At 38.2% G+C, this 288,358-nt stretch overlaps 1 protein-coding gene across 1 annotated transcript; it reads right to left on the bottom strand.

The window, feature by feature from the left end:
• Window positions 1-117,704: 117,704 nt before the first annotated feature.
• On the bottom strand, window positions 117,705-275,493 carry LOC126076750 (cytochrome c oxidase subunit 7B2, mitochondrial). Its single transcript, XM_049885306.1, has 2 exons — window positions 275,380-275,493; window positions 117,705-118,005 (listed from the first exon to the last, which is right to left on the bottom strand). Exon 2 carries the CDS (start codon window positions 117,945-117,947, stop codon window positions 117,705-117,707), a length of 243 nt encoding a protein of 80 aa, XP_049741263.1. The 5' UTR covers window positions 117,948-118,005; window positions 275,380-275,493.
• Window positions 275,494-288,358: the final 12,865 nt, after the last annotated feature.

Raw genomic sequence — 288,358 nt, 5'->3', positions numbered from 1 at the left:
ATGTTCTTTTTGACAGTGAATGCAACCATGTTCCTCTTCAATTTGTCATTCCCATCATAGTAGACCATATGATTAATTCAAAATGGCCAATATCAGTCCATTTCAGCTCACTAATGCCTTGGAGAGCAATCTTTTTGTGTTCTATTTAATTATTGATGATTTCCTTTTTTCCCAGATTCATACTTCCACATTCTGATTATTAATGGCTGTTTGCAGCTGCATTTTGAGTCATGCCACATCACCAAATGAAGGTCCCGAAAGCTTGACTCCATTTACTTCATTAAAGTCAACTCTACTTTGAGGAGGCAGCTCTTTCCCAGTCATCTTTTGAATGCCCTCCAACAGGAAGTGCTCATCTTCCAGACAATATTCTGCTGTTATTCATAAGTTTTTCACTGGCTAATTCTTCAGAAGTAGACTGCCGGGTCCTTCTTCCTGGTCTGTCTTAGTCTAGAAGCTCTGCTGAAACATGACTGCCATTGGTGACCCTGCTGGTATTTGAATACTGGTGGCATAGCTTCCATCATCACAGCAACACACGAGGCCCCACAGTATGATGAACTGATAGACGTGTGGGGAAAATACCTTAGACATAGTAGATTTTCAATAAATGTCTTGAATGAATGAATGAAAAATTAAATAAAGTTTCTGCCCTTGTGTAGTTAACCTCAGTTGTGGGCTTACATTCAGTGGAAGGATGATTGTGCAGGGGTCACCTTCACATATAGTGCCATGAAAAAGCTATAAGAAAAGAGAATCAACTAAATTGCATTTGTTGAACAGAGTTTTGCTTCACAGTCCAAGCCATTTGCTTTTCTGACCACTATCTCCACAAATGGCCCCAGGTTAAAAATAGATCTGTGCAATCAGTTAGTCCCCTTCAGCTTTCATTCTCCTGAAGTTGTTTCTGCAATTAATATGGCTTTTTACCTATCTTTGCAAAGAATGTGATTTCCTCTTTATTGGTTGAAGGTTATCTAACAGAAGGTACTTGTGGAATGACTGAAGATGTCAGGCTTAAGTTGTCACCCATTTTATCTCTTTCTAAACTGCCACTCATTTCTCTCCTTTCTCTGGAGTTGCAGGGGGAGTCAAATTTTCTCAACGCACATGTGTATGTGGTAAAGCGATGGGTACTAAAAAAGAGAAAATGAATACTTAATAGGTGACCTACAATGTCTCGTATATCCCTGGAAGAATTAATGGTTTTTAAATACATTCAAACCAGTATTACTATATGTCTTCATCATCTAATACTGATATAACAGAAATACCACAAGTGGATGGCTTTAACAAAGAAAAATTTATTCTCTTACAGTCTAGTAGGTTACAAGTCCAAATTCAGGGTGTCAGCTCCAGGGGATGGCTTTCTCTCTGTGTCAGCTCTGGAGGAAGATTCCTTGTCATCAATCTTTCCCCGGTCAAGGAGCTCCTCAGGTGCAGGGACCCCAGGTCCAAAGGATGTGCTCTGCTCCTGGTGCTGATTTCTTGGTGGTATGAGGTCCCCAACTCTCTACTTGTCTCCCTTTCCTTTTATCTCCTGAGAGATAAAAGGTGGTGCAGGCCACACCCCAGGGAAACTCCCTCCACACTGGATCAGGGAGGTGACCTGAGTAAGGGTGGTGTTACAATTCCACCCTAATCCTCTTAACATAAAACTACAATCACAAAATGGACATCCACACAATACTGGGAATCAACCAAGTTGATACACACATTTTTGGTGGGGGGGGGGACATAATTCAATCCATGACACTATAATATGCTAACAAATAAAAAAAAATTAAAGGAATGAGTCTTTAGGTTCTGTTGTGCAGTTTGCAAGCTCATGTACATTAGTGAAATGCCACCCTAAAATGAAGAAAAATAGACTTAATTGCAACTTTACATCACCATTTTCGGTCTTTGAATTTTTATAGTTCCCTAATGTCTTCTGTAGTTGCTTAATTTCTTCATGTTTGAGTGGTTATGGCTAATGCATGTCACATAGCTGTTGGGAATGGAGTGACCTGAAAACGGCCCAAGTCATTGAATGAAGAGCAGCTTTGAAAAGACAATTAAATGCCAAAGTTTTTTTTTTTTTTTTTTTTTTCAGGGAGGGTCACAGTAAGATCTTCCACAGTGCCCTTGTAAGGTTAGCTGCTATTGGCACCTCAATGCCACCTAAATTTAAATATGCCAAAATATAAAAGCTCTTTCCTGTGTTTATTTCATTTAGAATTTTCTTTTTAAAAACCCTCTTATAAGTATGATAGGCTCAATTTTGGGGCCCTATCCTTGTTCTGTAGGTCGTTATTTGAATGACAGTTTTCTTAGTAAAATTACTGGGTTGCACTAAGTGATTATTAAGTTCCAACATTTTACCAAACATGGCTGCTTATACGTAACTGTCGTCATCTTATCTCCCTGCTCAAGAGGCTATGCTGGCTCCCAAAGTTCTGGGGCTACAAGATAAAATTCCTCTGTATTTCAAGTCTCTCCATATTTAGTGCTGCTCTCTCTCATCTTTGCTCTCACTCCTCTGCTACACATAACACATTCCACACCGGGAAGATGTTCCAGAATTTGGGTTTACCTTTTTGGTCTGTGCACTAGAAAAGACTATGAACTGTTTTTTTCACTCTGAAAAGACTAGAAAAGTCCATGAACTGTTTTTTTTTTTTTACTAGGCTGTGAAAATATAAGTACAGGAACAGAAGAGTAAGTATTTAAAAACTTTTATAGAAAGTTAACATTGCCATGATACCCAAGCACATGATCAGCGGACTTGTTTTGGGAACAGTTTTTGCGTTTCCAAACAGTCACGGTGAATAAAATACAGCAGAAGCTGCATTCTAATCATGCTTAGCATGACCATGTCACAATGTGTGACACATTAAGCTTAGCTTGTCAATTCTAAATAAATACTTAGATACTAAGTATGTATTTACTCATTTTTAGAATAATTTTCATTTTCAGTCAAGTCTGCCTTTTAATTTATAATTTAACATTATTAGCTAAATTAAGGAAGTGAAATTGGTATTATTAACTTTTAACCCCAATTTAACTACAGTGATATAAACAAGCTTTATCGGACTTTCTTTTGTCAAAAAAGACACATCTTTTTGAATGTGTTGTTGTTGTTGTTGTTAGTTCCAACTGAGTTAGCGCCAACTCAGGGCAATCTTATGTACAACAGAACAAAATGTTGCCTGATTCTGTAACATCCTCAAAAGCACTTGTACAGTTGAGCCCATTGTTGCAGTTATTGTCAATCTATTTCACTGAGGGTTTCCCCCTTTTTTGCTGACTTTCTACTTTACCAAAGGTGATGTCCTTTTCTAGCAATTGGTCTTCTATGATGAGGGATCCAAAGTAACCAAGACAAAGTCTCATCATTCTCACTTCTAAGGAGCATTCTGGATGTAGTTCCTCCAAGATTGATTTGTTTGTTCTTCTGGTAGTCCATGGTATATTCAATACTGTTTGCCAACACCACAGCTCAAATGCATGAATTCTTCTTCCATCTTCCTTTTTCATTGTCCAGCTTTCACATGCATTTGAGGCAACTGAAAAGACCATGGCTTGGGTCGGGGGCACATTAGTCATCAAAGTGACATCTTTGTTTTTTTAAAACTTTAAAGGGGTTGTCTGGAGCAGATTTGCTCAATGCAGTATGTTGTTTGATTTCTCGACTGCTGCCTCTGTGGGCACTGATTGTTCATCCAACCAAAACCAAAACCCGTTGTCGTTGAGTGGATTCTGACTCATAGCAGCCCTATAGGACAGTGTAGGACTGCTCTATAGAGTTTCCAAGGAGCGCCTGGTGGATTCGAACTGCCAACCTTTTGGTTAGCAGCTGGTGTAGCACTTAACCACTACGCCACCAAGTAGAATAAAATCCCTAACAACTTCAATTTCTGAATGTAGCTATAGTCATAATCTAAATTATGGCAATGAGAATGCTAAGAAATGAAGATTAAAAGAGTTCATATTAGTTTTAGTCTCTCTTATGTGAAGTTCTTTTTAGTAGTGATAATTAATGGTAAAATATTTAAATGACAATGTGTATTAGCTAATGAACTCTATGGGGCAGTTTTACTCTGCCCTATAGGGTCGCTATGAGTGAGAATCGATAGCAACTTTGTTTTTTGTTTTTTTTTTAGCTAATATACTGGCTAATAGGGCAATGAAATGAAGAAAAGTTAAATAGCATTTAAATTCAGAACAAAAAAAATTTCAAAACTAAATTTATTCAATAAAAATGTACTGAATTAAAAAAGATGACAGAGGAGTTTAATATTTTATATATAAGAATTAGTGTTTTGTGAGCCTATTATAAGTACCAGTATGGACTGCTAAGACTAAAAATACATGTCAATGTAGTTGCTGTGTTATTAGTGAAAAACCACTTCAAAGACACTAGATTGAAAATGTTGTGAGAAGCTGCAGCAAAGAAGATAGTTCGAGTACCACTTTTCAAAGATACCATAGATTGACATACTCAGAAACAATCTAATAATATTTGAGGCTACTTCATAGAATACACAAAGTTAGCAAAATATTTTTCATTTTGACTCAACTAATACAGAGATGTAATTAACGTGGCAATTCTTTTAGTATATGTGCAATTTGAAGATGAACTTATTCTACTTTCATTTCTGAAAAACAAACTATATCTCAAGTGTATACAACTACTCAGTTTGGAGTTCAAGTTCTTTGTAAGAGTATGCTCTGATCGTACAGCTGCAAAGACAAGAAAACACCCTGGCATAATTACTCAGATTAAGGAGTTTGGACAAAAAAATTACTCCCTTATTTCACTGGAATCTTATGGTATTAAAAAAAAAAAAAGATGCACTAAACTCATTGATGCAGCAAAAACTGTGAATTACTCAAAGCTAGAGTGTTAAATTTGAGATTATTCCCTTTATTATAAGATAATATGAAACTGATCACAAATTGCTGTATGCTAAGATACTATGGCTACTAAAAAGAAAAGTTTTGTGGAAAAAGTTTGAGCTACACGAAAATCTCTCTGTATTCATACAATACAAAAAACTAGTTCTATTTTAATATTTTAAAGTTGTGAACTGAGTAGCCAAACTTGCTCATTCATATGGTATCTTTGGTATTTTGACTGATCTTAATGCTTTAGTACAAGGAAGAAATATGATGTTTTTCAGTGCCAGATAAGATTGAAAGGCAAAATCAAAAGTGAGAAGCCTGGAGGAAGAGAGTTTCCACAGATTGTTGTAATGTGGTCCAGAACTGAATAACAATTACCAATGAGGTAGAAAATGACCTTGATATTTCATGTCTGTGAAACTTTATCAACAAAAAAAAATTACCAATGAGGTAGAAAATGACCTTGATATTTCATGTCTGTGAAACTTTATCAACAAGCACCTTACAAATTTGATAGAATGTATTGAACTCCTTTTCCAGCAGAAGGATATCCACTTATCAGATATCAATGAAATCCAAAATCCATTTCTTCCATAATAAATTAAACTGAGTAATAACTTGCATCATAAATTATTGGCACTGGCTACTGACAAAACTTTGAAGATGAACTTTAAAAATAAAGCATCACTTGCTTCATTCTGGATAAAAGTTAAAAATGAATATCTTCAGTTTGCTGAAATTGTTTTAAGATAACTTCTTTCATAACTATCAACATAACATACATTTGTGAGGCTGACTTCTCTGTGATGAGCTTATAAATAATTGAAATAGTTTAGATATGTTATTCCATGTGAATGATGTTATTGATAGAACTTATACCAAATAAATTAATAAGCAAGAAACAAGTTTATTACATTAAAAAAATTTATATTTTGATGTGTAGGCTGTATCTTCAGAGTGTGAATGTAGGTAGTACATATAAAAATAAAGTCATTTCACTTATAACTTTTTAGGGACGACTATAAGTTCAAGTGTAATAGTGAATTTCTGTGTGAATCACAGTGATGCAAACTTTCAATGAACAATGTGTAGTGTTTTAAAATTGTTTTCTCCTATATAATCTATTCTCTGATTATATTTAATGAAATGTAATGTTATTTCTGTTGAATCTAATAATAAAAAAAATTAGGCTTATATTTTTTGTCTTTGTTTTTTAATTTCATTTTCTTAGTAATACGTTTTATTGGACTTTACAGAAGTATAAGTTTGCAGCAGGGTGGAAATTAAAAAACAAACAGTGCTTTAGATAGCTGAGATAAAAAACAAACAAACAAATAAACCCACTGCCATCGAGTCATTTCCAACTCATTCAACAGGGTAGAATTGCCCCATAGGCTTTTTAAGGCTGTAAATCTTTACAGAGGCAGACTGTGACATCTTTCTCCCATGGAGTGGCCGGGGTTTGAACCGTCAACCTTTTGGTTAGCAGCCCAGCACTTTAACCACTGTACCACCAGAGCTCCTTTGATAGTTGAGATAGACTCTCCTACATTTCTGTTGTTGTTAGGAACGACACAATGCTGAGAACACAGTAAAACCAAAACCAAACCCATTACCACTGAGTCAATTTTGATTTATAGTGACCCTACAGGACAGAGTAGGACTGCCCCATAGGGTTTCCAAGGAGTGCCTGGTGGATTCAAATTGCCAGCCTCTTGGTTAGCAGCTGAGCTCTTTAACCACTCTGCCATCATATCTATGGATAGATTTATATCAATGAATTAGCTACATTTTCTGAGGGAACAATTTCTCCCAGAAGATCGTTATATCTTTTTTAAGACTCTTTTTGTCTACCAGCTTCCAGGAATAGAGATTATTAAATGCACAACAGGATCCTCAGCATGATTTTGTCTATTCCACTGCTGCAGCATATGTCAGGTCATTCCATTTAGGTGACAAGTACCTAAGGTCAGCTACAGAATCAGGCCCCAAGTAGATGGAATAGAGAGTGTTATGGATTGAACTGAGTGTCCAAAAAATATGTTTTGTAAATCCTCAACTCCATTCCTGTGTTTATAATCCCACTTGGGAATGGGTTGTCTTCATTATGTTAATGAGATAGGATTAGTGTAGGGTATGTCTTAAATCAATCTCTTTTGAGATATAAAAGAGTTAAACAAGCATGCAAAAGAAGCAGATGGGGGAAGAGAGATGCCAATTCAAATGAAGATCACCCAGGAGCAGAAGCTGAGACAAAGACCTTCCTTCAGAGCTGACAGAGAGAAAGACTTCCCCTGGAGATGGCACCCTGAATTTGGTCTTTCAGCCTTCTAAACTGTGAGAAAATAAATTTCTGTTTGTTAAACACACCCACTTGTGGTATTTTTGTTACAGCAGCACTAAATAACTAAGACAGAAAGTATTAGGCAATTCCTTAAGGGGAACATGAACAACCTTCCTTGGCCAAAAATATCTCACAAATTTTAAACCTTGGACATGTGTAAGGGCTAGGCTCTGCAAGATATTCTCTAAAAATGGAAATATCCCTGGGAACTGTAGCTTATCATTGTTTTATGATATAGGTGACTGAAAGGGAAAGGGGTGGAAAGAGGAAGAGGGATTCCAGAGAAAAGATTCACCAGTTCCATAATGTATTCTTAAAAGTTTATAACTACCCACAGGGTCATGAGGCCCAATCTCATCTCCTAATTCTTTATGTGTTCTATAAAAGAAGAGGGATTTCCTGTCTCTGGTGATAGCTGGTCAAGTTATCTGGGTTAATCTTTGGCTGAAAATAAACAAACAAACTGAAAGAAAACATGTCTGGGTAATGCTTAATGAGATGAAAAGAAGTAGAAAGTAGAGGCCAATTTTTATTTGATAAACGGAGAAGTAGTAGGGAATTTCAATACCAAACCAGTTTATATTTTTAAAATATTTGTCAGTACACACTTGGGATTTAGTTTAATAGCCTATAGTTGGGTGAAAGAAAAAGTGGTCAAGGTCCAGATCCCTTTATGGCGAAGAGTCTACAAAGAACTACAGACCGAGGGTAAGGCTAAATGTCCCTTTTTTCTCTGAAGCCCTTGAGGACTGTGGAGAGATTTCTTGGTTCTGAGCAGAATAAGAGGGAAAAAAAAAAAAAATTTCCTAAGTAGCTGTGTCCAAAGAATCACCTTTATGTGGGATGTTTTCACCCAAGGCTTCAGGAGCCACACAAATACCTTTTTAAGGAAAATAGCAAGTAGGCATTCAAAGATAATCAAAGAATCCTAAATAGGATCGAAAATCAACAGACATGATAGAGAACAGAAACAAGCACATATAGACCTCAGATGTTGCATTATCAAGCACACATTTAAAAACTGTATTTATCCTGTTTAAAGAACTAAATATGCTGACCCTCAAGAAAAAAAAAAACCCTCAAAGCAAGTATTAAAAAATTTAGAGGACTGAAATCATACAGTGTCTGTTTTCTGAACTCAACCGAGCTAGAAATAAATAGTAGAAATATAGCTCTAAAATAGCCAAATGTTCGGAAATTAATAAATCACTTAAAATAACCTGCGTCAAAGGAGGTTGCAGCAGTACATTGACAGGCAATTGCCAGAAATTCAAGCCAGATTCAGAGGAGGACGAGGAACAAGGGATATTATTGCTGATATCAGATGGATCGTGGCAGAAAGCAGAGAATACCAGAAGGATGTTTACCTGTGCTTTATTGACTGTGCAAAGGCATCCCACTGTGTGGATCATAACAAATTATGGATAGCATTGCAAAGAATGAGAATTTCAGAACACTCAGTTGTGCTTATGAGGAACCTGTCTATAGCTTAAGAGGCAGCTGTTCAAAAGAACAAGGAGATACCGCGTGGTTTAAAGTCAGGAAAGGTGTGTATCAGGGTTGTATGCTTACACCATACTTGCTTAATCCGTATGCTGAGCAAATAATCTGAGAAGCGGGACTATATGAAGAAGAATGGGGCAGCAGGATTGGAGAAAGACTCATTAACAACCTGGGATATGCTGATGACACAACCTTGCCTGCTGAAAGTGAAGAGGATCTGAAGCACCTACTGATTGAAGATCAAAGACTACGGCCTTCAGCATGGATTACACCTCAACATAAACAAAAGTCCTCGCAAATGGACCAATAAGCAACATCATGAAAATTAGAGACCAGATTGAAGTTGTCAAGGATTTCATTTTAATTGGATCCACAATCAATGCCCACGGAAGCAGTAGTCAAGAAATCAAATGACACATTGTATTGGGCAAATCTGCTTCAAAAGACCTGTTTAAAGTGTTAAAAAGCAAAGATGTCACCTGGAAGACTAAGGTATACCTGACCCAAGCATCTCACATACTTTGTACATGTTGTCAGGAGGGATCAGTCCCTGGAAAAGGACATCATGCTTGGTAAAGTAGAGGGTCACTGAAAAAGAGGAAGACCCTCGATGAGACAGATTGACAAAGTGGCTGCAACAATGGGCTCAAGCTTAATAAGGATTGTGAGGATGGTGCAGGACCAGGCAGTGTATCATTCTGTTGTACCTATGGTTGATACGAGTCAGAACCAAGTTGAGGGCAGCTAACAACAACAAACAACAACAACAACAATTGCTCTCTAAACCTTCACCGAAAGAACAATCAAATAAATAAAAGGCCAAAGAGAGATTAAAAAGAAAAAAGAAAAGAAAACCCTATGGAGCCATTCTGTTCTGCACATGTGGGTCTCCATGATTCAGAATAGACTTGGCAGCAACCAAGAACAACAGTATCTACTTTAGCAATGAGAAAGTAAGAGGGAAAACAAAAGAAAGGATAGTGTATTTTGTTCACCAAAATTAGAAAATACTTAAGAAGTCTCCACATTAATTTCACATTGAAGCAAATGTGAAAAGAAAAAGAAAAAAAAAAAGAGGCATAGGTACTTGTTCAGGTGCTCCATACGTATTTGTTTTGTTAAACTTTACAAAAGTTTGGGCCAAATGATTCTTAATTCAGTATGACATTGGTTTAATTTCCCCATCTCTAACGTAGGTTATCACTTGTGAAAAATGAATGAGCAAAATACAAGTGGTTATTTCTCTTAATTTTCATATACTGCTATGCAGTGCCTTATACCTAAACAAAATATCATCATATATTTAATGCCACTTTAGATTTTAAAATAACTTCATTTTTTTTTTTACACTAACGAGTTATTCATTCTATGCTTTATCTTTGTTTCTGATATAAGGTAACAATAAATTCATTTTCCCTCATAGTAATTTTTCACTTCTTGTCTCGAAGTATTTATTTCCCATTGGTTTTCATATTTTCTAATTCTATGCTGAAAGCCTGGTTCATGTGCAAAGGTTCTTATCCAAATTTCAAGTTCCTAGAATTCATTAATTTAATATTAATGTTAAAGTTAGGAGAGAATCTTTTTTCCCCATTATGTAGCAATCTAATCAATTAGAGAAGGATTTATTCCTGGGTTACTCAAGAGCTGGGTCACTCTTACCTTACAGAATGTAATATTAACATACATTTTTTCAATTTTTTGCTATCCCCTGTAACATACTTAGGAGGTCAGGAGGTGCAGTGGTTAAGATCTTGGCTGCTAACCAAGAGGTTGGCCGTTTGAATCTACCAGCCACTCCTTAGAAACTCTATTGGGCATTTTCTACCCTGTTCCATAAGGTCGCTATGAGTTGATACTCACTCAATGGCAACGGGTTTGGCAACATACTTGACTTCACTTGCCACTGTTCGTCTATCTCTTCCACCAGCCGTGTTGCAGTACTAGAAACTGTAGTTCTGAGGCACATGTAGAACACAGATAACAAGGTGTGAATAAATCCCAGAATGCTAGGACCTCACAATGAGAGATCTGCTCCTAGCCCTGTCTGATTGGCAAAGCAGATGCCTCTAAGGAAAGGAATGGAATCCACGTTGACAGTGTTTATGCTTCTTCACAAAAATCAGAGACGTGAATGAGCAAGATGTTGTGGCAAACTGCACAGAGTTTAGTATCTCTCTGAACAAGGCAAGCACACTTTCTCTTTTCTGGGAACTGTATAAACAATTCTGCAGGTAAAGCAATAACACAGAATGTCTGAAAAGTAGCAAAGACTGTGATGTGATTGGAAAATTTCTCAAGAGAATGAACAAATCAAAAGCCCTGCTGCCTTTTATGTTTGAAGATGTGAATAGGAAGCCAGCCAGGCTGAGTTCTGTTTGATCAAACGTAAATAAACGAATACACTTGAAAGTACAAAATGAAACAATATACCTAGACTTCCGCATTTAATTTTCTGCATTTAATTATTAGTCTCATCCAGGACTACAAAGCCGATGTATCCCTTTGGAAGCCCATGGCAGAAACGGCAAAAACAAACTAAAGCAGTTTATGGTCTTTGATCTTCCCTTCAATATCTGTAGCTCTTAGTATTTCAGAGTTAGAGGAAACTTGCTTTAGATGTGTGTGTGTGTGTGTGAAATCAGCCTTAAAGAAGTCACTTTCTGAGCAAGTTCAAATAAGAATCATTCTTTCTGTTTAGGTCTTTAAGTGGCTAGGACAATTCTTTTGCATAAAATTTAGAAGCAAGGTTAGCTCTCTTGAATAAAATATTTAATTAATCAGCATCTTTAATGCCTTTTCTACCTTTGGGTTATATCTGGAATCCTATAAAGGACTACATGTAGAAAACATGGAGCCCTGGTGACACAGTGGTTAGCACAATCGCTAACCAAAGGTTGGCAGTTGGAATCCACCAGCTGCTCCTTGGGAACTCTATTGGGCAAGTCTACTCTGTCCTATAGTGCTGCTATGAGTCTGAATCGACTCAACGGCAACAGGTTTTGGTAGAAAACACAGTGGCTGCAACAAATGTACCTACTATTGGAGGATGGCCCAGGACCTGGCAACATTTTGTTCTATTATACATAAGGACAACGGCACCTAACAACAACAACATAAAGGACAACTGGGTATGATTATTTCCACTGTACGTTGACAAGGTAGTTGCCATTACTACTCCACAGAATTTTTAACTTGCTCTTATAATTGTTTGAACCAAGTTTATGCTTTTTCTCTAAATCATCTAAAATGTGATTAGTTGTTACAGTGATTATCAGTCCTGTATGTACATAATTGAGTTACTTACACAACGGTTTTCAATAATCTAGCATTACAATTCATTAGGGAATGGAATTTTGTGTCCTAGTTTTCAAAAGAGGGTATTAATGTGAATCACTATAGCCAAATCCTGTTTCTTTGGTGTAATTAATAGAACTTGCCAGTGTTGCCTATTATCACGTCAAGGTTAATGCAACATGGAGAACATTAGCACATTAGCACATTTAGAAGTGGGAAGGCATTTCTGTAAGAGGACCAAGAGAGCTTTGAGGGAGAGAAGAGACAATGGTCTCTTTCATCAGCCAAGCAGTCTTTTTAGGCAATTCTTATGGTCTTGGGAAAGAAAGCAGTTAACATTCCCCCTGATTACCTCTACTACCCTGGCCCCTGCAATCTGATATCTACATTTTGGACCATTGCAATGATTTGGTTTACTCTGAGAAGTCCTTCTAAATGATATATATATATATATATATATATATATATATATATATATATATATATATATATCAAACTCTTAGTAACACTAACAAAAGGTTTTCAACTAATCCAGCTGGTTGAATAAAGAATAGGAGAAAGTTCATCGCACTGAAGTTACTTCTGTATAGTAAACCCATCCTGAATGCTCATTCACTGAAATTACCAATGCCAAAAAGTTAAATTCTTTCAGACCAGGCAAAAGAGAAAATGTCTTTGCAATCTTTAGAAAGAAATGTATCTGCTGAAATGCCTAAAGGAATGTATAAATTTTACACAAAGCCTTTATTGAAAAATAATTGGAAATCATCCACAGAATGTTATAAAAAATTCCAATTTTTATCCTTTTTAATTCTAACATTGTTAGCTTTCTTTGTCTGTAAAATGGAAATTGAAACACAATAGCTTTTGCCCAATGTTTGACAATGTAGAATCTTGCTATATTATTATGTTTTTACTGCTATTCTTTGTAAACAATCTAGAATTTCTTTTAAGTAACTAAAATCATTTTTATTCCCCTATTATCCATTTTATAATTTCAAGAGCCATATGAAACTAGCTTAAATCAATCCTTCCTTTGGTAGAACTTAATATAATTTTAATATTTACAGATTGTCATACCTCAAAGTGCCATAGTTTTCTGAGAAAATTCATGAGGTCTTAGGCCTATAAAATACTGGCACTTTCAAATATTTAGTCAATTAAGCAATAATTTTCTATGCCATATGTGCCCCCTAGGGAGAAAATTTAAACAGATAGATGAACTCACATTTCTTGATCAGGAAACAATGTAAATTTGCTGACCAATCAGATATGTAAAAAAAAAAAAGTACCAAACCAAAAAAGCAGATGTAGTCTTGCAAACCCAGGGTTCCCAGAATATATCGAATATTTAGCTTGTCTTTCCCTGTTGAAATTATTGATGACCTAATAAAATATGTGTGATATGCAGATGACACAACCTTGCTTGCTGAAAGTGAAGAGGACTAGAAGCACTTACTGATGAAGATCAAAGACTACAGCTTTCAGCATGGATTACACCTCAACATAAAGAAAACAAAAATCCTCACAACTGGATCCATAAGCAACATCATGATGAACAGAGAAAGAATGAAGTTCTCAAGCATTTCACTTTACTTGGATCCACAATCAATGCCCATGGATGTAGTAGTCAAGAAATCAAAAGATGCATTGCATTGGGCAAGTCTGCTGCAAATGACCTCTTTAAAGTGTTAAAAAGCAAAGATGTTACTTTGAGGACTAAGGTGCGCCTGACTCAAGCCATGGTGTTTTCAATCGCCTCATATGCATTCGAAAGCTGGACAATGAATAAGGAAGACCAAAGAATAACTGATGCTTTTGAATTATGGTGTTGGCAAAGAACATTGAATATAGCATGGACTGCCAGAAGAATGAACAAATCTGTCTTGAAAGAAGTACAGCTAGAATGCTTCTTAGAAGCAAGGATGGCAAGACTTCGTCTCACATACTTTGGACATGTTGTCAGGATGGACCGGTCCCTGGAGAAGGACATCATGCTTGGTAAAGTAGAGGGTCATCAAAAAAGAAGACCGTCAATGAGATGGATTGACACAGTGGCTGCAACAATGGGCTCAAACACAACAACTATTGTGAGGATGGTGCAAAACCGAGCAGTATTTTATTCTGTTGTACATGGGGTCTCTATGAGTCAGAATCAACTCGATGGCATCTAACAACAACAATTAAAATATGTAATATGTAGGTCAGCATTAGAAGAAATTACCTAAAACTGAATCCAGAAAGAAGAGATGTAAACTCTTCTCTGCTAAAAGTAGAAAAAAATAATTGATACGCTTTAAATGCTTTACTTCTCTGAACTGAATCATTTAAATTTCTCTTATCTGGCAGAGGAGATGGAATGTCTGATATAGCAATTCCCTAATATCCTTACATTTGATTTCTGAGCACATTTAGGTGTTTTATCTTTTCTTTTTCTTATTAACCTTCTTAACAGAGTAGGAAGCTATGCTTTTCCCTGTAGACAATTTGTGTACAACCACCGAGCTTCCGGCCCACTTTAATTCTACCTATCTGAATTTAAAATGCTATCACAAGATTCCTTCTAAATCACCAAACCTAACAGGCTATTTTCTCTCTGCATTTCTCCTTGCCACTTGTTTTCTACTGGGATGCTTGCAATACAAATTCAAACTTCCTCTTCTCTCTCTATCCCTAAAATGGAGGTTCATTTGCCAACAAAATCGGTATTAATGTTTTTCATCTTATTTTTAGGATAAAAAAATCATTTGCATTTGGTTTATCATTTTGATTTTGAGACAAATAACTCATTGCTATACACCACCTAAGAACCATTTATGATAGTTTGTGTCACATTGAGAACTTTCATATAAAGGCAGAGATTATTTTAAGTCATGTTTATGTGACTGTAAAAACTAAATATTTACAAGGGGCAGTAGTTTGGAAGAGACCAATCTCTTAATGTATTTGAATGTTATTTGTCAGTTTGTAATCACTGTTCCAAGGTCACAAAGTAATTGGGGAGTATTCCATAGAAGTCAATATTCCCATTTTAAGCCAATTTTGTTACAAGGTCCACTGGCACAATAATTACATTTGCATTACATTTGTAGCTAGATATAGTTAAGGCTTCTTAAGCTTTAAAACAAAATAATAGTGACTCAAAACAATTTGATTGCATTTTGGTGTATTTCCAACTAAAATTAAATGTAAATAAAGGTAAAGAGACAAAAAATGAAAATAGCAAATTGAATAAAGATATCTAGAGATCCCAATTTAAAAAAAAACCCTTTTACTATCAGTAGATACTTTTTAAGCCAACTTTTAATCCTTTGTGATTAAATTTAAATCCATTTTCACTGTTTTCCAACTGAATTGCCTTAGTAGTGTACTTAGATTTGTGTGTTTTCCCTACAGACCATGATGTGTGATTATATTCTAATTGACACACTGTGTCATGTTTAGCCTTTTCTCTCTCTTTAAATCTTGCCCATAGACAATTTCTATGTGGGTGTTTGGTCCTTGGGGACATTTATGGAAATAAGAAGTGTGGTGAATTATCCCCTCATTTCACCTGTTAATGATTTTATTTTTTACTTACTGCAAAGTGAAGACAATGTGAATATGCTAAGAGCCACAGTTAACTGTTGTTAAGTGTTGCTGATATGATGAAGCTCATGCTCTATTTCCTCTTCATAATATCAACTTTTGAAAACAGTTACCTAAACAGGCTGTCTCCATTCTTTTACCAATTTTATCCGAAATTCTTCAGATCCATCATGTACAGAAATTGCTCTTACTCAAGATATCTAGTTTATAGAATATAATTATCTATTTTCAGTCCCATTCATCCCAAAGTTTTCTAAATAATTTACTTTTTACTAACCAAATTCTTGAAGCTAGTTCTACCTTTAATTTTATTTTGGTTTCTTTTTTCAATTCTTTGGCACAACTATTTTTTTTTTCTTGGTTTTCTTCCTAGATGATAAAAATGTATATTTTTGGAAATCTAGTTCTTAATCCTATTCTTTTCTAACTATATCCTCCCCATGTATAAACCCAACTGATCTTACAGCTTGGACTACTATCTTTCTGTAGATGCTACAAATCTTTTCATCAATAAGTAAGTAAGACAACTTGTTCACCAGTGACTTCATCTTACAACAACATATTTATCTAGTCCTTTTATTATTCTCGCATAATGTTTATTTCTGTCCCTCCCCCTGATACGTTATCCTCTCTCTCCTTTCTTACATCCCAAGTGGATAAAATTCTATCTATCCAAGGTTTGTCTTCTTTATAATGAAACCTTTCTCTTCCCAATGTGATGATCATTTCCTCTGTCCACTTTCTCTTTTACTTATGGCACTTATCTTATTCTACTTGATTTGTTGTTGTTGTTATATGTGTGTGTGCGTATGATTATCTGTTTGCTTGTTTAATCATCTCTATTAAAGGAATCCTGGCAGCACAATGGTTTAGCACTCAGCTAAAAGTCAGTGGTTCAAACCCACCAACAGCTCCATGGGAGAAAAGACCTGGTGATCTGCTCCCATAAACATAAGAGCCTAGGAAACCCTGTGAGGCAGTTCTACTCTGTCCTACAGGATCTCTATGAGTTGAGATGAACTTGATGCCACACAACAACATTAAATAATAATCTTCTTCAGGGCACAGATGGTGACTTAATTACCTTGGTTTCTTGCAACATCTAGTATACATGCCTTCCACATATTGAGAAATGAACTAAATTTAACATTTCAATTCCCTTGATATTTTCATTTGATGATTTCAGAAAAGCCAGTCTCATAAAAGCAATCCATAATAACTTTGTGGAGGAAAGAAAGTAGTTGGCTATCAGAAGTGATCTACTTTGAGATAATCAGAGAAGAAGGCAAAGGTGTGAGTCAAACTGATTTTGAGAAGACACTGCTTTCTTAAGTCATGATAGAATTCAGCTCACAGTCGATCCAGATCAAGAAAGAATCATGTCTAAAATCTACAAAATACTTCAACACCTCAGCAACAAAAAGCAATTTAATCAAAAAATGGGCAAAGGATATGAACAGATACTTCACCAAAGAAGATATTCAGGCAGCTAGCAGACACATGAAGAAATTCTTACAATAATTAACCATTAGAGAACTGCAAATCAAAGCTATAATGAGATACCATCTCACCCCAACATTACTGGCACTAATCAAAAGAACAGAAAACATAAATGTTGGAGAGGCTACAGGGAGATTGGAACTCTAATGCACTGCCAGTAGGAATGTAAAATGGTACAACCACTGTGGAAAAAGACATGGTGCCTCCTTAAAAAGCTAGAAATAGAAATACCATACGATCCAGCAATCCAACTCCTAGGAATAGATCCTAGAGAAATAACAGCCATCATACGAATAGATATACGCACACTTAATGTTTGTTGCAGGGAAACCCTGGTGGCGTAGTGGTTAAGTGCTACGGCTGCTAACCAAAACATCAGCAGTTCAAATCTGCCAGGCGCTTCTTGGAAGCTCAACAGGGCAGTTCTATTCTGTCATTGCTATGAGTCGGAATCGACTCAACAGCAGTGGGTTTGGTTTTTGCTGTTTGGTTCACTGCAGTACTATTCACAATAGCAAAAAGTGGAAACAACCTAAGGACCCATCAACAGATGAATGGATAAATAATGTTTTATACGCACAATGGAATACTGTGTAACCATAAAGAGCAATGATGAATCTGTGAAACATCTCACAATACAGATGAATCTGGAGGGCATTATGCTGAGTGAAGTAAGTCAATCGCAAAAGGCCAAAAATCGTATGAGACCACTACTATAAAAATTCATGAAAAGGTTTACACACAGAAAAAAAAAAATCTTTGATGGTTAGAAGGGGAAATCACTAACTAGAGAGTAGACAAGTGTTAACATTGGTGGAGATAAAGACAACACACAATATAGGGGAAGTCAGCACAACTCGACCAAGGCAAAGTGATAGAAGCTTCCTAGACATATCCAAATGTCTTGAGGGACCAAGTTGTTTAGATTCTGATTTTTAAAAAATTACTTTCTTGTCACTTATCTTTAAGTGGTTTCTAGAACATAGTCTGGTACTCAGTAGTTGTTGTTGCTAACTTTGATTGAATCAACTCTGACTCATGGCGATCTTGTGTACACCAGAATGAAACATTGCCTGGTTCTGCATGCATATTCGAGTCTATTGTTGTGGCTATTGTGCTGGTCTTTCTCACCAAGAATCTGCCATGTACTCCTTGGGCCTCTACTTCACCAAACATGATATCTTCCTCTAGCAACTGATCCCTCTTGATGACATGGCTCTATTATTAGGAATCAACTCGATGACAATGGGTTTGGTTTGGTTGTGGTTTGATGATGTGTCTAAAACAAGCAAGTCAAACAATGTCCTGCTGTAATCCATGAGGTTTTCATTGCTAATTTTCAGAAGTAAATCTCCAGGCTTTTCTTCCTAGTCTGCCTTAGCCTGGAAGTTCCACTGAAACCTGTCCATCATGGGTGGCCCTGCTGGTATTCAAAATACTGGTGGCATAGCTTCCAGCATCACAGCACCGCATAAGCCACTACAAGGTAACATGCTGACAGATTAGGTACATTTATAGTTATAATTTTTTCCTAATGTATCGACCATTTTATCATTTGTGTCTAGTAATATTAATGTTCCTTTTATTAAATTATTATATCAAATATTCATATATTCTTGCTATTTTATGAATACTGTCTTCAAGGTCTACCTTTTCTATCAACTTTCACTTTCAACCTATTCATATCTTTGTAACAAAGTTTCTCTCTTTAAGAAAGCATACAGACCTCCAGCCAAAATCACGGCTTAGTCAGACACACCATGCCATCCCTCTATAGCAAAGGCCGGAGAAACCAAGTGAAATAGATACAGAACAACCCTGGACCCTGGGTATCAAATGAAAAGATAAAGAATTAGATGGAACACCAATTGGAAGAAGAATTGACTGAAAACAGTGAACAAGAAGAGATGGAGCAGGGAGGCCCTGCAAGGCAGCCCAGCATAGTGTGGCCATCTTGAGACAAAGACACTAGCAGTCCTGGGTGAGAAACACAGAAGGCAACTTCACGGAGCCCCCAACAGGACACAGAGTAACTGTGTAGGCATACCTGGAGTGAAATAAGGTCCCAATAGCTGGCTGCAGCAACAGGAAGAGCCCAGATACCCTCATCCAGTAACTAGAGGAGCACGATCCCCTACCCCCACCCTCCTGGTGATTAGTGACACAAACTCCCCCATCCCTGACCACTGGGATCCAAGATAAGATCTCCTTCTTGCCGCTACCCATTCCTAACTGTCATCCTTCCCCCCCCCAGCCCCAATTGCCTGGCCACTTGCTAAGCCCCTCCCACTCCACCAACCCCATTGAGCAGGAGCAGGCCACTCTAGTGCAGCACTGGCTGCTCACTCCATCCCTTCTACCTGCCAACTCCACTGAGCAGTGGTGACTGCACACCCATGCACTCAAATGCCTATAACCCTACTCCCTCACCTGGTGAGCGATGGCAACTGTGCGCCTGTGCACTTGCCTGCCCATCCTCCATCACCCCTCCCCCAACCCTGTGATCATCAGGGAGCACATTCTCACACTATGTCCCTGTTAGCCCACCACACCCACTTACAACTGTAGACCCATCCACTTGATAAATTGCAACTTCCTGCTTTTGCACCACTAGATAGATGACAGTCAGTGGCCAACACCTGCTCAGACCACCCACAGCCACTCAGCATGACCAACGAAAGAAGACCTGCCTCACACTAACAACCACTGCCCCACTCACCCAGAGACAGGTGGTAAGCACTCCAGTGTGGCCAGACATGAGACCAGAGAGCCATGCAAGCCCTGCTAGCCCAGATATAACAAAACAAAACAAAAATCAGAATGAAGCAAACAAAAATGCAATCAATAAATATTTACAATAACATCTTAATGCTTCAGAGACAACAGACAATATCAAATCATATGCCTCAAGCAAGTGACCAAGATAAAGAGATAGAAAACCTTCCAAAGGGAGAAATGGTAACTGAACTTCCTGATAAGGAATTCAAAGGACTTACATATAGGATCCTAAAAAAATCAAGAAAGAGATCTAGGAGAACACAGACAAAACCAAGGAAAACACAGACAAAACTCTAGAAGAATTCAGGAAAACAATACAAGAACAAAATGATGAAATAAAAAAAAACAATTAGAAACCATACAAAAGTGGCAACCAGAAATCCAGAAGATTAATACTAAAATTTCAGAAATAGATAATGCATTGGAAGAACAAAGAAGCAGAAATGAATAAATAGAAGACAGAATCAGTGATACAGAGGACAAATCCTTTGATACCAATTTATTAGAGAAATAACCAGGAAAAAAGAATGAAGAAAAGTGAAGAAAGCTTAAGAGTTATATGGGACACTATCGAGAGGAAAAATTTACATGTGAAAAATTTCCATAACAGGAAGAGACAAAAAAAAAAAAAAAGTACAGAAAAGTTTTCAAGATTTGCTGGCAGAAAACAACCCTGATACCATGAAAGATAAGAACATAGCCATTCATCCAAGAAGCCCAATGAATCCCATATAGGATAGACCTCAAAGAAAAATCATCAAGACATATAGTAATCAAACTTTCCAAAACCAAAGACAGGGCAGCTCAGGAAAAATGGAATGTTACCTACAAAGGGGAATTGGCAGAAACCATGCAGACAAGAAGGCAATGGGATGACATATATAAAGCCCTGAAAGGAAAAAAAAAAATCAGAAGGCAAAACCAACCCGGCACCCTAGACAGATGCACCATGCCATCCTTCTGCAGCAAAGACCCAAAAAACTGAGTAAAACAGATACAAATGTCAATCTTGAAACCCTAAGCATCAAATGAAGGGATAAAGAACTACATCAAACAACAAATGGATGAAGAAACTGATGGAAAACAGAGATCAGGGAGAGATACAGAATGGAGATCCCCTGTGAACTAACGTGGCACAATATCACCATCTTGGAACACAGCCAGCAATGACCTTAGACAGGGAGTATGGGAAGGCAACTTCACAGAGCTCTCAACAGGAGACAGAGCACCCAGTAACCAGAAAAACACACTTTCCAACCTTTCACCCTTCTGCTCCACACACCACCCCCCTTCTTGCCAGACCCCATTGCACTTTCATGCCTACGCCATCCTTGGTGCTCAGGCCCACCACTTTATCATGCCTACATTACCCCTCACCTCTCATCACTCAACCAGCTGCTGAACAGTGGGGAGTGAGCCCATATCACTCCCCATCCAACACCCCTGCCTATCTGGTGAGGGGATGTGAATGCAACAACACCACTGGACCAGCATCAGGAGGCAGACACAGTGCCAGCTGATTCTGCCTTCAGCCACCTTGCCAAACCAGTGTACACCAAAGTGGGCTAACCCTGCCTGCTGTTGCCCTGCCCACCCAGAAAGGTAGTGAGAGCTGGCATGCCCGTAGACAAGCAAACAGTAAAGCAATGCCCGGCCCACCCATTCTGACATATCAAAACAAAACAAAAAAGCAGGATAAAACAAAAGAACATACAATAAATAAATTAAAAAAAAAAAAAAACTACCTTACTGTCTCAGAGACAGCAGACAATATCAAAACATAAAAAAACAGGACAAGATAGCTCTAGTAAGTGACCAAAATAAAGAATCAGATAACCTTCCTGTAGAAGAAAAGGTAGTGGAACTACTTGATGTGGAATTCAAAAGACTAATGTTTAGGACTCTTCAACAGATTAGGAAAGAGAACAAGGAAAACACAGAAAAAAATCAAGGAAAAAATAAGACAAAATCATAGAAAACACAGACAAATCCAACAAAAACATCACCAAAATCAATGCAAACACAAAGCAATAGAAGAATTCAGGAAAATGCCACAGTAACAAAACATCAAAATAAATGATTAGAAATCACACAAGAACAAGAAGAAGAAATCTAAAAGATAACAAAATTTCAGAAATAGTAAAGGTTTTATGAGCAAATTCGAAACACTGGAAGACAGAATTAGTGAGATGGGAGACAAATCCATGGACACCACTTTGTTTCAGGAAAAAGCAGAGAGAAGAATGAAGAAAATCTAAGAATTACGTGGCACAAAATCAAGAGTAAAAATCTGCGCTTAATGGAGTTTCAGAACAGGGGGAAAACGTAAAACACAGAGAATATTGAAGATTTGCTAGCAGAACACTTCCCAAATATCATGAAAGATGAAAAGCTGACTATCAAAGAAGCTCAATGAACCCCATGAAGGTAGACCCCAAAAGAAAGTCACAAAGACCTATCACAATCACCCTTGCCAAAACCAAAGACAAAGAAACAACTGACAGACGCTTGCAAAAAATGAAAATTCACTTTCAAATGGGGAAAAAATAAGACAAAGCTCTGATTAAATAAAAACAAACTCATTGCTGTCAAGTTGATTACAACTCATAACAACCCTATTGAACAGAGAACTGCCCTACAGGGGTTCCAAGGAGCAGCTGGTGGATTTGGACTGCCAAACTCTTGGTTAGCAGGCATGTTCTTAACCACTGAGCCATCAGGGATCCAAATCTCTGAATACATGGCAGAAACTATGCAGGCAAGAAGGCTGCATAGTAGACAGGCTACAAAGAATGACATGTATAAAATTTTTAAAGAAAAAAATTACCAACCAAAAATAATATATCCTACAAAATTCTCTCTCAAAACCGAGGGTAAAATTAGGACATTTCCATAAAAACAGAAATTAAGGAAAGTCACAAAAACCAAACCAAACATACATGAAATGTTGAAGGGAGTCCTTTGGTTAGAGAACTGTCTTAGTCATCTAGCGCTGTTACAACAGAAGTACAACAGGTAGATGGCTTTAACAAAGAGAAATTTATTTCTTCACAGTAAAGCAGGCTAGAAGTTCAAATCCAGGCTGTCAGCTCCAGGGGAAGATTTTATCTCTCTGTTGTCCTCATCAATCTTCCACCAGACTAGAAGCTTCTCTGCACAGGGACTCTGGGTCCAAAGGACACACTCTGCTCATGGCACTGTATTCTTGGTGGTATGAGGTCCCCAAAAAATATGGGTCAACTTGGTAAGGCCATGAATCCTAGTATTGTGTGGTTGTCTTCCATTTTGTGATTCTAATTTTGTGTTAAAGAGGATTAGCGTGGGATGTAACACCCTTACTAAGGTCACATCCCTGATCCAATGTAAAAGGGGTTTCCCTGGAGTATGGTCTGCACCACAATTTTTTTTTTTTAATTTTTATTGTGCTTTAAGTGAGAGTTTACAAATCAAGTCAGTTTCTCACACAAAAACTTACATACACCTTGGTACATACTCCCAATTTCTCTCCCCCTTTTTTTTTTAATGAGACAGCCCACTCCCTCCCTCCACTCTCTCTTTTCCTGTCCATTTCACCAGCTTCTAACCCCCTCTACCCTCTCATTTTCCCTCCAGGGAGGAGATGCCAACGTAGTCTCAAGTGTCCACTTGATCTAAAAAGCTCACTCCTCACCAGCATCCCTCTCCAACCCATTGTCCAGTCCAATCCCTGACTGAAAAGTTGGATTTGGGAATGGTTCATGTCCTGTGCCAACAGAAGGTCTGGGGGCCGTGACCACCGGGGTCCTTCTAGTCTCAGTCAGACCATTAAGCCTGGTCTTTTTATGAGAATTTGGGGTCTGCATCCCACTGCTCTCCTGCTCCCTCAGGTGTTCTCTGTTATGTTCCCTGTCAGGGCAGTCATCGGTTGTAGCCAGGCACCATCTAGCTCTTCTGGCCCCAGGAAGATGTAGTCTCTGGTTTATGTGGCCCTTTCTGTCTTTGTGTCCTTGGTGTTCTTCATTCTCCTTTGATCCAGGTGGGTTGAGACCAATTGATGTATCTTAGATGGCTGCTTGCTAGCGTTTAAGACCCCAGATGCCTCTCTCCAAGGTGGGATGCAGAATGTTTTCTTAATAGATTTTATTATGCCAATTGACTTAGATATCCCCTGAAACCATGGTCCGCAAACCCCCGCCCCTGATATGCTGGCCTTCGAAGCATTCAGCTTATTCAGGAAACTCCTTTGCTTTTTGTCTAATCCAGTTGTGCTGACCTCACCTATATTGTGTTACATTTCCCATCACCTAAAGTAGTTCTACCTACTATCTAATTAGTGAGTACCCCTCTCTCACCCTCCCTCCCTCCCCCCCTCGTAACCATCAAAGAATGGTTCTTCTCTGTTTAAACTATTTCTTGAGTTCTTATAATAGTGGTCTTGTACAATATTTGTCATTTTGCAACTGACTAATTTCATTCAGTATAATGCCTTCCAGGTTCCTCTATGTTATGAAATGTTTCATGGATTCATCACTGTTTTTTATCGATGTGTAGTATCCCGTTGTGTGAATATACCATAATTTATTTATCCATTCATCTGTTGATGGGCACCTTGGTTGCTTCCATCTTTCTGCTATTGTAAACAGTGCTCCAATGAACATGGGTGTGCATATATCTGTTCATATAAAGGCTCTTATTTCTCTAGGATATGTGCTAAGCAGTGGGATTGCTGGATTGTATGGTAGTTCTATTTCTCACTTTTTAAGGAAGTGCTAAATCAATTTTCAAAGTGGTTGTACATTTTACATTCCCACCAGCAGTGTATAAGTGTTCCAATCTCTCCACAGCCTCTCCAACATTTACCATTTTGTGTTTTTTGGATTAATGACAGCGTTGCAGGAGTGAAATGAAATCTCATTGTAGTTTTCATCTGCATTTCTCTAATGGCTAATGATCGTGAGCATTTCCTCATGTATCTATTAGGTACTCGAATGTCTTCTTTAGTGAAGTGTCTATTCATATCTTTTGCCCATTTTTTAATTGGGTTATCTTTTTGCAGTTGAGTTTTTGCAGTATCATGTAGATTTTAGAGATCAGGTGCTGATCGGAAATGTCATAGCTAAAAACTTTTTCCCAGTCCATAGGTAATCTTTTTACTCTTTTGGTGAAATCTTTGCATAAACATAGATGTTTGATTTTTAGGGGCTCCCAGTTATCTAGTTTTTCTTCAGCATTGTTAGTAATGTTTTGTATACTGTTTATGCCATGTATTAGGGCTCCTAACGTTGTCTCTATTTTTTCTTCCATAATCTTTATCGTTTTAGATTTTATATTTAGGTCTTTGATCCATTTTCAGCTCGTTTTTGTGCATGGAGAGAGGTATGGGTCTTGTTTCATTTTTTTGCAGATGGATATCCAGTTATGCCAGTACCATTTGTTAAAAAGACTGTCTTTTCCCCCATTTAACTGTTTTGGGGCCTTTGTCAAATATCAACTGCTCATATGTGGATGGATTTATGTCTGGATTCTCAATTCTGTTCCATTGATCTATGTATCTATTGTTGCACCAGTACCAGGCTGTTTTGACTGCTGTGGCGGTATAATAGGTTCTAAAATCAGGTAGAGTAAGGCATCCCACTTTGTTCTTCTTTTTCAGTAATGCTTTACTTATCTGGGGCCTCTTTCCCTTCCATATGAAGTTGGTGATTTGTTTCTCCAACTCATTAAAGGATGTCATTGGAATCAGGATTGGAATTGCATTAAATGTATAGATTGCTTTTGGTAGAATAGACATTTTTATAATGTTAAGTCTTCCTATCCATGAGCAAGGTATGTTTTTCCACTTTTGTAGGTCTCTTTTGGTTGCTTGCAGAAGTGTATTGTAGTTTTCTTTGTATAAGTCTTTTACATCTCTGGGAAGATTTATTCCTAAGTATTTAATCTTCTTGGTGGCTACTGTAAATGGTATTGATTTGGTGATTTCCTCTTCTATGTTCTTTTTGTTGATGTAGAGGAATCCAACTGATTTTTGTACGTTTATCTTGTATCCCGATACTATGCTGAACTCTTCTGTTAGTTTCAGTAGTTTTCTTGAGGATTCCTTAGGTTTTCTGTGTGTAAGATCACGTCATCTGCAAATAAGAGATAATTTTACTTCTTCCTTGCCAATCTGGATGCTCTTTATTTCTTTATCAAGCCTAATTGCTCTGGCTAGGACCTCCAGCACAATGTTGAATAAGAGCATCGATAAAGGGCATACTTGTCTGGTTCCTGATCTCAAGGGGAATGCTTTTAGGCTCTCTCCATTTAGGGTGATGTTGGCTATTGGCTTTGTATAAATGCCCTTTATTATGTTGAGGAATTTTCCTTCTGTTCCTATTTTGCTGAGAGTTTTTATCGTGAATGAGTGTTGAACGTTTTCAAATGCCTTTTCTGCATCAATTGATAAAATCATGTGATTCTTGTCTTTTGTTTTATTTATGTGATGGATTACATTAATTGTTTTTCTAATGTTGAACCATCCCTGCACACCTGGTATGAATCCCACTTGGTCACAGTGAATTTTTTTGTTTGTTTGTTTGATATGTTGTTGAATTCTATTGGCTAGAATTTTGTTGAGGATTTTTGCATCTAAGTTCATGAGGGATACAGGTCTGTAATTTTCTTTTTTTTTTTTTACCTGGTGTTAGTATCAGGAATATGGTGGCTTCATAGAATGAGTTTGGTAGTATTCCGTCCTTTTCTATGCTCTGAAATACCTTTGGTAGTAGTAGTGTCTCTTCTCTGAATGTTTGGTAGAACTCTGCAGTGAAGCCATCTGGATCAGGGCTTTTTTTTGTTGGCAGTTTTTTGATTATCTTTTAAATCTCTTCTTTTGTTATGGGTCTATTTAGTTGTTCTACCTCTGTTTGTGTTAGTTTAGGTAGGTAGTGATTTTCTAGGAATTCATCTATTTCTTCTAGGTTTTCCAATTTGTTAGAGTATAATTTTTCATAGTAACCTGATATAATTCTTTTAATTTCATTTGTGTCTGTTGCAGTATCGCCCATCTCATTTCTTATTGGGGTTATTTGCTTCCTCTCCTGTTTTTCTTTTGTCAGTTTGGCCAATGGTTTATCAATTTTGTTGATTTTTTCAAAGAACCAGCTTTTGGAATTGTTTTCCTGTTTTCTATTTCATTAATTCTGCTCTAATTTTTATGATTTGTTTTCTTCTGGTGCCTGAGGGTTTCTTTTGTTGCTCTCTTTCTATTTGTTCAAGTTGTAGGGATAATTTTTTGATTTGGGCCCTTCTTTTTGGATGTGTGCATTTACTGATATAAATTGACCTCTGAGCACTGCTTTCGCTGTGTCTCAAAGGTTCTGATAGGAAGTGTTTTCATTCTCATTGTGTTCTATGAATTTCTTTATTCCATCTTTAATGTCTTCTATAATTCAGTCTTTTTTGAGCAGGGTATTGCTCAGTTTCCAAGTGTTTTATTTCTTTTCCTGCTTTTTCTGTTATTGATTTCCACTTTCATGGCCTTATGGTCAGAGAAGGTGCTCTCTGATATTTCAATGTTTTGGATTCTGCTAAGGCTTGCTTTATGGCCTAATATGTGGTCTATTCTAGAAAATGTTCCATGTGCACTAGAAAAGAAAGTATACTTGGTTTCTGTTGGGTGGAGTGTTCTGTATATGTCTATGAGATCAAGTTGGTTGATTGTGGCATTTAGATCTTCTGTGTCTTTATTGAGCTTCTTTCTGGATGTCCTGTCCTTCACCAAAAATGGTGTGTTGAAGTCTCCTTCCATTATTGTGGAGCTGTCTGTCTCACTTTTCAATGCTCACTTTTGTTTTATATATCTTGCAGCCCTATCACTGGGTGCATAAATATTTATTATGGTTTATATTCTTGGTGTATTGTCCCTTTAATCAGTATATAGTGTCCTTCCTTATCCTTTATGATGGATTTAACTTTAAAGTCTATTTTGTCAGAAATTAATATTGCCACTCCTATTTATTGATTATTGTTTGCCTGATATATTTTTTTCTATCCTTTGAGTTTTAGTTTGTTTGTGTCTATAAGTCTAGGGTGTGTGTCTTGTAGGCAGCATATAGACGGATCTTGTAGTTTTTTTTTTTTTTTAAAAAGACTTTTCCATTTATTTGCCTTTGGTCAATTTCCATTGCCCTTAATTGACTGTTTTTGATCATATGGTTCATTTTTATACGTAATTTCTGCAGAGGGGGAATTTACCAGCTTCTTTGGCTCCATTATCAAACATCCTATCAGTATCACATCCTTGAATGCTGTTCAATGAAACTGTTGATAAAATCCAAAATATGATATCTAGTCATAAGAGGGAGGTGGAAGGATCCAATTGTTAAAGTTCTAAATGATAATTGAGTATTGCTATAAACTTTTTGAACATATATGCTTGTTTTCCTGAGTGCCCATGCTCAGTATCTACAGATTAACATAAGCCTGTGACTCTTCTATGACCCTGATTATATCTGCAGTTAAAAAATGTATTATTTATTAGAATTTACTAGTTGCAGATAAGAATTAATTGTCAAGTTTGAACACAGCATGTGCATTTATATAAACTGCATGTTTAAGCAACATTTAATGGATTCTCGAAAATCACAACTTCTAAAAACCTACCAAAAGACTGGTTATTTTTCTTCAAATCTTTGGGAGTGTAATAGCTAATGATATGGTGTAAATATCATACTTTTTCTGCTGCACATAAAAAAAAAACAACTTTGACTTACAATATTGCAAAGGGTAAATCCAGAGTAAGCCCTTATCTGCATCATTTTTTATTTTTGAGGAACAAACGATATATTAAGATAGCAAAATATCATGGTGCCCTCATCTTTGCTCTTACATGAATTTTATGATCCTACCTTAAATGGCAAACTACACAGTTGGAGCAAGTTGTAAACAAAAAAGTATCATAGATACAATAGAACATAAGTGAAAATAGATGTTACTGTTGTTACCTGCCATTGAGTTGTTTCCAACTCATAACGATCTATGTATAACAGAACGAAATACAGCCTGGTCCTGCGCCATCATCATAATTTTTGCTATGTTTGAGCCCATTGTTGCAGCGACTATGCCAATCCATCTCATTGAAAGTCTCCTCTTTTTCGCTGATGCTCTGTTTTACCAAGCACAATGTCCTTCTCCAGGGGCTGGTCCCCCCAATAATATGTCCTCAGTATGTGAGATGAAGTCTTGCCATCCTTGCTTCTAAGAAGCATTCTGGCTATACTTCTTCCAATACAGATTTGTTCGTTCTCTCCAAGGCAGATTTGTTCATTCGTCTGGTAGTCAGTGGTATATACCATATTTTTTGTCAATACCATAATTCAAAGTTGTCAGTTCTTCTTTGGCTTTTCCTTATTAATTGTCCAGCTTTCACATGCATATGAGGCAATTGAAAATGCTATGCCCTGGGCCAGGCACACATTATTCTTCAAGGTGGCATCTTTTCTTTTTAACAGTTTAAAGAGGTCTTTTTTTTTTTTGTAGCAGATTTGCCCAATGCAATGTCTTTCGGTGTCTTGACTGCTGCTTTCGTGGCTATTGATCGTGGATCCAAGTAAAATGAAATCCTTAACAACTTTAATCTTTGCTCTGGTTATCATGATGTTGTTTATTGGTCCAGTTGTGAGGATTTTTGTTTTCTTTATATTGAGGTACTATCCATATTGAAGGCTTAGTCTTTGATCTTCATCAGTAAGTACTTCAAGTCCCCTTAACTTCTGGCAAGCAAGGTTGTGTCATCTGCATATCACAGGTTGTTTGTGAGTCTTCCACCAATTCTGATGTCCTGTTCATTTTCATGTGGACCAGCAACTTGGATTATTTTCTCAGCATACAGACTGAATTAGTGAAAAGATGCAACCCTGATGCACACCTTTCTTGACTTTAAACCACTCAGTATCTCCTTGTTCAGTTCCAACAACTGCCTCTTAGTCTAGGTACAGGTTCCGCATATGCACAATTAAGTGTTCTGGAATTCTTATTCTTCAAAATGTTATCCATAATTTATTATGACCCACACAGTCAAATCCCTTTGCACAGTCAATAAAACACAATTAAACATCTTTCTGGTATTCTCTGCTTTCAGCCAAAATCCATGTGACATTAGCAATGATATCCCTGGTTCCACATCCTCTTCTGAATCTTGTTTGAATTTCTGGCAGTTCTCTGTTGATGTACTGCTACAAGAGTTTTTGAATCATCTTCAGCAAAATTTTAGTTGTATGTGATATTAATGATTTTTTAAAATAGTTTTTTAATTTTTTAAAATAATTTTTTCTGCATTCTGTTGGATTGCCATTTTTTTTTGGAATGGGCACAAATATGGATCTCTTCCAGTTGGTTGGCCAAGCAGCTGCCTTCCACATTTCTTGGCATAAATGAGTGCTTCCAGTATTGCATCCATTTGTTGAAACATCTCAAATGACATTCCGTCAATTCCTGGAGCCTTGTTTTTTGCCAATGCCTTCAGTGCAGCTTGGACTTCTTCCTTCAGTACCATTGGGTTTTGATCATATGCTACCTCACAAAATGGTTGAATGTTGACCAATTCTTTGTGGTACAGTCTATGTATTACTTCCATTTTCTTTTGCTGCTTCCTGCCATTATATATTACATGCGTGCACGCGTGTGTGTGTATGTGTATATCCTGTCCAATGTAATCTCAGCCTTACTAAGTAACTCTATTAGCAATGTGGAGACCTAGTGTACATCAGGGGAAATGGCACAATTTAACTAAACTGAGGAAGTACAAAAACATCTTTGATATTTTCTAAGGTTCATCTCCTATTAAGAAAGTGTGGCGGCATTTTATTGGAGCTAGCAAAAGAGATAAATTTTTGCTTGAAACCCCAGTCTTTGGTCCAGGAAAGGACTTTATTATTTACCCTTCTAGAAAATTAAAGTGACAGATTGCAACTGTCCCTTTATGATTCCTCTACTCTTCCTTTTCCCAAATAGGATAGAGAACTGATTAAGCTATGATTCCAGGATGTGAAACCAAGAAGTTTCATAACCACATGAGTGCCTTTAGCATGCTCAAGTGTTGCCATGGAGATCAGAATTTGTTGAACTTGACATTTTAATCTGCATTAGCTGTTCCAAAAATGGTTAAATAGATGTAGATTCAGAAGGCTGAATAATTTCAGTTGCGTGACTTGAATCCTATCATTCATCCTGATTGTTTTTTTTTTGTCTTTTTACATTTAGCTCGCTGTTTTCTATTCATGTCAATGTCATTAGATTGTAAATGTTAATACGTCAACAAATAATCTTTTTATGGGTTTCACCATTCAATCCAGAGCATTCTAAACCAGAAATCCCTGGCATCAAATACCCTTAGTTTAACTAAAAATCCAGCAGTAGCTCAGGAAAAATTTTTGGAATTCTCTTAAACTAAAACTTATCCATAGTGGAGGGTACTGCTTTCTTCATTTCTCATTCTAAAGCTTATATCAACAGCCAAATCACAATCTATTTCCTATTTACTTCTGGAGGTGTCAAGTGGAGCACTTTACCATTCCAGTTCCTCTGGGATCAATTTTGACAAGTGCCTCCAGGCACATCTTCCCAGGGTCTTTGGGTCAGTCAGGTGAGCAGCTAAGTGATATACAAGAGCAGTGTACTTGACCCTGAGATAACTATAGATATCATCCAAAAGCCACCTTGGGAACTTGGCTATGAAGCTACTCATTACGGATCTTCACCTTCCACTCTAAATTAATGTGGTGATTTCTCTTCTATATAGCTTTATTGGTACTGAACACTTCCTGTACACAGAGAAAAAAGTATTAACATAATCTGGTTCTTTTAAAGATGCTTTGCTTGAGCAGTGCCATCATTTTATTGCGCAGGTGTAGGATGTTATGAGTCGGAATCAACTCAATGGCAATGGGATAAGGGTTTAGGATGCAATGGGTTTTGAAAGAAAAGACATATTAAAAGCCATTTTTAACTGGCTGACTATGACTGTCCATTGGTCTATTTCTGTATCTAGCTCTCTGCTTTCACAGTGCAACTGTGTCAGATTATTTTTCTTCACACGATTACCCTTCATTTTTATTTCCTGCCTAGATTTGTAACTTCTGAGTTCTTACTGCTTACTTTTTCCTTTAGTGAAAAATACATCTGGAAGGACAAGAAACTCTCTCTATTTCTTACTGTTTTCTATGCCTGTCAGTTTCTGAATGAAAGGGCAGAAAGCCCAGCTACAGAGCAAGAGCATCCCAAACTATAGTCTTTTAAGGCTTAAAAATATTCTCAAAGATATTTCACTCGAATTCAAGTCCATTTAGTTCATAAATTGTATTAAACACCTTTCGAAATTTTATTGAAATTTAGAGGCAGGTGGTACTTGTAGATTAAATGATTTATTTGCTTGCTCTATCAACATATTGGTATGTTTTAAACTTCAACATTGATTACTTCATGACAAGCACAGAGGAGAGCTATGGGAAGAGAAGAATGATTAAAACGGAAGTCATGAAATCTTAGGTGCTTGACTTCCACTCCAGTGCCAACTTCTAGAAGACCTGGAGGCTCCAAGGCATGGCCAGTAAAATTTTTCAGAAGCATAGGTACTGATTTAAGCAAAAATTTTCAGAAGTTTCCCATGATATATTGAGAATATTTCCTAATTTTCCCAGTTCATAGGATACATTTTAAGATTAGAAAATGTTTCCATTTGTGCTCATCTGATTGCTGATTTCCTGGAGCTGTGTGTTGCAAATGATTCTGAGGCTGAGTATGGAAGAGTGCTCCTGTCCACTGATTTTCAAAGGGTAGTCTCTGATCATCCCAGCATCTCCTGGGAGCCTGTTAGAAATGTAAGTTGTCTGCTCCAACCTGAGACCTATTGAATCAAAAACTCTGGGACTGGGACCCAACAATCTGTGTTTTAAGAAGCTCTCCAGGTGAGTTTGATACATGGTAAAATTCGAGGACCACTGAGCACTGGTGACCCAGTGGTTAAGAGCTACGGCTGCTAACCAAACAGTCAGCAGTTTGAATCCACCAGCTGATCCTTGGAAACCCTATGTGGCAGTTCTCCTCTGTCCTTTAGAGTCACTATGAGTCAGAATCAACCGGACAGCAACAGGTTTGGTTTTTGGATCTAACTTCTTAATGATGTCTGTTACTGTGTATGATGATGAACCAAAAGTCATTTGTCTTTCTGTATTGGAAGAAATAAAAATGGTGACATGGTAAAGAACCTCTAAGTCCTTGAAGTTTTGAAAACTAATAAATGTTTCACCAACAAAAACTCTGTATCTTGATATTTAGTTAATTTAAAATGATATTAAAAGCTAAAGTAATTACTGGAGAATAACCCTGGTAACTGCTTTTACCTTTTTGTCTGTACCAAACCTCCTACGTTTTTATAACAATCCCTCTGTACTCCCTGATTTTGTTGAGGTGGTCAATTTTGAGCATGACTATTACTAAAATTGGTACTAGAAATGGAGTATTGAAGAGAAAGATAATGAAATATGGTAGGTTGAGTTGTTATGGAATCTTATTTTCCTGGCTGAAACCAGACATCTTCTTAAATAGTAGTAAAAACTTTCTTTAATATGCTGTCTATTATATTTTAAGAATTGTTGTTGCTGTTAGGTGCTGTCGAGTCAGTTCTGACTTATAGTGACCCAATGCACAACAGAATGAAACACTGCCCGGTCCTGCGCCATCCTTACAATCATTGTTATGCTTGAGCTCTTTGTTGCAGCTACTGTGTCAATCCACCTCGTTGAGGGTCTTCCTCTTTTGTGCTGACCCTGTGCTTTGCCAAGTATGATGTCCTTCTCCAAGGACTGATCCCTCCTGACAACATGTCCAAAGTATGTAAGATGCAGTCTCGCCATCCTTGCTTCCAAGGAGCATTCTGGTTCTACTTCTTCCAAGACAGATCTGTTCGTTCTTTTGGCAGTCCATGGTATATTCCATATTCTTCGCCAACACCACAATTCAAAGGCATCAGTTCTTGTTCAGTCTTCCTTATTCATTGTCCAGCTTTCACACACATATCATGCAATTGAAAATACCATGGCTTGGGTCAGGTGCACCTTAGTCTTCAAGGTGACATCTTTGCTCTTCAACACTTTAAAGAGGTCCTTTGCAGCAGATTTACCCAATGCAATGTGTTGGTTGATTTCCTGACTGCTGCTTCCATGGCTGTTGATTGTGGATCCAAGTAAAATGAAATCCTTGACAACTTCAATCTTTTCTCCATTTATCATGATGTTGCTCATTGGTCCAGTCATGAGGATTTTTGTTTTCTTTATGTTGAGGTGCAACTCATACTGAAGGCTGTGGTCTTTGACCTTCATCAGTAAGTGCTTCAAGTCCTCTTCACTTTCAGAAAGCAAGGACGTGTCATCTGCATAACGCAGGTTGTTAATGAGTCTTCCTCCAATCCTGATGCCCCGTTCTTCTTCATATAGTCCAGCTTCTCAGATTATTTGCTCAGCAAACAGATTGAATAGGTATGGTGAAAGGATACAACCCTGACGCACACCTTTCCTGACTTTAAACCACTCAGTATCCCCCTGTTCTGTCTGAACAACTGCCTCTTGATTTATGTAAAGGTTCCTCATGAGCACAATTAAGTGTTCTGGAATTCCCATTCTTCACAATGTTATCCATAATTTCTTATGATCCACACAGTCAAATGCCTTTGCATAGTGAATAAAACACAGGTAAACATCCTTCTGGTATTCTCTGCTTTCAGCCAGGATCCATCGACATCAGCAATGATATCCCTGCTTCCACATCCTCTTCTGAAACCGGCCTGAATGTCTGGCAGTTCCCTGTCGATATACTGCTGCAGCCGTTTTTGAATGATCTTCAGCAAAATTTTGTTGCATGTGATATTAATGATATTGTTTTATAATTTCCACATTCGGTTGGATCACCCTTCCTGGAAATTGGCATAAATATGGATCTCTTCCAGTCAGTTGGCCAGGAAGCTGTCTTCCATATTTTTTGGCATAGATGAGTGAAGACCTCCAGTGCTGCATCCATTTGTTGAAACACCTCAGTTGATACTCCGTCAATTCCTGGAGCCTTGTTTTTCACCAATGCCTTCAGAGCAGCTTGAACTTCCTCCTTCAGTACCATTGGTTCCTGATCATATGCTACCTCTTGAAATGGTTGAACGATGACTAATTCTTTTTGGTATAATGACTCTGTATATTCCTTCCATCTTCTTTTGATGCGTCCTGCATTGACTGTGTAGGACAAATATCAAGTATTACAATATGTTTTTGACTTCCTGTGGACTTTACTAAGATTCTATGAGCAGGATGAATTATTTTATCTACAGTGGGTACTTTAAAAAGAGAATAGGGCATACAGCCATGTTATGAGAGGTAATTGTCTTCCTATGGTTAGTAACGCCAGGTGGTGAGGAGTCAGATATTAATGTGTTTTGTGGGAATACAGGTGAAATCTCCACTTGTAGTAAAAGACAGTAGAAGCAAAGTCCAGGAGGTGGGGATGTAGTAGGAGATAATATTGGAATCCAGGAAGAGTCAGAGAACTGAGGAAGAAAAATCATCTATCACCTCTCAAACTCTTTATGTTGTGCACACCCCCTCTAACGATGTTTCATCCCAAGGGAAGTGTCATCCCCTGGGATGTAACCTTTAGACAACAGGAAGGTTTGCCCTATGCCAGAATGTTCATCTACTATATAGGTGGCATGGAAAAGATGATAACTGCAAACTAGGGAGATGAACATTTTGCCAAGTCTTAAATCCTTTTTTTTTTTTTTAAATCCAGGCATAACCATGATGTAATGATTTGTAGCATAATGATTTGTAGCTCTGGTTACTAGTCAGTGGAGTTGTCAGAATGAAAAATCACCAGCATATCACTCAGATTTCCTAATGTTGGAGAAGCCTAAATTTGGTACATGAGGGCTTTTGGCATACAAATGGTCAGGTCCTAAGGCAATTAATCCCAGGGCCCAAAATCTACAGCAACTTAAAGGCAATTCTCCTAATCTTCCATATAAGGTCACTGTGAGTTGGAATCGACTTGACAGAACACAACAACAACATCCACCAATTTGAGTCAGATTTGGTTGCCAGAGGAGGAGGAGCAGGAATGATAAGCAAGCCACATATCTGTAGCTCAGGTACACAGGATCAGCGTTAAAAAACGAGGCTGGAGAAAGAGAAATGAGAACCCACTCCTCGCTCCAAGCTCCAATTCTACCACAAGCCTTACACTGAGTAACAATTGACAGCAATCTACCCCTGGAGGAGAGGCAAGAGAAAGGAGAGAGACAGCCTCTGGGGTGCAGGCATGAAGGGCCTGCTAGTTGGAAGCTGTGTGGGAAGCAGGGAGACTGAGAAAAATCAATCTGCACTGCAGGTCTCACACTAAGCACAAGGGAGCATTAACCAACCACTGGAGGACACTGAAATCTGACATACACTGAAGGTAATTATAGTAACAAAAACAGGCAAAACAAAACTCATCTCAACTACTAAGTCGATTCACCGTCCAGATGCCCTAACATAAGTACGGGCATTCCCATTTTCTGGCATAAATGATAGTCACCTCAGTCTCTACTGTGCTTTTACATAAAACACCAGGTATTCAATCAAAGATTATGAAAACACACACACACATACACATAAAGGCAAGAAAATGGATTCTGTAACAAGAGATAAATCAACAAAATGAGATCCAGAGATAGCAGCCATTGTTGTTATTAGGTTTTGCTGAGTCAATTTCGACTTACAGCGACCCCATGTGACAGAGTAGAACTGCCCTATAAGGTTTTCTAGGCTGTGATCTTACAGGATCAGATCTCCTGGTCTTTCTCCCGCAGAGCCACTGGGTAGGTTTGAGCTGCCAACCTTTTGGTTAGCAGCCGATTAGAATGGCTAAATTATTTTTTTAAGTCTGACTAACAATATAAGTGTTGACAAAAGCATGGGACGAACAGAAATATTATACATTGTGATTGGAAATGCAAAATGGGGCATCTACTTTGGAAAACATTTTTGCAATATCTTATAATATTACATTTACCAAATGACACTACAATTTCATCCTTAGGTATTTATCCAAATGAAAAAATATGCATCTCCTTAAAAACCTATATGCAAATATTTATATCAGCTTTACTAATAACAGTAAAAACCTGGAAATAACACAAATATCAACTGGAGAATAGATAAATAAATGTATGTATTCCTGGTGCCTAGATTAACATGGCCCACAGTAAAAAAAAAAAAAAAAAAAAAAATTTTTCTCACTAATTAGTTGTTGAATAAATGAAGAAACCTGTATCTATACAATGGAATACATCAGCACAATGGAGTATTAACCAGCAATACAAAGAAGCAAACTAGTGATGGGTGCAACAACACAGATTAATCTCGATGCATTATGCTAAGAGAAAGAAGCCATATACAAGTGGCTATAGAATTCTCTGTGAGTCCATTTATATGACTTTTCTAAAAAGGAAAATCTATTGGGACAGATGAATGGCTGTCAGGAGCAGCTGGTGAGTGAAGGCAACTGACTTAAGGAGACATGAGGGAACTTCTGGGGGTGATGAAAATGTTTTATATCTTGATTGCAATATATCTTTGACTGCATACATTTGTCAAAACTCATCAACTTTTACACTTAATAAAGGTAAATATGAGTTCAAAAGAAGAAAAAAAGTCCCCTAGATGATCCTAATATGCAGCCAAGGTTGAGCACCACTACTATAGATGCAGCAGCTGGTCAGGAATGTGCTCATGACACAGCAGGACAACTATTCTTTGTCAAGACTTAATTGGACTACATTGAGAAAAAAGAGTATCACTCTTATCCAGGAGTGCTGTTCAAAATATTTAACAACTAATGGAGCACAGAAACCAGTACATCAAAATTGATGCCTCCCACAGAGCTTGAGGCCCCCTGTGCCCAGCATCGACATTTCAGTTATTGGATTATCCACAGGAAGACCCCTCAGGGCTGAATAGGGTCAGAGAAGGGCTATTTACTAACAGGTGTGGATGCATGCAGTACCAACCAGCCCCGGTCGCACAGTGGTTAAGCACTCGGCTGCTAACTGAAAGGTGGGTGGGTTTGAATCTACCTGCCGCTCTGGGGGAGAAAAGATGTAGCAATCTGCTCCTGTAAAGATTACAGCCTTGGAAACTCGACGGAGCATTTCTACTCTGTCCTATAGGGTCACTATGAGTTGTGATCGACTTGATGGTGATAGGTTTTTTTTTTTTTTTTTTGGTTTTATGGATGTAGTTCAATGTGCTAACATCTGGTACTGCCATACCAGTGTGTGCCAGCTGAATGTCAGTCCAGGTCCTATGTCTTGGGCTGTGATGTATAAATGTAATACAAACCTGGAATGCCACCTTTCCTACTAAGTTGAGAAAGCTCTTAAGTTTAAGAATTAAGAAGGTCACGGTTAATAATTAAGGCAAAAAGAAGAAATAGTTCAAATAAAATTATTTGAACCCTTGTGTTCAGCCGTGCTTAAAACCAGCTGTATCTGCGCTTGGTCTTTTCTTCTACATGAAGTGAGTCAGTTTATTCTTATTTAATCAAATTGGTTTTAATTGGACTTGCTTCAACTTCAAATAAAATTGTTGTGGCTACTAATATGTTTAAGTTATATGTTTTCCTGAAGCATATATTTTCTGAATTTCTTTCATTGGACCATTTCTTAACGATGGCACTGCTCCCACTCTGGCCAGCCCACCATTGGCTCTCATCTAGATTATTGCTACCCAATAGCCCAATCTCAATGCAGAAGACAAAACAATCCTTCTAAAATATAAGTCAGGTGTCCGGCTACCATCACTGACTGCTCTGACAAGGATCACAATAGAGGGTCCTGGGCAGAGCTGGAGAAAAATGTGAAACAAAATTCTAACTCACACACACACAAAAAAAGACCAGACTTACTGGCTTGACAGAGACTGGAGAAATCTCAAGAGTATGGCCCCTGGACACCATTTTAGCTCATCAGTGAGGTCATTCCTGAGGTTCACCCTTCAGCCAAAGATTAGACAGGCCCACAAAACAAAACGAGACTAAAGGGGCACAGCAGCCCAGGGGCAAGGATTAGAAGGCAGGCGAGGACAGGAAAGTTGGTAATAGGGAGCCCAAGGTCGAGAAGGGAGAGTGTTGACATGTCATGGGGTTGTTAACCAATGTCATAAAACAATATATGTGTAGTAACTGTTTAATGAGAAGCCAGTTTCTTCTGTAAACCTTTGCCTAAAGTACAATAAAAAAATAGAAGTCATGTAATGTCACTCCTCCGATCAAAACTCTGGGATGGCTCCCTGTCTTAGTTATCTAGTGCTGCTATAACAGAAATGCCACAAGTGGGTGGCTTTAATAAACAGAAACTTATTTCCTCACAGTTAGGAGACTGGAAATCTGAATTCAGGGCACTGACTCTAGGGGAAGGCTTTCTCTCTCTGTCAGCTCTGAGGGAAGGTCCTTGTCTTTTTAGCTTCTATTCCATGAGTCCTTGGTGATCTTCATGTGGCACGGCATCTATCTTGCCCTATCTCTGTTCTGTTTAATTGCTTTTATATCTCAAAAGAGGAGCCCTGGTGGTGCAGTGGTTAGATGCTTGGCTGCTAACAGAAAGGTCTGTGGTTCCAACCCACCAGCCACTCCTCAGGAGAACCTGGCGATCTGCTCCCATAAAGATCACAGCCCTGGACACCCTATGGGGCAGTTCTATTGTGTCCTATATAAGTCGCAATCAACTTGACAGCAACAGGTGCATCTCGAAAGAGACTGATTTCAGACACACCCTACACTAATATTGGTTTATTAACATAACAAAGAAAATCCATTCCCAAGTGGGATTATAACCACCTACAAGGGTTAGGATTTATAATACATATGTTAGGGGAACACAATTCAATCCATACCACTCTCCATTTCATTCGAAGTGAAAACCAAAATTTTTACAGATTTACAAGGCTATACATACATAATCTGGCCCTGTGTTACCTCTCTGACTTTATCTTGCACTTGATCACTCTGTTTCCCCCACACCAGATTTCTGGATATTCCTCAAAAAACACTAGTCATGCTCCTGCCTCAGTGCCTTTGGTTAGAAGGCTCTTTCCCCAGACGTCTACATTCTTAGGTCCTCACCTCCTCCCTAAATGTCAACTTCCCTATTAGGCCTACTGAGACTGTCTTCTTTAAAATTTCAATCTGCCCTATAAACCTCCCCACCAGCCCTGATGCCACTTAGCCAGCTCTACTATTTTTCATATCACCTATCTCCTAACTCATAGACCAAACCTGTTGCCACGGAGTCAATTTTCACTCATAGCAGCCCTAAAAGACAGAGTAGAACTGCCCCGTAGGGGTTCCAAGGAGCTGCTGGTGGATTCTAATTGCCATCCTTTTGGTTAGCAGCTGAGCTCTTAAGCACTGTGCACCAGAGCGCCTATCTCCTAACATACAATAAAATTTACTTCTTTATTGTATTTATTGATTTTTGCCCATATTTTCCAGATAGAATATAAGATCTGTAATGGAAGGGATTTTTATCTGTTTTATTTATGTATGTATTCCTGGTGCCTGGAAGGGTACATGGCACATAGTAGGTTCTCACCAAGTAGTTGCTGAATAAATAAAACCTGTGTCTATTTATTACATACAGGTCCCTGGGTAGTGCAAACGGTTTACACTCAACACTAACCTAAAGGCCAGCGTTTGAACTCAACCAGCGGCGCTGTGAAAAAAAGCCTGGTGATGTGCTTCTGTAAAGATTATAGCCAAGAGGACCCTATGGGGCAGGAGCAGTTCTGCTCTGTAACACATGTGGTCATCATGACTCAGAATCAACTCCATGGCAACAGGTTTGGTTTGGTTTTATTTATTACATGACCATCAAAGGGCTTTGCAATATCTATGGGACTCTAAGTCCATAAAAAGTATCTATTTTTAAAATTTATTTAGCTCATATAGATTGTAAATACACTATGTAAAACACTAGGATAAGCACCATAAAAACCTGTTGCCATCGAGTGGATTCCAACTCATAGCAACCCTATAGGACAGAGTAGAACTGCCCCATAGAGTTTCTAAGGAATGCTTGGTGGATTGAAACTGCCGAACATCTGGTTAGCAGCTGTAGCACTTAATCACTACGCAACCAGGGTTTCCAGGCACCATAGGAGTTATAAATAATTACAAAGAATGTGGGTTCACATATAGCAACAAAATTGGAGAAGACAGAGACATGTGCCCAGTAGAAGACATTTTTCACACAGCAATGTTGGAAGAAAATATCAATTGGCATATAGCACCTTTCTTGATAACTCTCCTGTGTTATTTCTATCCCTAAAATCTATGCTCAGGTTCTGCTATTCTCAGGACCTACCCCTTTCTAATGCAAATAATAAATCATGCGCATAAGAGGAAAACCTGAGTAGTAACTCAGTATTCACCAGTTGAATTCTGAACTAGCTTTGACCCTCTCCATATGGATTCACACTTGGCTTGTGCCTACTAAAGGGAGGCATTTGGGATCAGCAAGGACAGAGATAATTGTAATGTCAGTTGTTAATCATAAGAGTAAGCTATAAGGATGATGGTATAACAATTACAACATGTATGCATAAAAAATACCAGTAGTGTTGGGCTAATAGCTAACCTACTTCATGGTTTGATTATCAAGAGTAAAAGAAAAAAATAAGTGGGCTATGTATATACTGATAGTGTCTGAACACTGATTTACAATTATCTGCATTAGTATGGGATGAAATCAGCTGAAGATCCAGTGGATTGGTAATCACTGGCCATAAGGTCTTTGCCTTAATAAAACCAAAATTATCCTTCCTGATTTGATAAGATTATTTTATTCACTGATCTGAGATATAGGAACCATCCAGAAAGAATCACATCTCCCCAAGGGCAAAGACCCTTGGCAATGAATAAGGATTTTCACACTAGCCATATCAAATTGACTAATTCATAGATTAAATGCCTTGATCCCAAGTGCAAACATATCTTAACGTTTCCTGACACCAATTGATCACGAAGACGAGGGACATGGTTAAGAGTCCTAGACTTTAACCAGAGTTTCCCATGAAGAAAGTAACTTGGGGATGCTTCAGCTACAGCCACACTAGCTAAGCACACAGAAGATCATTTTAAAGATTTTTATATCTGGGAACTGTTGGGTACAGAAGGTGTGGGTGTGTGTGTGTGTGTACACATGTGAAAATAATTTAATATTCTTTTGAAACTTGAATTTCTCTGTCTAGTAGTATGTGTAGTCCTAAGCTTTTCTTTCTAAATTCCCTCAATTACAGAAATATTTTTCTTTTATTTTACATAACCCTTTATATTGTCTGTTAAATTGTCCCTTTGCTTTAGCTGTCCTTGATAATATTCCCATGGTTTCCTTTCCTGACTCACTTCTTCAATTTATACACAGTTTGTGTACAGCCTGTTAAACTCCTGGTAACTCACCTCCTCAGCTTAACCCCTCCCATTACTGCTAGTGAATAGCTTTATAGTAAGCCTTCTCAGATATAAACCTCTAACATCTTCCTCCTCATCTTCCAGGTCTCCAAAAATTCATCTCTCAAAATTAAGATCACCAATTATGATCTTTCCATAGATAGATAGATGATAGATAGATAGATAGATAGATAGATAGATAGATAGATAGATAGATAGATAGATAGATAGATAGATGATAGATAGATAGATAGATAGATAGATAGATAGATAGATAGATAGATAGATAGATAGATAGATAGATAGATAGATAGATAGATAGATAGATAGATGACAGAGATAAATAGAACAATTACACACAGACATACATATCTATAATTCAGAAATCTATTTAACCTTTATATAAATGTGTTAAACTTTCATATTTTTGTAATTCCTGTATTGAGAAATTATTTCAAGATCTAAAGGAACAGATCAAGAAAAAGAATTTTGATATATGCCAGACTCAACAGTACTGTACTCTCAAAGTTTGCCTCAGCCTGGCAATGACAGTGCAAACGATAATGGCTCCAAAGGACTCATTAGTGTTTACGCTGGCAATGCACATTTAAAAAAGTAGTCAGGATTTATCATTGACCCATTATTATGCTAATCCACACAGACTAACTGGAATCAATATTGCTCTCGGCATTACCATCACAAGAGTGCTGTTGTCTTAGTATCATGCCAAAATGACAAAATTAAGTTGGGGAAAAAAAAGGTAATAACTTGGGAAAGGTTAAGAATAAAAAAACAAACAATTCAATTATCTTTCACTTGGTAGAACAAAAGCTAAAAAGGTGCCTTCCTGAGAAACAGAAGAATATCACTATTTCACTTTTTGATTCTCCCGTAATAAGAAGGAAAATTAATAATAAATAGATGCCAATGATCTACAGAGCAACTAAAGATTTTTGTTTTGTTTTGTTTCTTTTTTAGCTTGTTACTAATTACCAAGAAGTCCATCACATAGGTGTTCTCTTCCCTTATCCACTATTATGTTTATAATAGTCTTATTATGGGATTTTTCAGGTCTAAATTCATGATGTCATTTATTTTTATTAATTTTTCTGTATCCATAATAAAGACATATCATCATGAGTCAGTCTCATCCATTCTAATGGGTTTAACTACAATCTGTATACTGATACTCCAAATTATATCACCAGCCTCTACCATTTCTTGAGACACCAATAGTTTTATATACAAACACACACATACACATAAACGAATGCTTCCTAAATGTTTATTCAGCTCTTCTATTTAGATGTTTAATCAGCACCTCAAGCTTAATGTGTCCTAGACTGAATTGTTGACTTCAGCCGTCAAATCTGTTCTATCCCCACTATTTTTCATATGAGCAAATGGCATCACCATCCCCCCTCTTACTCAGACCAAACCCTCTTTTTATCACAAAGCAAATCTAGTCCATCAGCAAATGCCATTGACTCTACATTCAAAATGTATTTGCCTCCTTAGTTCAAGGACAATAATTTCTGACCTGCTTCTATGTTTTCCTTCTGTACAATCTATTCTTTAAACGACATCCACAGAAAAACTTTCAAAGTGCAAATCAAATCATGTGATTCTCTATTGGTAGCCTACAGTGGTTTCCCATCACAATCAAACTGAAAGTCACAGACCTTACACTGGCCAATAGGATCTTCCATGATCTGGTTCTAGAGACCTCTCTGATCTCTTCATCTAGTCCTCATATTACCTATGCACCAATCACACTGGTCTCCTTGCTCTTCATCGAACGCATACATGCTCCTGCCTCAGGACCTTTGCATTTGTGATTTCTGTTGTCAGGAACACTCTTTTTTCAGTTATCACCATGGTTCTTTCAATTCACTCTGATCTCTTTGCAAAGGTCACCCCCTCAGGGAGAATTTTCTTGATCACCTCATTTAAAATACCACCCTTTTACTCTTTATCTTCATATCCAACTTTATGTTCTTCACATCAATTAACATTATATTATGGATCATATTGTTTATTTGCTACTCACCTTTCCATAATGTAAGCTTTGTAGGGTAGAGCCTTTTCTGTTTTGTTTACTGCTGTATTCCCAGTGCCTGGAGCAAAACAAATCAAAAAAACCAAACCTATTGCTGTCGTGTTGATTCCAACTCATATCAACTCTATAAAAAAAAAAAAAAACATAGTAAATACTAGTCAAGGCAACCCTGACTCATGCCAACCCCAACTCATGGTGACCCCAAGTGTGTCAGAGCAGAACTGTACTTCATAGGGTTTTCCATGGACAATTGGAAGTATATCGCCATCTGTTTGGCTAGCAGCTCAGCATGTTAACCACTTGCACCACCAGGGACTCTGAGCACACAGCAAGCGCTCAATAATTAGTGGTTGAATTAATTACTTGATAAATAATTGTCGAATTAATTACTTGATAAATGGATGAATGGACTCTGTAAATCAGTAGTTCTCGACTGGGGGCAATTTTGCCTCCTAAGGATATTTGACAATGCCTTGAAACATTTTTGGTTGTCACAACTTGGGCAGTTAAGTTCTATCCACATCTAGTCATCTAGTTGGTAGAGGCCAGAAATGCTGATAAATATCCAACAATGCAAGGACAATCTTCCAAGACATAATTCCAGTCCACAATGCCAGAAGTGCCAAGATTGAGAAATTATGCTAAAGATAAATCATATTGCTTTGATGGTGCTCTAAAATGTTTACCTTTTGTTTTAAACATACCAATAACTACTAGAAGTTAAGGGTTTTGGTCGTAGGCATGGTTAATGGAGAACCAAACTTTCCCACTCAATTGTAATCTACTAAAAAAATGTATCTTTATTACATATTTAAACATAATTATGAACTGCTGTTACTAATTATATTTCAACAAATATAATCCATGAAGAGCAATATTTTTGTGAACTATTTTCTTCATTATATCCTGCTTTATTAAATAAAAAAACAAGACTTACAAAATAAGATAATTTATAATAACACTTATGATACAAAAGTTAACAAATGATTATGATTCCATGAAAATAAAAAAATATAGTTAAAAAATAAAAATGCCAGAGCCTAAGTAATTTTTTATAATTAATACTACTATATTTTTTTATGATATCAACAGTGATACTAGGTATATTTAATAAATCTGCTATGTTCTAAGCACTTTGATAAGTCTTTTACAGGTCTTATACATACATTCACAAATAGTTTTTATCCACTTATTTTGTACAAGATCTTATTCTAGGCTTTGGGATAAAGCAGTGAATAGAAACACACAAAAAATTCTCAGCCAGTGGAGCTCTCAAATAATAAGCAAAATGAGTAATGAAAAACCAAACATATATGATCAGTTTGAGGGTGATAACTTTCAGCCCAACTCTTTAAAAGTGTTTCTATTATTATCCCATTTTATCAGGAAGCTGGAGTTTAGAGAAGCTAATTTACGTGGAGGGATTAGGACTCAAGTTTGCCCCCAAAGCCCCTGCTCAAGTCCTTGCTGTTAAGCACTATTCTCTGTTGTCTCCTGCCTTCCAAAGCATTAGGGGAGGGGTTTTCCTCCACTCAGCAATTTAGAACCCAAGTTTCGACAATACAGTGGCTCTGGTATTCCCTAAATCCTCACAGATCTCTGAATACAGCAGGTGGAAGGACAAGGAGTGTGAAGGTTCAATATTGCTCTGACTCTTAGGTTTTTAGGGCCATATCTGTAAATTGCACTTATTACTTCTGCTCACATTCTATTTGCTGTCATTCAGTCACATAGGTATACTGCAAGGGAGTCTGGGAAATGAATCTCACTGTGTGTCCAGGGAGAAGAAGAAATGGATTTGGGGGAAAGCTAGAAGTCTTCGTTATAGTTTATCCTTTTTGATATCAAATACCTATTTGCATTTTTCTTTCTAGTCTTAGAATATACTCATTCCTCCCGCTTAAAGGGAGATAACTCAAAGCCCCATCTGGTTCCTAGGCACAGTTCAAAGTCTAAGATCTTTAGATAATGTGGTATCTTCTTCCTTAGGTTCTGATGTGATGCTTGTTGTTAGGTGCCGTTGAGTTGGTTCCCACTCAGAGCGACCCTATAGGGCAGAGTAGAACTACCCCATAGGGTTTCCACGGAGTGGCTGGTGGATTTGAACTGCTGACCTTTTGGTCAGCAGCCTAGTTCTCAACTGCTACGCCACCAAGGCTCCTCTTGTGGTGTAGCAACATATAAACTGACAAAATTTCTGCATCCGCAACTAATATGAGCAAACAGTATATGGCAACAGAACAGGACAGGATGTGCCCAAAGAAAACACCAACTCGGAAAATGGCAAATACATGTTGTTGTTAGGTGCCGCTGGATTGGCTCTGACTCATAGCGACCCCATGTACAACAGAACGAACTGTTGCCCTGTCCTACACCATCCTCACAGTCATTGCTATGCTTAAGTCCATCGCTGCAGCCATTGTATAGATCCGTCTCATTGAGGGTCTTCCTCTTTTTCCTTGACCCTCCACTTTACTAAGCATGATGTCCTTCTCCAGGGACTGATGACTCCTGATAACATGTCCAAAGTATGCGAGACATAGTCTCCCATTCTTGCTTCTAAGGACCATTCTGGTTGTACTTCTTCCAAGACAGATGTGTTCATTCTTTTGGCAGTCCATGTATATTCAATATTCTTCTCCAGCACCACAATTCAAAGGTGTTGATGCTTTTTTGGTCTTCTTTACTCATCGACTAGCTTTCGCATGCATACAAGGCGACTGAAAACACCACGGTTTAGGTCAGCCACATCTTAGTTTTCAAGGTGATATCTTTGCTCTTCAACACTTTAAAGACGTCTTTTGCATCAGATTTGCCAAATGCAATACGTTGTTTGATTTTTTGACTGCTGCTTCCATGGGTGTTGATTGTGGATCCAAGTAAAATGGAATCCTTGACAAATTCAATCTTTTCTCTGTTTATCATCATGTTGCTTATTGGTCCAGATGTGAGGATTTTTGCTTTCCTTATGTTGAGGTGTAATCCATACTGAAGGCTGTGGTCTTTGATCTTCATCAGTAAGTGCTTCAAGTCTTCTTCACTTTCAGCAAGCAAGGTTGTTTCATCTGTACTACACAGGTTGTTAATGAGTCTTTCTCCAATCCTGATGCCCTGTTCTTCTTCATATAGTCCAGCTTCTTGGATTATTTGCTCAGCATAGAGACTGAACAGGTATGGTGAAAAAATACAACCCTGACACACATCTTTCCTGACTTTAAACCAAGCAGTATCCCCTTTTTATGTTCAAACAACTGCCTTTAGGTCTATGTACAATTTCCACAGTTAAGTGTTCTGGAATTCCCATTCTTTCCAATGTTATCCATAATTCGTTACAATCCACACAGCTGAACACCTTTGCACAATCAATAAAAGACAGATGAAGATCTTTCCAGTATTCTCTGCTTTCAGCCAGGATCCATCTAATATCAGCAACAATATCCCTGGCTCCATGTTCTCTTCTGAATCTGCCTTGCATTTCTGGCAGTTCCCTGCTGATATACTGCTGAAGCTGTTTTTGAATGATCTTCAGCAAACTTTTGCTTGCATGTGATATTAATGATATTGTTCGATCATTTCCTTATTCTGTTGGATCACCTTTATTGGGAATAGGCATAAATATGGATCTCTTCCAGTTGGTTGGCCATGTAGGTGTCTTCCAAATGTCTTGGCATAGGCAAGTGAACACTATTAGGGCTGCATCCGTTTGTTGAAACATCTCCATTGGTATTCCATCAATTCCTGGAGCCTTGTTTTTCGCCAATGCCTTCAGAGCAGCTTGGACTTCTTCCTTCAGTACCATGGGTTCCTAATCATATGCCACCTCCTGAAATGGTTGAATGTTGACCAATTTTTTCGGTACAGTGACTCTATTCCTTCCATCTTCTTTTGATGCTTCCTGTGTCGTTTAAGATTTTTTCCAAAGAATCTTTCAATATTGCAACTCGAGACTGAATTTTTTCTTCAGTTGTTTCAGATAGAGAAATGCAGAGCATGTTCTTACTTTCTCGTTTTCTATCTCAAGGTCTTTGCATATGTCATTATAATACTTTACTTTGTGTTCTGGAGCCGCCCTTTGAAATCTTCTGTTCAGCTCTTTTATGTCATCATTTCTTCTGTTTGCTTTAGCTATTCGACAATGATGGAATTCTGCTGGGCAGGCATTGTGAAGAATCCTGCCCTGCTCTTAGCTTAGACCTGGATTTGGTTATTTGGAAGAAACCCGGTAATGCATTGAGTTGTGTCCCACAAAATATGTTTTAGAATCTAACCCAAAAACCTGTGGATAAAACCCTTTTTGAAAATAAGACTTTCTTTGTTATGTTAATGAGGCCATATCAGCATAAGATATGTCCTAAACTTAATCACTTCTGAGTTAAAAAGAGCAGCATAGACACAGAGACTACCAAGATAGATGCCAGGCTACGTGAAGATCGCCAAGGAACCAAGAAATTCTGGAAGATACAATGTTCTTGCCCCAGAGCTAACAGAGAGAGAGCTTTCCCTTAGAGCCAGTGCCTGGACTTATAGCATTCTGAACTGAGAAAATAAATTTCTGTTTTTTAAAGCCACCCACTTTTGGTATTTCTGTTACATTAGCACTAAGAAACTAAGACAAATCCTCTAGTCCATTGTATGCTGTAGCTGTTGACTCTGCCCACTAGAAGAACGTAGGGGAGTTTGCCCTTTCAAGGAGTGGGAGATTACACACATTTTTAGGCTGGTTTCTGCTGTGCAAATTGGAAGTGTGGGCCAAGGGTTGGTTCATCAGTTGCCATCAAGTCAATTCCAGCCCACGACAACTTGTAGAACTGTGGTCTATAAGGTTTTGGAAGTAGATTGTTAGGCCTTTCTTCTGAGGTACCTTAGGGTGGACTTGAACCTCAAGCCTTGGATAGCAGCCTCGCACTTTAACTGTTTCCACCACTCAGAGACTCCAATGGTTGGTTCACAATCACACATCATTTTGGGCCAGATTCATAGTTTTCTTAGCAACGCAGGTCCCTCAAAAATTTAGAGTACTTCTTACCTATTGGCTTTTAGTCAGTTCAATGGGTCAGAAACGACACTCAAATTTCCTTCCTAGATGTAGTTCTGAAAACATCCTTGCCCCCAGGGCTACAAAATAAAAGAAGAAAAAAAAAAACTGTTGTTGTCAAGTCAGTTCCAACTCATAGCAACCCTAGAGGAAAGAGCAGAACTGCCCCATAGAGTTTCCAAGGAGTGCCTGGGGGAATTGATCTGCCAACCTTTTGGTTAGGAGCTGAACTCTTACCCACTACACCACCAGCGTTTCCCCATGACTCCCATTCCCTCCAAAATCTCAATTGCTATCACCTTGAGGCCAGCTAAAACAAAAGGCTTGGATCGAAGAGCAATTGCCTTAATCTTATATGGCCCCATGGCTGAGTCACTTTTTTTACTTGAGAATTCTTAAGGGGCCTTTTACCTTCAAAGTCTTTTCAGTCTTATTTTCTATCATTTGAACTGCTGAAGCTATTAATCAGCTTTTGCCATCACGTGAAATTACTGCCCTTTCATTTTTGCCTGAAAGCTAGTCAATTATCTTTTTTGTAATACCTTGTTATAAGCAGTGAGAACCAAACCACATATACTAGCTTTCTTGTTCTTTCCAACAATTTTCCTACTACAGGCTTAGTAGGCACTTGATGTACCTTCCATGTTACTATAAGTGACAGTTTTATAAATATTTCACCACAGTAAACAGAATCTCCTGCTTTACAGCCTTCTATAACAACAACCAGACTTCCAAGCCAATGCCACAGATTTTAGCGTTTTCCTCCAGTCGCACCCTATTTCTGATATAAAATTCTATATTAGTTAAGATAACCTAGCTACTGTAATAAATATCCACCAAATACCAGAGGATAAGAATATTTCTCAACTGTATAGCAGTTCTGTACATATGAAGGAGGCCTGGTGGTGCAGTGATTAAGCACTTAGCTGCTAACCAAAAGGTTGGCAGTTTGAACCCACCAGCTGCTCTGTAGGAGAAAGATATGCCAGTCTGCTCTGCAAAGATTACAGCCTTGGAAACCCTGTAGAACAGTTCTATTGTGCCCTATATGGTCACTATGAGTCAGAATCGACTCAGCAGCAATGGATTTTTTTTTTTCTATACATATGTTTCTTGTTGCCTGTATGCTTTCCTCCAGATGGTGATTCAGGGACTCAGGTTACTTACATGTCATAGTCCTTATAGGTCTCTGCATTCAGCTGGTGGCTAGGGATGAAGTATGAAAATTATGTATGGGAGAACAAAGAGATCAGTTTTATAACTTTTAATTTTTGGCAGACGTATAAATCATCATTGTCTCTTATTAGTTCCTTGGATTTATATTATCCTATTTGTTGTTGTCACTTTTTTTCCTTTTATGAAATAACAAGTCAAATACTAGGCTCCAAGTTTTGCCTCCTAAAGACTTGAAGTAGCAGACCAATAACCACAGGTTTTGTAGGTCTTAAAGAAAAGCCCCACTCTGGACTTCCCAATGTGCTTCTCATTTCCCTGTGCCTTGCTTCATCATCAGCCCCTTACTGGGTCGCATTTTGGAAGGTTTCTTACATTATTCTCAATGAAGTTTGGCAACTCACCTGTACACTTTACATCCAGCTTCTCATCCAGACTCTTCTTTGTTCTTGCACTGCAAAAATTTTAGTGACTAACCTTTACCTTCCCCGACTTCTTGCCCCCATTTCTATTTTTTTCTTTTATAACTTTATGGCATTTATGTCAAGGATATCTGCTCAAAGTGAGTCCATACCATTATAAAGCATAAGGATGACAGCGCTTCTTCAAACCATTCTCACTTGTGATCAACAACCTTTTACAATAACTTCAACCAGCCTGCCATTTGGCTACTTACTTCTGAGCCTACCTGATTTAGTAAGAAATCATCTAATTGCATCTTCCAAGCTATACCAAAATATTAGTTTTTGTAAGGTGTGTAATGGAACTTAAATTAATTGGTAATCAAAAATCTAAAGAATACCACACAGGAAGAAAGAACCCTAAATACCCCAACATCCTTTTGTGCCTTTGATCATAAGTCACATTTAACACTTCATTGTAATTTAATGGTAACATAGAGGTTGGGAAAACTAATGTCTTAGTGAAGTTTTACATACTCATGAGTAAACTGCCCTCCTTCCAATAGTCTGCATGAGAATTCCCCGTGTCATTCAGTGCCTATCATCTTCATTGGGGTGTTTCAGAACAATAAATCTTTTCGGACATGCAAATTGAATCCGATCCAGTTCCAAAAGTGTCAGCTTTGAGAGAATACAGAATGTATGCATACTTACAGATTTCAGAGGCGCTATGACCTCCTCAAGAAGCCCTGATGGTGCAGTGGTTAAGCTCTTGGCTGCTAACTGAGAGTTCAGTGGTTTGAACCCACCAGCCGCTCTGTAGGAAAGAGATGTGACGTCTGCTTCCATAAAGATTACAGCCTTGGAAACCCTACTGGGCATTTCTACTCTGCCCTCATAGGATCTCTATGAGTTAGAATCAACTCGATGGCAATAGGTTTTTTTGATTATGACTTCCTCTCTTCATTTTACATACATGACCTAGAGCCTTGCTAGTCAAAATGTAGCCCACAGACAAGCAGAACCAGCATCACCGAGACACAAATGCAGCATCATAGGCCCCACTCCCGACTTACTGAAACAGAATCTGTACTTTCACAAGATCCTGGATGATTTATATGCATATTAAAGTTTAAGAAGCATTGGCCTAGAGAAGCATATAGACTAGCCTCAGGTCAAGCATTTGGTTTCAGAGATTGGCCGGGACCTAGGTTTTCTGTCTCCCTGTGCAGAACATTTCACACTATGGCACACTAAGCCCAGTGACAGCTCCTTCAAATTCACCTTCAACCATAGTGGGTTTGTTTAATCTCTGCTATTGCTGGTAGGCTTTTTGATGTGAGCTCATGTCTTTTCAGAGAAAGTGGAACAATGTGCCTGAGCACACAGTGTCTGGGAACATTGTAAATGAGCTTAAAAGGCAGCACTAGATTTCTCCATTGCTTATCCACACAGCTCCCAAGAAAGAATGAATATATGATTTTAAATAACCAAGATGTCAAGAACATGTAACCCTTTCAATAAGATGAATTCCATTTGTATACAAAATCAAAAAAACCAAACCCATTGCCATCAAGTCTATTCCAATTTATAGTGACCCTATAGGTCAGAGTAGAACTGCCCCATAGGGTTTCCAAGGAGCAGCTGGTAGATTCGAACTGTTGACCTTTTGGATAGCAGCTGAGCTTTTAACCACTGTACCACCAGGCTCCATTTGTATACAAGGACTTAGTAAATAGAACCTAAAGAATTAATGGCCTGAGATGATACCTATAACTTTTTTCAAGTCTGCCAACATTGTCTAAGATCTGTTTCCCCCACCCCGCCCCCTTTCTATGCCATGTTGGTCTCAGAGTATTCTATTATCTACCACACTCTGGAAATAGATGTAAAGGCAGTTATGCAAAGAATAATATTTGCCTTTCTCCTAATAAAAAATTCTATATATTAACGGTATTCCAAACCAAACCAAACCCATTGCTATGGAGTCTATTCTAACTCATAGTCACACAATAGGGCAGAGTAAAACTGACCCATAGGGATTCTAAGGCTGTAATCTTTATGGAAGCCAACTGCCACATCTCTTTCCTGTGGAGCGCCTCATGGGTTAGCACCAACCTTTTGATTAGCACTGAGCACTTGACCACTGGGCCACCAGGACTCCTTTTGAAAGTATTACAGAACCCCAAAATTTTAAGCATTATGACCAGTGATCAACTGCCGATGTGACATTTTTCCTCATGAGTTTAAAGTATTATTTTTAAATATACTTGTTTGATTTTCTGCATTCATCTGAGTATTAGATACATTCTTTTCTTATCTCATTAATACATGAAATGTTATATAGCTCTACCCATACAGAGTGGTCTTAGTCTTTTCTTTCTTTTGCTTTTTTCATGTATGATATCCTTAATGTCATCCCACAACTCATGTGGCCTTCAGTCATTAATGTTCAATGCATCAAATCTATTCCTGAGATGATCCCTAAATTCAGGTGGGATATATTCAAGGTTGGCCTTGAGTTATATACAGTAGAGAAGGAAATTGTACATCCTTGGTAAATGGTATGCGGATTGTAGCTATATGTCTTATGGCCAATCATTTTACTGAAATTACTTCTGTTTTAAAATTGCTTCTCAGAGAAGTATTGTTTGTCTTATTCTCCTTAAGAGAAGCCAGATTCTGGTATTTTTTTTAATTAAAAATTATATCTCTAATCTTTTCTCTTTCAATAGCCTTTAAACAATAACTAATGAACCTTTCTGTATATCCAGTTGCTCCAGGAATTTAACAATATATTTACAAATTTTTGTAGAATCCTTGTCACTCAGTTATGTTTTTAAATAAGACAAAATTCACAGACCTTATAATGAAACTTGTTTTTTTCACTCAATTATTTATTTCAAGTGTAGCTTTTCATTCATAACAGCTAAGCACTTGAGAATTATTCACAATTACCTCCTTTAAAATTTCAAGCCCCAAATGATTACATTTTATCTCCCAACTGTATATGAAAATTGTCTATGTGTTGATGTATTGACCCAGAGTAGTGTACTTCAGTTGTACAGATCTTTCCATAAATGCATGATTTCTGTAATTAGAAATTTAATTTAACTTTCCCTCTGTCATTATCCATCAATTGCAGAATATTTTTATTACTTTATAACCTTTGTCCCAGGGGATGTGGCCATTCTTCCTAAATTTCATCCCAATTTTTTTATTGCTAAAATGTCATTTTTTTCTTTGCCTTTCTTTCATGTTAAATTCTAGTTATTACTATATTGTTTTCTTTAAAAAAAAAAAAAAAATTGATCCAAGGGCCCTTATCCTCAGGCTAGCAATTCTGTGCTCCAGCCACGTAATTTAGTCTCCTGGAAATCTATGGATGATGGCCCTGGTGCTTTCTTCTCCTTTGATCATTGCTCTTGAAAAGCTTGGCCCCTCCAATTATGTCTCTCTGCCTTTGTGGTGAAGTCATCTCACACATATCAGACTGTCCGTGGTTTTTCTATCAAAGAGTAGAGTACCTGACTTGTGCCCACTTCTACCTTCCTTGATTATTTCTTCACATCACAAAAGAGGCAACATTTTTTTAAATCTATATTTATTTATTTACTATTTTTTATTCTATCAGGAAAGGGCATGGTTTAAACCCTTTTTTTTAAGTTTTAGTTCCAAGATCTGAATGTTTTTTGTCTTTTGTAGCTCAGCTCAGGGATTTGCCTGATTCTCAAAACATCTTCTTGGGTAACTCAAAGGGATGTCAGTTTGATTTTCAAAATACATACTGGTGTAGTGTATTGTTGTAGCAGTTGGTTTCCCTTCGAGGGGCTTGGAAAACAATCACTTCTGTCAAAGTGAAATAATATTTTAAGAGAAAGTAATTACAGGATACATGTCAGTGTTGACTTAGAGTTACTCTCAAACACACACAATCAGATAAATTGCAAAAATACTTCTGCTTCCCCTTGTTATTGTTGTTGTTCTTGGGTGCCATCGACTACTTTCCATTATTTGCACCAAAGGATTAGAAGTTTTCTAATGATTATATACTTCTAGAAAAGAGAGCCAAGTGCTCACAGCAAACAAACGGTGCAATTTTCCAACACCAGTTTGAGAATGGAAACCCCTGTGGCGTAGTGGTTAAGTGCTACACCTGCTAACCAAAAGGTCACTAGTTCCAGTCTACCAGGTGCTCCTTGGAAACCCTATGGGGCAGTTCTACTCTGTCCTACAGAGTCACTATGAGTTGGAATCGACTCAACAGCAATGATTTGGTTTGTTTTTTTCTTAGTTTGAGAATATAAAGAGTCAGGAGCTATGTCTTGCTCACTTCTATATTAGTTCCTAGCAGAACGCCTGGCACACACAAAAAATATGTTTGTTGAATTCAAATTAATCTTACTTAAGTCTGTAATTTAAATAATAATCCCATAATTCAGATGATATGAACTTTTTACAGATATTAATTATATTTAGAATGTTGTGCTACAGTCATTGCACATAATCCCCAGTTGTTTTTTTAACATCATAAATCCATTGTGCAAGTAAGATGGCAAAGAAGAGAGAAATATGGAGCAGATGTTATATTAAATAGTTCTTGATTTGACAAATAAAGTGGTGCCTAAGTGAGATCTTAAAAAATGAAATTGTATATAACTTTAATAAATTACATTGAAGTAAAAGTTCAGCATTCAGCCAAGATTTGAAAGTGCCTTTCCGCAAAGTAAATGATATCATTATTTTACATTAACCCTATTTAAAAAGTCATTACAATCACGTTATCTTACTTTTCAGCCACTCTTCCGTATTTTTAACTCCATATATCTTAGATTTCACATGAGACACCTGCCTTGGTATTTGAACACACTTGCAAATTTTTAAGCTACAGTGAATTTCCTCAGTGATTTTAAAACACTCCAGAATAAGAGAAATCTTTCATTTTAGCAGTTCGAATGATGTAGCAATAACAGTCTCCATGGGAAAGCTAAAGAAGCAATGAACTGCAAAGTATGAAATCAGATGGGTGGACTTGGAAGTCAAGAGGGCTTAGATTTTGAAATGATACAAATATCTACTCACAGTCTAGTTCAAACAGAAATGCAGAAAATATTTAACTACCGGATATTTACTAATCCAATGATATACAACACACACACTCATAGAAAAACTCTATGTTCTGAGCCTTTGGAGAATGTACTTCATTTAACCCTTATAACTAAGCAGAAACTGTAGTTCAAATAGGTTAATTTGGCCAAAGTCTAATAGCGAATGATGACAGAGATGAGAGATAACCGTAAATCTGATTTCAAAATGAAGCTTTTTCCACTGTGTTATGCTCTCTCTATTAGGACATAAGCAATTATCAGAAATTTTGCCTTTTCAGCTCTACATAAAGAGCTGCAGACTGGACTCAGGAACCATGAACTGCAGTGAGGACTCTACCAGAGATTGCTTGACCCTGAGCATGTTATTTAACACCTCAGAGTTTTCTCATCCAAACTATGAGAGCCTGAACTAGAGATCTTGAGGCTTTTTCCATCTCCAATAGTATGTATTATAAAATTTGGGAGATAGAGGTAACAATACATGATAGGAGAAGAAAAAAAATGGATGCTTTATAATGCAATTAAACATGTAATGTTTCCAGGGAAAGCCACAAATATTTAATTCTATTCATTAATCTATATCAAAATACAAAAGGAGACTCACCTTTTAAACATTTATAAATTTTATTATATATATATATGTTTATAATTAAAAGAATTCCTTGTTATTATAATAAAAAATATAGAAAATTCAGCAGAGGATCCTAATGGCCTCAACCTACTCATTTCCTCAATTGGTATAAAGCATATTGACAGATTCTCTAAAAGGCTAAATTCTCCCTATAGTGGATGGTTCCCTAATATGCTGATACACTTCTGTCATCAAGAATTGAAACTTAGATCAGCACCACAAAAAAAAAAAAAAAAGCACAACTATATGACAGCAATAAACTCATGCTCATTGATAATCACACTGAATGTAAATGGCTTAAATGTACCTGTAAAGAATGGATTAAAAAACACAACCCATCAAAATGCAGTCTACAAGAGACACACCTTAGACTCAAAGACATAAATATATTAAAAATCAAAGGGTGGAAAAAAATATACCAAGCAAACAGTAACCAAAAAAGTGTAGGAGTGGTAATACTATCTCAAGTAAAATAGATTTTAAGGCAAAATCAGCCATAAAAGACAAGGAAGGACTTTATACAATGATTAAATGGACAATCCACCAAGAAGACATAACCTTTATAAATATATACATACCCAAGGAAGCATAGGACTCCAAAATACATAAAACAAACTCTAACAACATAGAGAAGAGAAATAGGCAGTTCCAAAATAATAGTAGGAGACTTCAACACACCACTCTTGGTAAAACAGAGAAACACCTAGAAAGAAACTCAACAAAGACACAGGAGATCTAAAGGACAAAATGAACCAACTTGACCTCACAGGCATATATAGAATACTTCACCCAACAGCAGCAAAGTATACATTCTTTTCCAACACACATGAAACATTCCCCAGAACAGACCACATTTTAGACCACAAAGCAACCCTAAATAAAATCCAAAATATAGAAATAATACAAAGCATTCTCTCTGATCACAATGCCATAAAAGTAGAAATCAGTAACAGGGAAAGAAATCAAATATATGGAACTGTATAACACCTGACTTAAAAACAACCAGGTTATAGAAGAAATAAAAGAGCAAATAAAAAAATTCCTAGAATCAAATGAGAATGAAAAAATATAGCATACCACAACTTGGGGACACAGCAAAGGCAGTGCTCAGGGGTCAATTTATAGCAATAAATGCACAAATCAAAAAAGAAGAATGGGCCAAAATTAAAACATTAGCCCTAAAATTCGAACAAATAGAAAGAGAACAGCAAAAGAAGCCCACAGGCACCAGAAGAAAAGAAATAATAAAGATCACAGCAGAAATAAATGAAATGGAGAACAGAAAAACAATAGAAAGACTCAACAAGACTAAAAGTTGGTTCTTTGAAAAGATCAACAAAATTGACAAACCACTGGCCAAACTGACAAAAGAAAAACAGGAAAGGAAGCAAATAACCCACAAAAGAAATGAGATGGGTACATTACAACAGATCCAAATGAAATACAAAGGATCATTAACAGAATACATAAAAACTGTACTCCAACAAATTTGAGAACCTAGAAGAAATGGACAAATTTCTAGAAACATACTACCTACCTAAACTAACACAAACTGAGATAGAAAATCTGAGCAAATGCATAACAAGAGAAGAGACTGAAGAGATAACTAAAAAAAAAAAAAAAAACTCCCAACAAAAACAAAAAGCCCTTGCCCAGAGGGCTTCACTGGAGAATTCTATCAAACATTCAGAGAAGAGCTAATACCAGTATTACTCAAACTATTTCAGAACATAGAAAAGGAAGAAATATTCCCAAATTCATTTATTAAGCCAACATAACTCTGATACCAAAGCCAGGCAAAGACACCACAAAAAAGAAATTACAGATGAATCTCTCTCATGAATATACGTGAAAAATTCTCAACAAAATTCTAGCCAATAGAATTCAACACCATATCAAAAAATAATACATGCCAAGTGTGATTCATACCAGGTATGCAAGGATGGTCCAGCATTAGAAAATCAATCAATGTAATCCACCACATAAAGAGAACAAAAGAAAAGAATCACATGATCATCTGAACTGATGAGGAACTGAACCTTAGGACTGCAAAGAGACCATTGTGTTGGTTGTCAGAACAATTTATGCCAGATGTGCATCTTACTATAATTAAGACCTTTAATTAAACATAATCTAAATTGTTTACAAAATTGAACTAAAACAGTGAATATATATCAATTTTATGTCTGCAAAGAAGGCTGTTGGAATTTTGTGTGTGTGTGCTTTAGGTGAAAGTTCACAGCTCAAGTTAATTTCTCATACAAAATTTATACACAAATTGTTATGCAACGTGACACTAGTTGCAATCCCTATAACGTGACAGCACACCCCCCTCCCTTTCCACTCCGGTTTCCCGTGTCCATCCAACCAGCTTCTGTCTCTGTCTGCCTTCTCATCCTACCTCTGGACAGGAGCTGCCCATTTAGTATCCTGTATCTGCTTGAACTAAGAAGCACACTCTTCTCGAGTATTATTTTATGTTTTATGGCCCTGTCTAATCTTTGTCTGAACAGTGGGCTTCAGGAATGATTTTAGTTTTGGGTTAACAGAGCATTCAGGGGTCATGGCTTCGAGGGTTCCTCCAGTCTCAGTCAGACCAAGAAGTCTGGTCTTTTTATGAGAATTTGAGTTCTGCACTCCACTTTTCTCCTGCTCTGTCAGGAACTCTGTTGTGTCCCATCAGGGTGGTCGTTTTATAGATTTAAGCGTACAAGTCTTTCAACTCTCTGGTCAAATTTACTCCTAGGTATTTTATTCTTTTAGATGCTATTGTAAGTAGAACTATTTCTTTAATTTCCTTTCCAGGTTGCTTGTTGCTAATGTACAAAAATTTGAATGACTTTTGTGTGCTATTCTTGTATCTGCCACTTTGCTGCTGCCGCCACTTTATACAAACACACACACACACACACACACACACACACATACATGTTGTTGGTGCTGGAAACCCTGGTGACATAATGGTTAAGAGCTATGGCTGCTAACCAAAAGGTCAGTAGTTCGAATCCACCAGGCGCTCCTTAGAAAACATATCGGGCAGTTCTACTCTGTCCTATAGGGTTGCTATGAGTCAGAATCGACTCAATGGCAACAGGTTTGGTTTTTTTTTGTTGTTGTTAGATGCCATTAAGTCGGTTCTGACTCATAGCAGCCCTGTGTACAACAGAACAAAACACCACCCGGTCCTGCACCATCCTTACAATCCTTGCTATGCTTGAGCCCATTGTTGTGGCCACTGTGTCAATCCATCTTGTTGAGGGTTTTCCTCTTTCTCACTGACCCTCTACGTTATCAAGCATAATGTCCTTCTCCAGGCTCTGATCCCTCTTGATAATGTGTCCAAAATATGTGAGGCGTAGTCTCGCCATCCTTGCTTCTATGAAGCGTTCTGGCTGTCTTTCACTCAAGACAGATGTGCTCGTTCTTTTGGTACTCCATGGTATGTTCAATATTCTTTGCCAATACCATAATTGAAAGGTGTCAATTTTTCTTTGGTCTTCCTTATTCATTGTCCAACTTGTCCATGCATATGAGGTGATTACAAATACCATGGCTTGGGTGAGATGCACCTTAGTAATTAAAGTGACATCTTTGCTTTTTAACACTTTAAAGAGGTCTTTTGCAACAGATTTGCCCAATGCAAGGTGTCGTTTGATTTCTTGACTGCTGCTTCCATGGGTATTGACTGTGGGTTAAAGTAAAATGAAATCTACATATATATACATATGGTTAAGTGGTTAAATGCTACATCTGCTAACCAAAAGGTTGACAGTTTGAATCCACCAGGCACTCCTTGGAATCTCTATGAGGCAGTTCCACTCCATCCTATAGGGTTGCTATGAGATGGAATCAGCGACAGGTTTAGTTTTTTTCTGGTTTGATGGTGCAGTGGTTAAGGGATGGAGTGCTAATTGAAAAGTTGGTGGTTCAAAACTACCAGCAGCTCCAAGGGACAGAGATGTGGCAATCTGCTTCCATAGAGATTTACAGCCTTGGAAACCCTATGGGGTTGCTATGAGTTGGAATTATTGTTGCTGTTGTCAGGTGCTGTGAAGTTGGTTCTGCTCCTAGTGACCCTACGGACAACAGAACAGAACTCTGCCCAGTCCTGTACCATCCTCACAATGGTTGCTATGTTTAAGCCCATTTTTGCAGCCACTGCATCAATCCATCTGTCTCTATATGGGATCATGCCATTTGAAAAAAGCAATAGTTTTACTTCTTTTTTCCTGATTTGGATTCATTTTCTTCATTTTTCTTACCTAATTGCTCTGGCTAGAACTTCCAGTACAATATTGAATAGCCGTATTAAGAGCAGACATCCTTGCCTCGTTCCTGATGTTAAGGTAAAAGCTCTCAGTCTGATGTTATGTTAGTTGTGGATTTTTCATAACTGGCATTTATCACATTGAGGAGTTTCCCTTCTATTCTTGCCTTTATCATGAAAGAGTGTTGGATTTTGTCAAAAGTCTTCTCTGGGTGGACTGACGTGATCATGTGCTTCTTTTTCTTTGTTCTATTAATATGGTCTATTATATTGATTTTATAATGTTGAATCACCATTACATTGCTGTGATAAATTCCACTTGAGCACAACATGAATGATGTAACTGGTGTCCCTGAACTGTATGTGTGAAAAATGTTGAACTGATAAATGTTGTGTAAATATATATGTACATGTATATTTAAAACAATGAAAAATAAAGACCTTCTTTGATTCCCTACTGGCAAAGAGATTTTTTTCAAATAGTGGAGTAAAACAGCATCACTTGATTCTTTAACCTTTAAATTCTGAGGTCTCATCCAAAAAATTTTAATAATAATTTATAGAATGAGGCCATGATACTAAAATTTTTAAAAAGTAAAATAAAATGTGATTGTGAAGTTCAACACATTTCAAGAAGCAAAAGCCCAGGACCTTTAGGAAATCCTGTTATGGATTGAATTATGTCCCCTCAAAACATGTGTTGTAAAATCTTAACCTGTGGATGTAATTCCATTTGGGAATAGGGTTTTCTGTTATGTTAATGAGATCATATCAGCATAGGGTGTGCCTTGAGCCAATCACTTTCAAGTTATAAAAGAGCAGATTAGGCACAGAAGAAAGCAGAAACAGTGGGAAGGCTGACACTATCTGAAGAGGATGACATCAGACCAGTCTACAACCTAGGAACTCCAGGGACTGCCAACTAGAAAAGCTGAAACAAGGATTTTCCCCCAGAACAGAGAGACAGACTTCCTAGAGACAGTGCCCTTAATTCAGACTTCTAGCCTCCTAAACTGTGAGAAAATAAATTTCTGCTTGTCAAAGGCACCCGCTTGTGGTATTTCTGTTATAGCAGCACTAAATAAGCAAAAAAAATAAATAAAATAAGACAGCCTGCAAAATAATAAAAAACATAGCTCCACCTTAACTTTCCTGTTTTCTCTCCCTCTCTTCCACTTTATCCATCCAATATATTAGAAAGTACGAATAGCTAAGTAATTGTGAGGCCTTGGAATATAGGGAAAGATTGGGACATAAGGGAAAGGAGGTATATTAGCTGGTTACACAAAATAACAGGAAAGAGAAATTTGTTTTTTCTGGGAATAGAAAATCTTCCATGATCTTTAATATTCACTTTGCCTAATTAAGCAGCTATCTTAATAGCTACAAGATAGTGATGCAAACATATTTCCACTTGGCAAAAAAACATTTGCCTGTTACATATTATAATTATGGTCAATGTTGAGGATTGGTTAAAATCACCTTATTGTAAACCTGCACTGCAAGGTTTCCTTAATGAAGGAGTTTTATTATTTGGTATGATTCATCACTCTTAATCACCAACCACTAAATAGTTTTGTAAATTGTGAAAAAATACAAATGACAATGTATAAAATCACTTTTTATCCCTTCCATTTTTAAAAATTGATTACATATATATACATTTTATATATATATATATATATATACATATATTTTTTTATACACACACACCAGTTGCTGTCGAGTCAATTCCAATTCATAGCTACCCTATAGAACAGAGTAGAACTGCCCCATAGGGTTTTTTTCCAAGGAGTAGCCAGCTGATTCGAGCTGCTGACCTTTTGGTTAGCAGCCGTAGGTCTTAACCACTGTGCCACCAGGGCTCAAGAAAAAAAAAAAAAAAACTGGTTAGTAGCAAATTTAAAATAGAAAAATCTACACATTTCTAGATTTGACAAGTCTTATTACCAATACGAAAACATTTAACAGGATATGTATAACCAGGCCAAACTAGATGTTAGGAGTCCTAAACATTGGAGGTTTAAATTATTCACTCTAAAATAGAATTATTAAAGTTATAACACAATATGACTATGAAGTGTAAGATATTCATCATAAACTTCAAGGCACTTCCAATGGAACTGAGTATATTTAACTTTCTTCCTCATGAAATACTACTTCATTGCAGGAAACATTGCACTCTTTCCAACATTTTTGCCCATTGCTTCCTGTTATTTGCGATTTCATTAATTTCCATGGTTAAATTTTAATCCTATTCTCAAGGGATCATTTATTTCCCCTTTAGTATTCCCTCTGTAATCTGGGTATTCTGTCAGCATATGAATCGCTAGGCTTTAGTTATCGTGTTACGGCCCATTCAATTCTTCTTCCTCTAAAAATGCATAAAATAAATTATTTGTCTATAATATCCACCCAGCCTTCATATTTCAACTATACCAGAATCCCTGGAAGAAGCCATATAACACCTGCCTGTCTAATATCTGATCAGAGATTATCAAACAACCCACACGCCATTAGCCCAAGAAGACCCAATCCACAGGCTGGGACACCCACTAGATTTCTTACCTAGGAATTTGTAAGTGGAATCCTGAGAAACTGAGACATCAGCTAGCAGAACAGGAAAAATGGTAGGTATGGTAAAAAACAATCACCAGTTGCTGTGGAGTTGATTCTGACTCAGGGTGACCACATACGTATCAGAGTAAAACTGTGCTCCATAGGGTTTTCAGTGGCTGATTTTTTGAAAACGGATGGCCAGGTTTTCTTTTCTGAGGCACCTCTGAGGGGATTCAAACCTCCAACTTTTCAGTTAGCAGCAAAACACGTTAACCATTTACATCACCCACGGACTCAGGTAAGAAAAATAAAGTCAGAGAAACTAGAGTAATGGTCTATAAAATCCAGTTGCTTGGCACTAGGAGTTACCCCAATTCTTTCAGTCCCTGTAGATTTCTATGAGATTTTTGTATCATTTCCATTTATTTAAACTAGCTGAGGGGATTTATGTTCCTAATATGGTGACAAAGAGTCACTATATCAAAAGAATTGATCCACTTTCAACCATTTCAGGAGGTAACATATGATCACGAACCAACGGTACTGAAGGAAGAGGTCCAAGCTGCACTGAAGGCATGGTTCAAAAACAAGGCTCCGGGAATTAACGGAATACCAACTGAGATGTTTCAACAAGCAGATGCAGCTCTGGAAGTGCTTACTCGCCTATGCCAAGAAATCTAGAAGACAGCCACTGGGCCAATTAACTGGAAGAGATTCATATTCCAAAGAAAGGTGATCCAAAAGAATGTGGAAATTATTGAACAATATCATTAATATCACACGCAAGTAAAGTTTTCCTGAAGGTCACTCAAAAGCAGCTGCAGCAGTATATTGAGAGGGAACTGCCAGAAACTCAGGCCGGTTTCAGAAGAGGACGTGGAACCAAGGATATCATTGCTGATGTCAGATGGATCCTGGCTGAAAGCAGAGAATACCAGAAGGATGTTTACCTGTGTTTTATTGACTATGCAAAGGCATTTGACAATGTGGATCATAAGAAAATTATGGATAACATTGTGAAGAATGGGAATCCCAGAACATGTTTCTATGTATTCTTGTTTTTGTATATTTTATTTGATTTTCTGTTTTCCAAAAATAGATTTAATTGCATTCAATTAAGCTGAGAATTATTAAATCAATATTATATTAAATCAATATAATACATATAAAATTATTTTGATGTTTATTTGTAATTTTTTTATTTTAAAAGTAAAGTTTATGGTCTGATTTGGTGTTTGTGTGTTTTTTAATAATAAAATGCTTTAAAAAATAACCTCAATTTCTCCCTAACTTGGGAATAAAAGGCTTGTTTTAGCCAAATCATCTAAAGTGATCTAAGGAGCTCTGTTGGCTTGTGGTTAAGAGTTTGGCCGCTAAACAAAAGGTCGGCAGTTTGAATCCACCAGCTGCTCTTTGGAGCCCTATGGGCAGTCCTACTTTGTCCTGTAATGTCGCTATGAGTTGGAATCTACTTGACAGCAATGGGACTGGTTTTTGGGTTAAGTCTATGGTTATAAATAGCCTACTACAAAGCCTACACCACCACCAACAGTCACATGTGATGGCCACATTAATTGCAAGCATAGTACTTAGAAAAAAAATAATAAAATTTACTGAACAAGCAAATATCTTATAATCCAACCCTGATGCCATACATTCCCTGATGTATTAAAGCCTTGAGCAGCTTCTCCTAAAAGAACTTTCCAAAACAGATCTTTGTGCTGCATGGGAACTGAGGCATCTGATTTGTTTTAAAATTAAGATTTCAAGAATTTAATTGGAAATAAGGTCTCACACCCAGCGAGTTCATCTAAACAATAAAGGTAGTAAGTAAGGTCATCAAAGAAATTGTCTTCAAGATGTCAAATATCTGGATATTTAAGATCAAGTATAGAAAACATTGAATTATATATCCAACCTTGTTATATTCTTCTCAGGGCATCCTACATAAAATATTTCCCTATCACAAAGATTTAAAAAAAATGAATTACTACAAATGTAGAGATAACTCTGCTGCTTAGCTCATTTATCCATACTTACACTGTTTCAATCATCACTCTAGGGAAGTAGGTCAAACAGTGGAAAATCGAGTAATATATAACATAATATGTGGTCATATTAAAAGACGCCCTCTCCCCCTGAAAAAGAAATTTACCTGACGTTCATTTGATGTCAAGGAGTTTTTTGATTGGGTACTGTGTTAATACACAACTCAAAACGTGAGGTCGCCACATCATGACCTATGTGATTGCCCCCTCCTGCCAGTGTGAAGGGTGGAGTGGGAATGAGGAACACTTGGGTCCTGGCACTAATAGCACCTGTGGCCTCCATTCTTCCCCTCTGGATATTCATGAGGCACAGCCTAAAAAACACTGTGAGAACTAAAAACGTATGACACGTCATCAACTTATTCTTCTTTCAAAATTTTAGTGTTAAGCTTCTTTTATCTTGAATCCACAGATCTCCTTAATTTGTGCTCAGATCTTCTCAAGTATGTATGCTCTGTGTGTGTCTGTTTCATCCTTATATACAGATTTACAGAAACTTCTTTTCTTTTTTAAATATTTGGTGAAATCAGAAAGAAAAATGCTTCATGCAACTCTATTATTTCTGCTTTGGAGGGTATGTTTAATAATCATCGATTTGAGAGAGTGGCTAGCTGACTACATTATAACCCTCTTAAATTTAAAACCAGCCTTGGAATTGCTACTTTCTCTCAAAAACAGTTTGGTAAGGACAGGATTTGGCTGCAGTCTCCAGTACTCCATATGTTTGATTTAGAGTATTTTTCATGTTGTCACTATTTTTTCACAGATGCACAGATGAAAAGCAAAGTGGATTAAGCTGCCATAAAATACTAAACTGTATTTTACAACAACTGCACAACGATTACCAATGTGTCCCTGCTGAAAACTGTCAGGCAGGTCCTTCTTTCTTGTCTTCATATTTAGGTAGCATAGGAAGAAAGGGGTGGAGGCAACTAAAAGAAGCCATTCAGTATCTTATCCTGTTTCTAATAAAGCTTATAGTTTGAGCTATACAAAAAGAAAGTTAATTTATCTTTTTGCTTTGAAGTATTTAACAAGTAAAACTGGATAACATTCCAATTTAAAGGTCTTTAGTTTGAATATACTTGTCAGGTGTATGTTTAAAAAAAAAAAAGTCATGGTGTTTGCTCTTAAAAATCCCATAATATCCCCAAAGTATACCTAGTTAAGAACAACAAATGTCAAATGCTTTACACATAAAAGAGAATTTCACAACATTCATGTAAGATAGGTATTATTATTATCCTCATTTCATAGAACAGGAAATCGACTCTCCCAAAGGCATAAAACTAAGTGTGCAGAGATTTACATCAAAGTGTTCTAATTCCAAAGCCCATTCTCATTCCCTTACACCATGTTGCCACTTAACTGGTGCCACTGCTTTTCCTGATTTTCACAGAGAATCTTTGAGTAGTGAGTTGGGTCTGGAGACTAACATGAGGCAGAAACTCTTGGGTATGTATACTTCTCCAAAGATGATAGGGGACAGGCAGACTAAAACATTTACTGAAAGTTTATGCAGTTATATTATAGAAGCACGATCTAATACAGTCCACATCCTGAATCCATGGAGGACACTGCTAATCCATCCCAGTTGATTCAAGTTTTAGTCCCAGATTCTATATTCACAAAGAACTCGAGGGGGTCATTACCAAATCTTCAGAGTTAACACATAAAATGAAAACTGCTTGCTATGCTTGGTCTAGTCTAAATCTTATTTTTATACTTATACTGAGTATACCATAAATCCTGTGCAAGGTATTTAGTAGTATATAAATATGAAGTTATACAGCATCTAGAGTTCATTTTGGGTCTACCAGTGTCTTCATATTGTTGTAGAAAAAAAAAATGATAATGGTTTAATAAAATGTATTCTTCATAAGAATTTCTGATGATGAATCTTCCTCTGATTTCAATAATCTTCATGTTGTATCTGAATCAATAATTTCAACAAGAGGATTAGAGGAAGAAGTCAGGCCACATCAGGTGAGCCACAAGTGGTAGTTACTGGAGTAGAGATGATGAGTATACATTATTCTATTTAGAAGCTTTAATCAAAACTCTTTTGTTTATTTGATGGTGAAAGCCCATGCAACATATATTAATTTATTCCAAGGTAATCAAATGCAAGCAGTATCGTATTTCAAATCATATTAACCTGGCTCACAGCCCTCCACCTGTGGGATTGCAGGATTCCAGATGTTTGAGGAACTTGCTCCCTTCTCCCTGGGATTTTATAAGAATCTCAAGGCCTACTTTGTCTTAGGAACACGGACAGGACCTGAGTATACAGCTGTTGGCTCATAAATCCTACATGAGCCCTGCTCCTCCAGGCAGGCCACGGACATTCCCCTCAAGGCCTTCAACCCAGTATTGTTCACGAAAGACTCTTATCACTGCTTCCACAGCCACAGTGTCCAAAGTCCAGGTTCGAGGGTATTTTGCAGTCATGTCCCATTTCCATCTTGCCCCATCACAGAGTATACAGGAAGATAGGGATCAGATCCCGGCCATATTTCAACCCTCACAGTCTGAGAATCTCATCATTTTCCCAGATCAGTTTACCCCCTTTCTCCTTCCTCTGCTTCGAACCCTCTAGAACCTTCCAACCAAAACAGCAGGCGTTAGTTACATACGGCTTTTAAGTACATGAAATGTGGGCAGTCCACATTAGGTGTGCTGTAAGTGTAAAATGCAAATTGCATTTCAAAGACAAGAATATAGGCAAGAATGTAAAGTATCTTATTAACAATTTTTATATTAATGTTGAAATGATATTTCAAATATATTAGGTTAGATAAAATCTATTATTAAAATTATTTTCACCTCTGTTTACTTTTTATAATATGGTGTCGAGGGACAGCCCCAGGAAGGAAAGACCCTCACTGTGCGTCCCGGCAGATAATCCGAAGAACTGACATGTAGCCCTTTCTAGATTCATGAGTTTATTCAGGGAAACTTACTGACATGGGCAAGCAGCTGCTCTCCAGTGGTGGCTGGCTGGAGTATTTTCTGCAACCACCTAGCAAGGGACCCAAGCCTGTACACCGTTTCAGCTGGAACCAAGGCTCACTGTTTTCTCCCACGTCCTTGGGCAGTGTTCCCAGGGACTTCACATCCAGGCCCAGATGTTTTCCTTCTTGTTGCTAAGGCATTCTTTGGCCTTGGCCACTGGCCCAGTCATGCCACTCCCGGCCTTGTACCTCAGCCTGAGTCCATCCCGAATTCACCCCCAGCATGCTTCAGGAAGAACAAAGCTGATTCCATTAGGGACGGGATGCATTTAGGTGAATGGCATTATCCTACATATGGCTACTAAGAATTTTAAATTATATATGTGGTTCACATATTTCTATTGGACAGTGCTGCTCTAGGATAATTTCAGCTTATTTTTTTATTCTGCATCCTACACGTCTTAAAGATGTGTTTTATTTTCTCCATTGTTTTATTATTTTTATTGTGCTTTAAAGTGAAAGTTTACAGTTCAAGTCAGTCTCTCATACAAAAACTTATGCATAGTTATGTGACCCTAGTTGCTCTACCTATAATGTGACAGCACACTCCTTCTCTCCACCCTGTATTTCCTATGCCCATTCAACCAGCTCCTGTCCCTCTTTGCCTTCTCATGTATCTACCTGAGCTAAGAAGCACACTCTTCACAGATATCATTTCATGTCTTATAGTCCAGCCTAATCTTTGTCTGAAGAGTTGGCTTCAGGAATGGTTTTAGTTTTGGGGTAACAGAGAGTCCGGGGTCCATGTCCTCTGGGGTTCCTCCAGTCTCAGTCAGACCATTAAGTCTGGTCTTTTTACTATAATTTGAGTTTTGCACCCCACTTTTCTCCTGCTCCGTCAGGGACTCTCTGTTGTGCTCCCTGTCAGGGGGTCATTGGTAGTAGCTGGGCACCATCTGGTTCTTCCGGGCTCAGGCTGATGGAGTCCCTGTTTTCTGTGGCCCTCTCTGCCTCTTGGGCTCATATTTTCCTTGTGTCTTTGGTGTTCTTCATTCTCCTTTGCTCCAGGTGGGTTGGGACCAATCGATGCATCTTTGATGGCCACTCGCTAGCTTTTAAGACCCCAGATACCACTCACCAAAGTGGGATGCAGACATTTTCTTAATAAACTTTGTTATGCCAATTGACCTAGATGTCCCCAGAAACCATGGTCCCCAGAACCCCGCCCCTGCTACTCTGTCCTTCAAAGTGTTTAGTTGTATTCAGGAAGCTTCTTAACTTTTGGTTTAGTTCAGTTGTGCTGACTTCCCCTGTATTGTGTGTTGTCCTTCCCTTCACCTAAGATAATTCTTCTCTATTATCTAGTTAGTTAATACCTGTTTCCCTCCCTCACCACCTTCGTAACAACCAAAGAATGTTTTCTTCTGTGTTTAATCCTTTTCTTGAGTTCTTATAATAGTGGTTTCATACAATATTTGTCCTTTTCCAACTGACTAATATCACCCATCAGCTAAATTTATTGATGAAACTGTTTTTATAGAAAGTACTCTGGATTGCTACTTATTTAAAGGTGTTTCCCAAAACAAAGAGAAGCAATTATCTTATAACTACCACCCCTAGAAGAACTTACAAAGATAAAATCTTGGCTAACCTGGAAAAGGCAAAGAGAGAAAAATACTTCTCATATTTTTTCTTGAGGAGCATCTAGTAAGAAACATACACAGTTAATTTCTCAGTTAGAAATGTCTGAGAATTATCAGCAATACTGTGAGATTGAAATATGGACTCAAGGTAAAAAACAAAAAAACAGTTTTTTCTGTCTCTGTATTACACTAAATTATGTCTCAGTCTCTGAGTTACTCTGAATTTTGGTTTCCCTGTCTCAAGCACAGAGCAGGCCATTAAGCGCCTTCCCATCTAGATCTCCTGTCATCTGCGGAAATCATCACCTTCTTTTCCATGTCTTTAGACAGAGGAATAATCAGATTTTGTAAGAGAAAGTCAGGTTCCACTGAAAGTTTTAATCTTCTATCCTCACAGGTAGTTTAACTTTCTATCCTGACTCCGTTGGCTATGCCACATCTAGATACACCGGTAGGCAGATTACGGGTAAAACAGAATTACCAGACCATTGGCCATGATCCAATTATTTTCATCATCCAGACAAAGTTTCCTTCAGTTTCATTTACATTTTATTCTCTTTCTCATACACCATGGTTCTGTTTTGTGTACCTGACACTCCTGGTATTATTTCAATTAAGTGATTTTCACATCTCTGGCTCAACCTGTGGATTTCAATGCCCGCTTGGGTTTCATAAAATACCATCATGTTTGTGAACTTGGGTTATGAGAAACACAATGTTCTGATCCTGTGACCGAGTTAAATAGTACGGAAAAATGACTCTATCCTGAGGATAAATGCATTTCTTTGGACCTAAACCTAATGATAATTTTAATTTCCCACTAATATAAAGTCAATACTCATTTTACAAAAGCAAATAGAAGCGGTTTTTCATTGAAATTAGAAATGTGTGAAAAGTTCTGATATAAATTGATGTCTACAGTTTTCTAGCTTATACCTAATAATAATATGCCAAAATCCAGTATCCTGTCTGCATTTCATAACATTTGGTTAAAGGTACTGATTTTCTTTTTAGTCCTTAATTTTTCAGAAAATATTATATTTCTAAACTGATATCTGATATTGAAAACTGCACCAAAATGGACATAACTTAGCTCAATTCAACAAAGTACAGCACTGTCCCCCAATTTTCTTCTCAGGAATATTACAAAAGAGTTATGATTCCCCATTAAACACTTCTTTTTTTTTCTGGTAAGCTTTTACAGTATATAGTTTCATTAGCTTGTATATTTATGTTTTATTTATCAAGTCTAACGTAGACATTATCTAATGTTTGATTTTTAGGTATTGACATCTACCATTAAAATATTAAGGTAGGTGGTTACTAATATTTCATAATGAGAGAGGTGATATACAATGATCTTTCATTCTATAGAGAATAAAAGAATTTTGGAGGGACTATTCATTTTTTTTTTTTTTTATTCTACCTTAGGAGTGCTGGTGGCACAGTGGTTAAAAGCTACAAGCTACGGCTGCTAACCAAAAGGTTGACAGTTCGAATCCACCAGCTGCTCGTTGGAAACTATGGGGCAGTTCTAATCTGTCCTATAGTGTCACTATGAATTGGAATTGACTCGACGGCAATGGGTTTAGTTTTTTCGTTTGGGTTCTACCTTGGAGATACATTCGAAAATGGGAGTAATTATACAAAAGTCTTCTGTAGATACATTTAAGAATTAAGTTGATGACTGGATGATTTAAGAATAATCTTGAAGAAAAATAGACTAAATCTCTACTCTATGACCTTCATATTCTATAATTGTGTTTTTAACTTCAGAGAGACAAGAAATACACTGTGCTGTGTCTGAATAAAAGCAACTAATGAACAATATTTTAATCAACTGAGTTGACTGATTTGTCTAGCTGTGTATGAAATAAATACAACAGAGAGTTTTTTATTAAAGTTTCTAAATAATCTATACTCACCATCTCTATTCCAATAATCACCTACCCAACTGACTGCAGCTTCTGCCTCTAATAGTCTGCTAAAATTATACATGAGACCTCTAAGACATCAATATCCATTCAAAGTTGAATGACAGTTTTCAGCATGGGGTCAAATGACCATTCATATCATCTCATTCAATGCTTAGTAACTGGAGCTCTCTCCTTCATTGTCTTGTGTGAAAACACTTTTTCTAACACTTTGTATTGCCAAACTTTTTCCTCTTTGCTAATCTGATAAGTAAAAAATGGAATTTCATGTAAATGTGCATGTTGACCAACTGTATGCAATTTTCATTCCGTGAAGTGCTTACTGTTTTATTTTGCTGGCTCTTTTAAAGAGTTATTGGCTATTCCTCTTATTTATAAAAAACATTTGATGTATTAAAGAAATTAATCTTTTGTCAATTATGTTGGCAAGAATTTATTCCACCAGTGACCAGAGGTAACAACTATCAGTAATTTCTTACACATTTTCCAGAAAATTTCTATCCATATACAAATACACACACACACACACACCTTTTTTCATATAAGTGTACCCTTTTTCACACATGGGAGCTTACCTTAAACACTCTTCAGTGTTTGCTTATATCATGTATTATATTTTTTAGTTTTTTTTTTCCTTATCATCAATACATATCTATTTTTCACTGTATGGATATAATATTTTATTGGAAAAAAAAAACCTACAGTTGATCTGTTGTTTTTGGTTCTTTGATATTACAAATCATGTTACATACTGTTCATATATCTTTTTTTTTTTTAATGTGTACTAGTAAATTTTTTTTTTTTTTTTTAGTATGTAGGAAATTGCTGGGTTAAAAACTATGTGCAGATTGAGTCTTCATAATTATTATGAGGTGGCTTATCAAAGAAAAAGTTACAATTTACATTGCTTTAACACTGTGGACACTGCTAGTTTTTAATCAAACATTTTAACTTTTGATAATATGATAGACAAAAATGTAATTTATTGCAATTTTAGTTTGCATACCTTTGATTCTGAATGAAGCATCTTTCAAATTTTTATAAGGTATTTGAATTTCTTTCGTAAACTGTGTGTGTATCACCTCTGCTGGATTTATATGTATTTATATGTATTTACATGTATTTCTGTACATTTTCAATTATATCCATTTATTTACATTATCTTTCATAATTTCTGTCCACTTGATCTTTGTTGGTGTGAGAAAGGTAGACAGATCAGAGGAAGGGGAATAAACAGACCAGAAATAGAAACAAATACATATGGGGATTTAGCAAATAGCGAAATGTAGCACTTCACATAAGCGGGGGAAAGATAGGTTTTTTCTTGAAGTGGTTTGGAATAAATAAATCTGGATCCCAGCACCATTCTTACTACCACAGTCTAAGTTATAGAAAGATAAAAGAAACAATTGTGAAAATCGATGTCATAAGGAAATAAAATAATGAATACATTTAATTATTATCATGGAGTCCCTGTGGCTGACTTTCTTCACAAGACACACACTCCAGAAACTGTAGAAAAAAATCTTGTTAAAGTTGTCTGTGAATAAATTATTAAATATAAATACGGAAAAAAATACTATAAAAATATTTAAAAAGCAAATGATAACCTGCAAATAGGGTACGTTTCTTAAGTTTTAAAGCATTTTTACACATTAAAACAATAAATGAACCACCCAATAGAAAATTTCCCATGGACAAATTACATAAACAAGTATTACCAATCTATAAATCTCTTTCATAATCAACTAAATGCAATTTAAAACAAAAATTTGATCCCATAACTTCCAGATTGACAAAAATGAAAATATTTATTAATATAAATCAGACATTCTCATATACTGGTGAAGGGAACACAAACTAGTGCAAGCTCTTTGGAGAACGATTTGGCAATATTAAAATTTAAAAGGCACATATCCTTGTGTTTAGAAATTTTAGTTCTTGGAATTTATTCTGTAGATATACCTGTGTACAAATATATATATGTGCATTAACATTTATTAGCAGTGTTTCTGTCCATTTGTACATTGCTAAGTGAGGAAAGTAAATATGTAAGGATTCCTCCATGTAGGTCCCCATTTGGGACCCAGGGCCTAGACTGAGAGGGAAACTTCTTCACTGGACATATACAAAAGTCTTACCATTTAAATTTGTTTAAAACAAAACAATAATAGGAGCTTTGCCATCTAATATCCCAGTATTTAATATTATCATGAGGTTTCAAAATCTCAGATGGACTGGTTATTCAGAAATACTTAAGTGTTAACTTACACTTCATCACCCTTCTCATGAGATTTATACATGACAAACAATGATACTTTTTCCATTAGCAATCTTTGAGGCCCTCAACTTCAAAGCTTATAAACCTTATAAGCTGAGACCTTTGAAGCCTGACTGACACCTTCTCTGTTTTACTCAAATTCTCTTCTCCCACACACCTCCTCAACTTACAGCAGGTTTTCAATATATCACATTCTAATCTCATGGCAGTAAGTAGCAGAAGATATGCAAAGAATGATAAAGGGGGCTGTAGGGCTACTTTGTTGAGATAAGCAAGTTACTGAGCAACAAAAGTAGAGGAAGGATGAAGAGAAACTCAATGGTCTTAGCTATTTAACCCACAGATTACCTGCATTCATTGGCAGATATGGAGCTCTGGTGGTACAGTGGTTAAGAGCTCAGCTGCTAACCAAAAGGTCTATAGTTCAAACCCAGCAGCTGCTCCTTGGAAACCCTATGGGGGCAGCTCTACTCTGATCTACAGGGTCGCTATGAGTCAGGGTCGACTTGATGGGCTTGGCTTGGGCTTGGCTTGGCAGACATAGCCTGTTCAGTGTCTGAGATCTGATCAAGCAGATTAGTTCTCCTTTTCCTTTAGGAGAAACAAGGATGAGGGTGTAGGGGAAAACTTGAAATCTTCCTTTACCCTGTTGTTGTTTTGTGTCTTCAAGTCATTTCTGACTCATAGCAGAACTGCAGGATTTTCTAAGCTGTAATCTTTATGGGAGCAGATCACCAGGTCTTTTTTCCTCCCATGGGAGCCACTGGGTGGATTGGAGCCACCAATCTCTCCCTTAGAACTTAAAAAGTTGATGACATCTAAATCTACATTGTGAACTCAGTCTTATATTCTGAGACCCAGGCCTACACTGCCAACCAAATCTCTCATTTTGGATATCCCACCATTACCTCAAAATTAACCTGTGCACTGGCCACACACTTTAGAGGACTCTGCACGTACACACACACCCACAAACACACACACAATTAAGGAAGGCACGATTACCTCTGTCACTATGGATCTGGAACTCAGCATGGGCACAAAGTGAATCAAACCCCTAACATCTTCTCTCTAGACTCGACCTATCAGAATTCATGAAAAAGCTTCTCACACCTCTTGCCCTATATTCTTGAAACAAAAGGGAACTACATTTGAATGATGGAAAAGTATAGAGATCGTGTCTCTACTGACTTCCAAGAAAAACCTTTCCTTGGAATATCATGAGGATTTAAGCTGTGGAAGTACTCAGGTAAATGAAAAGACAAATTAATGAAACTACCGAATCCTTCTTCAGATAACATTAATACAATGGAGTTTTGCAATAATGACCATTTCCCATTAGTGCCAATCATCCATTTTCTTGTTCTCTTCATGTTCCAATTTGTAGTTCCAGAGACACTCAGGAATTGGTATTGTATTCCAAATAGCTGCTTATGGAGACTGCAGAGCATTTACAAATGTTAACAACTGTTACTCTTAAATTTTTACACATAATGGTCAGGAACAAACATGCATGAAGTGTGATTACTTACTAATTCTTTACCTTAACAGCTAGATGGATTTGAATGCTAGAATTGTATTTAAAATTATGATACTCATTATAAATTGCCTTTAATTTTAATAAATAATATGCATTACTTTAGGCGGAAAATCTTTCATAAAAATAGGAAAAGATTTATTTTTAAAAAATTGCTAAAATTTACTCTTTTGTTGAAAATGCCTTGTTATCTATACTTTGAGTACAATTACATTTTAGCTTTTAACCTTTTAAGCTACTATTTTCACCAAACACTAATGCCTGGAATACCTAGACACGGGCAATTGGTAAATTTAGTTGTCTTTGATATTTTGCCAACATTGTCACATAAAACCATGTGGTTTTTAGGTGCTATCAAGCAGGTGTGGCTCATAGCAACCTTATGTGTAACAGAAAGAAACATTGCCTGGTCTTGTGCCATCCTCACAATCGTTGTTTGAGTTCATTGTTGCAGCCACTGTGTCAATGCTTCTTCAGGGTCTTCCTCTTCTTCACTGACCCTCTACTTTACAAGCATGATGTCCTTCTTCATGGACTGGTCCCTCCTGATAACATGTCCAAAGTAACAAGACTAAGCCTTGCCATCCAGATTCTTTCATTCTTCTGGTAGTCCGTGGTATATTCAATATTCTTTGCCAACGCCATAATTCAAATGGGGTATTTCTTCTTTGGTCTTCTTTTTTCATTAACCAGCTTTCTCATGCATATGATGCAATTGAAAATAGCATGGCTTGGGTCAGGCACATCTTAGTCCTCAGAGTGATATCTTTGCTCTTTAAGCCTTTAAAAAGGTTTTTTACAGCAGATTTGCCCAATGTAATACATCATTTAATGTTTTGACTGCTGCTTCCATGGGAGTTAATTGTGGATCCAAATAAAATGAAATCCTTGACAATTTCAATCTTTTCTCTGTTTATCATGATGTTGTTTCTTGGTCCAGGTCCTTGGGTGGCACAAACAATTGGCACTAGACTACTAATTGGAGCCCTGGTGGTGCAGTGATTAAGAGCTCACCTGCTATCCTAAAGGTCAGCAATTCGTATCTACCAGCTGTTCCTTGGAAACCCTGTGGGGCAGTTCTACTCTGTCCTATAGGGTCACTATAAGTCAGAATTGACTTGATGGCAACGGGTAATGGGTACTAACCTAAGATTGGCAGACTGAACCTACTCAGCAGTGCCATGGAAGGAAGGCCTGGCCATTGGCTTCCGTAAAGATTACAGCCAAGAAAACCCTATGGAACAGTTCTACTACGTAACCCATAGTGTCTCCATGAGTCAAAATTGACTCAACAGCAGTAGGATTTATTTTGTGTATCGGGTCAGTGGTGAAGATTTTCATTTCCCTTCTGTTTGGTGAGCTCTGGAGGCACAGTGGTTAAAGCACTTGGTTTCTAACCAAAACGTCAGCAGTTTGAACCCACCAGCTGCTCCATGGGGGAGAGATGTGGCGGTCTGCTTCCATAAAAATTCCAGCTTTGGAAACCCTATGGGGCAGTTCTTCTCTGTCCTACTGGGTCACTGCCAGTCAGAATCAACTCAACACTAGTGGGTTTGATTTTTCGGGGGGGGGGAGGGGGTCTATAGTCTTTGAACTTCATCAGTAAGTGCTTCAAGTCATCTTCATTTTTGGCGAGCAAGGTTGTTGTATTTGCATATTGTAGACTGTTAATGAGTAGTCCTTTAAGCCTGATGCCATGTTCTTCATACAGTCCAACTTCACAGATTATTTGTTCAGCATATACCACCTTCTCACTACCTTGCTTTAAATATACATAAATAGCTCCCAATTGACTTAGGAATAAAATCTGATTTATCATGGCATTCAAGGGCCCTACAAATCTTTAGTTTAATTCCCTACCATTTTCTCAAATAATTTATTTCTGGTCATACCACTTCTAATTTTCTTAATGTGTCATGGTATCTTTCTTCCCTTGATGCCTTTACACAAATTACTCTATCTCGCTTCCCTGCCCTTATCACCTACCCCTTTCTACATTGATCTACATTATGTGGCAAGGATTTATTTTTCTGTTTGTTTCACCTGAAGATGTGAGCTATATAACCACTGTCTACACAAGATATCAGGATGCCATTGTTTAACAAGAAACAGAAAATTCTCCCAAACTAGCTGAAGCAAAAAAGGGAATCTATTTGGCTCATTTATTAAGAAAATACATGTGGTGGTTCTTGCTTCAGACTTGGATGGATCCAAAGGTTCAAATGCTATAGATGGGATCCTGTCCCTTCATTCTCAAACAGATTATATCCACATTTTAACAGAGATGGGCATTCCAGGTTTTCTGTGTCCTTATACCTTCTATTCCTGCCACAACAACATTATAATCCCTATTCTTGCAATATCCATATTAATCCCCTGAAAAGATTCTGGTGCGGTTACCATTCCCAGCAACAAGGGCTATTCTCACAGGCCAGCTTGGATTATGTTCTTTTCTTTGTAGTCAGAAATCTCATAGATGGAAGAATTTACCCAAAGGAAAGAATACAGATGATATATAAAGATCACAGATAAGTTCAGTGGTGTGGAACCTAATGTTGTTAGGTGCCGTTGAGTCGATTTAGACTCATAGTGACCCCATGTGACAGAGTACGACTGTCCTATATGGTTTTCTAGGCTGTAATCTTTAGGAGAGCAGATCACCAGGTCGTACTCCTGCAGAGCCACTGGGTGAGTCTGAACCACCAACTTCTTGGTGCTTAACTATTGCAGGCTCTCAAAAATGTCTTTACATATAATTAATAATTTGAATAAATACCTAAAATGAATTACTCCTAAGTTAATTCTTCTCATATTTACTTCTGTGCATTTAGCTCAAATTCACTGAAAATTTACTAACTCTCTTACCTGGTATGAGCTGCCTAGCCTCTAACAAATACATCTATCCATTAGCAGTTTAGGAAATTTAATGTAAATTAACAACAGCTGTGCCTTGCAACAATCTGGTTTCCTTTTTATTCCCAAAATTATCTTTGATGTGATTCTTAATATTGTTTTTACAATTAAAACTTTCTGAAAAACAGAGAATTCTTTCCAAAAAGAGAATCATTTTAAAACACTTTCAAGATATTGCTATAGAAACAACGAAAAACCATCTGCTATTTAAAGAAACACTAATTTTTGCAATTGTATCTGTCTTGAATGTGAATTCAATAACTTTTCCATAATGTGTGATAACTTGATAAGAACTGCTTGTATTTGTCCAAGTCTATTCTGAATAGCTTAGGCCATTTTCGACAGCACCAACTAATTAATCCTGACAACATCACCGTGAAGAAGTGTTGTAGATATGATTATTCTCAGAGATACAAAAAAACGACAACAAAGGAAGAATTCCTGATCTGCCTTCTTATTTATTTATCAAATTGCAGAACACGCTGAAAAAAGACTGCACCTCATTTCCAGCAGACTCTCCGGTCCTCTGCTTGCTCACAGTCCTCTGACTCATTCATTCACCTGATAATTATGGAGTGACAGTCCCCTGTCAGGTACTGTGCTATACACTGTATTTCTTTGCCTCTTTGTTAAATCCTTCCAACCATTTCTCCTGGACTGAGAATCTAACCATTTTACAATTCTTGCTGTATTTCTTTTATTTATGTTTTTATTGTATTAGTGATTTTATTTAATTTTTTAATTTTAGCAACATGAATGACCATACATAGATGAGGGCGATGCCTACAGAAAACTTAAAAGTTGACTGGATGTCACAGGTCAATTATACGCTTTTCATAACAAAATTATTAGCATATATAGGTATCTTAAATCGAAAACAAATTTTGATTTATTACAAAGTTTTTTAAATTTATTTTTTATAATTTTTATTGTACTTTAAGTGAAAGTTTACAAATTAAGTCAGTCTCTCACATAAAAACTTATATACACCTTGCTATGTACTCCCAATTACTCTCCGCCTAATGAGACAGCCCAATCCCTCCCTCCACTCTCTCTTTTCATATCCATTTCATCAGCTTCTAACCCCCTCTACCCTCTCATCCCCCCTCCAGGCAGGAGATGCCAACATAGTCTCAAGTGTCCACCTGATCCAAGAAGCTCACTCCTCACCAGCATCCCTCTCCAACACATTGTCCAGTCCAATCTATGTCAGAAGAGTTGGCTTTGGGAATGGTTCATGTCCTGGGCCAACAGAAGGTCTGGGGGCCGTGACCACCGGGGTCCTTCTAGTCTCAGTCAGACCATTAAGTCTGGTTTTTTATGAGAATTTGGGGTCTGCATCCCACTGCTCTCCTGCTCCCTCAGGGGTTCTCTGTTGTGTTCCCTGTCAGGGCAGTCATCAGTTGTAGCCGGGCACCATCTAGTTCTTCTGGTCTCAGGATGATGTAGTCTCTGGTTTATGTGGCCCTTTCTGTCTCTTGGGCTCGTAATTACATTCTGTCCTTGGTGTTCTTCATTCTCCTTTGATCCAGGTGGGTTGAGACTCATTGATGCATTTTAGATGGCCGCTTGCTAGCTTTTAAGACCCCAGATGCCACTCTCCAAAGTGGGATGCAGAATGTTTCCTTAATAGATTTCATTATGCCAATTGACTTAGATGTCCCCTGAAACCATGGTCCCCAAACTCCTGACCCTGCTATGCTGGCCTTCGAAGCATTCAGTTTATTCAGGAAACTTCTTTGCTTTTGGTTTAGTCCACAAAGTTTTAAAATGTAGCATTTAAATATCATGATCCCCCCAAAGCAGCAAAGGATCCAAGGAGGTAAGTCATGGAAGAAGAAACAAAAATAGCCAATTAAAAAAAAAAAACTGTAATCTCATTAATGATTTTAAAAAAAAAGCAAAGTAAAACAAGATGTAAGTTTAACTCTACAAACCTGACAATTTTTTAAAAATGTTAATACTACATTCTGTAGAGTCATTAGAGAGGGGCCTTCTTATGTATTGCTGATGTTTCTGTAAAGCAATTTGGCACATGAATTGTGAACTTCTAATATTTTTACAGGCTTTCATTCATAATTTTTACTTGTAAGATAAAATCTCAAGAAAATAATCAGAGATGCAGGTAAAGACTTGTGTAAAGAATCCTCACTATAGCATTATTTATAATAGCAGTAAGGAAGAAAACATTTTAACTTACAACCATGAGGGAATAATAAATTACATAATGCTATGCTCAGGTAAAAAATGAAGTTATGTTTTCTTTAAAATTTATTTATGAGGCATTAATCAAAAAAACCAAACCCATTGCCATCCAGTTGATTCTGACTCATAGTGACCTATAACACAGAGCAGATCTGCCCCATAGGGCTTCCAAGGGACCCCTGGTGAATTCAAACTGCTGACTTTTGGTTAGCAGCCTTTAGGTCTTAACCACTATGCAGCCAGGGTTTCATTATTATTTACATAGTCATAAGTCTGGATAGAATCGACAGCACAGGGTTATTACTCACATGGAAAATTTTCACCATACAATGTTGTGATAAAGTAAGATTCAAAAGTATACAAGAGCTAAAGACATAGAACTGGAGCCCTGGCGGTGCAGTGGTTAAGAGTTTGGCTGCTAACAAAAATGGTTGGCAGTTCAAATCCACCAGACGCTCCTTGGAATCTAACTCAATGGCAATGTTTTTGGTTTTTCCTGTTTTTTTTTTTAAATATATATATATAGGTATAGAAGCAAAAAGAGATAACCCTGAAAGAAAATATACCAAAGTGTCTTCATCATCAATGAGAAGACCACAGTTGATGGTTAGCTCCTTCTTCATATGTTTCTGAATATTGCAAATTTTCTTTAATGATCATGGATTTGATTTTCAAATAAAACAAAATAAAAATTATTTTAAAAAGAAACTTTCTGGTTCAAGGTAGCAGACTGAACGCAAGAATTCTTTTTCTTCTCTTACTTCAAGATACCCTTACAAGCACCATAAAGACTGAAAAGCTTAAATGAATATGATAGAGTGGAAAAAGCTTTAGGCAGGGAGAGGATTTATGGGAGATAGAGAGAAACAGAAGAGAAAACCCATCCTAGAACTTAAGGAGGGGGCTGCAGAAATGGAGGAGGTGACTTTTCAGATATAACCCCTCTGGGTTTATACAGAAAAGGAGCTGAAAACAGTCCCCATCTACTCCTATCCCCATGCAATGCAAGACAACAATGGTGATAGAGGAAGTGAATTTCTTTCTGAGACTGAATTGGCTCTCTTTGGGCAAAAAAAGAACAGTTGGTATTTGCTCCCAAAGCAGAATTCTCCAAATTCTATTATTTAAGAAAAGGACAGTTCCCTACTCACTTACTCTGAGTGTAGTCCATCAGTTGACAAACCTTATCGACACACCTGACGTTGCCCTCCATTCTCATTATGAAAGGATAATGAAGACTTGCTAGAAATTAAAGAAAAACCTGTGACATGAGAAAAATCAGGATGAACAAATTTGAAAAAGTTACCACAGTGAGAATACATTTATCAAGGAATTAAAGAGAACTTTACAAAAAAAAAAAAATTTTTTTTTTTTTTTTTTTTTACAAAAAAGAAAAAGTAATAGTAATTTTAACTCAACTTCACAGAGCTTGGAAATATATTACATTCCAAAAGCAGGAACAGTGTGTGCTGAGAAAGAAATTGCTAACTATTCATCTGTCATACATAGACATATCTATAGACATGGCAAAGATAGATTAATCAAGAAATTTTCACTTAAATTTATGATACAAAGATACAAGAAGACCTAGAAACAGAAAAACAATTAGAAATGCATAAAATGATTCTAAGAGGGAAAGAGAGATTGAAGACAGATGAAGGTGGAATGGGGGACCACTGTTTTTATTTTAAGCCTTTTTCCATGTTAGGCATCAGGATTGGAAGAAGACTCATTAACAACCTTCGTTATTCAGATGCCACAACCTTGCTTGCTAAAGATGAAGAGGACTTGAAGCACTTATTGATGAAGACCAAAGACCACAGCCTTCAGCATGGATTATGCCTCAACATAAAGAAAACAAAAATCCTCACAACTGGACCAATAAGCAACATCATGATAAATGGAGAAACAACTGAAGTTGTCAAGGATTTCATTTTACTTGGATTCACAATCAGCACCCATGGAAGCAGCAGTCAAGAAACCAAAAGACACACTGTATTGGGCAAATCTGTTTAAAAAGTGTTAAAAAGCAAAGATGTCATCTTGAAGACTAAGGTGTGTCTGACTCAAGCCATGGTGTTTTCAATTGCCTGATATGCATGTGAAAGCTGGACAATGAATAAGGAAGACCGAAGAAGAATTAATGGTACTGGCAAAGCTTACTGAACATACCATGGACTGCCAAAAGGACGAACAAATCTGTCTTGGAAGAAGTACCACCAGAATGCTCCTTAGAAGCAAGGATGGTGAGACTACTTTCACATACTTTGGACATGTTATCAGGAGGGATCAGCCCCTGGAGAAGGACATCATGCTTGGTAGAGAATCAGCAAAAAAAGAGGAAAACCCTCAATGAGATGGATTGACAAGGTGGCTGCAACAATGGGCTCAAGCATAACAATGATTGTGAGGATGGCGCAGGACTGGGCAGTGTTTCATTCTGTTATAAATAGGGTCGCTATGAGCCAGAACTGACTCTACGGCACCTAACAACAACAACACCGTTTGGGCTTTCAAAATCAAATTCTTGCATTACTTTATTACAAATTTTAAGTGTTAAAAATAGCAGGAAAAAATGTGTTTCAAAATGTTCCTTCTCAAAAACAACAGAATTTCCAGACAAATGTCAGATTTATAAATACATATTTACTTTAACCCTCATTCTAATTCTTCGCAGTGAAAACAGAAATGGATGAAGTATTAGCTGGAATGATTTACTTTGTAGCTGTTGAAATTCTGTAGTGACACATGTACTCTAGGTGAATTAAAGACTGAGGGGAAAAGTGGGGATTTCAGTGATTCAGATAAGCTATATACATGAATGAAATTCTCCAAATATGTTGCTAAATATCTTCTACACCATTGTTGACAAAGGCAAGGTCAATGAAAATTAAATCTTGCTTTAAAAATCTTGAAGCCTTTCTGCTACTTGTCCTCTACCGTTCTACCCCTGACCTAGTCTTCATTACAGCCACAGACTCATACTCTAAGACACTAGCAATTCTGTAGTCACAGGCTGGCTTCCGCAGCCTTTTGATTAATAACACTGCCCAGCTCAATGCCAGGAAATCCCTGCTGAGACCATATTCTTCAACAGTCAGGATTTCTCAGTCAATTCAGACGACAAAACAATTCTGGACAAGTTGGGCTTGTCCAGCTTTGAACAGTTTTGGAAACAGGCCCCTACAACTTGCTTCTCACAGCCCAAGCTGGCAAAGATCTTGGTAGACAAGGAAATGACAGGAAATAAGCTGAATAGAGCATTATGGACAATGGAGAAAGAAATGTCTCAAAATCAAATTAATCAATGCACAAGTCTAAGAATGCTTCACTGGTCTTGTGCTCTCAAAAGACAACCCAAGCAAAAAAAAAAAAAAACTCGTTGGAAAAGGTCAAAGGAAATGATTGATTAAAATGACTACATTAGAAATAAGCCGCCTGTCAAAACTATCATAAGAAAATTTAAAAGGCAAACAATAAAGAAAATATTTGCAGCAAGTATGACAGAAAAAACTGGTACTTCACTATATGGAGAAGTCTTAAAATTTAAGACAAAAACGCCAGTCAAAAAAACTTTAAAAGAGACATAGTGGACAATATATACTCACACATTCACATACTCATAGTGAACATATTTTAAAGTATCTAATACTATTAATAATCAAAAAAATTAAAATCAGCATACAAACAACATGGCACTTTTCACCTCTCAATTTTGCACCTTTTAACATGAGAGTACTAAGTGTGACAACATACTAAACCCCATATAATGCTGAACTTGTTATGTACAACTGATAAAAACTGGGAAATTTCTTCCAAAAAGCATTTTGACAATCTATATCAAAATGGTTTTTAAACTGTTTTTAAATGGTTATACTGAGTAATTTCTCTCCTAGGACTATATTTAAAAATACCAAAAGCACAGATCCAAGATTTGTGCAAAGACTGCTCATTTCTAATAGTAATAATAATTATAGTAATAATACTACTTGTAATAAGAATTAGGTGTGCATCAGGGTTGTATCCTTTCATGTACTTATTCAATCTGTATGCTGAGCAAATAATTCGAGAAGCTGGACTCTATGAAGAAGAACGCAGCATCAGGACTGGAGGAAGACCAATTAACAACCTGTGATGCACAGATGATACAACTTGGTTTGCTGAAAGAGGACTTAAAGCACTTACTAATGAAGATCAAAGACTACAGCCTTCAGTAAGGATTATACCTCAACATAAAGAAAACAAAAATCTTCAAAACTGGATCAATAAGCAACATCATGATAAACAGAGAAAAGACTGAAGTTGTCAAAGATTTCAATTTACTTGGATCCATCATCAACACCCATGAAAGCAGCAGTCAAGAGCTCAAAAGTCAAACTGCACTGAGAAAATCTGCTACGAAAGACCTCTTTAAATTGTTAAAAAGCAAAGATATCACTTTGAGGACTAAGGTGTGTCCAACCCAGGCCATGGTATTTTTAATCACCTCATTTTATGCATGGGAAAGGTGGACAAAGAATAAGGAAGACCGAAGAACTGACACCTTTGGGTTGTGGTGTTGGCAAAGAACATTGAATAAATATATCAGACTGCGGAAAAATGAACAAATCTCTTGTCATGGATTAAATTATGTCCCACAAAAAAATATGTCTATCAGTTTGGCTGGGCCATGATTACTGGTATTGGTGTGATTTTCGTACATGTTGTAAATCCCGCCTCTATAATGTTAATGAGGGAGGAAGAGCGGCAGTTGTGTAAGTGACGCAGGACTCAATCTACAAGATTGAATTGTGTCTTGAAGAAATCTTTCTCGAGTCATAAAAGAGTAAAGCTAGCAGAGAGCCAGGGGGAGCTCAGACCACCAAGAAAGCAGTGCCGGGAGCAGGGCGCATCCTTTGGACCCTGGGTCCCTGCGTGGAGAAAATCCTTGTCTGGGGGAAGATTGATAAGATTGCTGAGAGAGAGAGAAAGCTTGCTCCTGGAGCTAACACTCTGAATTTGGACTTTTAGTCTAGTTTTCTGTGAAGAAATGAATTTCTTTTTGTTAAAGCCATCCACTTGTGTTATTTCTGTTATAGCAACACTAGAGGACTAAGACATCTCTCTTGGAAGAAGTATAGCCAGAGAACTCCTTAGAAGCTAGGATGGTAAGATTTCATCTCACATACTTTGGACATGTTATCAGGAGGGACCAGTCCCTGCAGAAGGACATCATGTTTGGTAAAATGGAGGGTCAGCGAAAAAGAAGAAGACCCTCAACAACAGAGTGGCTGCAACAATGGGCTCAAGCATAACAACAATCATGAGTATGGTGCAGGAGTGGGCAGTGTTTCATTCTGTTGCACATGGGGTCGCTATGAGTTGGAACTGACTAGACTGCACCTAACAAAAACAACAGCATACTTAGTAAATATCAATATCAACAAAAGACATTAAATATTTCTATTTTTAAAGTGGAAAATTTCAAATTTTAAATAATTTTTTAAAAAGTAATAAAATGAGGGGAGGGGGCCAAGATGGCTGACTAGGCAGATGCTACCTCGGAACCCTCTTGCAACAAAGACTCTGAAAAACAAGTGAATCGATCATATACATGACAATCTATGAACCCTGACCATTAAACACAGATCTAAAGAGTTGACCTGAGTGACAGGTGAGCGAAAAGCTGCGTCCTGAACCAGCAACCGCTTCCGGAACCCGCGACCCACCCCACAGCCTTGAGCCCCGGCGGTTCCCTGGTGCCGAGTGGCGGGGCTGATTGAGGCTTGCTGAGATGGGGAAGGCACGGGACACAGCCCTAACTCCCAGCCCCGTGGGGTAACCTCCGTAGAGACTCAGCCAGGGCAAGCAGGCTGCATACTAAGGGGGCTAACGAGAGAACGAACAATCACGGGGAAGCAGCGACTGTTTTCAGAGCCTGGAGCGAGCGTCCCAGCCAGAACACTTTGGCGCCCGGCTTTGGACTGGATGCGGGGGAGCTGAGCATGGCATCCTGAGATGGCGCAAACACGGGACACAGCCCTAGCCCCCAGAAGTGACCTCGGGGGAAGCCCAGCCAGTGCACGCAGGCAGTGCACTGATGCAGCTGACAGGAGGAGAAGTCACCGGGAGGCAGCGACTGGTTTTGGAGCCGGGAGTGCGGCGTCCCTGCTGGGGAACCTTGGCGCTGGGCTTTGGACTGGGAGTGGAGGAACTAACCATGGCTTCGTGGACAACGCAAGCACGGGACGTGGGCCTGACCCTCAGGGGCAATCTCTACCCAGCCAGTGCACACAGTCAACGCGCCCCTCAGGAATCTCAGATAAAACAGTCATCCCAAGCAAGATAAGTAACTTTGTCTGTATTCTGGGGTGCTACTCTTTCCTATCTATCTGATCCCTCCCCTTCCCTTCCCAGGCAGCTTCATTAACATTGGAATTTCCTGGGCCAGAGAGTGAAGTGCTCTGTGTTTTGTTTTTTTTTTTTTCTTTGTTTGTTTGTTTTGCCTTTTCCTAATCCATTCTCTTGTCTTGAGAGAAGCCACCACAAAAAACCCAGGGACCAAGAATCCTTCCCTGACTTCCCAAAATTGGACTAAAAATACAGAACCAGCTCCAGCCAAGCATTTGAGATCCACACTCTTGGGATTTCATCCCTACAGGGAACAAGGTGGCTATTATAATGCAAAGGCAATTCTGATAGGGATCTGACTGTAATTGTTTTAGCTAATTACTGGAAAGACAAGTTTCCCAGGTCTGATATCTCTGCATATTCAACAGGGCCCTCACTGACCCACAATGGGGAACTGAGGGCTGAAGCTCCACCCAAACCACCTAACCTCCTGCCATAGGGGCCTGAGGATAGTGACATCTACCAATCTGTAGAGGTACATGCATTGTGTGCCTACGGTACAGCTGCAGAGCCCACCCACCAAAGTGCTTTAGGAATACAGACACACCTACATCACTGGCACTTGGGGGAAGCCTGTCAGCATCCTGACCCCCTGGAATGTGACCCCCTGCTGCTACTAGAATCTGGTGCACACAACTATCACCACTGTTCCTCCAAGCGAATAGGTGACAGTCTACCCCACACACTTGGTGACCCAAAATCAGATTCTACTCAAGAATAGTGAATGGACTCTTAGGCTTATATTTCTGGTAACGGCCCAAACCAGCTGGTAAGAAGACATAAGTGATTCAAAGCCTACAACAAACAAGACAGCGTAATCTAGTAGCCCATGTACGTACATTGAAAGAAAACAAAACAAGATAAGTCTCAGTGAGCAAATATAAAATAAACCATTACAGTATCTTATAGATGGCTCAGAGAAAACAGTCGATATCAAACCACATAAAGAAGCAGACCATGATTGCTTCTACAGCTCCCCAAATTAAAGAATCAAAATCTTTCCCAATTAAAGATACAATCCTGGAATTGCCAGATGTAGAATATAAAAAAACTAATTTACAGAATGCTTCAAGACATCAGGGATGACCTCAGAAATAAAATAAGGCAATCTACAGAAAAAGCCAAGGAACACAGAGATAAAGCAGTTGAAGAACTCAAAAAGATTATTCAAGAACATAGTGGAAAAATTAATAAGCTACAAGAATCCATAGAGAGATAGCATTCAGAAATCCAAAAGATTAACAGTAAAATTAAAGAATTAGACAACTCGATAGGAAGTCAGAGGAGCGGAATCGAGCAACTGGAATGCAGAGCGGGGCACCTGGAGGATAAAGTAATTGAAACAAATATAGCTGAAGAAAAATCAGATGAAAGAATTAAAAAAATGACGAAACCCTAAGAATCATCTGGGACTCTATCAAGAAGAATAACTTGTGTGTGACTGGTGTTCCAGAACAAGGAGGGATAAAAGAAAATACAGAGAGAATAGCTGAAGATCTCTTGGCAGAAAACTTCCCTGACATCATGAAAGACAAAAGGATAGCTATCCAAGATGCTCATCGAACCACATATAAGATTGTTCCAAAAAGAAAATCACCAAGACATATTATCATCAAACTTGCCAAAACCAAAGATAAAGAGAAAATTTTAAAAGCAGCCAGGGATAAAAGAAAGGTCTCCAACAAAGGAGAATCAATAAGAATAAGTTCAGACTACCCAGCAGAAACCAAGCAGTTAAGAAGGCAATAGGTTGACATATATAGAGCACTGAAGGAGAAAAACTGCCAGCCAACGATCATTTATCCAGCAAAACTCTCTCTCAAATATGAAGGCGAAATTAAAACATTTACAGATAAACGCAAGCTTAGAGAATTTGCAAAAACCAAACCAAAGCTACAAGAAATACTAAAGGAATTGTTTGGTCAGAAAATCAATAACATCAGGTAAAAACACAATACAAGGTCACAGAACAGAACATCCTGATATCAACTCAAATAATGCAATCATAAAAAGAAATTAAGATTAATTTTAAAAAGAAATAAATGCTCAAAACAGGGAATCACTGAAGTCATTATGTAAAAGATCACAATAAACAAAAAGAGGGACTAAATACAGGAGGCACAGAACTGCCATATGGAGAGGAAAACAAGGCGATATAGGATGATACAAGATAGGTTTTTACTTAGAAAAATAGGGGCAAACATTAACGTAATGACAAAGAGGTCTAACAATTCCATAACTCAAAATAAAAACAAAGAAAAAAATAGCGACTCAGCAAACATAAATTCGACTACTATGAAAATGGGGAACACACAATTTACAAAGAAAAACATCTCAGCACAAAAAAGTAAGTGGAAAAATGAAATTGTCAACAATACACACAAAAAGGCATCAAAATGACAGCACTAAACACATTCTTATCTATAATTACACTGAATGTAAATGGACTAAAAGCACCAATAAAGAGACAGAGTCTCAAACTGGATAAAGAAACACGATCCGTCTATATGCTGCCTACAAGAGACACACCTTAGACTTAGAGACACAAACAAACTAAAACTCAAAGGATGGAAAAAAATATATCAAGCAAACAATAAGCAAAAAGGAGCAGGAGTGGCAATATTAATTTCTGACAAAACAGACTTCAAAGTTAAATCCACCACAAAGGATAAAGAAGGACACTACATAATGATTAAAGGGACAATTGACCAGGAAGATATAACCATATTAAATATTTATGCACCCAATGACAGGGCTGCAAGATACATAAACCAAACATTAACAGAACTGAAAAGTGAGATAGACACCTCCACGATAATAGTAGGAGACTTCAACACACCACTTTCGGAGAAGGACAGGACTTCCAGTAAGAAGCTCAATAGAGACATGGAAGACCTAATTGCTACAATCAACCAACTTGACCTCATAGACTTATACAGAACATTCCACCCAAGAGCTGAAAAATATACTTTTTTCTAGTGCACATGGAACATTCTCTAGAATACACCACATATTAGGTCATAAAACAAACCTTTGCAGAATCCAAAACATCGAAATATTACAAACCATCTTCTCAGACCGCAAGGCCATAAAAGTGGAAATCAATAACAGAAAAATCAGGGAAAAGACATCAAATACTTGGAAACTGAACAATACCCTGCTCAAAAAAGACTAGGTTATAGAAGACATTAAGGAGGGAATAAAGAAATTCATAGAATGCAATGGCAATGAAAATACATCCTATCAAAACCTCTGGGACACAGCAAAAGCAGTGCTCAGAGGTCAATTTATATCGATAAATGCACACATACAAAAAGAAGAAAGAGCCAAAATCAGAGAACTGTCCCTACAACTTGAACAAATAGAAAATGAGCAACAAAAGAATCCATCAGGCACCAGAAGAAAACAAATAATAAAAATTAGAGCTGAACTAAATGAATTAGAGAACAGAAAAACAATTGAAAGAATTAACAAAGCCAAAAGCTGGTTCTTTGAAAAAATTAACAAAATTGATAAACCATTGGCCAGACTGACTAAAGAAATACAGGAAAGGAAACAGATAAACCGGATAAGAGACGAGATGGGCCATATCACAACAGACCCAACTGAAATTAAAAGAATCATATCAGATTATTATGAAAAATTGTACTCTAACAAATTTGCAAACCTAGAAGAAATGGATGAATTCCTAGAAAAACACAACCTACCTAAACTAACACAATCAGAAGTAGAACAACTAAATAGACCCATAACAAAAAAAGAGATTGAAAAGGTAATCAAAAAACTCCCAACAAAAAAAAAGCCCTGGCCCAGATGGCTTTACTGCAGAGTTCTACCAAACTTTCAGAGAAGAGTTAACACTACTGCTACTAAAGGTATTTCAAAGCATAGAAAATGGTGGAATACCACCTAACTCATTCTAAGAAGCCACCATATCCCTGATACAAAAACCAGGTAGAGACATCACAAAAAAAGAAAATTACAGGCCTATATACCTCATGAACATAGATGCAAAAATCTTCAACAAAATTCTAGCCAATAGAATTCAACAACATATCAGAAAAATAATCCACCACGACCAAGTCGGATTTATACCAGGTATGCAAGGCTGGTTTAATATTAGAAAAACCATTAATGTAATCCAACACATAAATAAAGAAAGACAAAAACCACATGATCTTATCAATTGATGCAGAAAAGGCATTCGACAAAGTCCAACACCCATTCATGATAAAAACTCTCAGCAAAACAGGAATTGAAGGAAAATTCCTCAACACAATAAAGGGCATCTATACAAAGCCAACACCCAACATCATTCTAAATGGAGAGAGCCTGAAAGCATTTCCCTTGAGAACGGCAACCAGACAACAACGCCCTTTATCACCGCTCTTATTCAACATTGTGCTAGAGGTCCTAGCCAGAGCAATTAGGCTAGACAAAGAAATAAAGGGCATCTGGATTGGCAAGGAGGAAGTAAAATTATCTCTATTTGCAGATGACATGATCTTATACACAGAAAACCCTAAGGAATCCTCCAGAAAACTACTGAAACTAATAGAATAGTTCGGTAGAGCCTCAGGTTATATGATAAACATACAAAAATCACTTGGATTCCTCTACATCAACAAAAAGAATATGGAAGAGGAAATCACCAAATCAATATCATCCACAGCAGCCCCCAAGAAGATAAAATACTTAGGAATAAATCTTACCAAAAATGTAAAAGACCTACACCAAAAAAAAAAAAAAAAAAACAAAACACAAAGAGAACTACAAAGTACTAGTGCAAGAAACTAAAAAGGACCTACTTAAGTCGAAAAACATACCTTGCTCATGGATAGGAAGACTTAACATAGTAAAAATGTCTCTTCTACCAAAAGCCATCTATACATACAATGCACTTCCGATCCAAATTCCAATGACATTTTTTCAAGTGAAGGAGAAACAAATCACCAACTTCATATGGAAGGGAAAGAAGCCCCGGATAAGTAAAGCATTACTGAAAAAGAAGAAGAACGTGGGAGGCCTCAGTCTACCTGATTTTTGAACATATTATACAGCCACGGTAGTCAAAACAGCCTGGTACTGGTACAACAACAGGCACATAGACCAATGGAACAGAATTGAGAACCCAGATATAAATCCATCCATATATGAGCAGCTGATACTTGACAAAGGCCCAGTGTCAGTTAATTGTGGAGAAGATAGTCTTTTTAACAAATGGTGCTGGCATAACTGGATATTCATCTGCAAAAAAATGAAACAGGACCCATACCTCATACCATGCACAAAAACTAACTCCAAGTGGATCAAAGACCTAAACATAAAGACCAAAATGATAAAGATCATGGAAGAAAAAATAGGGACAACGTTAGGAGCCCTAATACAAGGCATAAACAGAGTACAAAACATTACTAAAAATGACAAAGAGAAACCAGATAACTGGGAGCTCCTAAAAATCAAACACCTATGCTCATCTAAAGACTTCACCAAAAGAGTAAAAAGACCACCTACAGATTGGGAAAAAATTTTCAACTATGACATCTCCGACCAGTGCCTGATCTCTAAAATCTATATGATTCTGTTAAAACTCAACCACAAAAAGACAAACAACCCAATAAAAAAGTGGGCAAAGGATATGAACATGCACTTCACTAAGGAAGATATTCAGGCAGATAACAGACACATGAGAAAATGCTCTCCATCATTAGTCCTTAGAGAAATGCAAATTAAAACTACAGTGAGGTTCCATCTCACTCCAACAAGGCTGGCATTAATCCAAAAAACACAAAATAATAAACGTTGGAGGGGCTGCGGAGAGATTGGAACTATTACACACTGCTGGTGGGAATGTAAAATGGTACAACCACTTTGGAAATCTATCTGGTGTTTTCTTAAAAAGTTAGAAATAGAACTACCATACAACCCAGAAATCCCACTCCTCGGTATATACCCTAGAGAAATAAGAGCCTTCACACGAACAGATATATGCACACCCATGTTTACTGCAGCACTGTTTACAATAGGAAAAAGATGGAAGCAACCAAGGTGTCCATCAATAGATGAATGGTTAAATAAATTATGGTACTTTCACACAATGGAATACTACGCATCGATAAAGAACAGTGACGAATCTGTGAAACATTTCATAACATGGAGGAACCTGGAAGGCATTATGCTGAGTGAAATTAGTCAGATGCAAAAGGACAAATACTGTATAAGACCACTATTATAAGATCTTGAGAAATAGTATAAACTGAGAAGAACACATTCTTTTGTGGTTACAAGAGGAGGGAGAGAGGGAGGGTGGGAGATGGTTATTTACTGATTAGTTAGTAGATAAGAACTACTTTAGGTGAAGGGAAGGACAATACCCAATACAGGGAAGGTCAGCTCAAATGGACTGGACCAAAAGCAAAGAAGTTTCCAGGATAAACTGAATGCTTCAAAGGTCAGCGGAGCAAGGGTGGGGGTTTGGGGACTATGGCTTAAGGGGACTTCTAAGTCAATTGGCATAATAAACTCTATTATGATAACATTCTGCATCCCACTTAGAAGTGTGGCAACTGAGGTCTTAAACGCTAACAAGCGGCCATCCAAGATGCATCAATTGGTCTCAACCCATCTGGATCAAAGGAGAATGAAGAACACCAAGGACACAAGATAATTATGAGCCCAAGAGACAGAAAGGGCCACATGAACTAGAGACTTACATCATCCTGAGACCAGAAGAACTAGATGGTGCCCAGCCACAACCGATGACTGCCCTGACAGGGAGCACAACAGAGAACGCCTGAGGGAGCAGGAGAACAGTGGGATGCAGACCCCAAATTCTCATAAAAAGACCAGACTTAATGGTCTGACTGAGACTAGAAGAATCCCGGTGGTCATGGTCCTCAAACCTTCTGTTAGCCCAGGACAGGAACCATTCCCAAATCCAACTTTTCAGTCAGGGATTGGACTGGACAATGAATTGGAGAGGGATGCTGGTGAGGAGTGAGCTTTTTAGATTAGGTGGACACTTGAGACTATGTTGGCATCTCCTGTCTGGAGGGGAGATGGGAGGGTGGAGAGGGTTAGAAACTGGCAAAAGGGTCATGAAAGGAGAGACTGGAAGAAGGGAGCGGGCTGACTCACTGGGAGGAGACTAAATGGGAGTATGTAGTAAGGTGTAATAAGCTTACATGTGACAGACTGACTTGATTTGTAAACTTTCACTTAAAGCACAATAAAAATTATTTAAAAAAACAGTAATAAAATGAACTCCCTGTGCTCAATATTAAACTTTAAAAGATTTCAATAAATGGTCAATTATGTTTCATTCATGCCTTCCCCTCTTCTTCTCACACTAAATCATTTCAATCCATTTTATTTGTAAATGCCTCAGTATGTATCGCTAAGAGATGAATACTCTTTTATTTTTAACATAACCAAAATATCATCATCACATCTAAGGAAAAATTCTTTAATATCATCACATGTCCAGTCAGTGCTCAAATTTCCTGTCATTTCATTTATTTTTTGTTTTTATTTGAATCAGAATTCCAAGAAGTTCCAGGTATAAAATCTCATTTAATACATAAATCCCTATTCTCTCATTCTTTCTTTGGTATTTATTTGTGGAGGAAACTGGATATTTGCCCAAAACAGTTTCCCAAAGTCTGAGTTTTGTTTATTGCAGCCCCATGGTGTTGTCTAACATGTTCCTTTGTACTTGTATTTCCCCTTTATTAGTAGTCAGATATAGATTGAGCGTTGATTTATTGGCAAAAGTAGTTCATAGATGGTGTTTATATTTCCATGTTGCTGTTAGCTGTTAGTTGCTGTCGAGTCGATTCCAACCCATGGCGACCCTGCGTGCAGAACAGAACTACCCTATAGGGTTTTCAAGGTTGTGACCTTTTAGAAACAGATCTCCAAGCCTGTCTTCCAAGGCAGCTCTGGGTGGGTTCAAACCACCACCCTTTGGGTTAGTTGAGTGCAAATGTTTTGGCCACCCACGTACCTTCTGTGGTATTAGTAGCCACTAATTATTATTGCCTAGACCCATTCTGGTGGCGTAGTGGTTAAGTGCTACAGCTGCTAACCAAAGGGCCGGTAGTTCGAATCTGCCAGGCACTCCTTGGAAACTCTATGGCACAGTTCTAGTCCGTCCTATAGGGTTGCTATGAGTCGGAATCGACTCGAGGGCACTGGGACTGGAGACTCATTCTATCATTTGCCATTAGCTACAATAAGCTTCCCCCTTATTTGTTTACCTTATCTCACAGTTCATAAAGAAGAGGCAGAATGAATGCTTCTTTTCGTTTATATTCCAATTTTCAAAATAATGAATTGGTTTCCTAGTATTCCTCAAAGGGAACACTTGATTCTACAGCTGGATCTTCATCATGCTATTGCCGATACCAGCACAAGTCAGCTGAATACCCCTCACTGGAGAAGTGAATTTCAGCTCTGCAGGACCCACCTCCAAGCTCAAAGATCTCAGCACTAGCCATGCAGTGCTCTTTTGTCAAAAGTCTGAGTCCCAGCTCTGTTGAGTCCCTCCTTTATGCTCCCAAATTCTAGTAATCCCATCTTTTTTCTTTGTATTTCTGGTCCTAGGGTGTTAAGTGTTTCCTCCAGTTACTACCTGTGTCATACTTTAATATTACCAATATCCTCTAGTTGTATGACTTCAGTTTTTAATATTTAAATCTAGAACATTTTAGAATTAATCCAGGAATGGAACAAATTTTATCTATTTTTCCTATAGTTAAACAGTTAGCCCAACACTTTTTTATTTAAAAGTCCAGGTTTTCCTGAATTGTTTGTTCTTCCAAATGAATTCTATAATCAACATGTCAAGCTCCAGAAATAAAGCATTTAGTATATGATAAAGTTATTCTTTAAATCAGTGGGGAATGAATTCCTGATGCCACGGTGAAGAAGTGTTGCTGCTGTGACACTTAACGGGAACAGACAGAAAAACAGGAAGGACAGCATCTATGTTTCTACTCCAGAGCTCCATTCCCACTACAAGGGCCCCTTTAGAAAAAGATGTACAGAAACCAGCTAGCAAACAGAAACGGAGTTTGCAGCCTGAAAACCCAGTCAATAATAGAAGGGTGTGTTTTGAAGCTAAGAGACAACAGTATAATGTACAGTTGTTTCCAGTCTTTGGCTATTATAAAAAGTGCTGCAATGAATAGCATTCTGTATATGTCTCTTCATATGCTGTTGTAGTTGTTAGGTGCCGTCTAGTCGGTTCCAACTCATAGTGAACCTATGTACAACAAAACTAAACACTGCCCAGTCCTGCTCCATCCTCACAATCATTGTTATGCTTGAGCCCATTGTTGCAGCCACTGTGTCAATCCAACTCCCTGAAGGTCGTTCTCTTTTTCTGTGACCCTGGACTTTACCAAGCATGATGTCTTCTCCAGGAACTGATCCCTCCTGATAACATGTCCAAAGAACGCAAGATGTAGTCTCACCATCCTTCCTTCTAAGGAGCATTCTGGTTCTACTTCTTCCAGGACAGTCCATGGTATATTCAATATGCTTCACCAACACCACAATTCCAAGGTGTCAATTCTTCTTCAGTCCTACTTATTCATTGTCCAGCTTTCACATGCATATGAGGTGACTGAAAACACCATGGCTTGGGTCAGGCCCAAGGTGACATCTTTGTTTTACAACACTTTAAAGAGGTCTTTTGCAGCAGATTTGCCCAATGCAACGCGACTTTTGATCTCTTGACTGCTGCTTCCATGGGTGTTGACTGTGGATCCGAGTAAAATGAAATCCTTGACAGCTTTAGTATGTTCTCTGTTGATCATGACATTGCTTATTGGTCCAGTTGTGAGGATTTTTGTTTTCTTTATGTTGAGGTGTAATTCAGACTGAAGGCAGTGGTCTTCAATCTTCATCAGTAAGTGCCTCAAATCCTCTTCACTTTCAGTAAGCAAGGTTCTGACATCTGCATAAGGCATATGCATCTTCCTCCAATCTTGATGCCCCGTTCTTCGTAGAGTCCAGCTTCTTGTATTACTTGCTCAGCATACAGACTGATTAGGTGAAAGGATACAACTCTGACACACACCTTTCCTAACTTTGATTCACACAGTATCCCCTTGACTGCCTCTTGATCTGTGCACAGGTTTCTCAGGAACACAATGAAGTGTTCTGGAATTTCCATTCTTCAAAATGGTATCCTTATTTTGTTGTGATTCACACAAACACCTTTGCCTAGTCAATAAAACACAGGTAAACGTATTTTCTGCTTTCAGCCAGGATCTGTCTGACATCAGCAACAATATCCCTTATTCCATGTCCTCTTCTGAATCTTGCTTCAATTTCTGGCAGTTCCCTGTTGATATATTGCTGCAGCTGCTTTTGAATGATTTCAGCAAAATTTTTCTTGCATGTGATATTAATGACATTGTTTGCTAATTTCCACATTCAATTGGATCACCTTTCTTGGGAAGAGGCATAAATATGGATCTCTTCTAGTTGGTTGGCCAGGTAGCCGTCTTCCAAATTTCTTGGCATGGATGAGTGAGCAATTCCAGCGCTGCATCCATTTGTTGAAACATCTCCATTGATATTCCATCAATTCCTGGAGCCTCATTTTTCACCAATGCCTTCAGTGCAGCTTGGACTTCTTCCTTTGGTACCATTGGTTCCTGATCATATGCTACCTCGTGAAGCGGCTGAATGTCAACCAATTCTTTTTGGTATAATGACTATGCATTTCTTCCATCCTTTTTTTTTTTTTAATAATTTTTATTGTGCTTTAAGTGAAAGTTTACAAACCAAGTCAGTCTGTCACATATAAACTTATATGCACCTTACTACATATTCCCATTAACTCTCCCCCTAATGAGTCAGCCCGCTCCCTTCTTCCAGTCTGTCCTTTCATGACCGTTTTGCCAGTTTCAAACCCCCTCTACCCTCCCATCTCCCCTCCAGACAGGACATGCCAACACAGTCTCAAGTGTCCACCTGATACAAGTAGCTCACTCTGCATCAGCGTCTCTCTCCAACTCATTGTCCAGTCCATTCCATGTCTGATGAGTTGCCTTCGGGAATGGTTCCTGTCCTGGGCCAACAGAAGAAGGTTTGGGGATCATGCCCACTGGGATTCTTCTAGTCTCAGTCAGACCATTAAGTCTGGTCTTTTTATGAGAATTTGGGGTCTGCATCCCACTGTTCTCTTGTTCCCTCAGGCGTTCTCTGTTGTGCTCCCTGTCAGGGCAGTCATCAGTTGTGGCTGGGCACCATCTAGTTCTTCTGGTCTCAGGATGATGTAAGTCTCTAGTTCATGTGGCCCTTTCTGTCTCTTGGGCTCATAATTATCTTGTGTCCTTGGTGTTCTTCATTCTCCTTTGATCCAGATGGGTTGAGACCAATTGATGCATCTGAGATGGCCGCTTGTTAGCATTTAAGACCCCAGATGCCACACTTCAAAGTTCCATCCTTTTTTGATGCTTCTTATGTCACATAATATTTTCCCCATAGAATCCTTGACTATTGCAACTCGAGGCTTAAATTTTTTCTTCAGTTCTTTCACCTTGAGAAATACCAAGCGTGTTCTTCCCTTTTAGTTTTCTACCTCCAGCTCTTTGCACATGTCATTATAATACTTTACTTTATCTTCTTGAGCCACCTTTTGAAATCTTCCATTGAGTTCTTTTACTTCATCATTTCTTCCTTTTGCTTTAGCTACTCAATGTTCTAGAGCAAGTTTCAGAGTCTCTTCTGACATCCATTTTGGTCTTTTCTTTCTTGTCTTTTTAATGACCTCTTGCTTTCTTCATGTATGATGTTCTTGATGTCATTCCATAACTCATCTGGTCTTCGGTCAGGAGGATTCAATGCATCTAATCTATTCTTGAGATGGTCTCTAAATTTAGGTGGGATATACTCAAAGTTATACTTTGGCTCTCAAGGACTTGTTTTAATTTTCTTCAGTTTCAACTTGCATATGAGCAATTGATGGTCTGTTCCACTATCATCCTCAGGGCTTTTTCTGACTGACGGTATTGAGCTTTTCCATCATCACTTTCCACAGACGTAGTCTATTTGATTCCTGTGTATTACATCTGGTGAGGTGCACATGTATAGTGGCTGTTTATGTTGGTGAAAAATGGTATTTGCAATGAAGGAGTCATTGGTATTGCGAAATTTTATAATGTGATCTCCAGCATTGTTTCTATCATCAAGTTGATATTTTCTAACTACCAATCCTTCTTAGTTTCCAACTTTCACATTCCAATCACCACTAATTAACAATGCATCCTGATTGGATGTTCAATCAATTTCAGACTGCAGGAGTGGATAAAAATTTTCAAGTTTTCATCTTTGGCATTAGTGGTTGGTACATAAATTTGAGTAATTGTCATATTAACTGTTTTTTCTTGTAGGTGTATGGATATTATCCTATCAGTGGCAGCACTGTACTTCAGGACAGATCTTGAAATGTTCTTTCCGGCCATGAATGCAACATCATTCTTCTTTGATTGTCTGATTCTAAATGACCAATACCAGTCCATTTCAGCTCACTAATGCCTAGGATATCAATGTTTATGCATTCCATTTCATTTTTGATGATTTCCAATTTTCCTGGATTCATACTTTGTACATTCCAGGTTCCAATTACTAATGGATGATTGCAGCTCTTTCTTCTCATTTTGAGTCGTGCCACATCAGCAAATGAAGGTCCAAAACCTTGACTCCATCCATGCCATTAACGTCGACTCTACTTTGAGGAGGCAGCTCTTCCAGAGTAGTATTTTCAGTGCCTCTCAACCTGAGGGGCTCATATTCCAGCACTACATCAGACATAAGGTTTTCACTGGCTAATTATTTTCAGAAGTAGACTGATGAGTGCTTTTTTCTCATCTGTCTTAATCTAGGAGCTCAGCTGAAGCCTCTCCACCAAGGATGACCCTGCTGGCATTTGAATACCGGCGGCATAGCTTCCAGCATCACAGCAACATGCAAGCCCCCACAGTACAACATACTGACAGACATGTGGGGGTCTTTTCATATGTTTGCCATTAAATTTTGGGAGACATTCCTAGAAATGAGATTGCTGTGTCAAAGGATAAATGTAGAAAGAATATTGCCTAATTCTCCTACCAGGAGTTATACCATTTTTCATTCCCAACAGCAATGTATGATTATGGTTGTTTTCTCTCAGCCTAACCAATAGGTTGTCAAACTTAGGGATTTTGCCAGCCTGATTGGTGAAGAATGCTATCTCAGTTGAGTTTTATTATTTCTCTTATTTTAAAAGGTTTGTGAATATCCTCATATATTTAACGGCTGTTTGCATTTCTTTTTCTGTGAGCTATCTGTTCATATCTTTTTAGCCAGTTTCTATTGGTTGTTTATTTTCAGAAGGTTTTTACGTTTTAGGGATACTAACTCTTTAAATGATATAATTTTCAAACACTTTTTCCAATTAGTCATTTGTTTTGTTTCTTACTTTGCTTATTGTGTATTTTGCAATTCTTTTTTTTTTTTTTAAATATGGTCAAATTTATCAACCTTTTTTATAGCATCAAATTTTGCGTCATAATTAGAAAATTTCCCCACTCTAGTTATAAATTCCTCCTCATTTTCTTCTTGTTGTATGACTTCATTAATTGTATTTGTAGCTATGAACCAGTTGAAATTTATCCTATGTACAGCATCAGGAAAGGATAAGATTTGATCTATTTTCCTTATAGCTAACTAGTTATCCCAAAACCACTTCTTAAAAAATACATCTTTTTCCCATGCTGCTTTTATCTTATATTAAATTTCCATATTCAAATGATCTAGGTAGGAATTCCCTAATCTGTTATATTGGTGTGTCTTCTATTTGTGCTTCTATTAGTGTTTTAGGTAAGTTGTTGTTGTTCTTAGGGGTCCTCAAGTCAGTTCTAACTCATAGCGACCCTTTGTACAACAGAATGAAACATTGCCTGGTCCTGCACCATCCTCACAATTGTTGGTGTTTGAGCCCATTGTTCCAGCTGCTTTGTAAATTCACCTTGTTGAGGGTCTTCCTCTTTTTCATGAACCCTCTACTTTACCGAGCATGATGTCCTTCTCCAGGGATCGATACCTCCTGATAACATATCCAAAGTACGTAAGACAAACTCTTACCATCCTCAGTTTTAAGGAGTATTCTGGCTGTACTTCTTCCAAGACAGATTCGTTTGTTCTTCTGGCAGTCCGTGGTACAGTCAACATTCTTCGCCAACACCATAATTCAAAGGCACCAGTTTTTCTTCGGTCTTCTTATTCATATTCGTGTTTTGACACATATACGAGGCAATTGAAAATAAGATGGCTTGGGTCAGGCACACCTTAGTCCTAAAAGTTGCATCTTTGCTCTTCAACATTTTAAAGAGGGCTTTTGCAGATTTGCCCAGTGCGCTCTGTCTTTTGATTTCTTGACTGCTGCTTCCATGGGTGTTGATAATGGATCCAAGCAAAATGAAATCCTTGTCAACTTCAATCTTCCCTCTGTTGATTATGATGTTGCTTACTGGTCCAGTTGTGAGGATTTTTGTTTATGTTGAGGTGCAATTCATATTAAAGGCTGTAGTCTTTGATCTTCATTAGTAAGTGCTTCAAGTCCTCTTCACTTTCAGCAACCAAGGTTGTGTCATCTGTATATCACAGTTTGTTAATGAGTCTTCCTCCAATCCCTATGCCCCATTCTTCTTCATAGAGTCCAGCTTCTCATATTATTTGCTCAAAATACAGATTGAATAAGTATGGTGAAAGAATACAAGCCTGACATATACCATTCCTAATTTTAAACCACATCGTATCCTCTTGTTTTGTTCAAATGACTGCCTCTTGGTCTATGTACAGGTTCCTTATGAGTGGAATTAAGTGTTCTGGAATTCCCATTATTCAAGATGTTATCCATAATTTATTATGACCCATGCAGTTGAATGCCTCTGCATAGTCAATAAAACGTAGGTAAACATCTAGTGTTTTATAGAGATGAAAATACTACTGGCCTACATTTCATAGGCACTGATTATTGTTTGCTGTTCCAAACAATCTTTATAATTAACTTGCTAAGCCCCAAAGAAAATAACTCATATTTTTCAGGGTTTAGAACAGGTTCATTAGGTTCCAGCCCCTGTTGAGAGTCTGCATTTCTAACAAGTTCTCAGGTGATGCTAATGCAGCTGATCAGGGATCAATTCTGAGAACCATTAGTAAAGCAGTAGTTCTCAAAATTTATTATACATAACAATTCCCTGGGGATGAGGTTAAAATGTAGATTCTAATTCAATATATCTGGGGTGGAAATGCAAATTCTCAGTGGAGTTTGAACCAGAACGAACTGGTTCAAAACTCTGGTATTTTTCTTGGATACACTTTAATGCTATCAACTCTGGGAAGATTGAACTCTATATGCCATTGAGTCTAAGAATATGGTATGCACCTTCCCTTGTTCTATATATATATATATATGTTGGAGATAAGTGTACATGTATGTATGCTATTTATCTAGTTACTTTTCCTTTTGTAAATGGGATTGTCTTTCCATGTCTTCCTTTTGAATGTTGATTTTATGATTTTATAATCTGATACTTACATGTAATTCTCTTATTGTTTGTAGTTTCTCCATCAATTCTTTTGGTGTTATACATATATAACCATCATATGCAAATAGATTAACTCTTCCTTTCCAATTCTAATGCCCCTGATTAGCTCAATGACAAGGTAGAGCTTTACCAAGTGGTCAGTTCTAATTAATGCAAATAAAATGTGGCTTTCATTTGGAACTAATTCATAAAAGACGGTGCTTTCTGTTGTTTTGCCACCTACTTCTCCACAACCACTTCAAATTTTAATAATTCTATTCCATAAGCTAGTTAATGATCTTGTATTTTGAGTGGATTCATAAGACGAACCAATGAGTTACTAATTTATAAAAGGTTAATAAAAATAAAACATTTTGTTAGTTTTATGACTATATAAATATGTAATATATAAGTATAGATCAAAAGAAAAGTCTGGTTTAAAAAGTTTATATAATATATCAGAAAAAGTACTTCTGAATAATATAAAATTTCTTTTTACAATTGTCATGTAAACTTCCTGTAAAGTGTTACTAAAAGCATTTTTGTTTTATTTTACAGAAGCAACCATTCTAAATTTCCTCATTCCTTGTGTAATAATGCAAAAATTGACTTTTGGCAAAAGTTGTATAACTTCTATTTTTTATTGGTTATATTCCTTAATTCTTTTTTCTTTTTGGTTTAATTCAAATTTTAATGCAGCTTGTTCCATTAAGATGAACTAAAATGGTTATTTATTAATTTTACACCATGAACCTCATATTCATCAAATACATACTATGTTGCCACATTAGGAGAATATCAGAAGCACAGTTCAAAATTTATTTTCATTTCAGATATACCTTGGAAATACATAAACACATTGAATTTTCACCCACATATGAGGGATGCGGGCAGTTTCTTATTTATAAGCAATTAATAATTTTTTTGATACTGGTGTGAAGTCAGAAGTCATCTCATTCCTTTGGGGATAATACCTTTATTACTAATTCAGAACTCTTGGGAGTAATTTATGGAGTGAGTAGAGCTTCAGAAATTCTCTTGGTACCACATAACCAAAGGGTCAACTGTTCAAATTCACCAGGTGCTCTCTGGAAACTCTATGGGGCAGTTCTACTCTGTCCTACAGGATCGCTATGAGCTGAAATTGGGTTTGGTTTGGTTTATGAGGTAAACACACTTAGGCAGGGTGGTCTGTGAACCACCATTCTCATATCATCATGTGAAGTAGTAAAAATGTATGTACTAAGCAAACAATTACTATTGCAGTAATAATTAAAAACCAAAGTTTATCAATGATTTAGTAGGCAGGAGAGGTAAACAAACAGAAGAAAAGAAAGAAATCAGAGTGAATTCAAGGGTATTCCTATTATCTGCCCCTCTCACATACCAGCATTTGAATGTGCTTCACTGAGAGGGAGAGAAAGGTGTGGGGCCAAATATAATGTGCTTGGAATTGTGACATAACCACAAGCCATCTTATGTATATGTAAAAGTGAGGTAAGCAATCTTTGTAAACGTAAACTGCTTTAACATGCTTGAGGTAATTATAACTTATGACGCAGTTTTTGATTTTTTAGTTATTTCCTTAAAAATTAAAAGTTGTTTGGGAAATTATATTTTCAACGTAGTTATGTATGCTTAAAGTCCCTTCATGACTTCTTATTCTGCAAAAATATGTGTTCCTATTTTGTTTTTCTATTTTTTAATTAAATTTTGAATGCATCCATAGAAGTTTGTCAGACATGCATCATTCAGCTTGTGTTACAGAAGAAAAAGTTTAAAAACTGCTTATTTTTAATATTGTTCTCCTGGAAATGTAGTGAAGTCACATCATATATGCATTTAACTTAATCAAAACCAACTATATAAGATTGGAGACAGAGATGAACAGAGACAGAGAGACAAAAAAAGCCAGAGAGAAGGGTGGGGAGAGAATATGAGATGAGGGCATAGGTACCGAACGACAGAGGAAAAAAAAAAAAAAAGAGACAAAGAGACAGAAAAAGCTATACATAGCAAAAAGTTTCATCTGTCATTCTATTCAAAGAGTGTGTACGTTCCTAAGTATTATCTCAGATGTACTTTCACAACACAAGCATGTCCTCACACTCTGTGTGAGTCTATTGTACAATTACATTTGGCATGTGTATCTCCTGGCAAATGTATATTCCTTTATACACTTCACATATATGTACTAGAAGGCTCATTAAAATGAAAATGAATTTTACGCATAATTTCAGATAATTTTGAAAATATGATTTTACCTTACAGGCTTATTTCGGAGCCCAGTCCTATACTATGATGTTCCCCCTTACCTAGACCCATTCATGTGATCCTAGCTCCAAACAACAATCTTAGAGATAAATTTTTGGATATTATCCAATTTTTAAATTAGTACTAACCAAAAACTCAAACCCATTGCCATTCAGTCAATTCCAACTCGTTGCGACCCTGTGGCGAAATCATGGTTTGAGCTTTCATATTACACAATGTGGCATTCATATTTAGTCTCTATCATCTGGAAACATACTAGCCCTTAGTAACCATTCATTAAAAGGCTGAAATTATCATCGCCACCATCATTATCATCATCATCATTGCTTATGTCACTAATTTATTCATTTTACCAGATTAAAAGTTGCTAATTGCTTATTCTTTCCCAAAACAACAAATTATGGATAACAATGGGAAGAACGGGAATTCCAGAACACTTAATTGTGCTCATGAGGAACCTTTACATGGATCAAGAGGCAGTTGTTCGTACAGAACAAGGGGATACTGATTGGTTTAAAGTCAGGAAAGGTGTGCGTTAGGGCTGTGTTCTTTCACCACATCTATTTAATCTGTATGCTGAACAAATAATATGAGAAGCTGGACTCTATGAAGAAGAACGGGGCATCAGGATTGGAGGAAGACTCATTAACAACCTGCGTTATGCAGATGACACGACCTTGCTTTCTCAAAGTGAAGAGGACTTGAAGCACTTACTGGTGAAGATCTAAGACCACAGCCTTCAGTATGGATTGCACCTCAACATAAAGAGAACAAAAATCTTCACAACTGGACCAATGAGCAACATCATGATAAACGGAGAAAAGGCTGAAGTTGTCAAGGATTTCATTTTACTTGGATCCACAATCAACAGCCGTGGAAGCAGCAGTCAAGAAATCAAAAGATGCATTGCATTGGGCAAATTTACTGCAAAGCACCTCTTCCAACTGTTGAAGAGCAAAGATGTCACCCTGAAGACTAAGGTGCGCCTGACCCAGGCCATGGTATTTTCAACCGCATCATATGCATGTGAAAGCTGGACAATGAATAAGGAAGACTGAAGAAGAGTTGATGCCTTTGAATTGTGGTGTTGGCAGAGAATATTGAATATACCATGGACTGCCAAAAGAACAAACAAATCTCTCTTGGAAGAAGCGCGGCCAGAATGCTCCTTAGAGGCAAGGATGGCAAGACTGTGTCTTGCATACTTTGGACGTATTGTCAGGAGGGATGAGTCCCTGGAGAAGGACATCATGCTTGGCAGAGTACAGGGTCAGCAGAAAAGAGGAAGACCCTCAACAAGGAGGATTGACACAGTGCTGCAACAATGAGCTCGAGTATAACAACAATTGTAAGGATGGCACAGGACCAGGCAGTGCTTTGTTTTGTTGTGCACAGGGTCGCCATGAGTCAGAACCGACTCGACAGCACCTAACAACAACAACAACAATCGCTTATTAGGCATTTATCTTAATTTATTTAATCTTCAAAAAAATTCTGTCAATCAGGTAAAATTTCCCTCAACTTTATAATAAGAAAACTGGAGAGAAGAGTCGAATAGCTAAGGGACAGAGCTAGGTCTTTCTGAATCCAAAGTGCATACTATTTTAGGAAACTGTCTTTAATACCAAAATCTAGAGAAAACAATATTTTAAAGAAGTAACAGACAACTTTGCTTTTTAAACTGTATTTTACTTTCTCATTCTGGCATCATATTTACCATTTAAATTTTCTCATTTTTTAATTAGTATTGAAAATCTCCTGCACATATTATCTAATAAAATATCCACATACATCTTTCTTGTTGTTATATTTGTCAGACACTCATCAGTTATGGTCATATGTCTGATTGGAAGATCTTTCATTTCAGGAACATGTGAAATGTTTCCATGGAGATCAGCTTGAGACAGCCCAGTGACGAACACTTAGCTGTAATTTTACATTGGTTTCTATGGTTTCCAGATAGGGAAAGAAAATGAAGTTGCAGGTTTTTTTTTCACAATGTAAAAGATTATTGGAAAATAAGAGATAGTGTTCAAATTAATGTCATCCCCCCAGGAAAGGCAACTGCTGTTACTGCAAAACAGTAACATGACAAGATTTTATGAGGTATGTCGTACATCTATGCAGTTTTCTGTACTTTTAACAAATGATATTTAAACAATTTGCAAAATTAGCAGAAACTTCTCTAATAAGAGGTACATTTCATTGTTCAAACCTCTTTTAGCAATGGTTACTAATTGGTACACAATCTCCTCTTCATTTTTCTTACATCACATCTTTAAAGCAATTTTTTATTAGATCTGTTAAAGATACAAGTGAAAACACTGTGACATGGAAATACATACTTTCAGCCATTGCTCAGATTTGAGACCAAGATTTATAATTGTTTTTTGACAGGTCAGGAGAGATACATCCAACGGTTATTAACTTATCTATAAGGCTGCAGCACAAAGCAGGGACTTGTAAATACTGGAATTCACATTCAAATCCCTTTAAAGTGGCTGCACAAAAATCAGACTTACCAAGCAGACACTAGGCCTTTGGTTAAATTCTCCAGAGTGACTCTTTCACTTAGCAATCCCCCCAGAAGGTGGCATGCAGCCATGCCATTTGTCTATCAACTTACCATCATCACCTGGGCTAAGATCAGCACTGTCTTGGCTCAGACAGCATGTGAAATTCCCAAGAGACCACAAGTCAAGAGATATGGATTCCATTTCTTTCTTCATCTTTAAATGGCTGCCATGTCACAACCGACCCATGCCAAATAGGTATAAAAGGGGAACATGAACACTTTATCAACATTACAGAATCACTATGAATTTTCAAATCTTTAAAAAATCACTTAATTCTTAATAACTGTACGAGCCCGTGCTGCTGTCATGTGCCATCGCATTGGTTCTGACTCCTAGTGACCCGACAGGACAGAGTAGAACTGCCCTGTAGGGTTTCCGAGGCTGAAACCTTGATGGGAGCAAATCACCAGAACTTTTCTCCCATGGAACAGCTGGTGGGTTCGAACCTCTGACCCTTCAGTTTGCAGCCAAGCGCTTGACCATTGCACCACCAGGACTTATAGCTATATAAAAATGTAATTATCCATTCTCCACTTAATATCCATATTTACTTAATATCCACAGCCCAGTTACAAAAGGTCGCCCCAGTTTTTCCAGTAAGGGGAGAACATTTGTCAAAATGGAGTTCTCCCCTTCTGCAGGCATATAACTAAGCAAATACATTCAATAACAGTCAAGTCAGATTTTTTTAATAACTATAATATAGTTTTCCTGACTGATACTGTGATAAATTTTTTCAAAAGCTAGTTTTAAGATACATGAAGAACAACAAATAACTTGCAACAATGTTTTATGTGTGGTCTGGATATAATTCCCAGTGAGAAAGGTTATTAGAAATGGTAAAATTTGATTATAAGAAAGCAGTGATTAACAATTTTAATATCATAATATTAAATAATAATTGTAAGCAGATATACAAATATAGAGATGTTCCTTAGAATAACTAGGCAATTAAAATAAAAACTTAAATATTGGTTCATCAATTGTGGCAAATATATCACACTAATCCAAAACGTTAATAACGGGAAATTGTTACGTAGGGAAGAGGGGGAGGGCATATGGGGAATCTCTGCACTTTCTGCACACTTTTTTTGCAAATCTAAAATTGCTCCAAAAGATAGTCTATTTTAAAAAAAGGGAAGAATAAATATATATGTATATATGTGTCTGTGTATTCTCTCTCACATATCTATACAATGAAATCTGTGAGGGCCGGAAATCCACAGGACTGCCTTGTTTTTCCAGGTCTCACAGGTTTTCTGCCTTTGACAGGGGGCAGTCTTACCACTTTTATATCACTTGTTTTAGTGGAAAATATTTGAGTTCTACTTCTCTGACAGGTTTCCACCTTACAGATGTTCCAGCTTTCATAGGTTTTACTGTGTGTTTGTGTTTGTGTGTGTATATACACACACATATACATATATACACACACATATACATATACATATACACACACACACACACACACACGCATAAATATATATGGAAACCCTGGTGGCATAGTGGCTAAGAGCTATAGCTGCTGACCAAAAGGTTGGCAGTTCAAATCCACCAGGCATTATTTGGAAACCCTATGGGGCAGTTCTACTCTGTTCTATAGGGTCACTATGGGACGGAATTCACTCAATAGCAACAGGTTTGGTTTTTGTATGTGTGCGTACACATATATATACACACACACACACACAGTATGTGTGTGTATGTAGTTAGCACATATATGTATGTACATACATATAAACCAAAACCAAACCCTTTGCCATCAAGTCAATTTCGACTCATGGTGATCCCATGTGTTACAGAGTAGAACCGCTCCATTGGGATTTCCTGGCTGTAATCTTAATGTAATCTAACATGGTACTGCTGGGGTAATTTGAACCTCCAACCTTTAGGTTAGTAGTACAGTAGAAACCATTCGTGCCACCTACAGATCTCACAGGAGCCCTGGTGGTGCAGTGGTTAAGTGCTTGGCTACTAACTGAAAGGTCAGGGGTTCAAACCCACCAGTCGCTCCACAAGAGAAAAATATGGCAGTCTATTTAGGTAAAGATTTACAGCCTTGGAAACCCTATGGGGTGGTTCTACTCTGTCCTATAGGGTCGCTAAGATTAGAATCAACTCCACGGCAATGGGTTTGGTTTGGTTTGGTTTATATACATACATAGACCCAAAAGATAGACTTCAATCCCTCATTTCAAATCAGAAAATATTCAGGGTGAAGTGAGAAAGTAATTATCATTTATAAATACTCGTTACATGTCACAGGTACTTGCTATCCCCACTTCGTCACTGACACATTCTCTCAGTATTCTTATTCACTCCCATGGTTTTTCATAGAAATCTATGACGACTCCCTATCTTCTTTAGCTCCAGGTTGAATCCGTGTACAGCACTTCTAACCTGTTCAACTGGGAGAAAGACAGGGAGTTAAGGCTGCTTGTAAAAGAACAGGTTCTGAAATCTGAGAGCTGGGCTTGGATTCTGGCTTCACTATTCATAAACTGTGTAAGTTTCACGCCACCTCTAATCAGGATTTACAGGTGTGAAATGGAGATGATATCTACCTCAGGAGTATTTTGTTTTGTTTTAAAGAATTAAATGAATCATCCATGCAACATCTACATAATGGTGCATAGCACACAGTTGACACTTGATAAAAATTTGAGAATGAAGAACAAGTTGGGGCGTGTGGCCCCAGCCACGACTCAAAAAGAACACAATGCCCAGTGGGCTCTTTGCATTTGTGTGGCAATACATACCTTATATTACTATGCCACTCTGATGCATTTACTAAGTCCCTGAAAGGCTACCAGATTTGAGTGGTGCCCAGAATAAGAGCTCTGCTTCCAGGAAAAAGGGTGGCAGCAGTACAGTTCTACACTGCATCATAGGTACCAGTTAATGGCTTGGCAGGATGGTCAGGGACTTGGAAGAAGAGGTCCAAGTCCCATAAAAATTGCTGTGCAGAATAGGCTACATGACCCAGGAGATTCAAATGGTGCCTGAAGTATCTTTACCAGATAGATGCCATACGTAACCTCCATCCCTGCTGCCATGGCCACTTTGTTCCTGCACCCATTGTAAAAGCACAAGGGTGGCTGGGTAAAGAGGCTGATAGCCACAGTAGGTCATCTGATTATTAAAATTCTCCTCTACTTAGGATGCTATTTTAGTTGAGCATCTATAGGGGGACGTACATGTCTGACACCTACAGCTGAATCAGTGGAGACTATAAAGATTTTGGAACAAAACTATGCTATCATCTACAGAAAACTATTCTTCTGGGAAATAGATTCTGGTTTGTTATGGATCATAGCTGAAACTGAACTGTTGGCCAAGGACTGCCAAATTACCATGCAAACTGAACTACTCATCATGAATTGGCTGTTGTCTGACCCATAAAACAATAAATTTAGGCCTGTATATCAGCCCTTCATCATCAAATGAATATGTTCACAGGAGACTGAGCTCAAGAAATTCCTGAAGGCACAGGGAGCTGCACGTGCATGTGACCCAGATGCTTATGGCCCCTACTCCTGCTGCATTGGCTTTTCTCTCTCTCAGTCTGTATCTATGGCCCTCTGGGGAATTTCCTATTACCTGTTGATTAAAGAGGAAAAAAATTGAGATCTAGTTTTTAGTTCTATAAGTTATACTGGCCATATCTAAAAGTGGACACCAATACAGTCTAATTCCAGATTGGCCCTGAAAGAGAAGGGAAATCTTCCCAGTCGGCAGAACTTAAAGTAGCACATGTAGTTAATTTTGCCTTGGAGAAAGGGTGGCAGAGGTACAGTTCTACACTGCATCACAGGTACCAGTTAATGGCTTGGCAGGATGGTCAGGGACTTGGAAGAAACATTATTGGAAAATAGGTGACAAAGAGTCTAGGAATAAATCTGGTGAATGGGCAGAGTGGAAATATATACAAGTCCCATACAAATGTGCACCAAAATAGCATCACATAATAGAGGAAGATTTTAATAATCAAGTGTACAAGATAACCCATTCTGGGGCTATCTGCTTCTTTTCCCAGCCTTCCTGTATTTTCACAGTGGGTGCAGGAAAAAAGTGGCCTCGGCAGCAGGGATGGAGGTGATGTATGGGCTCAACAGTACTGACTTCCATTCACCAAGGCTATTCTGCCTATAGCCACTGCTGAATGTCCAACCTAACAACAGTAGAGACCAACACAGAGCCCTTATATAGCACCATTTGCAGGGGGACCAGTCAGCCATCAGTGCCAGGTTGATTTCATTGGGCACCTCCATCACAGAAGAGGGAGTACTTTGTTCTCACTTGAATACATACTTAAAGATACATATTTACCTCCTCTCCCTGTAACGTTTACGTTAACATCATCAGCCATTAACTTATAAAGTGCCTTATTCACCACCATTTATACCACATAGCACTGATTTTGATGAAGAAACTCACTTTACAGCAAGTCAAGGGCAGCAAAGGGCTCATGCTTGTCAGAATCACTGGTCCTACCATGTTTCCCATCACTATGAGGCCAAGTGGCCTGATAGAATGGAGTAATGGCCTTTTGAAAAGTTAGCTACAACACCAGTTGGCTAACACTACCTTGCAAGGCTGAGGTAATGTCTTCCAGGATGTTGGAAATGCTCTAAATAAACAACTAATATATGGTGCTAAATCTCCTATAACTCCCTGTATTTTTCCTGTAAGGTCATAGGTCTGGGAATGAAGAGATGGATATGGGAATGGTTCACTTATTATTCCTAGTAATCCACTAGACATATGTTCATTCCCTGTTCCCATGACTTTGGACTTCACTGATCTAGAACTCTCAGCTCTCAAGGAAGAAATTCATCCATTAGGGCACACAGCAATGTTGGAAGTTGACGATGGCACACTGCCATGGGTAGGGACTTTTTGTTTTCTTTTAGGGAAAGGGTTAGTGTATTTTCAGTGTTCTGAGTGAAAGTTGCATCATGTTAGATGAAAGCATGTTTTTACTACTGGCTTTACTTGAAGTAGGAGACCTGATAGCACACTGGTTAAGCGCTCAGCTGCTAACAAAAAGGTTGGCAGTTTGAACCCACCAGCTGCTCTGTGGGAGAAAGATGTGGCGGTCTGCTTCCGTAAAGGTTACAGCCTTGTAAACCCTATAGGGCAGCTCTTCTCTGTCCTATTGGGTGGCTATGAGTTGGAATGGGCCCGACAGCAACAGGTAACAGGTTTATTTGAAATACAGGCATGGTGAAAAAGACGTACACTGATACCAAATTGACAAGTAATGAATTATGGTGGCTTTGTATTCCACCGACCTAGGCAAGCTTGACTATTTTTCTCCCAGAAATCCCTCCTTTTATGGTTTCAGCTTAGTGCTGATCACAAGAGAAAAATGTATGAGACAGGAAAGGTGTACATAAAGCATCAACCATTTTACACTTGTGGGGTTAGCACTGCTCTAGCATCACAGTGACAGCTTCTGTATGCTGTTGCGATCTAGTGGCTTGTTTTGTTGGGGCGGAATAGTGCCTGAGCCTGTATTTACAAAAACTTCTACCGGATTTTTTGCTGCAGCTATTTTGAGTCCTGGGCCATGTGAATGTGCACCTCATGGTGAAAGTACCAATTTCTGCTGCAGGTAATCCATGTCATCATAGTTAGGGACAATGAGAAACAGATACAGGTTTCAAACTGTCTTAAGGACTCCATTTCATCCCTCCTAATTCTAGTGTGTCTGTGCTCTCCCCTACTTCACATTCCACACTTCCTTCCTTTACTAAGAACCTTTTAAAAACCAGATGCAAGAAAACAGCCTTGCACCAACTGCCACAAATGCGATAGTTCCAATTCCCTTAATTAATCCCTGATTCTATGTTACTCATAAAGGCTCTCCTTCTCTGATTAAACCCTTACTGATACAATTAGTATGCAGAATATACAAGAACTTCTATAAATAAGACAACCCAATAGAAAAATGACTAAAGACACAAACAGAAAAGTCACACAAGAGAAAAAAATTACTTAACACTGGATGTTCAACCTCATTAGTAATCAGGGAAATACAAATTAAAACACGAGTTACTATTTCACAACCATTCAAGTAGCAAATATTAAAATGTCTGAGGAACAGTAAGAGTGATCCTGTATTTAGAACAAGAGGAATTTGTAAGCATGGCTGGTAAGTCGGTAAACTATTTAATCACTTGTGGAATAATTTACCGATGCTGGCAAAGCTGAAAATTTCATTCTCTATATTATCTACCAATAGGTCTACACCTAGGAAGGACCCTCGAGGAACTTTCACATAGTAAAAATGGGGGAAATGTATGCAACATCCTTTATTTACGGAACTATGATATTAATGCATAATATATTTGAATTTGAGACTGGGTATTTACCTTGAAGTTGGTCATCCAGTGGCAGATATTCTTTAAGATAGCCCCCAATGATCCCCACCTCCAGGTAATCACACCCTTGTTGGCGTGATTTAGTGACTCCCTTCTAGCGAACAGAATGAGGTAGATTTGATGGTATGTCACTTCCGAGATTAAGTTACAAAAAATCTATGGCTTCTGTGTTGGGTGCCTTCCTACTCTCTAATCTGAGGGATGCTGGCTGCTATATTGTTAGCTGCCCTATGGAGAAAGGCATACGACAAGGAACTGATGTTTCCAGTCAAAATTCAGTGAAGACCTAAGGACAGTCTACACCCATGTCAGTGAGTTTGAAGTGGGTCCTCCACAGTTGTCCACTGAGTTGAATGTAGCCCTGGTCGATATTTTGACTGTAGAATTGTGAGATTCTAAGACAGAGGCACCCAGCTCAGCCATGCTTGGATTCCTGACCCACAGATACTTTGAGATAATAAATGTCAGTTGTTTTAAGCCACTGAGTTTCAGTGTAATTTGTAAAACAGCAATAGATAACTAATATGCCATCCAATGATCACTGCAAATCCACAGTGGTAAACAAATTAATTATTTTCAGATTAGTAGGGATTCTGAATCACTTAAAGTCACTCCTTCATTCATTAATTCAACAAATAATTACTGAAGGTCTAATGTATCAGGCCCTGTTATAGGGATAACGTGATTATAAATGTAAATATTAAAAACCAACAACCTATGCTCTTACTGAATTTTGCAGACAGATAATTATCCAGTAAAGTAAAATATATGTTATTTTAGAAGATGTTAAGTGACATGAAGTAAAACAAGGCAAGGTGGTAAGATAGCGAAAGTGAGGTTAGGGTTGTTGTTGCTGTTACGTGTCCTCAATTCAGTTCTGACTCATACCAATCCTATGTACAACAAAACACTGCATGGTCCTGCCCCATTCTCACAATCGCTGCTGTGCTGAGCCCATTTTTGCAGCCACTTTGTCAATCTATCTTGCCGAGGGTCTTCCTCTTTTTCACTCACTCTCTACTTTACCCAGCATGATGTCCTTCTCCAGGTCCCTCCTACTAACACATTTGAAGTACATGGGATGAAGTCTTGCCATCCTCTCCTTCTAAGAAGCATTTTGGCTGTACTTCTTCCAAGACAGATTTGTTCGTTCTTCTGGCTGTTCACGGTATATTCAATATTCTTTGCCAACACCATAATTCAAGGGCATCAATTTTTCTTCTGTCTTTTCCTTATTCATTGTCCAGGTTTCACATGCATATGAGGTGACTGAAAATACCATGGTTTGAGTCAGACACACCTTATTCCTCAAAGTGACATCTCTGCTTTTTAACACTTTAAAGAGATCTTTTACAGCAGATTTGCCCAATACAATATGTCATTTGATGTCTTGACTGGTGCTTCCATGGGTGTTGATTGTGAATCCAAGTAAAATGAAATCCTTAACAACTCCAGTCTTTTTTCCGTTTTTCATGATGTTGCTTACTGGTCCAGTTGTGAGGATTTTTGTTTTCTTTATGTTGGGGGGAAACCCTGGTGGCATAGTGGTTAAGAGCTACAGCTGCTAACCAAAAGGACAGCAGTTCAAATTCACCAGGTGCTCCTTGGAAACCCTATGGGACAGTTCTACTCTGTCCTGTATGGTCACTATGAGTTGGAATCAACTCAACGGCAATGGTTTTTTTTTTTTGTGTTGAGGAGTAATCCATACTGAAGGCTCAGTCTTTGATCTTCACCAGTAAGCATACTTCAAGTCTTCTTCACTTTCAGCAAGGAAGGTTGTAGCATCTGCATATTGCAGGTTGTTAATGACTCTTCTTGCAATCCTGATGCCCTGTTCTTCATATAGTCCAGCTTCTCTGATTATTTGCTCAGCTTACAGATTGAATATGTATGATGAAAGTATACAACCCTAATGCACACCTTTCCTGACTTTAAACCATGCAGTATCACCTTGTTCTGTTTGAATGACTGTCTCTTGGTCTACGTACAGGGTCCATATGACACAGTGTTCTGAAATTCCCATTCTCCATGTTATCCATAATTTGTTATGATCCACACGTCAAAAGACTTTGCATATTAAAATAAATAAATATAATAAAACACAGGTAAATATCTTTCTGGTAGTCTCTGCTTTCAGCCAAGATCCATCTGACATCAGCAATGATATCCCTCGTTCCATGTCCTCTTCTGAATCTAGCCTGAATTTCTGGCAGCTCCCTCTTGATGTACTGCCGTAACAGCTCTTGAATGACCTTCAGCAAAACTTTACTTGCATGCAATATTAATAATATTGCTTGATAATTTTTGCATTCTGTTGGATCACCTTTCTTCGGAATGAGCACCAATACAGATCTCTTTGTCACTTGGCCAGGTAGCTGTCTTTCAAATTTCTTGGCGTAGATCAGTGAGCACTTCTAGCATTACATCCGTTTGTTGAAACATCTCAGTTGGTATTCTGCCAATTCCTGGAGCCTTGTTTTTAGCCAATGCCTTCAGTGAAGCGTGGACTTCCTTCCTTACCAGGTTAAGTATAGGGGTAGCAATTTGAAAAGCATGATCAGAGATGGTCTCATTGAAAAAGTGATGTGTGAACAAAATCTGAAAGGTATGAGGGAATGAGTCATTCTTAATCTGAAGGAAGTGCACTCCAAAAAGACAGAAGATCAAATAGAAAATCTTTGATGCAGGAGTGAAACTGACCAGTGTGGCATCTAGGAGGCCTGTGTAGCTCTCTTAAGACTTTTGCTTTTACTCTGGAGTGAAATGGGGAGTCACTGGGTTTTGGAAAGATGAATGACATCATCAGACTAATGTTTTAAAATGATCACTCTGGCTGCTATGCTGAATAAAGATTGCAAGTGTGCATTTGTGTGTTGGGGGCAGGGGCCAGGGGGCTAGAGGATGGACAAGTACAAAAGCAAGGACACCAGTAGAAAGTTTTAAAACAATCCTAGTGAGAGTAGGATGATTCAGACCAGGATGGGAAAGATGAAGGATATGAGAAATGGTCAGATTCTGAATATTTTTTCAGCATAGATTCAGTAAGATTTGCCAGCCAATTAAATTAGTTAGGTACATATGTGTGTATATCCACTGGAAGATACCCAGTATAAATCATTAAGCCAAAAGAATACGTGCTTTATTAAACCTACTTTCATATATTTTTTTATTTATAATCCCCTTTGATCTATACTCACGTCTACTGCCTTGCTTCCAGGTACTATAATTACTATTTGCAACAACTTTTTTAAGATTTCAAGTATATTTTATTTCTTTAATAATGCCATATTTTAATGAGTAGCAGAGTGCTTAGCTAACAAATTGGTTTTGAAACAATTTGGAATTACAGCAGATGTGATGGTTACTTCCTCCATTCCTTTGGGGTGATTCTGCCCACAGGGGACAGGTTCCATTTTAGTCCAATCTGTGTGATTACAAATACCCATGCAACAAAGCAGAATGTTGCTCCACTGGCTAGTATAGCATCACCATATTTGTCATGAAAATCTGGTAGGTGCTTTTGGTGGCTTTGTCTTGCCATCATTTGCTGAAAGCTCCGAAGCTCAAGACTGCGCAGTACCTTTCTGGCTAAGGGAAACATCATGGAGGCTGACAGGATTGCAGTTAATCGCAGCTGCTGGTGTATTTTGATGCAAAGAGACCTGAAAAAGAAAAGTGGGCCAATGACATCTGATCTACACTCAGATCTTCTTTTGGGTGTTTTGCCTACACTACTTGTTGAAGTAGTGTTTAGGCCTGAGGGTTCTGATATCATGGTGTATGGATTTGAATTTAAGCTCTGCCACTGACAAGCTCATTAAACTTGGGCAGCTATTTAATCTCTTTCCTTCAGATTCCTTAAAGGCAAAACTGAGATAATAATGTCCACTTCCTAGAGGTTTTGTGAGGATCACATGTGATAATTCATGAAAACAACAAAAGGAATCATGCGATAAATCTTACCTTTCTACTTATCAAAGACATCCAGTGGCTTCACCCCTGGACAGACTACATACCTATTGGCATGGCTAAAATGGCTATAAAAATCATTTTCAACTTGCCCCACTAATCTAATGGTCTGCATTATGTTTATTATAAACTCCAAGTTGCAGTCAGAATTACATGGTGTTCACAGGATATGTCATGCTTCCTCCTCCTGCTAGTCCTCCTTCCTCTACAACTTCCTCTCCTCCTTCATCCCTCTTTCTCTTTCCCCTCGTCTCTCTCTCCTTCTCTACTTGTAATGCCTGTCTCCCCACTTTCTATAGGCAAAATTCTGCTTGCCTTTGAAATTCCAGTCTAAAAGTCATGCATTTTGTGAAATTTTCACCAAACCTCTCTAGAAAGAATAAGCTCCCTCCTTTCTGAACTGTCACATGTCTTATAACCCTTCTTTCATAGCACTTATCATGGTGCACTGGCATTATCTGTTTATAAATCTCCACCACTAGACCGCAAGGCCTTCGAGAGCTGGGGATGTAACTCTGCATACACAGTTGCTGACACAAAGGCATAGAAAGAACTTTTTGAACCAATGTGAAATATAAATGAATATTGGTATTCCCATATGAAGTTACAATGAAGACTATAAGAACAAGTCAAAAATTACGAAATCAGATGTACATTTTGTAAGAAAACTAATCATTTTTTTAAACAAATATATATATATATATAAAAAATATATGGGATAAAAGATCTAGAAAAGGGACACATTGTGGAATTCTGCCTACTTCTTACTTTGTCCAAGCTGTAAACAGTGCTCAGCCTTTAGCAATGTCATAAACATTAACCATGGCCCAAATGCAGGTACCATGGATACAAAAGGGTCTGAGGTCAGTACCTGTAAACTTGTAACTGTTCATCAAGATTTGCTCACTCAAAAGACTTTATTTCCAACTTAGAAAACAAGATTCTAAGGTTCTCTTTTATTTGCTACCAGGTAATAAGTGGTACTCACCATTACTGTGACAAACAGGGTAAACAGAAAACCAAATGCATTTCTTCCAAGGTTCCAAGAGTTCAATATTGTTTCCCAATAGTCATTAATCTCTCCATCATAAGGCACCAAAGTGTTAATTTGAATTTAATTCAGAGTAGGCCGAACGTGAAATGGGTCAGGGGGTGACAGGTACAGCCTTAATACAAAAGCATTTGTGCCACAACTGCTTTCAGTCTTTGGAAAGTACATAACTAGAAAATAATTTGTGATGATAGTGATCGCTAATGGGTCATCAACTTGTGCCTGCTGCTTTTTGACAAATTGATTTCATTATTCCTATCCTCACCATGTTAAGCTGTAACTCAGATACTTTGTCTCTAGTGACATTGATAGCATCCCTTTGTCGCTTAGTTCATCCTTTGACTATTCCCCTATCTGTGAAGCTTTTTCTTCCATCTAGCCTGAATTTTCATGTGCCAGTAAGTGTTGATTACTAAGAATTTTCCTTTAGGAGCTCCTTCAATACTTTGCAGTTGGCATTTCCCCTTATAATAAACAAGCCACAGTCTTTTCATTCCTTTCTCCCCCTGTCCACATCAGCTACACTGTGTCAGTTGCCTTCAGATCTACCCTAAAACACTAAGAACCAACCGATTAGAGGATTTTTCCCTATTTCTGAACTCCACATGACAAAAATCTACAAAAAATTTTGTATTACCAGTGAATCCTAATGTGTACTATCCAAAGAACTGAAGCTACATTCTCTGATATCCATCTAAAAGCAGAAAGAAAAGGAAATAATAATGTAGGCAAAGAAAATGCTTCTCAAAGTAGATGCTTTCTAATGAAAACAGACCACAAGGAGAGGGAAGAAAACAGATTTCTCCAGGTAATGAAAACAAAGAAAAGGTTTCCTCATGCCTATGGCAATAAAATAGAAGAAATATATTCTAAACAAATACAAATAGTTAAAAGAAGTGAAGTAAACTATGCGGATGAAAAGGAAAGACTGATCATGTCATCTATTTTATATAGTGATGTTGAAGCTCAATCCAGGAAAAATAGTTAATACTGGATCTTTAACCATAATAAAGAAATGTATAGATTTGAAGCTCCACTAGCAATAACAATCACTTCAAATCACTAAAGGCCATAAAATTAAGCTCTGGTGATGCAACAGTTAAGTGCTTAACTACAACCAAAAGGTTGGTGGTTGGAACTCACCCAGCAGTTATGTGGGATTAGGACCTGGAGATCTGTTTCATTAATGATTACAGCCAAGAAAACCCTATGGGGAAGTTCTACTCTGTCACATGGGGTTGCCGTGAGTCAGAATCAACTTGAAGGCATCCAGCAACAACAAAAGCCATAAAAAGCAAGTAAAGCAAGAACGTAGGAAGAAAAAGAAAAACTAACATTATTTGAGTATATACTCAGGTACCAGGTACTGGACATTGTACAAGGGCTCTGCATACCTGTAAACATGGTGTGGGATGAAGATTACTTATTCCCATATTACACATAAGGACAAAGAAGTCAAGAACAAGCGACAGGTCAGGATGTGAACCCAAGTCTTCTGATTATAATGCCAGTGTATTTTTCAATTATACCATGTTTTCTGAAAGTATATTCAGCTCTAAGTATTGAGGGGGGGAAGTACTTACCAGAGATGGCCCTTTAATTGATAACTGCTCACTTTAGTTTACTATATATTTAATAAGTGACTTCTACGTGCCAGGGTCTGTGCTAGGTACAACCAGTACAATGCCTGTTCTCAAGAAACTTACGGTATGTATAGTCAGGGAATGAATCAAGTCCTTATTCTACAGGAAGCAATAGGCTAGAGATGAAAAAAGGGTGAATTTAGCCCACAGAGGAGGGTAACGTTTTAACCTGGGGTTCCAGAAATTGTTTCAGAAAAGACGATACCTAAACTAGATTGTGAACATTGGTAAGAAGAGAAGAGGGAGAGGGGCGAAAAAGAAATGTCCATGTCCGTGTAGATAAAGTACAAAAAGTGAAAACAACCAAAAAAAAAAAAAAAAACCATTGCCAGTTCCGATTTTGACTCAAACGACCCTACAGAACAGAGAAGTGCCCCATAGAGTTTCTAAGGTTGTAAATCTTTACGGAAGCAGACTGCCACATCCTTCTCCCACAGAGTGGCTGGTGGGTTTGAACCACCAACCATTCGGTTAGGAACCAGGCACTTAACCACCCACTGCGCCACACCAAGAACTGAAACAGCATGAGGCAGGGAAATCTGGTGAGTTCAATAACACTAGGTAATACACGTTGAAGCAGCAGGTGCCCACAGGTGAGCCTGAAGAGTCAAGGAAAGGACAGAACATGGAGTGCATTAATTGCCTTGCTATGTCATTAGAAACCAATCCTACTCGTCAGTGTTTCTCATTCTACAGCCTTGTCTGTGAGTTAGCAATGCTAATTTAATTCTGTGTTTTTACTTTCATGATAATATAAAAAAAATTTTTTTAAATAATAGATGAACAACTTTATCAATTTCTAGTGCCTTTTCTTATGGGTATGTTTATCATGGAAACCCCAGTCGTAGAGTGGTTAAGTGCAACAGCTGCTAACCAAAAGGTCAGCAGTTTGAACCCACCACGTGCTCCTTGGAAACTCTATGGGTCAGTTCTATCCCGTCCTATAGGGTTGCTAGGAGGCGGAATCAACTTGACAGCAACAGGTTTTTTTTTTTTGATGGGTGTTTATCTTTGTTTTGCATTTTGTATTCCACTGGCGAATAATGTTTACTTGTCCTGGAGTAATGTGAAAAGAACGGAGGCAGCTTTTATACCTAAATAATGTGTTCAAGCCGAGGACAATATAAAGAAAAGAATTAGAAGAATCAAGCCATGCCACAGTTTACCATATAGCATGGGCATGTGAAAATAAAAGAACTATTGCCACTTGAAGTGATGATATGGTTTCAGGACAATATTAACTGTCTAATTATTCATATTAAAATTTAGTATTGTGAATATGAATTGCTGTGTTGTAATTTTTTTCATACCTCATTTGAAAGTATGTTTTAGTTTTATAATTTTGTTATGTGTTAAACATAAAGAAGTTGAACTCGGTTTTATGCTTTCATATATATATGTGATTTTATAATAAAATAATTTAAGATAGCACCAATGATATGAAATAATTTTTTCCCCCTTAAAAAGATTTACTATGTAACCCATGTTTGATAAACACTCCTACCGGTAAGGAGAAACCACTGATTGGATTAATCAGGAAAACGGTAGGGTGGAGGAAAATCTGGAAAAAATGTACTTAATAAAGATAATTATTAGGTGGAAAATAGGTGGGGTGATAGTGAAATTTGAGAACAAAGTTAAGAGGTTATTTAGGTGCTTATTGCAACAGTTCATGAAAGAGATAGTGAGGATCTGAATTAAGAGCAAGTAGCAGGGATGGAAAAGAGAAGATGGAATTGAGAAATACTAGGAAGATAAAATAAGACACATTTAGCAAATGAGTTAGTTGAACGAAATGGGATCATAACAAGTAATGGGTAACATTGTGGAGATGGGAATTCCAGAACACTTAATTGTGCTCATGAGGAACCTTTGCTTAGACGAAGAGGCAGTCAATTGAACAGAAGAAGGGGATACTGTGTGGTTTAAAGTCAGGAAAGGTATGCGTCAGAGTTGTATCCTTTCACCATATTTATTCAATCTTTATGCTGAGCAAACAATCGGAGAAGCTGGACTATGTGAAGAAGAGCATAGCATCAAGATTGAAGGAAGACTCATTAACACCCTGTGATATGCAAATGACACAATTTTGCTTGCTCAAAGTGAAGAGGACTTGAAGTACTTACTGATGAAGACCAAAAACCATAGCCTTAAGTATGGGTTACACCTCAACATAAAGAAAACAAAAAATCCTCACAACTGGACCAATAAGCAACATCATGATAAACAAAAGATTGAGGCTGTCAAGGATTTCATTTTACTTGGATTTACAATCAACACCCATGGAAGCAGCAGTCAAGAAATCAAAAGAAGCATTGCATTGGGGAAATCTGATGCAAAAGACCTCTTTAAAGTTGGAAAAGCAAAGATGTCACCTTGAGGACTAAGGTGCACCTGACCCAAGCCATGGAGTTTTCAATCACCACATATGCATGTGAAAGCTGGACAATGAATAAGGAAGACCAAAGAAGAATTAACGCCTTTGAATTGTGGTGTTGGAGAAGAATATTGAATTGTATCACAGACTGCCAAAAGAACAAACAAATCTGTCTTGGAAGAAGTACAACCAGAATGCTCCTTAGAAGCAAGGATGGCAAGACTACATCTCATATACTTTGGACATGTTATCAGAAGGATCAGATCCTGGAGAAGGACATCATGCTTGGTAAAGTAGAGAGTCACTGAAAAAGAGGAAGACCCTCAACAAGATGGACTGACACAGTGGCTGCAACAATGGGCTCAAGCATAGCAACAATTGTGGGGATGGTGAAGGACCAGGCGATAATTTGTTCTGTTGTATATAGGGTCACTGTGAGTTGGAATCAACTTTAGGGCACCTAACAACAACCAGGGAATTGACTATTTCATTCACCTAGCTTCTGGGGTAAGATTTTGGCCAAAAACCCTGTCCTATTTTCTGGTAGAAATCAGCAGATATTGATACAGTAGCTAGAAGATGAGATGAGAGTGTGAGAGATCTAGGCACGGAATTTGTCAAGGTCAAGGCATACATAGGTGCCTTAGAAACAGGCAGGTCTGGTTAGTTCCTGAATACAAGAAGGGAGAAGGACCCTAAAGGGATTTATTTACTTTACAGTCCTAAGGAAAAAAATCAACTTCATCTAGTCTAAATTTAGCTTAACATTAATCAACAACCGGCCTGCTTAGCTTTGATATAAGGCTTTCTATCTAATGTCAGGAAGAAAATAGGAATCAGTGTCCTACTTCTCAAATGTGTCCAGATATTACTGTTAAGTGTGTCAGAAGGAGATGATGCTCAAGAAAGGATTAAGTGTATACTAAGGTTTCCCAACCTGGGCACTAATGAGATTTTGGTTCAAATAATTCTTTGCTTTTGGGGGAGTTGTTCCCTGCCTTTTAGGATGTTTAGCAACATCCCTACCTCTATCCACCAAATGCTTGTAGCATCCCCCTCCCCATCAGCTGTAATACCAAAAGTGTCTCCAGACATTGCCAAATGCCATCTGGAGGTGGGCTGTGTGTACAAAACCATTCCTTGTAGAGAACTACTGCTGTGTATGGAGCAGCGTGTCTCCCATTATTTCTCCCACAATCTTCTATATAACACCATTCTATTCAATACAGTAGGCAATCTACAGTCTAAGAAAATACATTTCCCCATTTCCTACCACAGGGTTCGTAAAACTTTCCCATCAACATAAAATTTTTTTGAATTAATACCAATTTTTAAAATGTCGTCTATTGTTTATTTAGCTACAACTTAGACCAATTAATCTCTCTGAGCATCTGTTTCCTCATCTATAAAATAAAAAAGCTGAACTAATTTGATGTTTCCCAAACCTCCTGACCCTATTAGTCATCTGGAATCTTTGTTAAAAATGTAGATTCCTAGGCTCCATGTCTTACTTACTGTAACAGTTTACAGGGGAGGAGCCTGAGAATCTGTATTTTTTAAACTAATTTTCAGAAATTTTATCACCAGATATGTTTATGGAACACTGAATCAGGTAATCTCCCAGGTTCTCTCCAGCTCTAACACTCTAGGCCTTTCCAAAGAGTAAAACATTTTAGGAAGACCATTTATTGTTTTAGACCAGTGATAAGAGTACAGTAGAAACTGAATTCACCACCACTGTAATTTAGGAAGCAGTACCTGAGTGACCTGAAAGAATTATAGAGGCCCTCTGGGAATGAGTTAGTCAACAGAAACACTTGGCAGCACTTAAAAGCACTAGTAATACTGGCGTTCTGCTGTATAATGAATGATATACTTTCAAAGCTAAGGCTCCTGGACAACATCACTCAATTGCAACACTTTCATTTCCACCTGCTTTTATTTCTACTCTTCTTTTTACAGCTTCAAAATATCAACACAAAATAAGAAACAATAAAAAAGGCAATTTTCTTAAAGTGAAAATGCATATACCCCGCAGTGTCATCAGTTCGTTTATGTACTTCTCAAAACTATGACGCTCAGGGAGGGATTAAGTGTACACAGTGCAAAGTGTCTCCAATCATGACTACTTAAGCCTTCAACCTGTTTATAACAGGAAATACAGGAACCCTACAAGAAGCAATGTTGCTAGTGGAAATGCTCAACAGCGGCTCTATTTTATGTATAATGGCATCACCTCCCAAGTCCCTGAATTGATGGATGGTCCAACCATATGCTTAAGGCTGTGTATTATGTCACTTTATTAAGCCTAAAAAGTTACATAAATGGATGCTACCTGAACAAACAGAAAAGCAAATTACAGCAGTGAATCGTTATGCCAGGAGGGAGAAATAACAGAGTGAACAAGGAACTTGTGAGCTGACGTCCTCAAATGGCAGATGTTGCCTGAAAAATGAAGACACATGAGGTATGTACTCTTCCTCATGTTCTCCCCACAATCAAAGTCTAAACGAATGGACAGTTTTCTATTCCATGGCTGAAAGTATTCAATAATGTCCACTCCAAGAATAATCCCAGTGTTCATTCAGGCAATTTGTTTTATAGACTTGAAGATGTTAATGTGGTTCACTCATTAAGTACTCAGAATATTTTCTTTAGTCACAAAGTGTTTTAAACTATACTCATTTTCCTTTATGATAGTTATGATAACTCTGTGTAAGAAATAACAAATCAGTAACAGAGAGGTTAAAGGATATACTCAATGTCACAAAGCAAGTCAGTGGCATGACTGTATAATATTCTTATTTTGTTTGCTATTAAACTTTAGTAGGCCCAAAAAAGTTCCACAAAGTGGGTATGCATGTTGTTTTTACAATACACTTGAAACAGCAGAAGTAGGTTATCTTATTATTTCAGGCAATGTATTAATGTTATAGAATAGGCTGCTGCGGTTAGTCTCAAAGATTTTATATTAACTGCATTTCATGGCTCATAGATTGTTGTATGATCGGGCTCTGCTAGAAGAGCCTACTTCAGTGGAGTCAGCAGCAGTTAAAAAACCTAGATAAATGCATGGCATGTTTTCAATCTAAGCTGGGAAAGAGACCACAGTTATGATGAATTCTAGAAACCTTGAAAGATTTTATCCTGAGAATAATAAGAGTCATTGAAAGACATTAAGAACAGGAGTTACATGGCCAAATTTGTGGTGAGAAGAAGAAGGTGTAGGGGAGTAAGACTGGAAGTGAGAGAAACTGATTAGGGACAGGAACTGTATAAATTCCAGTGAGAAATGATAAGGACTTGAATAGTTCACCAATTTAAGGTCCCAAAATATGCTAAGCACTTAGCGATGGTCACACTTCTGCATCTAATCTTCATCTTTGCAGGGCCAGGACACAATTCTGCACAGCCACCTAGAAATGGCAAGCTCTGCTGGTCCACCCCATGCCAATGGGAGTCTCAAAACTTGATGTATAAACAAGGATATGGGAATTTATTTCATTAACTTTTAAAGCAGGATATCCCATTCCAGTGGTAAGAATACATAATTTATCACTTAGATTTACTAGTTTGTCACTGATCACAATCCTAAAGTGGCTTTATATCAGCATTTCCCAAATATATGCGTATTTTATGAGTTCTCTTTGATGTTAGTGGGTGTTGCTTGAAAAAAAAGGGCTACGAGGTCATCTAAGCTTTGGAAATATGCAGCTAACAAAGTTAAATTCTTTATTGATGTATTTTTCAAACCTCTATTGTACTAATGTACATAGTGATTCTCTGAGGGGGTGGCATGTGGTGATTTTCAAACTTAGTTGAACATGGCATTCGCTTTTCCCCCTGGAGCATATCTACATATAAGTATAGTTCAAAACACTCTGGGGAACATAAGCAATGTCTCTGTGTTCTCAATGTTGTCGCATCATTGTACTCATTTCCAATGGTTTAATGGCTCTGGAAGGTATTTCACGAACTAAACCATTTCCTTGTGGGGACTTTTAACTTATGACTCAAGAAGTATAGGGTGTGCTGTAAGCCCAGGGTGTCTTAACAACACTCACAGTGGCAATTATCTCTGGCCTTCATTATGTGATTCTAACTTCTGCAGTTTAATATTTGTGTAAACGTTTCTCTCCTCTCCACATCCACCCTTATTCATTAAATGCTCTGTAAATAGAAGGACTGCAGTAGCCATTAAAGTTGCATCAATGATCCCTCACTGCATAATCTGAAATTTTCACTTAAATCTTGAATGAAAATGTACAAGGCACTACTGTCCTTAATCTAAGTATGTCACTGATATATTTAGTAAAGGAAACATTAAAATGTTTAATTTTTAGTATCAAAACTATTTTAGTTATAAAAATCTATTTACCAAGTATTTCTATTTCTCATAAACATTTTTTTCAGTTGCTAACTACAACAAAGGCCAGTAAGTATCTCTTCCACTAGTTAATTTTGATCAAATTCTAAATTCAGATTGGAATATTTAGTGTTGCAAAGTAATCTTTTCCTTCTTGTTTCTGAATTCTCCAGATTTTTTATTTCTAACTTCGACTATCTCTGCCCTTTTCTAAACTCAGCTTGAAATATACTTCTAAATTAAACCTTCGTGAATAAGGCTTTTGTTATTGCCATCACCTGGGCAACTTATAGACCTTTCACAGAGAAATTCCATTTGATGAGGAGAGCACTTCAGAGCCCTGAAGTAGTAATTGTGATCATTGTACAAGTTGTTTTTACCAGGCTAGCACTGTCTTTCAGTGTAATTTTTTTTCCTTTCATAAACTTTTAGAAACTTTAAAAACTTTTAACAAGATGTTGGCATTTTACCTTTTTTTTAATTTTTTCCATTTAGGACTCATTATTTGGAAGTGAGAAACACTTTGGCCAGAGGGGTTGACTTTGGTAAACTGATTTATTTTTCCTTGCAAATGCCTCAGAAAAACAGTGAGACAGGACATACTTTGCCAAACCTTGGGGGCAGGGTGCTTGATTTAGTAAAGTGATACTTCATTTTAGTTTTTCTTTTAAGTTCCTGAGGGAAGGACGCTAAAGAAGAAAGCAAGTCTGAAAGAGGACACCCATCTAAAAACATGTAATAGAACCTGAGAACACAGATACTTGTTCTAAAATCCTAAAATTTCCAATTAGAGTTCTAGTTTCAGATTCTTTTTCTTTAACCTAAGAGTCTAAACTTTCAAAGGCTAAAAGGGCATTTTTAATATTAAATTAGTAGAATTCAACCTTTTGAAAAAATTTAATTGGAGAAGTAAAATTTAGATGCAAATAGGCCACCATGTTTGTAAAAGTATATACAGATTATAGAGCTTAGTAACACTGCTGATGATGGAACAGTGGGCTTTTTCATGTAAATAATGCATTGTATCACATTCATCAAATCCAAATCACCAGATCTGAAAGACTCAGAGACCATTACAGAACAACCATCAATTGCTCCTGTGAAAGTTTAAATTGAAGCTGAAGAGAATTAAAACAAGTCTATGAGAGCCAAAGTGTGGGCCTGAGTATATCCAACCTGAATTTCGAGAAAGACCATTTCAAGGACGGATTTGACACATTGAACACTAATGATCAAAGATGTGAGTTGTAGGATGACATCACAGACATCATACATGAAGAAAGCAAAAAGTCATTAAAAGATAAGAAAGAAAAGACCAAAGTGGATGTCAAAAGAGACTCTGAAACTTGTTCTTGAATGTCGAGTCGCAAATGGAAGAAATAATGAAGTAAAAGAACTGAACGGAAGATTTCAAAGGCAGGCTCGAGAAGACAAATTTAAAAATTATAATGAAACATGCAAAGACCTGGAATTAGAAAACTGAAAAGGAAAAACATACCCGGCATTTCTCAAGTTGAAAGAGCTGAAGAAAAAACCCAAGCCCACAAAAGGAATCTATGGGTAACACATTGAATGACACAGGAAGCATCAAAAGATGATGGAATGTGGAATACACATAGTCACTGTACCAAAACTAACTGGTTGATGTTCAACCATTTCAGGAGATACCACATCATCAAGAACTGATGATACTGAAGTTCAAGCTACACTGAAGGCACTGGTGAAAAACAAGGCTCCTGGAATTGACTGAATACCAATTGAGATGTTTCAAAAAATGGATGCAAAACTGGAAGTGCTCACTCAGATAAATGTCAAGAAATTTGGAAGACAGGTACCTGGCCGACTGACTAGAAGAGTTTCATACTTGTGCCTATTTCAAAGAAAGGTGATTCAACAGAATGCAGAAATTATAGAACAACATCATTAAATCACATGCAAGTAAAACTTTGCTGATGATAACTCAAAAATGGTTGCAGGAGTATATCAGCAGAGAACTGTCATAAGTTCAAGCTGGATTCAGAAGAGAACATGGAAGAAGGGGCACTGCTGAAATCAGACGGATCTTGGCTGAAAGCAGAGAATACTGGAAAGAGGTTTACATGTATTTTATTGACTATGCAAAGGCATTCGACTGTATAGATCATAACAAACTATAGATAAAGTTGTGAAGAACGGGAATTCGAAAACATTTAAATGTATCATGTGGAACCTGTACACAGATGAAGAGGCAGTCATCTGAACAGAATAGGGGTTTAAAAGTCAGGAAAAGTGTGCGTAAGGTTATGCTTTCACCTTATTCAATCTGTATGCTGAGCAAATAACCCAAGAAGCTGGACTATATGAAGAAGAACATTGGATCAGGATTGGTGGAAGGCTCATTAACAACCTGCAATATGCAGATGACACAACCTTGCTTGCTGAAAGTGAAGAGAACTTGAAGCACTTAATGATGAAGACCAAAGACTATACATAGCCTTTAGTATGGATCAGATCACAACATAAAGAAAACAAAAATCCTCACAACTGGACCAATAAGCAACCTTATGATAAACGAAGAAAAGACTGAAGTTGTTAGGGATTTCATTTTACTTGAATCCAAAATCAATGCCCATAAATGTAGCTGTCAAAAAATCAAAGAACGTATTGCAGTGGATAAATCTGTTGCAAAGGACCTCTTTCTAGTGTTAAAAAAGCAAAGATGTCACTTAGAGGATTAAGGTGCATCTGACCCAAGCTATGGTATTTTTAAATGCCTCATATGCATATAAACGCCAAACACTCAATAAGGAAGATTGAAGAATTAATGTCTTTGAATTATGGTATTGGCAAAGAATACTAAAGATACCATAGAGTGCCAGAAGAACAAACAAATCTGTCTTGGAAGAAGTACAGCTAGAATACTCCTTAGAAGTGAGCTAGAGTTCATCTTACATACTTTGAACATGTTATCAGGAGGAAGCAGTCCCTGGAGAAGGACATCATGCTTGGTAAAGTAGAGGGTGAATCAAAAAGAGGAAAGCCCTCAGTGAGACAGACTGACACAGTGGCTGCAATGATGTGCTCAAGCATAGCAATGATTGTGAGAAAGGAGGAGAGGGTGGTGTTTCCTTCTGTTGTGCATGGGGTTACTACAAGCTGGAACCAACTTGAAGGGACCTAACAAGAAAAAGCTACTCCTTTTCTGTGTTCACATTCTAACTGAAGGGTAGTGGGGAATCAAACTCATATATATATTTTTCTACTCCATGCTAGTTATAAAAAAGGCACAAAGATTTAAGTATAGAAAAAAGTTGAGGAAGACAGGAATTGCTGCTGGCGAGTCAGAAGAAGCCTTTGGTAAGAGACAGCACTTTGGTAGGCTCTCCACTTTTGACAGCAAAACGGATTCTAAGAATCCCCAGCGTAATCCACCCAAGAGCAACCTCAGTACAAAAGACAGCTTCTTTCACCCAACATTCTGAGCAAGAGTTCCTGAACTGAGTCTCTACATGGCTTGGCTTAGATAATTTACACATCTCTAAAGCACTGTTTTTTTTTTTTTTTTTTTTTTAAAGCAATCACTAACAGAGGGCTTGTGAGGGTCTGACTAACAAGGCTTGAATCTCCTTTAGAATTAGAACACTGAGAACGGGAGAAGAGCAGCTTCCAAGAGTATAAGGGTACTGTTGCCAGATGAAGGTGGAATGGATACTGAATGGGTCCCCTCAAAAAGAGATGTCTGCTATACTGGAAAATAAATTTGATATAATTACGGGTCTGTGATGTTAAGGTGTAGGCAGAGAAGTTTATTCATTAAGTGACAGCGACCAGTGGACTAGATTCTCTCTAGTTTCTTCCACTTAGAACATTTTGTTTCTATTTCTAAAGTTTCAAATAAATGTGTTACACTGCCCAGAAGAAGTTAGTGCTATGGGCAATCAGGGTTTTGGAGTACAGGCACACATGCACACCCTTCTTTCTGCAACTTATTTCTGTTGCCCTTTCAGTTTTTTTTTTTACATCATTAAAAGATCCTCCAGAAAATGCTAGCTAGCATTGAGATTTATTTTGTTACTTAAAAGTGCTTCAACTGAGCTCCTAGCATTACTACATGAGTGTAACACTGGAGTTACAAAAATGGAAAAGAATGGCTCATTCTTTCCAAGAATACCCAGTTGGCAGGAGGGACAAACAGGTAAAGATAAGGTTTCAATCAATGTGAAAAAGGTAATAAGAGATATGATCAGGATTCTATGCCAACAAAAAATGAGAGCCACCTTTCCCATCTAAAGATGTCCATGAAAAGCTTCTTGGAGTAATGAAAGCATGAGTTAAGTCCTCAAACAGGCTCAACTAGATGAAAAGGAAAGGGGATAGAAAGGTTTATTGAGGACTTTTAACTACCTATGTCTTTGAAAATTTAGTTTTCAGAAATGACCTTTCAAGGTGACCTTTGACTCAAATATATATAAATCAAGAGTCTCCTTTAGTGTCAAATTTGTAAGAGGGTATGTAATGGTGGCATATAAGCATTGTATTGGAACAGTACTGGCCTTTTGCCAATGGTATTATACATTTTCACCTTGGTTGAACATCATATTACAGTCACCATAAAATTTTGTTTTTAATGTTACTATGAAATAATAACAGATAAGCCTCAGAGACTTCTTTGAGAACAAATGTAGGCAATTTATGAGACTGGAACAGACACAAATAATCAGAGTTAGGATAGTTAGAATCTAATTTTGTTTAGAATTACTAATATCTAAGGTGCAGCCATTTCCTGCATTTACTTCGGAGATTATGATGTTGATATACCACCCATAACTTTACAGTTTACATTAATTAGCCAGAGAGAATAACTAAAAGATAATCTGCAATCCTGAGATAATCAATAGTAGACTTTCTTCATAAAGGCATACTTCATACAAAGCAGTACTTAAGCTAAATTATGAGGCATCCCTATAAGTATGCCTTACAACCTGTGTCATAGATTCTTTTAAGAGCCTATATTAAAAAACTGTAGAAATACTGGTAGAGGTCAAAAATATTGATAAAACATGTCCCAGCCAGGCAAATGATGCTGGAAATTTCCTACACAGACATTCATTTCCCTGATGCAGGAAATAGTTCCAGAATAACAACAACTACTAAGTAATACTTTAAGCCAAAAAAGTAATTTATACTGTGTGAATTGAACCCAAGCTTGGAATATTACACAATGATGAAAGGCAAGATAGATGGGCACTATCCTAGGCACAAGGGGGTCAAGGTAAAAACAATTAGTCAATAATTTTGGCCTTTTCATGACTTCCTATTCAATCTTCTTTCACTCCACCCAGTTTCTACACACCATCTTTCTATGGAAATGTTGTTAGGTGCCGTCGAGTTGCTTCAGACTCATAGCAACCCCATTCACAACAGAATGAAATGTTGTCCAGTCATGAGCCACCCTCACAATAGTTGGTATGTTTGAGCCCAATGTTTCATTAACGATGTAAATCCATCTTGTTGAGCGTCTTACTCTTTTTCAGTGATCCTCTTCTTTACCAAGCATAATGTTCTTCTCTGGGAATTGGTCCCTCCTGATAGCATGTAAGTAAAATGAAGGCTCTCAAAGCTCGCTTATAAGAAGCATTCTGGCTGTAATTTTCAGACGGATTTGTTCATTCTTCTGGCAGTCTATGGTATATTCAGTATTCTCCACACATACCATAATTCAAATGCATCAATACTTCTTCAGTGTTCCTTATTCACTGTCCAGCGTTCACATGCATATGGGTGTTTGAAAATACAATTTTGTCTCTCTAGAACCACTCTTGGTACCAATTGTCTTAGGCTGGGTTCTCTAGAGAAACAAAACCACTAATGCGTATAAATACATAGAAAGAGATTTATAATAAGGAAACAGCTCACACGATTGTAGGGGTTGGAACGTCCGAAGTCCTTGGATCAGGACAGAGTCCGTTCCCAATTCACAGAGCCGCAGAAGCTGGTGAACCCAAGATGAACAGGTTGGAGAGCAGGGATCCCACTCACAGGTTGTGACAGTTGAGGAATCCCCAATGTCGGCAGGGAAGACTGCAAGATTTCTCCTGAGTCACTTAGCTGCAGGGGCTGGCAAACCCAAAATAGGCAGGTTTGGGAGCAGGACTCTTGCTCCCAGGCTGTGAAGATTGGTAAATCCCAAGATGGACAGGTAAGCTGCTAGCTCAAGTCCCAAGAACCAGAGGTCAGACAAAAGACAGCTGGTGGATCCAGAACAAGCCAATAACCTTTTCAAGGCGAGCAGGAAGGAAGTGGGCAGCAGAAGGCAGAGAGATGAAGGCTGACGGGGTGGTGAGCTGCCAGAGGCCCCGCTCCACCGGTACCATTCAGCAGATTCCATCACGTAGGTGATCACATATCAAATTTCAACAGGTAAGTGATCACAACATTATACAACTGCCAAAACACTGAGAATCATGGTCCAGCCAAGTTGACACACAATCTTAACCATCACACTTGGGTCAGGCACAAGTCCTCAAAGTGACATCTTCACTTTTTAACACTTTAAAGAGGTCTTTTGCAGCAGATTTGCCCAACGCATTAGGTCATTTGATCCCTTGACTGCTGCTTCCATGGGTGTTGACTGCCGTGCGGATCCAAGTAAAATGAAATCTTTGACAAATTTAATATTTTCTCTGTTTATCATGATGTTGCTTATTGGTCCAGTGGTGAGGATTTCTGTTTACTTTATGTTGAGGTGTAATCTGTACTCAAGTCTGTAGTCTTCGATCTTAAGTAAGTACATCAAGTACTCACTTTCAGTAAGCAAGGTTGTGTCATCTGTATATCGCAAGTTGTTTATGACTCTTCCTTCGATCCTGATGCCAAAATTATCTTATTGCCCACCATCTCGGGTTATTTGCCCAGCATAAGTATGATAAAATGATATAACTCTGATGCATACCTTTTCTGATTTTAAACCATAGAGCATCTCCTTGTTGTGTTGGAAAGATTGCCTCTTGGTCTATATACAGGTTCCACATAAGCACAATTAAGTGTTCTGGAAATCCTGTTGTTTGCAATGATATCCATAAATTGTTATGATCCACATAATCGAATGCCTTTTCATAGTCAATAAAACACAGGTAAATATCCTACTGGTATTCTCTACTTTCATCCGAGAGCCATCAGATTTCAGCAATGATATACCTCGTTCCATGTCCTTTTCTGAATCCATCTTGAATTTCTGGCAGTTCGCTGTTGTATTTTTTTTTTTATATGCTCTTGCTTTCTTCATATATGATGCCCTTGATGTCATCACACGACTCATCTGGTTTTGGTCATTAGTGTTCAATCCATCAAACCTATTCCTGAGATAGTCTCTAAATTCAGGTGGGATATATTCAAGGTCGTACTTCGGCTCTCGTGGACTTTTTACTTTTCTTCAGCTTCAACTTGAACTTGTATATGGTCTGTTCCACAGTTGGCCCCTGGCCTTGTTCTGACTGGTTATGCCGAGCTTCTTCATCGTCTCTTCCCACAAATGTAGTCAATCTGATTCCTGTGTATTCCATTGGGCGAGGTCCACATGTATAGTCACCTTTATGTTGTTGAAAAAGGTATTTGCAATGAATAAGCTGCTGATCTCGCAAAATTCTGTCATGTGCTCTCTGGTGTTTCTATCACTAAGGCCTATTTTCCAACTATCGATCCTTCTTCAATTCCAACTTTCGCATTCCAAACACCAGTAATTATTAATGCATCTTATCATATGTTTGACTGGCTTCAGACTGCAGAAGTTGGTAAAAATCTTTAATTTCTTTATCTTGGCATTAGTGATTGCTGGGTAAGTTTGAATAATAGTTGTATTAACTAATCTTCCTTGTAGGTGTATGGATATTATCCTATCACTGACAGTGTTGCGCTTCAGGACAGATCTCGAAATATTCTTGATGATGAATGCAATGCCATTTGTCTTCAATCTGTCATTCCTGGCATAGTAGAACATGTTATTTAAAATGGCCAATGCCAGTCCGTTTCAGCTCACTAATGCCTAGGATATCGATATTTATGTATTTCATTTAATTTTTGATGACTTCCAATTTTTCTAGATTCATACTTGCAAGACCAATGACTTATTCATTGGAAATACCTGTTTTCAACAGAATAAACGATGACTATCCAACACCTGTCTGTCAGTTTCTCATACCCTGGTGGCTCGTGTGTTGCTATGGTGATGGATTAGGAAGAAAGAACTGGTGAGCTACTTCTAAAAATACTGGTCAGTGAACACCATATGAAGTAGATCAGTAGTTCCTTCTTCCTAGTCTGTCTTAGTTTGGAAGCTCTGCTGAAGCCTGTTCACCATAGGTGACCCTGCTGGTAGTTGAAATACTGGTGACATAGTTTCCTTCACCGTAGCATCACACAAGCCACCACAGTATGAAAAACTCACAGACAAGTGTTGGATAGTCATCATTTATTTTGTTGAAAAGAGGTATTTCCAAGGAATAAGTCATTGGTCTTACAAAATTCTATCATAAGAACTCCAGTGTTGTTTCTATCACCAAGGTCATATTTTCCAACTACTGATCATTGTTTGTTTCCAACTTTCACATTCCAATCATCAGTTACTATCAATGCATCTTGATTGCATGTTTGATCAATTTCGGACTGCAAAATTTGGTAAAAATCTTTAGTTTCTTCATCTGTGGACTTAGTGGTTGTTGTATAAATTTGAATAAGTCATATTAACTGGTCTTCCTCCTAGGCATATGGATATTAATCACTGACAGATTTATACTTCAGGAAAGACCTTGAAATATTCTTTTTGATGAAGAATGTGACGCCATTCCTCTTCAATTTCTCAGAGCAATTCAAAATGGCTGATACCAGTCCATTTCAGCTCAGTAATGCCTATGACATCGATCTTGAGAAATTCGATTTCATTTTTGACAACTTAAAATTTTCCTTGATTCAAACTTCGTAATTGCATCTTCCAATTACTAAAGGATATTTTCAGCTGTTTCTTCTCATTTTGAGTCATGTGACATCAGCAAATGATGGTCCCAAGAGCTTTACTCCATGCAAATCATTAATGTTGACTCTACTTTAAGGAGGCAGGTCTTTCCAGTTGCATTTTGAGTGCTTTCCAACCTGATGGGCTTGTCTTTCAGCACTATATCCATGTTCCACTGCTATCCATAAGTTTTTGCTGGCTTTTTTTTTTTTAAATCGGAAGTAGATTGCCAGGTTCTTCTTTCTAGTCTGTCTTGAGTCTACAAGTCCCACTGAAACCTGTCCACCATAGGTGACCCTTCTGGTATTTGAAATATCAGTGACATAGCTTCCAGCATCACAGAAATACGTAAGTCATCTCAGTACAACAACCTGACAGGGAAGTGGTGGTCAAGAGAAAGAGGTGTTATAACAGTTAATTGCCTCGCTTTACCTAAAATGGATACTTTTTCTTATTTTTCTTCACCTCTCACCTGTTGTAACAACGATGTTGCCTTCCTTTTGAAAGTCTTTTCTACTATTTTTCCTGATATTCCCTTCCATGAAATTCCAGAGATATTCTTATCTCTATGGCTACTTCTTCTTGACAAACTCATCTTCCTCTAACAGATCCTTAAATGTGGAAGTTTTTCATAGTTCAGCCCAAGGTTCCCTTTTATTGTCAGTGCATTTATGTGTGCGTACTCACAAACACTCTCTGTCTCTCTCTAGATATTCCCGTCCATACTAAGAGACTTAATTATCATGGGCAAAAACATAACTCCGAGATTATATTTCCATGTAAAGAACAATGCATTAAACTGTCTTCTTAACATCTCTCCTAGATACCTCAAAGATGTCCCCAGAATTAACAGGGCCAAGTCTAAAACCATGCTCTCCCACCCGTAAACTTGGTCCTTACTAATGTTCCCCATTCCAGTTAATATCACCTCCATCTATCCAGCTGAGCAACTTAAACTTAGACATCATTCAAGATACCTTCAGTTCCCTATCAATATCTAATACACCACTGGTCCTTTTAATTTTTCATCCCTAATCTCAAATCTGTTAAGTTCTCTCCATGCACACTGTCTCCATGACAACCCAACCATTCTTCATCTGCTGCCCTTAATGGTCTTCCTACAGTAACTCTGCCTCCCCACCCATCCCTATCTATTCACTCAAATGCACCCAAAGTGATCTTATAAAAGAAGAAACATGGCTAACATATGCCACTGTTAATATTGTTATACTGTCTCAATGGTGATTTAGTTTAAAAATACTTTAGTATAAATAGTGTGATATACATGTGTATAAATTAATGTCTCTCTACCGCCTAGGGACTGTTAGCATTTGAAGCACACTAATCAGTAATCCACATACAGTAATGGTTCATATGTACCTAACCCATTATTACAGTAATATAAACCTGACGGTTTCTTAATTAGCCTAAGAGATGTTAAAAAAATTTTTTTAATCGGTGAGATGAGTGGTATCCAAATTATGTTCCTGACTAGAAAGGTTCATCAGCCCAATGCCCTTGCATGAAAGAAGTATGACAATCTGACAAGCCTAGCAGCCTGATACACTTTAGATACAAAGTTCTATTAGAACTTGTTATCTGATTCAACTATTTGATTGGCTGGTCCTGCCATCAAAGGAACTGATATTGACCTGTTTTAACATAAGGAGTTTGTCAAAGTGCCTAAGGACAGAGAGAGGAATTTTCCTGAGCCTAAATTGTTGTGTCTGCCTTCTATTCAATTTCATGTATTTGACAGAATAAATTTAGTAAGTTCTTTCACAGTACCACCATCTAGTAATAAGGTCCCCTATGACCCACAGCCTACTGTTAACCCACCAGCCACCCAGTGCCATCAAGTCAATTCCGACTACAAATATTTATCAAAACAATCTGCCAATGGTTGAAAAGCCAACTTGTTGTCAGTTGTGCAGCACTATTCAATACCCAAAAAAAACAAAAGCTTCTCTTTATTATGATGATAAAGACTAGCACCTCTGATATGACCTACGGGGCTTTCATGGTCCTTGACCACTTAATCAGAACATCTCACTAAAATCTCCTATTCATTCGCTGTACTACAGTTACATGTAGCCTTCTTTCAGTTTCTGGAATACCTACTCCTTCTCCCCACTAAGTCGGATTTTCTTTCTCTTCTCACTTCGGATAGTCTACTCCAATTCATCTCTCTCTTAGCAGCTTGAGTTGTTCTCTGGGAGATCTTTATATCCTCTCATTGTTTGAACTACCAAAAAGCAACAAATTAGGCCTATGACATAAATCATTTGGAATTTTGCTGAGGCATACATATAAACTTGTTCACTTTTCTCGGTGATGTGCATATCATTTAGTAAATGTTTTGATGTCTACTTTAGAATTCACTTCTCACATCAATATTTTATTTTCTTATAATTTCTATTAACCAACATGGAAGTTACTTACTATCTTTATTTTAGAACAGAGGAAACTGGGGTTTTATGCAAATGCTCTTACTTGGGAATTTCAATATTAACTGAAATAGGTGATAAAAAGACACATTCTCTGCCCTGTGGAACTAGCAGCTCAGTAGGAGAGCAAGTCGTTAAGTAACCACAATCATATATAATCACAAACTGTGGTAAATTCTATAAAAGAAAAGAAATGGGAAAAATAGAAAAGCTATTTTAAATAGAATGGTCAGAGAAGATCTCTCTGAGGAAAGACACTTAGGGTGAGACCAGACAATGACTAGAAATGTACCAGTAGAAGGGGGAAGAACAGTCTAAGCAGAAGGCTCAACATAAACGAAGGCCCTGAGAAGGACACTGGAAGAAGCCCAGTATGACTGGAACATCATGAACTGGGGGGAAGCTGTCATCAGATAAGCTAGGAAAGGTTGGTTAGGGCCAGTAATACAGAACCTTGCAGGCCTCATGGGATTTTGGATTTTATTTGTATGTACCATACCTTATCATAATTTCATTATAACCATGTCTTATACCACTGTTCTATAAAATTTTAGGTAATATTTATTCAATCCAAATTGAGTGAAAATTTGTCTATAGCAATTAAGATAATCTACGTAGGCTGCTTTCTAATGGTCTAAACTGATAGATGGGTAGAGCATAGAAAACTAAGAGAAGTGGATTTCTGACATGCCTCTTAGAGAGAGTCAACCTCTCTCTTTCTCTGCCTCTTAGACATTATCTCAACCATATATTTGGCAGAACCTGGGTAAGAGCTGATTCATGTTCCTGCTAAATCATAGATAAACTGTATGTTTTTTATCAGTGAAAAATTCATATATTTCCATCTCCAGAAATATAGGTAACAAGGCTAATATTACATGGGAAAAAATAGCCATTTATCTCAGCAAAAAGGCTAATTGTAAGAACAATTGTAAGAACAGCAGTATATAATTCCAAATCTTTTTTTCCCAGAAAGGTTTTTGATTAAAATTTCTATCCCCATTTAATAGGCAGCAGGAGATTTTATATATATACCTTTTGTTCAGAGCAAAGATTCAGTGAATGGAGGAACCAAGAAAAATAAGCAGAAGAATGTAGCCAGCATATATTCTGAGAACATTTGCCCAAAAAAGTGAACCTGAACTTTGTTTTCATGGTCTTACAGAGTACAGAAAGTAGGAACCAAAGCTCAAGGCCTGGCCAAAATAAGAAGTCTATCTTCCTAAATTTTAGAGCCTGAAGAGTTTATCTTCAGGGAAAGGATAAGCCAGAAATAACCCTCTGTGCAGAAAGAAAAACAACTCTCTTAAATCTCAAAAGAGCATTGGTTAAATGAATGGTGTAAGATTTTGGAGCCACAAACTGGCCCTCATACAGGTTTACAGCCTAATTTTGCAAAGTCTGCGTAGTCTGAAAAACTTCAAATTGAAAATATAATTTAGAGAGATGCTGGACTGACAGAAAGTAAATGCAAATAGAACAAACTATTGCTACAGATCTCAGAAGGTTCCCAAAATTAAAAATCTAGGAAGTTTACAGACAAGAGTACCCAAACACATGGATAAAAGCACTACAAGCAAGAACCAGAAAAAACAATAGAAGAAACAGACCCAAAAGGACTTCAGACAATGGAATTATCAGAGACAGACTACAAAATAAACATGTTTACTAAGTCAAAACATTTTTTAATCTTAAAATATATTCTGTAAATTATAAATAATGACTAAGCAGATCTGAAAAAGGTCAAATAATATTTCTCAAAATATAAATAGTTAAAAACTTAATGAATGGATTTGACAGCAGACTGGTCACCACTGAAGAGAGAACCAGTGAGTAAGAAGGTAAATATGATGAAACGAACAAACTGCAGCATAAAGGAAATATATATATATGTATAAACAAGTTTTTGATGCATTCAGATGCCTAAAAGAGAACTCACCATCATACTGGTGAGTGTACATGGTAGCAAATTACAGTATAATCTGCCTTCCAACTGAGCATCTTCAGGATTTCCTCCTTCCTTTGATTCCTAAAAAAATAACATTATAGCCTTTTTAATTGCGCTGTCACTGGAGGTGGCTGAAAATCAAACACAAGAAAACTTCTTGGAAGGCAGATGAATTACTCACATTACAAGCTAAGTGTTCTCTTACCAGGACCTCTGTTCTTCTTTGATCTGAGCATTTTTAAGTGAATGGAAAGAGCTTTAAAAAGGATGCTACGGAGGGGCAGGGCCAAGATGGCTGATTAGGTAGAAGCTACTTTGGATCCCTCTTGCAACAAAGACTCGGAAAAACAAGTGAATCAATCACACACATGACCATCTACGAACCCTAACCATCAAACACAAATCTAAAGAGTTGACCTGAATGAAAGGGACTGAGAACGAACAACCAAGGGGAAGCAGCAACTGTTTTTGGAGCCTGGAGCCAGCATCCCAGTCAGGAAACCTTGGTGCCGGGATTTGGACTGGGTGCCGGGGAGCTGAGCACGGCATCCTGAGACGGCGCAAACATGGGGCGCAACCCTAGCCCCTTGAACTGACCTCGGGGGAAGCCCAGCCAGTGCACACAGGCAGCGCAGTGATGTGGCTGACAGGAGAAGAACTCACCGGGAGGCAGCGACTACTTTTGGAGCCGGAAGTGCAGCGTCCCAGCCAGGGAACCTTGGCGCTGGGCTTTGGACTGGGAGCAGAGGAACTAACCGAGGCTTCTGAGACAGTGCAAGCACGGGACACGAGCCTGACACTCGGGGGCAATCTCTACCCAGCCAGCACACACAATCAACGCGCCCCTCAGAAATCTCAGATAAAACAGTCATCCCAAGCAAGATAAGCAACTTTGTTTATATTCGGGGTGCTACTCTCTCCTATTTGTCTGAACCCTCCCCTCCCCTTCCCAGGCAGCTTCATTAACATTGGAATTTCCTGAGCCAGAGAGTGAACTGCTGGCAGTTTTTCTTTTTTTTGGTCTTTTCCTAACCCGTTCTCCTGGCCTGAAAGAAGCAACTACAAAAAACCCAGGGACCAAAAATCCTTCCCTAATTGGACTAAAAACACAGAACCAGCTCCAGTCAAACATATGTGATCCACAGTCTTGAGCTTTCATCCCTACAGGGAACAAGGTGGCTATTATACTGCAAAGGCAATTCTCATAGAGCTCTGACAGCAACTGTTTTAGCGGATTACTGGAAAGACAAGTTTCCCAGGTCTGATATCTCTGCATATTCAACAGAGCCCTCACTGACACACAACAGGGAACTGAGGGCTGAAGCTCCCCCCAGACCACCTAGCCTCCTGCCTTAGGGGTCTAAGGAGGGTGACACCTACCAATCTGTAGAGATACTTGCATTGGGGGGCTAAGGTACAGCTGCCAAGCCCACCCACCAAGGTACTGTAGGAATAGAGACACACCTGCCTCACTGGCACTTGGGGGAAGCCTGTCAGCATCCTGGCCCCCCTGGAGTGTGAACCCCTGCTGCTACTAGAATCTGGTGCACACAACTATCACCACTACTTCTCTAGGTGGATAGGTGACAGTCTGCTCCACACACTTGATGACCCAAAATCAGATTCTACTCAAGAATAGTGAATGGACTCAGGCTTATATATCTGGTAACAGCCCAAACCAGCTGGTAATAGGTCATAAGTAAGTCAAGGGCTATAATAATCAAGACAGCGCAATCTAGTAGCCCAACTACATATATTGAAAGAAAACAAAACAAGATAAGACTCAGTGAGCAAATATAGAATAAATCACTACAATATCTTAGTGATGGCTCGGAGACAGCAGTCGATATCAAACCACATAAAGAAAAAAAAAAAAAAACATAAAGAAGCAGACCATAATTGCTTCTAAAACTCCCCGAACGAAAGAATCAAAATCTTTCCCAAATGAAGATACAATCCTGGAATTGCCAGATACAGAATATAAAAAACTAATTTACAGAATGCTTTGAAAAAAAAAAAATTTTTTTTTCAAGATATCAGGGATGACCTCAGAAATGAAAAAAGGCAATCTACAGAAAAAGCCAAGGAACACACTGATAAAGAAGTTGAAGAACTCAAAAAGATTATTCAAGAACACAGTGGAAAAATCAATAAGCTGCAAGAATCCACAGAGAGACAGCATTCAGAAATCCAAAAGATTAACAGTAAAATTACAAAATTAGATAACTCAATACGAAGTCAGAGGAGCAAAATCGAGGAACTGGAATGCAGAGTGGGAGCTCTGGAGGACCAGGGAATTGACACCAATATAGCTGAAAAAAAAATCAGATAAAAGAATTAAAAAAAATGAAGAAACCCTAAGAATCATGTGGGACTCTATCAAGAAGAATAACTTGCATGTGATTGAAGTCCCAGAACAGGGAGGGATATCAGAAAATACAGAGAGAATAGTTGAAGATCTCCTGGCAGAAAACTTCCCTGACATCATGAAAGAAGAAAGGATATCTATCCAAGATGCTCATCAAACCCCATATAAGATTGATCCAAAAAGAAAAACACCAAGACATATTACCATCAAACTTGCGAACACCAAAGATAAAGAGAAAATTTTAAAAGCAGCCAGGGATAAAAGAAAGGTCTCCTACAAAGGAGAATCAATAACAGACTACTCAGCAGAAACCATGCAGTCAAGAAGGCAATGGGATGACATATATAGAGCACTGAAGGAGAAAAACTGCCAGCCAAGGATCATATATCCAGCAAACTCTCTTTGAAATATGAAAGCGAAATTAAGACATTTACAGATAAACACAAGCTTAGAGAATTTGCAAAAACCAAACCAAAGCTACAAGAAATACTAAAGGAAATTGTTTGGTCAGAAAACCAATAATATCAAATACCGGCAAACACAAGGTCACAGAACAGAGCATCCTGATATCAACTCAAATAGGGAAATCACAAAACCAAATTAAGATTAATTAAAAAAAAAAAAAACGCTCAAAACAGGGAATCAGTGAAGTCAATATGTAAAAGATCACAATAATCAAAAAGACGGACTAAATACAGGTGGCATAGAACTGCCATATGGAGAGGGATACAAGGCGATATAGGAAAATACAAGTTAGGTTTTTACTTAGAAAAATAGAGGTAAATATTAAGGTAACCACAAAGAGATATAATAACTCCACAACTCAAAATAAAAACCAAGAAAAACATAATGACTCAGCAAACATAAAGTCAAATACTATGAAAAAGAGGAACATAAAATTTACAAAGAAAAACATCTCAGCTCAAAAAAGTGGAAAAATGAAATTGTCAACAATACACACAAAAAGGCATCAAAATGACAGCACTAAACACATACTTATCTATAATTACGTGGAATGTAAATGGACTAAATGCCCCAATAAAGAGACAGAGAGTCTCAGATTGGATAAAGAAACACGACCCGTCTATATGCTGCCTAGAAGAGACACACCTTAGACTTAGAGACACAAATTAAAATTCAAAGGATGGAAAAAAATATATCAAGCAAACAACAAGCAAAAAAGAGTAGCAATATTAATTTCTGACGAAATAGACTTTAAAGTTAAATCCATCACAAAGGATAAAGAAGGACACTACATAACGATAAAAGGGACAATTGCCCAGGAAGATATAACCATATTAAATACTTATGCACCCAATGACAGGGCTGCAAGATACATAAAACAAACATTAACAGAACTGAAAACTGAGATAGACACCTCCACAATTATAGTAGGAGACTTCAACACACCACTTTCGGAGAAGGACACGACATCCAGTAAGAAGCTCAATAGAGACACGGAAGACCTAATTGCTACAATCAACCAACTTGACCTCATTGACTTATATAGAACATTCCACCCAACTGCTGCAAAGTATACTTTTTTTTCTAGCGCACATGGAACATTCTCTAGAATAGACCATATATTAGGTTATAAAACAAACCTTTGCAGAATCCAAAACATCGAAATATTACAAACCATCTTCTCAGACCGCAAGGCCATAAAAGTGGAAATCAATAACAGAAAAATTAGGGAAAAGACATCAAATGCTTGGAAACTGAACAATACCCTGCTCAAAAAAGACTGGGTTATAGAAGACATTAAGAAGGGAATAAAGAAATTTATAGGATGCAACAAGAATGAGAACACTTCCTATCAAAACTTCTGGGACACAGCAAAAGCAGTGCTCAGAGGCCAATTTATATCGATAAATGCACACATACAAAAAGAAAGAGCCAAAATCAGAGAACTGTCCCTACAACTTAAACAAATAGAAAGGGAGCAACAAAAGAATCCATCAGGCACCAGAAGAAAACAAATAATAAAAATTAGAGCTGAACTAAATGAATTAGAGAACAGAAAAACAATTGAAAGAATTCACAAAGCCAAAAGCTGGTTCTTTGAAAAACTTAACAAAATTGATAAACCATTGGCCAGACTGACTAAAGAAATACAGGAAAAGAAACAAATAACCCGAATAAGAAACGAGATGGGTCACATCACAACAGACCCAACTGAAATTAAAAGAATCATATCAGATTATTATGAAAAATTCTACTCTAACAAATTTGCAAACCTAGAAGAAATGGATGAATTCCTACAAAAACACTACCTACCTAAACTAACACAATCAGAAGTAGAACAACTAAATAGACCCATAACAAAAAAAAAGAGATTGAAACGGTAATCAAAAAACTCCCAACAAAAAAAAATCCTGTCCCGGATGGCTTTACTGCAGAGTTCTACCAAACGTTCAGAGAAGAGTTAACACCACTACTACTAAAGGTATTTCAAAGCACAGAAAATGACGGAATACTGCCTAACTCATTCTATGAAGCCACCATATCCCTGATTCCAAAACCAGGTAAAAGACATCACAAAAAAAGAAAATTACAGACCTATATCCCTCATGAACATAGATACAAAAATCCTCAACAAAATTCTAGCCAATAGAATTCAACAACATATCAGAAAAATAACCCACCACGACCAAGTGGGATTTATATCAGGTATGCAAGACTGGTTTAATATTAGAAAAACCATTAATGTAATCCACCATATAAATAAAACAAAAGACAAAAACCACATGATCTTATCAATTGATGCAGAACAGGCATTTGACAAAGTCCAACACCCATTTATGATAAAAACTCTCAGCAAAATAGGAATTGAAGGAAAATTCCTCAACACAATAAAGGGCATCTATCTATACAAAGCCAACAGCCAACATCATTCTAAATGGAGAGAGCCTGAAAGCATTTCCCTTGAGAACGAGAACCAGACAAGGATGCCCTTTATCACCGCTCTTATTCAACATTGTGCTAGAGGTCCTAGCCAGAGCAATTAGGCTAGACAAAGAAATAAACGGCATCTGGATTGGCAAGGAGGTAGTAAAATTATCTCTATTTGCAGATAACATGATCTTATACACAGAAAACCCTAAGGAATCCTCCAGAAAACTACTGAAACTAATAGAAGAGTTTGGCAGAGTCTCAGGTTATAAGATAAACATACAAAAATCACTTGGATTCCTCTACATCAACAAAAAGAACATCGAAGAGGAAATCACCAAATCAATACCATTCACAGTAGCCCCCAAGAAGATAAAACACTTAGGAATAAATCTTACCAAAGACATAAAAGACCTATATAAAGAAAACTACAAAGTACTAGTGCAAGAAACTAAAAAGGACCTACTTAAATCGAAAAACATACCTTGCTCATGGATAGGAAGACTTAACGTAGTAAAAATGTCTATTTTACCAAGCCATCTATACATACAATGCACTTCCGATCCAAATTCCAATGACACTTTTTAATGTGATGAAGAAACAAATCACCAAATTCATCTGGAAGGGAAAGAAGCCTCGGATAAGTAAAGCATTACTGGAAAAGAAGAAGAAAGTGGGAGGCCTCAGTCTACCTGATTTTAGAACCTATTATACAGCCACAGTAGTCAAAACAGCCTGATACTGGTACAACAACAGGCACATAGACCAATGGAACAGAATTGAGAATCCAGATATAAATCCATCCACATGTGAGCAGCTAATATTTGACGAAGGCCTAGTGTCAGTTAATTGGGGAAAAGATAGTCTTCTTAAGAAACGGTGCTGGCATAACTGGATATCCATTTGCAAAAAAGTGAAACAGGACCCATACCTCATACCATGCACAAAAACTAACTCCAAGTGGATCAAAGACCTAAACATAAAGACTAAAATGAAAAAGATCAGGGAAAAAAAAATAGGGACAACGTCAGGAGCCCTAATACAAGGCATAAACAGAATACAAAACATTACCAAAAATGACGAAGAGAAACCAGATAACTGGGAGCTAATAAAAATCAAATCCCTATGCTCATCTAAAGACTTCACCAAAAGAGTAAAAAGACCACCTACAGATTGGGAAAGAATTTTCAGCTATGCCATCTCCAACCAGTGCCTGATCTCTAAAATCTATATGATTCTGTTAAAACTCAACCACAAAAAGACAAACAACCCAATCAAGAAGTGGGCAAAGGATATGAACACGCACTTCACTAAAGAAGATATTCAGGTGGCTAACAGACACAGGAGAAAATGCTCTGGATCATTAACTGTTAGAGAAATGCAAATTAAAACTACAATGAGATTCCATCTCACTCCAACAAGGCTGGCATTAATCCAAAAAACACAAAATAATAAATGTTGGAGAGGCTGCGGAGAGATTGGAACTCTTACACACTGCTGGTGGGAATGTCAAATGATACAACTACTCTGGAAATCTATCTGGCGTTTTCTTAAAAAGTTAGAAATAGAACTACCATACAACCCAGAAATCCCACTCCTCGCCAATACACCCTAGAGAAATAAGAGCCTTCACACGAACAGATACATGCACACCCATGTTTATTGCAGCTCTGTTTACAATAGCAAAAAGCTGGAAGCAACCAAGGTGTCCATCAACGGATGAATGGTTAAGTAAATTGTGGTATATTCACACAATGGAATACTACGCATTGATAAAGAACAGTGACGAATCTGTGAAACATTTCACAACATGGAGGAACCTGGAAGGCACTATGCTGAGCGAAATTAGTCAGAGGCAAAAGGACAAATATTGTTTAAGACCACTATTATAAGATCTTGAGAAACAGTATAAACTGAGAAGAACACATACTTTTGTGGTTACAAGGGGGGGAGGGAGGGAGGGTGGGAGAGCGTTATTTACTGATTAGTTAGCAGATAAGAACTACTTAAGGTGAAGAGAAGGACAATACTCAATACACAGAAGGTCAGCTCAAATGGACTGGACCAAAAGCAAAGAAGTTTCCAGGATAAACTGAATGCTTCAAAGGTCCACGGAGCAAGGGCGGGGGTTTGGGGACTATGGCTTAAGGGGACTTCTAAGTCAATTGGCAAAATAATTCTATTACGAAAACATTCTGCATCCCACTTTGAAATGTGGGGTCTGGGGTCTTAAATGCTAACAAGCGGCTATCTAAGATGCATCAATTGGTCTCAGCCCACCTGGATCAAAGGAGAATGAAGAACACCAAGGGTCACACGATAACTACACGCCCAAGAGACAGAAAGGGCCACAGGAACCAGAGACTTACATCATCCTGAGACCAGAAGAACTAGATGGTGCCTGGCCACAACCGATGACTGCCCTGACAGGGAGCACAACAGTGAACCCCTGAGGGAGCAGGAGATCAGTGGGATGAAGACCCCAAATTCTCATAAAAAGACCAGACTTAATGGTGTGACTGAGACTAGAGGAATCCCACGGTCATGGTCCCCAAACTTTCTGTTGGCTCAGGACAGGAACCATTCCTGAAGGCAACTCATCAGACATGGAATGGACTGGACAATGGGTTGGAGAGAGATCCTGACGAAGAGCGAGCTACTTGCATCAGATGGACACTTGAGACTGTGTTGGCATCTCCTGTCTGGAGGGGAGATGAGAGGGTAGAGAGGGTTAGAAACTGGCAAAATTTTCACAAAAGGAGAGACTGGAAGGGCTGACTCATTGTGGGGGGTAAGTGGGAGTATGGAGTAAGGTGTATATAAGCTTATATGTGACTGACTTGATTTGTAAACGTTCACTTAAAGCTCAATAAAATTTATTAAAAAAAAAAAAAAAGGATGCTATGCCAGCATAAGCCAGAGCTACCTGAAAAAGTAGTCCCTGCCTCTATGTGTATAACCTGCTTGTCAGCAGAACCAGTGGCAGGGGCCAGCTAAATGGTAGCATCTGGAGTGCATATTGTTTCCTGCTGCTTTCACGCGGCCAAGGTATCCATTAAAGAGCTGGCACAGCTTCCAGAGGCACATTAGAAATGGCCTTTGCTAAATACAGTCTCTTCTTCCTTCCACATATGGATTATATTGCTTTAATTGGTCAATCATTCCTACTGTGTTCTCCTGGTCCCAGAGCAAGTGAGAGGGCAGAACTGTTCTTGTATTTGTTATAGTATAGTTTTTCTCTTACTGAGAAAGGATGGGATAGAATTAAGGCTAAGAATGCATTTCCAGAGGTTATTAGTTCCTTTTAGTTTTATGTCTGGAATCTGAATGTTTGGATTCAATATCCAAGCTGTTTGAAACTCAAAGGTTCATTGCTTTGCTCCAGGGAAATATGGGTCTCTGCTGGCCAAAATGATGAATTGCTTTTTGTTATACCCTTCTCAGACCTTTGGAAGTATTAGGGATTACGAATCAAGAGAGCCCAGGAGAAATCAGAAATTCTAACTATAGGTCAGAAGTTGTTGAGAAGAGTGAATTATAAGAGACCTAAAAAATTCCATCATCCATTAAAGCAACCTGCTGATCACTTTAATCCCAGCTGTCATCTATCTGCCTATTGTCTATATATTTTTAACCACCTGGGAAAACTGCAAATCACCACATGAACAGTATGATCCTGGGTACAGGATCCTATGTGCAGGATCCAGGAAACTGCAGTCTCATTCTGTAACTTTTTTATTAATTATGTGACTTTGGGCAAGTTGCAAACACTCCTTGCTTCAGTTTCCTCATATGTAAATAAGGATAATAATACCTATCGAAGTCCAAGGGGAAATGACTTTAAAAGGGTGCAGTGAGAGCAGGAATAGGTGACAATGGAATAGAAGGCCCAACAGAGTAGAACAAAAGAGCTCTTAACTCTTAAAAAAAAACCAGTGCTTAACTCTTATCATTGCATATACCAAACTCTATTAATGTCTGTCCTATCTCTTCCACGTCATCACAAACTTACTGAGAACTGGAACTCTCTTTTATTCATATTTGAATCCACAGCAAACATGCCAGAGTATTCGGCATAAAAAGCTCTCAGTAGCGTCATACCGGAGAAGTTAAGGAAGTGAGGAAGACGTAAGCTATGGTATAAAGGTTTTCATATGTTCTATCAGTTAAAGGGAAAAGTATATATAATAGTCTCAGCTTCCCCTTGTATATATTAAAAAGTATATCTTCATGATCTTAGAAAGACATTTCTCATTTCTCCGTTTTTTGTGTGTGTTTGCTAGTCATACGGCAGACTTAAGGCTAGGACTCTATTCCTACCAGTGGTGATGCCAGTGGTCTTGTTGGCTTTAAAAATTTCTTTGAAACAGTTTTCAGAGAATGTGCATTTAAATCAGCATGCACAAAATAAGGTTTCCTTCCCTTCTCCTCACCATTTCTATCAGAGTTCATACGTATCAAGCACATGTGCATAATACAGCAACATTTATCCCTCATTTCATCAGACTTTACGTACTTACATAACCATCTCCCCACCCCTGTAAAATGGATTACACAGTTTGTGAACTTTAGAGAGAAAAGATCCAGCTACAAGGCAGGTATATAGTATATGCATTATATGACTTTAAGTACAAAACCAACTTTTCAATTACACAGATTACAGATGAAACCACCAGAGAATTCAAATATTGTTTATATTGAAGTTGCACCCACACCTGTGTGTATATGTAAACATAGATCCATACGTGCTTGTACACATACACTGAAACAGACAAGCGTATGGTTTTAACAACAAATTGATTTCCAACAGATTTTACCTAAGCTAGTATTTTCATTTGTTTATGTAGTCTGAATATAATTGGCTACATGAAGACGGTGATTCAAACTTTTGCAGGATATTAGGGCAGATAGAAAATCTTTTGAAATTAAAAATACAGCCAAGGATCATACACTCAAGTCAGCCTCACTCCAGGAGTAGGCAACTACCTACACGGATGATTTGAAGTACCCTGAAAGATCACCTCCAAAAATCTTTTCCTTCTAGAACGGCCACTGCGTCAGAATTCTTCAGCATATTTGCTTCACCATTTAGGATCTTTAAATATATACATAAAACAATGAATATTACTTAATTTCCTCTTTGCTAAGATACTATCAATTTAATACTAATTAGAGATTTAAAACGAAAATACTGTCAGATTAAATGTACACATTAACTGCTGATTTCAGAAATGTTAACGTGCAAGAAACTCAAAACAACAAAATACATTTTTTCATTTAAAGAAATGCCAAAGAACAGAATGGCCAGTAACTTTGGAGTGAAAATGCTTAAGTGGAATTGTCACAATCCGGTACGTGCTCCTTATCCTCACAGAAATTCCTTTTTTTTTTTTTTATTTCCCCAACTCATGCAGGTTTGCTTAGAGTTCAGATGATCAAATCACACTGTTCAAATTCGTAGTCTTATATACCGGGATGGTTTACGTTAATGCCTACTTAGTGCAGCATTCAGAGAACCTATTCCCTCTAAGTAGCAACACTAAAACATTACTAAGGAAGTAATTATTTAAGAAGTCTGTATGGTAAGCTTTAAATATATATATATTTTTTTCCTTTAAATTTTGGATTGCTGATTCTAGAATACAGGGTACAAACTTAAATGTTCAGAGAAATAAGAAAAGATATTGTAAAAGTGGCAAACTGGCTGGAAATTTTCACATAAATCTGGCAGAATTTTTTATACTTGAACAAAAATATATGTATTCTCTCTTCTTAAAACACCTGTCTGTTTTTTCACTTATTTGATTTTCCATTCTCGATAGAGACATGGGTTCAGAGAAATATTTCTCTACTATTACAAAGAAAACCCATGGTACAAGCATGATTAAAAATGAGAAATGACAGTAAGTATCAGTGTGGGGGACAAACAGATTATGCTGGAAACCACAATGAACTAATGAAATCATGTTCCTTCCAAATAAGGCAGCCCGATTGTTGCCTTGTTGGAATTTGAACCAGGGTGCCAGATCCAATTTTTTAAGAGAAGCTGAACATCGGGATTCTTAATGTGAAATATTCTGATTTTTTACATGTAGACATGATATTTAAAAATACAGTGCAGGGCAAACAAAATAGATCTGGTGGCCATATTCAATCCATGAACTGCCACTTTGAGACTCTGACATAGAGGGATGTTTTAGCCAGACAATATAACTAAACCTAATTTCATGGTCCAGAGACAACTACATACGTCAACGGTGACTGGAAATATGTGCCTTTCATTCTGTTGCTCTCTTTAGGCTGACCTGGATTTTTGCTCTCAGGGTCTGGTTTTTCCAGAATTCATGCAGAGCCCATTAACAGTCTTCTTCTAGACAGTCAAGTACAAGAGAATCAGGTTATGCCTTCTGTGGTTACTCTTCAGTCAAAAGGTTCACCTCGATCTTTTCAATACCTTTAATAACTACTAATCCCTTCTTGGAAGGTGCTTCCAAATTTTGCAAATGATCATCTTTGAAACTGCCATCCTCCTCACTTGACTTGATTAGCAACACATTTATAAGCCATTTTCTCAGGGCCTGGTTCTTCAATCAATGGATACTTTTAATCATTCTGTGTTGGATTTTAAATTTACCTGAACTTGAAGAATTCAGGGAAATTTACTAACTCCCTGTCTGACTATACCCAGTAGGACTCCAGGGCTCTAGTGTTATTAATTTTTCATGCATATTCTCAATTCCACTCTAAATCTCTTGTGGATAGCCTACAATGTTGGCATCAAAGTGAGGGACTTGACTTTTAAAAAGAACACAGTATCTGCCTCATCTCTATTCCACTGGCAGACTCTTGTTTATTTCCCCTAATTCTATGTCTAAAGTATCATATATTGATATTGATGACTATATCAAATTCACTTGTTTAACCACTGTTCCTTTCTCCTTCTGTTATGTGCCTTACTCCTCCTTCATCTCTCCAGCCATTTAGAAAGCTCATTTTTTACCCTGACATCCCTTTCTCTCAAATATTATTGTTGGTGGATTAAAATTATAGCTGATTAGGTCTGACTGAGACTAGAAGGACCCCAGTGGTCATGGCCTCCAGACCTTCTGTTGGCCCAGGACAGGAACCATTCCTGAAGCCAACTCTTCAGACATGGATTGGACTGGACAATGGGTTGGAGAGGGATGCTGGTGAGGAGTGAGCTTCTTGGATCAGGTGGACACTTGAGACTATGTTGGCATCTTCTGCCTGGAGGGGAGGTGAGAGGGTGGAGGGGGTTAGAAGCTGGCAAAATGGACACGAAAAGAGAGAGTGGAGGGAGAGAGCGGGCTGTCTCATTAGGGGAGAGTAATTGGGAGTGTGTAGCAAGGTGTATATGGGTTTTTGTGTGAGAGACTGACTTGATTTGTAACCTTTCACTTAAGGCACAATAAAAATTATTAAAAAGAAAAGATTATAGCTGATTAGAATTATGTTTAGGAATGATAAAGGAACAATTTTACCTAGGGCTGATACTGACTTCAAAAGGGAAACAATTTAAAATGCATCAGAGATTTGACTAGATATGAAGTTTACATTTTAATTAATTCACAGCAAGTAGTTCACTCAGAAATCTATGGCAATTTACAAGAAGATAGCTTATGTTTACAATGAAATATAAAAAAAGGTATACCATTTAATTTTCAAATTGATAGTTGATATTTCCATATCTGTGAAGTAACACTTTGCTGTTGCTGTTAGCTGCCTTTGAGTCAGTTCCCAACTCTTATCAATTCAATGCATAATAGGATTGAACTGTAGTGATCCACAGGGTTTCAACAGGCTTATTTTCAGAAATAGATCTCCAGGCCTTTCTTCCTAGCCTGTCTTAATCTTGAAGTTCTGCTGAAACCTGTGGAGAATCTTGGCAACATGCAAGCCTCCACTGACATACCAAGTAGTGGCCGGGCATGTGGTGCATTGGCAGGGAATCAAACCCAGGTCCCCTGCATAGAAAGCGCGAATTCTACCACTGAATCACCAGCACCCTCGAAACAACGTTGCTGTCGTGTGCCTTCGAGTCAATTCCAACTAATAACAACCTTATGTGACAGAGCAGAAACACATAGGGTTTCCTAGGCTATAATCTTTATGACAGTAGATGGCCAGGTCTTTTCTCCTGTGGAGCCCCTGCTGGGTTTGAACCACTGACCTTTTGGTTAGAAGCCCAGTGCTAATACCAGGGCTCCTCGAAATAACACAAGGTTTATATAAATTTTAGTATACTGATTTGTGGCTTCAGTTGACGAATTACCTCAAATCTAGTCATTTTATGTGATACTGCTCGATACTTAATAATAACTTTCCAGGGTATAAAGATTGCTATCCAGATTCTTTTAGCATTATTTAAGATAGCGGACTAAAAAGTACAAGTTATATTCTTTATAACACCCAAGCCGTCGAGTCTATTCCGACTCATAGCGACCCTATAGGACAGGGTAGAACTGCCCCACGGGGTTATATTCTTCATAGGACAGAGCAAATATGATTTCTAATATATAATGAAAAGCATAGCTTATAAGACAGTATTTTGCAAAACAGAATATCAGGCTTTTTGGAGCCAAATTTTAGCATTATAGTCATATATCGTTAAAAGAATCCTCTCAATTCAGCTTTGAGTTCTAATGAAATTGCAAAAAGTCGTACTTTAACGTGAGTTTAAATCTCATCATAGAAAGCTCAATGCCCACTTTTTAGGCTTTTACATTTTCTGGCACATTACTGTGTACTACTTATATGAGCATAATTTTTTACTGTTCAATGATAAATAAGTTATTTAAATGCTTCTCTCTAACTGGGTCACACTGCAATGAATAGCCCTCTATAATATGTATAGATACGTAATATGAAGCTTCTGAATAATGTCTTTTTCCCCACATACAAAGTTAACTCTCTCACAGCAGCAAGATACACAGAGAGCCAAAATATTCCATTATTTATGATGCCTGCAAGAACAGTACATGGGATTCAGTGGGGCAACAGGATGACAAATTAGAATAGAACTTTAGAGGTAGGCTTTGGCTAATCATTAGGAAGAAGGTTATAAATATTAATGCTTTCCTATAAGGTCCTGGATCCTATAAGAACTTCCTTGGCAGGTAGTGAGATCTGTTGCATCTGAGGTATTTACAGAAGTCTGATGCTGGAAGAAAAACTTAAGTAATAGGTAGGACAACGATCAAAATTACTTCCAAGTCCCCATGAAAAGGCAAGATACCAGTATTTGACAACTTTAGAAAAGACAGTAGAATATTTACTTAAACTGCAGAATATTTATCTAAACATATATATTTTAGTGTATTAGGAACATTTCTGTGCGCTGGAGGTAAAACAGTGAACAAGACTTACTGCTTGACCTCAAGGAGCTTACCAGTCCACTAGAGAAGGCTGACAAATAACAGACCATTACAGGCAGATTGGAAAGCATATGCCCTTGGTTCTATAAGAGCATGAAGAAGTGCAGGATTATTAATAGACAGGCAAAGCCCATGCTTGCTGCATCAGGAGAGGAGAGACTCACCGCCCTCCGCCCCAAAAACTGCTCTTAAAGGAATTTGCATGTGGTATGTCCAGAGAGCACAGTAGCCATGCTGGCAAAAACAATTTTTTTTGAACTTATTTTATCATCTCCTGCTAAGGTGCTTGGACTATATCTAGATGACCATGAATTTTTAAGCTGGAGAGCAGTCTGATGATGTATGATCTATACAAAGTTACTCTATATGCACATGGAGAAGAGAGGCAGTCCCAGAAGCAAGACATGCATAGCTGAAGTAAACTCCACAGATAATGATTAAGAGTTTAAGGCAATGGCAGTGTGAATGCAGAAAAGGGGAGAAGCACGAGAAATACTAGCCTCTCTAAGATTGGGTGACTGATTAGATACAGAGAAGGAGGATAAAATAGGAATTAATAAAGCCTATTGTATTTCTGCCTCCTTTTTTAGTCATTGTGATAGTTAATTTATGTGTCAATTTAGAGTTCTACCCTGTCCTACAAGGTCACTTATTGCATTTCTGCCTCCTTTTTTAGTCATTGTGATAGTTGATTTATGTGTCAATTTAGAGTTCTACCCTGTCCTACAAGGTCACTAGGAGTTGGAATCAACTCAACTGCAATGGGTTTGGTTTTTGAGGTTTTATGGTGCCCAGGGTTTGGTCAAACACTAGTCTAGATTTTGCTATGAAGGTATTTTAATAAATCTGATGCACATTTATAATCAATTAACTTTAAATAAAGGCAATTATCCTGGATAATGGGGGGAGGGGGCCCACCCAATCAGTTCTATGACATTAAGAGCAAAAATTGAACCGTCCCAGAGAAGAAGGAATTCTGCCTCAAGATTATAAAACAGAAATCCTGTCTGAGTTTCCAGACTGCTGCCTGCCCTATAGATTTCATATTTGCCAGCCCCCACAGCCCCATGAGGCAGTTCCTTAAGATAAATCTGTTTCTCTGGAGACTTCTGACCAACATAGCCATTTTATTTCCACAGCTGGAGGCAGTGCAATAAAATAAACTCATGAGTTTAGCCACATTCAAGAGGAACTCAGTAATGATGGTGAACCACACCCTTGATTTAGACCCTACAATGGCAAGGTAAAATTTCTAAGAATTCTATCCCACAGATCCAGATTTCTCTTAAATTTCATACAAAACCTAGTTTAAAGTTAAGCTTTGCAGACTGTTTTCCTTGTTTTAATCTACATAGCAAAGCATATAATCTGCCACTGATGGCAACAAGAAAGTCTTGGTCAATCATATTTTTAATTCAACGTTTAATTTCCTTTCTCCATTTATGCCCTTCTATTGGATCCACATGCATACCCATTGCCAGCAAGCCAAATTTGACTCACAGGCTGTAAATCTCCCTCCCCTGCAACAGCTGGTAAATTCAAATGCTGACCTTTTCGGTTAACAGCCAAGCACTTAACCACTGTACCACCAGGGCTCCTTCACTGGATGCATACTAAATACAAATAAGCATTTTAAAGATGTAGACAAGACTGTTACATTGTCCCAAGTGAATAGCATACATATATACACACACACATACATATATACATACACGGACACACACAGACACGTATGCCGTAGAAAAGGGTCCTATATGGAACTAAGATAGGTGTCTTAAAATTTTATTTTGGGGGCAGGGCTCGGAGAATTATAATTTTTTAAATACATTTACTCCATGGTGGAAAACTAGGAATCTTTAATTCAATTACCCTACTGTTATGATACCCTTGGACCTATTCACAAGGATCTACCATCTGTTAGGTTAAGAGGCAAGGTCATGCGGTAACTTGCTTAATACTACATGATTGAAAATCAAGAGTTTGCAAAAATTCTCTGTTTAATATGTTAAAATACACTGATTTAGATGTGATCTTTTATTGAAATTCATCTTCAGGCCATGGTCAGAAAAAAAGTCTGAGGAAACACTTTGATCATCTAGGACCACACAAAGTTTCATTAGAATTTAAATGGGCATATAAGGAAGTATCACAAAAAGACTTCAATTTACTCATTTAACAAATATTTATTGTGTTTACTATATGCCTTTTATATGCCAGCTACTGTGGATGTTGCAATGATCAAAACAGATGAAAATCCCTGCATTCCTAAAGCTTACATTATAATGGAGGAAAGGGGAAAAACCAACAAAAAAAGTTGTGTAGTGAACAAGAAGTTATAAATGGTATGGAGAAAAATCAGAGATGATCAGAAGGGATGGCAAGTAGTATGTGTATTTGGAATAGTGCCATAAGGAAAGGCCTCACTGAAAAAATAGTTTTTGAGCAAAGACTTAAGGGAGATAAGATTGTAAACCATGTGTCTATCTGGAGGGGAAGGGCTCAGAGTAGAAGCAAAAGCATGTATAAAGGCCTCACACCATAGTATGCCTCGCGCATTCCAGAAACACCAAAAAGACCAGTGTGGCTGCATAGAAGTGAACAAGAGAGAGAGCAAGAAGAATTCAAAGATCAGATGGGTACTTATAACCCATTTTAAGGATTTTGGTCTAACTCTTGAGTGAGATGGGGAGCCACTTAAAGAGTAATTAGCAGAGGAATGGCATAATCTGACTTGCATTTCAAAGATGGCTTTGGCTGATGTATAAAAAGAGGCTACAGGTAAGAGTAGAAGCAGGAAGGTTCTTTTAAATCTAGGAAGAAATGACTTAGACTAGGACTGTAGCAATGGAAGCAGTAAGAAATGGTTAGATTATGGATATACTTTCAAAGTACAGCTAAAAGGATTTCCTGAGTGATTAGAATGAGTCTATTTTTGTTGGCCTGAGCACAAAAGAAATGGGTGCCGGTGGGGAGCATATTGGGATAGGAGCAGGAATTTGGTTTTGAATACATTAGGTTTGAGGTGTCTTTCAGTCATCCAATTAGATATGTTGAATAAGTATTTGAATATGTAGGTGAGGAGAACAAAGAAAGAATAGACTAGAGATTGAAATTAGAGTGTTATTAACATAGAGATTGCACAGGAGCCAGCTCTGTGGCAGTAACAGCCTCACTGCACTCACTCTACAAATCTCATTGAATTAAAACAACGAACATTTACTTATCACTCACATTACTTCCTGGTAGTTGTCTTAGCTATCTAGTGCTGCTATAACAGAAATACCACTAGAGGATGGCTTTAACAAACAGAAATTTATTCTCTCACTGTCTAGGAGGCTAGAAGTCCAAATTCAGGGTGCCAGCTCCAGGTGGAAGGCTTTCTCTCTCTGTTGGCTCTGGGGAAAGCATGCACACATACACACACGCATACAAATATATATAACCCCCATAAGTCTGTCTGTTTGTCATACTGTGGGGGCTTGTGTGTTGCTGTGATGCTGGAAGCTATGCCACTGGCATTCAAATACCAGGAGGGTCACCCACGGCTGACAGATTTCAATTGAGCTCCCAGACTAAGACAGACTAGGGGAAGAACATGGCAGTCCTAAAAAGAACTAACTGGTGAAAACCTTATGAATAGCAGCAGAACACTGTCTGATATAGTGCTAGAAGATGAGTCCCTCAGGTTGGAGGGTACTCAAAAGACAACTAGGGAAGAGCTGCCTCCTCAAAGTAGAGTTGACCTTAATGAAACGGATGGAAGCAAGGTTTCGCGATCTTCATTTGCTGATGTGACACAACTCAAAATGAAAAAAAACAGATGCAAACATCCAATAAAAATCAAAATGTGCAATGTATGAAGGATGACTCTAGGAAAATTGAAAATTGTCAAAAATGAAACTGAACTCATAAACATCAATATCCTAGGCATTAGTGAGCTGAAACGTACTGGTATTGGCCATTGTGAATTGGACATCATATGGTCTACCATACTGGGAATGACAACTCGAAGAGGAATGGTGTTGCATTCATCATCAGAAAGGACATTTTTTTTTCTTTTTAATAATTCTTACTGAGCTTTAAGTGAACGTTTACCAATCAAGTCAGTCTGTCACATATAAGCTTATATACACCTTACTCCATACTCCCACTTACTCTCCCTCTAATGAGTCAGCCCTTCCAGTCTATCCTTTCGTGATTACTTTGTCAGTTTCTAACCCTCTCTACCCTCTCATCTCCCCTCCAGACAGGAGATGCCAACACAGTCTCAAGTGTCCACCTGATACAAGTAGGTCACTCTTCATCAGCATCTCTCTCCTACCCATTGTCCAGTCCCTTCCACGTCCGATGAATTGTCTTCGGGAATGGTTCCTGTCCTGGGCCAACAGAAGGTTTGGGGACCATGACCGTGGGATTCCTCTAGTCTCAGTCAAACCATTAAGTCTGGTCTTTTTATGAGAATTTGGGGTCTGCATCCCACTGATCTCCTGCTCCCTCAGAGGTTCTCTGTTGTGCTCCCTGTCAGGGCAGTCATTGGTTGTGGCCAGGTACCATCTAGTTCTTCTGGTCTCAGGATGATGTAAGTCTCTGGTTCCTGTGGCCCTTTCTGTCTCTTGGGCGTGTAGTTATCGTGTGACCCTTGGTGTTCTTCATTCTCCTTTGATTCAGGTGGCTTGAGACCAATTGATGCATCTTAGATGGCCGCTTGTTAGCATTTAAGACCCCAGACGCCACATTTCAAAGTGGGATGCAGAATGTTTTCATAATAGAATTATTTTGCCAATTGACTTAGAAGTCCCCTTAAGCCATAGTCCCCAAACCCCTGCCCTTGCTCCACTGACCTTTGAAGCATTCAGTTTATCCTGGAAACTTCTTTGCTTTTGGTCCAGTCCAGTTGAGCTAACCTTCCGTGTATTGCGTATTGTCCTTCCCTTCACCTTAAGTAGTTCTTATCTGCTAACTAATCAGTAAATAACCCTCTCCCACCCTCCCTCCCTCCCCCCCTTGTAACCACAAAAGTATGTGTTCTTCTCAGTTTATACTATTTCTCAAGATCTTATAATAGGGGTCTTACACAATATTTGTCCTTTTGCCTCTGACTAATTTCGCTCAGCATAGTGCCTTCCAGGTTCCTCCATGTTGTGAAATGTTTCACAGATTCGTCACTGTTCTTTATCGCTGCACAGAATTCCATTGTGTGAATATACCACAATTTACTTAACCATTCATCCGTTGATGGACACCTTGGTTGCTTCCAGCTTTTTGCTATTGTAAACAGAGCTGCAATAAACATGGGTGTGCATATATCTGTTCATGTGAACGCTCTTATTTCTCTGGGGTATATTGTGAGGAGTGGGATTTCTGGGTTGTATGGTAGTTCTATTTCTAACTTTTTAAGAAAACACCAGATAGGTTTCCAAAGTAGTTGTACCATTTGACATTCCCACCAGCAGTGTGTAAGAGTTCCAATCTCTCCGCAGCCTCTCCAACATTTATTATCTTGTGTTTTTTGGATTAATGCCAGCCTTGTTGGAGTGAGATGGAATCTCACTGTAGTTTTAATTTGCATTTCTCTAATGGCTAATGATCCAGAGCATTTTCTCATGTATCTGTTAGCTGCCTGAATATCTTCTTTAGTGAAGTGCGTGTTCATATCCTTTGCCCACTTCTTGATTGGGTTGTTTGTCTTTTTGTGGTTGAGTTTTAACAGAATCATATAGATTTTAGAGATCAGGCACTGGTCGGAGATGTCATAGCTGAAAATTCTTTCCCAGTCCGTAGGTGCTCTTTTTACTCTTTTGGTGAAGTCTTTAGATGAGCATAGGGATTTGATTTTTATTAGCTCCCAGTTATCTGGTTTCTCTTCATCATTTTTAGTAATGTTTTGTATTCTGTTTATGCCTTGTATTAGGGCTCCTAACGTTGTCCCTATTTTTTCTTCCATGATCTTTATCGTTTTAGTCTTTATGTTTAGGTCTTTGATCCACTTGGAGTTAGTTTTTCTGCATGGCATGAGGTATGGGTCCTGTTTCACTTTTTTGCAAATGGATATCCAGTTATGCCAGCACCATTTCTTAAAAAGACTATCTTTTCCCCAATTAACTGACACTGGGCCTTTGTCAAATATCAGCTGCTCACATATGGATGGATTTATATCTGGGTTCTCAATTCTGTTCCATTGGTCTATGTGCCTGTTGTTGTACCAGTACCAGGCTGTTCTGACTACTGTGGCTGTATAATAAGTTCTAAAATCAGGTAGAGCGAGGCCTCCCACTTTCTTCTTCTTTTTCAGTAATGCTTTACTTATCCAAGGCTTCTTTCCCTTCCATATGAAGTTGGTGACTTGTTTCTCCATCACATTAAAAAATGTCATTGGAATTTGGATCGGAAGTGCATTGTATGTATAGATGGCTTTTGGTAAAGTAGACTTTTTTACTATGTTAAGTCTTCCTATCCATGAGCAAGGTATGTTTTTCGACTTAAGTAGGTCCTTTTTAGTTTCTTGCACTAGTACTTTGTAGTTTTCTTTATTTAGGTCTTTTACATCTTTGGTAAGAATTACTCCTATGTATTTTATCTTCTTGGGGGCTACTGTGAATGGTATTGATTTGGTGATTTCCTCTTCGATGTTCTTTTTGTTGATGTAGAGGAATCCAAGTGATTTTTGTATGTTTATCTTATAACCTGAGACTCTGCCAAACTCTTCTATTAGTTTCAGTAGTTTTCTGGAGGATTCCTTAGGGTTTTCTGTGTATAAGATCATGTCATCTGCAAATAGAGATAATTTTACTCCCTCCTTGCCAATCCGGGTGGCCTTTATTTCTTTGTCTAGCCTAATTGCTCTGGCTAGGGCCTCTAGCAAAATGTTGAATAAGAGCAGTGATAAAGGGCATCTTTCTCTGGTTCCCGTTCTCAAGGGAAATGCTTTCAGGCTCTCTCCATTTAAAGCGATGTTGGCTGTTGGCTTTGTATAAAAAAAAAAAAAAAATTGTATAGATGCCCTTTATTATATTGAGGAATTTTCCTTCAATTCCTATTTTGCTGAGAGTTTTTATCATAAATGGGTGTTGGACTTTGTCAAATGCCTGTTCTGCATCAATTGATAAGATCATGTGGTTTTTGTCTTTTGTTTTATTTATATGGTGGATTACATTAATGGTTTTTCTAATATTAAACCAGTCTTGCATACCTGGTATAAATCCCACTTGGTCGTGGTGGATTATTTTTCTGATATGTTGTTGAATTCTATTGGCTAGAATTTTGTTGAGGATGTTTGCATCTATGTTCATGAGGGATATAGGTCTGTAATTTTCTTTTTTTTGTGATGTCTCTACCTGGTTTTGGAATCAGGGTTAAGGTGGCTTCATAGAATGAGTTAGGCAGTATTCTGTCATTTTCTATGTTTTGAAATACCTTTAGTAGTAGTGGTGTTAACTTTTCTCTGAAAGTTTGGTAGAACTCTGCAGTAAAGCCGTCCGGGACAGGGCTTTTTTTTTGTTGGGAGTTTTTTGATTACCGTTTCAATCTCTTTTTTTGTTATGGGTCTATTTGGTTGTTCTACTTCTGATTGTGTTAGTTTAGGTAGGTAGTGTTTTTGTAGGAATTCATCCATTTCTTCTAGGTTTGCAAATTTGTTAGAGTAGAATTTTTCATAATAATCTGATATGATTCTTTTAATTTCAGTTGGGTCTGTTGTGATGTGGCCCTTCTCGTTTCTTATTCGGGTTGTTTCTTTTCCTGTATTTCTTTAGTCAGTCTGGCCAATGGTTTATCAATTTTGTTAAGTTTTTCAAAGAACCAGCTTATGGCTTTGTGAATTCTTTCAATTGTTTTTCTGTTCTCTAATTCATTTAGTTCAGCTCTAATTCTTATTATTTGTTTTCTTCTGGTGCCTCATGGATTCTTTCGTTGCTCACTTTCCATTTGTTCACGTTGTAGGGACAGTTCTCTGATTTTGGCTCTTTCTTCTTTTTGTATGTGTGTATTTATCGATATAAACTGACCTCTAAGCACTGCTTTTGCTGTGTACCAGAGGTTTTGATAGGAAGTATTTCCATTGTCGTTGCATTCTGTGAATTTCTTTATTCCCTCCTTAATGTCTTCTATAACCCAGTCTTTTTTGAGCAGGGTATTGTTCAGTTTCCAAGTGTTTGATTTCTTTTCCCTAATTTTTCTATTATTGATTTCTACTTTTATGGCCTTATGGTCTGAGAAGACGCTTTGTAATATTTCGATGTTTTGGATTCTGCAAAGGTTTGTTTTATAACCTAATATACGGTCTATTCTAGAGAATGTTCCATGTGCGCTAGAAAAAAAAGTATACTTTGCAGCAGTTGGGTGGAGAGTTCTGTATAAGTCAATGAGGTCAAGTTGGTTGATTGTAGTAATTAGGTCCTCCGTGTCTCTATTGAGCTTCTTACTGGATGTCTTGTCCTTCTCCGAAAGTGGTGTGTTGAAGTCTCCTACTATAATTGTGGAGGTGTCTATCTCAGTTTTCAGTTCTGTTAAAATTTGATTTATGTATCTTGCAGCCCTGTCATTGGGTGCATAAATATTTAATATGGTTATATCTTCCTGGTCAATTCGTCCCTTTAATCATTATGTAGTATCCTTCTTTATCCTTTGTGATGGATTTAACTTTAAAGTCTATTTCGTCAGAAATTAATATTGCTACTCCTACTCTTTTTTGGTTATTGTTTGCTTGATATATTTTTTCCATCCTTTGAATTTTAGTTTGTTTGTGTCTAAGTCTAAGGTGTGTCTCTTGTAGGCAGCATATAGACGGTTCGTGTTTCTTATATCCAGTCTGAGACTCTCTGTCTCTTTATTGGGGCATTTAGTCCATTTACATTCCACATAATTATAGATAAGTATGTGTTTAGTGCTGTCATTTTGATGACTTTTTATGTGTGTTGTTCACAATTTCATTTTTCCACTTACTTTTTTGAGCTCAAACATTTTTCTTTTTAACTTGTGTGTTCCTCATTTTCATAGTATTTGACTTTATGTTTGCTGAGTCATTACATTTTTCTTGGTTTTATATTTTAAGTTATGGAGTTGTTATACCTCTTTGTGGTTACCTTAATATTTACCTCTATTTTTCTAAGTAGAAACCTAACTTGTATTGTCCTATATCGCCTTGTATCCCTCTCCATATGGCAGTTCTGTGCCACCTATATTTAGTCCCTCTTTTTGATTTTTGTGATCTTTTACATACTGACTTCAATTATTCCCTGTTTTGAGCGTGTTTTAATTTTTTTTTTTTAATTAATCTTAATTTGGTTTTGTGATTCCCTTATTTTAGTTGATATCAGGGTGCTCTCTTCTGTGACCTTGTGTTGTGCTGGTATCTGATATTATTGGTTTTCTGACCAAACAATTTCCTTTAGTATTTCTTGTAGCTTTGGTTTGGTTTTTGCAAATTCTCTAAGCTTTTGTTTATCTGTAAATGTCTTAATTTTGCCTTCATATTTCAGACAGAGTTTTGCTGGATATATGATCCTTGGCTGGCAGTTCTTCTCCTTCAGTGCTCTATATATGTCATCCCATTGCCTTCTTGACTGCATGGTTTCTGTTGAGTAGTCTGAACTTATTCTTATTGATTCTCCCTTGTAGGAAAGCTTTCTTTTATCCCTGGCTGCTTTTAAAATTTTCTCTTTATCTTTGGTTTTGGCGAGTTTGATGATAATATGTCTTGGTGTTTTTCTTTTTGGATCAATCTTAAATGGGGTTCGATGAGCATCTTGGATAGATATCCTTTCGTCTTTCATGATGTCAGGGAAGTTTTCTGTCAGCAGATCTTCAACTGTTCTCTCTGTGTTTTCTGTTGTCCCTCCCTGTTCTGGGACTCTAATCACATGCAAGTTATTCTTCTTGATAGAGTCCCACATGATTCTTAGGGTTTCTTCATTTTTTTTAATTCTTTTATCTGATATTTGTTCGGCTATATTGGCGTTAATTCCCTGGTCCTCCAGATCTCCCAGTCTGCATTCTCATTGCTTGAGTCTGTTCCTCTGACTTCCTACTGTGTTGTCTAAATCTGTAATTTTACTGTTAATCTTTTGGATTTCTGAATGCTGTCTCTCTATGGATTCTTGCAACTTATTAATTTTTCCACTATGCTCTTGAATAATCTTTTTGAGTTCTTCAACTTCTTTATCAGTGTGTTCTTTGGCTTTTTCTATAGATTGCCTTATTTCATTTCTGAGGTCATCCCTGATATCTTGAAGCACTCTGTAAATTAGTTTTTTATATTCTGTATCTGGCAATTCCAGGATTGTATCTTCATTTGGGAAAGATTTTGATTCTTTAGTTTGGGGAGTTGTAGAAGCAATCATGGTCTGCTTCTTTATGTGGTTTGATATCGACTGCTGTCTCCGAGCCATCACTAAGATATTGTAGTGATTTATTCTATATTTGCTCACTGAGTCTTATCTTGTTTTGTTTTCTTTCAATATATGTAGTTGGGCTACTAGATTGCGCTGTCTTGATTATTATAGCCCTTGACTTACTTATGACCTATTACCAGCTGGTTTGTGCTGTTACCAGATATATAAGCCTGAGTCCATTCACTATTCTTGAGTAGAATCTGATTTTGGATCATCAAGTGTGTGGTGAAGACTGTCACCTATCCACCTAGAGAAGCAGTGGTGATAGTTGTGTGCACCAGATTCTAGTAGCAGCAGGGGTTCACACTCCAGGGGGGCAGGATGCTGACAGGCTTCGCCCAAGTGTCAGTGAGGTAGGCGTGTCTCTATTCCTAAAGTACCTTGGTGGGTGGGCTCTGCAGCTATACCTTAGGCCCCCAATGCAAGTACCTCTACAGATTGGTAGGTGTCACCCTCCTTAGACCCCTAAGGCAGGAGGTAGGTGGTCTGGGGGGAGCTTCAGCACTCAGTTCCCTGTTGTGGGTCAGTGAGGGCTCTGTTGAATTTGCAGAGATATCAGACCTGGGAAACTTGTCTTTCCAGTAATCTGCTAAAACAGTTATAGTCAGATCCCTATCAGGAATGCCTTTGCATTATAATAGCCACCTTGTTCCCTGTAGGGATGAAAGCCCAAGACTGTGGATCACATATGCTTGGCTCGAGCGGGTTCTGTGTTTTTAGTCCAATTAGGGAAGGATTTTTGGTCCCTGGGTTTTTTGTAGTTGCTTCTCTCAGGCCAGGAGAATGGGTTAGGAAAAGACAAAAACAAAACGAAAGAAACAAAAACCGCAGAGCAGTTTACTTTCTGGCTCAGGAAATTCCAATGTTAATGAAGCCGCCTGGGAAGGGGAGGGGAGGGTTCAGACAAATAGTAGAGAGTAGCACCCCGGAATATAGACAAAGTTACTTATCTTGCTTGGGATGAATGTTTTATCTGAGATTCCCGAGGAGCTTGTCGACTGTGTGTGCTGGCTGGGTAGAGATTGCTCCCGAGGGTCAGGCCCGCGTCCTGTACTTGCACTGTCTCAGAAGCCTCGGTTAGTTCCTCCACTCCCAGTCCAAAGCCCAGCGCCAAGGTTCCCCGGCACGGATGCCGCACTCCCGGCCCCAAAACCAGTCGCTTCCTTCCGGTGACTTCTCCTCCTGTCAGCCGCGTCGCTGCGCTGCCTGTGTGCACTGGCTGGGCTTCTCCTGAGGTCAGTTCAGGGGGTTATGGCTGTGCCCCGTGATTGTGCCGTCTCAGGATGCCGTGCTCAGCTCCCTGCGCCCAGTCCAAAGCCCGGCGCCAAGGTTCCTGGCTGGGACACCGCACCACTGGCTCCAAAACTAGTCGCTGCCTCCCAGTGACTTCTCCTCCTGTCAGGCGGGTCGCTGCGCTGCCTGCGTGCACTGGCTGGGCCTCCCCCGTGGTCCGTTCAGAGGGCTAGGGCTCTGCCCCATGATTGTGACGTCTCAGGATCCCATGCTCAGCTCCCCTGTGCCCAGTCCCAAGCCCGGCGCCAAGGTTTCCTGACTGGGACGCTAGCTCCAGGCTCCGAAAACAGTCGCTGCTTCCCCATGGTTGTTTGTTCTCTGTCTCTGTCACTCAGGTCAACTCTTTAAATCTGTGTTTGTTGGTCAGGGTTCGTAGATTGTCATGTATGTGATCAATTCACTTGTTTTTCCGAGTCTTTGTTGCAAGAGGGATCCGAGGTAGCATCTACCTAGTCAGCCATCTTGGCCCCCTGTATCTCAGAAAGGACATTTTAAGATCCATCCTGAAGTACAATGCTGTCAGTGATACGATAATACCCAGATGCCTACAAGGAAGACCAGTTAAATTTACCCAAGAACTACATGCCAAAAAGAAATTGAAGATTTTTACCAACTTCTTCAGTCTGAAATTGATCAAACATGTAATCAGGATGCACTGATAATTATTGGTAATTGGAATGCAAAAGTTGGAAACAAAGAAGAAGGGTTGGTAGCTAAAAAATATGGCTTTGGTCATAGAAATGATGCTGGAGATCACATGAGAGAATTTTCAAAGCCCAATGACTTCTTCATTGAAAATATCTTTTTTCAACAACATGAACAGCAACTATAAACATGGACCTCACCAGAGGCAATACACAGGAATCAAAAGGGCTACATCTGTGCAAAGAGACAATGGAAAAGCTCAGTATCATCAGTCAGAACAAGACCAGGGGCCGACTCTGTAAGAGGCCATCAACTGCTCATATGCACGGTCAAGCTAAAAAGAAAATTAGAACAAGTCCACGAGAGCCAAAGTACAACCCTGAATATGTGCCACCTGAATTCAGAGACCATGTTAAGAACTGATTTGACACGCTGAACACTAATGACCAAAGACCAGATGAGCTGTGGAATGACATCAAGGAAATCGTACATGAAGCAAGAAGTCATTAAAAAGACAGAAAAGAAAGAAAAGCCCAAAATGGATGTCAGAAGAGACTCTAAAAGTTGTTCCTGAAGATCGAGTAGGTAAAGCAAATGGAAGAAACGATGAAGTAAAACAGCTGAACAGAAGATTTCAAAGGGCAGCTCGAGAAGACAAAGTAAAGTATTATAATGATATGTGCAAGGGTTTGGAGTTAGAAAACCTAAAGGGAAGAATACTCTTGGCATTTCTCAAGCTGAAAGAAGTGAAGAAAAAAATTCAAGCCTCGAGTTATAATTATTGAAGGATTCTATAGAGAAAATATTAAATGACAAAGGAAGCATTAAAAGAAGATGGAGGAATACACAAAGTCACTATACTAAAAAGAACTGGTCGACGTTCATCCCTTTCAGGAGGTAGCATATGATCAGGAACCAATGGTACTGAAGGAAGAGATCTAAGCTGCACTGAAGGCATTGGTGAAAAACGAATACCAATTGAGATGCTTCAACAAATGGATGCAGCACTGGAAGTGCTCACTCATGTATGCCAAGAAATTTGGAAGACAGCTACCTGGTCAACTGACTGGAAGAGATCCATATTTATGCCTATTTCAAAGAAAGGTGATAAAACCGAATGCAGAAATTATCAAACAATATCATAAGTAAAATTTTGCTGAAGATCATTCAAAAGTGACTGTAGCAGTACATTGACAGGGAACTGCCAGAAATTCAAACCAGATTCAGAAGAGGACATGGAGCCAGGGATATCACTGTTGATGTCAGATGGATTCTGGCTGAAAGAAGAGAATACCAGAAAGATGTTTACCTCTGTTTTAGTGACTATGCTAAGGCATTCGACTGTGTAGATCATAACAAATTATGGATAACATTTCAAAGAATGGGAATTCCAGAACACTTAATTGTTCTCATGAGGAACATGTATATAGATCAAGAGACAGTCGTTTAAACAGAACAAGGGGATACTGAGTGGTTTAAAGTCAGGAAAGGTTATGTGTCAGGGTTATATCCTTTCACCATACTTACCCAATCTGTATGATGAGTAAATAATCCAAGAAACTGGACTATATGAAGAAGAATACAGCATCAGGATTGGAGGAAGACTTCTTGAACAACCTGCGTTATGCAGATGACACAACCTTACTTGCTGAGAATGAAGAGGCTTGAAGCACTTACTGATGAAGATCTAAGACTACAGCCTTCAGTATGGATTACACCTCAACATAAAGATAACAAAATTCTCACAACTGGATGAATAAGCATCATCATGATAAACAGATAAAAGACTGACGCTGTCAAAGATTTCATTTTATTTGTATCCATAATCAGTGCCCATAGAAGCAGCAGTCAAGAACTCAAAGGACACGTTGCATTAGGCAAATCTGTTGCAAAGACCTCTTTAAAGTGTTAAAAAGCAAAGATGTTACCTTGAAGGCTAAGCAGCGCCTGACCTAAGCCATAGTATTTTCAACCGCCTCATATGCAAAAGTTGGATGATGAATAAAGAAGATAGAAGAAGAATTGATGCCTTTGAGTTATGATGCTGGAGAAGAATACTGAATATACTATGGACTGGGGCAGTTCTACTCCGTCCTATAGGGTCGCTATGAGTCGGAATCGACTCAATGGCAACAGTTTTTTTTTTGACGGGCCAAAAGAAAGAACACACCTTTCTTGGAAGAAATCCTGCCAGAATGCTCCTTAGAAGCAAGGATGATGAGACTACATGTCACATACTTTGGACATGTTATCAGGAGGGCTCAGCCTCTGGAGAAGGACATGATGTTTCGTAGAGGGTCAGGGAAAAAGAAGACCCTCAAGGAGATGGACTGACACAGTGGCTGCAAAAATGGGCTCAAACATAGCAATGACTATAAGGATGGCACAGGATTGGGCAGTGTTTTATTCTGTTGTACACAGGGTCATTATGAGTCAGAACAGACAGGATGGCACCTAACAATAAATGTGTGTGTATATATATGCATACACGTATATATATATGTGTGTGTGTGTGTGTGTGTATATATATACATGGCACCTTAATGGAGCCATGTATCTGTGTCTCTGTGGATATATTTACTTGGTTTATTTCATTTCCCCACTAAAATATAAGCTATCTCAGAAACCCAGTCCCGTCGAGTCGATTCCGACTCATAGCAACCCTATAGGACAGAGTAGAACTGCCCCAGAGAGTTTTCAAGAGCGCCTGGCAGATTTGAACTGCCGACCCTTTGGTTAGCAGCTGTAGCACAAAACCACTACACCACCAGGGTTTAAAATATAAGCTATAAAAAAAAAAAAGAAATTTTTTTTTAAAGCTATATGATGGTATAAATTTCCATCTTTTTTTCTTTTGTTCTGCAGTATCTTTACTGCCTAATATTTAGTAAGCTCACAACTAATAATAAATGAATAAATGCCTGAAAAATACTTAGCATGGTGCCTGGCATATCTTAAGTGTTTTAATAAATGTGACCTGTTATTACTACCAAAATTACTAATTTTAACACCATCTCTATTCATTGTCTCCGAGTAAAATGATCCTTGATAAAGACAAGGGTTTTTTTCTATGGTTGAAGTGGGTGTGAGGCAGGGGTAGGAGGTATGTAAAAAGTGTTTGAAGATCAAATTCGATAATAGTTATTTTGAAAATTTCGTGATTTCCTCATGTGTACCCATGAGTAAGGCTATAACCTGTCCTATCACTATCATTTATGTTTATATTTCTCCTGAAGGCAGATAACCTAGTTTATATTATACACACATCTTTTATACTCATCGAGTTTCCTTTCTCAATACACAGTAACCATGAAAATAATGGACATTTGACAAATGAGGTCATTTTCTGAATTCTCTATACTACCTGTTTTTTTTTTTTTCCTGATGATATTGTAGTTATAGGTAGATGCATGCAAACTTTGAGCTTTGTTGTTTTTCATGACCATCCTACCGAGCTGGTCCCTGATGAGTAAAATAAACACCATATATCAAATTCAGTTATGACTGACCTACTTCAACAGTTTGCCATTGCTACACTCCAATTGAAAAAAAAAAGCGTTTGATGCTAATGTGTGAGATGAAGTATATAGAACTGGTAGACATTTTTAAACATAGATATGTCTTACATATTTAATCACACCAGTTGATGATCCACTGAATAATTTGATGTATCAATTAGCTCCATCAGCATTAAAGTACTTGCTAGTATTTTTAGCATCTGTTAATTCAGCTAGTGGAATAATCAATGAAACTGAACTTTTACTATAGCAATTCAATAGTCCTGCCTAGTTTATTCAATTGTGGGATTCCTATTCTTTATAAATTACAAATATTTTACATGGTAAGCATATGTTCTAATTCAACAGAACACTTTTCATAATTGCATACATGCAAAAATATAATACCAAACACATATTACATGTTATTGTTATAATGTTGATACTAGAAATGTCTGCATTCATTGATATAATTCTTTTGACCGAGAGCTAGTTTTTACCAGGAACAGCTTAGAAATCATTCAGTAACGATCCAATAAATGTTTATTGAATAACCAATGCTACTAGCTACAATTCATTTAAAACCTATATGCCAGAGACTATGATTAGAAATTTACTTAATTTATCACATTTAATTTTCACACAACCCAAAGATGTAGTGTTATTCCCAAATCACAAACCAAGAAACTTAAGCCTGATTAGATTCAACGACTTACCCAGATTTACCCGGCTAGAATACGGTAGATTCCATAATCAAACTCAGCTATGACTAAAGCCAAAGCTCTTTCTCTAAGTCTAAATCACTGTGTTAGCATGCTCCCTCTAGAGTGCAGGTAATGAGATGCATAACATATGTCAGTGACATAGTCCCTGCCACACAGTCTGGTTGGAGAACACAAGACTACAAAATCAAAATTTTCAGAACTAATATAATACATGCTTTAAGAAAAAGTACAGAATGATAACAGGCACCAGAACTCTATATGACAGGCATCTGGTTCCCTAAGAACCTAATACACCAGATCTGTGATTACCTACACTTAAAACATGAATATAATCCCAAGTACTACGGCTTTTTCGTTTTTAGCTGGCATACCTGTATTTTTATGTCTCATATAATGACTCACTTTGCTCCCATTTTTATCTATTTAAACAACTACACAATCTTTGTTTACGCACTGTACCATGGGTAGTATTTGGCCATCACTTGGTCCATACTCATCATCTCCACAAATATAATGAAAATGAAACAGTGCATTACTTCACAACACTGACACTTTCATGACATAAAGTCAATGTCCCTATTTATTGTACTTAAGAAATCATTAAATTTATTTTAAAATATGACAATATTTTCATTGTAATTATCCCTGCAAAGGAGTCTTTATAGCTGGCAATGGATTTCGTTATGACAGAGGTAGGATGACTATTGTCATTTTGACATTAGAAAAAGTCACCCTAATAGCAGCCACATATACTTACTAAAAGCTTGAATCATCTGTTTACCCATGTAGCTAGTAGAAAAGATTTATTACCAGAAGGTGGGCAGTAAGGATGAGAGGGGAGGCACACAGGTAACATATTGTGCAAGCAAAAGTAGCATTTACTGCAGTCCACTCCTCATCTGCCTAACATTTATATATATCTTTCTGTGGCGCAGTGGTTAAGAGCTACAGCTGCTAACCAAAAGGTCAGGAGTTCAAATCTACCAGCTGCTCCTTGGAAACCCTATGGGGCAGTTCTACTCTGTCCTATAGGGTTGCTGTGAGTCGGAAACTACTGGATCGCACTGGGTTTGGTTTTGGTTTTCTTCTGATAATGGACCCCATCACAGAAGTGGGCACATGACTGCAACTAATTCAATCAGATCTTCTTTCCAGAAATTTTAGTCTTTGGGCAAAAACAATCAGGAAAAAAACAAGTAGTTAGAGCTGAGACATCTGATAGCAGTGCCTTTGAGATTTAGTCGGCAGCACCTATGGTAGACATAATCAGAGATGCCCTGGTTGCTGTCATTCTGAAGGCTTAGTTTTCAACTCTTCTCTTCAATCCTTTCTATATATCCTCTGTTTGACTTAGTTCTTTCACACTACGAAAACAGTCCTAAGTGAAAGTCTGCACCACAAAAGGGGTGCATGCATAGGCTAGAGAACCCATAGGCATTGCTGCATTGTGTTGCTTCTTCCACTATGAAGTAAGTTAGGAGATAAGAGATGATTTATGTGGAATATTTCAACAGTGTTTAGAGCTTTCAGTAAATCCACGGGTAGTGGATCTGACAGAGGCATTAGAGGCAAGAAAACAAAACCAAATCCGAAATAAGTATTCTGAAGACTGCAGATTGTAGACTTTCCTAAAATGGAAAGGCTTCAATGTACTTGACCTATAATTAGGGAGCTGACTGGTCTCTTAATAATACTATTTTATATCAGGAACTCATTCCTTATACGCAATTTAGTAAAATTAAACACAATGACAGTAGTCAGGTCAGTTTGGTGAGGAAAAATCCACATTGTTGAACACATGCATCACTTCCATGCTCACCCTATTTTGTCACTTTGTTAATGAGCCTACTGCATAAACCCTGGGTAGACTGAGGAAGAAGGATGAGTACATCTACAAAGTGGGCCATCCTATCGATCTGATTATTTACAGTTTTTTTTTTTTTTTTTTGCAGCAGAATCTTGCTAATTTTTACCCATATGAACTGGGCCCATTCCACAGAGTCAATTCATATTTTGGTTGAAAATAATATGAACCAAACTCAAATTAGCTTAAACAACAACAAAAAAAAAGTTTACCAATTCATTTAAATGGCAAAGTTACAAACGGTGTCTGCAACAGAATCAAGCAATCAGACAACACTGCCAAGACCCTGAAATTTTTAGCTTTGTTTATCCTTGTGGCTTCTTCCTTCTCTTTATTCTTTAGTAAAAGGTGGGAGTCCTCTGTGGCAGAGGACATGAATATGACCACATTATAAGATTAGCTTCTATTTTCCATTATCTATCAATAATCTTTCAGCAAAAATTTCTAGCTGACTTATCCTTGTTATGTGCTCACCCCAAGCTAGACCTTGGTTTTTGTTTCACTACCCTATTGCTTCTGTAAACAGCAGTCCCTTCAAAACCATATGGAGTAGGGAAGGGGGATAGTACAAAGAAGAATGTGGTGATACCAGAAAAAAAAGACACTGGGTAGACAAAAAATGAGCTGTTGATTACAATAAAACATTATTTTGTAAAATATGAAGTACTATACAAATGTTAGCCTTAGATATCAAGGACTGAATAGACTTAGATATAGAAAAATAAAAGAAACTATGTGAATCAAGTGAATGATCTACTTCTTATATTACTAAAAAAAAAAAAAACTGAAGTAGAATTCTCGACCCAAAGATCTATGCCAACTATAGAAGGATCAGTTCCACCATGACAAGTTGTAACTCTCATGACTCTATGACTGTCCTACCAACACACCCATTAAACTCGTTGCCGTCGAGTTGATTCTGACTCATATGGAACCTATAGGATAGAGTAGAACTGCCCTATAGAGTTTCCAAGGAGTGCCTCGTGGATTCAAACTGCCAACCTCTTGGTTAGCATCCGTAGCTCTTAACCACTATGCCACCAGAATTTACATCCTACCAACAAGTATTGACTAATTAGAACTTTATCTACAGTGTCATCTAGAAGGGCTGCTTATATACAACATTGTGTCAGTAAAATACTGAGTATCATCAAATATTATCTCCTTGATTCTGATAGATTATCATTTTTCACTTCACTACAATGTATTTTTATTTATTTTCTTAGCTAAATAAGGGGGACAATTGCATAGTAATGTTTAAAAAAAATAGGGTACATAAAAAAAAAGCAATAAATTACAAGAAAAAGGAAGTGTAAAGTATCCCAATAAACTTTCAGTTTCTTTTGTTAGTCCAAAGAATTAAAAATAATAATTCAATTGCACTAAAAATTAATCTCAGATAATGCAAAATTTTATTAGTTTATGCCTCATTGTTTGAGCAACTGTGGTCTTATACATTCCCAAATCAGCCCTCTCCACTCACATGAGCATTAAGCAAGTGGATGATGTTTTATTGAGGAAAGTTATCCCATCACTGATGTAGAACCAACTGCCAAAATTTAGACCTAACAGAATACCACTTTTGAGAAATCTCTACTCTTGCTGGGAAATAAGCATGAAGGAATTATAGAAAATCTGATCTAGCAATTTGATGTTGGTGTGATAATTCCTAAACAGGTGTCTTTTTAAAAAATCAGTTTTATTCATATCACTCCCATGCTTAAAGTCCTTCACTGGCTCCCAAATGCCCTCCAATGTCTAAGATTTGTTTGAGCTTTAAAAGGTCCACTCACAATGCTTTTTCTAGGCTCAACTCTAAATACCCCTTTACATTACTGAGTTACATAAAACTTTTCATAAGTCCTTAAACATGCCAGTGACTCCCAACGAGATGGCTTGAAATAGATTGTTCTTTCAACCCAGAATGACCTTTCTCAATTTCTCCAACTGTCACATTCAATCTATCTTTCCAAATCTAACATAAATATAACCTTACCAATCTGCTCCAGGGGTTGGCTATGTATGGTCTTACATGTTCTCTCCCAGCAATCAGTTTCTACCTCTGTATATCTATTTATAAGTCTCTCTCTGTCTTTTTCTAAAAGACATTATTAAATCCTTGAGGACAGCAACTGCATGCTACAAATATGTGTCCTCAGTCCAGGACAGTGCCTGAAAAGTAAATACACTTAAAGAGTATTTCCTGAATGTGTGTTGTTGTTAGTTGCCAAAGAGCCAATTCCAACTCATGGCAACCTCGTGCGTAAAACTTTGCAAAGTAAAACTGTTGCAAAGGGTTTGCAAGACTGTGACCTTTTGGAAGCAGCTTCCCAGGCCTTGCTTCGGAGGCCAGTCTGGGTAGGTATGAATCACCAACCTTTTCGTTAGTAGTCCAGCACTTAACCATTCACACCACCTAGCAACTCTTACATGCATATTCAATGTCAGACAAGGTTGGCCCCGCCTGAAATAGTACTTGGCAAGTTAGCATTGAACTAGCAAGTTTCTTCAGCTTAGGGTAAGGAAGAGAGGTAAAGAGAGAGGGAAAAAGAGAGAAGACAACTTGTAAAGAAGTGTACATTTACAGGAAAGAGGGTGAGAGGAGGGAGAGAAGAGTTTCTGCCAAAAGACAGGCATATATACAGATCTCAAAATCATTATAGAATAAAAGCCTAATTATGGTGCTTTGTCATGATAATTGCCTAAAGATCAGCTGAATCCGAATCTTAAGAGTGGGGTTCAGGCATGTGACTTGTTAAGAAACTCCACAAATGAGTCCAATGTTCATGAGGAATCAAGAGTTACTACAGTGATGCCCTGGGTAATAGGTCCTTCTGATGCCTGAGGGGACGGCAACTTCCTAGGATAGCCAATTAATCTCCCAATCTAGATAAAATTGATTGAAAGCAAGGTCTCCAAATGGAAAAATGGAGTGTTTTCATCTCTGTCTCCTGGAAAACTGGAAAAGGAGAATCCAGTTCTATCAGTTCTATCAAACCAGCCATGGATTTAAATCATTTAAACAGTCAATACTGGACAGCTATTGAGATCTGGGTGCTGCGCAGGATACTGGAAATATAAAGATGAAATAGGTATTTTATCTGTGGTAAGGAAATTACAATATAAACACTGAGACCGACGTGAATAAATAACTGCAATGCAATAAGAGAAGTGCTATAAAATGAAGATAAAAAGTTTCATATACTATATAAAAGGAAGCCAAGGAAATCTGGGGAGGTCACAAAAAATAACAAGTTTACTGTGTGCCAAGTACAGACCTAAATGCTCCACATGTGATAATTTATTTATTCCTTGCAAAAGTCCTATGAGATAACCACCATTATAATCCCCATTTTATATATAAGGAAACACAGACACAAGGTAGTTAAGCAATTTGTCCAAAGTTACACAATAATCTAGAATGAACAACCATCTTGACTTGCTGGGTCCATTCCAGTTTTAGCCCTAAAAGTCTTGCATTCTGGAAAATCTCTCAGTTCTGGGAAAACTAGAATGGTTGGTCACCTCATAAGGAACCAGGATTCAAACTCAGGTAGTCTGGTTTTAGAACTTGTATTCGTTACCATTAAACTGAATTGTCTCTTGAAAGGAACATTAAAAGGTGGTGCAGGGTCAAGGTACACACTGAAGGGTGATTTGGAAGTTCTATTCTACAAGAACTCACTGGAAGTCTTCTTGACAACTCCACTTACACTATCTTCAATCTGTGCAGCCAGCATAACCCTGATAACCAAAACCAGGCAAAGACACCAAAGAAAATGCAGACCAATATTTCTCATTAATATAGATACAAAAATTCTCAGCAAAATTCTAGCCAACAGAATTCAGCATCATATCAAAAATATAATACACGACAACAAAGTAGGATTCATACCAGGTATGAAAGGATGATTCAACATTAGAAAAACAATGAATGTAATCTGCCACATAAATAAAGGGAAAAGAATCACATGATCATCTCAATTTATGCAGAAAAGCCATGTGACAAAGTCCAAAACCCATTCCTGATACAAACTCTCAAAAAAACAGGTATAGAAGGGAAATTCCTCAACATAATAAAGGGCATCTATACAAAATCAACAGCCAATATCATTCTAATGGAGAGAGGCTGAAAACATTCCCCTCGAGAACAGGAACAAGATATGGATGCCCTTTATCATCACTCCTATTTAACATGGTGCTATAAGTCCGAGCTAGAACAAAAGGCAAGAAAAAGAAATAAATGGCATCCAAATTGGTAAGGAAGAAGTAAAACTGTCCCTATTCATGGATGATATGATCCTATACAAAAAAAAACCAAAAGACTTCATGAGAAAACTACTGGTACTAATAGATTCAGCAGTGTAGCCAGATATAAGCTAAACATACAAAAACCAGTTAGATTCCTACACACCAGTAAAGAGAATGATGAAAAGGAAATCAGGAAAACAATACCATTTATAATAGTCCCTAAAAAAATAAAACACCTAGGTATAAATCTAACTAGGGCTGTAAAAGACCTATACAAAGAAAACTACAAAACACTACTGCAAGAAACCAAGAGAGACCTACAAAAAATGGAAAAACATACCATGCTCATGGATAGGTAGGCTCGACATTGCAAAAATATCAATTCTACTCAAAGCAATCTACAAATACAATGCAATCCCGATCAAAATATCAACAGCATTCTTTAACGAGATGGAAAAACTAATCATTAACTTTATATGGAAAGGGAAGAGGTCCCGGATAAGTAAAACACTATTGAAGAAGAAGAATAAAGTAGGAGGACTTGCACTACCTGACTTCAGAACCTACTACACAGCTACAGTAGTCAAAACAGCCTGGTACTGGTACAATAACAGAAACATTGAGCAATGGAACAGAATTGAGAATCCAGATATAAATCCATCTACCTACAGTCACCTGATCCTTGGCAAGGGCCCCAAAGTCTATCAAATGGAGAAAAGACAGTCTTCTTAACAAATGGTGCTGGCAAAAAAATAGAACAGGATCGATACCTCACACCACAGACATAAACTAATTCAAAATTGATCAAGACCTAAATATAAAACCAAAAACTATAAAGATCATAGAAGAAAACATAGGGTCAGTGCTAGGGGCCCTGATACACAACATAAACAGGATAGAAAGCATAACTATCAATACACAAATCCCAGAAGATAAGCTATGATAACTGGGATCTTCTAAATATTAAACACGCTCATCAAAAGGCCCCACTGAAAGCATAAAAAGAGAGCCTACAGACTGGGAAAAAAATTTGGCTATGACAAATCTGACAAAGGCCTTATCTCTAAAATCTACAGGGAAATCCAACACCTCTACAACAAAAAGACAAATAACCCAATTAAAAAATGGGCAAAGGATATAAATGGACACTTAACAAAGAAGACATTCAGGTGGCTAACAGACACATGAGGAAATGCAAGCGATCACTAGCCATTAAAAAAAAAAAAATTTTTTTTTTTTTTTTTAGAGAAATGCAAATCAAAACCACAATGAGATACCATCTCACCCAAAAATTACTGGCAGGAATCCAAAAAAAAAACAAAACAGAAAATAAGAAATTTTGGAGAGGCTTTTTTTACAGGGAGGCTGGAACTCTTAAGCACTGCTGGCGGGGATGCAAAATGGTACCACCATTTTGGAAAATGATACGGTGCTTCCTTAAAAAGCTAGAAATAGAAATACCATGTGATCCTGCCATCTCACTCCTAGGAATATACCCTAGAGAAATAAAAGCCATCACACGAATAGACATATACACCCATGTTCACTGCAGCATTGTTCACAATAGCAAAAAGATGGAAACAACCTAAACGCCCATCAACAGATGAATGGATAAACAAACTATGGAATATACACAATAGAATACCATGCAAAGACAAGGAATGATGATGAATCTGTGAAACATCTCACAACTTGGATGAATCTGGAGGACATTACGCTGAGTGAAATAAGTCAATCACTAAAGGACAAATACTGTATAAGACCACTATTGTAAAAACTCATGAAAAAGTTTACACACAAAAAGAAAAAAATCTTTGATGGTTATGAGGAAGGGGCAGGGTGGGGATGAAAAAACACTAAATAGACAATAGATAGGTGGTAACTTTGGTGAAGGGTAATACAGTACACAACACTGAGGAAACAACCAAAATTTGACCAAGGCAAAGTCATTCAAGCTCAATAGACACATCCAAACTCCCAAGTGACTGAACTACTGGGCTGAGGGGACCATGGTTTCAGCGAACATTTGGTTCAACTGGCATAACATAGTTTATAAAGAAAACATTCTATATTCTACTTTGGTGAGTAGCCTCCAGGGTCTTAAAAGCCTGTGAGCAGCCAACTAAAATACTCTACTGGCCTCACCCCTTCGAAAACAAGGGAGAATGATGAAAACTAAAGACACAAGGCAAAGATTAGTCTAAAAGACTAATGGACTACGACTACCACAGCCTCCACCAGACTGAGTCCAGCACAACTAGATGGTGCCCAGCTACCACTACCGACTGCTCTGACGGGGCTAACAATAGAGGGTCCTGGAAAAAGCTGGAGAAAAATGTAGAACAAAATTCTATCTCAAAAAAAAAAAAAAAAAAAAGACTTACTGGTCTGACAGAGACTAGAGAAACTCTGAGAGTATGTTCCCCAAACAGCCTTTTAACTCAGTACTGAAGTCATTCCCGAGGATCACCTTTCAGCCAAAGATCAGACAGGCCCATAAAACAAAATGAGACTAAACAGGCACACCAGCCCAGGAGCAAGGACGAGAAGGCAGGAGAGGAAAGGAAAGCTGGTAATGGGGAACCTAAGGTGGAGAAGGGGAAAACGTTGACATGTCGTGAGGGTAGCAACCAATGTCACAACAGTATACGTATCGATTGTTTAGCATCGAAGTAATTTGCTTTGTAAATGTTCATCTAAAGTACAATAAAATATAATACAGCAGTAAAAAATAAAAATATAAACTGTGAAGTCCTACTTGAATGAAAAGCATTTCAGTTGTTGTTGTTGTTAGGTGCCATCAAGTCAGTTCGGACTCATAGCGACCCTATGCATAACAAAACGGAACACTGCCCAGTCCTGTGCCATCCTCGTGATCGTTGTTATGCTTGAGCCTATTGCTGCAGCCACTGTGTCAATCCATCTCACTGAGGGTTTTCCTCTTTTTCCCTGACCCTCTGCTTTACCAAGCATAATGTCCTTCTCTGATCCCTCCTGATAAGATGTCCAAAGTATCTGTGACAAAGTCTCGCCATCCTTGCTTCTAAGGAGCATTCTGGCTGGACTTCTTCCAAGGCAGATTTGTTCACTCTTTTGGCAGTCCACGGTATAGTCAACATTCCTCACCAACATATGTAACTCAAAAGTATCAATTCTTCAGTCTTCCTTTTTCATTGTCCAGGTTTCGCATGCGTATGAGGTGACTAAAAACACCATGGTTTGGGTCAGGCACACCTTAGTCCTTAAAGTAACATCTTTGCTTTTTAATACTTTAAAGAGGTCTTTTGCAGATTTGCCCAATGGTGTTCATAGTTTTCTGCTAATAGAATTCCTTATTTTAGGTAACTGAGGGAAGGAACAAGAAAGTTTTTTCCTGACATTGTTTGAACTCATACACTGCCTAGACACTTAAAAGGATATTCTTAGGTGAAGCATTAAGTTTGCTACAGAGTGTTTTTTAAAAAAGTTCATTTGGTACCATGCATATTCAGAGTCCCTGGCTATTCAAATTATCTTTAACTCGTGTACCTTTAACTAGTCTTACCTTAACTAATCTGCCTGTTAAGTATGAGAATGTGTGTGACCAAGTGAGCAATAAATAGCTATACTATTGTATTCTTTTCTGGAAAAAATACAATCATTAACGGTAAGACTGAAGACTACGCACTTTGCATACAGAATGGTGCACAAAGCACGGTACATATCCAAGAGCAGAACAAGTTTCAAGTAAATTTTTCAAAGTTAAACTTGACTAATGGTAACTTCTTTCTCATAATAAAACTCTTATAAAATTAATAATTCACCTATAAAAATCTATTGTAAATACAAACTCACTTTTTTGATAGCATTTTTAAGTTTGATGAAAGACTGATAATATCTATTTACGTAAAATACAGTGGATGGGTTAATTATATGTTCTATTTTTAAAAGTACTTAAATAAGTAATTGATGTCAAAACTTTTGTGGATTTATAGCAGTGAGGTATTTCAAAAATGATCATATTCTTTGGAGTCAAAGTCTAACAGAGATTAACTCAAATGCCATCTATGCCACTTGCCCAGAGGTTTCTTTTTCTGTACAATGTAGACAATAATATGAGATACTGGGAAATAACTCTGATGACTTTAAGTAATAATTACCATTAAGATGCATGAATGTTTCAATTCTGCCCTGATTTATAACCCACCACACCCTCATACATTTTCCTGAGAAAACTTAAAATATGGAGATGAGAGAGAAAATTAGTTTTTGTATTTGTTATTAATGGCTCTTAGACTCTCCCCACTCGTAATTCAGAGTTCTTATGAAATTGGATACAGATATACAGTTCAAGGCTTAAGAGGTTTAACAATAGCAACCCCATTCACTAGAACCTGAATCCAAATTTTAGGATTAGAAAACTCTCTCACCCCATCATCAAATTCTATCCTAATTAAAAGCAATGCTAAACATGCTAAGATATTAATCAAAGAGAAGGGAGAAAAGAGAGAATTTGGGGTACTACAAAGTTACAACAATAAAAAGAGTATTTTAATTGTATAAGAATCAACATATAAACCAATGGTATAGAAATGAGAATCTAGAAATAAACCTATACATATATAGCCAGTTCATTTTAAAAAATAGTGGCATATCTATTCAAGGGGGAAAGAGTAGTCTCTTCAACAAGTAGTGCTGGGACAACTGGATTTACACATGCAAAAGAATGAAGCTGGACCCATACCTCAAACCAAATTCTAAAATTAACTCAAAATGAATCATTGACCTAATTATTAGAATTGAACCATAAAACTCTTAGAAAACATAGGAGTAAAGCTTCAGGACCTTCTTTTAAGCAATGGATCTTGATATTACACCAACAGCACAAGCAATGAGAAAAAATAATACATAAACTGAATTTCATCAAAATTAGAAACTTTTGTGCATCAAAGGACATTATCAAGAAAGTGAAAAGACAACCTACAAAATAAAAGACATACTTGGAAACCATGTATCCGTTATGAGTTTAATATTTAGAATATGTAAAGAACACTTAAAACACAACAAAAGACTACCAACCTAATTAAAAATGAGCAAAGAGCTTGAACAGACATTTCTCCAAAGATGATATACAAATGGCCAAGAAGCACATTAAAAGATGGTCAACATCATTAGTCACCAGGGAAAAACAGATCGAAACCACAATGAGATACCACTTCACACCCCCCTACGACTGCATTTATAAAGAAAATAAATGATGTGGAGAAATCAAAAACACTTGAACACAGATGGTGGGAATATAAAATGGTACAGCTGCAATGGAAAACAGTTTGGCTGTTCCTCAAAAAGTTAAACACAGAATTACCACATCACCCAGCAATTCCACTCCTGGGTATATACCCAAAAGACGTGAAAGCAGCAACTCAAATACAGGTACACCACTGTTCACTGTAGCATTAACCACAATAGCCAAAAGACAGAAACAACCCAAATGTTCTCAAGATGAACAGATAATCAAAATGTGTATATACATATAATGGAATATTATACAGTTATAAGAGAAATGAAGTTCTGATACATGCCACCACATGCATGAACCTTGAAAATATTACGCTAAAAAAAAACTAGCCATTCACAAATATTGTATGATCCCAGTTATATGAAATATCTAGAATAGGTAATCCATTAAGACAAAAAGAACATTAGTGGCTATAAGGGGATGAAAGAAACGGGAAATAGTTAAAAAAGAAAGTTCACTGAAAATTGGTGAATTTTGTCATATGTAAATGATTCCTCATTAAGTATGTTTAAAGAAATAAAGTATCTATGGGGGGAGGGAGGGTCAACCATAATGACTACATGTAAAGTATGAGAAACATGTTTGCCAGAGGTGCTTCTTAAAAGAAGTAAAATGTAGGTTAGTTCTTCATTAGACCATTTTTCCTCCTGTAATTGTCAGCTTGTTAGTCTAGGGGTGTGTTAGCACCTGTATGAGAGCCTTTTAGAAGCTGTGATAATCAGCCGGTAATTATGCTCCTAGTTTTTCTATGAAATTTTTTTGTATTCTAATAGATGTCAACCAATTATTGAACAGGTTTTATAGTACTAAAAGCTAAGCAGAAGCACTTTGAGCCTCCTTGGGGCATTTATTTGGTCTAATATTCCTAGATTTGGGAAAAAAAATTGTGGCAGAAAATATTAGTAGTTAAGTGTGAGGGGGAAAAAAGAGAAGTTGGTAGTTATTTTTAAAATAGCATTTATATTAGAAAAAGAGAGACAATGCACACATTGGGGTGGACTCAGGATATTTTCTAACACCTAACCACAGGCAGAGTAGAAAGGGATCATCCATGAGAGAGAAAGGAGTCTCTTACCACACAGCAATCCTGCCCAATAGGAAACAAGGCCTTTGCATCTGTCAATCTGATTAAAACTTTTTCCTCTAAGAACAAAGGGGAGAGATAAACAGAGAAAAAAAAAAAAATCCCATCTTTCTATGTGTATCTCAGGATTCATGAGAAGAAAAAAATTAGTACATGTAAAGGACCTACCAAAGTGACTGACACATAGTCAACATGCAAGAGATGGAAGCTATCAGTACTTTCTGCAATTCAAAATATCTCCTTTTGGTTTTATTTTCCTGGTTAAAAAGAAATACACATCCCTTGGAGAAACATGAAAAAATGCAACCGAACAAAGGAAGGAAATCTGAAAACCCTTAAATTTCCACCAACCAGAGTACTTGAGTCATAATCAAAAACCCAAACCAAGCCCAGTGCCGTCGAGTCGATTCCGACTCATAGTGGCCCCATAGGACAGAGTAGAACTGTGCCATAGGGTTTCCAAGAAGCGCCTGGCAGATGTGAACTGCCGACCCTTTGATTAGCAGCCATGGCACTTAACCACTATGCCACCAGGGTTTCCACATAAGTCATATCCACTACTAAATCCTTGGTATGTATCTTGCCATACATTCTACATACGATTATTCACGTTGTATGTTATGTATTTTTGTAACTAAAATATATTATGAATATCTTCTCATGTCATTATCAGTATCGTTTTAATGCCCATGGACCTATGTAGTACTTCCTTGTACAGAGGCAACATACTTTAACCACTCTACCACTGTTGGTTCCAAATTTTGCTTTAATAAGTGATGCTGTGATAGGCATAAAGGTAGCTACATATCAGTAGACTGTTTATTTGGGTTTGAGGAGTAATTGTTCCAAGTTTAATTGGTGGCTATAATCACAATTATTTTCCCTGTATATAACGGTCACTTGTACAGTATGTTTTGACTGGCAAGTGGATTTTTGAGAGGTTCACATATATTTTCTCTTTTCCCATTTTACTGAGATAGTCTGGCTTTATAATTCTTCCTCTTAGGGTTTACAGTCTGGTAGAAAGTGAAAGCAGCCTAGTGAAAATTGAAAGCAGCCCAAAGAAGACTGTCCTTAATAAAAAGCCTAAAGCTGAGAAAACTACGTCAAATGTCTCAGAGTGGAATGCATTAGGTAGGAATGCCTGGATGGAGGAAGAGATGTCTGCAGGACCCTTCGGTAGTAAAGACCACAGCTAGCCCCCAAGGAGGTGGCTAGGCCTGAAAGAGGAGGATAGCATATCTAAGAAGCTTCAACCCCAGCAAAGAACACCCTACATGTGACACAGGATAGAAAGCTCCTGGACTTCAAGGGTCTATATGGGGCTTAGAAAAGATGATGATATTATTAACCACAGAGTGAACAATCAGGGCCTTCTTCCACCTAAAAAAAAAAAAAAAAACCAAACCAAACCCAGTGCCGTTCAGTCGATTCCGACTCATAGCGACCCTACAGGACAGAGTAGAACTGCCTCATAGAGTTTCCAAGGAGTGCCTGGCAGATCTGAACTGCCGACCCTTTGGTTAGCAGCCGTAGCACTTAATCACTACACCACCAGGGTTTTCTCTTCCATCTAAGCACTGAAAATTTCCCTTGTATGATCTTACAAGGGGATAGGAGACCAATAAAGACAGATAAAGAATTTTCTAGCATTCCTTTGGGATAGTGATTTAAAGCTCTAATTCAGTTTATTTAAAGAATATGATAAATGTGACAGCTATTTCATACCTCATTTGTAGACTTGGAGTCATACACTACAGCTGTAAGTAATATAAGAATATAGATTATGTCTGTCTTGCTTATAGCAATATTTTAGCCCCTGATAGAATGACTGGCACATTTCAGGTAATCAGTATTTACTGAATTGGATTAGAACGTAAAATAGAATGGGAATTTTTACCAAGTATTAGGGCACACGTTAATTCTAGCTTGGGGGATAATGGAACGGCTTATAGAAGAGACCACATTTGAGATCGGAGTCCTAGGAGGTAGCATCTGGCAGAGCCTTAATATGTAAGACTCAGCCGCTGGCTAGCGGGACTTCATTGAGTTGCTTAGGAAGGCTGGAAATGAATTGGGAAGTGACTCTCATTACTTGTTTTGACTCTACTTACTGTGTTCGCCCTATTTCCTTTCCTGGGGTTTCAGTCTACATTAGTTCTAATGGCTTCCACTTCTCCAGTTACTAATCACATTGTCATCCCAGAATTTGAAGTATGTCTTCTTCTCCCTCACTAAGTTTCTCTTGGATGACTTGCAGCTCTGATATGTATGGCCTTTGATCCCCAATTCTCTCCCTTCTGGCTATCTCACTTGTAATTGAGGGCTTCAAGGGACAAGGTAGGTTATCAGCAAACTGAGCTGGAATTGGGAAGAATATTTTCATATTAAGAAAATGGCATGAGCAAAAAGCTCAGGCAAGAAAAGGACAAAGTTTTAATAGAAGAGTATGCAGAACTCAGTATGAGATAAAGGCAACAGAAATTGTCATCAAGTCAATTCCGACTAACAGCAACTCCATGTGTATGAGAGAAGAACTGTGCTCCATAGCATTTTCAATGGCTGATTCTTCTGAAGTAGATTGCCAGGACTATGGGACAGTTCTGCTCTGTCATACAGGGTTGCTATGAGTCAAAACTGACTTGATAGCAACAGGTATAGATCGCCAGGCAATTCTCCTAAGGCAGCAAGCCAATTAAGCACTTGCGCCACCCTCAACAATACTAACCCAACCAAAAAAAAACCCACTGCCATCAAGTCGAATTCCAATTCATAGCGACCCTATAGGACAGAGTAGAACTGCCTGATAGAGTTTCCAAGGAGCTCCTAACCAGGGTTAATAAACAATACTAGGTATTACATAATAGCTTAAAAATTTAATTGAGAAACTATATTTCTAGCACAGACAATTAACATATCATATATAACTAGGTTCATCCAAGGCAAATGCTGCCTTTAGAGAGTTTTGATGACATTCATGTGCCCTTGAAAGACATAACTTGTTAAACAATGCTTTTTTTTGTCAGGGAGGATAGAGGGGGGGAGTGATTAAAGCTTTTTTCTTTTCTTATTGTGGTAAATATACAAGTAACAAAACATTTGCCATTTCTACAATCTTCACATGTACAGTTCAAAAAGCAAGCCAACCTCATTGCCATTAAGTCAAATCCGACTCATAGTGACCCTGTAGAACAGAGTAAATCTGCCCCATAGGGTTTCCAAGGAATACCTGGTAGATTTGAACTACCGACCTTTTGGTTAGCAACTGAACTCTTAACCACTATGCCACCAGGGTGTACAGTTCAGTGACAGTAATTACATTCATCCTGTGTTTCAACCATCACCATTAACAGTCCCCAAATTTTTCCATCTCCCTTAACAGAAGCTCAGTGTCCCCTAACATGCTATGTTTTAATAGTTAGGCATCATTTCTCAGTTAAGAAATCTATGTCCAAATGAAATCTTTGTAAAGATTCAGAAATTTAGAATAAGAAGATAGAAACCTCAAAAGAATTTCTGACTAGCATGCTTTGATCCAACTGGTGATTTTTAGAATCCTTAGAATTAAACACTTGATTCTTACAGTTCAAAAATTTTTAATGTAATAATAGTAATACTTAACCAAAAAAGTGAAAAGACAAGCTACCAAGTGGGAGAATACTTTCAGAAACCATGTATCTGATAAGAATCTAATAACCAAAATAAATATAAAACTTCAACAACTTAACAACAAAAAGGTAAATAACCCAATCATAAAACGGGCAAAGGACATGAACAGATATTTCGCCGAAGAAGACATTCAAATGGCCACCAAACACATGAAAAGATATTCAACGTCATCAGCCATCAGAGACAGTTGCAAATCAAAACCACAATGAGGTATCATTTCATTCCCACTAGGATGGCTAAGGAAAAAAAAAAGAAAATAACAAATGCTGACAAGGATATAGGGAAACTGGAACTCTTATCCATTGCTGGTGGGAATGCAAAATGGTCTAACTGTTGTGGAAAACATTGTGGCAGTTCCTCAAAAAGCTAAAAATAGAACTATCATAAGATCCAGCAATTCCACTCTTAGGTATATACCCTAAAGACCTGAAACTAGAGCCTTAAACAGAGATTTGTATACCAATGTTCACTGCAGCACTATTCACAACAGCTAAAAGGTAGAAACAACCTAAATACCCAACAACAGATGAATGGATAAACAAAACATGGTACATACACACAATGGAATTCTACTCAGCCAGTAAGAGAAATGAAATCTTGTTATATGCTGCAATATGGATGCAGCTTGAAGACATTATGCTGAGTGAAATAAGTCAATCACAAAAAGACAAATATTGTATGACCTTACTTAAATATAAGACAAGAACAGGCAAATGTATAGAGACTAAAGTTTAATAGTGGTTACCAGGGGCAAGAGGGAGGAAGAAAGGGGATTATTGCTCATGGAATACTGAGTTTTGGTTTACAGTGATGGAAAAATCACATCGTTTAAGGGTAGAGCTGCACAGCCGATTACTGTAACTGCTGTCCATAAACTGTAAATTTACAAAAAGTTGAACTAGCAAAAGTTGTGTGATAATTTACTGTAAGGAAGAAAAAAAACAGTAGCTGCTGAGGCTGCTTATGTACAACCAAATACCTCATAACATTTGGTTCCTTGGTTTGGAAGTCTGGAGTTATGGTTTCACGGGACATGCCAGTTAACTGGCCTACTAATGTGTTTAGTCTTCTGTTCTACCTCCTAGTTCATTATGTAGTGCCTAGGGTCTTAAAAGCTTTCAAGTGGCCATCCAAGGTATAACTATTGGTCTCTATCCACCTGGTGCAACAGGGGAAGAAGGAGAGTCAAGAACAGGAGGAAGAAATGGAATGTGTGGCTAACTGCCTCCATGAACAACTACCCCCTTTGCCATGACACCTGAAGAACTGGATAGTGCTCGGCTATCATTACTGAACATTTTGATCAAAAATTCTATAGAAGAATCCTGATTAAGAGTGGGAAAATACGAACAGAGTTTCAAATTCTCATGGACTCCAGACTTTCTGGAGCCATGGAGCCTGGACAAACCCCAAGAACTACTGCCCAAAGATAACCTTTAAGCCTTAAGTCAAAAATATCCCCTGAAATCTTAAAACCTAACAATAGTTTAGCTTAACTAGTAAAGAATGTCTGCCTTGAGCATTGTGCTCTTTTAAGATCTATCTATGTGGGATCAAATTAACAACAGCAACTCAAAAGATCAGGCAGGAAAGTTAGGGGACCATGAGTATATGTTAATGGGGGAGGAACAACCCAGAAACAGAGGGTAAGACTGGTTGGACTACTCAAAGAATGTAACCTATGTCACTGAATTGTACATCTAGAAATTGCTCAGTTGGTGTATGTCCTGTTGTGTATTTTCTCAACAACAAAAATAAATGATATGAAAATAGTATTTATTTTAAAAAAGTTACATAAAGAGAAATTTTATCAAAGCAAAACTAATAGTAAACTCAGCTTGTTTAAGGCTAATGAAATGTTGCAGATAAGAAAAAGGAATGCACAGAAATTCTAACCATATCTGTTGCAAAGGAGAAAACTACTGACTTAAGTCAGCCCATGAATGATCCATGGGACAAAATAATTTATCCTCAGGATTGAAGAGCTGTTTCGGTTTAGAGGCTACCATTTTTAACAAGCACCATGCTGACTCAGCTAATGTTTCTCAAAATATCTGCTTGCTCCATTTTCTACTTTGGGCCCTAAGTCACCTCTGGTGTGCTCTAACTTAATATTTGGTTTCCAAAGGTCACAAACTTGGCCTAGTTTTTCACTGGAAGCAAAATTAAGTTGAGATTTAGTTAGGAAAACTTTACAAGACTCCATTTCACGGACTGTGATTCCAATCAACGCTCAAAAATTAGGAGGTTGATTAGCTAGTGTATGGATTATAGAGGTCATTTACTTCTCTTCCTCTTCAGTTGCCTCTCCTTTGACTATTCAGTTGTCTACATGCATTTCTACCAGACAATATACAAGTACCAACCAAACCCCGAGTCCAAAATAAACAATAAGGCTATGAAATCACAGAGTATAATAAATCAATATTGTGCTTCTCTAACTTATTTGTTAATGCTAGTTAAAAACAACCATCATGCACACACACACACCCCCAACAAAACAGAAAATAAACAGACAAAAAATATTGTTGTCTAGGAATTTTGAAGGGAGCCCTGGTGGAGGAGTTGTTAAGCACTTGGCTGCTAACCAAAAGGTCAGCAGTTCAAACCCACCAACTGCTCCATGAGAGAAAGATGTGACAGCCTTGGAAATCCTATGAGGCAGTTCTACTCTGTCCTATAGGGTTGCTACAAGTCAGAATCGACTGGACAGCAATGAGTTTGGTTTTAATGGGTTAGGAATGCTGAAATTATTTACTAGATGAAAATATCTTTTTTGAGTTATTAGTTTCATTGATCTACCATGGTAATCCCAGAATGAGCTACTTTGGGTGGGCAATTACTGTTCAAGGCATTAACAACATCATGATCCTGTAACAATAGAAAAGTCTATGATAAATGAAACAGAACTACACATTTGATCCAAACCAAGAAAAATAAATATGAATTGTCATCCAAATCAGCCACTACAGCTTTATTTCTAAGTATTCCTTCTAAATATTAAACTGAACAAGCAAAGTTTTTCAGTGTTTCACTTTTTTCCTCTATGTAAACTCTAAATTGGTTTCTGTAAACTGCTCGGAGGTACGCTGTTTTGGAAATTACTTTTATAGACCCAATTAAAGTGTTTCCTACTAGCATTCTGAAAGTTCAGGTTCAGCAAAGTTTCCGATGTAGGTGATACTTCTTAGAACGTTTGAAATATGATAAAAGTGAGACCTTCCTCTGGAATTTGCCACTTAGTATCTAAAGGAAATAAAGGTTATTGTACATTTTCCATCAAAAAAATACTTTTGTAGGTTTGTGGGTAAAAAAAAAGACAGTGAAAAAAATACTGGTTTTAGACACTGACACATCTTAATATCAAGAACATTTTCTGCAAAAAGGCATTATAAATCTCTAATTTTATATCTATCATCTAAACACATACTTAAAACAACATATCTGCTTAGAGAAAAAGAAAAATAGGGAGATTTGAGGCAGGAATAGAATAAGCAATTTATTTGTCTTAGGTGGGTTCTTTCCAATTCTGTTAACTTAGTCAACAAATATTTATTACGCCCTGGCCTAAGGCTGAGCCCTGTAGATGATTCACAGTTTGTCCCCTAAATTTATTTGGTTTTATTTAATTTGGAGAGGCAGATAAATATACTGGCCCTGAAGAGCCAGATTCCTGAATCTTTTTTTACACATAGAACATTGGCAGCATTGTGAACCACACTTCTTTATCACTTTTGGTGACTTCATTATCAAAACCCAAACTTTATAAATACAGGTAATTTATTATGTTATCATTGTTATGTTTGTCTTATTGTTGCTTCCTTTTTATCATCTCTCTTACTATCTCAGCTCAGGACCTTGCCACTTCAGACGAAGACAACTAGAGTTACCCCAAACTATACCCCCTGCCTTTGTTATCTAACCTTCAAAGTCGATCTAATTATCTGCAGTCCATACATTTTATATTAATTCATCTCCTCCAGGGACTTGCAAGCTCAGCCTCTTACTATTCCTGAGACAAATCTGGCCAAATCAAGATATACATCAGCAGCCTCAGTGGAGTCAGCTGAGGTAAACTGGATGAACCCTGGGTACACGACTGATGGTCACTCTGGAACCATCCAACACCTCCTAAGGTTCCTGGATGGTACAAATGGTTTGCATTCTTCTACTAACCTAACGTTTGATGGTATGAACTCACCCAGTGGCACCATGAAAGAAAGGTCCATAAAGATTACAACCAAGAAAGCCCTAAAAAAGGGGGTCACCATGAGTTAGAATCCACTTAACGGCAACTTGTTTGATTTTGGTTTACCAACCTCCTACTCTGTGGTTAAAACACCTTATTTTTGTTGCTTAAATACCAAAACCTAGGCTTATTTCTCAGCTTTCTGATTTGTTCTCCGCTTCCCTAGTGAGAATGAAATTCCATTCTGAACTTGAGCTCATTTCACTAGGACATTTTGGTTTAGACCCAGCTATTGTCTGGACCTCTGATACTCTGTACGAATCACCAAGGTACGTTAGCAGAAATAATATCAGAAAATACACATAGCATTTTATAATGATGATGTTAAAAAAAAAAAAACAGTATTACTTTGAACAATGGGATTCATTTTAAATAGACTTTTAGGTGACCTTGAGAGTTCTACTTGTCTCTTTTATTTCATGTTGGAAAAGACTGTCTGTTTAATGACACTGGAAGCTTCCTCTGGACTGCTTAGCAGTTAGTTGGCTGGAACCAAGTGTTCCCCTCATCTTAAACTCAACTTCCCAAGGAATTAGGAACCTCTAAGGCCACAAAGTACTGGGCAGTTGGTTTTCCAACACTCAGCTAAAGGACTGGCACCTAAGTCCAAATTGATCATCTCTTTCCCTACAAGGCTGCTCTCACCCTTGCCCTATTGTAAAAGACCAACAGAAGCCAGAATCCCTCAAACCCATGGAGCACTACACTCTCATCCAAACATTTCTTTCCAGAGAACACTGAAAGAATGGGAAAAGGGGGAGGGGCAAGGACAGGCTGTATACCTGATGATACTCCTGCCTGTGAGTTTCAGCTGGCACCCAATGATGCTTACAGGTGTTCACCCAAGCCTCTGTTTCACACTCCAAGAAAAGATGGCATTACAATGAAAACTATCTGTGAGTCTGCCTTTAGTATTTACTGGTAGACTGAGATAAGCTTGTCCAAATGGGTATACAGCCAAGAAAAAAAAAGGATCTTAAAATCCCCCAATATTAGAGTCATCACCAAGGCCCAGATGAAATGTCCCTGATTAACTTGAAGAAGTGGGTTTCAACATATGGGAGGAATCTCTCTGTGTCTTTTAACAGATAAGGGGTTCTACAGGATGGCAAATATTTTGTCTAGAATCTTTCAGATTTTCAATCAGATTGCCTAAGACCTTAGCCTTCAAATGCTTAAACAAGCAATTCTACAAACTGGCCAAAAAGAGATGTCATTGAAATAACTTCTATATTGTTTGAACCAGGCATTCTTACAAGGTATTTTTCAGGCCGATTACTCCCATTCCAAAGTCCAAGAAGACTATGATTCATTAGACAATGGCAATAGCCAATGGCCTTGCATAACCAAATGAAGTAATTTGACATTAAGATCACCCAAATCAGGTCTGAAATGCCTTCTAACATTAATTGCTTTCTCACACTTCAGTGAGTTAGATTCACCTTGTAAGTATAGCTCAGTGAATTTCCTAGCCCTTACCACCCCAGCTGATACAGCAGATTTACACTTAGTAAGTATGAGAAGGCAGAGAGACAACCCAGGACCCAAATGAAGTACCTAGTACTCCTGGTGCCTCTGAGCTCCCCATTCAGCTTTTTTATACAGAAGTATTGGAGCCACTGAGAAAGAAACCAAAAGTCTGATACAAATTCTGTCTCATGTACCTCTTAATTTATCCCTTGCATGCATAGGTCTTTAGAGCTTAAACCCAGGTCTTTAGAGCTTAGAGCATATATACTTCCTCTCAAAAAAGTGAGTTCTAGACACAATGTCAATGGAGTAGAATTTACTTTAAGATCCCTTGATAGACCGAAACCAGTATAAAAGGAGCCTCTATAATAAGCGTCCAATCTGAGGTACAGTTTCCATTATGTGATGAGAACAAACTAGGCAGGTGTATCACCCTAAAGGCCTGTGCTTAGGTAAAGAGCTTACTCCTGGGAGCCCAAATGGTTCTTGGAGCTATATTAATTGGTTTTGCCTATATATTTCATGGGCAGGTCTACTAGTTTAAAGAAGATATGCAGGATTAAACAAGGGACTTGGCTGAAAATGTCAGAAACATTCTGGAAGGATCCTTCTCAAGATGTCAAGAACTTACTTATTTTGCTACTTTTTAAGACTATTTTCCATGGAATGTCAAATGAATGTTGGTTTTATCAAATGCTGATGTTGGGGAAATTATGCAAAACAGAACATTTTGCAGTTTTTTTTTTTTTTTAATACCGCACCACCAGCACCACCAACTTTTTTTGCTCACAGCTCTGATTAGAAGTCAGGTAATCACCCCCTGGCAAAATTACTGTCATTTTATATAAGTTATTCAAGCAACAAAAAATGAATGGCAGTACTGTAATAATCTATTTGAGGAATTCCTACTTTGAGTAAGATCTCTAAAGGTAAGCTACAAGTTTCTAACCACAGAAGAGGCTAAAAACTAGGCTGTCACATTTGCAAAGTATCTCATGCTTGGGTTATTTTGTAAGGGAAGTTGTAGGAAAGGAAATTGGAGGGATGTGGGACTTGCTTAAATTATCCCCACAACCATCCATCGTGAAGTTACTGGGGCTTCAGGGACTGGTGAGCTAAAACACTGAATCCTATAGAACTGTAAAGGGATTATACCTGAGGGGAATTCTGGCAAGGCTTAATGGAGACTCTCTGAACTAAAAAGGTACCTGAAGAAGTCCTATCTCCCCAATCCCACACATACAGAAAGGATTAACTTTTAGATGGTAATCTTCGTAGGTCCCGAATGACCCACAAAATAGCAGATTCTATAAACTTCCTTAGCAATCAGTATCTGTGGCAAACAACTTCATTCCACTATGTTCTGTCTTGTTGTTAGGTGCTTTCGAGTCGGTTCCAACTCATAGCGACCCTATGCACAACAGAAAGAAACACTGCCCGGTCCTGAGCCATCCTTATAATCGTTGTTATGCTTGAGCTCATTGTTGCAGCCACTGTGTCAATCTACTTCATTGAGGGTCTTCCTCTTTTCCACTGACCCTGTACTTTGCCAAGCGTGATATCCTTCTCCAGGGACTGATCCCTCCTGACAACACATCCAAAATATGTAAGACACAATCTCGCCATCCTTGCTTCTAAGGAGCATTCTGGCTGTACTTCTTACAAGACAGATTTATTTGTTCTTTTTGCAGTCCACGGTTTATTCAATATTCTTTGCCAACATCACAATTCAAAGGTGTCAATTCTTCTTCGGTCTCCCTTTATTCATTGCCCAGCTTTCACATGCATATGATGTGACTGAAAATACCATGGCTCGGGTCAGGCACACCTTAGTCTTCAAGGTGACAGCTTCTCAACACTTTAAAGAGGTCCTTTGCAGCAGATTTACCCAATGCAATGCGTTGTTTGATTTCTTGACTGCTGCTTCCATGGCTGTTGATTCTGTCTTAGGTGTTCTGTCTTAGGGAAGCTAAATTTCTCCATCTTGCTGTAGAAGAGGCCATTGTCCAGGTTCCTTTTAGTCATATGATTCTATGGATTCTAGCATTTAACAATGCTGAAAAAGCACCTGAAGCCAGGTCTCTGAGTAGTTCTGGGCCTTGATGGTAGTATTCTCATTCTCTATTCCTTGTACACCCTCCCCCTGCCGCCCAAAAACCCAACAAACAAATTAAGCCAGAGGTCCACTGGAAAAAGATATCATGCTCCCTTCTAGAAAGGGGTTGTCAAATAAAATACTTGGGACAAATATTCATTGTTTATCTAAAATTCAAATTTAATGGGGTACCCTCTATTTGTTAAATCCGGAAACTCTTCTCTAGAATAAACTATGTTGTCATGAGTTGGAATCAACTTGATGGCGACTACCAATAAAAATTTTAAAAAAGTATCAGGACCATAGAATCTTAGCATTGGTATTGAACACAGAATCACTTTAACTCAATCTCTTCCTCAGTTATAATATTAACAATGAAACTGTAATACAGCCTTATTTAAGTATTTTAGGAATAGAATTTTTATTACCTTCTGAGCCAGATGATCAGGTTTTCAATTACTGCTAATTTTTAGGACATTTCACCTTTCATTGTGCCTATTGTCTTCTTTCAAGTAACTTCTTTCTACAGGTTCTAAATATGGTACACAAAGACAAAATTTTGTCTTTCATCTACTTCTTACTCAATGGAGAAGAAAGAATTTACATAAAACCACAATATGTCTGCTTTCTTGCTTTTGTGTTCACATCATGACATCTTTAGTTATATGGGGTCTTACCTAACTCTTCTTATTATGATTATAGATAAGTAGTCCCTGCTTTTTGAATTTACCAGTTTTCTCAAATTTTAACTCATTCTGGGCTCTAGTCCTCAGAGGGAATCTATTCCTTCGTGATTCTCTGTGGTTAACTCCTTTCATCTTTTCTCTAGATTCTTTATTAAAATCTGAGTTCAAGTAGGTCTCCACGTCCTGTATTTGTAGGTGCTTCCCACTTTTGCATCCAAATTTTATTGGGTCAAAAAATATTTTAAAGACTCCCATCTGTCTTGTGTCAACAATCCTTTTAGTCTCAGACTACACAATCATATCTTTATATTTTCTCCCACTTCCCCCCTCATATATGCTTTAGCACATATATAGTATGTGCCTTCCTTGTTAGATCACCTGCACACGTTCTTAACATGTTCTCAGTGCTCTCAAATTGCAACTGTTCTTGCTCACTGGCCAAAATTAAGCCCCATTTACTTTATTGCTTTTTCTACTTTCCAAGAAATAGTTACCCACAAGATAAACCAAGTGTTTATTACAGTTCACCTCCTCTCCATTTTTAAAAAATCAGAATGAGACTTTGACCTCTTCCCCATTTTTAAAAAATCAAAACTTTTTAAAGCCATCATCCCTATTAAATATAGAATTTGCACTAGGTCTGTTAGGAAAGTATCATCAATACACTCCTCCTTCTGAGAAGAATCAGAATGCCCCATGTGTAATTCAAGAATATAACACAAAAACTATGCATGTGATCACATTTTTCTCCCCTGAAACAAATGACAGATTTGAACCACTGACCTTCCAGTTAGCAGCTGAGGGCTTAAACACTGTGCCATTAGAGCTCCTGACGGTGTTACAGGGTGCAAAGTTCTTTCACATTTACTCTTATTTTAAATCTGTATCACAATCCTACAAGGTAAATACATCAAAATTCAAGTTCCCTTTCACAGACGGGAATAGTAAAGGTAAGGCTGATGAAAATCAAGGTTACACGGCTACAAAAATAGCAGATATAGGGATTAAACCCAAATTTTCAAATCTAATGTTTTAATAATGTCATTTTTGTTTTTGTTCTCCTTGTTATCCTGTTTGCTTCTCCATTTATCTTCACACAAATGCTCCCTCCTCCTTCTATTTTCAGGCATTTTGTGGATTTTCATAAAGCAGTATCATAACAGAAAGGGGCACTTTAATTACAGCCTTGGAAACCCTGTGGGGCAGTTTTACTCTGTCCTAAAGGGTCACTATGACTTGGACTCCACTTGACAGAAACAAGTTTTTTAATTATTATAACAAATATACTCCAAAATACAGTATGAGTCAAACACATATGAAATTTATTTCTTTTTCCCCTAACGGCATAAAGCAGGTGAATAGTTTCAACAAGACTGCCCTCCTCCATGGAAGATGGAGTCTCAATTTTAGGCTACTGGAAGAGGCCATGAGCACAAAGGTACATGTACAAGAAATTTTATTTCACGTTCAGGCCTAAAAGTGGCATCATCACCTTTGTTCCAATTCTACTGCTTAGCACTCAGTCACTTGACCACGCATATTTTTTAAAAAAGCTCAGGACATTTCCACCTGTGTGACCACAAAGATGAGAACATGAATTTTGATAAGCAACCAGCACCCTTGTAACAATATTGCTAGCTGAATCTGGATTTTGATGTCAATTTGACGATATCTCTTTAGTCACATGGAAAACTTTTTTTTTTTTTTTAATATTTTTATTTGACTAACTTTTAATATGTCATTGGACACCAAACTTTTAGCAGTTGCAGATTTCAGGACTAGATTTTCATTTGGTTTTCTCCAATTCAATGAAGATGTTGCCTTATACAAGTGATAATATGATTCTGCTTTCTTTTATGTGCATCATTAACCTACACTGCTGTGCAAACCAGGAAAAAGTGATCCTTAATGTGTCTCTTTGAGTATATTCTTCCTAGATATAAGCATCTTCCTACAGAAATTACTAAATGCACACTCAACCTGAGTGCTGACTGGAGAACATTTATAAAACAAAATGTGACCTTTAGGAAATGAACTGAGCCTACAGCTATTATTTTAATAAAGACACTTTAGGAAAGTTTCTTTATATAATGATTTGTATGTAAAGTAATATTTTAACTCATACTAATGAGTGATGTAAAGTTATCATAAGGTCTTTAGCAATGAACAGTTTCATAGGTTATACTGCATAGAATCATCACTTTTTATGTCAGTGTACTGCTGATGTGTTAACTGCCATTGGACACATTTATAGAAGAGATACATGTGAGCATTAGTTATGATCTTTTATCTAAGTTATCTAAGGCTATTTTAGATGCTAGAGAATTTGTATGTGTTGGTAAAAAATTAATTTATCAATTCACCTTCTTTTATCTCCTCAGTATATTCAAAAAAATCAGATTTGGCTTAAGGAAATTTCATTTAATAAACATGTAAATTATTCAGATTGCAAATTAAAAGTACGTCCAGTTGGAGTTGAAGTTAGGCTCTTCATTTAAATGTTGAAGTTAGTATCAATTCATCTTATAAAGTAAGTATGAACAATCCTCTGGCTCCGTTAGATTCACATTACACTGGCTCAACTTAGAACCCCACATAGTCATATACATTAATATTGCATGCAATATGATCGTTAATAATTCTACTTATTAATAATTCTAATATGGCCTTTTCTTTTTGTATCCTAAAATTTAAGCATCTTGGATCTGCCTTCCCCACTCTCTCCACAGTGCTAGCAAATGAGATTCCAGAGCTAGGCCTTGGAAATTAAAGGCTGTCCTAACTACTAACAAAATAAGCCTCAGCAAATTATGAAGGAGAATATGTTCTGCCTTCACCTACAGCTGTAGCAATGCAGATACAACTCTGCTACGGTGGTAAATTAAAAACTTAGAAAACTATTAATCTTACTTTCATGTCTATGTTGGGGAAAATGTATAATCCTTTTATTTTCTATTACCAAAACTGTCCTTGGGAGTGTAATTTTAATAAAGGACTCTTATAATGCCAGAGCTTTAGATAATGTTACAATGCCCTATGAAAGTAAGCTTTAACCTCTAAAATGTCTGTAATACTAACTTGCTGTCTTAATAGATAACACTTTCTCTAGTAACAGTATTTAAATTGACAGTTTTATTTCAGAGAGGTACCAAATAAACACCTGCAAGATTTCTCTGTCAAAACCATAAGAGTATGGAAGTGAAACTTGTGACTGTTGGATTTTTTTAAATATGAATCTAAGAATCTACCACACTGAAAATAAAAATGTGATGACATCAGAGAAACAGCCACCTTTAGTCAATGCACTGGACAATAATCAAATATATATCCACACACACATATATGTATATTATATACATATAAAACAGATTATATCCTAAAATTCAACAGCAATTGTACTCCTGAGTACATGTGATATACGAATATATAGAACATATGTGGATGAAACAAGTTGTGTCTCTTCTCCACTTCTTATTAAGGACACAACTGGACTGGACTAGGGCCCTCCCTAATCCAAATTTGTTAAATTTCTTAACAGATTACCAGAAATTTTGATGGCTTAAAACAACATTCATTTATTTTCTCTGTTCAATGATATATGTTTGAACAAACCTATGGCTCTATTAAATTCACATTACATTAGCACATGTAAATGGAATTTCTTTGCGATGGTCAATACACACTTTATCCTTTTCTGTTCTCCAGTTCTTTGTTCAGGCTGTTCCCTCTGCCTAGAATGCCTTTTTTTCCCCCCTCTTCCTCTGTCCCTACTTTCTTACTTTTAATGCCAGCTAAAAAAAAAAAAAAAAAATGCTAGCACCTTTCAAATTCCATCCTAATCTACACTAATCTTGTTCTCTGAATTCTCACAGTGCTTATTTAAAAAAAAAAAAAAGACTTAAATTAACTACTCTCTATTATAATTATTTAATAGCTATCGTATCTGCTAACCACAAGGTGGGCAGTTCAAATCCACCAGGTGCTCCTTGGAATCCCTATGGGGCAGCTCTACTCTGTCCTATATAGGGTTCTTATCAGTTGGAATCCACTCGATTGCGACAGGTTTGGTTTGGGGTTTTTATAACAGTTATTATATCATTATATGGTGGTGTAGTGGTTAAGTGCTATGGCTGCTAACCAAAGGGTAGGCAGTTCGAATCTACCAGGCGCTCCTTGGAAACTCTGTGAGGCAGTTCTACTCTGTCCTATAGGGTAGCTCTGAGTCGGAATCGACTCAACGGCGCTGGGTTTGGGTTTATTACAATCACCTTCAAAGTATGATCCATGTCTGAATCTCTTTTAATTCCCTGCAATACCTAGCAAAATGTTTTATACATAGAAGGCACACAATCAAATGTAGAAATTATGCTTTAATTTCAAAATAACATCCTGTGTATATCAGGATGTGTTTCCACAGGCAGAAAAATAATCCACTGGGTAATAATAAAGAAATCAAGAAGGCTCAGAGGAGTTACTTGAAGCAGAGTATTACACATCTCACTGCTTTGTTTTCACTACAACACCAGCTGTGTAGAGACTATACCTGGACCTAAGTAAGAGACATCAAGGTAGCGAGCAGTTGCTGGTTGTCACAACTGACAGATTACTTTGAATGCCTTTATACGTTGTTTGTGAGGCTGAGTCTCAGAGAGGGGAGGAGAGAAGAGGAGCTAAATTCCAAAGGTATTTTTAAAAAATGGGGGTTAAATTCAATACTTGGCTTCATTTAGCCTTCTAGATTTAGTGTATGGAGAGTGATTCAACTAAAGCTGTGTTTTTAGGCAGCAGGTCATGGTATAGATAAGGCGTTAAAAAAAGAGACAGACAAGAAGAGAGGGGACAGAAGGGCCACTGAGGAGAAGCAAGGGAATTTTAAACCTCAATTATCATGCAGATTAAGTGGTTAACTGCTGGAACATTCCCCTTCTTTACTGGAATCTATCTGACCCATGTATGTAAGAATTAGAAAGGAACTAACAATAAATGCTTACCAAGAGCTGGGTACTCTGCTAAGTGATTTGCGTAAATTATTTTATTCCATCATTATAATAATTCTATTGATGAGGAAATTGAGGTTCTGGGGATTTAAGCGCAGCTCCAAGGTCAACAGCCAAGCAGGAGTCCACACTTCAGTCCATCATACCCTAAGTCTATGACCTCTCCACTATAACATGGTAAATAAATTCAAGTATTATCTGAAAATTAACAATTTTCATTGTACCTTTTTTTTTCTTTCTGACATTCTTTAATTGGGCAACTTTAATTAGCCATCTAAATATAGGTTCTAAGCATTCTGAATAATTATATAACCAAGGCAAAATCACACATCACTGAGTAAACAGCACTTTCTCAAATACTTTCCCCTCTTGAGGAAACATGATAAAGCTAAAGTGAAAATAGTATGAAGAGGTTTACAGTTTGGTTGCAGAGTCAGGCTGAATGAAATTTAAAGAAAACCAGGAGATGGAGATAAAGCCCCAAACCAGGGTAGCTGAAAGAAGGCAGATTTTCTCATCATCTCACGGGTTTAAAACTTTGCTATTGATAAGTGTAGGAGGGTCATCCTATAGAGACCCTCTTCAAACACATTTTTTCTACCTACAGTTTCAGAACTTGCTTTGTATATGAGACGTTTGAATAACTCTTTGAACCTACGCATTTCTCAGCAGAACACAGAAAAAGGAACTGATTAGAAATTTAAATTTCAGGAACATTCAACACTGCAAGAGAGATTTCTTCCCAAAATACAGTGCAGAGGGTTCCAAAGGGTAATTGCACTGGCATCAGAACCAGGATGAACTGTTTGTCTGTAAACACTCAGAATGGTTGGACAACCGAGAATAGAAAAAGAGAAAAACTACATGTCAATTCTCAATTATTCAATGCCCCTGTTTGCAGCCAGCGGCCTCTACTGAATTAGCTGTCTTATTAATCTTTTATACACCAAGCAGAGGTGGGAAGGATCAGCTTGTCAGTGGCTTTTATTGAAGGTCTACTATGTTCAGAGTACTGCAGTGAACTCTGTAAAGAATACATGAGGACAGAAGAGACTCCTAGACCTCAAGCATCTTTCGATGCAATAGTAAAACAAATTAAGTGCACAAAAATGTGCCATTATGATCAGTGTCCTATGACATGGCACACATAAGAGTTATCTGTGTGAGAGGTACTGCAGATGGCACATCAGTCTTGTCCATTCCACAAACACAGAGCCTGTCTTCTGTGCTAACCACTTCCCAACCCAGACGTGCAATACTGCAGACGTACAAATGTTACAGACAGTACATACCTTGTTTTAATTACTATTTAAACGCAAGTCATGACTGACTTTCTTCCCCAAACACTGTAAGTTTCCAGAGTGCAGGGATCATTCTTTCAACCTATTAATGTCTATCTGGTGTTCTATATATTATAGATGCTCAATAACTATTTTGGTATAAATGAATAAAATGTTTTCAGAATCATTATAGAATATTTACAATTCTTATGGGTTGATGTGTGTCCTTCAAAAGCATGTGTTCAAGTCCTAACTCCTGGTACCTGTGAATGTGACCACATTTATAAATAGCATCTTTGCAGATGTAATTGGTTAACGTGAGGTCATACTGGAGTAGGGAGGGCCCTAATCCAATCTGGTGATACCCTTATTAAGAAGTGGAAAAGAGAGACACAGAGATGCAGAAGGAAGATGGCCATGTAAAGACAGAGGCAGAGACTGGAGTTATGCTGCTACAAGTCAAGGAATGCCTGGAACCACCACAAGCTGGGAGAGGCAAGAAAGGATTTCTTCCCTAGAGCCTTCAGAGAGAGGATGGTCCTGCCAAGATCTTGATTTTAGACTTCCTGCTTCCAGAACAGGGGCATTAAATCTATGTTGATTCAAGCCATGCATTTTCTGGTAACTTGTTACAGCAATCTAAGAAAATTAACACAACAATCATCCCAAATTGTGTTTCTTTTAAAAACAAGGCCTTTTTTTAAAAACCATGTTAGCTTTTTGTGGCTGAAAAATGATAGCTTCTTATGTAACAGGGATTAAATGACACTTTTCACAGAAAAAATAATTGTAAAATGAGGGTAAATTTGATTCCTGGAACTTCCCAATGTACCTGTATTCTCCAAAATCCCCTTTTGTGGTTCCACTTCAGGCCACACCTCATTCATTCTTTCTACGTATATGATTTAAACACGTATACTAAGGGCTGGAGATACAGTAGCAAACTAACCCCCATTCTTAGGGAGTGTATTAGTTTCCTAGGACTATTGTAATAAAATAGTTACAAGTGGGTGGCTTTAAAAAACAGAAATTTATTGTCTCAGACTTTTGGAGGCCAGAAGTCCAAAGGAGAGTTTTGGCCATTGTCGTAATTATCTAGTGCTGCTATAACAGAAATACAAGTGGATGGCTTAAACAAAGAGAAATCTATTCTCTCACAGTCCAGGAGGCTAGAAATCCGTATTCAGGGTGCCAGCTCCAGGGGAAGACTCTCTCTCTGACTGCTCTGGGGGAAGGTCCTTGTCATCAATCTTCCCTAGTCTAGGAGCTTCTTAGCACTGGGACCCCAGGTCCAAAGGACAGACTCCCCTCCTAGTTCTTCATTCTTGGTGGTAGGAGGTCCCTCTCCCTTCTGCTTGCTTCTCTCTTTTAAATCTCAAAACAGACTGACTCAAAATATGACCTAATCCTATAGAGTCCTGCCTCATTAACATAATTGCCTCTAATCCTGCCTCATTAACATCATAGAGGTTAGGATTTACAACACACAGGATAATTATATTACATCACAATACTGGGAATCATGGCCTAGCCAAGTTGACAAGTATTTCTGGAAGACACAATCCAATCCATGTTGGTTCCTTCTGAGGGGTCTGAGAAAAGAACTGTTTATGCCTCTCTGCCGACTATCGACTATCGTTTGTGTTGCCTGGCTTGTAGCTGCATGTACATCTGTCCTCACATGGCTGTCCTTCCTCTATCTAGCTCTCTCTGCGTGTCTGTTCTCCTCTTCTGTAAGACCTCACTCAGATGGGACCTGGACCCACCCTACTCTGGTATAACCTCATGTTAACTGATAACATCTTCAAAGACAGTATTTCCAAACAAGGACACATTCACAAACATCGCTTCTAGGACCCTATCACTTTCCTTCCAAATTTTGTTTTTTGTTTTTTTTTGTTTCTGTTTTTGTTTTTTTGATACCATGTGTTTTCAGTCCTGGGTGGGTGTTTTCAGTAATGTTAGGCATGCTGAATCAAGGAGTCCTCCTGAATTTATGTTATGAAATATGGATTCTGATACAAATTTTGTGGACAACATATGTCCCATAGAACATGACAAAATATGGTGCAATGATTCGTGAGATGAAAATGTCTCAATGATAATTGTGCCTTTCATTTGGCTACATTGGGCACCTCTGCTTTTCCAAAATATAACACACATTCACACACACACGCACAAAAAAAAAACTATCACACCAAACAAACAAACAAAAAAACCCAAACCCGTTGCTGTCTAGTCGATTTCAACTCATAGTGACCCTACAGGACACAGCAGAATTGCCCCACAGGGTTTCCAAGGAGCAGCTGGTGGATTTGAACTGCCGCCCTTTGGGATATCAGCTGAGCTTTTAACCATTGCGCCCCCAGGCCTCCACAAAAGAGAGGGCGAAATAGTGCTGGAGATGCTGGGGATCGAACTTCATAAATGCAAGGCATGTGCTCTACCACTAAGCTACATCCTCACAAAAAAAACATTGCCATTGAGTGGATTCTGACTCAAAATGAGGATCGAACTTCATAAATGCAAGGCATGTGCTCTACCACTAAGCTACATCCTCACAAAAAAAACATTGCCATTGAGTTGATTCTGACTCAAAATGACCCTATAGGACAGAGTAAAACTGTCCCCATAGTGTTTCCAAGGAGTGGCTCACAGATTCAAACTGCTGACCTTTTGGTTTGCAGCCAAACTCTCAACCCCTGTGCCACCAGAGCTCAAGATGCAATAGCTATTGGTTACTGCATCTCAAAAAATAGTCCAATCTGAGGTTACTGTCGAAAACTCATATTCAGTAGCCCATCACAGAAAGTCAACCAGAATTAAATAGTTAAAACCTGGGAATGTGATTTTTAACATGCTCTTCAAGTTGGTCTTAACACACACTAAAGTTAAATCCACTTCCTTATGTTGACCTTGCTTCTTTAAAAACTGCCTCTTAGTTTCATTCCTGGTTGTTATAGGTGGAGCTCTTTTTGCTCTGAATTAAACTCAAATATGGATTTTCAATTAGCTTTTTTTTTTTTTTTTTTAACAGTGTGTCATATAAATTTAATAGGAATTGAAGGTAAAATCCATGAGAGGCACTTTGAAAGATACAGCAGGGAGAATTCAGTCACTCTCATCAAACTAAATAACGTTAGATAACATTGATAATTCCTTCTGACATAAATTACTTTTCTAGAAGAAAACATCAATTGTATTTAGCAGTAACTTTCTTGAAAGTTTTTAGTGAATTTCAAACAAACCTTAGTTGACTCTAAATGTTTCAGAGGAGCCCTGGTAATGCTGTGGTTCAGTTAGCACTTGTCTGCTACCCAAAAGGTCAGCAGCTTAAACCCACCAGCCGCTCTGCTCTACAGGTGAAAGATGTGGCAGTCTGCTTCCATAACGATTTATAGTTTTGGAAAACCTATGAGGGCAGTTCTACTCTCTCCTATATGGTCACTATGAGACGGAATGGACTCAACGGGAGCTCGTTAAGTATTACGGCCTATGATTGAGCTGACATAAATTAGCATACAAAATAATAAACACAGAAGCATTGGTTCCATGACAGCAATGACTTTAGTGATACAAGAACTGGATTTGGCATTGCAGACCTGCTGGTAGTTCTACCACTTACTGTTTCATATTAAGCATTTACATTACTAATTTAATTTCTCTAAGCATCAGGTTTTCTACTCTTCATTATGGACGAAAGTACCTACCACACTTGGTAAGAAGGACAATCAAATTGGATAATGGACATAAACAATGTAAACTCTGAGCTATTATTCAAATACATAATTTCAATAATAATCATCGTCACAGTAAAAAAAAAAAAAAAAGCCTGTTGCTGTCGAGTCAATTCCAACTTACAGCAATCCTACAGGATACAGCAGAACTTCCCCACAGGGTTTCCAAGGAGCAGCTGGTAGATTCAAACTGCTGACCTTTTGGTTAGCAGCCAAGCTCTTAACCACTACGCCACCAGGGCTCCATTGTCACAATATTCATTATCAATGTCAAATACCAGGGATCATCATGGAATACATCATTAACTATATTATAAACTAAGCCTAAGAAACGGAATCATATGTCTTTCCTACACTGCCAAAATAGCTGCCACACGTTTAATACATTTTTGATACCCAATTTGTTTGATTTCTTTTAATAGACAATATGAGATCAAGAAGAAACGCCTAACATGAAGCAGATACTTCCACAAAATCCATATGGGATATGCCTCAGAAGTAGGAAAGTAAGACTGAAGGAACCTAGAATGTAACATAAAATCTGTGAGAATTTCCCTGGGAGATAAAAGACAGCATGGGGTGGGGGTGGGGAGGCGGGTACAAGTGGGGAAAGGTTTGGGAATAAAGATGAGGAGGGAAATTTCTATCTGTGTATTTTTCTTTCCCTCACATGAACACAGATGAATTGCTTCCCACCCATTGTCACAGGCATGAAAACAACAGCACCACACCAAACTACACATCCACCGAGCGCCAAAAAAAAAAACCAAACCCACTGCTGTCGACTCAATTCCCACTCATAATGACCCTGTAGGACAGAGTAGAACTGCCCCACAGAGTTTCCAAGGAGTGCCTGGCGGATTCAAACTACCGACCTCTTGGTTAGCAGCCGTAGTACTTAACCACTACACCACCAGGGTTTCCAAACTAGCGCAGATATAGAAAAATTAACTAGATAAAAAAACCCTTAAACATATTGAAATTTTATTCAGAGAACTGTCTTTGCCTACCAAAGAGTTAAAAAAAAAAAAAACTCAGATGTTTTTACAGTTCCATCAAATTTTCAAAAAACAGATAATATCTATCTCATATAAATTCTTACAAGAAAAGAAATGATGCAACCCAACTTATTTCATGAGCCTAGTAAAACCCAGATTCTAAAACTAGGTAAGAACAGTTCTCATAAATACAGACATAAATTATGAGGTAACTGAATGTACCAATATATTAAAAAAATAATAGCACGAGATATAAAGAGCTGGAAAGAGCCTTAAGTGCTCACTCAATTTGTTTTTTAAGCAATCCATTTCTTTATTAGAAGAATCCTAGAATTCTAGGAACTCATGTATCCACCAAAACAACCAAACTACTATTTATCAAGACAGGAGACTGGAATACAATGATTTAAGGATACTTATTTCCCTTCAATTTTAGTAGCACAAGCAAAATAGTGCTCATAATGCTTCTGACCATACATATGCTAACTTAATCAACAGGATGCTGGGGAGTTGGAGGACCTGATGCACAGGACTTCAAGAACTCCTCAAGTCATTTCATCTTCTAATCTCAGGCACAACATTCTCAGTACCAGGATACCATGCCCAGGAGCACAATCTTCACCCAATTCCTTACACTTCAGAGCTGTTTGAAGACGGCGATTTTGGCTAGGTCCTCAGAGTCCACTATGCCTACCATCAGCAGGGCCTGGCTCATCCCTTCAATTTTCAGAATTATGGCTTGGTCTGGGCCAAAGATCAGGTCCACCAGCCACGCTTACAGATGAAACACCAGTGGGTCCCACATTTCCTTCATAGGAAACCACCATGGCAAAATGCAAATTTGTGGTAAAGGAATCTGTAACATAAGCAGGCTGCTCAGGGATGAGTCTGACCTCTGCCCACAGCAGCACTGGAACTTTCAATTATGCTGGGAAGCAATGCATCAGAGAAGTGAAAAAAATATACTAGGCAAACACAAACTAACCATATTCTGGAATCCAACAGAGAACTGAGTCTCAATATAAACAAACAATCCCAAATTAGAAGAGAAACACAGGCCTGCCGGAAGAAACAGAACTCAAGCATTTGCTTACCTGGTACAGACAGCACCACACGCCATGTAAACTAGTAGGAAGATTCAGCTAGAAATACTTAACAACTTTCTAAAGGCTGAGTGTGGGTTAGTTTGAGGATGTGAACCCCTGAGGGCCTATAGGCAGAGGAGGTATTTGCATATGTTTACAGGGTTTTGTGTTGTTGTTTATTTGTTTTGTTTTGTTTTTTCCTCCAGGTAACCTACCAGATGCTTACAGGGAAGATCAAGAACAACACTGAGGGAGATTCCTCCACAGTGTTGGCTCAGGAAGGGAAACAGCAGCCACTTCAAAAACTATCTAGACACATCACCACTATCTCCCCTGCAAAAGAAACCCTTTACCTACAGGGAAAAGGGCAATAAAACTAAAGTCTCAATCACTGTTGGAAAGATACTGAAGGTAGGGAGAATAACAGGGAAAAAAAAATAGGGCAAGAATATGTACTAACCCCAGAATTATATGTGAAGGAGAGGCAGGAAGAATTGTGAAGGCCACACCCCAGAGAACTAATTTCACAATACCAACCTAAGTTTTGAGACCTAATGATGTTGATATCTTGAGGTTTAATTCAAAATATCTGAAGATTATACATTTCCCTAATTCCCAGCAACATGCTAACAAACAGGGTAAATAACATGGGACTATACTGGAAGAGCTGAAGAGACAAATTTCCTATTGGGAGAAGCACAAAGGGAAGCAGCCAAGCCAAGCAGGGAGCAACTTCAATACCAGTGCAACTCCTGACTAAAACAAATACCACACAACAGGGCTAGCAGAATGAAAGTTGAGCAATCTCCAGGCATAAAAATACTTACCTCAGTATACCACTGTCCTATACAGCAACAAATTACAAGGCAAACAAAGAGGCAAAAAGAAAAAAAAAAAAAAAGCAGTCTAAAAGAGACAAAACAATACTCCGAACCAGGTTCATATACGATATAGATGCTGAAACTATAAAATAACAACAAAAAAAAAAAAACCCATTACCATTGAGTCAATTCCCACTCATAGTGATCCTATAAGACAAAAGAGACCTTCCCTATAGGGTTTCCAAGGAGCAGCTGCTAGATTCAAACTGCTGACCATTTGGTTAGCAGCTAAGCTCTTAACCACCGCGCCACCAAAGGGCTATGATAATACGTTAAAGAATATAATGGAAAAGGTGGAAAACATGCAAGATTAGATAGGTCATTTCAGTAGAAAGATCGAAACTCTAAGAAAGAATCAAATGGAAATGCAAGGGATCAGAAACACAGTAAAAGAGAAGAATACAGCTTGACTGGCTCATCAGTAGACTAGACACAGCCAAGGAAACCATCAATGAGCCTGAAGATATGCCAGTACGAATTATCTAAACTGAAATGTGCAAAAAAAAAAAACAGAAAGAGGCAGACAAAAAACCACATATAATGGCTATGAGAAAATATCAAACAGATTCACACATGTGCAATTGGAATCCCATAAGGAGAAGAAAGTTGAGAATAAGGTAGAAGAAATATTTGAAGAAATAATAAAATAAATAAATAATTTTTTTTTTTTAAGGAATATTTGAAGAAATAATAGGTGAGGATATTCTAAACTTAATGAAAGATGTGAAATTACAGATCCAAAAACCTCAGGGGATACCAAGCAGGATAAATACAAAAAAAAAAAAAAAAACTTACATATATCATATTCAAACTACTGAAATCAAAAACAAACAGAAAACCCAGAAAGTAGCCAGAGAAATAAAACCCATTACCTACAGAAGAACACGGATAAGAATTACAGCAGTCTTCCCATCAAAAACCATGCAAGCCAAAAGATAATGGAATGAGGCCCTTAGAGTACTGAAATTAAAAATAAAACAACCTGTTAACTCAAAATTCTATACCATAGGGAAATATCCTACAAAAGTGAAAGGAGAGGGAGAAGACAGTCTTTCTCAGCCAAACACACACAAACACTGAGGAAACTCACAGCCAGCAGATCTACTCTTACGAGTCTGTTGCTTAGGGCCACAAGCTTTTGTAAGAGTTTTTGAAAATGTTTAAGATTAGAAAAATATAAAGATATTGACACTACAGTATAAAAACTACATAGTTAAGTTAAAGAATTTTAAGTAAATGTCTATACAATGTTACATGTAAACAAAACAACAGCAATTTAATTCACTTCATATTTAGGTACAGCAACATTTAATTGAGATATAGGTTAATTTTAACATACTGGATTTAATGCAAGCCAGGGCTTCCAAAAGTAAAAGTGTCAGGGCCTAAGACGACCTTTCTTTAAAAGGCTCTGAGACTTGGTTTAGAGAAAAGGTGTTAGTTTAAGAAATAAAAATACTATAATAATAGACAGCATTCCACATGATTAAAAAAAAAATCTCGTTCATTTTTAGTCTGAACACTCACACCATACTCTCATACCCACAAACACATACATTACAGGTAGTTCCCGATTCACTACGTATTTGAGTGACCAGTCGTACTTATGACTATCCTTTTTTTTTTTTTACATCTTATTGTATGTAGTACATACTACTAACAATAAAATTTTTTTTATTGTTAGTGTACTACATACAATATTGCAGTACGCAATTTGCTGATGTTACCATTCTCAGATGTTCACTCATAGACGTTCCATTTTAAGATTTACTGTTCCAAACACTGCTGTATAGCAGGGTATGTCCTGGTCTACAATGAAGCCAGTGTCAGTAGTCGTAACAGAAAGTTGGGCAACTTTTGACTCTAATTGACACAGATAGAGTTAATTGTGTTGGCGGAACAAAAGAGCTGTTAAAAGATTACCATCTAGAAGTTGGGTAAACAGGAACCACACCCTGTCAACATGAGACGGGGCTGGAACAACCTGGGAATTGGTCTTAGTGTTCTTCAAGTTCCTTCCCCCTTTACAGGCTCCTGCATGCACAGAAGAACAAAGTGTGCCCACTGTTTAACCTTCCTTACCCCTCTGAAGATGGTGACGTAGAGCCAAAGATCAGTGTGCTTGCACTATACCCCATAATAAGTGATGCCAAGGGCTGCCGAGAGGACTCCATCTTGAATATCAGTGGGTCCCATCTTGGACTGCAGATGTGCATGCAACCTAATTAACATGCACCACCATTCTGAGAAGTACCCGGCCCTTGAAAGAAGCCCACTAAATATTCATTACTGTATTGTCTCCACTGAACCCATATAAGCCCTAGCCTTGCTTCCCTTTTCGAGTCAGTCTTTTGGAGAGGCTTAGATCCCCACTGACTCCTTTGCTTGCTGGAGATAAAGTTTGTCTTTTGCCTGTGTTCTTTCTTGGGAAAAGACAAGGACCCTTTGTGTCAGATTGGCAATTGGTAACATAATGACAATTGAATTACGCTCCTGCCCAACAGACATTACAACTCCGACTTCAGTGTTATGGCATCGATGCTCACTTCATTGCAGACTAGGCCTATGGATGATCCTATCCTGCGTTTTGTACCATAAGAAGCATCAGTTATTAATTTGAAATGAAGTATTCAATTTACATCAGAACCAACTTATGACAGAGTTATCAGTACAGAGCCCTGTTGTAAGTTGGGCCTACCTGTAATAGCATTTTATACGTACGTATATACTATTTAACTCAATATTCAGCATAGAGTAGGTACCCAATATGTAGTATTTAGTACTTAGCACTGCATAGTAGTGGTGATATGTAAAACATAAACTTACAGATATACTTATGTTTAGGCCTACAATAATTTCAAAAAGTTGTGTGCAAAATCAAGAAAAAGTTTTTAATATAATTTAAATACATTATTTTAGACGGTCAATCTCCTAAATCCTCTTTCATATGCTCTCTCTAGACTATCTAATGACTGCTGGGATGAAAGTGGCAATCTCCACATTGTAAATCAACTACTGAAAAATATTTTCAACAACTAAGATTTAAAATAGCCTTTTTTCTTTAATAAAACCACTAACTGAAAATTTAGTTATCTAGAATTTTCTGTGTTCCATTAGTGCACAAAAGCGACAAGTCACACATAAACTGATATCAGACAGTTCCATTACAAAGAAGTAGAACCAGAGTTCCATTATAAATAAACGTCTACACCTGCCTCATTTTTATCCCTCTATAATAGTATAATGGAAACCCTGGGGGCATAGTAGTTAAGTGCTATGGCTGCAAACCAAAAGGTCGGCAGTTCGAATCCACCAGGCACTCCATGGAAACTCTATGGGGCAGTTCTACTCTGTCCTATAGGGGCTGCTATGAGTCAGAATCGACTCGACGGCACTAGGTTTGGTTTTTTTTGGTTATAACAGTATGGGGCCACTATGAGTCCAAATCAGCTCAATGATAACGGGTTTTTTTTTTTTTTTTGGTATAGCAGTATAGAGAATGAAGAATTCATTTCAGACTAGAAGTTTCAAAATGCAAAGATTCAGTTATGACTGACATTGAGAGAGAAGATGAGACAGTACTAGTGTAAGAAAATTTTCAACAATTGAGGCACAAAAGATATTCTGATTAGCCTCTTATCAAAGATTCAGTTAATTAACTGTTCTCTAGCCATTTTCCTTACCAAGTTTTTCCCACATTACAATTGAATTGTAGAATATGTTTGCATTACATTTTCTAAACATTTTATTTCATAACAATTTTTCAGTAATGCCCACTTATGGTCAAAAGGCTGCCATTTTAAAAAATACATTCCCAGGTATCATCTCATTATAACAACTGTCACCTTTCATCATTTAACCGAGTATTTTAGCATGTTCTCAAACACTGACATTCGTCAAACTGACCTGAGGAAGAGAGAGCAAAACAAACACAGTTAAGACCCAACACAAAACTACAAATCTATTTAGATATAGATATATCTATCTGTGAATGAAAAAAATTAACTTGTTTTTTCTAAGATGAGAAGTATTAGCAGGAAAAAAATCCTTCCCTATGTAAATAATCCGAATATTAACCCAACCCCACTGCCGTCAAATCGATTTCCAACTCATAGTGACCCTACAGGACAGAGTAGAACTGCCCCATAGAGTTTCCAAGGAGCACCTGGCAGATTCGAACTGCCAACGTTTTGGTTAGCAGTCGTAGCACTTAACCACTATGCCACCAGGGTTTCCATGGGGAATATTAGAAAGTTAAAAAAAAAAAAAGTTATTTAAATCAAACTTCTTTGAAAATTCATCAGTAATTCTTGAATTTTATATGCCACTGATCTCTACTGGAAATCTAATTCAATCTTCAAGTCGTCTTCATCAAATATTAATGGCGTATGATAATCATAATTTGTTTATAAAAGTCAGGAATTTTGATTTTGGAATAGGAGTCATCATTAAGATAAGGTGGTACTCTTAGAAAACTAGTGGCAATTAAATATTCATGAAAGGTGTTTTATAACATTGTTATGGATTGAATTATGTTCCACAAAAGTATGTGTTTTAAATGCTAACTTCTACGCCTTTGGGAATGTGCATATGGGAATGGATTGTCTTTGTTACATTAATAAGGAAGGATTAGGGTACAGTGTATCTTGACTTAATCTTTTTTGAGGCACAAAAGTGATTAAAAAACCCAGCAGAAGAGAGATGGGATAAGACAGGCACCAAGACACATGGAGATTTCCAAGGAACCAGGAAGCAGAATCTGAAGAGACAAGGATCTTCATTCAGAGCTGACAGAGAGAGAAGCATTCTGATTTCATGTTCCTATACTGCCTATACTACCCTGGTGGCATAGTGGTTAAGAGTTCAGCTGCTAACCAAAAGGCTGGCAGTTCAAATCCACCAGGTACTCCTTAGAAACCCTATGGGGCAGTTCTACCCTGTCCTATAGGGTCACCATGAGTCGGAATCAACTCGATGGCAATGGGTTTGGCTTTTTTGGTATACTGCCTCAGGAGCCCCAGTGGTTCAGTGGTTAAGCATTCGGCTGCTAACCCAAAGGTCTGCAGTTTGAATTCAGCAGCCTCTCCTTGGAAACCCTAGGGGGCAGTTCTGCTCTATCCTGTAGGGAAGCTATAAGTCAGAATCAACTTGATGGCAATGCGTATACTGCCTCATGCTGTTTGTTGCCACATCTCAAAAATAACAAAGAATATGTACAAGGTACAATGTGGACAAGGACAATAATCATAAAAAATAAAAAAATGGTTTTTTTTCATGTTTTAAATTTTATTTATTTATTTATTACTGTACTTTAGATGAAGGTTCACAGAACAAACTAGCTTCTTATTAGATAATTAGTACATATATTATTTTGTCACACTGGTTACCAACCCCATGACATATCAACACTCTCCCCTTCTCAAACTCAAGTTCCCTATTATCAGCGTTCTTGTCTCTTCCTGCCTTTTCATCCTTGCCTCTGCGTTGGTGTGCCCTTTTAGTTTTGTTTTGTTTTATGGGTCTGTCTAACCTTGGCTGAAGGGTGTAGAATGGGTTACTTAATAAAGAAAAATACGAAAGGTCAGAACTCCTTAATCTGAAAGACTGAGGTTAAAATAACTGAAATTATTGTAAACACAGAAAACATGGAGAAGGTAAACATGGGTATTTACTGAATCCTAGATGCCTAGAACTTAAATCTCAAAGATAATACATTACTACGTTTTACATATGGAGCAGAGGAGCCCACCACTCAGGTAATTAGCATTCCTAATTGAATGAAGAGTGTAGGCACACTCATGTGTAGGCACACGAACAACATGGTCACAGAAGCCAGAATACTGTTCTCTTCTGTATGTTAGTAGTTCTCTGTTTTTGTTTTTACAGGAAGATTGAACTTGTGCTATAGGAGAGTTTCTATAATGGTCTATCAGACCCTGGTGATCATTCATGAAAGCGTAACTTGGTCCATTAATTCTGGGTAGAGTCAAAGTATGGAATATTCTAAGACTGCACAAACATGTTTTGATGCCTTATTGGTATTCATAGTTTCTCTCAAGAGTGTGGTTTTAAGGCAGATGGGAGATGGTCAGTCCTTATTGTTCAAACATGGCTCCTTGAAAGCTTTCCTCTCATTTGTCTTCTGGGAAACCCTTTGTGTCACAGTTAGAAGAAGTGGTAATGTACTCAAATTTCTTTCTGTAGCTTATCCCAAGACCTGAGAATTCTGAATGGCATTTTGCTCCACCCCAGAAATTTTATTCAACACTGATTTTGCCTTTCCTAACATCTTTTTTTTTTTTCAGAATACTGAAGAAAAAAAAAAAAAAAAAACATTAACTTGAGATTAAGCACTAAAATGAAGGCCAAAGTCCCTATACCCTCTTTTCGAATCAGGTTCTTTGAGCATTTAGTGCCTTTTCAAAACTCTAATGGATTATAATTTTTATCTATTTTATTTTGAGACCATTTGACTCCTTTTTGAGCCTCCGTGATTTTATAGTGTCCTTATTATGGCCTGTCTCTAGCTTTCCTCACAGAGACTTTGCAGAGAGTCCTGGAACAGATCAGCCTATTTCTGTGCTCTCTTGTGGAAACTTGTTCCCTAGCCCTCCCTCAGTGTGAGCTTGTTCCGGGCTGTCAGCTGCCTGATGTTTTGATGTCTCTCTCCATTAACTAACTCTTGCTTTTCAACCACTGAGCTACAGTTTCTTGTTTACTGCCTTCCTTGTTACAGCCCTTGGTTTATTGCTTCAGTCTGTGTGTCAACAGAATCCCTGGCAACTTCCTCTGTCTTCTATCGCCACTCCTTCTCCACAGATTTCTTTTCACCAATTTGGTTTTCCAAAGATAGCCTGTCAGCAGCTCAAATTGTGGCTGGGCACATGGATTTTATTTCTGAACTTCTAGACTGTGTGTTCATTTTAATTATTAAGAGACAGCAAGGCTGACACAAGTGACCACCTACACCATGTCACTGAAAAGGCACAAAGAATAAGTCCTGTCCAAGGTGTCTGAAATTCCAAATGAGATATTCATTTCTCTGGTTTTCAAACCTTTAATATTTTTAGGGGTCCCTGATCAAAATACAAGTATTCTCCCCTGTCTTCCCATAGCTCTTTCTGCATATGTCTAGTCTAGTGCCATCTGCATACGAACAGTGTTTCAATCATTATATCCTCATATCTAGGGTAGCAGGAAACCCTGGTGGCGTAGTGGTTAAGAGCTACGGCTGCTAACCAAAAAGGTCAGCAGTTCGAATCTACCAGGTGCTCCTTGGAAACCCTTCAGGGCAGTTCTACTGTGTACTATAGAGTCACTATGAGTCAGAATCGACTCAGTGGCAACAGATTTTTTTTCTAGGGTAGCAGATGGTGACAGTAGGTGCCCAATACATGATCATTGAATTAACAAAAATAAAATACAGGTAGACATGTGATAAAGTTATCCTGGTAACTTTTGAAGCATTCATTTTAACTATAATACTAATGAACAGCAGTTAGAGAATTAGTTCAGTTGATGTAACACAGAATCAAAATAAAAACAGTTTAAACACAATATGGTGATTTTTTCTCATTTGATGAGAAGTCCAAGACAAGGCAATTATGGATATCAATTTGGAAGTTCAAAGATGCCAGGGTTAAAGTCTTGGTAATATTCTAGTCTTTCTCTCAGGGTTGCAAGGTGGCTGCTCCAATATCAGTCATTATGTACATATTCCAGGAACGAGGAATAAAGAAGGGACAAGAAGGAAGATAAGGTAAAAACTATTTCAAGAGATAAGAACTCATCCAGAAATTCTATCAGGTTTTTTTTGTGTCTCACTGGCCCAAATTATGGCAGACTGTCTCCCATAGTAACAAGTACAATGAGATAATGGGGAGGAGGGCTTATTCATCTTTGCCTGCAATAATACTGGATCTGGTCCAGTGTCATGGATTGAATTGTATTCTCCAAAAATGTGTGTCAACTTGGCTAGGCCATGATTCCCAGTATTGTGTGGCTGTCCACCATTTTATGATCTGATGTGATTATCCTATGTATTATAAATCCTAACCTCTATGATATTAATGAAGCAGGACTCAATCTACAGGGTTAGGTTGTGTTTTGAGTCAATCACTTTTAAGATATAAAAGAGGGAAGCAAGTAGGGAGACAGAGGAACCTCCTATCACCAAGAAAGTAGAGCCAGGAGCAGAGTGCATCCTTTGGATCTGGGGTCCCTGCACTGAGAAGATCCTAGGCCAGGAGAAGATTGATGACAATGACCTTCGAGTTTCCCCCAGAGCCAACAGAGAGAAAAACCCTTCCTCTGGAGCTGGTGCCCTGAATTTGGACTTCTAGCCTCCTAAACTGTAAGAATCACAATAAATGGAAAAAAGACTGAAGTCAAAGATTTCATTTTGCATGGATCCACAATCAATGCCCATGGAAGGAGCAGTCAAGAAATCAGACAACGCACTGCTCTGGGCGAATCTGCTGTTCTTGATCTCTTTAAGGTGTTAAGAAGGAAAGATGTCACTTTGAGGACTAAGGTGCACCTGACCCAAGCCACGGTGTTTTCAATTGCCATATATGCACATGAAACCTGGAAAATGAATAAGGAAGACCAAAGAAGAAATGAATTGTGGCATCGGTGAAGAATATCGAATGTACTACTGACTTCCCAAAGAATGAACAGACAGAATGCTCATTAGAGGCAAGGACGGTGAGACTTCATCTCACATACTTTGGACATGTTATCAGGAGGGATCAGTCCCCGGAGAAGGACATCATGCTTGGTAAAACAGAGGATCAGCAAAAAAGAGAAAGACCCTCAGTGACATGGATTGACACAGTGGTTGCAACAATGGGCTCAAGCATAGCAATGATTGTAAGGATGGTGCAGGAACAAGCAATGTTTCATTCTGTTGTACATAGGGTTGCTATGAGTCAGAACCAACTCCAGGGAACCTAATAACAACAAACTGTGAAAGAATAAATTTCCCTTTGTTAAAGCCATCCAATTATGGTATTTCTGTTATAGCAGCACTAGATAACAAAGACAGCTAGTAAGAAGGAGGAGAAAATTAGTATTGAGTAAGGCACAACAAATTTCTGCCACAGAGGGAAAATTGAGGAGAATATGAGTGCTAAGAGAAAATCAATGTAAATGGAAGAGAGATAGCATGAAAACAACTGATAGCTGCTTTACTATCCTGCCCTGGAATGGCTGACAGGAGCCAGGCATTCTGATCTATCAGCTTATAAGCCTGACTGAAAGCACAGGCTTCATGGGGCTCCTAATCCAACATCTTTGCATTTCTCATTTGGCCTCTTTACAGGCTTCATTAATAAAATTTTCCTGAAGAACTTCTATATGCTTGGTACTGTGATGCAGTGAGTAATAAAACATAATGCTCCTTCCAGCTACCCACTGTAAACTGAGCTTTGCCAATAACAGAAGTGAGCACAGGATCTTACAGTGGTTGGCTAAAGGAGTATTTAACTCAGACTGGGTGTGTGCGGGCATCGTGAAAGTTTAATCTGGAAAGAATGGTGTCAAAGGTGACAATGGAGTTGAGTTTTAAAAAAGATGAAAAGGAGTCACCAAATAGAGAAATGGAGAAGGGTCTTATTGGCACAGATAGTGAGTAAAGGCACAGAGAGGCAGCAAAAACAGCATAAAGCATTCTGGGATCTCTAATCTTTTTCAGTGGAGCAAAGCACAGAGTTCAAGGGGTAAAGAAAATGGTAATGAGAAAAACTCAAAGAGAAGTAAGCAAGAACCAAAACGTATTTTGGACAATGAGACACTGAATGATATTAAGCTATTAGTTCTATGTTTTAGGAAAATTATGTTGGTACCACTGGGGATAGTTTATTGGTGAGAGGGTTAAGTGTGGAGAGAGGGGATTTAGTTACCAGACTATTTCAATAGTTCAAGTGAAAAATATGACAGCCAAAACCAAAACGATGCCAGAGGAGTTGGGGAAAAAAAGACTGATTCCGCAGACATAAAACAAGTCAAATTTTAAAAACACACTCACAAAATGCTGCGCGCGTGTGTGTGTGTGTGTGTGTGTGCGGCAGGCAGGGAGAATGAGTGTGAAAGTGGGACAGAAAATTAATACAGCTACCGTATCTTCCACTCATTCACTGATTCAACAACGATGGTTAAGCTGATTTTTCTAAAGGTAATGGATGTTTGGGATAATGTACTACCTTAGTAAGATATAATAATATACACATTTACTCATATTAATACCTATACATCCAACCTATGTATAACATGAGGCAGCCTAAGTAAGAAAACAGTCACTCAGCCATTAACAAACCTAACAAATGTGCTCTTGAACCATGGTTGAACAGCCTACTTCCTCAAACAAATCTCAAGGACCAAGGGAATAATATGAAACACCAGAATTTACTAAGAACAGGCCTGTTCACACCATGTTTCCATGGTGAGTTACTTGGTGTTCTTCAAAACTACTTATTAATAAAATGAGAAACTTATCACACTGGCCTCTGAAGCAATAAAAGAATAAAATCTAGTATCTAAAATATCAGGATAAAATTCTTAAAATAATAAGAAAACTATTGCATGCTTCACAAAGTCAAATCTAAGTAAATAGATACTTAAATAGAACGACAATACACATTAAGAATTGGATTATGGTCCCAGGTTCAGAGAAAATCAACAGAAATGATGAGTTAGAATCATGCAACAGTTTGTAAAATTAGCATTCTATTTTCCTACTTTTATATTATGCATAAAGTTGCTCTAAGATTCAGTCATTCAGTACCCCTAAGTCCTTGCCACTGCTATTACTTGCTAAACCATGCTAATGAGAACGTATCTTTTAATGTACTACCTTGCTTGAAGGAACTGCATAAAAGAATAAATGTCCAAAGTAACTCTGACTTCCAGACAAGAAGAGCATCCATATTAAAGGATTCCCCACTCCTCTTTTTTAAGAGACTGGTTTTCTCTGTGTTTACACATATGGTGTTATTTGACCTTAAGGACAACTAAATCAACAAATTATCACAAATGAATGCACATGATTAAAATAAATACACAGAATAATACTTATTAGCTCACTGCAGAAGCTCACCACTCAGAAAGACCTTAAATAGAATCTTGGCTTTTCCCTTATCATGTCTGATGGTTCTGGCAGTTGGATAATGTTGTGATCACTTCCCTGTTGAAATCTGATATGTGATCACCCCCATGACAGAATCTGCTGAGTAGTACTAGTGAGGGCAGGATCTGTGTCGGCTCACTCGCCCCCTGAAACTTCATCTCTCTACCCTCCACTGCCTACTTCTTTCCTGCTCGTCTTGCCAAGGTTTTTGGCTTGTTCTGGATCCTGCAGCTGCCTCTTGTTGTCTGACCTCTGGTTCTTGGGACTTGAGCTAGCAGCTAACCTGCCGATCTTGGTATTTGCCGATCTTGCTATTTGTCGATCTTCACAGCTTGTGAGCAAGATTCCTGCTCTCTGACCTGCCAATCTTGGGTTCGCCAGCTCCTGTGGCTATGTGAATCAGGAGAAGTCTTGTGGTCTTGTCTGCCAATCCTGGGATTTGTAGACCTTCACAGCCTGTGAGCGGGAGCCCTGCTGTCCAACCTGCCGATCTTGGATGTGTCAGCCCCTGCAGCTGCATGAATTGGGAGAGGCCTCTATTCTGATCCACGGACTTGGGACATTCCAGTCTCTACAATCATGTGAGCTGTTTCCTTGACATAAATCTATGTATATATATTTATACACTCCACTGATTTTGCTTCTCTAGACAATCCAGCCTAAGACATCATGTTCCTTAGCATCTCTGAGCATCAGTTTTCTCATCACTAATATAGAAACAACAGGGTTGTTGTGAGAAGTAAATGCTTATAAGGTAAAAAAAACTCCACCCAAAATCTATAGTCAGTGTTTAATACTATTAACATTGAGGATGAAGAGGATCGTGCATTCTTACTATGCCTGTGAAGTAGTGAGTTCCATGCCCCTTTTATAAGAGAAGAGATTGAAGCTGGGAAAGGGTCTGTGACTCGTCCAAGGTCACAATGCTAGTAAATATGAGAATCAGGATTGAAACACAGGTCTACTACAGTAAGTTCACTGCACGCGTGCTCTCTCTCTCCCTAATTTTTTTTTTTTAACTCTATTATTTAGAAAAAAACAACATCCTGTTTGGTCAAGTAGACAGCAAAAACGAAGGAAACCCTCAATCAGATGGATTAACATAATAGTCACAACAATGGACTCAAACATACCAACGATCATGAAGATGGCACAAAACCAGGTGACGATGTTTCACTCTGACTCAATGGCAAGAAACAACAACAATTTAGAAGGCACGGCTTCAGAATTAAATGAGAGAGCCTACTACAGAAAATGAAAACAGAAGTAGTCTGTTGTCCACAGCTCAGTATTGTATTCCCAGAAATTATCGAGTTTAGAATACAGAACCTATGAGAAATGATTAAAACAATTAAGATAACTTAGTCTGGGGAAGAGAGAGTAGGGGGAAGTATAACTGCAATAATCAAATTTACAGAAATGTGGTTTAAACTATTATGATCACTTTCCCTTTGCAGGTAAAGTTTAATTATTCCCAAAAGACTAAAAATTAAAATACATGGAAAAAAATAAGTTACAAAGTAGTTATTCTGCTGCCTATTTAAATTGAGAATTTACAGGGGTGGGTACATTCAGGGCCTTCTTAACTGGTGGTAGGTAGAAGAGGAGAGCCCTACTTAGAATTCACAAACGCACTGTTATGCTTACATTTCCAAACACCATAGCTAAGGGGGCTGCTAGACTGCAAGCAAGTCTCCAAACTTGGATAATTTTTTCGTATAATGCATATTAAAAACAAAAAGTCCTAATGTTCATGTTTAGTTATAATAATGCCTATGAGTTTACCAAAAAGGAACTGTTCATAGCACTCTGCCACTTAACAAAGGTATTACCACTCAAGAATTTATGACTCACCTGAAAAATATTATCTCTATATTATTTCACACTTACTAAATGATACATTATTGGTCCTCAGCTTGAAATGGAGAAGTTTAGAAATCAGATATTCCCAAATTCTACTTTCAAGCTGACTACTGATACCACATATAATCGTGGGCAAAGACAAGAAAAAAATTAAAGGTATATTTCTAGATAAATAATTACATAACATATAGACCAAGTAACCCAACATAAAAAGGGAGCCTATTGCTGTCTAATTAGAAACTGAAATTTTCAAAAGAATTAGATATAAACTCATAATTATGCAATCACACCAGGGGGCGCTCTTAACACTAAAATGATGAGTGACATATTTTAAAACAGGTGGTGGTCTCAGCTGGCCAAAATGAAAGATTTTTCTGAGGATGTAGTACTTGCAACAAGCACTTATCTCTTGAAAATGTCTGCTGGCAATACAAACATTTTCTTTTGCATCCGACTGTGTTGTTGAGACTATCGTTAGTCTATCAAGTAAAACATTTTCTGCTGATAGGAAATACTTTATTTTAGAAACATTTGTCTACTTAGACAGGCATCTGTCTCCTATTCTTTTCTGTAGTTAGCCAGATTACCAACACCAAGCTAAGTGTTTAAGAGTATGTACAATTTTTTTAAAACAGGGGGAGGGTGAGGAGCAGGGATTCTCAGTTACTTGGAATTGACATTAATATTGAAATTCTAAGGTAGACAGTATGGGCCTTTTCCATGTTTTCTCCTTACCTGGTAGGAGGAACTCTGAAGCCCCAGAATACTCTCTTCAGAAAGTTCAAGATTCAGTTTACTAAAAATTTAATAAGAAAATCAGTGTGTGATTTCAAAGGAATAGAAAAAGGTAAAAAGTAAGTGCTTTTTCAAAGAAACAGGAAAAGGTAAAAGTGTGGGCTGTTACCCACAGAAAATCACAATATACTAGTCCATAAATAGTGAGTATATTTACACAAATGACCTTGATAAAATAAAATTTAAGAAACAAAGTTGAAATGAAAGCATCACAGTGTATGAAAACAAGCAGAGAACAAACTTTTTTTTTTTTTTATAATAACTTTTATTAAGCTTCAAGTGAACGTTTACAAATCCAATCAGTCTGTCACATATAAGTTTACATACATCTCACTCCCTACTCCCACTTACTCTCCCCGTCTTGAGTCAGCCCTTTCAGTCTCTCCTTTCTTGACAATTTTGCCGGCTTCCCTCTCTCTCTATCCTCCCATCCCCCCTCCAGACAAGAGTTGCCAACACAATCTCAAGTGTACACCTGATATAATTAGCTCACTCTTCATCAGCGTCTCTCTCCCACCCGCTGACCAGTCCCTTTCATGTCTGATGAGTTGTCTTCAGGGATGGTTCCTGTCCTGTGTCAACAGAAGGTCTGGAGAGCATGACCGCCGGGATTCCTCCAGTCTCAGTCAGACCATTAAGTTTGGTCTTCTTATGAGAATTTGGGGTCTGCATCCCACTGCTCTCCTGCTCCCTCAGGGGTCCTCTGCTGAGCTCCCTGTCAGGGCAGTCATCGATTGTGGCCGGGCACCAACTAGTTCTTCTGGTCTCAGGATGATGTAGGTCTCTGGTTCATGTGGCCCTTTCTGTCTCTTGGGCTCTTCGTTGTTGTGTGGCCTTGGTGTTCTTCATTTTCCTTTGCTCCAGGTGGGTTGAGACCAATTGCTGCATCTTAGATGGCTGCTTGTTAGCATTTAAGACCCCAGACGCCACATTTCAAAGTGGGATGCAGAATGATTTCATAATAGAATTATTTTGCCAATTGACTTAGAAGTCCCCGCAAACCATGTTCCCCAGACCGCCGCGCTTGCTCCGCTGAGCTTTGAAGCATTCATTTTATCCCGGAAACTTCTTTGCTTTTGGTCCAGTCCAATTGAGCTGACCTTCCATGTATTGAGTGTTGTCTTTCCCTTCACCTAAAGCAGTTCTTATCTACTGATTAATCAATAAAAAAACCCTCTCCCACCCTCCCTCCCTCCCCCCCTCGTAACCACAAAAGTATGTGTTCTTCTCAGGTTTACTATTTCTCAAGATCTTATAATAGTGGTCTTATACAGTATTTGTCCTTTTGCCTCTGACTCATTTCGCTCAGCATAATGCCTTCCAGGTTCCTCCATGTTATGAAATGTTTCAGAGATTCGTCACTGTTCTTTATCGATGCGTAGTATTCCATTGTGTGAATATACCACAATTTATTTACCCATTCATCCGTTGATGGACACCTTGGTTGCTTCCAACTTTTTGCTATTGTAAACAGAGCTGCAATAAACATGGGTGTGCATATATCTGTTTGTATGAAGGCTCTTGTATCTCTAGGGTATATTCCGAGGAGTGGGATTTCTGGGTTGTATGGTAGTTCTATTTCTAACTGTTTAAGATAACGCCAGATAGATTTCCAAAGTGGTTGTACCGTTTTACATTCCCACCAGCAGTGTATGAGAGTTCCAATCTCTCTGCAGCCTCTCCAACATTTATTATTTTGTGTTTTTTGGATTAATGCCAGCCTTGCTGGTGTGAGATGGAATCTCATCGTAGTTTTAATTTGCATTTCTCTAATGGCTAATGATCGAGAGCATTTTCTCATGTATCTGTTGGCTGCCTGAATATCTTCTTTAGAGAAATGTGTGTTCATATCCTTTGCCCACTTCTTGATTGGGTTGTTTGTCTTTTTGTGGTTGAGTTTTGACAGAATCATGTAGATTTTAGAGATCAGGCGCTGGTCGGAGATGTCATAGCTGAAAATTCTTTCCCAATCTGTAGGTGGTCTTTTTACTCTTTTGGTGAAGTCTTTAGATGAGCATAGGTGTTTGATTTTTAGGAGCTCCCAGTTATCGGGTTTCTCTTCATCATTTTTGGTAATGTTTTGTATTCTGTTTATACCTTGTATTAGGGCTCCTAGGGTTGTCCCAATTTTTTCTTCCATGATCTTTATCGTTTTAGTCTTTATGTTTAGGTCTTTGATCCACTTGGAGTTAGTTTTTGTGCATGGTGTGAGGTATGGGTCCTGTTTCATTTTTTTGCAAATGGATATCCAGTTATGCCAGCACCATTTGTTAAAAAGGCTGTCTTTTCCCCAGTTAATTGACACTGGTCCTTTGTCAAATATCAGCTGCTCATACGTGGATGGATCTATGTCTGGGTTCTCAATTCTGTTCCATTGGTCTATGTGTCTGTTGTTGTACCAATACCAGGCTGTTTTGACTACTGTGGCTGTATAATAGGTTCTGAAGTCAGGTAAGGTGAGGCCTCCCACTTTCTTCTTCTTTTTCAGTAGTGCTTTGCTTATCCGGGGCTTCTTTCCCTTCCATATGAAATTGGTGATTTGTTTCTCTATCCCCTTAAAATATGACATTGGAATTTGGATCGGAAGTGCGTTAAATGTATAGATGGCTTTTGGTAGAATAGACATTTTTACTATGTTAAGTCTTCCTATCCATGAGCAAGGTATGTTTTTCCACTTAAGTATGTCCTTTTGAATTTCTTGTAGTAGAGCTTTGTAGTTTTCTTTGTATAGGTCTTTTACATCCTTGGTAAGATTTATTCCTAAGTATCTTATCTTCTTGGGGGCTACCGTGAATGGTATTGATTTGGTTATTTCCTCTTCGGTGTTCTTTTTGTTGATGTAGAGGAATCCAAGTGATTTTTGTATGTTTATTTTATAACCTGAGACTCTGCCAAACTCTTCTATTAGTTTCAGTAGTTTTCTGGAGGATTCCTTACGGTTTTCTGTGTATATAATCATGTCGTCTGCAAATAGTGATAACTTTACTTCTTCCTTGCCAATCCGGATACCTTTTATTTCTTTGTCTAGCCTGATTGCCCTGGCTAAGACTTCCAACACGATGTTGAATAAGAGCGGTGATAAAGGGCATCCTTGTCTGGTTCCCGTTCTCAAGGGAAATGCTTTCAGGTTCTCTCCATTTAGAGTGATATTGGCTGTTGGCTTTGCATAGATGCCCTTTATTATGTTGAGGAATTTTCCTTCAATTCCTATTTTGGTAAGAGTTTTTATCATAAATGGGTGTTGGACTTTGTCAAATGCCTTTTCTGCATCAATTGATAAGATCATGTGGTTTTTGTCTTTTATTTATGTGATGGATTACATTAATGGTTTTTCTGATATTAAACCAGCCTTGCATACCTGGTATAAATCCCACTTGATCAGGGTGAATTATTTTTTTGATGTGTTGTTGGATTCTATTGGCTAGAATTTTGTTGAGGATTTTTGCATCAATGTTCATGAGGGATATAGGTCTATAATTTTCTTTTTTTGTAATGTCTTTACCTGGTTTTGGTATCAGGGAGATGGTGGCTTCATAGAATGAGTTGGGTAGTATTCCGTCATTTTCTATGCTTTGGAATACCTTTAGTAGTAGTGGTGTTAACTCTTCTCTGAAAATTTGGTAGAACTCTGCAGTGAAGCCGTCCGGGCCAGGACTTTTTTTTGTTGGGAGTTTTTTGATTACCGTTTCAATCTCTTTTTTTGTTATGGGTCTATTTAGTTGTTCTGCTTCTGAATGTGTTAGTTTAGGTAGGTAGTGTTTTTCAAGGAATTCATCCATTTCTTCTAGGTTTTCAAATTTGTTAGAGTACAATTTTTCATAATAATCTGAAATGATTCTTTTAATTTCATTTGGTTCTGTTGTGATGTGGTCCTTCTCATTTTTTATTCGGGTTATTTGTTTCCTTTCCTGTATTTCTTTAGTCAGTCTAGCCAATGGTTTATCAATTTTGTTAATTTTTTCAAAGAACCAGCTTTTGGCTTTGTTAATTCTTTCAATTGTTTTTCTGTTCTCTAATTCATTTAGTTCAGCTCTAATTTTTATTATTTGTTTTCTTCTGGTGCCTGATGGATTCTTTTGTTGCTCACTTTCTATTTGTTCAAGTTGTAGGGACAGTTCTCTGATTTTGGCTCTTTCTTCTTTTTGTATGTGTGCATTTATTGATATAAATTGACCTCTGAGCACTGCTTTTGCTGTGTCCCAGAGGTTTTGATAGGAAGTATTTTCATTCTCGTTGCTTTCTATGAATTTCCTTATTCCCTCCTTGATGTCTTCTATAACCCAGTCTTTTTTCAGGAGGGTATTGTTCATTTTCCAAGTATTTGATTTCTTTTCCCTCGTTCTTCTGTTATTGATCTCTAGTTTTATTGCCTTGTGGTCTGAGAAGATGCTTTGTAATATTTCGATGTTTTGGACTCTGCAAAGGTTTGTTTTATGACCTAATATGTGGTCTATTCTAGAGAATGTTCCATGTGCGCTAGAAAAAAAAGTATATTTTGCAGCAGTTGGGTGGAGAGTTCTGTATAAGTCAATGAGGTCAAGTTGGTTGATTGTTGTAATTAGATCTTCCGTGTCTCTGTTGAGCTTCTTACTGGATGTCCTGTCCTTCTCCGAAAGAGGTGTGTTGAAGTCTCCTACTATAATTGTGGAGGTATCTATCTCGCTTTTCAGTTCTGTTAAAATTTGATTTATATATCTTGCAGCCCTGTCATTGGGTGCGTAAATATTTAATATGGTTATGTCTTCCTGATCAATTGTCCCTTTTATCATTATATAGTGTCCTTCTTTATCCTTTGTGGTGGATTTAAGTCTAAAGTCTATTTTGTCAGAAATTAATATTGCTACTCCTCTTCTTTTTTGCTTATTGTTTGCTTGATATACTTTTTTCCATCCTTTGAGTTTTAGTTTGTTTGTGTCTCTAAGTCTAAGGTGTGTCTCTTGTAGGCAGCATATAGATGGATCGTGTTTCTTTATCCAGTCTGTGACTCTCTGTCTCTTTATTGGTGCATTTAGTCCATTTACATTCAGGGTAATTATAGATAAATAAGTTTTTAGTGCTGTCATTTTCATGCCTTTTTATGTGTGTTGTTGACAATTTCATTTTTCCACATACTTTTTTGTGCTGAGGCGTTTTTCTTAGTAAATTGTGAGATCCTCACTTTCATAGTGTTTGACTTTATGTTAGTTGAGTCGTTACGTTTTTCTTGGTTTTTGTCTTGAGTTATAGAGTTGTTATACCTTTTTGTGGTTACCTCATTATATACCCCTATTTTTCTAAGTAAAAACCTAACTTGTATTGTTCTATATCGCCTTGTATCACTCTCCATATGGCAGTTCAATGCCTCCTGTATTTAGTCCCTCTTTTTGATTATTGTGATCTTTTACCTATTGACTTCCATGATTCCCTGTTATGTGTATTTTTTTTTTAATTAATCTTAATTTGTTTGTTTTTGTGATTTCCCTATTTGAGTTGATATCAGGACGTTCTGTTTTGTGACCTTGTGTTGTGCTGATATCTGATATTATTGGTTCTCTGACCAAACAATATCCTTTAGTATTTCTTGTAGCTTTGGTTTGGTTTTTGCAAATTCTCTAAACTTGTGTTTGTCTGTAAATATCTTAATTTCGCCTTCATATTTCAGAGAGAGTTTTGCTGGATATATGATCCTTGGTTGGCAGTTCTTCTCCTTCAGTGTTCTGTATATGTCGTCCCATTCCCTTCTTGCCTGCATGGTTTCTGCTGAGTAGTCAGAACATATTCTTATTGATTCTCCCTTGAAGGAAACCTTTCTTTTCTCCCTGGCTGCTTTTAAAATTTTCTGTTTATCTTTGGTTTTGGTGAGTTTGATGATAATATGTCTTGGTGTTTTTCTTTTTGGATCAATCTTAAATGGGGTTCGATGAGCATCTTGGATAGCTATCCTTTCGTCTTTCATGATGTCAGGGAAGTTTTCTGTCAGAAGTTCTTCAACTATTTTCTCTGTGTTTTCTGTCCCCCCTCCCTGTTCTGGGACTCCAATCACCCGCAGGTTATCCTTCTTGATAGAGTCCCACATAATTCTTAGGGTTTCTTCATTTTTTTTAATTCTTTTATCTGATTTTTTTTCAGCTATGTTGGTGTTGATTCCCTGGTCCTCCAGATGTCCCAGTCTGCATTCTAAGTGCTCGAGTCTGCTCCTCTGACTTCCTAGTGTGTTGTCTAATTCTGTTATTTTATTGTTAATCTTTTGGATTTCTACATGTTGTCTCTCTATGGATTCTTGCAACTTATTAATTTTTCCAGTATGTTCTTGAATAATCTTTTTGAGTTCTTCAACAGTTTTATCAGTGTGTTCCTTGGCTTTTTCTGCAGATATCCTAATTTCATTTGCGATATCATTAAGCATTCTGTAAATTAGTTTTTTATATTCTGTATCTGATAATTCCAAAATTGTATCTTCATTTGGGAAAGATTTTGATTCTTTTGTTTGGGGAGTTGGAGAAGCTGTCACGGTCTGCTTCTTTAAGTGGTTTGATATGGATTGTTGTCTCCGAGCCATCACTGGGAAACTAGTTTTTCCAGAAAATCCGCTAAAAAAAAACTGCAGTCAGATCCCTATCAGAGTTCTCCCTCTGGCTCAGGCTATTCAGATGTTAATGAAGCCGCCTGGGGAGGGTGGGGGAGGGAACAGAGAGATAGGAGAGTAGCACCTCAGAATATAGCCAGAGTTGCTTGTCTTGCTTGGAATGACTATTATATCTGAGATTCCCGCGGGCGCGTCGCCTATGTGTGCTGTCTGTGTGGAGATTGCCCCCGGGGGGTCTGGCCCGCTGGAGTCACGGTCAGATCCTCCGCTTCCAGCCCCACGCCCAGCGTCAAGGCTCCCCTACTGGGACGGTGCACTCTCGACTCCAAAATCAGTCGCTGCCTCCCGGGGACTTCTCGTCCCTCCAGCCGCGTGGCCGTGCCGCCCCCGTGAACCAGGTGGGCCCCCTCCCGGGGTTAGTTCAGATGGGTGGAGTAGCTCCCCGTGCTTGTGCCGCGACCGAGTGTCCCGGCTGGAACGCTGTTCTCCCCGCTCCAATACCAGTCGCTGCCTCCCGGGGACTTCTCCTACCGGCTGCGTCCCACGCCGCCCGCGCGACCCGGATGGTCACCTTCCCGGGGTTAGTTCAGGGGGTGGAGCAACTCTCCGTGTTTATGGCGTACCTGCGTGCAGTCCAAATCCCTGTGGGACGGTTCCCCGGCTCGGATGCTGCTCTTTCTGCTCCAAGATCAGTCACTGCCTCCCGGGGACTTCTCCTAACGGCTGCGTCCCACGCCGCCCGTGGAACCGGCTAGTCCCCCTCCCGGGGTTAGTTCAGGGGGGTGGAGCAGGTCTCTGTGCTTGTGCCGTACCTGACTGGTATGCTGGCTCCAGGCTCTGGAAACAATCGCTGCTTCCCCGTATTAGTTCGTTCTCCGTCTCTAAATCTGTGTTTGTTGTTCAGGGTTCGTAGATTGTTATGTATGTGATCGATTCACTTGTTTTTCCGTGTCTTTGTTGTAAGAGGGATCCGAGGTAGCGTCTGCCTAGTCCGCCATCTTGGCTCCGCCTCCAGAGAACAAACTTTTGAGGAGTTTGTAAACTTTTTTCAAACTGTCTAGTTGAGATCACTCCTTTTTCCATCAGCTATCTCTGAGTCACCGCCCACCTGTGCCCCAGCTCCAATAGGGAGAGACTTGGCCAAAGCTCACCAAATATGTCTGGAATGTAGTCAGCTACCCCTTTGATATAAGTTCGGGGGTAAAATAGGTATGGGCTTCTCTACCGTGTGTGCCCTAAATCAAATTCACCAGCCTCAAATGCTATTATCAGGAGCAAATCTTTCATTCTACAATAAGAGCAAGGGTTTAAAATGAAAATAAATACAGGTATACCTCGTTTTATTGTGCTTCGCTTCATTGTGCTTCACAGATAATTGTATTTTTTACAAATTGAAGGTTTGGGCCAACCCTGTGGTGAGCATGTCTATTGGCGCCATTGTTCCAACAGCATGGACTTACTTCGTGTCTCTGTGTCACATTTTGGTAATTTTTACAATACTTCAAACTTTTTCATTATTATTATATCTGTTATGGTGATCTGTGACCAGTGATCTTTAATGTTACTATTATAATTGTTTTGGGGTGCCACAAACCATGCCCATATAAGACAGCAAACTTAATAGATAAATGTTGTATGTGTTCTGATCACTCCACAAACAAGCTGTTTCCCCATCTCTCACCTTCTCCTCAGACCTCCCTATTCTCTAAGAGACCACAATATTGAAATTAGGCCAATTAATAACCCTACAATGGACTCTAAATATTCAAGTGAAAGGAAGAGTCACACATCTCTCATTTTAAATCAAAAACTAGAAATGATTAAGCTTAGTGAGGAAGGCTTGTTGGAAGCCTAGACAGGCCAAAAGCTGTGCTAAAGAGTTTGCCAAATTGTGAATGCAAAGGAAAAGTTCTTGCAGGAAGTTTAAAGTGCTACTCCAGTGGACACACGAATGATTAGAAAGTGAAAGCCTTATTGCTGATATGGAGAAAGTTTTACTGGTCTGGATAGAAGATCAACCCAGACACAATATTCCCTTAAACCAAAACCTAATCCAGAGCAAGGCCCTAATTCTCTTCAATTCTACGAAGACTGAAAGAGGTGAGGAAGCTGTAGAAGATAAGTTTAAAGCTAGCAGAGGTTGCTTCATGAGGTTTAAGGAAAGAAGCCATCTCCATAAAATAAAAGCGCAAGATGATGCAGTAAGTGCTGACATAGAAGCTGCAGTAAGATATCCAGAAGATATAGCAAAGATAACTGACGAAGGTGGCTAAACAAAACAACAGATTTTCAGCGTAGACGAAACAGCTTTAATTGGAAGAAGATGCCACCCAGGACTTTCATAGAGAAATCAATGCCCAACTTCAAAGCTTCAAAGGACAGGCTAACTCTCTCCTGAGGGGCTAACGCAGCTGGAGGCTTTAAATTGAACTCAATGCTCATTTACCATACCAAAAACCCTAGGGCTCTTAAGAATTATTCTAAATCTACTCTGCCTGTACTCTATAAAGGGAACAACAAAGCCTGGATGACAGCACATCTATTTACAACATACTTTGCTGAATATTTTAAGCCCACTGTTGAGAACTACTGCTCAGAAAAAAAGATCCTTTTCAAAATATTACTGCTCATTGACAATGCACCTGGTCACCGAAGAGCTCTGATGGAGATGCACAAGCAGATTAATGTTTTCATGCCATCCTTCCATCTTCTGATGCTTCCTGCATCGTTTAGTATTTTCCCGGTAGAATCCTTCAGTGATGCAACTCGAGGCTTGAATTTCTTTTTCAGTTGTTTCAGCTTGAGAAATGCTGAGCATGTTCTTCCCTTTTGGATTTCTATCTCCAGGTCTTTGCACATGTCATTATAATACATTACTTTGTCTTCTCTAGCCGCCCTTGAAATCTGTTAAGCTCTTTTACTTCATCATTTTTTCCTTTTGCTTTAGCTACTCAACGTCCAAGGGCAAGTTTCAGAGTCTCTTCTGACATCCATTCAGGTCTTTTATTTTCTCTCCTGTCTTTTTAATGATTTCTTGCTTTCTTCATGTATGATATCCTTGATATCATTCCACAGCTCGTCTGGTCTTTGGTCATTAGCATTCAATGGGTCAAATCTATTCTTGAAATGGTCTTTAAATTCAGGTGGGATATAAAGGTCGTACTTCGGCTCTCTTGGACTTGTTCTAGTTTTCTTCAGTTTTAATTTGGACTTGCATGAGTAATTGATGGTATGATCCACAGTCAGCCCCTGTGACTGATGATATTGAGCTTTTCTACCCTCTCTTTCTACAGATGTAGTCAATTTGATTCCTGTGTATTCCATCTGGTGAGGTCCATGTGTATGGTCACTGTTCATGTTGGTGACAAAAGGTATTTGCAATGAAGAAGTTGTTGGTCTTATAAAATTCAATTCAATCTCTGGCATCGTTTCAATCACCAAAGCCATATTTTCCAACTACTGATCCTTCTTCGTTTCCAACTTCCACATTCCAATCACCAGTAATTATCAGTGCACCCTGATTGCATGTTTGATCAATTTCAGACTGCAGAAGTTGGTAAAAATCTTCAATTTCTTCATCTTTGGCCTTAGTGGGTGGTGTGTAAACTTGAATAACAGTCCAATTAACTGGTCTTCCTTGTAGAGGTATGGATATTATCCTATCACTGACAGTGTTGTACTTCAGGATAGATCTCTGGAAATGGTCTTTTTGACGATGAATGCAACACCATTCCTCTTAAAGTTGTCATTCCCGGCATAGTAGACCATATGATTGACTGATTCAAAATGATCAATACCAGTACATTTCAGCTCACTAATGCCTAGGATATTGATCTTTATGCATTCCATTCCATTTCTGATGATCTCCAATTTTCCTAGAGTCATACTTCCTATATTCCAGGTTCTGATTATCAACAGATGTTCACAGATGTTTCATTTTGAGTCGTGCCACATCAACAACTGAAGGTCCTGAAGGCTTGACTCCAACCATGTCATTAAGGTCGACCTCTACTTTGAGGCGCAGCTATTCTCCAGTCATATTTTGAATGCCTTCAACCTGAAGGACTCATCTTCTGGAACTATATCAGACAATGTTCGACTGCTATTCATAAGGTTTTTACTGGCTAATTCTTTTCAGAAGTAGACTGCTGGGTCCTTCTTCCTAGTTTTCTTACTCTGGAAGCTCAGCTGAAACCTGTCTGCCATGGGTGACCCTGCTAGTATTTGAATACCGGTGGCACAGCTGCCAGCATCACAGCAACACAGAAGCCTCTACAATACGACAAACTGACAGAAGTGTGGAAGCATCAAAGTAAGATGGAGGGCATATACAGAGTCACTACACCAAAAACAATTGGTTGACATTCAACCATTTCAGCAGGTAACATACAATCAGGAACCAGTGGTACTGAAGGAAGAAGTGTAAGCTACACTGAAGGCATTGGCCAAAAACAAGGCTCCAGGAATTGACAGAATACCTATTGAGATGTTTAAACAAATGGATGCAGTGCTGGAAGTGCTCACTCAAATATGCCATGAAATTTGGGAGAGAGCTACCTGGCCAACCGACTAGAAGAGATCCATATTTATGCCTATTCCCAATAAAGGTAATCCCACCGAATGTGGAAATTATCTAATAATATCATTAATGCCACATACAAGCAAAATTATGCTGAAGACCATTCCAAAGAGGCTTCAGCAGTATATCGATACGGAACTGCCAGAAATTCAAGCTAGATTTAGAAGAGGATTATGGAGCCTGGGATATCATTGCTGATGTCAGATGGATCCTGGCTGAAAGCAGAGAATATCAGAAAGATGTTAACCTGTGTTTTATTGACTATGCAAAGGTATTCGACTGTGTGGATCATAACAAATTATGGATAGCATTGCAGAGAATGAGAATTCCCATACACTTAATTGTGCTCATGAGGAATCTGCACATGAATCAAGAGGCAGTCATTCAAACAGAACAAGGGGATACTGCATAGTTCAAAGTCAGGAAAGGTGTACATCAAAGTTGTATCCTTTCACCATACCTATTCAATCCATATGCCGAACAAATAATTCAAGAAGCTGGGTTATATATATGAAGAAGAACAGGGCATCAGGATTGGAGGAAGATTCACCAAAAACCTGCACTATGCAGATGACACAACTTTGCTTGCTGAAAATGAAGAGGACTTGAAGCACTTACTGATGAAGATCAAAGGACCACAGCCTTCAGTATAGATTACACTTCAACATAATGAAAACAAAAATCCTTACAGCTGGGACAATAAGTAACATCATGATAAATGGAGAAAATACTGAGGTTGTCAAGGATTTCATTTTACTTGTATCCACAATCAACACCCATGGAAGCAGCAGTCAAGAAATCAAAAGACACACTGTGCTGGGCAAATCGGCTGCAAGAGATCTCTTTAAAGTGTTAAAAAGCAAAGATGTCACCCTGAGGATTAAGGTGTGCCTGACCCAAGCCGTGGTGTTTTCAATCGCCTCATACGCATGCGAAAGCAGGATAACGAATAAGGAAAACGGAAGAAGAACTGATGCCTTTGAATTGTGGTGAATGCTGAATATACCATGTACTGCAAAAGAAAAAACAAATCTGTCTTGGAAGAAGTACAATCAGAATGCTTCTTGGAAGCAAGGATGACGAGATTGCATCTCACATACTCTGGACATGCTGTTAGGAGGTATCAGTCCCTGGAGAAGGACATCACCCTTGGTAAAGCAGAAGTTCAGCAAAGACCCTCAATGAGATGGATTGACACAGTAACTGCAAAAATGAGCCAAGCGTAACAATTGTGAGGATGGTGCAGGACTGGGCAGTGTTTCGTTTTGTTGTGCATGGGGTCGTTATGAGTCAGAACTGGCTCAACAGCACCTAACAACTAAAGCAACAACATCCATTTTCTAGCCCACGGATCAAGGAGTGATTTCAACTTTCAAGTATTATTATTTAAGAAGTACATTTCGTAAGGCAATGAGCAAAACAGACAAAGATCCCTGCTCTCATGAAACAAGGGCAACAGGGACCATAAGCAAGTTATAGGATGTTGGAAGATAAGTAGTATATTTAAAAAAAGTTGTACAAGGTAAGTGTCTTAGGCAGGGTTCTCTAGAGAAGGAAAACCGGTAAAGCATATAGACAGATAGATAGATGGATGGAAAGACAGATAGGATGGATGGGTGGGATGGATGGATGGGATGGATGGATGTGATGGGATGGATGGGATGGACGAATGGATGTAGAAATAGAGACATATGTCTATATAGATATATATATACACACACACAGATTTATACCAAGGAAACAGCTCATATGATTGTACAGGTTGGAACATCCCAAGTCCATGGATCAGAATAGAGGCCTCTCCAAATTCAAGGACTCACAGAAGCTGGTGAACCCAAGATTGGCAGGTTGGAAAGTAGGGCTCCCATTCACAGCCTGTGAAGGTCAAGAAATCTCCAGGTTGGCAGGCAAGACTACAAGGTTTCTCCTGATTGACGTAGCTGCAATGGCTGGAGAACAAAAGATTGGCAGGTTGGGGAGCAGGACTCTTACTCACGGGCTGTGAAGATCGATGAATCCCAAGATCCACAGGTAAGCTGCTAGCTCAAGTCCCCAAAACTGGAGGTCAGACAAGAGGCAGCTGGATCCAGAACAAGCCAAAAACCCTGGCTAGGTAAGCAGGAAGGAAGTAGGCAGTGGAGGGCCTAGAGACAAAGGCTGAGGGAGCAGTGAGCCACCACAGGCCCCATCCCCACCAGTACCACTCAGCAGATTCCATCATAGGGTGATCACATATCAAATTTCAAAAGGGAAACGATCAAATTATTCAACTGCCAAAACACTGAGAATCATGGCCTAGCCAAGCTGACACACAATCTTAACCATCACAGTAAGGGAGATCTAGGACACAGTAAGAGAAGCAGCAAATGGCAGCTGTAAAAAGGGTAGAAAGGGTAGGCCTCAAAGATAATGTTTCATATAAGGAAGGCCTTAAGTAGCCCTGGAAGCACAGTGGCTAAGCACTCAGCTACTAACCAAAAGATGGCTGTTTTGAACCCACCAATTGATCTGTGAGAGAAACATGTGGCAGCCTGCTTCCATAGATATTATACCCTTGGAAACCCTATGGGGCCAGTTCTACTCTGTCCTAAGGTGTCACTATGAGTTGGAATCACCTCAACAACAATGGGTGAAGAAAGCTATGAAGGAGATGAGGACTACAGTTAATCATGCAGGCATCTGGGGGAAAGAGGGATCCAGGAAGAGTGATCAGACAGTGAAAATGCCCTAAAGTAGGCCTAAACTGTTCAAGAAAAAGCAAATAAACTAGTATCCTAAACTGGAACGAACAAAGATGAAAGTGGTAGAAGAGGCCAGAGGGGTTACAAAGGAGTCAGATTATGTAGCTTTTGTTGTTGTTGTTGTCGTTAGGTGCTGTCAAGTTGTTTCCTACTCATAGTGACCCTATGTACAACCGAATGAAACACGGCCTGGTCCTTTGCCATCCTCACAATCGTTGCTATGACTGAACCCATTGTCACAGCCACTGTGAAAATCCGTCTCATTAAAGGTCTTCCTCTTTTTCTCTGAACCTCTACTATACCAAGCATGATATCCTCCTCCAGGGACTGATCCCTTCTGACAGCATGTCCAAAATATGTGAGACAAAGTCTCACCACTATTGCTTCTAAGAAGCATTATGGCTGTACTTCTTCCAAGACAAATTTGTTCATTCTTCTGGCAGTCCATGGTATATGCAATATCCTTTGCCTTTGCCATAATTCAAAGGCATCAATTCTTCGGTCTTCCTTATTCATTGCCCAGCTTCAGCATGTATATGAGGCGAATGAAAATACTATGGCTTGGATCAGGTACACTTTAGTACTCAGGGTGACATCTTTGCTTTCTAACACTTTAAAAAGGTCTTTCGCAGCTGATTTGCCCAATACAATGCGTCATTTGATTTCATGAGTGCTGCTTCCATGGGCATTGATTGCAAATCCAAGTAAAAGGAAATTCTTGACAAAATCAATGTTTTCTCCGCTTGTCATGATGTTGCCTATTGGTCCAGTTGATGCAGCTTTTACTAGGAGTAAAATGAAGAAAGTTTTGACAGAGTAGAGAAAAATGGTCAGAGAGTTGATATATCCTGAAAATATATGACAGGATTTTCTCACGAACTAGATGTTGGATATGAGGGAACACGAAGAATCGAAGATGGTAAGAAGGTTTTTGATCTGAGCAACTGAAAGAATAGAACTACAATTTATTGAGATGGGGATGACTGTGAGAAAAGCAGGTTTCTGAGGGAAAATAATTACTTTGGCTTTGGATACATTAATTTTGAGACAACTATTGGTCATATCCAAGATAAGCAATATAAAGAAAGCAGTCAACTACATGAGTGTGGAGTTCAGAGGAGGAAATTAAGCTGTAGATATAAAATTGTGGTGGTCCACTCACTGACGGTATTTAAAGTCATGAGATACATGAGGAAGTGAGTGCAGATAGTAAAGAGGATGGAAAAAGAGCCCTGGGGCAGATAAGCTCTTAGGTGGCCCCCATGATCCCTGACTCCTGGTGTTCATGCCTTTGTGTGATCCTCTTCCACAAATGTTGTTGGAACCTATAACTTACTTCTAACCAGTAGAATACATGACAGAATAAGGTAACAAGATGTATATAAATTACATGTGTGTGATTACTGCAAAAAAAAAAAAAAAAAATTTTTTTTTTTTTTGATTACTACAAATACATTACATAAGATTGTAGTGGTGATCTTGCTAGAGTTTCTTCTTCAATCCTGATCTTATGACGCAAGCAGCAGTGTCTGGGGGCTCATTTGCCAAGAAGCCAATAGCAACTTCTAAAAATTGTGGGCAGCCTTCAGCCAACAGCTTGTAAGGCCTCTGGCCTCTAGCAGTCAGCCAGCAAGAAAGTGAGGACCTCACTCCTATAGACAGCATCAAGGAAACAAGAGTCTGCCTACAACACTGAGTGAGCTTGGAAATGAATCCTTGTCTATTCAAGCATTCAGACAAAACCCCCGTTCCAGCTCACACCTTGACTGCAGCCCTACAGAGGACCCAGGTAGGCTGGGCCTAGATTTTAGCCTGTGAGATAAGAAATGTACATTGTTTTAAGCCATGAAGTTTGTGCTAATTTGTTACACAGCAATAGAAAACTACGATAAACCCTAAGTTACTCCAACATTTAGAGGCCAGGGAGATGAGAAAGAGCCAGCAAAAAGACCAAGGTGAAGGGGTAGGAAGAAAGCCAAGAGAAAATCACTTCTCCAAGAGACTTATCACCAGCTTCCTCTGAGAAATCTGAAATAAAGAGCGAGAAGAAAATTGAATTTGCTTACATACTAGAAGCTGATTGGTAATCAGCATTGAAACAGAACTCGAGAAGTTAGGTCCAATCACCTCCACTTCTGCGTCAGAGTCTTCTACTGTGCCCCCTCCTAGAAGAAGGTAGTAAGAGGCAGTAATTCTGCATGGGAATTGATAGAAGTCAAAAAGTTTGAGCTCCTTCTGCTCTAGAAGTTCATTCAATTACAATACTAGTTCTTGCACTGAAAGATTTATAGCTGATTTTTAGCACTGATGAATTTCCCTGCCGATTTTTTTTCTGGGGGGCTGGGATGGGTGGTGGTTGGAGGGTCCATATAATCTAGTCAGCTGTTCACTGCTAGATAAATGACATTCAGCTTTATTAGGCTCCCAGCAGACCCAATTAGTGCCAGAGCTGTGCTACTTCATTATTTATAAGGCTTTGAGGGCTAGTATTTCAAAACTGGCTAACACTTAATACTAATCCAAGTCAGCTCATTTTAATTGCTAAATAGCTAACATGGTTATTTTTAAACTATTCATTGTTACGAGACATGCTTAGATTGTCCCTTAATTTATTTAAAAAAAAATCAACACAACCAAATCTAATGAACGTGTATTACGTGCAAGGCCTTGAGTTAGCTGAGCATAGCTGGGTGAATGAAGTTGCTCTGCTGCTTTTTGTACATCTGTAATTTGCATGCAAACTTACTCTATTTATAAAGTACCTTCACACAGTGTGTTATGTCCTTATGTGGTTAGTATTCAACTTTTTATTTCACTTTCCTGTAACGCTTTGAAAGCAATGTCTCCTCCATTCTTTAATGAAGATTTACTCAGTTATATAGAGGGGCAACTGGATAAAAATAAATAAATAAATAAACAATCCCACTTGGTCGTGATGAATCTTTTTTTTATTTTTTGATATGTTCTTGGATTCTACAGGCTAGAATTTTGTTGAGGATTTTTGTGTCTAAGTTCATAAGGGATATTGGTCTGTAATTTTCTTTTTCTGTGGTATGCATACCAGGTATGCAGGGATGGTTTAACATTAGAAAAACAATCAATGTAATCCATCACATAAATAAAACAAAAGAACCACATGATTTTATCAATGGATGATGAAAAGGCATGTGAAAAAGTCCAACATGCATTCATGATAAAAACTCTCAGCAAAATAGGAACAGAAGGGAAATTCCTCAACTTAATAAAGGGCATTTATACAAAGCCAACAGCCAATATCATCTAAACTGAGAAAGTCTGAAAGCATTCCCCTTGAGAATGGGAACAAGAACCAGACAAGAATACCCTTTATTATCACTCTTATTCAATATTATGCTGGAGGTCCTAGTCAAAGCAATAAGGCAAGAGACAGAAATAAAGGACATCCAAATTGATAAGGAAGAACTAAAAGTATTCCTATTTGCAGATGATACGATTTCATACACAAAAAACCCCAAAGAATCCTTAAGAAAGCTGTAGGAACTAAAAGAAGATTTCAGCAAAGTATCAGGATAAAAGATAAACATACAAAATCAGCTGGATTCCTAATTACCAACAAAGAGAACTTTGAAAAGGAAATCACCATATCAATACCATTTACAATAACCCCCAAGAAGATATAATACTTAGGAATAAATCCAACCAGAGACGTAAAAGACCTATACAAAGAAAACTATAAGAGACTACTGCAAGAAACCAGGAGACCTACATACCATGCTCATGGATACGAAGATTCAACATTGTGAAAATTTCAATTCTACTCAAAGAGATCTACAGATACAATGCAATTCCAATCCAAATTCCAATGACATTTTTTAATGAGATAGAGAAACAAACTACCAATTTCATGTGGAAAAGGAAGAGACCCCAGATAAGCGAAGCATTACTGAAAAACAAGAACAAAGTGGGAGGCCACACAATACCTGATTTTAGAATCTTTTATACTGCCGCAGTAGTCAAAACAGCCTGGTACTGGTACAACAGAAACATAGACCAATAGAACAAAAATGAGAATCCAGACATAAATCCAACCACATATGAGCAGCTGATATTTAACAAAGGCCCAACATCCGTTAAATGGGGAAAAAAGAGTCTCTTTTTTTTTTCACTTAACAAATGGTGCTGGCATAACTGGATATCCATCTCCAAAAATTGAAACAAGACCCATACCTCATACCACATAAAAAAAAAAATCTCGAAATGGATCAAAGACCTAAAAATAAATCTAAAATGATAAAGATCATGGAAGAAAAAATAAGCACAACACTAGGAGCCCACATACATGGCATAAACAGAATACAAATCATAACTAACAATGTACAAACACCAGAAGAGAAACTAGGTAACTGGGAGCTCCTAAAAATCAAACACGCTCATCAAAAAACTTCAAGAATCCCTGATGGAGCAGGAGAAAAGTGGGATGCAGACCTCAAATTCAAGTAAAAAGACCAGACTTAATGGCCTGACTGAGACTGGAGGGACCCCAGAGGACATGGTCCCCAGACTATCTGTTAGTCCAAAACTAAAACCATTCCCAAAGCCAACTCTTCAGACAGGGATTGGACTGGACCATAAGACATAAAATGATCAAAAAAAAAAAAAAAAAAAGGAAAAAAAGACTTCCAACAAAAGAGCAAAAAGAGAACCTACAGCCAAAAATTTTGGCTACGACATACCCAATAGGGATCTAATCGCTACAATCTACAAGATACTGCAACACCTCAACAACAAAAAGACAAATAACCCAATTTAAAAATGGACAAAGGATATGAACAGACATTTCGCCAAAGATGATATTCAGGCGGCTAACAGATATATGAAGAAATGCTCACGATCATTAGCCATTAGAGAAATGCAAATCAAAACTTCAATGAGATACCATCTTACCCCAACAAGGCTGACATTAATTAAAAAAACACAAAATAATAAACATTGGAGAGGTTGTGGAGAGACTGCAACACTTACGCATTGCTGGTGAGAATATAAAACGGTACAACCACTTTGGAAATCAATTTGGAGCTTCCTTTAAAAGCTAGAAATAGAAGTATCATATGATCCAGCAATCCCACTCCTTGGAATATATCCTACAGAAATAAGAGCCACCACATGAATAGATATATGCACACCCATGTTCACTGCAGCACTGTTCACAAAAGCAAAAAGACAGAAACAAAATTATGGTACATACACACAATGGAATACTACACAACAATAAAGAACAATGATGAATCCTCAAAATATATCTTGACATGGATGAATCTAGAAGGCATTATACTGCGTGAAATTAGTCGCAAAAGGAAAATTACTGAATGAGACTACTATTATAGGAACTCAAGAAAAGGTTTAAACACAGAAGAAAACATTCTTTGATGGTTATGAGGGTGGGAGGGTAGGAGAGGGGAATTCAGTAACTAGACAGTAGATAAGAATCATCTTATGGGAAGGGAAAGACAACACACAATAGAGGGGAAGTCAGCACAACTGGACTAAACTAAAAGCTAAGAAGTTACCTGAATACAACCAAACACTTTGGGGGACAGAGTAGCTGAGGCTAGGGTCTGGGGGCCATGGTTTCAGGGGACATCAAGGTCAAGTGACATAACAAAATTAATAAGAAAATGCTTTGCATCCCACTTTGTTGAGTGGCACCTGGTGTCTTAAAAGCTAGCAAGTGGCCATCAAAGATGCATCAATTGGTCCCAACCCACCTGGAGCAAAGGAGAATGAAGAACACCAAAGGCACAAGGAAAATATTAACCCAAGAGACAAAAGGTCCACATAAACCAGAGACTATCAGCCTGAGACCAGAAGAACTAGATGGTGCTGGGCTATGATCAATGACTGTCCTGACAGGGAACACAACAGAGAGTCCGTGACAGAGCTGAAGAAAAGCGTGGAGCAGAACTCAAATTTATGTAAGAAGACCAGACTTAATGGTCTGAGACTAGAAGAATCCCCAAAGCCACGGCCCCCAGACACTCTGTTAACCTAGAACTAAAACCATTCCCGAAGCCTACTCTTCAGACAAGGATTAGACTAGACTATAAAACATAAAAGAATACTCGTGAAGAGTCTGCTTCTTACTTCAAGCAGATACATGAGACCAAATGGGGGGCCCCTGTCCTGAGGCAGGATGAGAAGGCAGGAAGGGACAGGAACTGGTTGAATGGGCACAAGAAACCTGGGGTGGAAAACGGTACCATGCTGTTACATTACAGGGATAGCAACTAATAGCACATAACAATATATGTATAAATTAACGTGAGCTATAAACTTTCACCTAAAGCACAATTAAAAAAAAAAAAAAAGCCATGTTAGGACAATCTTAAGCATTCACAGACTTCCAAGCACCTCTTGAAGAAGGTTAGAAACTCAGAGCACACAAACCATAAAGGATTCAAAAGCTCTTGCCTAGCAAAGAAGCTGTCCTATAAAAAAAAAATATATATATATAGCTAACAACAAACATAGAGGCAAACCAAGGTCCTCATCTTTCTCATTCGACCTCCACAGAAAATGCCTAAAACAGAAGGACCCCCTGCTCACCCTGCTTGTAATTACCCTGTTTCCCATCTTGATCTATTTTTCTCTAGTATCTATAAAAAGAAAAAAAAGGCAAGTATTCAAATTTTCTATTTTATAGTAATGATACTACCCTAAATGTATCCTTTTTCTTTTATGTCCCCAAATAATCAGTGACTTGAACCTCTGACTATCCTAGCAATACAGTTTCTGCCCCTTTCAGGGCTCTAGTACTTCCCCATACTGATATTAAAGACTAACGAGAGAAACAGAAGGTATTAGGCAATTAAAATATTGAAATATTAAAATTGTGAAAGATAATTTGAGAACAAGAGACTGGTGGAGTCACCCTCCTGGCCTTAAGGAAGAGGGAAGAAGGCTCTTCCAAGGCAACTAAGAGGAAAACTGAGACCTGAAGGAAATATAGCAATTAGCTAGGCTCAGGGGCAGGGAAGATTAGAGTTGTGTCTGAGGAGAAGGATGGCTTCTTCAAAAATGCAAACTGCATTTGGGAAACAGAAATGTTACTTCTTGAATTTCTTTACTGCAACCCTCCCTCATTTCTCAACAAAAGAAGCATGGCAGTATCACTTATATTTTGAGATACTGTAATATACTGACTAAATAAAGCAGCATGTGGGTTTCAAGACATTTTTCACTCACAGAAAGATGAGTTCTTTATTAAATTTATTTAAAACAGAGAGAAGGAATAAAGATATAGAGATTAATCTAGAGCTTTAAAATACTGCATCTTGAAGCTAAACCCGATGTAATTATTTGGTTTGGTGCAGGCTGGCACATCCCAGAATAGATAAGAATTTCCTAGAAGTTGGAAGTTTTTTCAAATAACATGACTCAGTTTTTCCCAATTCCTGAAGTTTCTGATAAGTGACCGTGTGTGTGTGTGAGTGTGTGTGTGTGTTTGTATCTGTGTCACAGGGGTTATAAAGGTGGAAAATCACAGCCCCAGCCTTTGTAACTGATGTGAAAGTGCCTTATCCCTCAAGCATATATGGGAAGAATAAGGCTGGAAATCAAGATAACTAGTACTAATAGCAATAATTAACATATAGGAAGGGAATTAACACTTTTATAAAGCTGTTTCACAAACATCAAGTGTTGGTCACCACAACCTTGGGAGATTAATGCTGTTTTACTGATCAAAAGGGTGTGTGTTTTCCTGTGATTATCAATCCAAAGAAAGACGGTCAAATGGAATGTGAAAGTTACTGAAAAATATCTTCAATATAACATGCTAGCAAAATTTTACTGGATAGATACTTCAAATACAGCTGGAGCCACACACTGACAGGGAACTGCCAGAAGTTCAAGACAGATTCAACAGAGGATGTGGAATGAGGGATATTATTGCTGATGTCGGGTGGATCTTGGCCCAAAACACAGAATACCAATAAGATGTTTACCTGTGTTTTACTGACTATGTAAAGGCATTTGACTGTGTGGATCATAACAAATTATGGAAAACATCACTAAGAATGGCAATTCCAGAACAATCAACTGTGCTTATATAGAACTTGTATACAGATCAAGAGGCAGTTGTTCAAACAGAACATGGGAATACCGTGTGGTTTAAAACTGGAAAAGGTGAGTGACAACGTTGTATCTTTTCACCTTACTTCTTCAATCTGTATGCTGAGAGAATAATCCAAAAGAAGCTGGACTATATGAAGAAAAAAGTGGCATCAGGACTGGAGGAAAACTCATGAGCAATCTATGATATGCAGATGACACAACCCTGCTTGCTGAAAATAAAGATAACTTAAGACACTTATCAATAAACATAAGACTACAGTCTTCAACCCCCTTTTGTCTGTCTGTCTGTCGTACCGTGGGGGCTTGCGTGTTGCTCTGATGCTGGAAGCTATGCCACTGGTATTCAGATTCCAGCAGGGTCACCCATGGAGAACAGGTTTCAGCTGAGCTTCCAGACTAAGACAGAATAGGAAGAAGGACCCAGCAGTCTACTTCTGAAAAGTATTAGCCAGTGAAAACCTTATGAATAGCAGCGGAACATTGTTTGATATAGTGCTGGAAGACGAGACCCCCAGGTTGGAAGGCACTCAAAAGATGACTGGGGAAGAGCTGCCTCCTCAAAGTAGTCTCGGCCTTAATGATGTGGATGGAGTAAAGCTTTCGGGACCTTCATTTGCTGATGTGGCACGATTCGAAATGAGAAGAAACAGCTGCAAACATCCATTAATAATCAGAACCTGGAATGTACAAAGTATGCATCTTGGAAAATTAGAAATCAACAAAAATGAAATGGAATGCATAAACATCAATATCATAGGCATTAGTGAACTGAAACGGACTGGTATTGGCCATTTTGAATTGGACAATCATATAGCCTACTGTGCTGGGAATGACAACTTGAAGAGGAATGGTGTTGCATTCATCATCAAAAAGAACGTTTCAAGATCTATCCTGAAGTACAATGCTGTCAGTGATAGGATAATATCCATACACCTACAAGAAACACCAGTTAATATGACTACTATTCAAATAAACGCACGAACCGCTACGGTCAAAGATGAAGAAACAGAAGATTTTTATCAGCTCCTACAGTCTGAAATGGATCGAACATACAATCAAGATGCATTGATAATTACTGGTGATTTTAATGTGAAAGGTGGAAACAAAGAAAAATGATCAGTAGTTGGAAAATACGGCCTTGGTGACAGAAACAATGCCGGAGATAGAATGATAGAATTTTGCAATACCAACAACTTCTTCATTGCAAATACCTTCTTTCACCAACATAAACAGCGACTATACACGTGAACCTCACCAGATGGAACACACAGAAATCAAATTGACTACATCTGTGGAAAGAGACGATGGAAAAGCTCAATATTATCAGTCAGAACAAGGCCAGGGGCCGACCATGGAACAAAACATCAATTGCTCATATGCAAGTTCAAACTGAAACTGAAGAAAATCAGAGCATGTCCACGAGAGCCAAAATATGACCATGAGTATATCCCACCTGAACATTCAACGATGCAGGAAGCATCAAAAGAAGATGGAAGGAATACAAAGAGTCATTATACCAAAAAGAATTGGTTGATGTTCAACCATTTCAAGAGGTAGCATATGATCGGGAACCGATGGTACCGAAGGAAGAAGTCCAAGCTGCTCTGAAGGCATTGGCGAAAAACATGGCTGCAGGAATTGATGGACTATCAATTGAGATGTTTCAAAAAACAGATGCAGCACTGGAGGTGCTTGCTCGTCTACGCCAAGAAATACAGAAGACAGCTTCCTGGCCAACTGACTGGAAGAGATCCATATTTATGCCTATTCCCAAGAAAGGTGATCCAAACGTACATGGAAATTATAGAACAGTATCACTTATATCACACACAAGCAAAATTTTGCTGAACGTCACTCAAAAACAGCTGCAGCGTATATCAACAGGGAACTGCAGAAATTCAGGCTGGTTTCAGAAGAGGACATGGAACCAGGATATCATTGCTGATGTCAGATGGATCCTGGCTGAAAACAGAGAATACCAGAAGGATGTTTACCTGTGTTTTATTAACTAGGCAAAGGCATTCGACTGTACGGATCATAACAAATTATGGATAACATTGAGAAGGATGGGAATTCCAGAACACTTAATTGTGCTCATGAGGATCCTTTACATAGATCAAGAGGTAGTTGTTTGGACAGAACAAGGGGATTCTGATTGGCTTAAAGTCAGGAAGGTGTGCAATAGGGTTGTATTCTTTCACCATACATATTTAATCTGTATGCTAAGCAAATAATATGAGAAGCTGGACTATATGAAGAAGAACGGGGCATCAGGATTGGAGAAAGACTCATTAACAACCTGCGTTATGCAGATGACCTTGCTTGCTGAAAGTGAAGAGGACTTGAAGCACTTACTAATGAAGATCAAAGACCACAGCCTTCAGTATGGATGACACCTCAACATAAAGAAAACAAAAATCCTCACAACTGGACCAATGGGTAAAAACAATGAGTAACATCATGAAAAATGGAAAAAAGATTGACGTTGTCAAGGATTTCATTTTACTTGGATCCACAATCAACAGCCGTGGAAGCAGCAGTCAAGAAATCAAAAGATGCATTGCATTGGGTAAATCTGCTGCAAAGGACCTCTCTAAAGTGTTGAAGAGCAAAGGTGTCACCCTGAAGACTAAGGTGCGCCTGACTCAAACCATGGTATTTTCAATTGCATTATATGCATGTGAGAGCTGGACAATGAATAAGCAAGACCAAAGGAATTGTGGTGTTGGCGAAGAATACTGAACATAGCATGAACTGCCTGAAGAACGAATACATCTGTCTTGGAAGAAGTACAACCAGAATGCTCCTTAGAAGCAAGGATGGCGAGACTGCGTCTTACATCCTTTGGACGTGTTGTCAGGAGGGATCAGTGTCTGGAGGACATCATGATTGACAAAGTACAGGGTCAGTGGAAAAGAGGAAGACCCTCAACGAGGTGGACTGACACAGTGGCTGCAACAATGGGCTCAAGCATAACAACGATTGTTAAGGATGGCGCAGGACTGGGCAGTTTTTCGTTCTGTTGTGCACAGGGTCACTATGAGTTGGAACCGACTCAATGGCACCTAGCAACAACGACAGTCTTCAGTATGGATTACACCTGAATGTGAAAATAATAAAAAACCTCACAACTGAGCCAATAAGCTACATCATGATGTATGGTGAAGAAACTGAAGTTGTCAAGGATTTCATCTTATTTGGACCAACAATCAATGCCATGGAAGCAGCAGTCAAGAAATCAAATGACACATAGCATTGGGCAAATCTGCTGTAAAAGACCTCTTTAAAATATTAAAAAGATATTACTTTGATGACTAAAGTGAACCTGACCCAAGCCATGTTATTCCCAATCACTTCGTATGTGTGTAAATGCTAGACAATGAAAAAGGAAGACCAAAGAAGAACTGAAGCATTCATATCATGGTGCTCGTGAAAAATATTGAATATCCTGTACCATCGACTGTCAGAAGAACAAGCAAATCGGTCTTGGAGGAAGTAGAGCCACAATATTCTTAGAAGTGAGGATGGCGAGACTTTGTCCAGCTTGCTTTGGGCATATCATTAAACAGGACCAATCATTGGAGAAGAGCATCATGCTTGGTAGAGGGTCAGTGAAAAAGATGGAGATCCTCAGCAAGATGGACTGAGGCAGTGGCTGCAGCAATAAGCTCAAACATATCAATAATTGTGAGAATGACACAGGATGGGCCACTGTAAATTGGAGCCAACTTGGCAACAGCAAAAATTATTATTCATTAATAGAAGTTATTACCATTTTCCTCTTTATTAAAATGACAGTCTTATTTGCTGTTCAAAATTATCAAGGGAGTGAAACTGATTTCTAATGTCTAAATGCATTAAAATATTACCTTTCTAAAGAGAAAATCTGCTTGCAAATTAAAATTCACTTTGTTCTCAAATCAAATTGAAGCAAAACTTAACATTGGTCTGGGAACTTATACATCTATTTTTAAAAAATAGTATAAACATTTGTCTCAGATTTCTGTGAAGAGTAAGATCAATGTGTAATTTACAGCGTTTGACAAAAAGTCCAACATTTAATTTTGTTTTATTCAAGTAAGAACAGCATAACTGAGAGGGGGGAAACAGTCACAATTTGCTTCAAATTTACGATATTTTGAGGTCGACAAAATATGTTGGAGGCAAAGCTGAGGTGTTTTTAGGCGTAGTGAAGATACAAGAAGATCCGAAAAAAAAAAAAAAATGAAGTGGTGAGTAGAATTTCAGCTCTGAAATCTTCAAAAGGAATACTCTTTTTCAGTTGCAACAGCTAGTGTGAAAAGCTAAAAGCAAACAATAAGCAGCAACCTATCTGGCCTTCATTTCATATTCTACTTCTGTAACTACCAAAGCTCATATGCCCATCATATTGATTCTTCTGTGGTTTTTTTTTTCCCCCTAACAGCAGAATGCATTCTCAGCTACATTAATCATATTTCAAAATCAAATTTATGTTTTGATACGTAGGTTTTATAAAGTCCCTAATGCATTTTGAAGGCACACAGTATTATTTGTATATATAGAACTGGATATGACAAAATACATATATATATAAATATATATATATATATAGAACTGGATATGATACTTTAAAAATACCAAGAAAATTGGAAATTTGGCCAAATACCTGCAAGCTTAGTAGATATTTTCTGTAAATTTCTCTCAACACTGATATTTTTGTATATTTTATAATACTGACACATGCAATTCTACCCTGGTTGCCTCTTTTCTGTTGTTTGTCTGTACATAGATATAACCATAGTACTGTTAACTGATGTGCTCCTGTGGGCCTTTCTCGCCATGGTTTTATAACTCTCACCCGGGTGATTGGGTGGGGCTGTGCAAGTAAGATAACGGTGGCCCACCAAGGCGACTGGTCACTTTTGCCAATTCCAGAGCAGAGAGAAAATCCCATCACCACCAAGGAAGGAGAGACCACCAACACAGGCCCGCAGGAGACCTGCGGGAGTGGGCTTCCTAGCCCATGGAGTGGGAAAGCTGAGTGACTTTGGGCAGAGACTGAGGGTCAGGGAAAACTAAGAAGTCCAAAGGCAGGAGGGAAAGTATGGAGGGGAGAAGGAGTAGTTGATGTTAGAGATGATGGGGCAATACGGCAGATTGGAAAAGTTGGACATTTGGGACATCTTTGATCTCCACCTCATAGGAACCAGCTTTGTGCTGATCCTTATAGAAGAAATATTCCTTTTGCTCCCTACCTGAAATGACTGCTGTTACGAGGTCAATCTCCTAGGCAGTCTCTGAAAATAACAGGCTCATTCCTGCCTCCCAATACTGCTCACACCTCCCCTTTGCTTCCAGAATCATGGCTATCTTAGGCAGCATAATTTATGTAGAGCATGAAAGGTTGTTCTGAGTTGAATAACAGCACTGTTGTTGTATTTTCAATCTGGTGGCATAGCGGTTAAGAGCTATGGCTGCTAACCAAAAGGTCCGCAGTTTGAATCCACTAGGTGCTCCTTGGAAACCCTATGTGGCAGCTCTACTCTGTCCTATAGGGTCGCTATGAGTCGAAATCGACTCAACAATGGTTTTTTGTTTTGTTTTGTTTTCTTTAATGCCTAACTGCTACACTGTATATAAAGATATCTTCAGCGCAAGTATGTTTGTCTAAGCATTCATGACATTCTCCCTTTTCATTTTTCTGTTTTGCTTTCTTCCCGGGCATTTTGCAGAGCTTCTAGAGATGTCATGGAACAACATAGTTATTAAACAAGGGGCATTAAAGAAATGCATTTTAAATTTAATGGCAAGTACAAAATATTAGATTTTAATCTGTTTCTTTCAACCAGAGATAGGACTGCCTACTCATTTTGCCAGATATATTCTGGAGCCAGATTTGACATTTCACTTTTTTTCCATCTCAGCATGTTCTCAGTTGTCCTTGGAAACATCTCAAAGGTGTTCCATACTTCCAATACTCAGGATTATAGCTCAATTCTAGGCCCCGAACACTTTCAACTTCCTAAATAACAGTTTTTGCTACTTCCAAACCACATTATAAACATCCTCCACATTAAATTTCCTAAAACATCATTTTCATCATGCCACAACCTTGCTCAAGATCCTACTGTGCTTCCAGAGTCAACAGAAAAAAAGCTCACACTTCTTAGATAACAGGGTTCCAAGGCCCTGGAGACAGAAAACCATTTTAGTTATGAATCTAACCTTCCATGGCTTCCTAATTTTATTTTGCTCCTGTCAGAGTAAATTCCCTTTCCTCCCCATTCCTCATTGCTTCTTCTGCCCTGCTCCCTCAGGGGTTCTCTGTTGTGCTCCCTATCAGGGCAGTCATCGGTTGTGGCCGGGTACCATCTAGTTCTTCTGGTCTCAGGATGATGTAGTCTCTAGTCCATGAAGCCCTTTCTGTCTTTTGGGCTCATAATTACCTTGTGAGCTTGGTGCTTTTCATCCTCCTTTGATCCAGGTGGGGTGAGACTCACTGATGCATCTTAGATGGCCGCTTGCTAGCGTTTAAAACCCCAGGCGCCACACTTCAAAGTGGGATGCAGAATGTTTTAACAGATTTTATTTTGCAAATGGATTTAGATGCCCCTGAAGCCAAAGTCCCCAAACCCCTGCCCCTGCTTTGCTGACCTTTGAAGCATTTGGTTTATTCAGGAAACTTCTTTGCTTTTGGTTTAGTCCACTTGTGTTGACGTCCCCTCTTTTGAGTGTTGTCCTTCCCTTCACCTAAAGTAGCTCATATCTACTATCTAATCACCAAATAACCCTCTCCCACCGTCCCACCCTCCCCCCTCTCGTAACCACAATAGAATGTGTTCTTCTCTGTTAAACTATTTCTCAAGATCTTATAATACTGGTCTTACGCAATTTTGCCCTTTTGCAACTAATTTCACTCAGCATAATGCCTTCCAAGTTTCTCCATGTTACAAAATGTTTCACAGATTCGTCACTGTTCTTTATCGATGCTTAGTATTCCATTGTGTGAATATACCATAATTTATTTATCCATTGATCCGTTGATGGGCACCTTGGTTGCTTCCATCTTTTTGCTATTGTAAACAGTGCTGCAATAAACATGGGTGTGCATATATCTGTTCATGTAAAGGCTCTTACTTCTCTAGGCTATGTTCCGAGGAGTGGGACTGCTGGGCCATATGGTAATTCTATTTCTAGCTTTTTAAGGAAACACCAAATCGATTTCCAAAGTGGTTGTACCATTTGACATTCCCACCAGCCGTGTATAAGTGTTCCAATCTCTCCACAGCCTCTCCAACATTTATTATTTTGTTTTTTGGATTAATCCCAGCCTTGTTGAAGTGAGATGGAATCTCATTGTAGTTTTAATTTGCATTTCTCTAATGGCTAACGATGGAGAGCATTTCCTCCTGTATCTGTTAGCCGCCTGAATATCTTCTTTAGTGAAGTGCGTGTTCACATCCTTTGCCCAATTTTCAATTGGCTTGCTTGTCTTTTTGGGGTTGAGTTTTAGCAGAAACATGTAGATTTTAGAGATCAGGCACTGGTCGGACGGAGATGTGGTAGCTGAAAATTTTTTCCCAGTCTGTAGGTGGTTTTTTTCACTCTTTTGGGGAAGTCTTTAGATGAGCATAGGTGTTTGATTTTTAGGAGCTCCCAGTTATCTGGCTTCTCTTCATCATTTTTAGTAATGTTTTGTACTCTGTTTATGCCTTGTATTAGCACTCCTAATGTTGTCCCTATTTTTTTTTCCATGATCTTTATTGTTTTAGACTTTATGTTTAGGTCTTTGATCCATCTGGAGTTAGTTTTTGTGCATGGTGTGAGGGATGGGTCCTGTTTCATTTTTTTGCAGATGGATATCCAGTTATGCCAGCACCATTTGTCAAAAAGACTATCTTTTCCCCAATTAACTGACACTGGGCCTTCATCAAATATCAGCTGCTCATACGTGGATGGATTTATATCTGAGTTCTCAATTCTGTTCCATCAGTCTATGTGTCTGTTGTTGTACCAGTACCAGGCTGTGTTAACTACTGTGGCTGTATAATAGGTTCAAAAATCAGGTAGAGTCAGGCCTCCCACTTTCTTCTTCTTTTTCAGTAATGCTTTACTTATCCGGGGCTTTTTTCCCTATGAAGTTGGAGATTTGTTTCTTCACCACATTAAAAAATGTCCTTGGAATTTGGATTAGAAGTGCATTGTATATACAGATGGCTTTTGGTAGAATGGCCATTTTTATAATGTAAAGTCTTCCTATCTATGAGCAAGGTATGTTCTTCCACTTATGTAGGTCCCTCTTAGTTTCTTGCAGTAGTATCTTGTAGTTTTCTTTGTATAGGTCTTTTACATCTTTGGTAAGATTTATTCCTAAGTATTTTATCTTCTTGGGGGCTACTGTGAATGGTATTGATTTGGTGATTTCCACTTCAATGTTCTTTTTGTTGATGTAGAGGAATCCAAGTGATTTTTGTATGTTTATTTTATAACCTGAGACTCTGCCAAACTCTTCTATTAGTTTCAGTAGTTTTCTTGGGGATTCCTCAGGGTTTTCTGTGTATAAGATCATGTCGTCTACAAATAGAGATAATTTTACTTCTTCCTTGCCAATCCGGATGCCCTTTATTTTTTTTTTCTAGCCTAATTGCTCTGGCTAGGGCTTCCAGCACAATGCTGAATAAGTGCAGTGATTAAGGGCATCCTTGTCTGGTTCCCCTTCTCAAGGGAAATGCTTTCAGGCTCTCTCCATTTAGGGTGATGCTGGCTGTTGGCTTTGTATAGATGCCCTTTATTATGTTCAGGAATTTTCCTTCTATCCTTATTTTGCTGAGAGTTTTTATCATGAATGGGTGTTGGACTTTGTCAAATGCCTTTTCTGCATCAATTAATAAGATCATGTGGTTTTTGTCTTTTATTTCTATGGTGGATTACATTAATTGTTTTTCTAATATTGAACCAACCTGGTATAAATCCCACTTGGCCATGGTGGATTATTTTTTTGATATGTTGTTGAATTCTATTGGCTAGAATTTTATTGAGGATTTTTGCATCTACATTCATGAGGGATATATGTCTGTAATTTTCTTTTTTGTGGTGTCTTCACCTGGTTTTGGTATCAGGGATATATGCTGGCTTCATAGAATGAGTTAGGTAGTATTCCATCATTTTCTATGCTTTGAAATACCTTTAGCAGTAGTGGCGTTAACTCTTCTCTGAAAGTTTAGTAGAACTCTGCAGTGAAGCCGTCTGAGCCAGGGCTTTTTCTTGGGAGTTTTTTGATTACCTTTTCAATCTCTTTTTTTGTTATGGGTCTATTTAGTTGTTCTACTTCTGATTGTGTTAGTTTAGGTAGGTAGTGTTTCTAGGAATTCGTCCATTTCTTCTAGGTTTGCAAATTTGTTAGAGTACAATTTTTTGTAGTAATCTGATATGATTCTTTTAATTTCAGTTGGGTCTGTTGTGATATGGCCCATCTCGTTTCTTATTCGGGTTATTTGTTTCCTTTCCTGTACTTCTTTAGTCAGTCAGGCCAATAGTTTATCAATTTTGTTAAGTTTTTCAAAGGACCAGCTTTGGGCTTTGTTAATTCTTTCAACTGTTTTTCTGTTTTCTAATTAATTTAATTCTGCCCTACTTTTTATTGTTTTCTTCTGGTGCCTGATGGATTCTTTTGCTGCTCGCTTTCTATCTGTTCAAGTTGTAGGGACAGTTCTCTGATTTTGGCTCTTTTCGTCTTTATGTATGTGTGCATTTATCGATATAAATTGACCTCTGAACACTGCTTTCACTGTGTCCCAGAGGTTTTGATAGGAAGTGTTTCCAGTCTTGTTGCATTCTATGAATTTCTTTATTCCCTCCTTAATGTCTTCTAAAACCCAGTCTTTTTTGAGCAGGGTATTGTTCAGTTTCCAAGTATTTGATTTCTTTTCCCTGATTTTTCTGTTACTGACTTCTACTTTTATGGCCTTATGGTCTGAGAAGATGCTTTGTAATATTTTGATGTTTTAGATTCTGCTGAGGCTTGCCTTATGACCTAATATGTGGTCTATTCTAGAGAATGTTCCATGTGCACTAGAACAGAAAGTATATTTTGCAGCCGTTTGGTGGAGTGTTCTGTATAAGTCTATGAGGTCATGTTGGTTGGTTGTAGCAATTAGATCTTCTGTGTCTCTATTGAGCTTCTTACACTGGAAGCCCTATCCTCCACCAAAAGTGGTGTGTTGAAGTCTCCTACTATAATTGTGGAGATGTCTATCTCACTTTTCAATTCTGTTAAAGTTTGTTTTCTGTATCTTGCAGCCCTGTCACTGGGTGCAAAAATATTTAATATGGTCATATCTTCCTGGTCAATTGTCCCTTTAATCATTATGTAGTGTCCTTCTTTATCCTTTGTAGTGGATTTAACTTTAAAGTCTATTTTTTCAGAAATTAATATTGTCATTCTTGCTCTTTTTTGATTGTTGTTTGCTTGATATTTTTTTTCCATCCTTTGAGTTTTAGTTCATCTGTGTCTCTAAGGCTAAGGCGTGTCTCTTGTAGGCAGCATATAGATGGATCGTGTTTCTTTATCCCGTCTGAGACTCTCTGTCTCTTTATTGGTGCATTTAGTCCATTTACATTCAGCGTAATTATAGATAACTATTTTTTATGAGTTTTTTTTGAGTTTAGCACTGTCATTTTGATGCCTTTTTTTGTGTGTTGTTCACGATTTCATTTTTCCACTTACTTTTTTGTGCTGAGAAGTTTTTCTTTGTAAATTGTGTCTTCCTCATTTTCATAGTAGTTGAATTTATTTTTGATGAGTCCCTATGTTTATCTTGGTTTTTATTTTGAGTTATGGAATTGTTAGACCTCTTTGTGGTTACCTTAATATTTACCCCTATTTTTCTAAGTAAAAACCTAACTTGTATCATCCTATATCGCCTTGTTTTCCTCTCCACATGGAAAATCTATGCCTCCTGTATTTAGTCCCTCTTTTTTGATTACTGTAATCTTTTACATAATGACTTCAATGATGCCCTGTTTTGAGCATTTTTTCTTTTTTAATCTTATTTTTGTGTGTGTGATTTCCTATTTGAATTTATATCAGGATGTTCTGTTCTGTGACCTTGTGTCGTGTTCATATCTGATATTATTGATTTTCTGACCAAACAATTTCCTTTAGTAATTCTTGTAGCTTTGGATTGGTTTTTGCAAATTCTCTAAGCTTGTGTTCATCTGTAAATATCTTAATTTCACCCTTATATCTGATTGAGAGTTTTCCTGGATATATGGTTCTTGGCTTGTAATTTTTCTCCTTCAGTGCTCTATATATGTCATCCCATTGCCTTCCTGACTGCATGGTTTCTGCTGAGTAGTCTGAACTTATTGATTCTCCTTTGTAGGTGACTTTTCTTTTATCCCTGGCTGCTTTTAAAATTTTCTGTTTATCTTTGGTTTTGGCAAGTTTGATGGTAATATGCCTTCATGATTTTCTTTTGGGATCTATCTTGTATAGGGTTCGATGAGCATCTTGGATAGATATCCTTTCATCTTTCATGATGCCAGGGGAGTTTTCTGCCAACAGATCTTCAACTATTCTCTCTGTATTTTCTGTTGTCCCTCCCTGTTCTGGGACTCTAATCACATGCAAGTTATTCTTCTTGATAGAGTCCCACATGATTCTTAGGGTTTCTTCATTTTTTTTAATTCTTTTATCTGATTTTCTTCAACTATATTGATGTCAATTGCCTTATCCTCTATCTCCCCCACACTGGATTCCAATTCCTCGAGTCTGCTCCTCTGACTTCCTATCCAGTTGTCTAATTCTGTAATTTTATTGTTAATCTTTTGGATTTCTGAATACTGTCTCTGTATGGATTCTTGCAGCTTATTGATTTTTTCAGTATGTTCTTGAATAATCTTTTTGATTTCTTCAACTGCTTTATGAATGTGTTCCTTGGCTTTCTCTGTAGATTGCCTTATTTCATTTCTAGGTCATCCCTGATGTCTTGAAGCATTCTGTATATTAGTTTTTATATTCTACATCTGGCAATTCCAGGATCGTATCTTCATTTGGGAAAGATTTTGATTCTTTAATTTCAGGATTTGTAGAAGCAATCATGGCCTACTTCTTTACATGATTTGATACTGACTGCTGTCTCCGAGCCATCTATAAGATATTGTAATGATTTATATTTGCTCACTGAGTCTTATCTTCTAGTTTTGTTTTGTTTCAATACACCCAGATGGGCTACCAGATTGTGCCATCTTCATTGTTGTAGCCTTTGAATCACTTATGTCCTACTACCAGCTGGTTTGAGCTGTTACCAGATATATGAGCCTATGAGTCCATTCACTATCCTTGAATAGAATCAGCTTAGGTGTGCTCATTGTGGGTCACCTAGTCTGTGGTGTAGGCTGTCACCTATTAACTTAGAGGAGTAGTGGTGATGGTTGTATTCACCAGATTCTAGTAGTGGCAGGGGGTCACACTCCGAGGAAGGCAGGATGCTGACAGCCTTTCCCACATGCCAGTGAGGTAGGAGTGCCTCTATTTCCAGAGCTCTTTGGTGAGTAGGCTCTGCTGCCTTACCTTAGACACCCAATGCTTGTACCTGTAAGGATTAGTAGGCGTCCCTATCCTCAGACCCCTTTAGCAGGTGGCTAGGTGGGGTGGGTGGAGCTTTAGCCCTCAGTTCCCTGCTGTGCATCAGTGAGCACTCTGTTTAATAGATAGAAAGGTATCAGACCTCCAAAACTTGTCTTTCCACTGCTTCCCTAAAACAATTACAGTCAGATCTCTATCAGAATTGCCTTTGCATTATAATAGCCACCTGGTTCCCTGTAGGGATGAAAGCCAGAGACTGTGGATCTCTTTTGCTTGGCTGAAGCTGGTTGTGTATTATTATTCCAGTTTAGGGAAGTCAAGGAAGGATTTTTCTCTCTCAGGCTAGGAGAATGGGTTAGGAAAAAAAAAAAAAAAAACCCACAGAGCACTTCATTCCCTGGCCCAAGAAATTCCAATGTTAATGAAGCCACCTGGGGCAGGGAGGGGAGGGATCAGATAGGAGAGAGTAGCACGGCAGTATATACAAAGTTACTTATCTTGTTTGGTGAAGACTGTTTTATCTGAGATTCCAAAGGGGCGTGTAGCCTGTGTGTGCTGACTGGGTCGAGATTGCCCAAGGGTCAGGCCTGCATTCAGTGCTTGTGCCGTCTCATGAAGCCATGATCAGCTCCTCCGCTCCTAGTCCAAAGCCCAGAGCCAAGGTTTTCTGGCTGGGACACTGTGATCCAGGCTCCAAAACCAGTCGCTGCTTCCCCATGATTTCTCCTTCTCCTGTCAGCCACGTCAGTGTGCAGCCTGTGTGCGCTGGCTGGGTTTCCGGCCGAGGTTACTCCAGGGATTTAGGGCTGTGTCCCGTGCTTGCGCCATCTCAGGAAGCCGTGATCTGCTCCTCAGCGCTTAGTCCAAAGCCCAGCGCCAAGGTTTTCTGACTGGGACACTGGCTCCAGGCTCCAAGAACAGTCGCTGCTTCTCTGTGGATTCTCATTCTCCTGTCAGCCGCATCAGTGTGCAGCCTGCTTGCCCTGGCTGAGTCTCTGCCAAGATCACTCCAGGGGGTTAGGGAACAGGGCTGCGTCCCGTGCTTGCCCCATCTCAGTAAGTCGTGATCAGCCCAGCCACTCTAAAACCAGGGATCCGCGAGGGCTCAAGGCTGTGGTGGGCGACACTGGTTCCCGAAGCAGTCGCTGCCTCACCACACGGCTTTTCACTCCTCCATCAACTCCTTAGTTCTGTGTTTGCTGGTCAAGGTTCGTAGATTGTCATGTATGTGATCGATTCACTTGTTTTTCCGAGTCTTTGTTGCAAAAGGGATCCACAGTAGCATCTACCTAGTCAGCCATCTTGGCCCCACCCACTTAATTTCTTCACAATTTTAAGTTTTTGCATTAAAAACATTAACAGTAATAATTAACTTTAAAAAACCTAGCTTCAATTTCTAGTATGACAGATGGCAAAATGGCCTCCGACATTCCTAAAAACAAAACAGAAATGCACTAAATGCACATCAAGCTGAATTTAGTGTATCATGGGTGTTGGGTAGAAGACAAGGACTGGGAGATGTTAAGAAAAAGCACAAAATCACTTAAGTTTGTGAGCTACTATATTAATTTGCAATAGTTAGATTTTTCTTTATAGACCTTCTCGGAACATTTAAAATGCTATTGTTCTTTGTAAATCTATAAAAGGTAGATACAATGTACAGCATTTCCATAGATTTTTTTTTCCAAATAGCAATACATATAATTTATTTTCTTTGAATTGGGAAGCTGGAATAAGCCCTTGATATATTTTTTTTATTGAATACAAACCTGGACTTTAAGGGATGAGTAAACTAAAAGGCATCATCATATAAAATACTTACATTCTCTGTCTAAAGATCTGCCACTTTCTAAAATTGCTTAATTTTCATCATTAGTCCCCATCACTAATCACTCTCTTTTCCGAGCCATTATTCACAAACAAATTAAAAACAAGTATTTTTGTCTCTTCAGTAATGTACTCCATGAGTAACAATGAGGGTGGAAAAAAAAAAAAACATTAAGCCAGTTGAAATGCAGATGTAGGGCAGTCAATCAAACACTTTCACCTGCCCACACATATTAGCTTCACTGTGCTAGAAATTCAAATTAGTGACTCAGCAGAATTATAAGAGTACTGCTCTTAAATACAAAGACCACAGACATTCACTCTGTGAATACCAAAGATTTAGTACAATATCTGACCAGTGAATTTGTAAAGGAGACGGAGATGATGGTAACAGCACTGGGAAGCCTTCATCCTTCTAGCTCCTCTTCAGCAGTCTGGCTAGAGCAAACAGTTACGTACACACCACACACGCACACACACACACACCACACACGCACACACACACACACCACACATGCACACACAGACACACACACATAGTCTAGACCTCTGGCAGACTAGTAATTCTCCCAGCATAAGAACTACCTAAACCAACCCAACCTGTTTCGGAGGAGAGTTAATTCTAACTCATAGCGATCCTATAGGACAGAGCAGAACTGCCCCACAGGGTTTCCATGACTGCAAACCTTTATGGAGGCAGACTGCCACATCTGTTTCCCATGGAGCAGCTAATGGGTTCCAACATCTGACCTTTTGGTTAGCAGCCGAGCACTTAACCACTGCGCCACCCGGGCTCCTTGAGAATTACCTAGAGATTTTTGTTAAGAAGGCAGATTCCAGGCCCCACTGGCAGAGATTCCCTTGGTGATGTGGATGTTTCTTGGAGCACATATTGAGACACACTAGATCTTTCTTAAAAACTAGGACTAGAAACCCTATATTCTCTTTAAGAGTAACAGTTATTTTAAAAATGACAGCCTCCTCGGATCAGAAATAAAAAAAAAGAAAAAGTGTTATACAGCTCCAATAAGTACCCAAAACCCAAAACCCACTGCCGTCGAGTCGATTCTGACTCATAACGACCCTATACAACAGAGCAGAACTACCCCACAGAGTTTCCAAGGTGCGCCTGGTGGACCTGAACTGCTGACCTTTTGGTTAATAGCCATAGCATTTAACCACTATGTCACCAGGGTTTCCCCAAGAAGTACAAATATCAAAATTACACCTAAAGATAATATTAGAGGAAAGAAAATAACCCTCTACCATAATAATAGCTAAAAATAGCTATTCAACATCTAAAGTTCCACCCTCTGTTTACATATATTTCTTCACCCAAACGTTCATGATAAGTATATGGGATAAGTTATCCCATATTACAAATGAGGAAACTAGTGTTAGACTGGTAAGCGACTGATCTGAGGTTGCACACCTAAACTCAAGACCACATGACTTCAAAACCTATGGTTTCTCATTTATCAACATGCCTTATAATAAAATACCTTTCACTGTTCTTAAAATACTTAACATGTATCACTTCTCTTTGTCTTTCACTGCTGGTTAGTCTTTTGTTGGAATATGATATGACTGCAAACCTTGCAGCAGGAATCTAGTTGTCTTTATATAGATAACAATTCTGGTATAGTTGTGCAGGGCCTCACAATGTTTCATTCTGTTATACATAAGGCCATCATGAGTCAGAACCAACCCAATAGCAACTAGCTACAGTTATTACACGTGTCTTAGTTAGGAATTAGGCTGTTCTTACAAAGGGACTCAAAAATATAGTGCCTCAAGCAAAACAGAAAAATATTTCTCTCTCACGTAACAATCTCAACATAAAGCAGTCCAGGGCTGATATGGTGGCTGAATGGTGTTAAGAATCTAGCTTCTTACTCTTGCATTGCTTTGTCTTCCTCAACATGTGGCTTTTGCCTCACATATTGAAGAAGGCAAAGTGATATGGTTCCTCCAGCTTCCCTTATCAAATCTGCATTCCAGCCAGTGGCAAGGGGGATGGGGGAAGTAAAGGTCAAGTCCTTCTCTTTAAGGGCATGACCCATAAGTTTTTCACATCACTTCTACTCACATTCTGTTGGACAAAAATTAATCACACAGTCACACCTACAAAGGGAGGTGAGGTAATATAGTCAGGCACGTGTTCAGCTAGGACTCAAGATTCTATTAGTAAACAAGTCCATGCTTCAACATGATTACAGATAAACAGGTCGGTCACATACAAGTCACTGGACCACTTTTCTCTGATTGATTCTCAACTACCTTTTAAGCTGAATGTACATTTGGTCCTTCTGGGTATGATGAACTAAGGCCATGATCTCTCTCTCTACTTGATCTTTTCTAAATTGTGATCCATTAGATTATGTTGCCATAAACATTATTCTTTTTTGACTTGCAACACTTTCTTTTGTTGTTCTTTTAGAGGTTTACTAAAGAAAAAAAAAAATTCAATAGGGAGATCTTATTTTTAATAGTTGATGTCAAGGAGTATTATTCCCATCCTTCAGGTTCCTTGTAATAACAACTCTGGTGTAACTAAAAAAAGTGCCATTAATTAACTGCATCAGTTATCAGTGACTCCAAGGAAGCCAACCTGCCAATAATACCTGCACTCACCGTAGAAATTTACGACATTCAACAACAGACACTTTGGCCTTTCCCCTTCCTGACTCATGTTAATTCTAAGCAAACATGTAGGGGAGGGCAAAATAGACATTCCTTCCAGCAGTGAGAAGGGTACTCACAGTAACTTGGAACAGGCTATCAGAGAGTGAAAGAGGTGAGGAGAGCATCCCTGGTTCGGAGTATCAGAGTCTGAGCTAAGTGTCCTCACAAAAGCATAACCTGGAGTGAGATGTGAGAGCCTTCAAGGGGTAAAGAGAACACCCAAGCAAGCAGGTGAAAGGGCAGCATGTGCACTCAGAACCAGGTAGGATGAGATCACTGTGAAAGGGTGGCCTGACATGAGGTATCAGCACTTAAGCATAATGAGGAGAGCATCCATGCATTGAAATGGCCTGGTGTGAGGTGTCAGGACATGAACAGGGTGAGAAGGGTATTCATGTATGAAGGGTGGTCTTACAGGAAAAATAAAAAACCCTAATGGAGTGAAGAGGACATTTATAAGTATGGGCAGCATGGCACAGAATATCAGAGTCCTAGCACAGTGAGGAGGTCATCCCTGTGGAGGGTGACCTAAGATAGGGTACAGTGAAGTGGACAATCATGCATGAGGAGTCAGAGCCAGAACAGGGTAAGAAGGACATTTAGGCAGGGAAGAAGCTGGAAGCAAAGAGGGCAGATTGGTATGGGACAATGACTAAGTAAATATATTAAAGTTAATGGGAGACAGGTGTATCAGAATCAAAAATTAAGAGTTACAAATATGTAAAGGGCAACCAATGTCACAAGACAATATGTATATAAATTTTTGAATGAGAAATTAACTTAAGCTGTAAACTTTCACCTAAAGCACAATAAAATCAAAAATAATGATTTATGAATGGATACATAGGTAGATAGGTATGCTAAAGAGGTGTGAAAGAGTATAAGAGAGCACACTCACCTGCAGATGTAGGTTTGGTTGTTGATATTTCTACATACATAATTGTAGGTGCTGCATGTCTATTAATATAGACAAAGCACACAAGGGCATAGTCATGGAAACTTCTCAGATGTAAGCTCATGGGATAAAGTTTCTAGGCTCAAAAGTGAAGGATCATAGACGTGGGGGACAGCTACATCAATTGGAACAAGAGAGTTCATAAAGGCAATGTTCTGCATCCCATTTTGGTGAGTAGCATCTGGGGTCTTAAAGCCTGTGAGCAGCTATCCAAAAAAGACCAGACCTACTGGTCTGACAGAGACTCGAGGACCCCAAGACTATGGCCCTAAGGCACCCTTCTGACTTGGAACTGAAACCATTCCCGAAGACCACCTTTCAACCAAACAATAGACAGGCCTATAAAATAAACAATAACACCCAAGAGGAACGCATGCCTTAGAACAATCACACGAGATCAAAAGGACAACATTTGCCCATCTCAAAGATGAGATGGCAGGAAGGGACAGAAAATCTTTACAAAAGGCAACAGGGAACCCAGGGCAAAAATGCAGAGAATACTGACACATTGTACAGAATGCGAAAAATGTCATGGAACACTTCATGTACAAACTATTGAATGGGATACTAATTTCCCTGTAAACTTTGACCTAGAGCACAATAAAAAATTTTTTTTAAAAAAGTTAGTTTAAGGCCTCAGCCTCACATAAAGTCTTTACTTCATGTCAAGGTATGAGATCTATATGGAACTTCCAGTAAGAAAAACAATCTAAGTAGAAGAGTGGTAATGAGTCCCTAAAAACATGGCATCCATTCATCAAATAGCTCACTATATTAAAGGCATTAACTACCTGTTTCTAGCTTGGTCTTCTACCTCCTACATATCCTCTGGTTTAAGATGAGGTATCATGTACCCCCAGAAATCCTCCATGACCCCCAGGCCCAAGTTGTGAGCTCTCATGGGCTCCCATACCACCCTTTACTCACCCTCTCATCATATTTACCTCATATTATGTTGTTGTTGTTGTCGTTGTTAGCTGCCCTTGAGTCAACCCATGACTCATGGCAACCCCACACACAATGGAAGGAAATGCTGCCTGGTCCCGTACCATCCCCATGATGGGTTGGGAATCAGATCATTGTGATTCACTGGGATTTCAATGACTGCTTTTCTGAAGTAGATTACCAGGCCTTTTTTCCTAGTCCATCTTAGTCTGTAAGCTCCGCTGAAACCTGTTCCACATCATAGCAACACATAAGCCTCCACTGACAGAAAAATGATGGCTGCGCATGAAGTGCACTGGTTGGGAATCGAACCTGGGTCTCTCATGTGGGAGGGAGAATTCTACCACTAAACTACCATTGCCTCATATGTTATATATTAACTGTCTTTTATTTATCTGTACCATGTTCCTCTAACCAGACCATGACTCGTATGGCAGTCTTGTTCTCAGATGTGTGCCCAGTACCTAAAACAGCATTCAGGGTAGTGCAATAAATATACGAGGAATGCATAGATAAACCACTTGATCATAAATAACGAACATTTTTAACTGATATACCAAAATTATATAATGTGCATCCTTATGGCTTCATAAACCACATGTAACAAGGTCCCACATGAAGCCTCTATTATACCATACACTCACCTTAAGGCAGGACTCAGCACTTTAATATGCCCCAGAAACTGATCAGACTTCTTAATAGATTAACAAAAGCTAATACTTTATTGAAGATTTCATGGAAAGGTAGGGAAGAAGGTTTATATTCTCATGTCAAAAACAAAACTCCTTAAAAATCCCTCGTAGGTCCTAAAATATGCCATATAGAAAGGAACCACAACAAAGAACCAATGCACAAGCACCAGAAGACAAACTAGGTAACCGGTAGCTCCTAAAAATTAAACACGCTCATCAAAAGACTTCACCGAAGAGTAAAAAGAGAACCTACAGGCTGGGAAAATATTTTTGGCTACAACTATCTGACCAGACAAGGGTCTAATCTCTAAAATCTACAAGATACTGCCAACACCTCAACAACAAAAAGACAAATAAGCCAATTTAAAAAATGGGCAAAAGGTATTATCTTAGTCACTAGTGCTACTATAACAGAAATACCACAAATGGATGGCTTTAACAAAGAGAAATTTATCTTCTCACCAGTCCGTAGGTTAGAAGTTCAAATTCAGGGCATCAGCTCCAGAGGAAGGCTTTCTCTCTCTGTCGGCTCTGGATAAAGGTCTTTGTCATCAATCTTCCCCTGGACTAGGAGTTTCTCTGCACAGGAACCCCAGGTCCAAAGGATGCACTCTGCTCCTGACACTGCTTTCTTGATGGTATGGGGTCCCCAACTCTCTTGCTTGCTTCCCTTTCATCTTTTGTAAGATAAAAGGTGGTACAGGCCACACCCCAGGGAAACTCCTTGACGTTGGATCAGGGATGTAACCTGAGCATCCTGCCCTAATCTTCTTTAACCACGGGCAGAGATTATGATGTATAACACACAGGAAAATCACAAAATGGAGGACAACCACACAATACTGGGAATCATGACCTAACCAAGCTGACACATATTTTTGGGGGACACAATTCAATCCATGACAGATATGAACAGACACTTCACCAAAGAAAACATTCAGGCAGCTAAAAGACACGTGAGGAAATGCTTGCAACCATTAACCATTAGAGAAATGCAGATCAAAACTACACTGAGATACCATCTCACCCTGTTTTGGCACTAAACAAAAAAAGAGAAAATAATGAGTGTTGGAGAGGCTAAAGGGAGATTGAAACTCTCACCACAGCTGGTTGGAATATAATATGGTCCAACCACTTTGGAAAACAATACAGTGCTTCCTTATAAAGCTAGAAATAGAAATGGTATATGATCCCGCAATCCCACTCCTAGGAATACATCCTAGAGAAATAAGAGCCATCACACAAATAGACATACGCACACTTATGTTCACTGAAGCATTATTCACAGTAGCAAAAAGATGGAAACAACCTAAGTGCCCATCAACAGAATGACAGATAAACTATGTTACATATACGCATTGGAATACTACACAACAATAAAAAACAATGATGAGTCTGCGAAACATCTCACAACATAGATGAATCTGGAGGGCGTTATACTGAATGAAATAAGTCAATCACAAAAGGTATTATGAAAAGGTTTACACACACATGCAAAAAAAAAAATCTTTGATGGTTACGAGGGAGGAGATGATTGGGGTGGGAAAAACACTAAATAGATAAGTGGTAACTTTAGTGAAGAGAAAGCAAGTGCACAATATCGGAGAAGTGACCACAACTTGACCAAGGCAAAGTCAAAGAAGTTTCATAGACACATCCAAACACGTGAGGGACTGAGTTACTGCGGCTGAGGGCTAGGGACGATGGTCATGGGGGACACCTAGGTCAACTGGCATAACAAAGTTGACAAAGAAAATGTTCCACAACCAACTTTGATGAGCAGCATCTGGCATTTTAAAACTTATGAGCAGCCATCTAAGATATATCCACTGGTCCCGTTCCATCCGGAGCAAAGGAGAATGAAGAAAACCAAAGACACAAGGGACATACTAGTCCAAAGGACTAACAGATCACAACTACAGAGTCTCCACTAGACTGAGTCCAACACAACTAGATGGTGCCCGGCTACCACCACCAACAGCTGTAACAAGGACCATAATAAAGGGTCCCAGACAGTGCAGGGGAAAAAAATGTAGAACAAAATTTAAACTCACCAAAAAAAAAAAAGACCAGACTTATTTGTCTGACAGAGCCTGGACTAACCCCCCAGAAACTATGCCACTCCGCCCCCCGCCCCAGACGCCGTTTTAACTTAGAACTGAAGCCATTCCCATAGTTCACCCTTCAGCTAAAGATTATACAGGTCTATAAAACAAAAATTAACACATATGAGGAACAAGCTTCTTAGTTCAAGCATGTATATGAGACCAAAGGCCAACACCTGCCCAAAAGCAATGAAGAGAAGGCAGGAAAGGACAAGAATAATGGGCAGATGGAAACAGGGAGTTGAAGTGGGGAAGGAGAGAGTGCTGACACATCACAGAGATTGCAACCAATGTCACAAAATGATCTGTGTATGAATTGTTGAACGAGAAACTAATTTGCTCTGTAAAGTTCCACCTAAAGTACAATTTAAAAAAAAGAGAAGAAAAAAATCCCTCGTAAAAATTCTCCCGGAATCCAAGCTTTCTGGAGCCACTGAGGCTGGATGACCACCCAAAACTACTGCCCTGAGATAATCTTTAAACCTCAAATCAAAAATATTCCCTGCAGATATTTCTTTAAACCAAATAATGGTTTAGCTTAATTAGTAAAGAATGCCCTCCTTGAACACTGTGTTCTTTTAAACAACTATATGGGATCAAACTGACCCAGCAACTTGAAAGACTAGATAGGAACCTTAGGGGGCAGTGAGTTTATACTAATGAGGAAGGAACAATTTAGAAAAGGAGGCTAAGAATGGCCACACAACTTGAAGAATGTAATCAACGTCACTGAGTTGTACGTGAAGAAATAATTGAATTGGTGAATGCTCTGCTGAGTATATTTTCAACAACAAAAAATAAAATAATTTAAAAAATATGCAAAGGGAGAAAATGAGAATGAAACTTGTGGTTTTGAACTGGTATTGGATGTACTGATAAGAACTCAGGTTTTTCACAATACAGAGATAATCACTGATGTGTATAAGAGAGAGAGCGAGTCTTATGAAAAAACAACAAACCAGCTGCCATTGAGTAAACCCTGACTCATGGTGACCATATGCGTCAGAGAAAACTGTGTTCCACAGGGCTTTCAATGATGGAATTTTCAGAAGTAGAATACCAGGCCTTTCTACAAAGGAGCCTCTGGGCAGACTTGAACCTCCAGCCTTTTGGTTGGCATTTGAACACTTTAACCATTTGCACCACTCAGGGACTCTATGTAAGTTATATATACCTATATTCTCTAGGAAGTCCTGGTTAAGAGCCTGGCTGATAACCAAAAGGTCAGCAGTTCGAATCCACCAGTTACTCCTTGGAAACCCTATGGGGCAGTTCCACTTTGTCCTACTGGGTTGCTAAGAGTTGGAATCAACTTGACAGCAATGCGTTCATATTCCTTAGATCTAGCCACTGTAAGCAGTGCCAACCCAAAAGAGCCTAGATCTATCCTTAAAGTAGTGCCAACCCAAAAGCAGTCAGTACATCTAGCTTCTGGATCTTAGCTTCTACCATTCTCCACTAGAAGGGATCAGGTTCCTTGGAGAGATAACTGACTCTAAGCCTGAGATAAAGTACAAATTGAGTCAGATATAAGGAAGTGCTCAAACAATACCGACATGACAAGAGAACAGAGAAACCAGATTAAATGAGTTTAACACGTGCCAAACTGGGAACAATTTGAGCATAAAAATACTGTAGGAAACCTTTTGTTTATATAGATACAAATTAATGAATTTATTAAGATACTGATGAGGAACAAAACATTTACAGAGTTTCAAAGTACCTTCCCACAGAAACTTATTAATTGCAAAAGGGAAAGTGGAGAAACCGAGCAGACACCACCTTAATGAAATAATCAAAATGAATTATTGCCAGTAATGGGACAAATTGAAATTGTGCACCACTTGATAGGATGCAAGAAGAAAAAGAGAACATCACTTCAGTGATTTCCTACCCAAGATACCTAATCTGAATGTTATCATGAAGAACGATCAGACAAACCCAAACTGAGGGAAAAGACTACAAAATAACTGGAATATATTCTCCAAGTGTCAAGGAAAGTCAAAGAAAAATTGTAGAAATGTCCCAGACTGAAGAAGTCAAAAGAGACAAAACAACTTGAGGCAATGTAATTTTGAGCTGAACTCTTCTGATACAAGAATATTTTGGGGACAATTGGTAAAACTTAAATGGAATATAAGAAGTACCTGGAAGGATCAAAGTTAATTTCTTGGTTTTCATGGTTATGTGGGAGAATGTGCTTGTTTGCACAGGATACAGACTAACGTCCTTGGCAATGGCAGGGGATGAAATCAGCAACTTATTCACAAATGGTTCAGAAGGGGGAAAAAGAAATGTGCTTCCAACTTTTCTCTAAGTCTGGAATTGTTTAAAAAATTGTATTAACAACAGGAAGTTTAGAAATCATTAAAATGTATTAAAATATTAAAACCCACATGTAACATAAACTAGCACAAGGAGAGAAATCCAAGTACCAAAAAGGAGTGTGCAGCATTGTCCGTGCTGAAAATATATTCCCCACTGTTTATACAGCGAAGGTTGCAACACTTAATCAGCATTGAGTAAAACTGAATAATCTTAGTATAATTTCAGTTGCACCCAAATCTGTTTCCTAAAAATCCTGTCAGATAGGTGGTTAGTCTAGCCTGGTAATGACAAGATGAAGTTCAAATATGGTAGATTGATTATACCCTTGATAACCAGAAAGGCCGTGAAAAAATTTAAGTAAAACACCACCATGAAAATACACATCCTTGATCTAACCAGAAACATAAGTTCAGAAATTTGGGCCAACAATCAGACACAACTCAACATATTCCACTCCCACTGGGTAGAGATTTTCTCTCCTCTTTCCAATAGTATAAGCATTATTGATCAAGACATCTTCTGAAAAAGTGATTGATGCAACTGACTGAAAACTATAGAGAATTTTTACTTGAATTGTTAGTATTTTAGATGCAAATATCCTAGAATAGCAAAAAGATTTGACAATTAAAATTCTCTTCTTCCTGAACTCTATGTCATGTAAATATCACCTATATGGGTGCTGACATTTTATCCCAAATCTCTCTAAAAAGACAGATTTCAGCTTGCTTGGCTTTTATTCACCACTACACTCAAAGACGAAGAGACTAAAGAACGACAAAGATTGATTTCATTCCTCATCTTCACCTGCATGTGGTCTATATGACACTATAAACTGTGCCAATAGATATATAAACCTGATAAATTACCCTGAAGTATTAAGCACTTTAATGGGTCTGATTGAACCTGAGCTATAATTCAACTTTTGGAATTGGTAAACTTTTACATTAATATCTCGAGCGGAGTCCTGACAAAGACAGACAGCCTGTGGCTGCTACTTCTTGGGCTTTTACAGTACAGCTTGAAAAGACATTTTGTAAGCTAAGGATTTTCCAATGCAGTATGTAGATTTGCAAAGGCCCAAAGGATATTAACTGGGAGCCTAAAAGAAAAGAATCATTTGAATGTCATTTAAAATAGCAGCCAGCAGACTGGGGTAAGACTTAAATAGTAGATCCTTGTCATTTTCAAGGAATGCGTCCAACCATAGATAATTCTTGAAAAATACGATAGCTGCGGTTCTTAACCTTTTTTCTGCCTGTATACTGTCATTATTACTGCATACCTGTACTATTCCTTCATTACCTTCTGTGAATTTTGCAACCGGGGAAAAGACTTAATTTCTCATATGCATTTATTTTGGAAATGAAATACATAATATAAGCATTCAAATGCAATAAATATTCTTCACTTTTATTTTCAGTCTTTGGGTCACTTAACTTGAAGGTTATAATGTTATATAAAAAATTAAGGTCAATTTTCCCTTATTTTTGATAGGCTATTGTTATTGTTAGCTGTCACTGAGTCAGCTTCAACTCATGGTGACCTTATATCTATCAGAATGTTGTTCAGTCTTGTGCCATCCTGATGATAAAATCTGTATACTGAATTTTGATGAAAAAAATACAAGTACATTTTATTTTTGTATTTAACACTGAACCCTAGGTAAGGCCAGTACCAATCCTGGGTATAATTAAATTGATATCTAATCTCGATTAATTTTTTTTAACTATAGAAGGTAATATTTAACCGTGTGAAGGATATTATCAATTGTTCTTCAATTGCCTAACAATTCTGATTATTTTCCTCATGCTTTCTTCAAATTAATTCATGAAGTGGGTATTTTGGCGTATGTCTTGGTCATTTGACTTAATTTGCATAAACAACAATCTCTAATTTGGCCCTTTCAGAGTACTCTATTTTTTGGTATTTAATTTTTTGAACTAAAATTTTCTCTAAAATTAATTCTTACCTACTAACTCAGCTGGTATTAAACATTCAATTACATTGCCTGAATATTAATTCAAAATTCTTGTTAAAGAGTCTCAATTGCCTCAAAATTTAAATAATTTGCTTTCAGAAAAAAACCTCCAGCATTATCTTTTCAGTTCTCTGTATATCATCTTAGAACAGGATAATAAAACTCATATGAAGAGTCCTGTCATTCCTGTCCCTTAACATTTGGTTTTTTAATACATAATGTAGAGAATGACAATTAACTTCAGTGTTACACAGTAGAAATCATAAGACCTAGGTCTGAATGTTTATTTTACATAAAGTATTATTGGACAAATTATATATAATCTTATCTTCAACTGTTTATAAGTATTGCTATTCTCATTATTAAAATGAGTCTTGGGGGACATCTAACTCAAATGATATAACATAGTTCATAAAGAAAATGTTCTACATCCTACTTTGATGAGTAGCATCTGGGGTCTTAAAAGCTTGTGAGCGGCCATCTAAGATACTCTACTTGTCCCACCCCATCTGGAGCATGGGAGAATGAAGAAAACCAAAGACATAAGGGGAATATTAGTCCAAAGGACTAATGAACCACAATTACCACAGCCTCCACCAAACTGAGTCCAGCACAACTAGACGGTGCCTGGCTACCACCACAGACTGCTTGACAAGGATCATAATAGAGAGTCCCAAACAGAGCTGGAGAAATATGCAGAACAAAATTCTAGCTCACCAAAAAAAAAAAAAAAGGACCAAACTTACTGGTCTGACAGAGACTAAAGAAACCCAGAAAATATGGCCACCGGATACCCTTCTAACTCAGTACTAAAGACACTCCTGAGGTTTGCCCTTCAGCTGAAGATTAGACTGGCTCTTAAAACAAAACCAGACTAAAGGGGCACACCAGCCCAGGGGCAAGGGCAAGAAGGCAGGAGGGGACAGGAAAGCTGGTAATGATGAATCCATGATCGAGAAGAGGAGAGTGCTGACATGTTGTAGGGTTCGCAATCAATGTCACAAAACAGTATGTGTATTAATTAATAAGAAATTAATTTGCTCTGTAAACCTTCATCTAAAGTACAATAAAAAAAAATGAAAAAGAAAAAAAATTTTAAAGAAAAAGCCTAAAGCTTCAACTGGTGCAATAACTTGCCCAAGGTAAGACAACGAATAAAATGACTCATGACTCAAAATTATGTCTGCCTGTTCTAAAAATCTGTGTGGGTTGTTTTTCTTCTTTGTTAATTTTCTAATGTCCTTAAATATTCTGTTTAATAGAAGGTTCAAACATATGCTACCTCAATTTTTGAAGAAATATTCTGTTCAGCTACTAAATATACTTCAATAACATAAAACAGCCCACATGTGGTAAAAAAAAAAAAAAAAAAAAACCCACTGCCATGGAGTCAATTCTGACTCACAGTGACCCTAAAGGACAGAGTAGAACTGCCCCATACAGTTTCCAAAGAGCAGCTGGTGGATTTGAACCACTGACCTTTCGGTTAGCAGCCACTGCACCACCAGGTCTCCCATGTGATTAATAAATAGTAGAATTACCCATTGCCATCAAGTCAATTCCGACTCAGAGCTACTCCACATGTTACAGAGCAGAACTGCTTCCCAGGGTTTTCTGACTGTAATCTTTACAAAAGCAGATCACCAGTAGGTGGGTTCAAATCAACAACCTTTCAGGTTAGGAGTCAAGCACAAAGTGTTTGCACCACCCAGGGACCTTAAAAATAGAATAAAAATAGCATACTCTTAGTATAATACAGAAATCACAGTTCATATGTACTTTTTCTTTCCCCCAGCACATTAATGCTTGTGCCACCCAGTATCACTAACACAGGTAAGCCCAGTAAGCCTGGGAGGAATACTGTGATCACACAATGCCCATTCATCCCAAATTTTTCCTTTAGTTCACTTGGTGCTCTGTCTTGGAAGAGTTAATCGAGTAATTCTTCATAATCAGTGTGCATTTTGTTCTTGTCTTCTTGGCTCACCAGTCACACAGCCTTGAAAACCCTATGGAGCAGTTCTACTCTGTATACACAGGTACACAGGGTTACCGTGAGTCAGAATCTACTCAACAGCAACTTACAAGAACATGTACAGACATCTATCTATCTGTATCTATACACATATACACACCTAATAAACGGCTGCTGAGTGTAAAGCTTATGTATTAGGTAATGAAAAAAAAAGGAAATGCTGCTACTCTTCTCGTGGAGAAATAGGATATACATATAATAATATGTACATGATAGTGAGGTAAACAGGTAAAAAAAAAAACCCACTGCCATTGAGTCGATTCCGACTCACAGAAACCCTATAGCTTGGTTTTCTGATGAAACAGGTAAACACACTGACAAATTCAAAATATATACTCATTCAACCGCTTGGTGTAGCTGTATTTTATAAAATGAACTTTGTATCTTCCTATCTCTTCAATGTCTCACTCTTTGTTGTTTACTAAATGAATCAACACATTCCATTCTATTTAAGAAACGGCTGCTGAGCAGCTATCATGGGCAGAGCAATATGCCTATATGTTTGATATTAGAATTTAGGATGTATTAGTCCATGTTGTCGATATATAATTATTCACATACCTGTATACTGTGAGGAGTATAAGCTCAGGAATTTGTTTTAAAAGAATTTGTTGCAGATGGTAAAGTTAGACCCAAAGAACAACTACTAACCGAGAAAGAAAATAAAAATGTCAAAGTATAAGCTAAAACAAAAAGAAAAAAGTAACTAAAGATGAAATTATTTCTTAAACAGGAGTAAGCAGGATCCTAGGATCTATTTTCAGCCTTTCAGATAGTAAATTGTTAAGAACCAGACTTGCTAAGGAAGAAGTTCAATATGAAGAAATGCCTTTTTACAGACTTAAGGAATATTTGATTAAAGGAGAAAGCAAATCCCTATGTGTACATAAAGGAGTTCACCTACTGGACAGAACTGTTAATTGGTGGGAGAAAAAAGTCACAAACAGATGTCTAATACTCTAGGCAGGAATGTTCTCAGCAACATGAAAATATAATCTGCTTTTTTTTTCAACAATTAGCATTACAATTCTAACAAGAGGCATTATGTGTGCCTCACATCAGACAGGCCTTAATAAAAGTCAAACAGATATAAAAGAAAAGAAAAATGAAAGAAAGAAAGAGAAGAAGGATGGAAGTATAGGAAGGAGGGAGGGAAGGAGGGACAAATTAATTCCATCTCTTCTTTCTAAACTTTTTTTTTTTTTCCTGAGCAGCACTCTAGGGAGTATATTTTCATCACATTTTCCACATAAAATAGTTGTGTCCCCCTAAGTAGAAGAAGCAAACACACTCATTTAAGAACAGAACCTTATTCTAGTTCTAGCTGGTTGGCCATGAGTAAGAAATGGAAAAAAGCTGCCTCACTTCCACATATATATACTATGTACTACCCAGGGCTCAGAGGTTTCCTCTATGACCGTGTACGTAAAACCACTTTAAAAAATAAACATTCCATACAGATACAAGACAATCAAGTCTTATTTGGCAATTCACACCAAGCAGGCAAGCATTCTTACTTACTGCTTGACTCTGCCAATTTCCTCATCCCAGCAGACTTCAACTCAGCACCCTGCGGGCGGCCTGGAGAATGAAAACCAAGGCAGGACTTGCCCTAGTCAGGGGATTCCTTTGCCACCTCCTGGACACCTCACTCCTAGTTGGAGCCATTAATCAGGCCAGAACGAACAGCCTGCCAACCCCTGCTGAAGGCAAAGACGCCCAAAACCAAAGGGCTGCTTGCTGTGTCGACACCACTTTTAATGACTCAAACATCTGGAAAACAACATTTCTCAGCGCCAATCAGGACTTGACTGATAAGCAATAACTCACATGCTGCGTACTGTGCATTAGGAGCAGAACAGGAATAGCAAAGTGGTGTCCCTCAGAAGGTGCCACCAGAACTCAGTGCTTTCCTTTCAGGCGGACCGCTATCTCAGAGGAGTGACTTCAAGTAATAGATACTGCATTCCACCAAGACTTCAATGAATTCCTTTAGGACTATAGGAAGCAAGCCCCATTTAAATCCTGGCCCCTCACACTATTTTCAGCCTGTTAAAGCCAATTTAACAATTTAAGTGTTTTTTTAAATACCAGATTTGTTTTCAAATCACAAAAGAATACATAACAAATCAAATTAACAATGATGGAAAGGGTAGGTTACTTTATTTTTTTAATCGTCCTTTAGATCAAGGTTTACAGAATAAACTAGCTTCTCGTTAAACAGTACACATACTGTTTTATGACATTGGTTAACAACCCCATGACATGTCAACACTTTCCCTTCTCAACCTTGGGTTCCCTATTAGCAGCTTTCCTATCCCCTCCTGCCTTCTAGTCCTTGCCCCAGGGCTGATGTGCCCCTTTAGTCTCATTTTGTTTTATGGGCCTATCTAATCTTTGGCTGAAGGGTGAACCTCAAAAGTGACTTCAGTACTAAGCTAAAAGGGTGTCCGGGGGCCATACTTTTGGGGTTTCTGCAGTCTCTGTCAGGCCAGTAAGTCTGGGTGTGGGTGGGGGTGGGTGGGGGTGTGTGGGTGTGTGTGTGTGTGTGTGTGTGTGTGAGAGAGTTTTGTTTTATGTTTTCCTCCAGCTCTGTCTGGGATCCTCTATTGTGATCCCTGTCAGAGCAGTCGGTGGTAGTAGCCGGACACCATCTCGTGGTACTGGACTCGGTCTGGTGGATGCCGTGGTAGTTGTGGTCCATTAGTCCTCTGGACTAATTTTTCCCTTGTGTCTTTAGTTTTCCTCATTCTCCTTTGCTCCCAAAGGGGTGAGACCAGTGGGGTTACTGTATTTTTTCTTGAACGTTTTCTATTGCATCAATATTTTTCCCTATTCTTTCATTTATACTTCCTTCAATTTCTAATTCTATCTGTTCCCCTAATTCCCTATCCTACATACCCACCAATACTACATAGCTAGCACCAAAAGATATCTCTAAGGTAGGCAGAGCTGCTACTTATTTGTATTTACTAGCATTCTAATGTTCATATACTCATTCATTAAACAAACCCAGGTAGAAGGATCCATTTGGGATAGTGTGTTAAAACATCCTTATAAACAGTTCTCACACTTCAATCTTCCACTATGCTTAGTATCTGCATTCTCTCTGGTCTGTGACTGGACAAAGCTCTGGACATCTTTCTTCACAGATCTGGTCGTGGATTTGGAAGTATAGTCCTATTATAGATCTGTCAACTCTTCCCTGGATTTAGGTTCTGTTGCAGAACAGTCTTAGTGTTCAACTCTATGTCCACCAGGCAAAGCACCACAACACCACCTCACTCTTCTTCAAGTCAGGGCTGGTTTCACACATTTAACTCCTGTTTTCACTGACTGAATTGTTTTCCAATGTTGCTTTGCTGTGTCTGAACAGAAATAACTGACAAATTGAGAAGCAACACTGACAAGACTGACACAGGCACTGACTCCCTAGAGAAAGGATAGAGAGGAATGACAAAGAGGACGCATGTACATTCAAGCACAGGGTAATAGTAACACGGATGGAATGAAATTTAACCATGTGAAAAGAATACCTTCCGAGAAGTAGCTCATAATTAAGACAAAGTCAAATTTTCTCATATTTCTTAGTAAATTTATTTTGGATAGGAGCCAAAGGAGTTTGAATAATACAAATAAAAGCACCCCATAAATATCGTTGGCATATTGCAGCTGTAAAAATGTGTGTGTGCATGCATGCACACAAAACCAATAGGAAATACACCAAAATGTTAACAATGGTTGTTTCTGAGGAGTGGAATTTTGAGTACTTTTCTGCTTTTTTCTTCATTGCTGCTATTGAAATGTTTCCTAAGGAATCCAGCCTGTGTTAACTTTTATTATGACGGGGAAAAAAAAAAAAAGAAACAATTTAACCAAAGGAATACATAAAAGCAGCATGAATGCTAGGAAATTCACCTAAGCACCTAAACCTCAAACCCACAGGGCTAGCTGAGCCCAGCTTCAAAAATAATGGATCTAGCTGAAGGTGAAGACAGCCAACTTAAGCTCCCACAAAGTAGAATCTGGACTGAGCCCTGAAGCTTTAGGTTACTCTGGTGTGTCTAAGCAGAAAAGTAACCTAAGTCTAGGCCTTCCTTAGAGCATGTCACGTTTTCATAATCACAAGGACTTACCTTCTGTTTCAGTACAGACTGGCTGCTAAAATTCCTCCTGGGTCTGGCAACTGGCTGGGAACTACAACTGATTTGACTGTGGTCCTACCCCCTTTACTTGGGCGTTATACCCATTCCAAACAGAAAGAAACCTGCTCTAAAGCAAATGGAACCCCTATATTATTCATTCATTTCCCAAATGCATACTGACTGCCCACTCTATACCAGGATGTTCCAGGCTCTGGGCATTCAAAGAAGGACTAATCAGACAGTGTCTCTTTCTTCACAGATCTTACATTCTACACAGGGATGTAGGCAAAAAAAAAAAAAAAAAAAGATATTAAAGAACCGTAAGGGTACTACAGATAGACCAGTCAGTGAAGTCTCGACTGACAAATTAACACTTAAACAGAGACTGAAAGACCTGAAGGAGTAAATCACATGACCATCTGGATGAAGAGCATTGCTGGCAGAGAAAACAGTAAGTGCAGAGACCCTGAGGCGGTATCCTGAGTGTCCCGAGCGTCCTGAGGTAGTGCTGAGTAAGAGTGGCTGGAGAATAGTGAGTAAGGTTAGAGAGTCTGGGGCCAGATAATACAAAACCTCAGGGTAATATCACATTTACATTTTAAAAGCATCTTTCTGGCCATGTGTGAGGTATAGCTAAATGGAGGCAAGAGTAGGTATCAGGGGTTACAGGACAGTAAGAGTCTAGACTAGAGATAATGGTGGCTTGAATGAAAGTGGTGACGGTGGAAATGGAGATTCAAATTCAGAGAAATTTCAAAAGTAGCAAAATCAACAGTTTTCTGACATGGGATGTAAAAGAAAAGTGTTGCATCATGGGTGATACTAAAATTTTGGGCCTAAGCAATTAGATGATGCCATTTACTTGAAGGGGAATGCTACAGGAGAAACAGATTTGACAGAGAAAATCAAGAATTCAAATTGGGACATACTAGGTTTAGGTGTACAGTTGAATACGAGTCTGAAGTTCAGGGGAAAGATCCAAGCCAAAGATAGAACCTGAGGAGTCTTCAGTAAGGATGGTATTTAAAGAAGAGAACAGATCCAGAACATGGTCCAGACACTTCAACATTCAGAGGTCAGAATAAGGAAGAGGATCCAGCAGAGAAGACTGAGAGGGAGCAGCAATGACATAAGGGAGAAATCAGCAGAAAAATGTCCCAAAAGCCAATTGAACAAAATATCCAAGAGGATGCACTCTGAATAACATAACTGTCTATTAAGATTCCTTGTCCCATCTCTGATCTCAGTCCCAGGAGAAAGACACTAACTTCAATCTCATTTAAGTTTTCCGCATCCTTTTGAAATCTAAATAGATAATGAAATCCATGCCTTCTCATCCTGGGGTAGTTTATCTAGCCCTGAGCCCATTCTTGTGTCTTCCCCTTCCCCTCCAGCTGGTGTCACTAAGGAATGTCAGTGGATTCAGTACAAGCTGAAGAAACCAAAGCTTTTGCTTTGTAAAGTATCCTGGGAGCCAAGCTTGGCTGTGAGCATTGTAAAGCCAAATTAAATTAGAGGCATGCTAAAAAAAAAAAAAAAACAACTTTTTTTTTTATTATTGTGATGCAATAAAGAGGAAATGAGCCTCAGATTTAGGTAGGTTTCTTTTGTTCCAGCTCTGTGCAATGGACATCTCAAATAATCACTTATTTCCTTATTGTTTCACCCTATTCAGTTAAATTTATTTTTAGCTAATGCTGGGCATCCTTCAGGAGAGGCAAATACTAAGGACGATAATTGAGTAAACCCACAGTTCCCACAGAACAACCTACTTAACGTATCAGTGTCAAGGACTCCCTCTTGCTAACTGCAACAGCCTGTGAGTATTCCTGACAATATTAACCATAAAGATTATTGGTATCACTGTAATGCACTATACTATAGACTAAAAAGAAAAGAAAAACATACCACACTCATTTATCTGACCTGGCTGGATTTTTTAATAAAGTTGGTAGGACAAGTCTAACATGAATGTCACATGAGTTAGCACAGGTAGACCATACGGGTGGACGTCATCTCTCAAATCACTGATATGCATATTTATTTTTTATCTGTGATAGCATTTATAATGCATTTGACAAGAGGTGTTTACTGCTAGGCCAAGATACAGGAACTGAAGCACACAAGGACATGCATTTCTTGCATGCAGGTTACTTTGGGATCTCATCATCAGCTATTATGGAAGGTAGGGTTTGGTACACTTGGAAAGGTGATTGACTCAATGGTATGTAACTCTTCCTCCTCACATCAGCTTCTACTATCAGAAAAGATGACACCTTATATAAGGAGTTAAAATCAAAGTAGCCTCCACAACTCTGGGGAAAAAAAGATTAGGTTACTGCTTCCCAGTATGTATGTTCTCCAGACCACTAGCTATTTTCAAGGTGTTTTGTTAGTTCGTTTGGGGAGTTTCTGAGGGGGATTCATGTGTGACTTCCCACCCACCCCCCACGGACAAAGAAGGTTGGAGAACACCAAGCTAAACATTTAACTAGATTTCTTGGGTGAAGATTTTCTTAAAGCCTTTATTATTGTAACATCCACTGTTGTAGAGTCAATCTGACTCATGGCAACCCCATTTGTCAGAAATGCTCCATAGGATTTTCTTGGCTGTGATCTTTAGGGAAGCAGATAGCCAGGCCTTTCTTCCACAGTACCATGGGGTGGGTTTGAACCACCAACCCTTAGGGTGGTAGTTAAGTGTAAACCATCTACATCACCCAGGGACTTTACTTTGGTTAAAAAAAAAAAAAAAACCCGTTGCCATTTTGAGTCGATTCCGACTCACAGGGACCCTATAAGGTTTCCAAGGAGTGGCTGGTGGATCTGAACTGCCAACTTTTTGGTTTGCAGCTATAGCTCTTCACCACTGCACCACCAGGGCTCCAATGGTAATACAGCATTGGAAATCTCCAAAAGGAATACACAGTGTCATGTATTTTTCAAATTTATCTGACTATAAAAATCCTTTTCTATCACAGGATCTTATGGGATTAGTGTTCCTTGGAAAATGTTTTTTAAAATGACAAAACAGAAGTTCTCATGCCTCTAAACAAATAATTTCTTTCATAAGGATCAGCACAAAGCTGGTTCCTATGTGGTGGAGGTTAAAAATGTCTCAACTTTTCCAAGCTGCTATACCACTTCATCATCTCTAATATCAACTACTTCCTCTCACCTCAGTACTCTCCCTCCTGCCTTTGGGCTCCCTAATTCACTGCATTGTCTCACAGAACTCACAAACCGTATAAAAGAAATGGCTCACACAGTTGTAGAGGCTGGCAAGACCAAATTCACACATCAGGCATAGGCTTATCCCTGGCTCTTAGTCCCTGCTTGAAGGCACTCAGCTGTCTCCCTCTGTGGGCTGGGAAGGCCCCTGCGCAGTCTACTGTGGGTGTCTGCTTCTTCGGAGGCAGTGGGCTTTCCTCTCTGATCTGGAATTGGCTCTCATTTAAGGCAAAACTGACCAATGCCCTCAGTGGGTCACAATTATCTTATTTGCACAGCTCCATCCAATCACCTGGGTAGAAGTCACATACCATGGCTAGAAAGGCCACATACAAAAGTAATTAATCGCAACACAACCTTCCACTTTAAACTCACTCTATTGATTTTCCACAGCCCTTTGTTCATACTTTATTGTAGAACTGTTCATGCTGTTACAAAAATATTCATTTGTACTAGTTTTTGAACTCTGTGAGGGCACAAATGTCTCCTTCATTTCTTTATTCTCACAACCCAGCACCATGGTAGGAAATAAACACTGAATTAATGTTGAATAAACACATTCAGGGCTGAATAAATGAATGAATGAATGAGTTTTATTAATACGGCTCAGTGTGTGAAGAACCCAGCCAAGTAGAAACAGCTACTGTGGCAGCTGTAGCCATGAGTACGGGAAGGCCAGGAAGCTTCAGTGGGCTGGCATTTTCCAGGGCTTGCTCCTGGGAAAGAAACAGTCTGAGCGACACCAGTGGCAAAAATCAAAGATGTGACATTACCAAAAATGACTGGTAAAGTAGGAAAAAAAACAATTCCAAGCTAATTAATAAATACCAGTTAAGCTAGGAAAAAAAAAAAACCTAAATTATTCTTCTCTTCTCTCTACAGAAAACGTTATAAAATTGTTGTCACGTGAAGAAATGAAAAGTATTTAGTTCAAAAGACATAGGAAGGGAGGCGGGGCCAAGATGGCTGACTAGATAGAAGCTACCTCGGATCCCTCTTGCAACAAAGACTCAGAAAAACAACTGAATTGATCACATACATGACAATCTACAAACTCTGACCATCAAACACAGATCTAAAGAGTTGACCTGAGTGACAGAGACTCAGCCAGTGCAAGCAGGCTGCACACTGACGCAGCTAACGAGGGAACGAGCAACCACGGGGAAGCAGCGACTGTTTTCGGAGCCTGGAGCCAGCGTCCCAGTCAGAAAACCTTGACCCCGGGCTTTGGACTGGGCGCGGGGGAGCTGAGCACGGCTTCCTGAGATGGCGCAAACATGGGATGCAGCCCTAGCCCCCAGGAGTGACCTCGGGGGAAGCCCAGCCAGTGCACGCAGGCACTGCAGTGACGCAGCGGACAGGAGGAGAAGTCACTGGGAGGCAGCGACTGGTTTCGGAGCCTGAAGTGTGGTGTCCCAGCCGGGAACCTTGGCACTGGGCTTTGGACTGGGAGCGGAGGAACTGACCATGGCTTCTGAGACAGCACAAGCACAGGACCTGGGCCTGACCCTCAGGGGCAATCTTGATCCAGCCAGCGCACACAGGCTACACCCCCTCGGAAATCTCAGATAAGAGTCATCACCAAGCAAGATAAGTAACTTTGTCTATATTCCTGGGTGCTACTCTCTCCTATCTATCTGATCCCTCCCCTTCCCCTCCCAGGCAGCTTCATTAACATTGGAATTTCCTGGGCCAGAGAGTGAAGTGCTCTGCAGTTTTTTGTTTTTTATTTTTGTCTTTTCCTAACCCATTCTCCTGGCCTGAGAGAAAAAAAGCAGCTACAAAAAACCCAGGGACCAAAAATCCTTCCCTGACTTCCCAAAATTGGACTAAAAATACAGAACCAGCTCCAGCCAAGCATATGAGATCCAAAGTCTTGGGCTTTCATCCCTACAGGGAACAAGGTGGCTATTACAATGCAAAGGCAATTCTGGGAGTGACGTGACTGTAATTGTTTTTGCGGATTACTGCAAAGACAAGTTTCCTAGGTCTGGTATCTCTACTTATTAAACAAAGCCCTCACTGACCCACAACAGGGAACTGAGGGCTGAAGCTCCACCCAAACCATCTAGCCTCCTGCCATAGGGGTCTGAGGATAGTGACACCTACCAATCTGTAGAGGTACATGCACTGGGTGCCTAAGGTACAGCTGCAGAGCCCACCCACCAAAGTCCATTAGGAATAGAGACACACCTACCTCACTGGCACTTCGGGGAAGCCTGTCAGCATCCTGCCCCCCCTAGAGTGTGACCCCCTGCTGCTACTAGAATCTGGTGCACACAACTATCACCACTACTCCTCTAAGTGAATAGGGGACAGTCTACACCACATACTTAAAAACCTAAAATCAGATCCTATTCAAGAACAGTGAATGGACTCTTAGGCTTATATATCTGGTAACAGCCCAAACCACCTGGTAATGGGACATAAGTGATTCAAAGGCTACAAAAATCAAGACAGCGCAATCTAGTAGCCCATCTACATATATTGAAAGAAAACAAAACAATATAAGACTCAGTGAGCAAACATAAAATAAATCATTACAATATCTTATAGATGGCTCGGAGACAGCAGTTGATATCAAACCACATAAAGAAGCAGACCATGATTGCTTCTACAACTCCCCAAACTAAAAAATCAATATCTCTCCCAAATGAAGATACAATCCTCAAATTGTCAGATGCAGAATATAAGAAACTAATTTACAGAATGCTTCAAGACATCAGGGATGACCTCAGAAATGAAATAAGGCAATCTACAGAAAAAGCCAAGGAACACACTGATAAAGCAGTTGAAGAAATCAAAAAGATTATTCAAGAACATAGTGAAAAAATTAATAAGCTGCAAGAATCCACAGAGAGACAGCATTCAGAAATCCAAAAGATTAACAGAAATATTACAGAATTAGACAACTCAGTAGGAAGTCAGAGAAGCAGAATCGAGCAATTGGAATGCAGAGTGGGGGGGGGGATAAGGCAATTGACAGCAATATAGTTGAAGAAAAATCAGATAAAATAATTAAAAAAAATGAAAAAACCCTAAGAATCATGTGGGACTCTATCAAGAAGAATAACTTGCGTGTGATTGGAGTCCCAGAACAGGGAGAGATAACAGAAAATACAGAGAGAATAGTTGAAGATCTATTGGCAGAAAACTTCCCTGACATCATGAAAGACGAAAGGATATCTATCCAAGATGCTCATCAAACCCCATATAAGACTGGTCCAAAAAGAAAATCACCAAGACATATTATCATCAAACTTGCCAAAACCAAAGACAAAGACAAAATTTTAAAAGCAGCTAGGGATTGTGGCACCACAATACAGGGATAAAAGAAAGGTCTCCTACAAAGGAGAATCAATAAGAATAAGCTCAGACTACTCAGCAGAAACCATGCAGTCAAGAAGGCAATGGGATGACATATACAGAGCACTGAAGGAGAAAAACTGCCAGCCAAGGATCATAAATCCAGCAAAACTCTCTCTCAAATATGAAGGTGAAATTAAAACATTTACAGATAAACAAAAGCTTAGAGAATTGGCAAAAACCAAACCAAAGCTACAAGAATTACTAAAGGAAATTGTTTGGTCAGAAAATCAATAATATCAGATACCAACACAACACAACGTCACAGAACTGAACATACTGATATCAACTCAAATAGGGAAATCACAAAAACAAATTAAGATTAATTGTAAAAAGAAAAAATGCTCAAAACAGGGAATCACTGAAGTCATTATGTAAAAGATCACAATAATCAAAAAGAGGGACTGAATACAGGAGGCATAGAACTGCCATACGGAGAGGAAAACATGGTGATATAGGATGATACAAGTTAGGTTTTTACTTAGAAAAATAGGGGTAAATATTAAGGAAACCACAAAGAGGTCTAACAATTCCATAACTCAAAATAAAAACCAAGAAAAACATAACGACTCGGCAAACATAAATTCGACTACTATGAAAATGAGGAACACACAATTTACAAAGAAAAACGTCTCAGCACAAAAAGTAAGTGGAAAAATGGAACTGTCAACAACACACACATAAAGGCATCAAAATGACAGCACTAAACACATACTTATAATTACGCTAAATGTAAATGGACGAAATGCACCAATAAAGAGACAGAGAGTCTCAGACGGGATAAAGAAACACGATCTGTCTGTATGCTGCCTACAAGAGACACACCTTAGACTTAAGAGACACAAACAAACTAAAACTTAAAGGATGGGAAACAATATATCAAGCAAACAACAATCAAAAAAGAGCAGGAGTAGCAATATTAATTTCTGACAAAATAGACTTTCAAGTTAAATCTACCACAAAGGATACAGGACACTACATAATGATTAAAGGGACAATTGACCAGGAAGATATAACCATATTAAACAATTATGCACCCAATGACAGGGCTGCAAGATACATAAAACAAACTTTAACAGAACTGAAAACTGAGACAGACAGCTCGACAATTACAGTAGGAGACTTCAACACACCACTTTCAGAGTAGGACACAACATCCAGTAAGAAGCTCAATGGAGACACGGAAAACCTAATTGCTACAATCAACCAACTTGACCTCATAGACTTATACAGAACACTCCACCCAACTGCTGCAAAGTATACTTTTTTTTCTAATGCACATGGAACATTCTCTAGAATACACCACATATTAGGTCATAAAACAAACCTTTGCAGAATCCAAAACATTGAAATATTACAAAGCATCTTTTCAGACCACAAGGCCATAAAAGTGGAAATCAATAACAAAAAAATCAGGGAAAAGAAATCAAATACTTGGAAACTGAACAATACCCTGCTGAAAAAAGACTAGGTTATAGAAGACATTAAGGAGGGAATAAAGAAATTCATAGAATGCAACGAGAATAAAAACACTTCCTATCAAAACCTCTGGGACACAGCAAAAGCAGTGCTCAGAGGTCAATTTATGTCAATAAATGCACACATACATAAAGAAGAAAGAGCCAAAATCAGAGAACTATCCCTACAACTTGAACAAATAGAAAGCGAACAACTAAAGAATCCATCAGGCACCAGGAGAAAACAAATAATAAAAATTAGAGCTGAACTAAATGAATTAGAGAACAGAAAAACAATTCAAAGAATCCACAAAGCCAAAAGCTGGTTCTTTGAAAAAATTAACAAAACTGATAACACCATTGGCCAGACTGACTAAAGAAATACAGGAAAGGAAACAAATAACCCAAATAAGAAACGAGATGGGCCATATCACAACAGGCCCAACTGAAATTAAAAGAATCATATCAGATTATTATGAAAAATTGTACTCTAACAAATTTGCAAACCTAGAAGAAATGGATGAATTCCTACAAAAACACCACCTACCTAAACTAACACAATCAGAAGTAGAACAACTAAATAGACCCATAACAAAAAAAGAGATTGAAAAGGTAATCAAAAAACTCCCAACAAAAAAAAAGCCGTGGGCCGGACAGCTTCACTGCAGAGTTCTACCAAACTTTCAGAGAAGAGTTAACACCACTACTACTAAAGGTATTTCAAAGCATAGAAAATGATGGAATACTACCTAACTCATTCTATGAAGCCACCATATCCCTGATACCAAAACTAGGTAAAGACACCACAAAAAAAGAAAATTACAGACCTATATTCCTCATGAACATAGATGCAAAAATCCTCAACAAAATTCTAGCCAATAGAATACAACAACATATCAAAAAAAATCCACCATGACCAAGTGAGATTTATACCAGGTATGCAAGGTTGGTTTAATATTAGAAAAACCATTAATGTAATCCACCGTATAAATAAAAGACAAAAACCACATGATCTTATCAATTGATGAGGAAAATACATTTGACAAGGTCCAACACCAATTTCTGATAAAAACTCCCAGCAAAACAGGAAATGAAGGAAAATCCCTCAACATAACAAAGGACATCTATGCAAAGCCAACAGCCAACATCATTCTAAATAAAAGAGCCTGAAAGCATTTCCCTTGAGAACAGGAACCAGACAAGGATGCCCTTTATCATCACTCTTATTCAACATTGTGCTAGAGGTCCTAGCCAAAGCAATTAGGCTAGACAAAGAAATAAAGTGCATTCGGATTGGTAAGGAAGAAGTAAAATTATCTCTATTTGCAGATGACATGATCCTATACACAGAAAACCCTAAGGAATCTTCCAGAAAACTACTGAAACTAATAGAAGAGTTTGGCAGAGTCTCAGGTTATAAGATAAACATACAAAAATCACTTGGATTCCTCTACATCAACAAAAAGAACATCGAAGATGAAATCACCAAATCAATACCATTCACAGTAGCCCCCAAGAAGATAAAATACTTAGGAATAAATCTTACCAAAAATGTAAAAGACCTATACAAAGAGAACTACAAAGTACTACTACAAGAAACTAAAAAGGACCTACTTAAGTGAAAAAACATACCTGGCTCATGGATAGGAAGACTTAACATAGTAAAAATGTCTATTCTACCAAAAGCCATCTATACACACAATGCACTTCCGATCCAAATTCCAATGACATTTTTTAATGTGATGGAGAAACAAATCACCAAATTCATATGGAATGGAAAGAAGCCCCGGATAAGTAAAGCATTACTGAAAAAGAAGAAGAAAGTGGGAGGCCTCACTCTACCTGATTTTAGAACCTATTATACAGCCACAGTAGTCAAAACAGCCTGGTACTGGTACAACAACAGGCACATAGACCAATGGAACAGAATTGAGAATCCAGATATAAATCCATCCACGTATGAGCAGCTGTCATATAACCACTGTCAGTTAATTGGGGAAAAGATAGTCTTTTTTACAAATGGTGCTGACATACTTGGATATCCATTTGCAAAAAAATGAAACAGGACCCATACCGCACACCATGCACAAAAACTAACTCCAAGTAGATCAAAGACCTAAACATAAAGACTAAAACGATAAAGATCATGGAAGAAAAAATAGGGACAATGTTAGGAGCCCTAATACAAGGCATAATCAGAATACAAAACATTACTAAAAATGACGAAGAGAAACCAGATAACTGGGAGCTCCTAAAAATCAAACACCTATGCTCATCTAAAGACTTCACCAAAAGAGTAAA

The sequence above is a fragment of the Elephas maximus genome, chromosome 5 (assembly GCF_024166365.1).
Source record: "Elephas maximus indicus isolate mEleMax1 chromosome 5, mEleMax1 primary haplotype, whole genome shotgun sequence".
In the NCBI taxonomy this organism is placed as follows: Eukaryota; Metazoa; Chordata; class Mammalia; order Proboscidea; family Elephantidae; genus Elephas; species Elephas maximus.
Note: the sequence above shows the minus strand (reverse complement) of the source record. Positions and strands in the feature narration are given on the sequence as shown.

Excerpts from the sequence above, each read along its gene's own strand:
- LOC126076750 (XM_049885306.1), bottom strand. The coding sequence starts at position 117,947 with ATGATGTTTCCCTTAGCCAGAAAGGTACTGCGCAGTCTTGAGCTTCGG.